Source organism: Leptodactylus fuscus, chromosome 11 (assembly GCF_031893055.1).
Source record: "Leptodactylus fuscus isolate aLepFus1 chromosome 11, aLepFus1.hap2, whole genome shotgun sequence".
NCBI lineage: Eukaryota > Metazoa > Chordata > Amphibia > Anura > Leptodactylidae > Leptodactylus > Leptodactylus fuscus.
This window is the reverse complement of record NC_134275.1, coordinates 87,770,502-88,027,223: the sequence shown is the minus strand read 5'-3', so window position 1 is coordinate 88,027,223 and position 256,722 is coordinate 87,770,502. Positions and strand designations below refer to the sequence as shown.

General features: G+C 43.3%; 9 protein-coding genes and 1 pseudogene across 9 annotated transcripts; 1 reads left to right on the top strand and 9 right to left on the bottom strand.

The window, feature by feature from the left end:
• Window positions 1-40,619: 40,619 nt before the first annotated feature.
• LOC142185258 (cytochrome P450 2G1-like) lies at window positions 40,620-49,866 on the bottom strand. The gene is made up of 9 exons (XM_075260557.1): window positions 49,682-49,866; window positions 46,565-46,727; window positions 46,286-46,435; window positions 44,364-44,524; window positions 43,435-43,611; window positions 42,529-42,670; window positions 41,747-41,934; window positions 41,511-41,652; window positions 40,620-40,804 (listed from the first exon to the last, which is right to left on the bottom strand). Exons 1-9 carry the CDS (start codon window positions 49,859-49,861, stop codon window positions 40,620-40,622), a joined length of 1,488 nt encoding a protein of 495 aa, XP_075116658.1. The 5' UTR covers window positions 49,862-49,866.
• An 8,931-nt stretch (window positions 49,867-58,797) lies between these two features.
• Window positions 58,798-83,541, bottom strand: LOC142185251 (cytochrome P450 2C23-like). The gene is made up of 9 exons (XM_075260550.1): window positions 83,335-83,541; window positions 81,366-81,528; window positions 81,081-81,230; window positions 72,087-72,247; window positions 71,147-71,323; window positions 70,481-70,622; window positions 69,583-69,770; window positions 68,921-69,062; window positions 58,798-60,301 (listed from the first exon to the last, which is right to left on the bottom strand). The coding sequence occupies exons 1-9, from the start codon at window positions 83,512-83,514 to the stop codon at window positions 60,117-60,119; spliced, it is 1,488 nt and encodes a 495-aa protein (XP_075116651.1). The 5' UTR covers window positions 83,515-83,541; the 3' UTR covers window positions 58,798-60,116.
• A 4,978-nt stretch (window positions 83,542-88,519) lies between these two features.
• LOC142185252 (cytochrome P450 2C23-like) lies at window positions 88,520-100,087 on the bottom strand. Its single transcript, XM_075260551.1, has 9 exons — window positions 99,904-100,087; window positions 97,754-97,916; window positions 94,096-94,245; window positions 93,831-93,991; window positions 92,831-93,007; window positions 92,214-92,355; window positions 91,285-91,472; window positions 90,193-90,334; window positions 88,520-88,761 (listed from the first exon to the last, which is right to left on the bottom strand). Exons 1-9 carry the CDS (start codon window positions 100,081-100,083, stop codon window positions 88,577-88,579), a joined length of 1,488 nt encoding a protein of 495 aa, XP_075116652.1. The 5' UTR covers window positions 100,084-100,087; the 3' UTR covers window positions 88,520-88,576.
• A 12,922-nt stretch (window positions 100,088-113,009) lies between these two features.
• Window positions 113,010-136,556, bottom strand: LOC142185607 (cytochrome P450 2C42-like). Its single transcript, XM_075261034.1, has 7 exons — window positions 136,400-136,556; window positions 119,127-119,287; window positions 118,325-118,501; window positions 117,581-117,722; window positions 116,881-117,068; window positions 115,269-115,410; window positions 113,010-113,208 (listed from the first exon to the last, which is right to left on the bottom strand). The coding sequence occupies exons 1-7, from the start codon at window positions 136,554-136,556 to the stop codon at window positions 113,024-113,026; spliced, it is 1,152 nt and encodes a 383-aa protein (XP_075117135.1). The 3' UTR covers window positions 113,010-113,023.
• Window positions 136,557-143,603: 7,047 nt separating this feature from the next.
• LOC142185254 (cytochrome P450 2G1-like) lies at window positions 143,604-162,753 on the top strand. Its single transcript, XM_075260552.1, has 9 exons — window positions 143,604-143,789; window positions 146,662-146,824; window positions 149,451-149,600; window positions 150,662-150,822; window positions 155,206-155,382; window positions 156,476-156,617; window positions 157,528-157,715; window positions 158,833-158,974; window positions 162,190-162,753. Exons 1-9 carry the CDS (start codon window positions 143,610-143,612, stop codon window positions 162,369-162,371), a joined length of 1,485 nt encoding a protein of 494 aa, XP_075116653.1. The 5' UTR covers window positions 143,604-143,609; the 3' UTR covers window positions 162,372-162,753.
• Window positions 162,754-166,306: 3,553 nt separating this feature from the next.
• Window positions 166,307-182,635, bottom strand: LOC142185261 (cytochrome P450 2G1-like). The gene is made up of 9 exons (XM_075260571.1): window positions 182,465-182,635; window positions 179,632-179,794; window positions 179,345-179,494; window positions 176,412-176,572; window positions 175,541-175,717; window positions 174,243-174,378; window positions 167,760-167,947; window positions 166,812-166,953; window positions 166,307-166,491 (listed from the first exon to the last, which is right to left on the bottom strand). Exons 1-9 carry the CDS (start codon window positions 182,633-182,635, stop codon window positions 166,307-166,309), a joined length of 1,473 nt encoding a protein of 490 aa, XP_075116672.1.
• Window positions 182,338-182,403, bottom strand: LOC142185766 (U6 spliceosomal RNA; annotated as a pseudogene).
• A 3,001-nt stretch (window positions 182,636-185,636) lies between the features above and the next one.
• On the bottom strand, window positions 185,637-194,178 carry LOC142185259 (cytochrome P450 2G1-like). Its single transcript, XM_075260558.1, has 9 exons — window positions 193,970-194,178; window positions 191,581-191,743; window positions 191,338-191,487; window positions 190,278-190,438; window positions 189,364-189,540; window positions 188,764-188,899; window positions 187,572-187,759; window positions 187,076-187,217; window positions 185,637-185,821 (listed from the first exon to the last, which is right to left on the bottom strand). Exons 1-9 carry the CDS (start codon window positions 194,144-194,146, stop codon window positions 185,637-185,639), a joined length of 1,479 nt encoding a protein of 492 aa, XP_075116659.1. The 5' UTR covers window positions 194,147-194,178.
• Window positions 194,179-208,708: 14,530 nt separating this feature from the next.
• Window positions 208,709-220,648, bottom strand: LOC142185257 (cytochrome P450 2G1-like). Its single transcript, XM_075260556.1, has 9 exons — window positions 220,468-220,648; window positions 218,838-219,000; window positions 218,228-218,377; window positions 217,039-217,199; window positions 215,808-215,984; window positions 215,241-215,376; window positions 213,625-213,812; window positions 210,585-210,726; window positions 208,709-209,059 (listed from the first exon to the last, which is right to left on the bottom strand). The coding sequence occupies exons 1-9, from the start codon at window positions 220,642-220,644 to the stop codon at window positions 208,875-208,877; spliced, it is 1,479 nt and encodes a 492-aa protein (XP_075116657.1). The 5' UTR covers window positions 220,645-220,648; the 3' UTR covers window positions 208,709-208,874.
• A 5,114-nt stretch (window positions 220,649-225,762) lies between these two features.
• On the bottom strand, window positions 225,763-246,727 carry LOC142185256 (cytochrome P450 2G1-like). Its single transcript, XM_075260554.1, has 9 exons — window positions 246,551-246,727; window positions 241,597-241,759; window positions 241,355-241,504; window positions 240,348-240,508; window positions 238,549-238,725; window positions 237,099-237,234; window positions 236,461-236,648; window positions 230,291-230,432; window positions 225,763-226,214 (listed from the first exon to the last, which is right to left on the bottom strand). Exons 1-9 carry the CDS (start codon window positions 246,725-246,727, stop codon window positions 226,030-226,032), a joined length of 1,479 nt encoding a protein of 492 aa, XP_075116655.1. The 3' UTR covers window positions 225,763-226,029.
• Between the last annotated feature and the right edge of the window lie 9,995 nt (window positions 246,728-256,722).

Genomic DNA, 256,722 nt, shown 5'->3' with positions numbered 1-256,722 from the left:
CCAGCCCTGCAGATAGATAGGTTAGTGTCACCTGAACCAGCATATCACCCCAGCCCTGCAGATAGATAGGTTAGTGTCACCAGAACCAGCATATCACCCCAGCCCTGCAGGTAGATAGGTTACTGTCACCAGAACCAGCATATCACCCCAGCCCAGCAGATAGATAGGTTACTGTCACCAGTCCCAGCATATCACCCCAGTCCTGCAGATAGATAGGTTACTGTCACCACAACCAGCATATCACCCCAGCCCTGCAAATAGATAGGTTACTGTCACCAGAACCAGCATATCACCCCAGCCCTGCACATAGATAGGTTACTGTCACCAGACCCAGCATATCACCCCAGCCCTGCAGATAGATAGGTTACTGTCACCAGAACCAGCATATCACCTCAGTCCAGCAGATAGATAGGTTACTGTCACCAGAACCAGTATATCACCCCAGCCCTGCAGATAGATAGGTTAGTGTCACCAGAACCAGTATATCACCCCACACCCTGCAGATAGATAGGTTAGTGTCACCAGAACCAGTATATCACCCCAGCCCTGCAGATAGATAGGTTACTGTCACCAGAACCAGTACATCACCCCAGCCCTGCAGATAGATAGGTTACTGTCACCAGACCCAGCATATCACCCCAGCCCTGCAGATAGATAGGTTACTGTCACCAGATCAAGTATATCACCCCAGCCCTGCAGATAGATAGGTTACTGTCACCAGAACCAGCATATCACCCCAGCCCTGCAGATAGATAGGTTACTGTCACCAGTCCCAGCATATCACCCCAGTCCTGCAGATAGATAGGTTACTGTCACCAGACCCAGCATATCACCCCAGCCCTGCAGATAGATAGGTTACTGTCACCAGACCCAGCATATCACCCCAGCCCTGCAGATAGATAGGTTACTGTCACCAGTCCCAGCATATCACCCCAGTCCTGCAGATAGATAGGTTACTGTCACCAGACCCAGCATATCACCCCAGCCCTGCAGATAGATAGGTTACTGTCACCAGTCCCAGCATATCACCCCAGTCCTGCAGATAGATAGGTTACTGTCACCAGACCCAGCATATCACCCCAGCCCTGCAGATAGATAGGTTACTGTCACCAGAACCAGCATATCACCCCAGCTCTGCAGATAGATAGGTTACTGTCACCAGACCCAGCATATCACCCCAGCCCTGCAGATAGATAGGTTACTGTCACCAGACCCAGCATATCACCCCAGCCCTGCAGATAGATAGGTTAGTGTCACCAAAACCCAGCACATCATGCCAGCCCTGCAGATAGATAGGTTACTGTCACCAGAACCAGCATATCACCCCAGCCCTGCAGATAGGTTACTGTCACCAGAACCAGCATATCACCCCAGTCCTGCAGATAGATAGGTTACTGTCACCAGAACCATCATATCACCCCAGCCCTACAGATAGATAGGTTACTGTCACCAGAACCAGCATATCACCCCAGCCCTGCAGATAGACAGGTTACTGTCACCAGAACCAGCATATCACCCCAGTCCTGCAGATAGATAGGTTACTGTCACCAGAACCAGCATATCACCCCAGCTCTGCAGATAGATAGGTTAGTGTCACCAAAACCCAGCACATCATCCCAGCCCTGCAGATAGATAGGTTACTGTCACCAGAACCAGCATATCACCCCAGCCCTGCAGATAGATAGGTTACTGTCACCAGAACCAGCATATCACCCCAGCCCTGCAGATAGATAGGTTACTGTCACCAGAACCAGCATATCACCCCAGCCCTGCAGATAGATAGGTTACTGTCACCAGAACCAGCATATCACCCCAGCCCTGCACATAGATAGGTTACTGTCACCAGAGCCAGAATATCATCTCAGCCCTGCAGATAGATAGGTTAGTGTCACCAGACCCAGTATATCACCCCAGTCCTGCAGATAGCAAGGTTAGTGTCACCAGAACCAGCATATCACCCCAGTCCTGCAGATAGATAGGTTACTGTCACCAGAACCAGCATATCACCCCAGCCCTGCAGATAGATAGGTTACTGTCACCAGAACCAGCATATCACCCCAGCCCTGCAGATAGATAGGTTACTGTCACCAGAACCAGCATACCACCCCAGCCCTGCACATAGATAGGTTACTGTCACCAGAGCCAGAATATCATCTCAGCCCTGCAGATAGATAGGTTAGTGTCACCAGACCCAGCATATCACCCCAGCCCTGCAGATAGATAGGTTAGTGTCACCAGACCCAGCATATCACCCCAGCCTTGCAGATAGATAGGTTACTGTCACCAGACCCAGCATATCACCCCAGCCCTGCAGATAGGTTACTGTCACCAGAACCAGCATATCACCCCAGTCCTGCAGATAGATAGGTTACTGTCACCAGTACCAGCATATCACCCCAGCCCTGCAGATAGATAGGTTACTGTCACCAGAACCAGCATATCACCCCAGCCCTGCAGATAGATAGGTTACTGTCACCAGAACCAGCATATCACCCCAGCCCTGCAGATAGATAGGTTACTGTCACCAGAACCAGCATATCACCCCAGCCCTGCAGATAGATAGGTTACTGTCACCAAAACCAGTATATCACCCCAGCCCTGCAGATAGATAGGTTACTGTCACCAGAACCAGCATATCACCCCAGCCCTGCAGATAGATAGGTTACTGTCACCACAACCAGCATATCACCCCAGCCCTGCAGATAGATAGGTTAGTGTCACCAGACCCAGCATATCACCCCACACCCTGCAGATAGATAGGTTACTGTCACCAGTACCAGCATAACACCCCAGCCCTGCAGATAGATAGGTTAGTGTCACCAGACCCAGCATATCACCCCAGCCCTGCAGATAGGTTACTGTCACCAGACCCAGCATATCACCCCAGCCCTGCACATAGATAGGTTACTGTCACCAGAACCAGCATATCACCCCAGCCCTGCAGATAGATAGGTTACTGTCACCAAAACCAGTATATCACCCCAGCCCTGCAGATAGATAGGTTACTGTCACCAGAACCAGCATATCACCCCAGCCCTGCAGATAGATAGGTTAGTGTCACCAGACCCAGCATATCACCCCAGCCTTGCAGATAGATAGGTTACTGTCACCAGACCCAGCATATCACCCCAGCCCTGCAGATAGGTTACTGTCACCAGAACCAGCATATCACCCCAGCCCTGCAGATAGATAGGTTACTGTCACCAGAACCAGCATATCACCCCAGCCCTGCAGATAGATAGGTTACTGTCACCAGAACCAGCATATCACTCCAGCCCTGCAGATAGATAGGTTACTGTCACCAGAACCAGCATATCACCCCAGCCCTGCACATAGATAGGTTACTGTCACCAGAACCAGCATATCACCCCAGCCCTGCAGATAGATAGGTTACTGTCACCAGAACCAGCATATCACCCCAGCCCTGCAGATAGATAGGTTACTGTCACCAGAACCAGCATATCACCCCAGCCCTGCAGATAGATAGGTTACTGTCACCAGAACCAGCATATCACCCCAGCCCTGCAGATAGATAGGTTACTGTCACCAGACCCAACATATCACCCCAGCCCTGCAGATAGATAGGTTACTGTCACCAGAACCAGCATATCACCCCAGTCCTGCAGATAGATAGGTTACTGTCACCAGAATCAGCATATCACCCCAGCCCTGCAGATAGATAGGTTACTGTCACCAGAACCAGCATATCACCCCAGTCCAGCAGATAGATAGGTTACTGTCACCAGACCCAGCATATCACCCCACACCCTGCAGATAGATAGGTTACTGTCACCAGTACCAGCATATCACCCCAGCCCTGCAGATAGATAGGTTAGTGTCACCAGACCCAGCATATCACCCCAGCCCTGCAGATAGGTTACTGTCACCAGACCCAGCATATCACCCCAGCCCTGCACATAGATAGGTTACTGTCACCAGAACCAGCATATCACCCCAGCCCTGCAGATAGATAGGTTACTGTCACCAGAACCAGCATATCACCCCAGTCCTGCAGATAGATAGGTTACTGTCACCAGAACCAGCATATCACCTCAGTCCAGCAGATAGATAGGTTACTGTCACCAGAACCAGTATATCACCCCAGCCCTGCAGATAGATAGGTTAGTGTCACCAGAACCAGTATATCACCCCAGCCCTGCAGATAGGTTAGTGTCACCAGAACCAGTATATCACCCCAGCCCTGCAGATAGATAGGTTACTGTCACCAGAACCAGTACATCACCCCAGCCCTGCAGATAGATAGGTTACTGTCACCAGACCCAGCATATCACCCCAGCCCTGCAGATAGATAGGTTACTGTCACCAGATCAAGTATATCACCCCAGCCCTGCAGATAGATAGGTTACTGTCACCAGAACCAGCATATCACCCCAGCCCTGCAGATAGATAGGTTACTGTCACCAGTCCCAGCATATCACCCCAGTCCTGCAGATAGATAGGTTACTGTCACCAGACCCAGCATATCACCCCAGCCCTGCAGATAGATAGGTTACTGTCACCAGACCCAGCATATCACCCCAGCCCTGCAGATAGATAGGTTACTGTCACCAGTCCCAGCATATCACCCCAGTCCTGCAGATAGATAGGTTACTGTCACCAGACCCAGCATATCACCCCAGCCCTGCAGATAGATAGGTTACTGTCACCAGACCCAGCATATCACCCCAGCCCTGCAGATAGATAGGTTACTGTCACCAGTCCCAGCATATCACCCCAGTCCTGCAGATAGATAGGTTACTGTCATCAGACCCAGCATATCACCCCAGCCCTGCAGATAGATAGGTTACTGTCACCAGAACCAGCATATCACCCCAGCTCTGCAGATAGATAGGTTACTGTCACCAGACCCAGCATATCACCCCAGCCCTGCAGATAGATAGGTTACTGTCACCAGACCCAGCATATCACCCCAGCCCTGCAGATAGATAGGTTAGTGTCACCAAAACCCAGCACATCATGCCAGCCCTGCAGATAGATAGGTTACTGTCACCAGAACCAGCATATCACCCCAGCCCTGCAGATAGGTTACTGTCACCAGAACCAGCATATCACCCCAGTCCTGCAGATAGATAGGTTACTGTCACCAGAACCATCATATCACCCCAGCCCTACAGATAGACAGGTTACTGTCACCAGAACCAGCATATCACCCCAGTCCTGCAGATAGATAGGTTACTGTCACCAGAACCAGCATATCACCCCAGCTCTGCAGATAGATAGGTTAGTGTCACCAAAACCCAGCACATCATCCCAGCCCTGCAGATAGATAGGTTACTGTCACCAGACCCAGCATATCACCCCAGCCCTGCAGATAGATAGGTTACTGTCACCAGAACCAGCATATCACCCCAGCCCTGCAGATAGATAGGTTACTGTCACCAGAACCAGCATATCACCCCAGCCCTGCAGATAGATAGGTTACTGTCACCAGAACCAGCATATCACCCCAGCCCTGCACATAGATAGGTTACTGTCACCAGAGCCAGAATATCATCTCAGCCCTGCAGATAGATAGGTTAGTGTCACCAGACCCAGTATATCACCCCAGTCCTGCAGATAGCTAGGTTAGTGTCACCAGAACCAGCATATCACCCCAGTCCTGCAGATAGATAGGTTACTGTCACCAGAACCAGCATATCACCCCAGCCCTGCAGATAGGTTACTGTCACCAGAACCAGCATATCACCCCAGTCCTGCAGATAGATAGGTTACTGTCACCAGTACCAGCATATCACCCCAGCCCTGCAGATAGATAGGTTACTGTCACCAGAACCAGCATATCACCCCAGCCCTGCAGATAGATAGGTTACTGTCACCAGAACCAGCATATCACCCCAGCCCTGCAGATAGATAGGTTACTGTCACCAGAACCAGCATATCACCCCAGCCCTGCAGATAGATAGGTTACTGTCACCAAAACCAGTATATCACCCCAGCCCTGCAGATAGATAGGTTACTGTCACCAGAACCAGCATATCACCCCAGCCCTGCAGATAGATAGGTTACTGTCACCACAACCAGCATATCACCCCAGCCCTGCAGATAGATAGGTTACTGTCACCAGAACCAGCATATCACCCCAGCCCTGCAGATAGGTTACTGTCACCAGACCCAGCATATCACCCCAGCCCTGCACATAGATAGGTTACTGTCACCAGAACCAGCATATCACCCCAGCCCTGCAGATAGATAGGTTACTGTCACCAGAGCCAGAATATCATCTCAGCCCTGCAGATAGATAGGTTAGTGTCACCAGACCCAGCATATCACCCCAGCCCTGCAGATAGATAGGTTAGTGTCACCAGACCCAGCATATCACCCCAGCCTTGCAGATAGATAGGTTACTGTCACCAGACCCAGCATATCACCCCAGCCCTGCAGATAGGTTACTGTCACCAGAACCAGCATATCACCCCAGTCCTGCAGATAGATAGGTTACTGTCACCAGAACCAGCATATCACTCCAGCCCTGCAGATAGATAGGTTACTGTCACCAGAACCAGCATATCACCCCAGCCCTGCACATAGATAGGTTACTGTCACCAGAACCAGCATATCACCCCAGCCCTGCAGATAGATAGGTTACTGTCACCAGAACCAGCATATCACCCCAGCCCTGCAGATAGATAGGTTACTGTCACCAGACCCAGCATATCACCCCAGCCCTGCAGATAGGTTACTGTCACCAGAACCAGCATATCACCCCAGTCCTGCAGATAGATAGGTTACTGTCACCAGAACCAGCATATCACCCCAGCCCTGCAGATAGATAGGTTACTGTCACCAGAACCAGCATATCACTCCAGCCCTGCAGATAGATAGGTTACTGTCACCAGAACCAGCATATCACCCCAGCCCTGCACATAGATAGGTTACTGTCACCAGAACCAGCATATCACCCCAGCCCTGCAGATAGATAGGTTACTGTCACCAGAACCAGCATATCACCCCAGCCCTGCAGATAGATAGGTTACTGTCACCAGAACCAGCATATCACCCCAGTCCTGCAGATAGATAGGTTACTGTCACCAGACCCAACATATCACCCCAGCCCTGCAGATAGATAGGTTACTGTCACCAGAACCAGCATATCACCCCAGTCCTGCAGATAGATAGGTTACTGTCACCAGAATCAGCATATCACCCCAGCCCTGCAGATAGATAGGTTACTGTCACCAGAACCAGCATATCACCCCAGTCCAGCAGATAGATAGGTTACTGTCACCAGACCCAACATATCACCCCAGCCCTGCAGATAGATAGGTTACTGTCACCAGACCCAGCATATCACCCCACACCCTGCAGATAGATAGGTTACTGTCACCAGTACCAGCATATCACCCCAGCCCTGCAGATAGATAGGTTAGTGTCACCAGACCCAGCATATCACCCCAGCCCTGCAGATAGGTTACTGTCACCAGACCCAGCATATCACCCCAGCCCTGCACATAGATAGGTTACTGTCACCAGAACCAGCATATCACCCCAGCCCTGCAGATAGATAGGTTACTGTCACCAGAACCAGCATATCACCCCAGTCCTGCAGATAGATAGGTTACTGTCACCAGTACCAGCATATCACCCCAGCCCTGCAGATAGATAGGTTACTGTCACCAGAACCAGCATATCACCCCAGCCCTGCAGATAGATAGGTTACTGTCACCAGAACCAGCATATCACCCCAGCCCTGCAGATAGATAGGTTACTGTCACCAGAACCAGCATATCACCCCAGCCCTGCAGATAGATAGGTTACTGTCACCAAAACCAGTATATCACCCCAGCCCTGCAGATAGATAGGTTACTGTCACCAGAACCAGCATATCACCCCAGCCCTGCAGATAGATAGGTTACTGTCACCACAACCAGCATATCACCCCAGCCCTGCAGATAGATAGGTTAGTGTCACCAGACCCAGCATATCACCCCACACCCTGCAGATAGATAGGTTACTGTCACCAGTACCAGCATAACACCCCAGCCCTGCAGATTGATAGGTTAGTGTCACCAGACCCAGCATATCACCCCAGCCCTGCAGATAGGTTACTGTCACCAGACCCAGCATATCACCCCAGCCCTGCACATAGATAGGTTACTGTCACCAGAACCAGCATATCACCCCAGCCCTGCAGATAGATAGGTTACTGTCACCAGAGCCAGAATATCATCTCAGCCCTGCAGATAGATAGGTTATTGTCACCAGACCCAGCATATCACCCCAGCCCTGCAGATAGATAGGTTAGTGTCACCAGACCCAGCATATCACCCCAGCCTTGCAGATAGATAGGTTACTGTCACCAGACCCAGCATATCACCCCAGCCCTGCAGATAGGTTACTGTCACCAGAACCAGCATATCACCCCAGTCCTGCAGATAGATATGTTACTGTCACCAGAACCAGCATATCACCCCAGCCCTGCAGATAGATAGGTTACTGTCACCAGAACCAGCATATCACTCCAGCCCTGCAGATAGATAGGTTACTGTCACCAGAACCAGCATATCACCCCAGCCCTGCACATAGATAGGTTACTGTCACCAGAACCAGCATATCACCCCAGCCCTGCAGATAGATAGGTTACTGTCACCAGAACCAGCATATCACCCCAGCCCTGCAGATAGATAGGTTACTGTCACCAGAACCAGCATATCACCCCAGTCCTGCAGATAGATAGGTTACTGTCACCAGACCCAACATATCACCCCAGCCCTGCAGATAGATAGGTTACTGTCACCAGAACCAGCATATCACCCCAGTCCTGCAGATAGATAGGTTACTGTCACCAGAATCAGCATATCACCCCAGCCCTGCAGATAGATAGGTTACTGTCACCAGAACCAGCATATCACCCCAGTCCAGCAGATAGATAGGTTACTGTCACCAGACCCAACATATCACCCCAGCCCTGCAGATAGATAGGTTACTGTCACCAGACCCAGCATATCACCCCACACCCTGCAGATAGATAGGTTACTGTCACCAGTACCAGCATATCACCCCAGCCCTGCAGATAGATAGGTTAGTGTCACCAGACCCAGCATATCACCCCAGCCCTGCAGATAGGTTACTGTCACCAGACCCAGCATATCACCCCAGCCCTGCACATAGATAGGTTACTGTCACCAGAGCCAGAATATCATCTCAGCCCTGCAGATAGATAGGTTAGTGTCACCAGAACCAGCATATCACCCCAGTCCTGCAGATAGATAGGTTACTGTCACCAGACCCAGCATATCACCCCAGCCCTGCAGATAGATAGGTTAGTGTCACCAGACCCAGCATATCACCCCAGCCTTGCAGATAGATAGGTTACTGTCACCAGACCCAGCATATCACCCCAGCCCTGCAGATAGGTTACTGTCACCAGAACCAGCCTATCACCCCAGTCCTGCAGATAGATAGGTTACTGTCACCAGAACCAGCATATCACCCCAGCCCTGCAGATAGATAGGTTACTGTCACCAGAACCAGCATATCACCCCAGCCCTGCAGATAGATAGGTTACTGTCACCAGAACCAGCATATCACCCCAGCCCTGCACATAGATAGGTTACTGTCACCAGAGCCAGAATATCATCTCAGCCCTGCAGATAGATAGGTTAGTGTCACCAGACCCAGTATATCACCCCAGTCCTGCAGATAGCTAGGTTAGTGTCACCAGAACCAGCATATCACCCCAGTCCTGCAGATAGATAGGTTACTGTCACCAGAACCAGCATATCACCCCAGCCCTGCAGATAGGTTACTGTCACCAGAACCAGCATATCACCCCAGTCCTGCAGATAGATAGGTTACTGTCACCAGTACCAGCATATCACCCCAGCCCTGCAGATAGATAGGTTACTGTCACCAGAACCAGCATATCACCCCAGCCCTGCAGATAGATAGGTTACTGTCACCAGAACCAGCATATCACCCCAGCCCTGCAGATAGATAGGTTACTGTCACCAGAACCAGCATATCACCCCAGCCCTGCAGATAGATAGGTTACTGTCACCAAAACCAGTATATCACCCCAGCCCTGCAGATAGATAGGTTACTGTCACCAGAACCAGCATATCACCCCAGCCCTGCAGATAGATAGGTTACTGTCACCACAACCAGCATATCACCCCAGCCCTGCAGATAGATAGGTTAGTGTCACCAGTACCAGCATAACACCCCAGCCCTGCAGATAGATAGGTTAGTGTCACCAGACCCAGCATATCACCCCAGCCCTGCAGATAGGTTACTGTCACCAGACCCAGCATATCACCCCAGCCCTGCACATAGATAGGTTACTGTCACCAGAACCAGCATATCACCCCAGCCCTGCAGATAGATAGGTTAGTGTCACCAGACCCAGCATATCACCCCAGCCCTGCAGATAGATAGGTTAGTGTCACCAGACCCAGCATATCACCCCAGCCTTGCAGATAGATAGGTTACTGTCACCAGACCCAGCATATCACCCCAGCCCTGCAGATAGGTTACTGTCACCAGAACCAGCATATCACCCCAGTCCTGCAGATAGATAGGTTACTGTCACCAGAACCAGCATATCACTCCAGCCCTGCAGATAGATAGGTTACTGTCACCAGAACCAGCATATCACCCCAGTCCTGCAGATAGATAGGTTACTGTCACCAGACCCAACATATCACCACAGTCCAGCAGATAGATAGGTTACTGTCACCAGACCCAACATATCACCCCAGCCCTGCAGATAGATAGGTTACTGTCACCAGACCCAGCATATCACCCCACACCCTGCAGATAGATAGGTTACTGTCACCAGTACCAGCATATCACCCCAGCCCTGCAGATAGATAGGTTAGTGTCACCAGACCCAGCATATCACCCCAGCCCTGCAGATAGGTTACTGTCACCAGACCCAGCATATCACCCCAGCCCTGCACATAGATAGGTTACTGTCACCAGAACCAGCATATCACCCCAGCCCTGCAGATAGATAGGTTACTGTCACCAGAACCAGCATATCACCCCAGTCCTGCAGATAGATAGGTTACTGTCACCAGAACCAGCATATCACCTCAGTCCAGCAGATAGATAGGTTACTGTCACCAGAACCAGTATATCACCCCAGCCCTGCAGATAGATAGGTTAGTGTCACCAGAACCAGTATATCACCCCAGCCCTGCAGATAGATAGGTTAGTGTCACCAGAACCAGTATATCACCCCAGCCCTGCAGATAGATAGGTTACTGTCACCAGAACCAGTACATCACCCCAGCCCTGCAGATAGATAGGTTACTGTCACCAGACCCAGCATATCACCCCAGCCCTGCAGATAGATAGGTTACTGTCACCAGATCAAGTATATCACCCCAGCCCTGCAGATAGATAGGTTACTGTCACCAGAACCAGCATATCACCCCAGCCCTGCAGATAGATAGGTTACTGTCACCAGTCCCAGCATATCACCCCAGTCCTGCAGATAGATAGGTTACTGTCACCAGACCCAGCATATCACCCCAGCCCTGCAGATAGATAGGTTACTGTCACCAGACCCAGCATATCACCCCAGCCCTGCAGATAGATAGGTTACTGTCACCAGTCCCAGCATATCACTCCAGTCCTGCAGATAGATAGGTTACTGTCACCAGACCCAGCATATCACCCCAGCCCTGCAGATAGATAGGTTACTGTCACCAGACCCAGCATATCACCCCAGCCCTGCAGATAGAGAGGTTACTGTCACCAAAACCCAGCACATCATGCCAGCCCTGCAGATAGATAGGTTACTGTCACCAGAACCAGCATATCACCCCAGCCCTGCAGATAGGTTACTGTCACCAGAACCAGCATATCACCCCAGTCCTGCAGATAGATAGGTTACTGTCACCAGAACCATCATATCACCCCAGCCCTACAGATAGATAGGTTACTGTCACCAGAACCAGCATATCACCCCAGCCCTGCAGATAGACAGGTTACTGTCACCAGAACCAGCATATCACCCCAGTCCTGCAGATAGATAGGTTACTGTCACCAGAACCAGCATATCACCCCAGCTCTGCAGATAGATAGGTTAGTGTCACCAAAACCCAGCACATCATCCCAGCCCTGCAGATAGATAGGTTACTGTCACCAGAACCAGCATATCACCCCAGCCCTGCAGATAGATAGGTTACTGTCACCAGAACCAGCATATCACCCCAGCCCTGCAGATAGATAGGTTACTGTCACCAGAACCAGCATATCACCCCAGCCCTGCAGATAGATAGGTTACTGTCACCAGAACCAGCATATCACCCCAGCCCTGCACATAGATAGGTTACTGTCACCAGAGCCAGAATATCATCTCAGCCCTGCAGATAGATAGGTTAGTGTCACCAGACCCAGTATATCACCCCAGTCCTGCAGATAGCTAGGTTAGTGTCACCAGAACCAGCATATCACCCCAGTCCTGCAGATAGATAGGTTACTGTCACCAGAACCAGCATATCACCCCAGCCCTGCAGATAGATAGGTTACTGTCACCAGAACCAGCATATCACCCCAGCCCTGCAGATAGATAGGTTACTGTCACCAGAACCAGCATACCACCCCAGCCCTGCACATAGATAGGTTACTGTCACCAGAACCAACATATCACCCCAGCCCTGCAGATAGATAGGTTACTGTCACCAGAACCAGCATATCACCCCAGCCCTGCAGATAGATAGGTTACTGTCACCAGAACCAGCATATCACCCCAGCCCTGCAGATAGATAGGTTAGTGTCACCAGACCCAGCATATCACCCCAGCCCTGCAGATAGATAGGTTAGTGTCACCAGACCCAGCATATCACCCCAGCCCTGCAGATAGATAGGTTAGTGTCACCAGACCCAGCATATCACCCCAGCCTTGCAGATAGATAGGTTACTGTCACCAGACCCAGCATATCACCCCAGCCCTGCAGATAGGTTACTGTCACCAGAACCAGCATATCACCCCAGTCCTGCAGATAGATAGGTTACTGTCACCAGTACCAGCATATCACCCCAGCCCTGCAGATAGATAGGTTACTGTCACCAGAACCAGCATATCACCCCAGCCCTGCAGATAGATAGGTTACTGTCACCAGAACCAGCATATCACCCCAGCCCTGCAGATAGATAGGTTACTGTCACCAGAACCAGCATATCACCCCAGCCCTGCAGATAGATAGGTTACTGTCACCAAAACCAGTATATCACCCCAGCCCTGCAGATAGATAGGTTACTGTCACCAGAACCAGCATATCACCCCAGCCCTGCAGATAGATAGGTTACTGTCACCACAACCAGCATATCACCCCAGCCCTGCAGATAGATAGGTTAGTGTCACCAGACCCAGCATATCACCCCACACCCTGCAGATAGATAGGTTACTGTCACCAGTACCAGCATAACACCCCAGCCCTGCAGATTGATAGGTTAGTGTCACCAGACCCAGCATATCACCCCAGCCCTGCAGATAGGTTACTGTCACCAGACCCAGCATATCACCCCAGCCCTGCACATAGATAGGTTACTGTCACCAGAACCAGCATATCACCCCAGCCCTGCAGATAGATAGGTTACTGTCACCAGAGCCAGAATATCATCTCAGCCCTGCAGATAGATAGGTTACTGTCACCAGAACCAGCATATCACCCCAGCCTTGCAGATAGATAGGTTACTGTCACCAGAACCAGCATATCACCCCAGCCCTGCAGATAGATAGGTTATTGTCACCAGACCCAGCATATCACCCCAGCCCTGCAGATAGATAGGTTAGTGTCACCAGACCCAGCATATCACCCCAGCCTTGCAGATAGATAGGTTACTGTCACCAGACCCAGCATATCACCCCAGCCCTGCAGATAGGTTACTGTCACCAGAACCAGCATATCACCCCAGTCCTGCAGATAGATAGGTTACTGTCACCAGAACCAGCATATCACCCCAGCCCTGCAGATAGATAGGTTACTGTCACCAGAACCAGCATATCACTCCAGCCCTGCAGATAGATAGGTTACTGTCACCAGAACCAGCATATCACCCCAGCCCTGCACATAGATAGGTTACTGTCACCAGAACCAGCATATCACCCCAGCCCTGCAGATAGATAGGTTACTGTCACCAGAACCAGCATATCACCCCAGCCCTGCAGATAGATAGGTTACTGTCACCAGAACCAGCATATCACCCCAGTCCTGCAGATAGATAGGTTACTGTCACCAGACCCAACATATCACCCCAGCCCTGCAGATAGATAGGTTACTGTCACCAGAACCAGCATATCACCCCAGTCCTGCAGATAGATAGGTTACTGTCACCAGAATCAGCATATCACCCCAGCCCTGCAGATAGATAGGTTACTGTCACCAGAACCAGCATATCACCCCAGTCCAGCAGATAGATAGGTTACTGTCACCAGACCCAACATATCACCCCAGCCCTGCAGATAGATAGGTTACTGTCACCAGACCCAGCATATCACCCCACACCCTGCAGATAGATAGGTTACTGTCACCAGTACCAGCATATCACCCCAGCCCTGCAGATAGATAGGTTAGTGTCACCAGACCCAGCATATCACCCCAGCCCTGCAGATAGGTTACTGTCACCAGACCCAGCATATCACCCCAGCCCTGCACATAGATAGGTTACTGTCACCAGAACCAGCATATCACCCCAGCCCTGCAGATAGATAGGTTACTGTCACCAGAGCCAGAATATCATCTCAGCCCTGCAGATAGATAGGTTAGTGTCACCAGAACCAGCATATCACCCCAGTCCTGCAGATAGATAGGTTACTGTCACCAGACCCAGCATATCACCCCAGCCCTGCAGATAGATAGGTTAGTGTCACCAGACCCAGCATATCACCCCAGCCTTGCAGATAGATAGGTTACTGTCACCAGACCCAGCATATCACCCCAGCCCTGCAGATAGGTTACTGTCACCAGAACCAGCCTATCACCCCAGTCCTGCAGATAGATAGGTTACTGTCACCAGAACCAGCATATCACCCCAGCCCTGCAGATAGATAGGTTACTGTCACCAGAACCAGCATATCACCCCAGCCCTGCAGATAGATAGGTTACTGTCACCAGAACCAGCATATCACCCCAGCCCTGCACATAGATAGGTTACTGTCACCAGAGCCAGAATATCATCTCAGCCCTGCAGATAGATAGGTTAGTGTCACCAGACCCAGTATATCACCCCAGTCCTGCAGATAGCTAGGTTAGTGTCACCAGAACCAGCATATCACCCCAGTCCTGCAGATAGATAGGTTACTGTCACCAGAACCAGCATATCACCCCAGCCCTGCAGATAGGTTACTGTCACCAGAACCAGCATATCACCCCAGTCCTGCAGATAGATAGGTTACTGTCACCAGTACCAGCATATCACCCCAGCCCTGCAGATAGATAGGTTACTGTCACCAGAACCAGCATATCACCCCAGCCCTGCAGATAGATAGGTTACTGTCACCAGAACCAGCATATCACCCCAGCCCTGCAGATAGATAGGTTACTGTCACCAGAACCAGCATATCACCCCAGCCCTGCAGATAGATAGGTTACTGTCACCAAAACCAGTATATCACCCCAGCCCTGCAGATAGATAGGTTACTGTCACCAGAACCAGCATATCACCCCAGCCCTGCAGATAGATAGGTTACTGTCACCACAACCAGCATATCACCCCAGCCCTGCAGATAGATAGGTTAGTGTCACCAGACCCAGCATATCACCCCACACCCTGCAGATAGATAGGTTACTGTCACCAGTACCAGCATAACACCCCAGCCCTGCAGATAGATAGGTTAGTGTCACCAGACCCAGCATATCACCCCAGCCCTGCAGATAGGTTACTGTCACCAGACCCAGCATATCACCCCAGCCCTGCACATAGATAGGTTACTGTCACCAGAACCAGCATATCACCCCAGCCCTGCAGATAGATAGGTTAGTGTCACCAGACCCAGCATATCACCCCAGCCCTGCAGATAGATAGGTTAGTGTCACCAGACCCAGCATATCACCCCAGCCTTGCAGATAGATAGGTTACTGTCACCAGACCCAGCATATCACCCCAGCCCTGCAGATAGGTTACTGTCACCAGAACCAGCATATCACCCCAGTCCTGCAGATAGATAGGTTACTGTCACCAGAACCAGCATATCACTCCAGCCCTGCAGATAGATAGGTTACTGTCACCAGAACCAGCATATCACCCCAGCCCTGCACATAGATAGGTTACTGTCACCAGAACCAGCATATCACCCCAGCCCTGCAGATAGATAGGTTACTGTCACCAGAACCAGCATATCACCCCAGCCCTGCAGATAGATAGGTTACTGTCACCAGAACCAGCATATCACCCCAGTCCTGCAGATAGATAGGTTACTGTCACCAGACCCAACATATCACCCCAGCCCTGCAGATAGATAGGTTACTGTCACCAGAACCAGCATATCACCCCAGTCCTGCAGATAGATAGGTTACTGTCACCAGAATCAGCATATCACCCCAGCCCTGCAGATAGATAGGTTACTGTCACCAGAACCAGCATATCACCCCAGTCCAGCAGATAGATAGGTTACTGTCACCAGACCCAACATATCACCCCAGCCCTGCAGATAGATAGGTTACTGTCACCAGACCCAGCATATCACCCCACACCCTGCAGATAGATAGGTTACTGTCACCAGTACCAGCATATCACCCCAGCCCTGCAGATAGATAGGTTAGTGTCACCAGACCCAGCATATCACCCCAGCCCTGCAGATAGGTTACTGTCACCAGACCCAGCATATCACCCCAGCCCTGCACATAGATAGGTTACTGTCACCAGAACCAGCATATCACCCCAGCCCTGCAGATAGATAGGTTACTGTCACCAGAACCAGCATATCACCCCAGTCCTGCAGATAGATAGGTTACTGTCACCAGAACCAGTATATCACCCCAGCCCTGCAGATAGATAGGTTAGTGTCACCAGAACCAGTATATCACCCCAGCCCTGCAGATAGATAGGTTAGTGTCACCAGAACCAGTATATCACCCCAGCCCTGCAGATAGATAGGTTACTGTCACCAGAACCAGTACATCACCCCAGCCCTGCAGATAGATAGGTTACTGTCACCAGACCCAGCATATCACCCCAGCCCTGCAGATAGATAGGTTACTGTCACCAGATCAAGTATATCACCCCAGCCCTGCAGATAGATAGGTTACTGTCACCAGAACCAGCATATCACCCCAGCCCTGCAGATAGATAGGTTACTGTCACCAGTCCCAGCATATCACCCCAGTCCTGCAGATAGATAGGTTACTGTCACCAGACCCAGCATATCACCCCAGCCCTGCAGATAGATAGGTTACTGTCACCAGACCCAGCATATCACCCCAGCCCTGCAGATAGATAGGTTACTGTCACCAGTCCCAGCATATCACTCCAGTCCTGCAGATAGATAGGTTACTGTCACCAGACCCAGCATATCACCCCAGCCCTGCAGATAGATAGGTTACTGTCACCAGACCCAGCATATCACCCCAGCCCTGCAGATAGATAGGTTACTGTCACCAGTCCCAGCATATCACCCCAGTCCTGCAGATAGATAGGTTACTGTCACCAGACCCAGCATATCACCCCAGCCCTGCAGATAGATAGGTTACTGTCACCAGAACCAGCATATCACCCCAGCTCTGCAGATAGATAGGTTACTGTCACCAGACCCAGCATATCACCCCAGCCCTGCAGATAGATAGGTTACTGTCACCAGACCCAGCATATCACCCCAGCCCTGCAGATAGATAGGTTAGTGTCACCAAAACCCAGCACATCATGCCAGCCCTGCAGATAGATAGGTTACTGTCACCAGAACCAGCATATCACCCCAGCCCTGCACATAGATAGGTTACTGTCACCAGAACCAGCATATCACCCCAGTCCTGCAGATAGATAGGTTACTGTCACCAGAACCATCATATCACCCCAGCCCTACAGATAGATAGGTTACTGTCACCAGAACCAGCATATCACCCCAGCCCTGCAGATAGACAGGTTACTGTCACCAGAACCAGCATATCACCCCAGTCCTGCAGATAGATAGGTTACTGTCACCAGAACCAGCATATCACCCCAGCTCTGCAGATAGATAGGTTAGTGTCACCAAAACCCAGCACATCATCCCAGCCCTGCAGATAGATAGGTTACTGTCACCAGAACCAGCATATCACCCCAGCCCTGCAGATAGATAGGTTACTGTCACCAGAACCAGCATATCACCCCAGCCCTGCAGATAGATAGGTTACTGTCACCAGAACCAGCATATCACCCCAGCCCTGCAGATAGATAGGTTACTGTCACCAGAGCCAGAATATCATCTCAGCCCTGCAGATAGATAGGTTAGTGTCACCAGACCCAGTATATCACCCCAGTCCTGCAGATAGCTAGGTTAGTGTCACCAGAACCAGCATATCACCCCAGTCCTGCAGATAGATAGGTTACTGTCACCAGAACCAGCATATCACCCCAGCCCTGCAGATAGATAGGTTACTGTCACCAGAACCAGCATATCACCCCAGCCCTGCAGATAGATAGGTTACTGTCACCAGAACCAGCATACCACCCCAGCCCTGCACATAGATAGGTTACTGTCACCAGAGCCAGAATATCATCTCAGCCCTGCAGATAGATAGGTTAGTGTCACCAGACCCAGCATATCACCCCAGCCCTGCAGATAGATAGGTTAGTGTCACCAGACCCAGCATATCACCCCAGCCTTGCAGATAGATAGGTTACTGTCACCAGACCCAGCATATCACCCCAGCCCTGCAGATAGGTTACTGTCACCAGAACCAGCATATCACCCCAGTCCTGCAGATAGATAGGTTACTGTCACCAGTACCAGCATATCACCCCAGCCCTGCAGATAGATAGGTTACTGTCACCAGAACCAGCATATCACCCCAGCCCTGCAGATAGATAGGTTACTGTCACCAGAACCAGCATATCACCCCAGCCCTGCAGATAGATAGGTTACTGTCACCAGAACCAGCATATCACCCCAGCCCTGCAGATAGATAGGTTACTGTCACCAAAACCAGTATATCACCCCAGCCCTGCAGATAGATAGGTTACTGTCACCAGAACCAGCATATCACCCCAGCCCTGCAGATAGATAGGTTACTGTCACCACAACCAGCATATCACCCCAGCCCTGCAGATAGATAGGTTAGTGTCACCAGACCCAGCATATCACCCCACACCCTGCAGATAGATAGGTTACTGTCACCAGTACCAGCATAACACCCCAGCCCTGCAGATTGATAGGTTAGTGTCACCAGACCCAGCATATCACCCCAGCCCTGCAGATAGGTTACTGTCACCAGACCCAGCATATCACCCCAGCCCTGCACATAGATAGGTTACTGTCACCAGAACCAGCATATCACCCCAGCCCTGCAGATAGATAGGTTACTGTCACCAGAGCCAGAATATCATCTCAGCCCTGCAGATAGATAGGTTATTGTCACCAGACCCAGCATATCACCCCAGCCCTGCAGATAGATAGGTTAGTGTCACCAGACCCAGCATATCACCCCAGCCTTGCAGATAGATAGGTTACTGTCACCAGACCCAGCATATCACCCCAGTCCTGCAGATAGGTTACTGTCACCAGAACCAGCATATCACCCCAGTCCTGCAGATAGATAGGTTACTGTCACCAGAACCAGCATATCACCCCAGCCCTGCAGATAGATAGGTTACTGTCACCAGAACCAGCATATCACTCCAGCCCTGCAGATAGATAGGTTACTGTCACCAGAACCAGCATATCACCCCAGCCCTGCACATAGATAGGTTACTGTCACCAGAACCAGCATATCACCCCAGCCCTGCAGATAGATAGGTTACTGTCACCAGAACCAGCATATCACCCCAGCCCTGCAGATAGATAGGTTACTGTCACCAGAACCAGCATATCACCCCAGTCCTGCAGATAGATAGGTTACTGTCACCAGACCCAACATATCACCCCAGCCCTGCAGATAGATAGGTTACTGTCACCAGAACCAGCATATCACCCCAGTCCTGCAGATAGATAGGTTACTGTCACCAGAATCAGCATATCACCCCAGCCCTGCAGATAGATAGGTTACTGTCACCAGAACCAGCATATCACCCCAGTCCAGCAGATAGATAGGTTACTGTCACCAGACCCAACATATCACCCCAGCCCTGCAGATAGATAGGTTACTGTCACCAGACCCAGCATATCACCCCACACCCTGCAGATAGATAGGTTACTGTCACCAGTACCAGCATATCACCCCAGCCCTGCAGATAGATAGGTTAGTGTCACCAGACCCAGCATATCACCCCAGCCCTGCAGATAGGTTACTGTCACCAGACCCAGCATATCACCCCAGCCCTGCACATAGATAGGTTACTGTCACCAGAACCAGCATATCACCCCAGCCCTGCAGATAGATAGGTTACTGTCACCAGAGCCAGAATATCATCTCAGCCCTGCAGATAGATAGGTTTGTGTCACCAGAACCAGCATATCACCCCAGTCCTGCAGATAGATAGGTTACTGTCACCAGACCCAGCATATCACCCCAGCCCTGCAGATAGATAGGTTAGTGTCACCAGACCCAGCATATCACCCCAGCCTTGCAGATAGATAGGTTACTGTCACCAGACCCAGCATATCACCCCAGCCCTGCAGATAGGTTACTGTCACCAGAACCAGCATATCACCCCAGCCCTGCAGATAGATAGGTTACTGTCACCAGAACCAGCATATCACCCCAGCCCTGCAGATAGATAGGTTACTGTCACCAGAACCAGCATATCACCCCAGCCCTGCAGATAGATAGGTTACTGTCACCAGAACCAGCATATCACCCCAGCCCTGCAGATAGATAGGTTACTGTCACCAGAATCAGCTGGCTCGTTCACATCTGCGTTCACTGTCCTTATTGCAGGTTTCCGTTTCCTGCATAAAACAGATGCAGGAGACGGAAGCCTGCAGGAGACTTTCTCACTCATTCATTTGAATGGGTGAGAAAGCTGTCCGGCCGTGAGTGGCAGTGAGCGTTTTGCGCTCTCCGCCGCGAAACCGGGTTTTATTATCCGGACACAGAGTCGGACATGCAGTACTCTGTGTCCGGATAAAAAAATCCGGTTTCGTGGCGGAGAGCCTAAAACGCTCACCGCCGCTCACAGCCGGACGCGGTCTATGGTTTCCGTCTTCTGCCATGCAGAAGACGGAAACCATAGAACGGAGACATGAACGCAGGTGTGAACCCAGCGTTAGATTCCATAATAGGGCTGTATCTGGCACAGGTAACACCAAGTTACTCAATAGCCTATGTTTTTTTCATGGGCAGGTGAACTCTGTGTAATCTGCAATTCAGTCAAACTGCCAAGAAACAAGTGGCAGCAAATATCCTGATACACTCAGCTTCTGGAATCAACAACTGTGGTTAGGTAGAAGGAGGATGTTGCCTATAGGGGAATTTTAGACTAAGACCACCAGAGACGCTCTACCACAGACAGTCACAGAGTCTTCAGCTTCCTTTTCTAGGCCTTGAGTAATTGACAACCTGATCAGCCGATAAACAGTAATGTGTAGCCTGCAGCGATTTATGGGATTATTGGTGTATAAGAAGCAGTAAAGGGTTTACAGCTCAGATAATTCTGTCCATCTTATTATATCTGTAGTGTCGCTACAGAGCATACATACATACTTATACCTATACATATACTATATATACACACATACATACATACTTATACCTATACATATACTGTATATACACACATACATACATACATATACCTATACACATACATATACTGTATATACACGCATACATACATACATATACCTATACATATACTATATATACACGCATACATACATACATACATACATACATATACCTATACACATACTCTGTATACAAGCATACATACATACATACATACATATATATACCCATACCTCCCAACTTTTGAAGAACTGAAAGAGGGACACATTTAGCCCCGCCCACTTTTGTGTTGACTCCACCCATTCTCCTTAATTTTCCATGTGCCCACACACAGTATAATCCTCCTACAGTCACCCGTAAATTATATGTCCCCCCTCTATCTCTCCCTCAGTTTCATATACACCCTTCATCTGCCCCCAGTTTCATGTCCCCCCTCCATGTCTGCCCCCAGTGTTATGCCCCCATCTCTGCCCCCAGATTCATGTCCCCTCCATCTCTGCCCCCAGATTCATGTCCCCTCCATCTCTGCCCCCAGATTCATGTCCCCCCTCCATCTCTGCCCCCAGATTCATGTCCCTCCATCTCTGCCCCCAGATCCATGTCCCCTCCATCTCTGCCTCCAGATTCATGTCCCCTCCATCTCTGCCCCCAGATTCATGTCCCATCTCTGCCCCCAGTGTTATGCCCCCATCTCTGCCCCCAGATTCATGTCCTCTCCATCTCTGCCCCCAGATTCATGTCCCCTCCATCTCTGCCCCCAGATTCATGTCCCCTCCATCTCTGCCCCCAGATTCATGTCCCATCTCTGCCCCCAGTGTCATGCCCCCATCTCTACCCCCAGATTCATGTCTCCTCCATCTCTGCCCCAGATTCATGTCCCCACATCTCTGCCCCCAGTGTCATGCCGCCCTCTCCTTCATCTGCCCCCAGTTTCACGTTCCACCTCCACATTACACTTACCTTCTCCTTCGCTCCCTCGCCACTCCCTGCGCGCCTCTCTTTCTCACTGGCGCACAGTTGTAGATGCGATATGACGTCATCACATTGCGTCTACAAGCCAGTTGGCGGCATTCAGCGGTGAAGCAAGGAGCTGACCTGTGTCAGCTCCTTGCTTCAGCCGCGTATGTGTTCAACTCAGATCTGCATCCTCTGGATGCAGATCTGAGTTGAAATCGGGACATGCCTCTCTCCAACCGGGACCGCGGGACATGTCACCGGAATCGTGAATGTCCCGCGGAAATCAGGACGGTTGGGAGATATGTATACCTATACATATACTGTATATACATATACACACATATGCACTGACAAACAAAAGGGTAACATTGTTCAGACATTATAACTTTCAGGCTCCATAGCTCCCCATCCACTACAGCTTGAAACATGAGACCCATCATGTTATAGACAATCATCTTCGCTATCTCATCTATAAATATGACTTGTAACTATTTAGCATATGATCAGTTCTGCAGATTCCTCTCATGTAACTATAATATCCCATAGAATATACCAGCGACTGCTGAAATGACCCTTAGTCACTCGTCTGACCAGTTCTGATCTGTTCTGTGATTCTGAAAAGTTGAATCATTTCCAAACCAAAGAAGTAATTCACCTAAGTTGGCAGAACATCCTGTTATTATATGAAGAGCTCATATGTGAAACAGACAGGAAAATATGAATAGTTTGTGCTAAAGGGAGTCTGTCACCAGAACCAGCATATCACGCCAGCCCTGCAGATAGATAGGTTACTGTCACCAGTCCCAGCATATCACCCCAGCCCTGCAGATAGATAGGTTACTGCCACCAGAACCAGCATATCACCCCAGCCCTGCAGATAGATAGGTTACTGCCACCAGAACCAGCATATCACCCCAGCCCTGCAGATAGATAGGTTACTGCCACCAGAACCAGCATATCACCCCAGCCCTGCAGATAGATAGGTTACTGCCACCAGAACCAGCATATCACCCCAGCCCTGCAGATAGATAGGTTACTGCCACCAGAACCAGCATATCACCCCAGCCCTGCAGATAGATAGGTTACTGCCACCAGAACCAGCATATCACCCCAGCCCTGCAGATAGATAGGTTACTGCCACCAGAACCAGCATATCACTCCAGTCCTGCAGATAGATAGGTTACTGTCACCAGTCCCAGCATATCACCCCAGTCCTGCAGATAGATAGGTTACTGTCACCAGACCAGCATATCACCCCAGTCCTGCAGATAGATAGGTTACTGTCACCAGAACCCGCATATCACCCCAGCCCTGCAGATAGATAGGTTACTGTCACCAGACCCAGCATATCACCCCAGCCCTGCAGATAGATAGGTTACTGTCACCAGACCCAGCATATCACCCCAGCCCTGCAGATAGATAGGTTACTGTCACCAGAACCAGCATATCACCCCAGTGTTACAGATAGATAGGTTACTGTCACCAGAACCAGCATATCCCCCCAGCCCTGCAGATAGATAGGTTACTGTCACCAGAACCAGCATATCACCCCAGCCCTACAGATAAATAGGTTACTGTCACCAGAACCAGCATATCACCCTAGCCCTGCAGATAGATAGGTTACTGTCACCAGACCCAGCATATCACCCAGCCCTGCAGATAGATAGGTTACTGTCACCAGACCCCAGCATATCCCCCAGCCCTGCAGATAGATAGGTTACTGTCACCAGAACCAGCATATCACCCTAGCCCTGCAGATAGATAGGTTACTGTCACCAGACCCAGCATATCACCCAGCCCTGCAGATAGATAGGTTACTGTCACCAGACCCCAGCATATCCCCCAGCCCTGCAGATAGATAGGTTACTGTCACCAGAACCAGCATATCACCCTAGCCCTGCAGATAGATAGGTTACTGTCACCAGACCCCAGCATATCACCCAGCCCTGCAGATAGATAGGTTACTGTCACCAGACCCCAGCATATCCCCCAGCCCTGCAGATAGATAGGTTACTGTCACCAGACCCCAGCATATCCCCCAGCCCTGCAGATAGATAGGTTACTGGCACCAGACCCCGCATATCCCCCAGCCCTGCAGATAGATAGGTTACTGTCACCAGACCCAGCATATCAACCCAGCCCTACAGATAGATAGGTTACTGTCACCAGAACCAGCATATCACCCCAGCCCTGCAGATAGATAGGTTACTGTCACCAGAACCAGCATATCACCCCAGCCCTGCAGATAGATAGGTTACTGTCACCAGAACCAGCATATCACTCCAGCCCTGCAGATAGATAGGTTACTGTCACCAGACCCAGCATATCACCCCAGCCCTGCAGATAGATAAGTTACTGTCACCAGAACCAACATATCACCCCAGTCCTGCAGATAGATAGGTTACTGTCACCAGAACCAGCATATCACCCCAGCCCTGCAGATAGATAGGTTACTGACACCAGAACCAGCATATCACCCCAGCCCTGCAGATAGATAGGTTACTGTCACCAGAACCAGCATATCACCCCAGCCCTGCAGATAGATAGGTTACTGTCACCACAACCAGCATATCAACCCAGCCCTACAGATAGATAGGTTACTGACACCAGAACCAGCATATCACCCCAGCCCTGCAGATAGATAGGTTACTGTCACCACAACCAGCATATCACCCCAGCCCTGCAGATAGATAGGTTACTGTCACCACAACCAGCATATCAACCCAGCCCTACAGATAGATAGGTTACTGACACCAGAACCAACATATCACCCCAGTCCTGCAGATAGATAGGTTACTGTCACCAGAGCCAGCATATCAACCCAGCCCTACAGATAGATAGGTTACTGTCACCAGTACCGGCATATAACCCCAGCCCTGCAGATAGATAGGTTACTGTCACCAGAACTGGCATATCACCCCAGCCCTGCAGATAGATAGGTTACTGTCACCAGAACCAGCATATCACCCCAGCTCTGCAGATAGATAGGTTACTGTCACCAGAACCAGCATATCACCCCAGCCCTGCAGATAGATAGGTTACTGTCACCAGAACCAGCATATCACCCAGCCCTGCAGATAGATAGGTTACGGTATGGTGTTTTCTGCTTGCATTGATGAATTGTTGCCTCAGTTTCTAATATATCACCACATTACTCCAATACTAGGACTGGATTGAGCATCTGGGATTAGCAGTATAGGCGATTCCTTTTAAACCCTCCATTCCTACAAATAAAAATACAGAAAGGTGGGGTCTCAGCTTAAGGGTTATTTTTTACCTCTTTCCTCTTTTTTGCTTTTTTCCTCTTTTTTTAGCTCTTGTTTTATATTTTTGTATCTGATAAGAATATACAGTAAATGGTAATAAACTTTGATGACCCCTGTGACACATTAGATAAGAGAGAACACCAACTCCGATCAGCAGTTTCTCTGCTCTTGGTTTGTACATCAGAAGGTCAACAGCGAGTTTATCGTGGAGTCAACAGTTATTGAGATTTTAGGTAGAAGGTGAGAAGTCTCTAAATGTGAATCTACGTTCTCACCATCAGCTCTAACCGGAGTCTGCTTCCCATTGCTTCAAATGCGTCTTCAAATTCATTTGTGTGATCAGAATTAGAGATGAGCGAACAGTAAAATGTTCGAGGTTCGATATTCGTTTCGAGTCGCCCCTCAATATTCGACTACTCGAATCGAATATCGAACCCTATTATAGTCTATGGGGGAAAAATGCTCGTCTCAGGGGTAGGCAACGTTCAATCAAATTATACTTACCAAGTCCACGAGTGAGGGTCGGGCTGGATCCTCCGAGAAGTCTTCTCCGTGCAGCGTCCCCGTGGCGTCTTCCGGCTCTTCATTCACTCTGCTGGGCACCGGGCCTGGGCAGACCCGATTGCGCATGCCCGCACTACAAGCACTACAAGCGGGGCAGAGTGAATGAACAGAGGGAACGCCGTGGGGAAGCTGCACGGAGAAGACTTCTAAAGATAGGAGAAGAACCAGCGTTGATTGGCCGACTATATAGCATTCGGCCAATCAATGCTGGTTCTGCATCAAACTTTTACATTCGAACAGCGAGCGGTACTCGATCAAGTACAAGTATTTCGTATACCGTAGTATTCGATCAAATACCTACTCGATCGAATACTACTCGCTCATCTCTAATCAGAACCTTAGGGAGTGTTTACATGGCAGATTTCGACACTAAATTTCTCAAGCAGAAAATTTCTTCTTCCGAAAGTTGCATCAGATTTTGCTGCTTGACAAAAACCAACTCAGTTTTAACACTGAATTTGAAGCAGAATTTGCAGTACAGCACAGTACAGTATTCTGACCAGTAACGTGACTACCATGGTAGCAGTGGTAGCAGCTGCCACAGGGCCCGACACCTTAGGGGGCCCGGGCCCCCTCACTGGTTAATATGCCAAAAAAAAGAAATAGACAATAAATTTTACTTTTTGAGGCCCGAGGCCACTTAAGGTGTCGGGTTCCGGGTGGTGAAGAGTCTCAGCTTCCATCCTGACAGTGGGGGAGGGGCGGAGACATCACGCAGGACGAAGATGCTGGAGGATGGAGTGAGGAGCACTGAGTGAGTTTAACCTATGTGTGCAGGGCAGGCTGTCAGTAACCCCTTCTTTGCAGTGAACTTATTACAGTATTATGTTTTACAGTACATAATACTGTGCTACTGGGGCCACTATATGGCATAATACTGTGCACAGGGGACACTATAGGGTATACTACTGTGTACAGGGGCCACTATGGGGGATAATACTGTGCACAGGGGACACTATGGGGGATAATACTGTATACAGGAGCCACTATGGGTCATAATAGTGCCTGCAGGAATGCGTTGGAAAATGAGCGGTCGATCGGGGTCTTTGGAGGGGGGCCCATGTCAAAGGTTCACCACGGGGCCTCGCCATTCCTAGTTACGCCACTGATTCTGACTTTTCTGCCTTTATTGGACAGCGCCAGATTCCGTGAGTGGATTTGGACAATTTGTTCATGAAATTCATCTCCACATTCCATGGACTATCCTGAAGATCGAGCAGGACGCTTAGTTTTTCCACTTGCTGAACCTGCCGCCCATTGAAATAAACGTCAGGTGGAGTAGGGTCCATTCACACTGAGGATTGTGGCGACGAAAATATCTTCTTCTGGAATTAGGAAATGTTTTTTTTCCCTCCAGCACAATGTATGGATCTTGAAAAAACTGTTAGCAGTTTTTCCAAGCAGTTCTTGCCAATTCCACATGGATTTTCCACCTCCCATTGACTGCATTGGTTTTTGCAGGCGGAATCCGCATAAAGGAATGTAGCAGAACCCATAGAACTCTATGGGGAGGCGTTTTCTTCCACGTGGATTCTGACGGATTCAGCGCCAAAATCCTTGCCAAAAAACTTAGAGGCAAATTCAGCGTCAAAATTCCTATATGTGAACATTCCCTTATGGCTCACGGGCCAGTCGAGCAAAGCCTTTGATTCTTAAACATGTTATAATGTCATACGTGTGTCTGATACTATGTACGATACATGATACAATCCATGAAATACAACTCATTAAACGCTTCATTTCCATTTCTCCTCTTTCTCTTCCTTTCTCGTCTTTTTCTACTTTTTTTTCTTTATTTTTTTTTATCATTTTTATACATAACAGGAATGAATAATAAACCTTCATGAACCCGGAGAGACATTGACTAACATGAACTCTGATCGCCCGGATTACACTCATTTCACTGTTGCTGAACCCTTATGCCATGTACATATCAGATAGGAAGCGAATGGTGATCTGATATACAGAAGGGCAACAGTGTGGGGTGAATGAAGTTCATTTCAGGGTCCAAAGTTATTTTCAGGAGGAAAATCCTCTATCACACTATATCGCCATCCTCTATCACACTATATCGCCATCCTCTATCACACTATATCGCTATCCACTATCCCACCGCTATTTTGGAGAACTAAGCCTCAGCTCCAGCGAGGAACATCTCAAAAACTGTTGGTTTTATTTGGCCATAAATAGTAAAATGCCTTGGTCTTCACCATATGACGACCCACATTCTGCAATGTTTCCCCACAGGGTGCCCCCGTATTACATACTAATGGTAGGGAGTGAGCAGTGATTTTGGATTTCACCAGTACTCACTGCTCCTCAGGCCCCCCAGTCCTCGCTGATCCAGGCACTGTCACCCATAACCCACTGGTGGTGCCTATAGCGGGGAAAGATTGGAGAGGTAAGAGCGGAGCGTACTGGTGAAATCTGTCCTCAGCGCCTTACATACAGTTACATAGTTGATGAGGTTGGATAAAGACTAGAGATGAGCGAGTAGGTATTGGATGGAATACTACGGTATTCGAAATACTCGTACTCGATCGAGTACTACTCGCTGTTTGAATGTAAAAGTTCGATGCAGAACCAGCATTGATTGGCTGAATGCTATACAGTCATCCAATCACCGCTGGTTCTTCTCCTACCTTTAGAAGTCTTCTCCGTGCAGCTTCCCTGCGGTGTCTTCTGGCTCTTCATTCACTCCACGGGGCATCAGGCCTGGGCAGAGCCAACTGCGCATGTCCACTTGTAGTGCTTGTAGTGCCGAGGCCTGGCAGAGTGAATTCAGAGTCGGAAGATGCCACGGGGACGCTGCACGGAGAAGACTGCTTGGAGAATCCAGCCCGACCCTCACTCGTGGACTTGGTAAGTATAATTTGATTGAATGTTGCCTACCCCTGAAATGAGCATTTTCCCCCCACAGACTATAATAGGGTTCGATATTCGATTTGAGTAGTCGTATATTGAGGGGCGACTCGAAACGAATATCGAACCTCGGACATTTTACTGTTCGCTCATCTCTAATAAAGACATTAGTCCATCAAGTCCAATCTATAACCCTACAAGCCTTCTCCCAAAGCCGTTACCTGTGCAATGAGGGCAACCATGTAGGTGTAACCAGAATAGTACAATGCTGATGGGAACATGAACAATGCAGTGTAATCTGACAGTAATATCTATAGAGAAGAAGCATTTATTACTCATTGCACATGTATAATGCGCCCTCATCATATGTGCACTGCAACTGTGCCTGTGTGACCGGGTGCTGAACCTCTTATCTCTGTCATTTATCTACAGTAGGTTGCAATTCACTTGATCTGTAGAGAGATGGCGCTCCTGCTCTCACAGTATTGACTTCATGAATATTCATGATGTTCGTTGGGAAGATTCAGAACCAGAAGTGAGATTATTCTACTCTGAGGCTGGAAGAGACTCCCAAAGTAAAACCGCGCTTCCGAATCTTCCCAACGAACACCACAAATAGTCATGAAGTCAATTGTATAATACGAAGCAGATAGTGTAATAATCAGAGTCCATGGAGGGTGCGATATTCTGACTGCTGATACATATCAATGGACTGAATATCCCATCAGAAAATGAAATCCCAACATAGCATTATAGAAGTCTATACGATATTTCTGTGTATGCCATGTAGTGGGGGGGAGGGGCAGTTTGATGCCGGTGTATTCATTGTCACATACAGTTACATAGTAATCAGTTTAGTTACTCAGAATAGATCATTGAAATCAATAAATATAGCTCGCCGACATCAATTTATAAGAAAGATCTAATGAAATGTAAGTAATTACCGATCCCAAACCAAAGAAAATAGGAACAATCTCAGTGCCGGGTACAATGATAAGGCCAATGGTCATGTTCAATGGATGCCCTCAGAGAAATCTAACATGAGAGTCTTAGGCTTCTGCTTGGGGATTCGCTTGTGAACCCCCCCCCCCCCAACGTAAACCTAATCTGCATTAAAAAAGCGGTTATCTTAGCAAACCCACGGACCCCATAGACTATAATGGAGTCCTTGTGGTTTCTGATCGGAGAAGGGTATCTTCTGCATTTGTTTACAAGGTGCAGCTTCCAGCTTTGTAACTTCCGCAGTAGCTTCCTCTCATCTCACTCCTCCCCTTCCTCTCTCCCTCTCTATGTTACACCCCCTCCCTGTCTTTACAGCTATCCCGACCACTACTAGCCCTTCCCAACCCCTGACCACATCATACTTACCTCTCTTCCTTCCAAGCTTCCTTGTGTGGAACGGCTTCTTCCTCTTTTCCGACTGCCGGCACGCGCAATAATCCCAGCGCTGCTCTGTGCTCTGCAGTCACCGATCCACCTCTACTGCGCAGGTGTGGGAGCTGCTCGCATGCCTGCACAATAGAGGTAGATTATCAGCTACAGAACAGCGCTGGGACTATTGCACGCGCCAGCAGTCAGAAAAGACGGAGGAGCCATCCTGCAGAAGGAAGCCTGGAAGGAAGAGAGGTAAATATAATGGAATGGATGGGGGGGGGAGAGTAGTAGTGACATTCTATTTCCAGAAATGGGGAATCGGATCAGCACCGGGGTGGTCACATGACCACACCAGGTGTGATGAACCGGCCCTCAATCATGATTCTCAGCTATATTTATAACTACCTATGTATTTTATTGGGTTGACTGACCCTCAACTGTATATCTTGGAGAATAACTTATCTGGTCTGTATTTGCCATTTTGTAAGTCATCATCCTGCTAAGGAATCTTGTTATCTCAGTAGGATGTGAAGGCTAGTGACCCAAATGGGTGAATCTGATTATCTGTGGCCAGTTGCCAAGATCAAAAGCCATTGTCTCACCCTAGGCATGGCATTAACATATCTGTGCTAACTTCCTTGATTCTTAGCAGGGGGCCATCCTGGCTCTGAAAGTTCTAACACATGTGACCAGACTCTGCGGAGTCGGGTTGAGGTGGTAAAAACTTCAAACAGTTATAGTTTTATGATGATATTGCGCCAGGGAAAGATGCTACCATTATGACAATTAGATCTTCCAGTGCGTAGTAGTGAGACGCACGTTTTTAACCCAAAAACTTTAAGCCTATGGGCCTGGGAAGAGTCCAGGCCCAGTTCTCGTTACTCAAAGGGTATTGAGTTATGTTTTTTTTTTTTTATTAATTCTTTATTTAATATTTTAACAGAATGGAACATTTACAACTTTCTACAAGCATGTTCAGTAGAGAGACAGAAACATAAATTCACTGGACAATGAAGAATGAATCAAAAGGAAGCATAATAACAAAACTGCAACATAGTAGTCAGTTTACATAGATCGTGCAGGACTGTCAGGTACCACTCAGAAAGCAATTAACCAAATAGAACAATCAATAGGCATAAAATTCAGGGGGGGGGAGGGGGTTTAAGGGAAAAAAAAACCAAAAACCTACTCAGCGAATTTCCACCATCTCTTCCATACTTTATCATATTTATCATGAGATCTATCTTTCCAGCTTAGCAACTCCTCAAAACGACCAATTTGGTTTACTTTCTCAATCCACATAGCAACTGTCGGTGGAGCAGAGTTAAGCCAATTGAGAGGGATCAACGACTTTGCAGCACTAATCAAATGGAACCACAGCTCTCTTTTACTCGGGCTGAGGGAGGTATCGGGTCCTGTCAGGAAGACATGATCGGGGAAAAGGGGATGCGATGTCTTGAAAAGTTTATTTATGGTATTTGTAATTCCACTCCAGAAGGGTTCAATCAAGTCACAGGACCACCAAATGTGAACCATCGAACCAACGTCAGACTTACAACGCCAGCACTCATTAGAATCTTTGAGACCATGTCTAAAGAGCCAGTCCGGGGTGCGGTACCACCTGGTAAGTATCTTATAATTCAATTCTTGTAATCTAACACATCTAGATCGTCCAAGACCATGTTTCAATATATAATCTGTGTCCTCCGCAGAAAAAGTCAAAGAGAGCTCTTTCTCCCAGGCAGATAAGAAGGATGGTTTTGTAGCATTCGAGTCGTCAAGAAGAAGCCTCCTACAGTATGCGATCTTCCGTTGTGATGCCAATTTAGACAACAGGCCCTTTTCAAAACAGGTTAGTTGTCTGCGGGGTTGGGAACAAGATAGCAATTTCTTAAGAACGTTATCAAATTGTGCATAATGAAGAAAGTTAATATTAACTGAGGGCAGTAGCACACGTAGCTGGTCATGAGGGATAGGTAAACCATCAGAAAGCAGATCTTTGAGTCTAACATCACACAAAGCATCCCAGATAGAACTATCAGTCCATCGCGTAGGAGATTTGAGGTGTGGCAGAAAGGGGATAAGATTCGCAGGCAAGACTGGGGAAGGCGATGGAGCAAGTTGTTCTTGGTGCCTTAGCCAGACTTCGACCGGTCCTCTTAGCAGTGGGTGCAAAGTCATTCGTCTATCTGACGGCTTTGGGAGCCAGAGGAGTTGTAGATGTTGGGGGCCAAAAAGTTCCATAGCCAAGTCTGTGACTAATGAGTCCACTCGTGGAAGAGTATACGTCATCCATCGGGAAAGTTGTATGGCCTCATAATAGGTTTGAATATCCGGTAGGGCAATCCCTCCATTTTCCCTCCGTTTTATGAGAAGTGCATATGATAGTCTAGGAGGCCTGTGGTTCCAGAGAAAGGCCGAAAAAAGTCGTCTAAGCTGGTGGAAATAGGCTTTGGGTATAAAGACAGGCAGCATTTGAATAATATACAAAATTCTCGGTACGACATACGTTTGTAAGAGATTTCTCCTACCCAGCCATGACAAATAAGGTAAGTTATAGTCTTTCAGGAGAGTCTTAAGGTCTGAGAGTAGAGGAATATGATTCAGAGAGAAAACGTCTTCTATGGCCGCAGGTAAGTGTATTCCAAGATATTTTATTGATTTATCTCTCCATTGGTAGGGGGTCGTATTTTTCAAGGTAGCTATTTGTGAGGGTGGAACAGAAATATTAAGGAGTTCTGACTTGCAGGTATTCATTTTATAATTAGAGAGGGAGCCATATGTATCTATAAGCGATTGGAGTGCTGGCAGAGAGGTCAATGGGTCCGACAAAAGGAATAACACATCATCAGCGAACGCCATCGAATGTATTGGCTTATTCGCTAATTGAAAGCCTACGATGTTCGGGTTTTGGCGTACTGCTTGAAGCAGAGTTTCAAGGGTAAGGACGAAGAGGGTAGGGGATAAAGGGCACCCCTGCCTTGTCCCATTGGATATGTCGAAGTAGTCAGAAAGCAAGCCATTTACCTTAATCCTAGCGTGAGGTTGGGCATAGAGAGAAAAAATGGCCTTAACAAAAGCAGGAGGAAAACCAAAAGCCAATAAGGCTTCAGACATATAGTTCTAATTAACTCTGTCGAATGCCTTTTCGGCATCGACACTAAATAGTAACAGGGGGCAATTCGACTTTTTCGCTAACGCAATTGTGTGCAAAAGTTTGTGAGTATTTTCCTTACCCTCTCTTCCTCTTATAAACCCAACTTGTTCTTCATGAATTAAATGGGGGGCAATGTCTCTCAATCTCAGGGCAAGAATTTTCGCCCAGATCTTTAAATCACAATTTAACAAAGAAATTGGTCTATAGTTGCAACAGTACGTAGGGTCCTTACCCTCTTTGCGAATTAGCGTAATATGCGCTTCCTGAGATTGGCGCATCATAGGAGAGCCTTGCAATAGGGAATTACAGAACGAGGTGAGATGGGGGGTCAATTGTGTACGGAAAGTTTTGTAATATAGGGACGGAAGGCCATCCGGGCCTGGACTTTTCCCAGTAGGTAGGTTGGACAGCACATCTGCGATTTCAGAGGCAGTAATGGGTTTCAATAAGGAAGCACTCATGTCTTCCGTAAGAGTAGGTAATTTAAGAGAGTTTAAGAATGTTTTTATACGTTGTTTGTTTTCTGCAGGCCCTATGGGGATGGGATTTTGGGGGGCAGTCTCCAAACAATTCAGATTATATAACATCAAATAATAGTCTCTAAAAGCCTGCGCAATTTTAGGAGTGTCATGAGTTATCGCACCATCTTTTTGTTTAATAGCTGCAATATGAGCCCTCTCTCTCTCTTTCCTCAACAAGGCAGTCATAATCTTGCCTCCCTTATCTCCATGGGCGTATATACGCGCCTTAGAGTGCATAAAAGTTTTGGCCGAAGAGGCATGTAAAAGATTTTTTTAACTTTTCTCTCAACAATATGAGATCTGAATGTGCCGATAAAAGTGCCTTTCTCTTCTGCAATCGTTCAAGGGTGGCAATTTGCGAAAGTAGTGAATCAATCATTTTTTGATTTTCTCTCTTCAAAGCTGAGGCTTTAGAGACAAAAAGGCCTCTTATAAATGGCTTGTGGGCCTCCCATATCAAGGTCGGAGAGAGATCAGGGGTCACATTCCGCTGAAAGTAAGTGTCAAGTTCTGCACCTATATGTTCCCTCACCTCACGTCTATCTAGTAGTTGCTCATTGAGGCGCCAGGTCCACTCTCTTGGTGATAAGTCCGGTAAAGCAAGCGAAGTGGAAACTGGGGCATGATCTGAAATACTAATGATCCCTATTTGGGACTTAACAATATTTTGGGTTAAAGATTTGGAGCACAAAATATAGTCCAGGCGTTGGTGGGAGTTATGGGGCGTCCAGAAAAAGGTATAGTCTTTGACAGAGGGGTTAACCAGTCTCCATGAATCGATCAAATGGAGCTCTTGTAGTGCTAGATGTAACCTACTAATGGCTTTCTGGGATAGAGAGGATTTCTGGGAGGAGTCGTCAAGTAGGGGGTCTAATAATATATTAAGATCACCTCCTATCAAAAGCTCACCTTCCGCAAATTGTGCAAGAGTTCGTAGCATCTGGAGTAACCAGGACAATTGACCGTGGTTCGGGGCATAAAGAGAGGCTATCGTCAATGTGCGGTTAGAGATTTTTCCTTTAATAAAAACGGCTCTACCTTCTGCATCTTTATATTCTTGTGTTAAAACAAAGGGGAGAGATCTCTTAAGGGCAATAGCCACCCCTTTAGATGAAGAGGTAGGATGAGTGGAGTAATACCATCTGTCATATGCAGATTTATATGGTTTGGGAATATTGTCAGCTTTAAAGTGGGTTTCCTGAAGCAAAAGGATGTCTGCGTTCAGTTTTTTGGAAAGGGACGTTAGCCAATGTCGTTTATGCGGGGAATTTAGCCCTTTCACATTAAATGAGGAGAGCGTGAGACATTGTTTGGAAGTAGCGGCCATTGGAAACGCGAAAAATGAGGCGAGTAGAGGTTAGAAAAGGAATATCAGAAGAAAGATGGATGAGAGGGGGGGGAAGGGGGGGGTTAAGAGGTAGAAGGAAAGCTGGAGTAGGGAGGAAAAGAGGAGTATAGGAATCCTCAGTTCAAATCCGAGGGGATACTGATATCAAAACTTAGGAGGAGTGTGACAGCCTGCACAAGTACCGACAGTCAGTGTCTGGTGAACAGACACTAATGGAGAACTAGCAGTGAATTATTGGAACGGGGATGAATCCTGATCGGAACGGAACCATAAGGGTCGACATAGAAAAGGTAACAATAGCTAACAAAACCTAAAGTATGGCAGGAACATAGTCATAACCTACAAAAACATCAAAGAATGTAAAAGTAACAGTCACAACACATTCAACCGTATAAAGTTACTAAAGGATACGGACTCCATAGGTCAAGATAGGTAACATAAGTAAGGAGAGCCAGATTATACTTATCAGTCTCTGAGAAGACTTTTCCTGGACTTAGGTGATTTGAATCTGGAGGTACCATTCCAAGACGGCAAAGAGGGCAGTGCAGGTATAGGGTCCAAATTCTGGGATGGTAGCCATGAAGGTATCTCCATCGGTGCTATATTGAGGTAGGACCAAACTGCTGGTAAGTCACGCGGAGTGTGTATCACTATCCTCCTTCCACCACACAAGATTGCAAGGCCAAAGGGGTACAGCCATATATATTGTATATTTCTCGCTCTCAATTCATCCAACAATGGCTTAAGGAGTCTCCTTTTCGCAAGGATAGAAGGAGCAACGTCTTGGTACAAAGAGATCTCCACTCCTTCTAGCAATAGCTGATCCTTAGATCTAGCAGCATTAAGAATGGCTTGAGTGTCTCTGAAAGAGAGGAGGCCGCAAATTATGTCACGCGGGGGGTCCCCCTGTCGAGGCCTAGGACGTAGTGATCTATGGATCCGTTCAATAGTCACCTGGGATGCCCGTTCCGGGCCCAAAAGATCAGAGAAAAGTCCTTCTGCCATTTTTGGCAAATCTTCAGGGGTGTAAGACTCTGGAACTCCCTTCAGGCGCAGATTACGTCTGCGATTTCTATTTTCCTGGTCTTCTATCAGGGATAGGGAGCGATCAAGTAGCTCACTATGCTGTTGGAGGTGCTCAGACACCGCCCCTGCATTTTCTCTGATGGAGGAATAGGAATCTTCCAGTGCTTGTACTCTCTGGGTAGTAGTTTTAATTTCTGAGGTAATGTCTGCCAACTCAGCTAGAACTGGCGACATAGCTTTAGTAATTGCTTTTTCAACTGTTTTAAGGAAGAAATTCCTAGTTAGCCGTGTAGGATCAGTGTCCGAGTGCTCACCTCCTGCTGTGCTTCCATTTTCAGAATCGTCATCAGAGTGCACGTCTGGTTGAAGTTCCGGCGCCACCTTTGGAAGGCTGCGGGGGGAAGGTAAGGGCTTCTTCTTAAGAAAACGCTGTAGGTCCCCTTGTTGTTTGGACATCTTAGGGGTGCCCGGGGGATCCCTCTGCTTGTCCTTGCCCGATTTGACCATGTCCGACCCTTAGGTATAGCAAGTCGACCGCTTATAGTCCCCGGTAGTGTGGAGCTCTAGTGACTCGCGTCTACCATGCTGCGCGGTCAGGCCCCGCCCCCGAGTTATCATGTTTGGTGTCAATGTGCTGGGAAACTTGCGGTGAGCAAAGACATGCCACTTGTTTGACCGTATTTTCATGTGTTGAGGAATTATGACCATTTATAGTTATTTGATTGCCAAGCTAGAGGGTGGTCCGAAAGCCCTGATGATGTCATTTCAGGGTGGAGCCCAGGGTCAATATAAGAGTGACCTGGGGCAGAGCTAGTTCTTCTTGGTCTTGTTCTTCTCATCTGGACACATGTGAGCAAGTTGGCTCTGTGTGTGGCCCCCTCCCCCCTTGCTGGGGGGAAGGGCGGGGCAGAAGCGGCCATGTGCTGAAGGACAAAGAAAGCCATGCGGCCAAGGGACTTTGAAGGAGAGCCATATACTACTTTAATGCTAATGGACTTATGGAATTATGAGGACTATGATGTAACGCCTATCTGATCATGGATTTATGGACTATGGACTTTTTAAATCGGTATGGAAAAACTCTCTTTATTGCTATATGCTATGTGGGGGGGTGCTGCGGTGCCCCCACCAGAGACTTTAATGGACTGTATCTCCTGCCTTGTGGGTACCATGCGTTGGCTGCGGAATCGCCGGGTGCCTAAGGACTGTTTCTGTTTCTAATCTTTTAATCTCTGTAATCTGTTTTATCTCACTGCACTGTAACATACCTTCTCTGTAACCGTATAAGCTTGTGACCGCCAGGGTATATCTTTATATGTATTTCTGGCTGACCGAGTATCGACCATCTTGGGTTAATAAAATGTTAAAACTTTAGAAGGCTCTTCTCGTATTATCCTATAAGGCCCGGTCCTCTCTCTGGGTTTGTGGGAGAGGATGGTATAGTTAAAAAGACGATCGCGGGTTCCGCCTGCAGCAAAGGCCGGGTGGGCCAGCAGCTGCGGTCGGGTGGGCTGAGGTGCGGGCCGTGTCCTCGCGCCTTGTGGGGCCGGAGGCCGGGGAGGAAAGGGGCGATACGTCACACCAGGTTTATGGGTACATAGACATTTTGATAAATTATGTAATTTAGAAAGTAGATGGGGGAGGGTGTTTAGATAATGTACAGTAATTAGTGTAAAGATGAGCATTTATCCCGGACAACCTCTTTAAGGTCATTTATATTTTTGGACATTTTACAAAGTGTCATCTCATTATTAGGGTGGAATATCACTTTCGTATATATCTTGCCCCTGATTTTGCTAGCGGAAGCAATCAGAGAGCTGTACGTATAGCACAAAATGGTACCAGTAAAAACTACAGCCAACCCAACCAATATAAAACAACTCACATACAGCTTGTTGGTGTAAAATAAACAAAAGTTATAGCTCTGAGGATTTGGCAACACTAAAAAAAGGTCACAACAGATCATTTTTTAATTTTTTTTTATTTTTTTTTTAATTATTTACTGAAATAATGTCATTGGAACGTGTTGGGTGTGGTGGATGCTCGAGCCTGTGGTTATGCCTGTACAACTGGGAGTAATTCATGACTGTCTGGCTATCACGACTGTTCTGATTATGCTTGTCACACTTAGCACCACATTTGGCTTCACTGAACATGTGATATTTGGTCCTAGCCCCTCAATTATTAACCTGATTACCCACCACCACCAGGGATACCAGGAAGAGTCAGGTACGATCCAGTACAGTATTGATAGTCTGGGAATGCCCAAAACTGCGGTCCTTCCAGCCTTAGTAATGTTAGACTGCTGATGATTATAAAATAACGTGGGGCACATAATTTTTTCAACTTTTTTTTTTATTTTAACCCTTTAAGGACACAAGGTAGGTTGTCTAGTGCTTGGTGACTTTTTTTTTTCTTATTTTCCCTCACTGGCTTCCAAAATTCATAAGTTTTTGTATTGTTCTACCCACCTGAGTATGTGAGGGCTTATTCTTTGTTTCGATTTGATTTGATTTACATTTTTGGGGTTCCATGTGAAATAGCACACAATGCTGTCGAAATTTTTTGCATTTTGTTTTTACAGCGTTCATTCTTCATTAAAACTGACATGGCAGCTTTGTCCGGCAGGTCATTATGATAACAGCGGTGCCAGATTTATATTGGTTTTTGGATCGCTATTACAAATAAAATGTCACTTTTTGAAAATGAACTATATTTCCTGAGGTTACTGTATTGTGATGCCTATACATTTCGACTGTATGGTTGACAGAGATATGGCAGGGCTCTTTAATTGAGGAACAAGTTGCATTTTTAGTTTGGAACCCAAGTTTGGTTTGATTTTCTGATTACTTTTTGTTGTTATTTTTTTTGGAAACACAAAAATACATTAATTTGTGTTCACCGTACAGGATAAATAACAGTATTTTTGTACACAGGGGGCTTATACACACATGGGGGAGACCTAACATATTTGTTTATTTTTGTTTACATTATATATTTTTAAAGATAAAGGCGGGGTTTACATTTTTTTTATTATTTGTTTGCTTATTAGTGTTTTTACTAAATTTACCCACCGTACATGTTAATAGAGTAATGTGCTGAATTATAGTAACTAGAGATGAGCGAGTAGTATTTGATCGAGTAGGTATTCGATAGAATACTACGGTATTCGAAATACTCGTACTCGATCAAGTATCACTCGCTATCCGAATGGAAAAATTCGATGCAGAACCAGCGTTGATTGGCCGAATGCTATACAGTCGGCCAATCAACGCTGGTTCTTCTCCTACCTTTAGAAGTCTTCTCCGTGCAGCGTCCCCGCGGCGTCTTCCGGCTCTGAATTCACTCTGCCAGGCATCAGGCCTGGGCAGAGCCGACTGCGCATGCCCGCGCTACAAGAAAATGGCCGCTTTGACTGTAAGTGGCCATTTTCTTGTAGTGCGGCCATGTGAAGTCGTCTATGCCCAGGCCCGATGCCTGGCAGAGTGAATTCAGAGTCGGAAGACGCTGCGGGGACGCTGCGCGGAGAAGAATTCTTGGAGAATCCAGCCCGACCCTCACTCGTGGACTTGGTAAGTGTAATTTGATCGAATGTTGCCTACCCCTGAAACGAGCATTTTCCCCCCATAGAGTATAATAGGATTCAATATCCGATTTGAGTAGTCGAATATTAAGGGGCTACTCGAAACGAATATTGAGTATTTAACTACTCGCTCATCTCTAATAGTAACATACGATTGTTATATCAGCTAATGTGGGCGTCTGAGGCTTCTTCTACTCTCTCGGAATGAAGATGACTTTGTGAGATGGCGGGATATTTTCTAAGCCGCTTTCAGTTGGAGAGATATCAAGATCTTTGGGATCCACAACAGACTTCAGAGTAAACTTTTGCAGGATAGTAGCAAAAAGGATAAAGAGTTGCATGCGGACCAAACCTTCTCCGATGCATGCTCTCTTACCTAGAAAAATAAAAGTGTGAGTATAAAAAAATATTTCATAACTGAGTAACAAGTAAAGAAATAGAAAAACTTTACGGATATTGTACGGTGCAAATTAACATAATGCCAAGTGAACCAAAAGAAATGTAACGAACCAAGCGTGCGCTAATTAGGCATATGAGACCTCGTAGATTTCAAAGTCAGTTACCTTGTCTTACGCCTTTGTGATATGTAATCAGGTATTAGTCACCGAATTTGTAGGACAGCGTCTTCGGCTTACGACTCTTGGTCGAACGGTATAAATGCAACTTATTCTGAGGGAACTGGAGGAACTGGTGGCGCCCTCCTTTCAGTGGAATGAAATGCTGATACGATGATGTAACAACAATGTGATTTATTTAAGATAACGCGTTTCAGGGTCCTTTGGTAACAGGGAAATGTAGGGTGTCCCTTGCCCTTCGCCTTCCATCCATTCTTCAACCATGCAGAATATAATGTATTGATTGTGACTGTGCAGTTTTGTATGGTTTTCATTCTATTCGTAGCCTCAACTATTACTACTTTAAGTGCTACATGGGACAAAACCCGAAGCGATCTCCAATTCCGTTAAGATCTCAGTTTATCTTGAAGCCAATTCAGCACAATATCACAACATGGTAACCAAAGCCTTGTAAATGTGCCATTCACCCTCCATTCCAAATACTGATACTATCAGAATACTTTGTACCTGCTGCGAATGGCATAAATCCATTGTTTTTCTTAAACTTTCCATTTTCATCCAAAAAGTGCTTGATGTTAAATCTATCAGGCGTTTCAAATTGTGACGGATCTCGTAAGACAGTGGTCAGCAATGGCAGGACATCCATCCCCTAATGACATTACATAGGGTCATATTAGATGATACATGACACAGAATAGACCATTTTCTATAACTTTTCACATAAGAGCAGGTCATTTTCCCACCTTGGGTATTTTGTATCCCCGGAGGGTCACATCTCTGATAGCAGAGCGGATACAACCCATGGGGAGGACGTCACTTATTCTCTGGATCTCATGGATGACGGCATTCATGTATGGCATCTGGCTCCTGTCCTCTACCTTCGGCTCCCGGTTTCTTCCAATCACCTGGTCAATTTCCTCTCGTAGTTTTTCTGAACAACAGAAATATGGAAAGATAAGCGGAGTGAAGAAGAAGACACTATATGGCCGAATGTATGAGGGCATTAAGATAATAAGCCACATTTTATTGTCATGAGAGATTGTTGTTCCTAGTTTTTGCTCAGAGTTACACTTTAAATGGCTTCACCTGATCTTTACATGGCCGGGACCCGAATGACTGACCATAACTGCTATAATTGTAGTGTCCCTTCCCTTCCTCTGTTCATGAACTTCCTGTCACGTGACCTCCCCTATTGTGAGTAATTTAGTCACATGACAGGAAGTGAATGCACAGAAGTCTGCTGGAACTAATGTAGCAACCAAAAATGTTACAAATTATTCCATTCCATTGTAATATGGAGCAATATGTGTATTGGCCAATGTCTTTATGACAAAGTTACAATCATGGAGATACAGCTTTTAAATACATGGAGATCTCCAGTAAGTCAATAACATTAAGGAATGAAGTTGATTGATTTTCATGATAGTTTTCTGTCACCCCGGGGCCCATCGTCATTTTCATTTTGGCTCCTTGTGGCCACTCTTAGTGCTCTTAGCCACCACTCTTAGGTGATACTATATCTTACCTTGGATCTCGGGAAACTTAATGAAATGCAAGATACCAAAATGAAGTGTCACAGAGGTGGTCTCAGCGCCTCCGAGGAACATGTCGAATACTGTGGAGACCAAGTTTGTTTTATCAAAGCAGGTTTTGGAATTGACATTTTCCTGGGAAGATAAAAAGTATTTGAAGAGCCGGAGGTCACTCAGATATTGGGGCTGACATGGTCTCGTTTGCTGGAAACAGAGTTAACAAAGTGACATGCTTGTAACGTGTGGATGTGTAATGGCGACATCTGACTTCAGGAGAGTTTACATTCATTTTCAATTAAACATCTAGAGAACATGGGTGTGAAGAGAACGCAGAAAAGATATAAAGGTTATAACAATTTTCCCCTTATTTGCCAAAACATTTTGCATTGGTTTTCAGAAAGTGACATTCTGGTAATGTTAAGTTATCCCCTATGGGCTGGAGGACTGACCGCTGAGACCTCCACTGACCTGGAGGATGTGCTTCCAGGAATACCGTATATCCAGAGTGACTGGTTGTGTATTGCTTGGTTCCCATCTGTGTTGGTATTCCATCCGGGGCAGTACGCATGAGGACCACCCCCCAACGGAAAACCAAACGCAATTGCCAGCACTGTGCAGTAAAAGCACACAGATCCCCATAGACTATAATGGGGTCCGTGTGCTTGCCGTGCGCTGCCCACACGAATCATGTAGAAGAGGAAAGTAGATTGTGAACTATTTTCCTGTCTACACGATCCCTGCGGAGATCTGGCAGTGAGCTCCATTATAGTCTGTAGGGTCCATGTGATTTTACTGGCACACCGCTTGCAGTTGCGTTCGGTACTCCGTTCGGGGGGGTCCTCATGTGGACGGAATACCAACACAGGCCTTACTTGTATCTATGGAGTATAAATCTTTACCTGTCTCATCCTGATGAGAAAGCAATCAATGTAATCGCGAGGACAGGACGGATCCAAGGAGTCTTCATGATCTTTTACATTTTCCTTCACAACCTCCTTTAATTCTTTCAGAAGATCAAACATTTTTCTATGGTGTCCTGGTAAATAATCCATGATATTTGGAAACATGTCATACATCTAGAGAAGACAGGAAAACATTGAAGTGATCAGAGCAAGCGGTCAGTGCTAGTGGAAGGGAGGTCATGGAAATCTCATGGACACATCTGCAGCCGGGAGGGGGGGGGGGGGGGTCCATCAGATGACGGCTATCGGTTATTGTAATGGCTTCAGAAGTGTAGAAGAGGACATCTATACATGGACAGGTTTCCATGTTCTGTGACTTAAGCTGCAATGTGTCCTGGTGTATGTCCAACTGATGCCAGCTTTATCTTCAACATATAGTAACACATAGCAACACATAACATTACATAGAATCATGCAAAACATAACATATAGAAACACATAACACAAAACAACACATAACACATAGAAACACAGCAACCCATAACAACGCGCAGCTATCTAGAGGGAACGACTACTAAAAAGGGAGAAAGTATTAAAATAAACTTAAACCCTCCTTCCCTCAGCAGTCACCTCGTGCTGCCATTCAGAAACTTACTGGGTCCCTGGTGGTCTCTACGAACTGGTGTCATCTCAATATAAAATGACTGGGATTGGCCGGTCCGCTGTCACTGGTTGTGGTGGTCACCGTTGTGTCTGTGATGGCCTCAGCAGGTATTTCCAGCCATTTTACCAGTTTGCCATTCATCCAGTAAGGAATTGGCTAGTTTTGCTTATCTTACTTTTAACCCATTCTGCCCCAATATCTCTGAAAACCCTCTTAAGGAGGGAAAGTCACAAAATAAGTTAGAAATAATAAGAATAATCACCTGGCCCCAAGGAGAAGAAATTATTTCAAAAGAATCCCGCATGTCTTTAAGGATTTTCATCCACTTTTCATCAGTGTATTCATAACGTCTCCCCACCAGAACAGAAGCAATGATATTGGAAGAAGCGCAGCTCAGGGTAGTGCTAGGGTTAATGGGCTGTTCTGAGAAGTAATAGAGAAATATTACCATAAGACATACAATATATGTGACAATGTCCCATCATTCCATCACATGACCGCCCCTATACATGAGACAACGTCCTATCATTACATCACATGACCGCCCCTATACATGAGACAACGTCCTATCATTCCATCACATGGCCGCCCCTATACATGAGACAACGTCCTATCATTACATCACATGACCGCCCCTATAGATGAGACAATGTCCCATCATTCCATCACATGACCGCCCCTATACATGAGACAACGTCCTATCATTACATCACATGACCGCCCCTATACATGAGACAACGTCCTATCATTCCATCACATGGCCGCCCCTATACATGAGACAACGTCCTATCATTACATCACATGACCGCCCCTATAGATGAGACAATGTCCCATCATTCCATCACATGACCGCCCCTATACATGAGACAACGTCCTATCATTACATCACATGACCGCCCCTATACATGAGACAACGTCCTATCATTACATCACATGACCGCCCCTATACATGAGACAACGTCCCATCATTCCATCACATGACCGCCCCTATACATGAGACAACGTCCTATCGTTCCATCACATGACCGCCCATATACATGAGACAACGTCCCATCATTACATCACATGACCGCCCCTATACATGAGACAACGTCCTATCATTACATCACATGGCCGCCCCTATACATGAGACAACGTCCTATCATTACATCACATGACCGCCCCTATACATGAGACAACGTCCTATCATTACATCACATGGCCGCCCCTATACATGAGACAACGTCCTATCATTACATCACATGGCCACCCCTATACATGAGACAACGTCCTATCATTACATCACATGACCGCCCCTATACATGAGACAACGTCCTATCATTACATCACATGACCGCCCCTATACATGAGACAATGTCCCATCATTCCATCACATGACCGCCCCTATACATGAGACAACGTCCTATCATTACATCACATGACCGCCCCTATACATGAGACAACGTCCTATCATTACATCACATGACCGCCCCTATACATGAGACAACGTCCTATCGTTCCATCACATGACCGCCCCTATAGATGAGACAACGTCCTATCATTACATCACATGACCGCCCCTATACATGAGACAACGTCCTATCATTACATCACATGACCGCCCCTATACATGAGACAACGTCCTATCGTTCCATCACATGACCGCCCCTATAGATGAGACAACGTCCTATCATTACATCACATGACCGCCCCTATACATGAGACAACGTCCTATCATTACATCACATGACCGCCCCTATACAGGAGAAAACTTACTATTGGACCACCTCTAGATTGCCACGAGTGGTTCCCAAGTTTTTACATAGTTTACTTATATGAATTCTACATACATATGAATAAGTTTGGGCTCACACTACTCTTATTAAGTGCCCGTTGCCCCTTATTCTGGTGTACATCTGCATCCATCCCCATCTTCCATCGTGTTCTTTACTTTTCTGTTTCTTCTGCTACAAAGTAAACAGACTTAGCTATAGAAAGCGTCAATGGTAATGGACACCAATGGAGGGAGGTGGAGTAAGTTGCAGTAAGTTTTCGGCCCTTTCTCCTCTTTTAGCTCGTCTTACATGTAGCGGGAACCATTTTATAAGTTTGTCAGATTACAAAAGTTTTGATTGTTAGAAACAAAGACTTTTGGAAATTTTGGGTTGTCAGCGCTCATCCCCAATAGTTGGCTTTGATACTTACTGTTAGACTTTCTGAAGTAATCCACAAGGTGATGGGCTTCTACCTGGATTGGTTCTTCCAAGGTCTTTCTACCCATCCCAAAGTCCTTGAGGGTCAGAAGGGAAAACTGCCTCATTTGTCTCCAGTACTCTCCATTAAGCTGTGTCAAGCCTTAAAATAAAATTTGGGTTTAAGTAGAAAATTCTTTTTTTCTAGGTTTGATGATAAAGAGTTGGACTTTACTATGAGCTGAAGCTTGGGTGAAGATGAACATATCTGAAGAACTGGATATCTACTTACCACTGTTGTTATAAAACCGCTCAAACACAGGAATAGTTCCTCTTCCTAGGAATATATCTCCGAGGTCTATCAGCACTTCTTTCACGGCCTGATATCCAATGACAATGACTGTGGGCCTGGAGCCAAAGTGTACGGTATAAACAGGACCATAGTCTTCTGCCATCTATGGAAAGATGAATCACAAGTGCATGAGTTTTGGTGCAATCTATAACTGTATGTGAAGTATTCCCTTACCATCATTTACATTAATCTATTTTTTGTTATTAACATATTGGTGGCCTTTCATTAGGATGCCCCAATTTCTGATCAGTGGAGGTCCAATTCTTGGCACATACTCGGTATACATGTAGGCAGACATATAAATAATAAAGAGGCTGAGAAGATAACCTGACCACAATGCGAACATCATGGCTGATAATCAGGAGGACACTACATGTATGAGAAGATAACCTGACCACAATAATAACATCATGGCTGGTTATCAGGAGGACACTACATGTATGAGAAGATAACCTGACCACAATAAGGACATCATGGCTGGTTATCTGGAGGGACACTACATGTATGAGAAGATAACCTGACCACAATAAGGACATCATGGCTGGTTATCTGGAGGGACACTACATGTATGAGAAGATAACCTGACCACAATAAGGACATCATGGCTGGTTATCAGGAGAACACTACATGTATGAGAAGATAACCCGACCACAATAAGGACATCATGGCTGGTTATCAGGAGGACACTACATGTGTGAGAAGATAATCCGGACATAATAAGGACATCATGGCTGGTTATCAGGAGGACACTACATGTATGAGAAGATAACCCGACCACAATAAGGACATCATGGCTGGTTATCAGGAGGACACTACATGTATGAGAAGATAACCCGACCACAATAAGGACATCATGGCTGGTTATCAGGAGGACACTACATGTATGAGAAGATAACCCGACCACAATAAGGACATCATGGCTGGTTATCAGGAGGACACTACATGTATGAGAAGATAACCCGACCACAATAAGGACATCATGGCTGGTTATCAGGAGGACACTACATGTATGAGAAGATAACCCGACCACAATAAGGACATCATGGCTGGTTATCAGGAGGACACTACATGTATGAGAAGATAACCTGACCACAATAAGGACATCATGGCTGGTTATCAGGAAGACACTACATGTATGAGAAGATAACCCGACCACAATAAGGACATCATGGCTGGTTATCAGGAGGACACTACATGTATGAGAAGATAACCCAACCACAATAAGGACATCATGGCTGGTTATCAGGAGGACACTACATGTATGAGAAGATAACCCGACCACAATAAGGACATCATGGCTGGTTATCAGGAGGACACTACATGTATGAGAAGATAACCTGACCACAATAAGGACATCATGGCTGGTTATCAGGAGGACACTACATGTATGAGAAGATAACCCGACCACAATAAGGACATCATGGCTGGTTATCAGGAGGACACTACATGTATGAGAAGATAACCTGACCACAATAAGGACATCATGGCTGGTTATCAGGAGAGGACACTACATGTATGAGAAGATAACCTGACCACAATAAGGACATCATGGCTGGTTATCAGGAGGACACTACATGTATGAGAAGATAACCTGACCACAATAAGGACATCATGGCTGGTTATCTGGAGGGACACTACATGTATGAGAAGATAACCTGACCACAATAAGGACATCATGGCTGGTTATCTGGAGGGACACTACATGTATGAGAAGATAACCTGACCACAATAAGGACATCATGGCTGGTTATCTGGAGGGACACTACATGTATGAGAAGATAACCTGACCACAATAAGGACATCATGGCTGGTTATCTGGAGGACACTACATGTGTGAGAAGATAATCCGGACATAATAAGGACATCATGGCTGGTTATCAGGAGGACACTACATGTATGAGAAGATAACCCGACCACAATAAGGACATCATGGCTGGTTATCAGGAGGACACTACATGTATGAGAAGATAACCCGACCACAATAAGGACATCATGGCTGGTTATCAGGAGGACACTACATGTATGAGAAGATAACCTGACCACAATAAGGACATCATGGCTGGTTATCAGGAAGACACTAAATGTATGAGAAGATAACCCGACCACAATAAGGACATCATGGCTGGTTATCAGGAGGACACTACATGTATGAGAAGATAACCTGACCACAATAAGGACATCATGGCTGGTTATCAGGAGGACACTACATGTATGAGAAGATAACCAGCCATGATGTCCTTATTGTGGTCGGGTTATCTTCTCATACATGTAGTGTCTTCCTGATAACCAGCCATGATGTCCTTATTGTGTTCAGGTTATCTTCTCATACATGTAGTGTCCTCCTGATAACCAGCCATGATGTCCTTATTGTGGTCGGGTTATCAGGAGGACACTACATGTATGAGAAGATAACCCGACCACAATAAGGACATCATGGCTGGTTATCAGGAGAGGACAATACATGTATGAGAAGATAGCCTGACCACAATAAGGACATCATGGCTGGTTATCAGGAGGACACTACATGTATGAGAAGATAACCTGACCACAATAAGGACATCATGGCTGGTTATCAGGAGGACACTACATGTATGAGAAGATAACCCGACCACAATAAGGACATCATGGCTGGTTATCAGGAGGACACTACATGTATGAGAAGATAACCTGACCACAGTAAGGACATCATGGCTGGTTATCAGGAGAGGACACTACACATATGAGAAGATAACCTGACCACAATAAGGACATCATGGCTGGATATCAGGAGGACACTCCATGTATGAGACTATACCCTGACTATATTAAGGAAATTATGACTTTGTTTCTGACAAGTTCCAGACCATAGAAAGTTGCTGAATTCATGGTTGTATCCATTGGCAATTGATCAAGACAAGAGTCATGAAGAAACTATTTAAAGCTGCATAATATTTTTGTATCTCTGGCATTCCCATTGAGTTTGTGCACTGATATCTAGACATGAGCAGCCATGTAGACAATAAAGGGCGGACATATTTGTACATTTTTCAGCACAGCAGAAATGTCATCATCACGTACCTTTATCAGGCTTGGCATTAGTCCTTCAGTGCTAAGACGTAGAGCGTTCCCTAGGAAGGGCATTGGGAAAGGTCCGGGGGGTAACGTCTTTCGTCTCCATAATATTCTTATATAAGACAGCGCTATAATAATGGTGGCGAAGATCACCAGACCGATAGTTACAGTGTTGAGCTGAGCCATGTCTAGATCATTCCCTAGAGCTTCTGTGGATCTGTGTAACTTTCTATACATTGAATAGGAAAGTGGAGCAAGTGGGACGTCCTCTAGATAAGAATTCTGTCTGTGCAGCTATTTGTTCAGTCCTGTATACATTCCTGCTGCTCTCCATGGGGATTCCACATCCTTCAAGAGCAAAGTCTACAATCCTATTTTCCACCCTTGAATAAAGGCTCAAACATTGAAGACTGTGGCCCATGACATGACATACGTAGTATCTGTATTGGAGACATTACGACATGATGAACATCGGCTCGGCGTGCTAAGTGTAGGTTATAGACAGAGATTCTAATTAGAAGCTTCACTAAAAGGAATTACATACGTGAAAAAAGGCGACTTAATGTTGGGATTCATCTTAAAGGTTTTGTACAATTCACCATAGCAGAGATTTCTTCATTGGCTCAATGTATCTTCTGTAATGTGAAGACGTTCCTGGTTAAGCTATTGCACCGTTTTGTGTTTATAGCTCCTATGCAGATCGATGTGTCTTCATGGTTTCTGGCAAATCCTTCAATGTTCCATAATTATTTGTCAAAACAACCTCACAAGTCCACAGGACGCCTGAAAAGATTTATTGATTGAACAAATAGATACCAATATGTGGATGGGGAACACATCAGGCTTTTTTGGGACCTCATTGTCCTCGAGCCTCTTATATATTTAGTATGGTTGAGTGATCTTGTCCGGAAAAGATCAGATTCCGATCGGCGATCGAGAAAATTTCAAGATCGCGATCGGAATTCCGAACATGATCTTTTTAGGTGGGATCGAGATCAGTGCTATTTCCCACAATGCTTTGCTTAGCCTTCACACTGCGTATACGCTCCGGTCATTCTGAGTGGAGTGTATACTGAGTGTGAAGGCTCCGCTGCGGTTCCATAGGAATGAATGGAAGCAGCCGGCACACAGCCTTAACCCCCTGCGCGCCGGCTGCCTCCATTCATTCTAATGGCAGACTAAACTAACATCTCTAGTAGCTACTTACCTCCAGAGATGGCTGCTCCGGTGCCCGGTGTTCTCCTTTTTCTTCTCCTCGCTGCCGCTCCACGCTGCTCTTCTTGCCTCGCTGCCGCCGCCTCCCAGGTTAGTGTTTAAGGAGCTAGGAAGGCGGGGCTTGTGGCTTAGGAGAGTGTGAGCGGGTACAGGGCGGAGAAATGTGACGTGTCCCCTCCCAGTACCCGCCCACACTCTCCTAACCTGGGAGGCAGGGGCAGCAAGGCGAGAAGAGCAGCGTGGAGCGGCAGCGAGGTGAAGAAGAACCCCGAGCACTGGAGCAGCCATCTCTGCAGGTAAGCGAACGCCAGGGGGGACTAAGTAGCCAGAGGATTAAAAAAAAATCCTCTGGCTACTTAGTTATTCACTACACAGCGTGGATTCTAAAAATTAAAGTGTTCAATTGTTAGATTCCACGCTGTATAGTGAATAGGATTGTTTTTAAAATCCGATCTCCGATTAGTAAAAAAATCTCATTGACTTGCATTGGGATCGGAATTGGGATCGAGATCGGGTTGGAATGAAAAATGATCGGAAATCGGATTTTAAAATCGATCCTGAAAAGTCAAGATTGGCTCAACCCTAATATTTAGTGCTCAGTCATTTTAATAAACTATATCGTGGTCTGAACTGTTTTTATGATACAGACTAGACATTAATATTTCCTGAGTCGGACCGCGCCGCTTTTGATATGTGATACAATTGCTTTTATTTTTAGGACAAATGAACAGAATGTTCCAGTATCAGATACAAATTTCTGCATCTATTTCTCTTTATCTGCCACGGAGATCTGCATCGCCTACATCATCATAGACTTAAACCTGAGTTTGCATCAGAAGCTGAAATCTGTGCAGGATCCTGCTGGACAGTCTGTTCTCTGGGTGTACAAACCTTCAGATACGGTGTCTAATTAAGTTTTCTGTTTCCAATAACCCTTTCATGGCTGCAGAACATTCTTCATTATTATCTATGGCAGGGGGAGTTTACAGTACAAAGCACATCCCCACTCCATTACTACTATTACTGGTTTCTTTACACCTAGTTCTTAAGAATTAGAGAAAACAACAGAAGTAACTGTAAAATATCAAAAAAATGGCTGAAAAAAGCCCAAGTTATCATAATATAGGAGATCCAAGGGCATTGGACTGAAAACACTAGTTATGATGCAGCTAAAAAGATCCCTGACAAAGAAAAAGATAAATCTGAGCACAATAAGTTACGCTGCTTACTTTCTATGACATCCTATCAGCAATAACACAAGCGGCTAGTCAGAAGTAGATCACCTCTCCTTATACTCACTGTGAGAAGCTGCAGACTCCTCTCTGAGCACCATATAGACAGAGAAAAAGGTGTGCAGATATGTAGAGGCTGTCAAGACAGACCTTCCCCTCTCCTTCTGCGCACTGTGAGAATCTGCAGACTCCTCTCTGAGCACTGTACAGACAGATAGAGATGTGTGTATGTAGAAATATAGAGGCTGCAAATACAGATCATCCCCTCTCCCGCCACTCACTGTGAGAAGCTGCAGACTCCTCTCTGAGCACTGTACAGACAGAGACAGATGTGTGCAGATATGTAGAGACTGCGAAGACAGAGCTTCCCCTCTCCCTCCACTCACTGTGTTCCCATCTTGAGTCTGGTGGTTTCAGTAACCAGTGTAAGTCACTAGTAACAGTAGTAGTTACTCGATGTACAGGCCAGGCCACCATCTCCAAGACTTGTCCAAAACTGTACACTCTTATCTCTAGGTTTTAGATACTGAGATAACACATGCTCAGGTCAAGCACTTTCTTACTCTTATCAGGGCTCAGATACTAAATGCATGTAGAAGAGTTGCCAGAGACTCCATTAGCTGTCAATCACAGTGGCCAGGAACAGAGACTGTGTCACCAGCTTGGCCACTACAGCTACATAGCAGCGGTGGTCTGAAATCTAGGCTACAAGCTGTGAACCCTAAAGTTACATAATGGACAAATGAAACAAGATAAATAAAGCAATGTTTTTATCCCTCACATGGTGACAGCAGGAAGGTTTTACTCAAACTTTATGTCACCAGGAAATTTTATATTACATGTCCACCTCTCTATAAAGAGATTGACATAGTACAGCGATGCCTGGCCCCAAATCTCTGACCATGACACGTAACCTTGTACACACATTTATAGTTCTCATAGGAGAAGCTGTTTTTGCTGATGCTCCGGTTTCCTTTGGCCGAGGTCCATGTTATACAAAGATCGGCAGCGAAATCCTCTGACTCTGCGGGGCCTGTGATGGGGCTGCCTGGCGGACTAATCCTCCTCTTGAATGCTAAACTCATTACAAGGAGGATTTTTTCAGCGTCTCTTTGCTTTGCTGATCACATAGTCAAATATTTGTAGAAAGTACAGTATATAGATTGTGTAACCAGGATTTATATCCAGGTCATTCTAATTCTTATAGAAGCATTTACGTCTTGTAAGAAATAGAGAATACTCCTGTCTAGTCTCAAGGTGTAAAAAAAAACAAAGACATTTTTTTATAAAGTCATATTAAAGAGGTGAAGTCACCGGGAAGGAAACATTTAAAAATAAATCGTACTCACCTGTCCCTGTCCCTGTGGTGTCCAATCCAGGGCTTGTGCCAGTAAACAACAGGTGACCTCATTCAGGACTTCTGATGCGCCCTGGACAGTGGCGGGGGACACCGGAGCGCTGGGGGCAGGGGAGTCTGATCCTTGTTATGTTTCACCTTCCCCAGCCTCCTACCCAAATACTGTATTCCTGGACAAGCCATTTAATGGATTTCAGGATTGCTTACTTTTACGTAAGGACTTACCTGTACTCGAATTTCATCGTCTTCAGTTTCTCACAATATAAATGGAATACACTCTTGCCAAATGCTATCAAAGCCCTCAACAGATCACAATTCACATCACAGAAATGTATATCAATATAGAGATAAACATCTCTAACAGAGTAACTAAAATCCATGATTGTTTCCCAAAGCTGCTCATATTGTTGCGTCCCGTGGAGGGATTTGGTATGACCCATGTTCATGTAGTCTTAGAAGGTTTAAGTGATGGGATCCAAACAAATGGTAGGTTTCGCGCTCGCTCGGGACAAATTAGTGGAATGGATGGGGGCCACATGGTGGCTCAGTGGTTAGCACTGCAGCCTTGCAGCACTGGAGTCCTAGGTTCAAATCCCGCCAAGGGCATAAAACCATCTGCAAGGAGTTTGTATGTTCTCCCTGTGTTTGCATGGATTTCCATCCCATATTCCAAAGACATACTGATAGGGAAAAAATGTGCATTGTGAGCTCTATGTGGGGCTCGCAATCTACATTTAAAAAAAAAAAATATATATATATTGGAATGGATGTAACGATAATAGGTCCTTTATTTGGAATATGATCATATTGTCATTACATACATTCTACTAATCTGTCCCGAGTGAGTGCGAAACCTACCATATGTTTGGATACAATCCACAACTTACCTGTGAAACAGTCAGCCAACCCTGTGTCGCATATTGGTTTACGCCGCCATCCACAACTTGGTTATCCAGAGGCACAATTGTATATACATGTCTTAAACCTAGTGGTTACCTGCAACTATATCCAATTCCTGGAGAAGTGCGGTTACCCTTGAATGAAGTAACCAAATTCCCTGCAGCGCTAACATCAAAGGAGAATGGAGCGTTACACGATCACCACTGAAAGCGAGGACGTGTCCATGTGATGTGTGGAGGTTCTGGATCCTCTAGCTGGGTCCTCCACCGTGAGAAATACACTTTGTAACTTTTTGGTTATCAGAGAATTGATGTATATTTTGGGCTCGGTGTCCGGTGTGCATTCTGCCGGATTTCCGTCTTCTGCCCCGGTTAACTGGACAAGGGACGGAAACCCGGCGGTCAGTTTTAAAACTCATTCACTTGAATGGGTTTGCAAAGGCGACCGCCCGTGTGCGTCTTCTGCCTGTCCGCTGGGAAACTGTTTTTTTCGTCGGACACGCAGAACTTTGTGTCCAGCTAAAAAAAAATTCAAAATGTGTCTGGTCATGAACAAAGGAAATGGCGCGACCTCGAAGTGGTGAACTGAATAGAAGGATAAAAACATCGGCATAAAGATATGCAAAAAAAATCTCATCACATACCAAAAATGTGGGGTAAATGTCATAGGATAAAAAACAAGCGCCGTAATGGAAGAAAACACAGATCCGAAATATGAAATGCAAATCATTGATCAGCTCACAAACCACTGGGATACTCAGGAGCCATAAGTGGGGAAAAATGAGAAAAATAATGCAAATCAAAACCAAAAAAACTGCGACCATTCTGTGCACGGAACAGCTTAGACACAACTTCATGAGGAAATCTTCTGTTTGCTGAAAGTATTTCCCAAACTGCAGTTTACGTTGGCCGAGGTCCATGTAATACAAAGGTCCAAGCGAAACGGGAAGGAGGAATCTTTGAGACCTGTGATGGGTTGTCTGATGAATCGTCTGCCCTCCACAATACTAAAGATCGTTCCATCGGGGCCTGTAAGTGTCTCTAGTTGGATGAACTTATTATAGGCTCGGACTATAGAAAGCGCCGTCTGTAGATCGTTCCCAAAGATTTACATCCCGGTCGTTGCAAGGCTCAGATTTACATCCAGTAAGAAATAAAAGGTCCCCCCTGCCCGGGGTCAAGGTGCAAAAAATGTGAATTTTTAGTCATATTTGTAAATGGGTTTCAGGGTTATTTACTGTATTTTTGCACCATAATATAGATGCACATTGTTATAGGACGCCCCCAGGATGGTGATGTAACGCAGATGGGACAAGGGGTTTATTGTCACTGACAGGGTCGCACCTGAATTCTTAATGTATTATAGGAAAGGAGAGGGTTAATATTTCTTATAATATCTCTCTATTGTATATAGTATAGTATATAGTATACATGTAGAGAGACAAACATACATATACACAAAACAAGTTCCCTTAAAGGGCTTGTCCAGGGAGTTGTAATTGATCGACTTGGTCCAGGGATTGCTGATGATGGATAATAGTGACATATACAAAAATGATGTACTGTATATAAACATAACCTATAGTGCACCGTATATAACAGAACCTACAGTGCACCGAAGATAACATAACCTACAGTGCATCGAATATAACATAACCCACAGTGCACCGAATATAACATAACCTATAGTGCACCGAAGATAACATAACCTATAGTGCACCGAATATAACATAACCTACAGTGCATCGAATATAACATAACCCACAGTGCACCGAATATAACATAACCTATAGTGCACCGAAGATAACATAACCTACAGTGCACCGAATATAACATAACCTATAGTGCACCGTATATAACAGAACCCACAGTGCACCGAATATAACATAACCTACAGTGCACCGTATATAACAGAACCTACAGTGCACCGTATATAACAACCTGTAGTGCACCGTATATAACAGAACGTACAGTGCACCGAAGATAACATAACCTACAGTGCACCGAATATAACATAACCTATAGTGCACCGTATATAACAGAACCTACAGTGCACCATATATAACAGAACCTATAGTGCACCGTATATAACATAACCTATAGTGCACCGTATATAACAGAACCTACAGTGCACCATATATAACAGAACCTATAGTGCACCGTATATAACATAACCTATAGTGCACCGTATATAACAGAACCTATAGTGCACCGTATATAACATAACCTACAGTGCACCGTATATAACAGAACCTACAGTGCACCGTACATAACATAACCTACAGTGCACCGTATATAACATAACATACAGTGCACCGTATATAACAGAACCCACAGTGCACCGTATATAACATAACATACAGTGCACCGTATATAACATAACTTACAGTGCACCGTATATAACATAACCTATAGTGCACCGTATATAACAGAACCTACAGTGCACCGTATATAACAGAACCTATAGTGCACCGTATATAACATAACCTGTAGTGCACCGTATATAACATAACTTGTAGTGCACCGTATATAACAGAACCTATAGTGCACCGTACATAACATAACCTACAGTGCACCGTATATAACATAACATACAGTGCACCGTATATAACAGAACCCACAGTGCACCGTATATAACATAACATACAGTGCACCGTATATAACATAACTTACAGTGCACCGTATATAACATAACCTATAGTGCACCGTATATAACAGAACCTACAGTGCACCGTATATAACATAACCTATAGTGCACCGTATATAACATAACCTATAGTGCACCGTATATATCATAATCTATAGTGCACCATATATAACATCATTTAAAGTGCACCGTATATAACAAACTACAGAGTACCATATATAACATAACCTATAGTGCACCATATATAACATAACCTATAGTGTGCCATATATAACATAACCTATAGTGCACCGTATATAACATAACCTATACACTCACCGGCCACTTTATTAGGTACACCATGCTAGTAACGGGTTGGACCCCCTTTTGCCTTCAGAACTGCCTCCATTCTTCGTGGCATAGATACAACAAGGTGCTGGAAGCATTCCTCAGAGATTTTGCTCCATATTGACATGATGGCATCACACAGTTGCAGTCGCAGATTTGTCGGCTGCACATCCATGATGCGAATCTCCCGTTCCACCACATCCCAAAGATGCTCCTCTATTGGATTGAGATCTGGTGACTGTGGAGGCCATTGGAGTACAGTGAACTCATTGTCATGTTCAAGAAACCAGTCTGAGATGATTCCAGCTTTATGACATGGCATTGCATTATCCTGCTGAAAGTAGCCATCAGATGTTGGGTACATTGTGGTCATAAAGGGATGGACATGGTCAGCAACAATACTCAGGTAGGCTTTGGCGTTGCAACCATGCTCAATTGGTACCAAGGGGCCCAAAGAGTGCCAAGAAAATATTCCCCACACCATGACACCACCACCACCAGCCTGAACCGTTACCGATACAAGGCAGGATGGATCCATGCTTTCATGTTGTTGACGCCAAATTCTGACCCTACCATCCGAATGTCGCAGCAGAAATCGAGACTCATCAGACCAGGCAACGTTTTTCCAATCTTCAATTGTCCAATTTCGATGAGCTTGTGCAAATTGTAGCCTCAGTTTCCTGTTCTTAGCTGAAAGGAGTGGCACCCGGTGTGGTCTTCTGCTGCTGTAGCCCATCTGTAGCCTCAAAGTTGGACGTACTGTGCGGCGTTCAGAGATGCTCTTCTGGCTACCTTGGTTGTAACGGGTGGCTATTTGAGTCACTGTTGCCTTTCTATCAGCTGGAACCAGTCTGGCCATTCTCCTCTGACCTCTGGCATCAACAACGCATTTCCGCCCACAGAACTGCCGCTCACTGGATGTTTTTTCTTTTTCGGACCATTCTCTGTAAACCCTAGAGATGGTTGTGCGTGAAAATCCCAGTAGATCAGCAGTTTCTGAAATACTCAGACCAGCCCTTCTGGCACCAACAACCATGCCACGTTCAAAGGCACTCAAATCACCTTTCTTCCCCCCCATACTGATGCTCGGTTTGAACTGCAGGAGATTGTCTTGACCATATCTACATGCCGAAATGCACTGAGTTGCCGCCATGTGATTGGCTGATTAGAAATTAAGTGTTAACGAGCAGTTGGACAGGTGTACCTAATAAAGTGGCCGGTGAGTGTAGTGCACCATATATAACATAACCTATAGTGCACCATCTATAACATAACCTATAGTGCACCATATATAACATAATCTATAGTGCACCGTATATAACATAACCTGCAGTGTACTATATATAACATAACCTATAATGCACCATATATAACATAACCTATAGTGTGCCATATATAACAATCTATAATTCACCATGTATAACACACGTAACACATACACAGAGCCTGGTCGAGATCCTTTATTACTGTACATACAAACCCTGCTGTGCACATTCGTCTCCCGCACACAACGAGTAAAGTAAAAGCCGATTGACTCGGTTTCCTGAGATTGTCTCGTACATTCCTCATCCCTAATGTCATGTCTCCCCTTGTATATAATGCAAAACATGGAGCGACGAAAAGAGGAAACAACAGTCACAGCGGGAGACCAGCAAGCAGTCTAATGGAGCCTTCTGTCCAGTAAAGAAAGGGTTAGCATTATAATGTAAAGCGCGGTTATGAGCAAGCAGAACCCGGCATAAAAGTGACCCTAAGTCCTGCACACGTACAGCACTGTATTCAGAGCCCTGCATAGAAAATCCCTTAAAGTGACTCTAATAATCAACCAGCAAATAATAGCAAGGACATGTCTGAGCTCGGTCCCTTAGGCCAAGACGCCACGTAGAGCGCCAAGAAGGAAAAGCCGCGGCAACTGCTTCAATTACACCTATAAAAACCTCAGCAGTTTCCTTATAGGTGGAATTGACAACCTGGGATTTCTAAATGCAATGTGTGGATTGGATTAAAAAAAATGATGCAGACTTAGGGTGGCCAACCCCCATTCCATCTGGTCCACAGACTGCTGAAGGTGGAGCGGTCAGGAGATTGCTGTAGTCAATCACTGGCCTCAATGGTCACATACTGCGTACTACAGTAACATTACTAATACCATGTGACCATTGAGACCAGAGATTGCCTGCAGTGATCTCCTGACCCCCTGCACTTCTGACCCTGGCTGTCCATGACCTGAGAGAATGGGGAACATGCTGCCCAAAACAAGGACTGGAGGATGGCGAGTATCATTTCTTTTTTATTTTACCCCTCGTCCAGACACCAGGAGGTTTTAACCTCATCTCACCCTACACTGTAACCATATAGTGCAGCAGACAAGTAGGTCTTGCAAATTGATGTACTTTTACATCACAGGCTTCAATATCTATACAGGGATGTTATCATAGACTGCAATAGTGTAGTATTACAGTCTACGGTACAAGTGATCTAAGGATCACAGTTTCCAAACCCCAAAGATGGAGCTAATAGAAAGCCTGTGGTATCCCTGTGATAATCCTGCACACAGTGGGCACTCCTGTTGAATATTACTCCTGTGCTTTTACCCACATACAGGGCTAGGGTGTTGACTTGGTGTAGACATCGGGTCAGAATTCCACATTCGCATTAAGATATCACATTGTCTGTACATTGGCTTAATGAAGTGTCCCCTCAGGTAGCGCGACAGTGATTGGAGGCTGAAATTGTTCATGTAAGCATTGTTCTCCTAGCTCTTCTATGTACGAGGAATAAATTGAATTTCATGGGCTGGAGGAAGATTTTCTATGCCACTTTCTGCAGGCGAGATGTCCAAATCTTTGGGGTCCACTGAAGACTTCAAAGTGAAATTTTGCAGGATGATGGTGAAGAAAAAGAAAAGCTCCAGACGCACTAAACTCTCGGCCACGCAGGCTCTTTTACCTATAGGAGGAGAGAGTAGAATGGAAGAAATCAGGAGATATAGGATAATATATAAGGATATAGGATAATATACAGGATAATATATAAGGATATAGGATAATATATAAGGATATAGGATAATATACAGGATATAGGATAATATATAAGGATATAGGATAATATATAAGGATATAGGATAATATACAGGATATAGGATAATATATAAGGATATAGGATAATATATAAGGATATAGGATAATATACAGGATATAGGATAAAATATAAGGATATAGGATAATATACAGGAAAATATGTAAGGATATAGGGGAATATATAAGGATATAGGATAATATACCGGATATAGGATAATATACAGGATAACATAAGGATATAGGATAATATATAAGGATATAGGATAATATATAAGGATATAGGATAATATATAAGGATATAGGGTAATATACAGGATATAGGATAATATATAAGGATATAGGATAATATATAAGGATATAGGGTAATATATAAGGATATAGGGTAATATATAAGGATATAGTGTAATATACAGGATATAGGGTAATATACAGGATATAGGATAATATATAAGGATATAGGATAATATATAAGGATATAGGGTAATATATAAGGATATAGGGTAATATATAAGGATATAGTGTAATATACAGGATATAGGGTAATATACAGGATATAGGATAATATATAAGGATATAGGATAATATATAAGGATATAGGGTAATATACAGGATAATATATAAGGATATAGGATAATATATAAGGATATAGGGTAATATATAAGGATATAGGGTAATATATAAGGATATAGGGTAATATATAAGGATATAGGGTAATATATAAGGATATAGTGTAATATACAGGATATAGGGTAATATACAGGATATAGGATAATATATAAGGATATAGGATAATATATAAGGATATAGGGTAATATAAGCATAATATATAAGGATATAGGATAATATATAAGGATATAGGATAATATACAGGATATAGGATAAGATACAGGATATAGGATAAGATACAAGATGTAGGATAATATATAAGGATATAGGATAATCTACAGGATATAGGATAAGATACAGGATATAGGGTAATATATAAGGATATAGGATAATATATAAGGATATAGGATAATATATAAGGATATAGGGTAATATATAAGGATATAGGATAATATATAAGGATATAGGGTAATATATAAGGATATAGGATAATATATAAGGATATAGGGTAATATATAAGGATATAGGATAATATATAAGGATATAGGATAATATATAAGGATATAGGATAATATATAAGAATATAGGGTAATATATAAGGATATAGGGCACTATACAGGATAATATATAAGGATATAGGATAATATATAAGGATATAGGATAATATATAAGGATATAGGATAATATACAGGATATAGGGTAATATATAAGGATATAGGATAATATATAAGGATATAGGATAATATATAAGGATATAGGATAATATACAGGATAATATATAAGGATATAGGATAATATACAGGATATAGGATAATATATAAGGATATAGGATAATATATAAGGATATAGGATAATATATAAGGATATAGGATAATATATAAGGATATAGGATAATATATAAGGATATAGGATAATATATAAGGATATAGGATAATATACAGGATATAGGATAATATATAAGGATATAGGATAATATATAAGGATATAGGATAATATATAAGGATATAGGGTAATATATAAGGATATAGGGTAATATATAAGGATATAGGATAATATATAAGGATATAGGATAATATATAAGGATATAGGATAATATATAAGGATATAGGGTAATATATATTATCCTGTATAGTGCCCTATATCCTTATATATTATCCTATATCCTTATATATTATTCTGTATAGTGCCCTATATCCTTATATATTACCCTATAGCCTTATATATTATCCTATATCCTTATATATTATCCTGTATAGTGCCCTATATCCTTATATAAGGATATAGGATAATATATAAGGATATAGGATAATATATAAGGATATAGGATAATAGAAAGGATATAGGATAATATAAAGGATATAGGATAATATATAAGGATATAGGATAATATATAAGAATATAGGATAATATATAAGGATATAGGGTAATATATAAGGATATAGGATAATATATAAGGATATAGGGTAATATATAAGGATATAGGGTAATATATAAGGATATAGGATAATATATAAGGATACAGGATAATATACAGGATAATATATAAGGATATAGGATAATATATAAGGATATAGGATAATATATAAGGATATAGGGTAATATATAAGGATATAGGATAATATATAAGGATATAGGATAATATATAAGGATATAGGGCACTATACAGGATAATATATAAGGATATAGGGTAATATATAAGGATACAGGATAATATATAAGGATATAGGATCATATATAAGGATATAGGGCACTATACAGGATAATATATAATGATATAGGATAATATATAAGGATATAGGATAATATATAAGGATATAGGATAATATATAAGGATATAGGATAATATACAGGATATAGGGTAATATATAAGGATATAGGGCACTATACAGGATAATATATAAGGATATAGGGTAATATATAAGGATATAGGATAATATACAGGATAATATATAAGGATATAGGATAATATATAAGGATATAGGGTAATATATAAGGATATAGGGCACTATACAGGATAATATATAAGGATATAGGGTAATATATAAGGATACAGGATAATATATAAGGATACAGGATCATATATAAGGATATAGGATCATATATAAGGATATAGGATCATATATAAGGATATAGGATAATATATAAGGATATAGGGTAATATATGAGGATACAGGATAATATATAAGGATATAGGATAATATATAAGGATATAGGGTAATATACAGGATAATATATAAGGATATAAGATAATATATAAGGATGTAGGGTAATATATAAGGATATAGGATAATATATAAGGATATAGGGTAATATATAAGGATATAGGATAATATATAAGGATATAGGGTAAAATATAAGGATATAGGGCACTATACAGGATAATATATAAGGATATAGAATAATATATAAGGATATAGGATAATATATAAGGTTATAGGATAATATACAGGATATAGGATATGATACAGGATATAGGATAATATAAAGGATAATATAGAAGGATATAGGATAATATATAAGGATATAGGGTAATATATAAGGATATAGGATAATATATAAGGATATAGGATAATATATAAGGATATAGGATAATATACAGGATATAGGATAATATATAAGGATATAGGGTAATATATAAGGATATAGGATAATATATAATGATATAGGATAATATATAAGGATATAGAATAATATATAAGGATATAGGATAATATACAGGATATAGTATAATATATAAGGATATAGGGTAATATATAAGGATATAGGATAATATATAAGGATATAGGATAATATATAAGGATTTAAGATAATATATAAGGATATAGGATAATATATAAGGATATAGGGTAATATATAAGGATATAGGATAATATATAAGGATATAGGATAATATACAGGATAATATATAAGGATATAGGATAATATATAAGGATATAGGATAATATATAAGGATTTAAGATAATATATAAGGATATAGGATAATATACAGGATAATATATAAGGATATAGGATAATATATAAGGATATAGGATAATATATAAGGATATAGGATAATATATAAGGATATAGGATAATATATAAGGATTTAAGATAATATATAAGGATATAGGATAATATACAGGATAATATATAAGGATATAGGATAATATATAAGGATATAGGATAATATATAAGGATATAGGATAATATATAAGGATATAGGGTAATATATGAGGATACAGGATAATATATAAGGATATAGGATAATATATAAGGATATAGGATAATATATAACGATATAGGGTAATATATAAGGATATAGGATAATATATAAGGATATAGGGTAAAATATAAGGATATAGGGCACTATACAGGATAATATATAAGGATATAGAATAATATAGAAGGATATAGGATAATATATAAGGATATAGGATATGATACAGGATATAGGATAATATAAAGGATAATATAGAAGGATATAGGATAATATATAAGGATATAGGATAATATACAGGATATAGGATAATATATAAGGATATAGGGTAATATATAAGGATATAGGATAATATATAAGGATATAGGGTAATATATAAGGATATAGGATAATATATAAGGATATAGGATAATATATAAGGATATAGGATAATATACAGGATAATATATAAGGATATAGGATAATATATAAGGATATAGGATAATATACAGGATATAGGATAATATTAGAGATGAGCGAACAGTGTTCTATCGAACACATGTTCGATCGGATATCAGGGTGTTCGCTATGTTCGAATCGAATACCGCGTGGTAAAGTGCGCCAAAATTCGATTCCCCTCCCACCTTCCCTGGCGCCTTTTTTGCACCAATAACAGCGCAGGGGAGGTGGGACAGGAACTAAGACACTGGGGGCATTGAAAAAAATTGGAAAAAGTCATTGGCTGCCGAAATCAGGTGACCTCCATTTTAGACGAATAGTGGATTTCAAATCCGGGTCATATGAGAATGTGAACTTTGTGACTATGAGACAGGGATAGCTGTACAGGCAGGGATAGCTAGGGATAACCTTTATTTAGGGGGGAATGTTATTAAAAATAACTTTTTGGGGCTCTATCGGGTGTGTAATTGTGATTTTTGTGAGATAAACTTTTTCCCATAGGGATGCATTGGCCAGCGCTGATTGGCCGAATTCCGTACTCTGGCCAATCAGTGCTGGCCAATGCATTCTATTAGCTTGATGAAGCAGAGTGTGCACAAGGGTTCAAGCGCACCCTCGGCTCTGATGTAGGAGAGCCGAGGGTGCGCTTGAACCCTTGTGCACACTCTGCTTCATCAAGCTAATAGAATGCATTGGCCAGCGCTGATTGGCCAATGTATTCTATTAGCCTGATGAAGTAGAGCTGAATGTGTGTGCTAAGCACACACATTCAGCACTGCTTCATCACGCCAATACAATGCATTAGCCAGTGCTGATTGGCCAGAGTACGGAATTCGGCCAATCAGCGCTGGCTCTGCTGGAGGAGGCAGAGTCTAAGATCGCTCCACACCAGTCTCCATTCAGGTCCGACCTTAGACTCCGCCTCCTCCAGCAGAGCCAGCGCTGATTGGCCGAATTCCGTACTCTGGCCAATCAGCACTGGCTAATGCATTGTATTGGCGTGATGAAGCAGTGCTGAATGTGTGTGCTTAGCACACACATTCAGCTCTACTTCATCGGGCTAATAGAATGCATTGGCCAATCAGCGCTGGCCAATGCATTGTATTAGCGTGAATTGAGTTTGCACAGGGGTTCTAGTGCACCCTCGGCTCTGCTACATCAGATTGCTGCATCAGATGTGTAGTTGAGCAAAACTGGCTCAGCACTGCTAAGTCTCTGCATTCGCATAGGAATGCATAGGCCAGCCTTCGGCCAATCAGCGCTGGCTCTGCCGGAGGAGGTGGAGTCTAAGGTCGGACCTGAATGGAGACTGGTGTGGAGCGATCTTAGACTCCGCCTCCTCCAGCAGAGCCAGCGCTGATTGGTCGAGTTCCGTACTCTGGCCAATCAGCACTGGCCAATGCATTTCTATGGGGAAAAGTTAGCTTGCGAAAATCGCAAACTGACAGGGATTTCCATGAAATAAAGTGACTTTTATGCCCCCAGACATGCGCCCCCTGCTGTCCCAGTGTCATTCCAGGGTGTTGGTATCATTTCCTGGGGTGTCATAGTGGACTTGGTGACCCTCCAGACACGGATTTGGGTTTCCCCCTTAACGAGTTTATGTTCCCCATAGACTATAATGGGGTTCGAAACCCATTCGAACACTCGAACAGTGAGCGGCTGTTCGAATCGAATTTCGAACCTCGAACATTTTAGTGTTCGCTCATCTCTAGATAATATATAAGGATATAGGATAATATACAGGATATAGGATAATATATAAGGATATAGGATAATATACAGGATAATATATAAGGATATAGGATAATATATAAGGATATAGGATAATATATAAGGATATAGGATAATATATAAGGATATAGGGTAATATATAAGGATATAGGGTAATATATGAGGATATAGAATAATATTTAAGGATATAGGATAATATACAGGATATAGGATAATATACAGGATATAGTATAATATATAAGGATATAGGATAATATATAAGGATATAGGGTAATATATAAGGATATAGGATAATATACAGGATATAGGATAATATATAAGGATATAGGATAATATACAGGATAATACATAAGGATATAGGATAATATACAGGATATAGGATAATATACAGGATAATATATAAGGATACAGGATAATATATAAGGATATAGGATAATATATAAGGATATAGGATAATATATAAGGATATAGGATAATATATAAGGATATAGGATAATATATAAGGATATAGGGTAATATATAAGGATATAGGATAATATACAGGATATAGGATAATATACAGGATATAGTATAATATATAAGGATATAGGATAATATATAAGGATATAGGGTAATATATAAGGATATAGGATAATATACAGGATATAGGATAATATATAAGGATATAGGATAATATACAGGATAATACATAAGGATATAGGATAATATACAGGATATAGGATAATATACAGGATAATATATAAGGATACAGGATAATATATAAGGATATAGGATAATATATAAGGATATAGGATAATATATAAGGATATAGGATAATATATAAGGATATAGGATAATATATAAGGATATAGGGTAATATATAAGGATATAGGATAATATACAGGATATAGGATAATATACAGGATAATATATAAGGATACAGGATAATATATAAGGATATAGGATAATATACAGGATATAGGATAATATACAGGATAATATATAAGGATATAGGGTAATATACAGGATATAGGATAATATACAGGATAATATACAAGAATATAGGGTAATATGATCTCGATGGAACCTTTGTGTTTTTTTGATAGAAATATTGTTACGGCTCTGAGGTCGTATATGGGGTTCGCCTTCACCCGGAACAACAGCTGCCTCCTGGGGACAAGCTGTAAGTGGACCAACAAAAAGTGAACTAGATTCACCGAAAAAAAACCTGGTGGGCGCACAATCCCTTGTGGATGCAATGATTGAAACCAATACTTGAAATACGGCAATGGTTAATTGAAGGACAAATTCGTGAGTAGATAACGTGTTTCAGGGCCTTCGGGCTACAAAGCCTACCCCTTCATCAGATCTGATTTTGGACTTTGATTTGAACAAGATCTGATAAAGGGGTGGGCTTTGTAGCCCAAAGGCCCCGAAACTCGTTATCTACTAGCAAGATGGAGGAACTAGAAGTGATAATGTTGGAATAAAATTAAGACTTGTTGGGGGTCAGTGAGACATGGACTCTAGCTATGACTGAACTGTAGATAGACAGGGGTTTAGTAATTTTTTAGAAAGGAGCGCACCAATAGAAAAAGGGCGAGGGGTTTGCTTATATGTAAAATCCTCCCCTAAACCAGTCCTAAGTGAGAACATCTGGGGGTAAAATGAATATGTGGAGTCCTTATTGGTGGAAATTAAGAATGGACCAAAGAATAATAAAATACTGATAGGGGTTTGTTGTAAATCCTCAAATATAATGGAAGAAGATGGAAATCTACTAATAAAACAAATAGATGAAGGCACAAAGCATTTGGGGTATGTCAAAACTAAAAACTGACAATGTAATCTGGTAGTAATGGTGGAAGAGGATGAGGAAAAAGCACAACTATTAAATGTCTTCTTCTCTACAGTGTTTACACAATAAAATCCAATGGCCAGCATCATGATTTGGGGTAATATTAACTCTCCATTATATGGCACCAGTTTAACCCAGGAAGAAGTGCAGCGCCGCCTTCCAAACACTAAAATAGAGATTCTTTCGAGTAAGAACAGCGAGGCTATGGAACTCTGCCCCAGGAAATGGTGATGGTGGATTCATTGAAGAAGTTCAAAGAGGGTATAGTTGACTCGAACAGAAGAATATTACGGGTTATGGGTTCTAGATTTTAAGGACATGTTGATCCAGGGTTTTATACTGATTGCCAGATTGGAGTTGGGAACAAATGTTTTCCCCTGAAATGGGGTAATAGCATAAGCCTCATGTTTTGTTTTGTTTTTTTTTCCTTCCTTTGAATAAACACTGTAGGGCATTGTAGGGTTATAGATTGGACTTGATGGACTGATGTCTTCATCCAACCTCATCTACTGTGTAACTATGTATAATATTGTAAACCTTTCCCGTTCCATAAAAGTTAAGTAGTCCTGGTGGGTGCGGGGTACTAGGCAGGGGAATGATATTTCTTTGGCTACTATTTGCACTAGTACAGCAGATCTTAGACTTGTTAGTGCACTGTGGGCACAAAAATGTCCAACCTGCAGAAAATGGCATAAATGCGTTGTTCTTCTTAAATTTGCCGTTCTCATCCAAAAAGCGATAGATGTTGAACTCTTCTGGTTTTTCATATTGTGAGGGGTCCTGCAGCACAGTTGATAATAAGGTAAGAACGTCCGTACCCTAAGGGAAAAAATCCAATACCCGTTAGACATGGCCATGGTCATCTGCTGGTGACTTTTATGACACCATGTCTTTGTGATCTATTAACAGAATACAGGCTGCCATAAATAGCACCTACATATGCTGGGACGTTGCAGGGTGAGCATGGGAACTATGAAGGTGGTCACTGCTGGAAACTGTCACGAATTGTCCCCAAACATGAGCTGAACTCTAACAATACAGAGGATTGTACTGCAATGTATTGGGGGAGAGTAAGACGAGGACTACAGATCGGCCGTCTTATCTATGCAGACAATGAACAAATAGGTAATAGCATAAAGTAAGGCAAAGAAAACGCTTATAGTGATTGTATTTTATGTACATTGTATCTCACAAACTGTAGAAGAAAAGAGAAATGTAAATCTCAGCAATATTTGGTCACCTTTGACCAACACATATATTAAGTACTAAGGTTTATACTACTCTAGACCCCCAGGGTATGGCAGGAATTGATGGTTCTACGTTCAGTCTGTAGATTTACCTTAGGTAGGTGGTAACCATGGAAGATGACATCTCTTGAAGTGGCTCGCATAAAACCCATTGGGAAGATATCACAATATCGCTGTATCTCATGTAGTAAGGCGTTTGTACAGGGCATATGGTTCCGGTCATCTGCATTAGGTTCCTTCTCTCGTCCAATCACTTGGTCAATCTCTTCATGGACTTTATCTGTAGTTTGGTAAATGACACACATGGATAAGATACAGGAGATGATGGGGGTTGTAGTGGCAACAACAGACAAAGATTAATGAGAAAACAAATACGTTCCATCTCACTTTCCTTTTGGCTCCACATATCAGAAGATCATCACAAACTACACGGTTTGACAATATTATGTCATGAGATGTCTACGCTCAGGTACCTCTATGTGACTACCCTGTGGTGGTGATGTTACTAGAGATGAACGAATAGTATTCGAAACTATAGGAATGAATGGAAGCGGCCAGCACTGGCGGCCGATGCTTAACCCCTTGCATTCATTCCTATGGGAGCGAACTATGTTTCGAATACTATTTGAATCCACTCTAGCCCTCACAATATGGGGCCGAACTGGTTATATGAGAAATTGGAATCATTAATTCAATTGTAGGTCAGGTAAAGGCGGCACGTCCTCATACACAACTGTATCTCACCTCTCCGGGTGATCGGATTGGCCCTGTGAAGGAAGGCGGTGGATTTAGCTCTAAGGACTACAGTTCACCAAACAACAGAGGCCCAATTTTCATTTCACATTTTAATCTTCTTATGTATAACAAAAAGTCTATCGTATTGTAAGAAACTTATGACAGGCGGAAAACATATTACAGCCAAATATGGCGCCTATAGGACAGGAGCCGGTAGTGTACACCGCATACATTGTCATCTACACAACCAGTTACCTTGTATCTCGGGGTACTTTACAAGCATCAGTAACCCGTAGCTGATTGTAATTGAAGTACTTTCGGATCCTCCAAGGAACATGTCAAATACGGTTGAAACAAGATTTCTTATGTTAAAAGCTGTCTTGGCGTTCTTCTCCTCCTTTGATGAAAAATCTAGGTTAGTATTCATGTTTCTCGAGCGTGGCTTCCCCATGTACGTTGAGAAATTCCACAATGTCTATCTTTGATATGAAATCTGAACAAAAATCTATAGGAGTGCAGAGGTGGCAGCCAAACTTGGATCCCGGGGCATGATGGACCCCCAAAAGGTGTTAGGGCACCTCACATGACATCAGGGTTTGACACTGCTCCTAATAAGGACACAAAGTTATTAAGAGGCTCTGTTTTCTTTAAATAATTTTGGGGCACCGGGTCAGGTCCTGTGTGTCAGATATTAGATTTCCACCAGTCATGGACTGGCAGAGATTTCTGGTTTACCTCACATCAGTTTTTATAGTAAATCGGATGAGGCCTCAGTCCCAACTCACTTAGATACTTGGGAGGTCTCACTATATACTGCTCTCCTCTGGCTGACCTATTACTATCACTTCTGTACATGTGGGTTTACTGACCCCATCATACTGATTTTACCGTCAAGCTACTATGTTATAGGTGTTCACTGACTTGTTTCATACGGAGGAGGAAGCAGTCAATGTAGTCGCGAGGACAGGCCGGATCCAAGGTCTTTTGGTGATTTTTAACCGATTCTTTCACGGCATCTTTAAGTGGTTGGAGCAGAGTAAATATTTTTTGGTGAGGTCCAGGTAAATATCTCATGATTCCAGGAAAGAGATCATACATCTGTAAGGACAAAAGAACAAATGGGTTATTAACAGTTCTGTTTGGACCAAACCTCGAGTTTCCAAGATGGTTCCTAACCTGGGTCATGAGACTGGAACCAGCCCAAGTCAATCCACCATCTCCTGCGCTCACCGGTATTTACCTGTACTATGAGGTCAGGAAGAAAAGACCATCATAATAGTAAAGTCATCCCCATAGTACATGTAGTACCTGGGAGAGAAGGGAAGAGACAGACTCAGGTGGAAGGTGCTGGTTCCAGTCATGTTACCCAGGATGGAAGGAACCAATCTAGAAACCCAAGATTCAACCCAAGTAGAGTAGCAAGAAGTAACAGTCTATGGAGAAAGATATGGATATTAAAAGTAAAGACTGAAGAATAAAGCAATAATGACACAATGTATGTAATGAAAGTGACACATCAGAAGACATATCGGGGCATTGGAGCATGACCCAATACTGAAAGCAACGGGCTGTATATAAGAACGGATTATATAACTCATGGCAGAAAACTGGTGTGAGTTACAACAATATCAGCCCAAGACGTCCCCAATCTCCACCCACTTTTGTAAAAAGTGAAAAGCAATGTGTAGAAGAGGGAATGTGGTGCATAGTCCCTCAGAAAGGTCCTTGCACCAAATGTACATCACATTACCATCTATGCCCAAAACCTGCCGTGTATGGGATGATGAATTTCCCCCATCAGGTTCTCCAAGGACAGAGACGTTCTTTGATGCATTTATAGATAGAAAAATCCCATCCTCACCTGACCCCAGATGGAGGAGACGATGTGAAAAGATTCATGGCAGTCCTGAAGAATTTTCCTCCAAGTCTTGTCGCTGTAACTATAACGAGTTCCCAAGACTAAGTTTGCAATAATATTAGAAGTGGCGAACATGAGAATTGTGCTGGGGTCAACTGGCTGCCCTAAAGCGGGATGAGATATTAGCATTCCATTAAACCTGTCAGATATGTGATAAAATATATCAGATAATATATCAGAGTGAAGATTACTCATTCAATTAAGACTGATACATATGGCAAAGCATGTCTATACTATGGGTTACCCCTATAGTGTCTCCATGCTGATTGTATCAGGGGCTTCCCTCAGAATGACGAAAACCATTGAGGTTGAATACATAATGGATATCTTTCACAACAGTGCCATGACTTTACTAAGTGCTCCATATTGGGGTGGCAAAGGCAACAGAACACTTGGGGGACCACTAAATAAGATTGCTCCAAAAATACTGCTGACCTTCTGTGCTGCTCTGGCTCTATATACTGTGCCCCAGACTAGTCCTCTCCTATAATACTATATACTGTGCCCCAGACTAGTCCTCTCCTATAATACTATATACTGTGCCCCAGACTAGTCCTCTCCTATAATACTATATACTGTGCCCCAGACTAGTCCTCTCCTATAATACTATATACTGTGCCCCAGACTAGTCCTCTCCTATAATACTATATACTGTGCTCCAGACTAGTCCTCTCCTATAATACTATATACTGTGCTCCAGACTAGTCCTCTCCTATAATACTATATACTGTGCCCCAGACTAGTCCTCTCCTATAATACTATATACTGTGCCCCAAACTAGTCCTCTCCTATAATACTATATACTGTGCCCCAGACTAGCCCTCTCCTATAATACTATATACTGTGCTCCAGACTAGTCCTCTCCTATAATACTATATACTGTGCTCCAGACTAGTCCTCTCCTATAATACTATATACTGTGCTCCAGACTAGTCCTCTCCTATACTACTATATACTGTGCTCCAGACTAGTCCTCTCCTATAATACTATATACTGTGCTCCAGACTAGCCCTCTCCTATAATACTATATACTGTGCCCCAGACTAGTCCTCTCCTATAATACTATATACTGTGCCCCAGACTAGCCCTCTCCTATAATTCTATATACTGTGCTCCAGACTAGTCCTCTCCTATAATACTATATACTGTGCCCCAGACTAGTCCTCTCCTATAATACTATATACTGTGCTCCGGACTAGTCCTCTCCTATAATACTATATACTGTGCCCCAAACTAGTCCTCTCCTAGCATATTATATACTGTGCTCCAGACTAGTCCTCTCCTATAATACTATATACTGTGCTCCAGACTAGTCCTCTCCTATAATACTATATACTGTGCTCCAGACTAGTCCTCTCCTATAATACTATATACTATGCCCCAGACTAGTCCTCTCCTATAATACTATATACTGTGCCCCAGACTAGTCCTCTCCTATAATACTATATACTGTGCCCCAGACTAGTCCTCTCCTATAATACTATATACTGTGCCCCAGACTAGTCCTCTCCTATAATACTATATACTGTGCCCCAGACTAGTCCTCTCCTATAATACTATATACTGTGCCCCAGACTAGTCCTCTCCTATAATACTATATACTGTGCTCCAGACTAGTCCTCTCCTATAATACTATATACTATGCCCCAGACTAGTCCTCTCCTATAATACTATATACTGTGCCCCAGACTAGTCCTCTCCTATAATACTATATACTGTGCTCCAGACTAGTCCTCTCCTATAATACTATATACTGTGCCCCAGACTAGTCCTCTCCTATAATACTATATACTGTGCTCCAGACTAGTCCTCTCCTATAATACTATATACTGTGCTCCAGACTAGTCCTCTCCTATAATACTATATACTGTGCCCCAGACTAGTCCTCTCCTATAATACTATATACTGTGCCCCAGACTAGTCCTCTCCTATAATACTATATACTGTGCCCCAGACTAGTCCTCTCCTATAATTCTATATACTGTGCCCCAGACTAGTCCTCTCCTATAATACTATATACTGTGCCCCAGACTAGTCCTCTCCTATAATACTATATACTGTGCCCCAGACTAGTCCTCCTCCTATAATACTATATACTGTGCCCCACACTAGTCCTCTCCTATAATACTATATACTGTGCTCCAGACTAGTCCTCTCCTATAATACTATATACTGTGCCCCAGACTAGTCCTCTCCTATAATACTATATACTGTGCCCCAGACTAGTCCTCTCCTATAATACTATATACTGTGCCCCAGACTAGTCCTCTCCTATAATACTATATACTGTGCCCCAGACTAGTCCTCTCCTATAATACTATATACTGTGCCCCAGACTAGTCCTCTCCTATAATACTATATACTGTGCCCCAGACTAGTCCTCTCCTATAATACTATATACTGTGCCCCAGACTAGTCCTCTCCTATAATACTATATACTGTGCCCCAGACTAGTCCTCTCCTATAGAGATGAGCGAACACTAAAATGTTCGAGGTTCGAAATTCGATTCGAACAGCCGCTCACTGTTCGAGTGTTCGAATGGGTTTCGAACCCCATTATAGTCTATGGGGAACATAAACTCGTTAAGGGGGAAACCCAAATTCGTGTCTGGAGGGTCACCAAGTCCACTATGACACCCCAGGAAATGATACCAACACCCTGGAATGACACTGGGACAGCAGGGGGCGCATGTCTGGGGGCATAAAAGTCACTTTATTTCATGGAAATCCCTGTCAGTTTGCGATTTTCGCAAGCTAACTTTTCCCCATAGAAATGCATTGGCCAGTGCTGATTGGCCAGAGTACGGAACTCGACCAATCAGCGCTGGCTCTGCTGGAGGAGGCGGAGTCTAAGATCGCTCCACACCAGTCTCCATTCAGGTCCGACCTTAGACTCCGCCTCCTCCGGCAGAGCCAGCGCTGATTGGCCGAAGGCTGGCCAATGCATTCCTATGCGAATGCAGAGACTTAGCAGTGCTGAGCCAGTTTTGCTCAACTACACATCTGATGCACACTCGGCACTGCTACATCAGATGTAGCAATCTGATGTAGCAGAGCCGAGGGTGCACTAGAACCCCTGTGCAAACTCAGTTCACGCTAATAGAATGCATTGGCCAGCGCTGATTGGCCAATGCATTCTATTAGCCCGATGAAGTAGAGCTGAATGTGTGTGCTAAGCACACACATTCAGCACTGCTTCATCACGCCAATACAATGCATTAGCCAGTGCTGATTGGCCAGAGTACGGAATTCGGCCAATCAGCGCTGGCTCTGCTGGAGGAGGCGGAGTCTAAGATCGCTCCACACCAGTCTCCATTCAGGTCCGACCTTAGACTCCGCCTCCTCCAGCAGAGCCAGCGCTGATTGGCCAGAGTACGGAATTCGGCCAATCAGCACTGGCTAATGCATTGTATTGGCGTGATGAAGCAGTGCTGAATGTGTGTGCTTAGCACACACATTCAGCTCTACTTCATCAGGCTAATAGAATACATTGGCCAATCAGCGCTGGCCAATGCATCCCTATGGGAAAAAGTTTATCTCACAAAAATCACAATTACACACCCGATAGAGCCCCAAAAAGTTATTTTTAATAACATTCCCCCCTAAATAAAGGTTATCCCTAGCTATCCCTGCCTGTACAGCTATCCCTGTCTCATAGTCACAAAGTTCACATTCTCATATGACCCGGATTTGAAATCCACTATTCGTCTAAAATGGAGGTCACCTGTTTTCGGCAGCCAATGACTTTTTCCAATTTTTTTCAATGCCCCCGGTGTCGTAGTTCCTGTCCCACCTCCCCTGCGCTGTTATTGGTGCAAAAAAGTCGCCAGGGAAGATGGGAGGGGAATCGAATTTTGGCGCACTTTACCACGCGGTGTTCGATTCGATTCGAACATAGCGAACACCCTGATATCCGATCGAACATGTGTTCGATAGAACACTGTTCGCTCATCTCTACTCTCCTATAATACTATATACTGTACTCCAGACTAGTCCTCTCCTATAATCCTATATAATGTGCCCCAGACTAGTCCTCTCCTATAATACTATATACTGTGCCCCAGACTAGTCCTCCTCCTATAATACTATATACTGTGCTCCAGACTAGTCCTCTCCTATAATACTATATACTGTGCCCCAGACTAGTCCTCTCCTATAATACTATATACTGTGCCCCAGACTAGTCCTCTCCTATAATACTATATACTGTGCCCCAGACTAGTCCTCTCCTATAATACTATATACTGTGCTCCAGACTAGTCCTCCTCCTATAATACTATATACTGTGCCCCAGACTAGTCCTCTCCTATAATACTATATACTGTGCTCCAGACTAGTCCTCTCCTATAATACTATATACTGTGCCCCAGACTAGTCCTCTCCTATAATACTATATACTGTGCTCCAGACTAGTCCTCTCCTATAATACTATATACTGTGCCCCAGACTAGTCCTCTCCTATAATACTATATACTGTGCCCCAGACTAGTCCTCTCCTATCATATTATATACTGTGCCCCAGACTAGTCCTCTCTTATAATTCTATATACTGTGCTCCAGACTAGTCCTATCCTATAATACTATATACTGTACTCCAGACTAGTCCTCTCCTATAATACTATATACTGTGCTCCAGACTAGTCCTCTCCTATAATACTATATACTGTGCTCCAGACTAGTCCTCTCCTATAATACTATATACTGTGCTCCAGACTAGTCCTCTCCTATAATTCTATATACTGTGCCCCAGACTAGTCCTCTCCTATAATACTATATACTGTGCCCCAGACTAGTCCTCTCCTATAATTCTATATACTGTGCCCCAGACTAGTCCTCTCCTATAATACTATATACTGTGCTCCAGACTAGTCCTCTCCTATAATACTATATACTGTGCTCCAGACTAGTCCTCTCCTATAATACTATATACTGTGCTCCAGACTAGACCTCTCCTATAATACTATATACTGTGCTCCAGACTAGTCCTCTCCTATAATACTATATACTGTGCCCCAGACTAGTCCTCTCCTATAATACTATATACTGTGCCCCAGACTAGTCCTCTCCTATAATACTATATACTGTGCCCCAGACTAGTCCTCTCCTATAATACTATATACTGTGCCCCAGACTAGTCCTCTCCTATCATATTATATACTGTACTCCAGACTAGTCCTCTCCTATCATATTATATACTGTACTCCAGACTAGTCCTCTCCTATAATACTATATACTGTGCTCCAGACTAGTCCTCTCCTATAATACTATATACTGTGCCCCAGACTAGTCCTCTCCTATAATACTATATACTGTGCCCCACACTAGTCCTCTCCTATAATACTATATACTGTACTCCAGACTAGTCCTCTCCTATAATACTATATACTGTGCCCCACACTAGTCCTCTCCTATAATACTATATACTGTGCCCCAGACTAGTCCTCTCCTATAATACTATATACTGTGCCCCAGACTAGTCCTCTCCTATAATACTATATACTGTGCCCCAGACTAGTCCTCTCCTATAATACTATATACTGTGCCCCAGACTAGTCCTCTCCTATAATACTATATACTGTGCTCCAGACTAGTCCTCTCCTATAATACTATATACTGTGCCCCAGACTAGTCCTCTCCTATAATACTATATACTGTGCTCCAGACTAGTCCTCTCCTATAATACTATATACTGTGCCCCAGACTAGTCCTCTCCTATACTACTATATACTGTGCCCCAGACTAGTCCTCTCCTATACTACTATATACTGTGCCCCAGACTAGTCCTCTCCTATAATACTATATACTGTGCCCCACACTAGTCCTCTCCTATAATACTATATACTGTGCCCCAGACTAGTCCTCTCCTATAATACTATATACTGTGCCCCAGACTAGTCCTCTCCTATAATACTATATACTGTGCCCCAGACTAGTCCTCTCCTATACTACTATATACTGTGCCCCAGACTAGTCCTCTCCTATACTACTATATACTGTGCCCCAGACTAGTCCTCTCCTATAATACTATATACTGTGCCCCAGACTAGTCCTCTCCTATAATACTATATACTGTGCCCCACACTAGTCCTCTCCTATAATACTATATACTGGGCCCCACACTAGTCCTCTCCTATAATACTATATACTGTGCCCCAGACTAGTCCTCTCCTATAATACTATATACTGTGCCCCAGACTAGTTCTCTCCTATAATACTATATACTGTGCCCCAGACTAGTCCTCTCCTATAATACTATATACTGTGCCCCAGACTAGTCCTCTCCTATAATACTATATACTGTGCCCCACACTAGTCCTCTCCTATAATACTATATACTGTGCCCCACACTAGTCCTCTCCTATAATACTATATACTGGGCCCCACACTAGTCCTCTCCTATAATACTATATACTGTGCCCCAGACTAGTCCTCTCCTATAATACTATATACTGTGCCCCAGACTAGTCCTCTCCTATAATACTATATACTGTGCCCCAGACTAGTCCTCTCCTATAATACTATATACTGTGCCCCAGACTAGTCCTCTCCTATAATACTATATACTGTGCCCCACACTAGTCCTCTCCTATAATACTATATACTGGGCCCCACACTAGTCCTCTCCTATAATACTATATACTGTGCCCCAGACTAGTCCTCTCCTATCATATTATATACTGTACTCCAGACTAGTCCTCTCCTATCATATTATATACTGTACTCCAGACTAGTCCTCTCCTATAATACTATATACTGTGCTCCAGACTAGTCCTCTCCTATAATACTATATACTGTGCCCCAGACTAGTCCTCTCCTATAATACTATATACTGTGCCCCACACTAGTCCTCTCCTATAATACTATATACTGTACTCCAGACTAGTCCTCTCCTATAATACTATATACTGTGCCCCACACTAGTCCTCTCCTATAATACTATATACTGTGCCCCAGACTAGTCCTCTCCTATAATACTATATACTGTGCCCCAGACTAGTCCTCTCCTATAATACTATATACTGTGCCCCAGACTAGTCCTCTCCTATAATACTATATACTGTGCCCCAGACTAGTCCTCTCCTATAATACTATATACTGTGCTCCAGACTAGTCCTCTCCTATAATACTATATACTGTGCCCCAGACTAGTCCTCTCCTATAATACTATATACTGTGCTCCAGACTAGTCCTCTCCTATAATACTATATACTGTGCCCCAGACTAGTCCTCTCCTATACTACTATATACTGTGCCCCAGACTAGTCCTCTCCTATACTGCTATATACTGTGCCCCAGACTAGTCCTCTCCTATAATACTATATACTGTGCCCCACACTAGTCCTCTCCTATAATACTATATACTGTGCCCCAGACTAGTCCTCTCCTATAATACTATATACTATGCCCCAGACTAGTCCTCTCCTATAATACTATATACTGTGCCCCAGACTAGTCCTCTCCTATACTACTATATACTGTGCCCCAGACTAGTCCTCTCCTATACTACTATATACTGTGCCCCAGACTAGTCCTCTCCTATAATACTATATACTGTGCCCCAGACTAGTCCTCTCCTATAATACTATATACTGTGCCCCACACTAGTCCTCTCCTATAATACTATATACTGGGCCCCACACTAGTCCTCTCCTATAATACTATATACTGTGCCCCAGACTAGTCCTCTCCTATAATACTATATACTGTGCCCCAGACTAGTTCTCTCCTATAATACTATATACTGTGCCCCAGACTAGTCCTCTCCTATAATACTATATACTGTGCCCCAGACTAGTCCTCTCCTATAATACTATATACTGTGCCCCACACTAGTCCTCTCCTATAATACTATATACTGTGCCCCACACTAGTCCTCTCCTATAATACTATATACTGGGCCCCACACTAGTCCTCTCCTATAATACTATATACTGTGCCCCAGACTAGTCCTCTCCTATAATACTATATACTGTGCCCCAGACTAGTCCTCTCCTATAATACTATATACTGTGCCCCAGACTAGTCCTCTCCTATAATACTATATACTGTGCCCCACACTAGTCCTCTCCTATAATACTATATACTGGGCCCCACACTAGTCCTCTCCTATAATACTATATACTGTGCCCCAGACTAGTCCTCTCCTATAATACTATATACTGTGCCCCAGACTAGTCCTCTCCTATAATTCTATATACTGAGCTCCAGACTAGTCCTCTCCTATAATACTATATACTGTGCCCCAGACTAGTCCTCTCCTATAATACTATATACTGTGCCCCACACTAGTCCTCCTCCTATAATACTATATACTGTGCCCCAGACTAGTCCTCTCCTATAATACTATATACTGTGCCCCAGACTAGTCCTCCTCCTATAATACTATATACTGTGCCCCACACTAGTCCTCTCCTATAATACTATATACTGTGTTCCACACTAGTCTTATTATGGTATTATGGGATGCTCCTCTTCTGCTTTCTTACCTTGTGTTACTTGTGGCAATGGCCATTTTATAAGTTCTTATGAGAAGGATTGCAAAAATGTGGGGTCTAAACCAGGGTTGAGCGATCGGGATCGGCTGGATAATGATCGGAAGTTGGCTTTTAAAACTGATCCTGCAATCTCCAGATCGGCCTAACCCCAATCTAAACTTATTTGTTCCAAACTGGCGGACCCATCTCTAGCGCAGACCTACAGCCATCTACTATGGACCTGCATGTCCTGTAGCTACATAAGGAGGCCATTACAACATAAAGTAGGAATGTGGTGCATATTACATGACAATGGCAGCAGTGCCCGTATATATAGAGCCCGTATATATCTGACATTGTATAATCGGACGATGCTGATCTGGATTAGCTGTATAATCCTAATACTTAGCACAGTAATGTAATCTGATCATCTGCTCTGGATGTAATAATGTAATAGACCTACCTTTTAGGGTTTTAAAGTGACTGACCAGGTGTCGCGCCTCCTCCAGAAGCGGTTCTTGTAGACTTTTCTTACCCATTCCAAAGTCTCTGAGGGTGGTGAGAGAAAACTGTCTCAGTTGCGACCATGATTCATCATTGATCAGGGCTAATCCTGAAAAATAAGATGGGAATTATGAAATCCATGGCTCAATATTCCATTACAATGAAATGTGAAGGCACAAGGAGTTTCTCTATTCGGGAGGAGTTGGTAATATCACCAAGGTCATAAGATGGTCCATAAACCTACCTGACTTATGGTATAGCTCATCAAACACTGGGACACGGCCCCGATTGACAAATACATCTCCCAATTCCACCAGCGCCTCCTTTATGGTCTGGTATCCAGTTAGAATCACCGTAGGTCTGGAGCCAAAGTAAAATGTGTAAATCGGGCCAAACTTCCCGGCCAACTGTGAAAATATAAGAGAGACGTGATTTGTGCGGACTGTGCGCGGCAAGCACATGGACCCCATTATAGTCTATGTCAGGGGTAGGGAACGTATGGCTCTCCAGATGTAGCAAAACTACAACTCCCAGCATGCACACTTGCTCTGCTTTGCTTCGAACTCCCATGGAAGTGAATGGAGCATGCTGGGAGTTGTAGTTTCACAGCAGCTGGAGAGCCGAAGGTTCCCTATCCCTGGTGTATGGGATCGGTGCACTCTGACAGCACAGCGCTTGTAATTATGATTGTATTCCGTCTGGGGGGGGGTCTCCATGCGGACTCTTCCCAGATGGAATACATATGCTAGTGTGAACCAGGGGTAAGACGTGACTTACTAGAGAATACTGTAGCAATACTATAGATTTTGTTTTTGATCGTGATTGTGGGGATCAGTCTTATGTGTCGAGGAATGGAGTGCATGCTCTAGCAGTTCTAAAGTTGTCCTGCTGCTGAACTTGTTACTGGCGCTGTGCCTGTGATTGTTCTGGCATCTCAGCAGCTTGCTGGGATGCCATATAATGAGCGTGTTGTTAGTGTCGATGATCCACCTGCTCCAGCATTTCGGCAGCTGTCAAGTGGGCCTCCCGCTGAACTTGTTCCTCGTGCCATGCCTGTGATTGTTCCGACATCTCAGCAGCTCGCTGGGACGCCATAAAATGAGCTTGTTGTTGATGATCTTGCTGCTTCGGTGTTTCAGCTGCTCTAAAAGCCGCTTGACACTTAGCTTGCTCAATCCTCCTGGGCTCTGCTTGAGGAGAACTTTGTGACTTCTGGCTACTTTCATAACTCTCATGGTTTTAGAATTTTGCAACAAATCAGATTTTCATTTTCCCTGCATTTTTAAAATGGCAAAATGCCAATTTGGTTTAAACCAGTTTTCGCATAACAGTGTCTCAGCACTGGATCAGATCAGATAACTTGCAATTGCTTGTACACAATGAACTTAGTGTTATCAGTGTGTTTACATAGAGAGATAACAGACCTGCAATTAGCCGAGACACTGCTGCTGCCATATAAATTCATAACAGTCATGAAGCCATGTAGCTGATATGCTAATACAGGTTACAAACTATGTGCCAAATGTCATCCAAATCCGTTCTGCCGTTTTTGCGTGACTGAGGAACAAACATCCAAACGTTCACATTTCTGATATTGGTAGGATATATATTGTGGTGTACGGGGGATTCAGAAGCTCTGGTTTTCTTTTGCAGTCTTTATTGTAGCATACAGGGTTACGTCTACAGTTTCACGCTGCTCAGAATATCAAACAAATAAAAGTCCTTCGCCTCTCCAGTGTCTGACTATACAATCCAGTCCCTTACTAACCAGGGGGTCAGCCGATCGCTGGCCTCTTAATACACAAAGTTTGCAAGTAAACATGGGATACACATACTCAGCTCTTAGCAGCGTCCTCTTCACTCTCACATTCATCGAGTGCCACAGTGTTTCAGTCTCCCCAACTAAACAGCACCCCTGTGCCACTCATGTTCCCCTGCTGGTCTGTCCTCAAGCTTGGAGTGGGCTGTCCTGCAGGACTGGTCTGAACTCCGACTCCAGTCCGGGACCTAAAAGCTAAATGCCTGACAATACTGCAACAATCTTGGGGAAATAGAGCGATTCTCCCAGACTATGGGGGGAGGGGGTGTCAGTAACTGCAATGTTCTTGATCAGAAATAGAGTAAATCATACGATGCAAAGCGTTATACTGATATTCACAGCTCAGCCCCTGCAACCAACAAGCATTGAAAGCCATTGACGTTACCAAACTTACCTTTGTTAAACATGGCATTAATCCATTGGAATAGATCAGGTGAAAGTTTCCCAAAATTGGCAAAGGCAAAGGTCCTGGTGGCAGCCTCCTCCTCTCCCACACATGTTTCCAATAAAATAAAACTAATAGAAAAGTAACAACACCGACCAAGACGACTGTGAGACTGTGCTGGTCGATCATGGCTCTCCCCTTCCCTTGTTGCTCGCTCGGTTTGTATTGCTATGTTGGATATTGGCTGAGATCATTGGATTATGTTCAGATTATGGGATGCGCTGAGCTGTGTTCTGCCATTGGCTCGCACCTCCACCATAATGAGCAGGTTATGCAAACACTGAAACAAGAATAAACATGATACTTCTGGATTGTTTAACGCCAGGTTTGTGCTGCAGTCAGAGACGTCGCTAGGATTTCAGCACAGGGGGGACGAACATGTGCCGGTGGGTCCCCAACTTGGACACGTTCGTATACAGTCACCATGTAGTGGTACGTAGTGGGGGGCTCTGAAGTTGATTTAGGTGTATATATGTGCATGCCTATAAGTGAATACAATACAATAACATTTGGTGATTGACAGGTGACATCACTGACTAATCGGTGACATTCCCGCTCTCTTCCATTTGGACCGCCATGGCCACTTCTTCCAGTCTCTGACATCTTCAGCTCCTCAATTGTCCAGACACCTGACTCACATTGTCCTCAACTGCACCCCCATCCTACTGATACCCCCAAACATACAATATATAATATAACCCCCCATAATGAATAATACCCCCAAGTGCATCTTTAAATTAACAACGTCCCTGTGCACCCCTGTAAATTGCTCCCCTTATTAATAATGCCTGGGTGTTTCCTGATTAAAAGGTAAAACAAATTATTGGGGTCCAATACCCAGGATCCTCAGGATCAGCTCTTTGAATAGACCGTGGTATCTGTAAGCGCCGTGACCCCTTCTCTGTTTACACAGCGTCATAGTGGCCATGTCATGCAATTACAGCCTGATCCTATACACGTCTACGTGACAAGGCTGGAATTACATCACACAGTCACTATAGACAGACAGTGTGTGATATAAACAGGTACCATAGGCCCCTCATACAGCTGGTCAGCAGGGGGGCACTGATCTCTTATTCATGATTTATTCTGAGGATAGATCATCAATACAAATGATCTGGAAAACACCTTAAGGCCCCACGTGGCGTCCTGGAGCAAAAAGGAGTTGTGGGAAAAGCCACGGTGGTGATGTATAGCAGTTTTCCTGCAGCGCAGCATTGCACAGAAATTTCAATTAGATCTATAGGGAAACCGCTGGCGTTTCTGTAGGAATAATTGACATGCTGCAATTTCAGAACTACGACTGTTTTGGAAATCTCAGTTTACCCCCTGCGCATATTTTCTTGCAAAGTGGGGATGGGATGGGGCAAAATTATCAGAGAAAAAACTATGACATTCTAGCAAATTTCATCCACACATTTTGGAAAATTACGTGCAGCAGACGCAACGCGATTTCCAAAGACGTTGAGGTTTTGGAAATTGCAGCATGTCAATCATACCTATGGAAACGCTGGCGGTTCCGTATAGGTTTATTGAAAACAGAAAGTCTGCGGACCTGTGGGAAAAAACACAATGTTACTGCTGCAGTTTTTCCTGCAGCGCTTTTTTTTTTTTTGCAGCAGCAGCTCGCTATGTGAGGCCTTAGGGTTGGTTCACACTAGCGCTTGTATTCCGTCCGCAAGGAGTCTGCATGGAGACCCCCCCCGAACGGAATACCAATGCAAGTGCTGTGCAGTTAAGCACACGGAGCCCATAGACTATAATGGGCTCCGTGTGCTTGCCGTGCACTGCCTGCACGAATGAATTGTGCGGGCTTAACTGCACAGTGCTTGCATTAGCGTTGGTACTCCGTCCGGGGAAGGGGGGGGGGGGTCTCCATGTGGACTCCTTGCGGATGGAATACAAGCGTGACGCACTAGTGTGAACCAACCCTCAGTCGTAATAAAGGCCAAATGCCACTTTATTTAAACTAATTGCCCCCTCATATTATGCCCCTGACATAAATGCTGAACCCCTAATGACCCCTTATATCAATGACCACCCCTTATGTTCATAATGCCTCCTAATATAAATGATGCCCCCTAATGGCCCCTTATATAAATAACCTCTACAGGCGTACTATACATCCCAGCAGACCCGGCCGCCTGGTTACTTGCCGGCCACTCCTATCTATCGAAAGATTAATGTCCTCACCTGCTGAACTCCCTTCTGACAATTCCTGCGTCTGTGTGTACTTGAGGGAATTACCGACCAGGTTTCTGACAAATCTCGGACCATACAATGTTCCTGCATTCGTGGTTGTATCAAGACAACAAATGTCACCACAATATTAAAAAAAAAAAAAAAAAAAAAAAATCTATAAACCTCTGAAGACTATTTAACCTTTCATTGTCTACAATATTAATCAGGATCATGTTTAGGATGGCTGCGTTCACTTTATTTCATTGTGTTCAGCCGAGCGGCTGCGAACAGCAGTAAACTTGTTTTCGAGATCATCAGACGTTTGTCATTATTGCTTATTAATCAGCTGGTTATAGGAAAAAAACAACTCGCCATCAGCGAAATCGAAACAACTTGTACTGAGGAGGGTAACATTCAGCATATGTTCTGTTCATTCTGCTTCTGGGTCTATGTAGATTATTGTGAAACTTATTGACCAGCTGGCAATTATACATCCAAATGAACTTTTGGCTCGGGGGTGTAATCTGAAGCTCCTGCTCGCAACGGCACAATCTGTTCTGTATAAAGCAAAGCCGTAATATGAAGAGCAGCAGCCATAGGTGCGAGGTTATGTGCAGACTGAGGACAACAATGAAGAGGCTGCAGATCACTCAAGCACCATGGCTGAGAGCTGGATCCTCCTGGTATTGGTGGGATGTCCTAAGACGCGACACCCATGACACCTGGACGGAGTGTACACCAGTTACCCTCCAGACGCCTCAGATTACTGTCCCACTCCAGCTGCCCCAGTATAAGAAACACTGATCCACACCTTCCCTTGCTATTGGGATTGAGCCAATCTTGAGATTTCAGGATCGTTTTTAAAATCAGATTTTCAATCATTTTCCAGCCAATCCCGATCATGAAATTTGCTCAATCGCTGATCGGGATCCGATCTTTCCCGATTCCAATCACTCAACCCTACTTGCTATACAATGTAAATAACGTCATCACATTGCACCTACTGATCACAGAGCACATGGAGATGGAGGGTTAAGCAGGGAAAGGACAACTCTTTACTTCACCAATGTATTCAACTCATCTGCGTCCTTGACATGCAGTTGAAGATGGGACATGCTTCCTACCAACCGGGACAGGACCCGAAATCCGGGACTATTCCACTGAATCTGGGACGGTTGGTAGATATGGGGACTCCAAGCAGTCTAGTTACTGGAGATGCTAGGAGCCCCTCTCTGCCAGACACAGCCTCATACCTCTTTCTATTGTTGCAGATTGTGTGGTGTTTTTTAGAGCCAAGATCAAGCGTGACCTCAAATGGAATTGGGAATATGAAAGGAATTTCTTTTACTTCTCCCTTCTGATAAATCTCCTCCTCTCTACGAATATTATCTACAATACTAGGAATACCTTTTAGACATATTTATAAAACAGTCATTTGGATCCTCATAAATCTTTCGCACTTTCCAATGTACCAGAGTTACGGCTCGCTTGGATCTTCGACTATGTTCACAGCATTGTAAGCCTTGTCTAATTTATGCAAGAAATTCTCCAACATATTTCTTTTCTGTCTGATAAATGGTTCATAAAGTGGGATCCTTCTAAACCACACCCATTATAAACCATACCCATTATAAACCATACCCATTATAAACCATACCCATTAAACCACGCCTATTATAAACCACACCCATTATACCACGCCCATTATAAACCACACCCATCAAACCATGGCCATTATAAACCATACCCATTAAACCACACCCATTACAAACCACACCCATTACAAACACACCCATCACAAACCACACCCATTCCGAGCCCCATTTTTGGAAAGTGTTGAGCAAATCATATTTTTCAGGTTTTTCTGGTGCACACTTCATTAATATGTTCTAAATGCTGTGATCTATAAATTTTGGCACTAATGTAGTTTTAAATTCTGGAACCAAACTTTTAAACTGCTATATAGAGTTGAACCAATCTTGAGATTTTCAGGATCGATTTTAAGATCCAATTTCCAATCATTTTCCAGCAGATCCCGATCGTGAAATTTGCTCGATCGCTGATCGGGATCCGATCTTTTCCGAACTCGATTGCTCAATCCAATGCTTTAATGCTCCTGTTTCTTCATGAGTTAAGTTTTTCTATTGAGAAATATATTGCTTGGTTGTATGACTAGATGGCTAATGGAGATCTCCCCTGAATCTTAGTGCAGTACAGTGGAAGGCTCCCTCCTACCTTATGTTAATCGGATCATATCAATGGCTTTATGTTTCATCCCTGGACTACCCACTAGTCAAAGTAGAAAATAGGGAAGAAATCGAGGATGCCGGTGATAGCTGAGCCCCATATGTAGGAGACTTGGACTGTCCTAGTGGGTAGTCCAGGGATGAAACATCAGCCCTCCTAATTGATGTCATGGTTTTTAGAGACTTGTGATTGGGCCTCAGGAGTCACATCAATGACATGATACCATGAAGCAGGTGTCATGGCGTTGATGCACCCCATTTGACTGTTGAGCTCCAATCTTAAGCCTCAGGGGTCCCCCAGGGAATGTGAATGCAGGTAGATCACAGTGTCCCATCCTGGATGATCCATCTGGTGCAACTTCAGACTTTACAGATCACTTTGACACTACATATTAGTCGGTTGCTCTTATGGATACAAGTAAAGCCAGAATTATTATTGCCCGTTTAGCTCCGCAGCTCTGCTGGTCTATTAGGAATGGAAGGATTACTCACATTTCATTTTCACTAAGTTTCTTTTTTAATTACTTTTTTTTTTTCCAATGCTTTTTTTTCTTCTTTTTTAAATAAATTGACAAATGTCTATTGCAACAAATTACATCCATGACCAGATTGACATGTCTGTCAAGTTCTGTCACAGGTATTAGATACTATAAATGCAACAAAGTTTCCTTCCCTTCTGCTTTGTACATTCCTGCGTCTACTAAAGATCTTCCACCTTGAGGGTCACGTTCTCATCCAAGACTTGTCCTTGTCGTCCTCGCATTCTATGTGCGAGCAATGAAAATAATTTTATGGGTTGGAGGAAGATTTTCTATGCCACTTTCCGCAGGTGAAATATCAAGATCCTTGGGGTCAACTACAGATTTCAGAGTGAATTTTTGTAGGATAACCGTGAAGAAAATAAAGAGTTGCAGGCGGACCAAGCTTTCGGCAATACAAGCCCTCTTCCCTGCAATACGAGGGACAAGGACAGTAAATTCTCCAAAGCAATGATAAGTTACTAAGCTGTTACATGGGAGGAAGATGCAAATCTGTCTATCAAGATGTAAATAGGAAGACAGTGCCTCTGTTATACTGCCCTCTATAGGAAGCACCCTGAACATCATGTGCAACTTTCCCAGAAGCCTTTACTGCATAATGTGGGATTTTTACCAAGTCAATTTCTCAGCTACGAACGGCCGGTTTGGTCAGGTTGGACCTCGTCAGCGCAGCGTAGAGAGAACTGACTTAGTAGAAGTGAGAGACCAGATTATGGGGATAATGTCACTCCTTAGGGAGAAACCACCTATTAGGTGTGTGGAGACTTATACAGCCATAGTCGCTCCACTGCAAGGGATCGTGGGAGGAAGATGCAAATCTGTCTCCCAAGATGTAAATAGGGAGACAGTGCCTCTGTTATGTTGACCTCTATAGGAAGCACCTTGAACATCATGCCCAACTTTCGTTTTCTCCTTAAGGAGGAACATTATCCCAATAAGCCGTTACAATTATGGTGGAGACCACACATGGCAAATCATATGGAAGGAACCTATAGCACCATTGCTGATCATAAAACCATAAGTACTTCATGTATCTACAGAGGGGGGGGGGGGGGAGGTTACAGCAGCATGGCTACTATGCAGAATTCTAGTGCTGCTTTATATCATCTATGCCTCATGTCTGGAAAGTAGGTTGGGTGTTGGCCTTTGTGATCTGGAAAGTTTACTATAATTTTCTCCAGATGTTAGAAACAGGCATAGATTTCAGTTTATGGCACAAAAAGAAGAAGAGATATGCCATTTAATAAATTAGATGCGTCTTCCTGTAACACACTGCCTTATACAAGATACATCGTATTTTTCTCTACAAATTATTCCTCAGGAGAGTTCAACTGGTGGACATGATCTGTACTCGAATCACAAGACTGACGGCAGTCCGAAGACAGGCCGACCCAAGGGAGCATTATACTGTATGGGGGGAGCATTATACTGTAGGGGGGGGGGAGCATTATACTGTATGGGGGGCACTAAGGAGACTTCACCACTATTACTGTATTGGACACAAAGGGATTGGTCGGGGTTCTGGACATGTTCAGCTCAAACCACAGACCTAGGTCAGTGTAAAGACATAGAAGTATCCCTGCTGTAGCTACAATGTTCACAAGTCCACACAAGGCATTGCTAGTACAGCCATACATTACTAATACTACCTATAGTTTATACAGAGGAATAGTCTGCATTTTAGGCATTCAGAAAAATCTATAAATGTCAAGTCATATCTAGTTTCAGACTTCTGACCCAGTAAGGACGTCCCTGCAAGATAAAAACTGAAATGTATCCAGTCCTGAATGTGGGGAAATAATTCCTACAATGGCTAGAATGAAACGATATATTATCCTAACCTGCAGAGAATGGCATGAATCCATTATTTTTCTTGAATTTTCCATTCTCATCTAAAAAATGGTTGATATTGAATTTTTCAGGTGTTTCAAATTGTGAGGGATCCTTCAGTACTGATGTCAACAGAGGAAGAATGCTCGTACCCTAAAAAGGAAGCACAAGAAGAGTTTATGGACAAATTTCTGAAAATAGTATGCAAATTAGTTTTCCTAGTTGGGGGCACCTCCTCTAGTGCTCCTTACTGGAAGACAACTCCCTATGAATCAATGCCCGACTTTCAAGCAAGTCTTGTGACTTGACTTGGTATTAGATAGCCATTTGCAGACTGTTGTTCTGGAGCATGCACTGCCTACACTGGACCAAACTGTGACAACTGTAAGAATCTAGTAGTATATTGGGTGTAACATCTTTGTCTATTCGGGCCTCTGCACCCCCCTCCACTCGGATGCTATGGCGCAGGAGGAGTTTTCAGTTGTGATCCTTTGCACTTGTTGTTGCTGCACAGCTGAGGATCCGTTGCTGTGTGTCATTACAGACAGTGCTTTTGTTCCTTTGGCTACTAGGGAGATAACACTGCTTTTGATTGACATTCCTCCTGGCCAATCTAGTCTAGGGCAGACTCCTTAAAATACCTTTCCAGCCCACTCCTTAATGCTTGGTATTACCTTGTGTGTGCTGGCTCTATACGGTTACTGTTTGTATTTACATTTCTGACCTTTGGATTTTCTTGTGACTAGTCTCTCGGATTTTGATTCTGTACTGTGCTGCTTGACTAGTTCTGACCCTTTGGCTAGCTGACCTCCCGTTTGTTGTTGTATGTCTTGTCTATGTTCCGTGTTATCACCTATATTATGAGAAGGGACTGTCGCCCAGTTGTCCTGTCGCCAAGGGCAGTGAGACAAGTAGGCAGGGACACGTGACAAGTTCACCTTAGGGCTCACCGACTTGTTGTTCCTTTCCTCCCAGGGTTCACCAGAAGCTAGCAATTCCTTGATATTGGCAGCTCTTTCTTCTTTCACCTCAATGTGTTTTAGGTTTAGATTCATGATTTGTAATGAGCCCACCATGTCCCTACATCAAGTTATGAGGTTTACCTTAGGGATGTGGTAACCATGGAAGGTGACATCTCTCGTGGTGGCTCGATTAATACCCATTGGGAAGGTTTCGGTATATCTCTGTATCTCATGTAGTAAGGCGTTTGTACAGGGCATATGGTTCCGGTCATCTGCCTTAGGTTCTCTGTCTCGTCCAATCACTTGGTCAATCTCCTTGTGAATTTTGTCTGTAGATTGTTTAAAGAGAATACATACAAATTGTAATTTTTTTCATGTTTTGCTACAAAAATTATAATATTGTTCCCTTTGAAGAAATATTTTGCTACATATTAAAAGTTATGCAACAATATTCTAAACAATTTAACCCAAACCATTGTGTGGGATCCCAGAGCTCAGGGGCCATCCTGCTGACCACAATGCTCCTCACCAGTAGCATTGCTAGAGAAGAAGAAAAAACATAAGGGGCATAAGATAGTTCCCAAATGTCCTTCAACCTGACAGTTGATGACTGCGGTAAACTGTGGCTTTTCTGTCCCACTGTTCCTCCTCCCAAGCTACAGACCTGTAACCTATATGGGAGCATTTCCATGGCAAAGGTGTTGCAATGATATCACCACGCCATCTAAACTGGGCCACAACAGTCAGATTGAAGACCAGAAGGGGAAGGGGCCTGAATAGCACCACAAATGGCAGCTGGAATGGGAATGAGCATTTCTTTTTATTTTAAATGTAGGGAGCCATTTACAGTGTATGAGAGTCATAATGGATGGGGTACAATAAGGGAGCAATACACAGTGGGCGCAACTAAGGGAGCATTATACTGTGTAGGTGCAACAAGCTGGCATTGCACTAGCCAGGAACAACAAAGGCTAGTTTGCAATGGAGACTCACAGGATGCTACGACTCACACGTTATACAAAATCCAGCAGGATCTGAAGCTCCATATTATGTGAAGTTTCCCCATTTACCTTGTATTTCTGGATGCTTTATAAGGATCAATAGCCCAAAGTGTATGGTAACTGCAGTGGTCTCGGAGCCTCCGAGGAACATATCAAAAGCTGTCTCTATCAGGTTGGTCAGATGGAAAGCAGAGCCGAGATTCTTTCCCTCCTGTAAATTACAACAAGTCATCACTTTGGTTGGGAAGGTTTCCATTTCCTTATCTCCATAAATAGTAAGTAGAATCCACTGGACTTTGTACAGACTTTGTTTACTTAACAGGGACCTGAAAATCCCGGGACAAGTTTATCAGTAATGGAGAACTTTGCACTGTGTAAGCCTACAAAACCTGTTCATAGTTGGTCATATTTGTAGATCTATCGTACAGACCTTCATAAATCTCTGATATAACAGAACTCTAGCTCACTTTTGAAGCCATTTGTCAAAATAATTGTACTTGGACTTACCAGTAATAGTGGAGATGACATGTTCACGTATCCCAAGCCATTGGACAATCATTGAATAGAGATGCATCAATGGATCACTATGAAGCTGCCATATTGTAAGCCCACCTATAGACGTGGGGGGTGTCCCACTCTAATACTTTTGGGCTATCCCCGAGCTGTACAACTGCTGGTGCACTAACCTGGTTCATTCGGATGAGGAAACAATCGATGTAATCTCGAGGACAGGTTGGATCCAGTGTCTCTTGGTGGTTTCTGACACTTTCCTTCACAACATTTTTAAGAGGTTTAAGAAGTTGAAATACTTTCCTGTGAGGTCCTGGTAAGTAATGAATGATCCCAGGGAAGAGATCATACAGCTAGACGGAGAAGAATGGCTGCAATGAGAAGGCTTGGAACTCGTTTTTAAGTATGTTGGTCGTTATAGATAATAAGTAAGGGTTGAGCCGATCTTGAGATTTCAGGATCAATTTTAAAATCCGATTTCCAATGATTTTCCAGCCGATCCCAATTGTGAAATTTGCTCTGGATCCAATCTTTCCCAATCGCTCAACCCTAATTGTATATTATATATACAGTAGGAGTGAGCCGATCTTGAGATTTCAAATTCCAATTTCCGATCATTTTCCAGCTGATCCCAAAATTTGCGCGATCGCTGATCAGGATCCGATCTTTCCCGATCCTTCAACCCTAATAATAAAATATGTAACACTGATGTGCAGAGTATGTTACTAGCGTGTCCATAGTGTGCTGGGAAATGTAACACACCCAATGAATACATGAGCTTCATGGCCTGAAATACCGCCCCAATATGATATTATATCTTACATCATGTGCAGAGATTAAAGTCTTTATAGGGTAAATGAGTAATCCAAAAAAATACAAAAATCTCCAAACAGCTGCGTCATCCACAGTCTGGTGACAAATACCTTATAAGTGAACCTAGATATTAGGGTTGAGCGATCGGGATCAGAAAAGATCGGATCCGATTGACCAAATTTCACGATCGGGATGGGCTGGAAAATGATCGGAAATCGGATTTTAAAATCGATCCCTAAATCTCAAGATCGGCTCAACCCTAGTAAATATCCTATTAAAATTATTACACTGAAGTCTTTGGATTAATATTTTCATCTCGCGTACAATAAATATTTTGTCCTCGTAGTTGGCAAAAAGTCTTACCTGACCCCAAGTGGAGGACACGATGTGAAAAGCGTGACGAGAGTCTGCGAGAACGCTCATCCACTGCTTATCACTGTAGTCAAAGCGAGTGCCCATCACTAAGGTGGAGATGATATTAGAGGAGGCGCAGATGACCGTGGTGCTGGGGTCAAAGGGCTGGCCTAAAAACATGACTTATATAAATATATCTATTACACACACATACAGTATACAAAGTCCAGAGTTCTCATCTTTATATTTGTCAGGTTTTTTGGGGGGCACGTACCATTGAAGTTCCTGATGTGATCCACAAGGTGCTGAGCCTCAGTCTGCAGAGGTTCTTCTAAACTCTTCTTACCCATTCCAAAATCCTTTAAGGTCAGGAGAGAAAATTGTCTCAGCTGGGACCAAGTTTCTCCATTCAACAACGTTAGACCTTTAAAAAAATTCCGGGTTAATTTTTTTTTTTTTTTTTGGCGGGGCCGGTTAGTGACAAAGTGCAATTGTTCTGCAGAGAGTTTTTTCCATATGCAAAATAACCTTTTGGTGCACTGAGGGCAGGACCATAGCTGCTTGGTACTCATATTTTGGGGTTGCCACCCAATGCTGACCTCAAAACTGAAAGGCCAACATCTCTCAAAGACAATAACTTGCAGAGACTACTGACGGGAGAACTTTGGAAATATTTATCAATTCTCATCCACAAGTTTTGGTTTGGAGCAAACAACCCCAAGTGCCATTACTACACTCTGGAATCATACCACAAAGACTGTTCATACTCACCTTTCCTCAAGTCTCAGTGGCTCCACCATGGCACACTGTCTTCTTGTGCGAGGTCTTCCAGCCTCTTGGCTGATATCAGCAGCCCCAGGTGATGTCACTGCCTCAGAGGTTACATGGGTCACACCAATATCATGATACTTGTGTCAAAGCGTCATGATGGTGATGTGTCCCCGGTAGGGTTGAGCCGATCTTGAGATTTCAGGATCGATTTCAAAATCCAATTTCCGATCATTTTCCACCCGATCGTAATCCGATCCCGATCCTCAACCCTAGTCAATGCTTCTCTATAGGAAAAGTCACTTGAGGGTTGAGCCGATCTTGAAATAATCTCCAACCTCAATCCCACTGGAAAAGATTGGGATCGTGAAATTTATTCGATCGCCGATCGGAATCCAATCCCGATCACTCAACCCCAGTCCCCGATTCACTCAGGCAGACTACAAAACAAGATGGTTTGGCTTCCTGTTCACTAATGATTATGGGGCTCTTATTATTCGTTGAGGAGTCCCATGCCAGTATCTGAAGGGAGTAATCGTTTGGAAATACCTCGACTTTTGCATCGGTTACTAATAAAATGTTGTCTTAGACAAACACAATCTAACAAAACTAATAAAGTACAAACAGTTGGATTGTTCATGTGTTTTCCCTCCAAACATAGGAGCAAATGTATGAATACGATGTACAAGTAACAGTGCAAACCTGGACTAGACAGCCTGTGAAAGCTCCAGATCCATCTTAGTGACGGACGCTGGTAAATCTGTCGCTTCCTTAGACAGTCGAGTCTCCGATCACATCTCCTATTAGTTGCCTCAGTTTTGGTCATTTTCCCTGAAATGGTCACTAAAGAATCTGCCAGATTCTTCTACATTCTGCAAATTTTACTCCCCCCCCCCCTTCCATGTTCCTTTGCTGTATCTGGATGTTATTCAAATTTTTGAGAGGAGCAGTTTGTGATAAACACTTGTGATAGGAAAGTTCATGAATTGGATGTTTGTCAAAACCAAGATGGAAATTTTAAAAAATGTTTTTCTTACAATCTTGCAAATGTTTTAGTTATTACCATTATTTTGTTACAAGGGGAAATGATTTACCTATAATTAGGGTTGAGATTTCAGGATCGATTTTAAAATACAATTTCCGATCATTTTCCAGTCGATCCCGATTGTGAAATTTGCTCGATCGCCAATTAGGATCCAATCTTTCCCCATCACTCTACCCTAGTCAATGCTTCTCTATGGGAAAAGTCACTTTTAAGGTTGAGCCGATCTTGAGATTTCAAAATCCGATTTCCGATAGTTTTCCAGCCCATCCTGATCATGAAATTTGCTCGATCGCCCCAATGGTTCAACCCTACCTATAATACGTGTTTCCTCAGCTCTGGATATTAACTTTTGTGAGCCCTGACAACTAATAGGCATGCCAGGAGTCCAACTTTCACAACAGTCGTACTGGGAGTCACAGTATTTCCTCAGTAGATCTTCCGCTCTTAAAACTCCAACCGAGAAGATATTTTACATTGGTAACACTAAAGCTTAGACAAGTGTAACACACGGTAGAACCATCTGTATCAAAACGGACATGAAGCGTTCTTCATTAGAGATGAGCGATCACTAAAATGTCCGAGGTTCGAAATCCGATTCGAACAGCCGCACACTGTTCGGATTTCTAACCCCATTATAGTCTATGGGGGGAAATGCTTGTTTCAGGGGTACGTAAAAGTCGATAAAATTATACTTACCAAGTCCACGAGTGACAGTTGGGCTGGATTCCCCTTGAAGTCTTCTCCGTGCAGCGCCCCCACGACGTCTTCTGGCTGGAATTCACTCTGCCTAGGCATCGGGGCCTAGGCAGAGCCGACTGCGCATGTGAGGGCATGCCTGCGCAGTCGGCTCTGCCTAGGCCAGATGCCTGGCAGAGTGAATTCCAGCCGGAAGATGCTGCGGGGACGCTGCATGGAGAAGACTTCTAAAGGTAAGAGAAGAACCAGCGTTGATTGGCAGTATGTATAGCATTCTGCCAATCAACGCTGCTTCTGCATCGAACCTTAAAACTTCAAACAACTAGTAGTGTTCGATCGAGTACGAGTATCCCGAATACCGTAGTATTCGATCGAATACCTACTCGATGGAACACTACTCGCTCATCTCTATTCTTCATTCATCCATTCATAGAAGTGGGTTCTTGGGCAACATTGCATTCTATAATAATGATTATGTTGGATTCTTTTCTCTAGCCCCCCACCGATAGGTGGGTGGTTCTGGGCTGGAGCAGATAGACAGGGACCGCCCACCTGACAGTAGAGCGCAACATTGTGAATAAACTAATAGCAATGATAGCTCGGGAATAGTCAGGGTTAGAGAATAATAATCCAACTGCGCCAGAATCAGTGAGTTTGGATGTTCCTTTGATAAGAACTTTTTCCCAGAAGCAAAGTGCAACATTCCAGGAAACTTGGGACAGGTCGCAACATTTTCTTTTTTGGAACTTCCTTGTGAATAGCTGTTTATTCCTATGAAGCATAATGGAGGGAGACTCATAGTCTGGAGCTGCTTTTCTGCTGCAGGGCCTGAACATCTTGAGATCATTTAGAAAAGAATGAATTATGAGGTGTATCCGAACAATGTGCACGAGGGTGTAAGGGCAGCCGGCCATAACCTCAAGCTAAAGGGAGATTGGATAATGCAATAAGAAACTGGAGCAAGGCACAACTATAGGAGGGTTGAAAAGGTAGAAGTTTTGTATTTTGGACTGACCTTAACCCTATGGAGATGCTGGAGCGTGTCCTGAGGAGCAAAGTGCATACAAGACATCCCGGAAATATCTGTGAACCGACACATTGATATGGAGGAAGGGGCCAAAAATCCTCCTGTTTTATTTGTAGCTACAGGAAAAAATTGCCATTGGCGATTCTTTATACAGAGGGATTAAATTCAAGGGTTCACTTACTTTCCCTCATGCTCTGTGGATATTGACCCAATGTGCCCAGTAAAAGACATGAACAGTACGACTGTTATATAATTGCGATTTGGATACAAACTGCGTCTTGTTAATAAATCATTTATAAGTCAGATACTTCCAAAGGGTTCACTTACTTCTTCCTGCCACTGACATTTACAATTCTGCAGTAGATTTTAGATTCCATCTCATAGATATTGACTCACCTGAATGACTGAAGATTCTTTCAATCAGTGGAAGACGACCGCGATTGGCAAAGACGTCTCCCATTTCGACCAACGCTTCTTTTACAATCTTGTATCCAGTCAGGACCACGACAGGTCTTGCGCCAAAGTACACGGTGTAAATGGGGCCGTATCTCTCCGACATCTGTAAAATTGTCAGACAGCACGTTTCATTCTCTCTTATTATGTACCCATACAGAAGACGCACTCTATGAACAGAACCAATGCGAATGTTCAATATTCAGGGGGTCCTTGACTTCCTCCAGAGTTTGGGGGTGCTTGCCTGATCTATTGAGATGGATGTTGAGGTCTATGGGGAAGGAACATGTGTCCCAGCAGACATAGATGGTTCTATCTCTAGCTGACCATGCAATGCTGTACTGAGGTATCATAGGATTAATAGAGCAAAGACAAAATCTAAACTCAAGATGTCTGATCATAGCAGATAGGAAATAATTGCAACACTTAAAAAAGACGTTACAGAGTGAGAAAGACAATCTGATGAGCGCGGTCGGGATATTTTGCTGCATCGCTTCTATAAGAGCCACAAAATAATACAAAATATAAGTCAGGCTTTTCCTGAGATTTTAAAATCCGGGCTTAATATTAAATAAAATCAAGCAATACAACAACCCTCTCAGTTCTTCTATGCCGGGGGGGGGGGGGGTGCAGGTGCAGCAGATCTCCCCTGTTCTACTAACCCAATTGTTAAAAATACCACCAAGTTCTCAGAACCAGAGAGAAAAGGGGCCCTGAACCCCTGGTAAAGCTTTCTGCCCTACTAGTCCTCAAGTTATCAGAATATAAGGTATCAGAACCCCATAGAGGGGACCCAAGGTGCGATGATGTCACTGTGTGCCTGGGGTGCGATGATGTCACTGTGTGCCTGGGGTGCGATGATGTCACTGCATCGTGTCTCCTGCTCCGGCACACTCACATCCTAACAGTGGTCCCAGCTCCTTGTAAGTCCTCGGGGGACATTAGGGAGAATATTAAACCAATGGGAAATAATTTATATAAGGGAACATTAATGTGGGGACAGAGGACACCCTTGGGTGGCTGGAGACACTGTGGGGGGGGGGGGGGGAAGTATTGTGCATCCATGTCACCCCACTGGGGCAAGGCTTAGCTTTGAAGGGCTATCCTGGAATGTTTTTTTTTTTTTTTTGTCAATGTACTTTTCTCCCCTTATCAGTAAGTCTTTGTAGAATGAAAGGAAATCCACGCAAACACAGGGAGAACATACAAACTCCTTGCATATGTTTTTCCTGGCAGGATTTGAACCCAGGACTTCAGCGCTGCAAGGCTTCAGTGCTAACCACTGAGCCACCGTGTTTTCATGGCACACTTCGGTCACTTATTACCCACCATGGAATTTGTTTAGTTTATATAATAAAAGTCCCTGCAGGAGAAATACTGCCTAAGAGGGGTGACTGGAGAACAATAGGGGGCAGGATATACCCCAATCTAGTAGTCTGGCCCAATTATATAGCTGAGGAGACAGGAATATTGTATATACAAAGAATAGAAGTGACAATCCCACTGTATACAGTAGTAGTGTACACCACGATATGTGGTGACATAAATGTAGATGGTACAGAAGGTCTCACTCCGGACGGGACCCTATTAAGTACTAGGTTAGATTGTTGTATCTATATGGCTAATACTGCGCAGCATCACTAATAGTGTCCCGCACCGTGTAATAGTGCAGAACACTTCTGTCTATCTTATTGTGGTTTATTTCAGAGATTTTGATACAATGTTCCAATATTAAGAAGTTGCCAAGACATAAAACTTTAATCATATTGCGGCTTCCACCAATCAGAACTCTATCAAGGCTTCTCCAATTGGCTGGAGCACAAGGGTAACTCGGGGAACAATGCATTTGTTAGAAGTAGCGAATAAAAGTTCTATGTTAGAATTGTCATCATTCACCTTCTTTGGCAACAAAAGTGTCAGAAAATGTAAACCCCAGACCCCAGGTGATCAGAGAAGACCCCCAAGCTCCGGTGTACAATAGTCCAGGGATCACTCACTGCAGCACTTGGAGAAACCCTTGAACCAGTTTTGACCATTGACGTCATATGGGAAACCCTTTACGGTCCTTCGTGTAATATTACAGAGTAACTCACCTTTATTAGACTTGGCACTATTCCTCCTATCTGAGTCTGTAGAAAGTTCCCGATAATTGGCAGAGGGAACGGGCCCGGGGGCATCTTTCGTCTCTCCCACATATATTTCCAGTAAAAGACGACTAAAATGAAGGTGATGACTCCAACCAAGACCACGGGGACGTTCAGCGGGCCAGTCATGGCTCTGATGTAGGACGAGTGGGTTCTGACAGCTCTGCTCAGGTTTTTGGTTTATACATTAACATGTAAATGTTGGGAGGGGTCACCACAACGCTCCAAGCTTTCAGATTTCTGGAACGGCGTTCAGCATTTTTGGCTCAGATGAAACCGATCAAGTTACAAGAGAGTAAAATCATGAACTCAAACTGTGAAGAGAACAATAAAGAGGAAAACAACATGAAAGCAAAGAAAACTCCCAAATCTACAGAAGAGACGCGCGGCCGGCAGGTGCGGACTAAAGCTGGGCAGTAAGAACGCTGCAGAAACACAAGGGTTAATGGTTCACTTTTGTCAATTATCGAAATGCAAGAAGAAATCTGCTATGACCTTGAGAAAAGGCATTCGGGATAAGAGCCCAGACTTCTGTGCCAATGTGTATACACATACTGTATGTATACTGTATACATGTACTCGGGTTTGTACATCTTACACCTTCACATGTATAAAATCTGCCTCACAAGTCCATTACTTTGGGATAACCTTGGATTCTACCCCAAGCTGTACCCAAATCTTCAGCTTAGATTACTGGGACCCCTCTCAATGTTCTCACCCGCTCCAGTCCACCCTGGTCAGGTACATATGATACACTCCTGCATATATTCCATCTTGTACATGTTACATACACACACACATCTTGTACACACACCTTGCACATATTATATACTCATTCATTCTGCAATGACACACGATACACTGAGCTCTTACACATACAATGGCGTCTCCCCTGTAGTTTGGTCCTCGGTGGCTGCACCAGATGTCGGGGTCATTATCCTGTAGTAGGAGATCCCTGCTCTGTGATATAAGGACTATTGCGTCTCCTTCAGTAACAATATACAAGATGTCTGTCACATTGTAGCACTGCTTATTACTGACTGCAATGCAACTATGACAACTGTATCCAGTGCTGAGCCCGGGAGGGAGCCAATAACCCGGGGAAATCAGGAAAGTGTTAAATCTATTTATACCTGCAGATATTATACACCCGGGTGCACCTGTATACACCGATATAGATATTATACACCCGGGTGCACCTGTATACACGGATATAGGTATTATACACCCGGGTGCACCTGTATACAAGGATATAGGTATTATACACCCGGGTGCACCTGTATACAAGGATATAGGTATTATACACCTGGGTGCACCTGTATACACCGATATAGATATTATACACCCGGGTGCACCTGTATACACGGATATAGGTATTATACACCCGGGTGCACCTGTATACACCGATATAGATATTATACACCCGGGTGCACCTGTATACACGGATATAGGTATTATACACCCGGGTGCACCTGTATACACCGATATAGATATTATACACCCGGGTGCACCTGTATACACGGATATAGGTATTATACACCCGGGTACACCTGTATACACCGATATAGATATTATACACCCGGGTGCACCTGTATACACGGATATAGGTATTATACACCCGGGTGCACCTGTATACACGGATATAGATATTATACACCCGGGTGCACCTGTATACACGGATATAGATATTATACACCCGGGTGCACCTGTATACACCGATATAGATATTATACACCCGGGTGCACCTGTATACACGGATATAGGTATTATACACCCGGGTGCACCTGTATACACGGATATAGATATTATACACCCGGGTGCACCTGTATACACGGATATAGATATTATACACCCGGGTGCACCTGTATACACGGATATAGATATTATACACCCGGGTGCACCTGTATACACGGATATAGATATTATACACCAATGCAGATATTATACACCCGGGTGCACCTGTATACACGGATATAGATATTATACACCCGGGTGCACCTGTATACACGGATATAGATATTATACACCCGGGTGCACCTGTATACACGGATATAGATATTATACACCCGGGTGCACCTGTATACACGGATATAGATATTATACACCCGGGTGCACCTGTATACACGGATATAGATATTATACACCCAGATGCACCTGTATACACGGATATAGATATTATACACCCGGGTGCACCTGTATACACGGATATAGATATTATACACCAATGCAGATATTATACACCCGGGTGCACCTGTATACATGGATATAGATATTATACACCCGGGTGCACCTGTATACACGGATATAGATATTATACACCAATGCAGATATTATACATCCAGGTGAACCTGTATACACGGATATAGATATTATACACCCAGATGCACCTGTATACACGGATATAGGTATTATACACCCGGGTGCACCTGTATACAAGGATATAGGTATTATACACCCGGGTGCACCTGTATACACGGATATAGATATTATACACCCAGGTGCACCTGTATACACCGATGCAGATAATATATAGCTGTATACACGGATATAGATATTATACACCCGGGTGCACCTGTATACAAGGATATAGATATTATACACCAATGCAGATATTATACACCCGGGTGCACCTGTATACACCGATATAGATATTATACACCCAGGTACACCTGTATACACGGATATAGATATTATACACCCGGGTGCACCTGTATACACGGATATAGATATTATACACCCGGGTGCACCTGTATACACAGATATAGATATTATACACCCGGGTGCACCTGTATACACGGATATAGATATTATACACCAATGCAGATATTATACACCCAGATGCACCTGTATACACTGATATAGATATTATACACCCAGGTGCACCTGTATACACCGATGCAGATAATATATAGCTGTATACACGGATATAGATATTATACACCCGGGTGCACCTGTATACAAGGATATAGATATTATACACCAATGCAGATATTATACACCCGGGTGCACCTGTATACACCGATATAGATATTATACACCCGGGTGCACCTGTATACACGGATATAGATATTATACACCCGGGTGCACCTGTATACACGGATATAGATATTATACACCCGGGTGCACCTGTATACACGGATATAGATATTATACACCCGGGTGCACCTGTATACACGGATATAGATATTATACACCCGGGTGCACCTGTATACACGGATATAGATATTATACACCCGGGTGCACCTGTATACACGGATATAGATATTATACACCAATGCAGATATTATACACCAATGCAGATATTATACACCAATGCAGATATTATACACCCGGGTGCACCTGTATACACGGATATAGATATTATACACCCAGGTGCACCTGTATACAAGGATATAGATATTATACACCCGGGTGCACCTGTATACACGGATATAGATATTATACACCCGGGTGCACCTGTATACACGGATATAGATATTATACACCCAGATGCACCTGTATACACGGATATAGATATTATACACCCGGGTGCACCTGTATACACGGATATAGATATTATACACCAATGCAGATATTATACACCAATGCAGATATTATACACCAATGCAGATATTATACACCCGGGTGCACCTGTATACACGGATATAGATATTATACACCCGGGTGCACCTGTATACAAGGATATAGATATTATACACCCGGGTGCACCTGTATACACGGATATAGATATTATACACCCGGGTGCACCTGTATACACGGCTATAGATATTATACACCCAGATGCACCTGTATACACGGATATAGATATTATACACCCGGGTGCACCTGTATACACGGATATAGATAATATACACCCGGGTGCACCTGTATACACGGATATAGATATTATACACCCAGATGCACCTGTATACACAGATGCAGATATTATACACCCGGGTGAACCTGTATACACAGATATAGGTATTATACGCTCAGGTGCACCTGTGTACGCCAATGCAGATATTATACACCCAGGTGCACCTGTATACACGGATATAGGTATTATACACCAATGCAGATATTATACACCCAGGTGCACCTGCATACACGGATATAGGTATTATACACTCAGGTGCACCTGTATACACCGATGCAGATATTATACACCCAAATGCACCTGTATACACGGATATAGATATTATACACCCGGGTGAATCTGTATACACGGATATAGGTATTATACGCTCAGGTGCACCTGTGTACGCCAATGCAGATATTATACACCCAGGTGCACCTGTATACACGGATATAGGTATTATATGCTCAGGTGCACCTGTGTACGCCAATGCAGATATTATACACCCGGGTGCACCTGTATACAAGGATATAGATATTATACACCCGGGTGCACCTGTATACATGGATATAGATATTATACACCCGGGTGAATCTGTATACACGGATATAGGTATTATACGCTCAGGTGCACCTGTGTACGCCAATGCAGATATTATACACCCAGGTGCACCTGTATACACCGATATAGATATTATACACCCAGGTGCATCTGTATACACCGATGCAGATATTATACACCCAAATGCACCTGTATACACGGATATAGATATTATACACCCGGGTGAATCTGTATACACGGATATAGGTATTATACGCTCAGGTGCACCTGTGTACGCCAATGCAGATATTATACACCCAGGTGCACCTGTACACACAGATAGATATTATACACCCGGGTGCACCTGTATACATGGATATAGATATTATACAACCAGGTGCACCTGTATACACCGATGCAGATATTATATACCCAGGTGCACCTGTATACACCGATGCAGATATTATACACCCAGGTGCACCTGTATACACCGATGCAGATATTATACACCCAGGTGCACCTGTATACACCGATGCAGATATTATACACCCGGGTGCACCTGTATACACCGATGCAGATATTATACACCCAGGTGCACCTGTATACACCGATGCAGATATTATACACCCAGGTGCACCTGTATACAAGGATATAGATATTATACACCCGGGTGCACCTGTATACACGGATATAGATATTATACACCCAGATGCACCTGTATACAAGGATATAGATATTATACACCCGGGTGCACCTGTATACAAGGATATAGATATTATACACCCAGATGCACCTGTATACACGGATATAGATATTATACACCCAGGTGCACCTGTAAGTGGCCATTTTCTTGTGGCCTCTTACACAGTAAGCTGGTATAATGTACATTCCACAATGTTTTACACTACCTACTGATTCTACATAATCCCATCCACAAATTGCAAAAAAACATCCACACCGGTTATACTGCCATTTCAAATATTGTGTTTTTGTAAATGGCAGCATGTCATCTATATCTATACAAACCCCGGTGGTTACTTTATAGGAAAAAACACAAATTTGTTTCCATCACTTTCTTGACACATTCTTTTGGCTGCAGCTTGCTACGCCTTAGGCCCCACGTTGCAGAAACACATTTTTTGCTGCACATTTTGCTGCTATTTTTTGAGCCAAAATCAAGAATGTCTACAAAAGGAATGGGAAAGATATATAGGAAGTTCTTATCCTTCTACCTTGTCCTCAATCCACTCTTGGCTTTGGCTCAAAAACCACAGCAAAATCTGCAACAAAAAAAAAGCTGCTTTTCTGCAACGTGGGGCCTCAACCTAAAAGTGTTTTGCTTCAACAGGAAAATGAGACAGAGATGTAAAACGTCCTTAATGACAAGAACAAATAAGTGGACTTTGTGTGTTCTCACCAGTCTGTTGCACGCTCAGGTAAATGGCGCCTTACTCGTTACACTGTATCACTGTTCATTCCAGCTTAGACTCCTGACACTGACCTCTCACCTCCAGCCCCACACCCGCTCTGTGCTGCGGAGATCTCATTTGTGTAATTGCCTAACACACCTGAGCACCAAGATGAGATTTGCAAGACCAGGACTGGAATATTGGAGTAATCTTTCTCCTAAATCCTGCACCACAAACCACCAGTTACTTATATGAGACAAGAAATCTCAGCGGTGCATTATATGTTATGAATCACTTTACCAGGTGTGAGGTGCAAATTCTACACTTATATACACACATGAATATAGTCATACAAATAGTATACACTTGTGTGCACATCTTTATACTAATGGACATAGTGCACATTCACACAATACTATACACTCATGTGCACATACAGTATATACATCCTTAAACATATCATTCATGCTCACACTTGTTTACACATTTATACACTCATTTATATGTTACGTTGCTGCCACGATTTTTCCTGCAGCGCTTTTTTGCTGTGAGATGTCCTGTGGGGTATAAGCCTTAGGGCCCCTTCACACGTAGGATTCGCTGGCTGATTCTGAACGTGTAAACGTTCTGAATCAGCGGCATTTAAAACAGATCCTATTGCTTTCTATGGGAGCCGGTATACGTGCGCTCCCCATAGAAATGGATGGGCTGCTTTTTTCCATTCATTTCTATGGGGAGCGCACATATGCCGGCTCCCATAAAAAGCAATGGGATCTGTTTTAAACGCCGCTGATTCGGAACGTTTACACATTCAAAATCAGCCAGCATATCCTTCGTCTGAAGGGGCCCTTATAGTGTTGTTAGGGGCATCAAGGGGTCCCCATAATAGAGTATGTTGCAGAGTTCCAAATTAAATATCAGGCCTGAAGAAATCACACCCATTATCAGGCCTGGAGAAGTCACACACACACAGCTGATGGTGTATCAAGTGAGTTCTCATTTAATGGTGCACAAAGGTAGTTTAAATACAGTACAAAAGCAGGTTGGACTATTCTAATAACATGAAATGGTTGGCATAACATGATTGGTGGTAGAGTTATAACATAAACCTGGCACATGACTATTGGCTGAAGCCTCATGTAATCTGCATCTCATTATTGCTTTACAAACTGGGATGTACTTTGTCCTTAAACAAAGAAAGTTTCAAAATACTTATGTGTGAACTAACATCTCACACTATGTCTATATGTATATATCATGGAAAAAGATAACATGACAGGCTGGTGCTAAATGACTCTAAATGACCTCCATATAGCATATGAAGATAAGAGATATACAAATAGCCAGCTGCGGCTTCAAAAGATCAGGCCCTTAAGAGAGAGAGTTAAGGATTTGTCCACACTGCACTCCTTATCACCTAGGGGGGCCTCTTGGACTTTGAATACACATACTTATATAGTTTATATATGAAAGGTTACAAGATGGCTGACAAAATACAAAGATGGAGGATTTTGACTCTAACATTCCCCCATTTTGAGATGGTTGAATACAGGAATTCACATTTAGGTACTTCAGTGACCTGATGTCTACTGCTGGACTTTACCAGATTCCCCTCATATGTTCCTGTATTCCAGCCTAATTTCAATCATAGTTCTGGCCTTTTATATTTTGGTCTGCTTTGTATTAAACAAACGTAAGATTATTACTACAACTTGCTTGTTTATACCATGTATCGTTCCTAAAATATGAGGTGGTATCTTCTTAACTATATACTTCAAACATTTCCTGTTTTGTCAAGGAAACAGCTATATATGACATGACTGAGGCTGATAAGGGGCTTTGAGTACATATCCTACAATCTGACACATTCAGATCTTCATTCAAGATCATATGATGTTTAAGAAACTTATTGTCCCACTCATTGTTAAATGTTCTATGCAGGCTTATCACCAGGACCATCTGCAGCAGTATCATCAGGAGAATCTTCATCGCTTTGTGTGTAGATACTTTCTTGCAATGTGAAGCATGGATACAATTAGGTTTTCCTTCAAGTTTCAAGTTGTGCCTCCTGATGAAGCTGCGGTTAGTGGCGAAACGCGCGTCAGGCAGTTGAGTTTTATCCCAGGGACGGTGGCTGGAGTGGTTCCCCTTATTGGAGTCATTATATTTCAATAATGTCTGTAGGTATGTACCATTGAATATATTATCTTATTACTGACCTTTATTACATGCTATATACATTGAAGGGATATATCTATGCACTTGTTGCTATTCCATGAGAATGTGTGTATATTGGGTCAGATACTATTTATTTTTGACTATTTTGTACTCCTACACTTTATGATCTGATTAATCTCTTTGGGGGCCCTTCTGGCTACTGCTTCCTTTGGGGGGGGGGGGTTGTGGTATTTGTCCACTTGTTTGTAGTGGACCTTCCCCTGTGTGTCTCCATGTGTCTCTTCATGTGTATTAATTATAGTTGATTAATGAAATATTTATGTATTTTATTGGATTGGTTCTGTTCTTTTGGAGTTATGTTAGGTTTTCCTTCAAGTTTCACAGAAATACTGGTAGTCAGCAGCACTTGGAAGGGACCATCAAAATCTTGGCTCTTTATCACCACCAATCTCTTGGCTCAAATGAATAGGTCCCGTCCACTAACTTAAAATCGGAGAGGGAGGAGAAAACTTAAAACTATACATTAGTCAATTGTTTTTGCCAAGACATTACATAGTCAGCCAGTACACCATACCACATCTGAAGGAATTGCCAAGAATACAACCCTAACCTAGGGGCTGACCTAAAGAAAGTTTGATATGGGCTAAAGCCAATTCTTCTCTTAGGAGGGTACCTTACAGAAAATACCAATACAAGTGACACACTACTTCTTCAGTAGCCGTCTATCTGCAGTCCCGTTTGTGATAGATTTCTTCACCAGATATGCCCCAGATCTTCCTGAAGATAGATAACTATACACACAAGCATGTACTTATACTGTCTCACCTTCACCGAAAATAAGACACTGTCTTATATTAAATTATCTTCCGAAATATATGACCTATCTTATTTTCGGGGGATGTCTTATGCAGCAGCTGTAGCGGGGGACAATCATCAGTTATGCCATCACTTCCTTAGCGGAGCGCCGGCATGACTGCCGGTTGTAGGTGGTCCATGAGGTGAAGGGGGGTGTCTTATTTTTGGGGAAGCAGGGTATAGTTAACCTGCAATCTCTGGGACAGGTACAAGGGCTCCAGGCATGGCTCAGAGTAACTTTTCACTTTTTGGCCTACATTGCATTTAACACAAACCATGCAGACTCACATATATCTGTCTGTAGTGATACTAAATCCTGCAGCTGCCCATCCTCTGCTCACCAGGTCACACATGGCTACTACTAAACAGTGCACTTAGTGCTGCTTATGCCATCAGTGGGGACAATGCACCCAGTAAATATACTCTCTTACCACTGGACATCAGGACTTTTACATCCTCTTTTAGTCCTTGCTGTTTCCACATCTTCTTTCCTCCTGGACCATTTTTGGTGCCTCAGTGTTGTAAAACCTGAAAAGAGAGCTAAAAGGGGGGGTTTGGGTCTAGTGTAGTGACCACTTATCAGTACGGCATATCCCCTAGGCCTCTGCAGCTGGGTTAGCGGCAGTGTCTGCCCACATGTTACCTCTACTTTCTTTTGTATCAGCCTTGGTGTGTGCCTTGGATTTTGACTATACCCACCTATGTGGGGGCAGCAGCAGGGTCCATCACTATCTGAACAGCCTGGAAATCCTTTTAGGCTTCACATTAACCCTACAGAAAGCTCTCGCTCTCCAGATTGGACCATAGTCCCACTATATCAAACACCTCCCCTCAGGCCTTGTACCCTGTCTCAGTGATGGCTTCTAGTTCAGCTTCATGAGCTGAGACCCATACAGTTCCATAATGGTTCTACTTTGTGCTTGGTTTTACCCTTGGTTTACCTCATATTCAGTGACCATGACATATCTGGTGCAGAATCCACCATCATTCCCAAATCGAGAATCATCTAAAATAAAAGAACTCTCATCAGAGTTACCAATAGATTCATCATTTACATAACCAAATCAGCAAGAAAAAAAAAATAATTAATTTTAAGTCATGTGACTCTCCTTACTCCTCCCCTGAAACTATTGTTAGGTTAGAAGGGACTTGTAGTGCAGCGCAGAATGCAAAGCTTACATTAGAAGACATAAATAAGACACACCGCAGTCTGAGTTGTCCAGCCATTGTTATCTTTGTTTCTAATGCAAGATTTATTACCCCATGTGAACAGTGTCTTATCATGGAAGCAGCTGCGCTGGCTCTCCCCACACTTCTCATAGCTGTAGTACTACATATCCCAGCAGCTTATTTATACAATCCCAAGTAAATTCAGTTCTCTAAAACTTCTAAACACTCCAGAAATTCATTGAGGTAAGTAAATACTCAACATATATCAGCAGAGAAGGCGGAAACCTTAAATAAGGGATCAAATTTCTCTCCTGATCATCATAACAAAAATTTATACACAAAAAAACATTACAAAGCAGATATGTGAGTGACTTCTGATTTACTTAGTCAGATGTCTAGCACCTTGTAGCAAACAATGACCCAGAAACACCACTTTAATTTTGTAGAAGTGCAATTTATCCTTACCTGCGTGTACATGTTAGGGGCATTCTGTGCCCCTTGTGGTAAGATAGTTCACATGTATTGCCTACCCCTATGGTGCCTAATCCCATATCAGAAGGAACATCTGAATAACTTTTTCACACAATAAATACCAATTGTTAACATTCATAGATTTATAGTATAAACCCATAACCAATATTTATATTACAAGTGTAAAGCCCATGTGATATACTTGATACACACAAGCACCAATAAACACTGAGTATATAGTACATGTACATGGTATATCAAGTACATCTCATATTCACCAAAACACACATATATGCATTCAACATTGGAAAGAACGTTTATGCCTCCCTCTCATATCTACTTGTCACCACCCTCTGTGGGGTTATCAGCAGTCAATATCTTCATCTGCTCGCTGTGGAGACTGAACATGTAACAATACAAACATGGACAAACAGAACATGTACACATAGCAGACACATGTAACATGTACATATAACGGACACACATATGAGCCCATTCACTTCTGTGAACCTTACATAGCAAATCTTTTATACATTTTATATCCAATCAGTTCTCCCAGACCTTCCCCCCATATCTTTATCTAGTCACCACTCACATAGCACTAACCAACAAACTAACAAACCAATGCTATGTGCCGAGTATATTAACCCTTTAGCTGGACTGTGAGTGGGTGCTCACTATACATTTCCTTACACTCAAAGCCTTTGTCCTTCGCTTAGGACACCAGCAATCTCTAGCTAAGTGTCCCTGTTTTCCACGATTAAAACACGTCCTGGTTTCCCTCTATCCCTGTATCTGTCCTGTCTAATCTCCATTGGTCCCAATATTTACTATCAAATAATCCTGTTTTGGGAACTCCTGCTTTTTTTTTTTCCCCTCTTCTTTCTTTAGCGGCACCTTCTTCTCTCTCTCCCATCCCTATTAGTTCATATGGGGTGTACCCTATCTCAGAGGGCCCCTTCCCCATACTGGCTGATGGTCAGTCAGCTCTGAGCTTCCCATTCCTCTAGGGCAATTAAGACAATAGAGGGTCACTTTTGACTTCTCTTAGTGGGAACTCCCAAACAGTCACTCTGTTTTCATTGAACTAATCTCTAATGTGCATGTTCTGGCTTAGTGCTCAGGGCAAAACCTCATTCGGTTTCCAAAGACTAAACTTTCTGTCTGTGTCCCTTTATCGAACACCCCTGAATCTTTGCACGTACTTACTCTTGCAACTCTAAGGATTAAGGATAGAGAATGACTCTCCCTTTCTGTGCTGCCCTATACACTTTATAACAGATGTAGCAACCAAATGACAGCATGGACAGTAGACAAAGAAGGAGGTATAACGTTTCTCACCCCACTACAGACAACATACTCTTTAGGTTCTTCCGTACTATATAACATTGCATCGATTGTTATATGGAGCAACTAACCTCACTCATCGACACACAGGATTCAGGACACGTAGGAACTCAGATTACTTATTTGGCAAGAAAAGGGCTTACTTTACAGGGCTGTTTTATTCATCTGAGGTCCCCCGGGCCCGTCTCCAAAAATCGGTTGATGAATGGATTGGTACACTATCGGCTGCACATTAAATGATTATCGATGCCCCACGTTGGGCACCAGGTTCTGTTAGAGGCATCAAGGGGTCCCCATAATAGAGTATGTTGCAGAGTTCCAAATTGAATATCAGGCCTGAAGAACTCACACCCATTATCAGGCCTGAAGAAGTCACACACACAGCTGATGGTGTATCAAGTGAGTTATAATTTAATGGTGCACAAAAGTAGTTTAAATACAGTACAGACAAAAGCAGGTTGGACTATTCTAATAACATGACATGGTTGGCATAACATGATTGGTGGTAGAGTTATAACATAAACCTGGCACATGACTATTGGCTGAAGCCTCATGTAATCTGCATCTCATTATTGCTTTACAAACTGGGATGTACTTTGTCCTTAAACAAAGAAAGTTTAAAAATACTTATGTGTGAACTAACAACTCACACTATGTCTATATGTATATATCATGGAAAAAGATAACATGACAGGCTGGTGCTAAATGACTCTAAATGACCTCCATATAGCATATGAAGATAAGAGATATACAAATAGCCAGCTGCGGCTTCAAAAGATCAGGCCCTTGAGAGAGAGATATAAGGATTTGTCCACACCGCACTCCTTATCACTTAGAGGGGCCTCTTGGACTTTGAACACACATACTTATATAGTTTATATGTGAAAGGTTACAAGATGGCTGACAAAATACAAAGATGGAGGATTTTGACTCTAAGAGTGTAGTATTGCAGTCTATGGTTTCAATTGATCTATGGATCACAGTTTCCAGACCCCAAGGAGGGGGCTAATGGAAAACTGGTGGCATTCCTGTGATAATCCTGCACACAGTGGGCACTCCTGTTGAATATTACTCCCATGGTTTTGCCCACATACAGCTGCACAGGGTTAGGCTCCTGCCTTGGTGTAGATGTCAGGTCAGAATTCCACTTTTATATGAAGATACCACATTGTGTGTAGATCGGTTTATTGCAATGTCCCCTCACATAATATGACAATAAATGGGGACTAAATTAATTTGTGTAAGATTTTTCTCCCTAACTTTCCTATGTACGAGGAATAAATTGAATTTCATGGGCTGGAGGAAGATTTTCTATGCCACTTTCTGCAGGCGAGATGTCCAAATCTTTGGGGTCCACTGAAGACTTCAAAGTGAAATTTTGCAGGATGATGGTGAAGAAAAAGAAAAGCTCCAGACGCACCAAACTCTCGGCCACGCAGGCTCTTTTACCTATAGGAGGAGAGAGTAGAATGGAAGAAATCAGGAGATATAGGATAATATATAAGGATATAGGATAATATACAGGATAATATATAAGGATATAGGATAATATATAAGGATATAGGATAATATATAAGGATATAGGATAATCTACAGGATATAGGATAATATACAGGATATAGGATAATATATAAGGATATAGGATAATATATAAGGATATAGGATAATATATAAGGATATAGGATAATATATAAGGATATAGGATAATATACAGGATATAGGGTAATATATAAGGATATAGGATAATATATAAGGATATAGGATAATATATAAGGATATAGGATAATCTACAGGATATAGGATAATATACAGGATATAGGATAATATACAAGATATAGGATAATATATAAGGATATAGGATAATATATAAGGATATAGGATAATATACAGGATATAGGATAATATACAAGATATAGGATAATATATAAGGATATAGGATAATATATAAGGATATAGGATAATATATAAGGATATAGGATAATATACAGGATATTGGATAAGATACAGGATATAGGATAGTATATAAGGATATAGGATAATATATAAGGATATAGGATAATCTACAGGATATAGGATAATATACAGGATATAGGATAATATATAAGGATATAGGATAATATATAAGGATATAGGGTAATATACAGGATATAGGATAATATACAAGGATATAGGATAATATACAGGATATAGGATAATATACAGGATATAGGATAATAAACAGGGTATAGGATAATATATGAGGATATAGGATAATATACAGGATAATATATAAGGATATAGGATAATCTACAGGATATAGGATAATATATAAGGATATAGGATAATATACAGGATATAGGATAATATACAGGATATAGGATAATATACAGGATATAGGATAATATATAAGGATATAGGATAATCTACAGGATATAGGATAATATACAGGATATAGGATAATATATAAGGATATAGGATAATATATAAGGATATAGGATAATATATAAGGATATAGGATAATCTACAGGATATAGGATAATATATAAGGATATAGGATAATATACAGGATATAGGATAATATACAGGGTATAGGATAATATATGAGGATATAGGATAATATATAAGGATATAGGGTAATATACAGGATATAGGATAATATACAAGGATATAGGATAATATACAGGATATAGGATAATATACAGGATATAGGATAATAAACAGGGTATAGGATAATATATGAGGATATAGGATAATATACAGGATAATATATAAGGATATAGGATAATATACAGGATATAGGATAATATATAAGGATATAGGATAATCTACAGGATATAGGATAATATACAGGATATAGGATAATATATCAGGATATAGGGTAATATATAAGGATATAGGATAATATATAAGGATACAGGATAATATACAGGGTATAGGATAATATATAAGGATACAGGATAATCTACAGGATATAGGATAATATATAAGGATATAGGATAATATACAGGATATAGGATAATATACAGGGTATAGGATAATATATGAGGATATAGGATAATATATAAGGATATAGGGTAATATACAGGATATAGGATAATATACAAGGATATAGGATAATATACAGGATATAGGATAATATACAGGATATAGGATAATAAACAGGGTATAGGATAATATATGAGGATATAGGATAATATACAGGATAATATATAAGGATATAGGATAATATACAGGATATAGGATAATATATAAGGATATAGGATAATCTACGGGATATAGGATAATATACAGGATATAGGATAATATATCAGGATATAGGGTAATATATAAGGATATAGGATAATATATAAGGATACAGGATAATATACAGGGTATAGGATAATATATGAGGATATAGGATATAGGATAATATACAGTTAAGTTAAGTAATCCTGGTGTGGGCGGGGTACGAGACAGGGGAATGATATATTTGCACTAGTATAGCGGATCTTTAGACTTGTTAGTGCACTGTGGGCGCAAAAACGTCAAACCTGCAGCAAATGGCATAAATGCGTTGTGCTTCTTAAATTTGCCGTTCTCATCCAAAAAGCGATAGATGTTGAACTCTTCTGGTTTTTCATATTGTGAGGGGTCCTGCAGCACAGACGTTAATAAGGTAAGAACGTCCGTACCCTAAGGGAAAAAATCCAATACCCATTAGACATGGCCATGGTCATCTGCTGGTGACTTTTACCACTCTATAAGGCAAAAACAAAACAACACCGAGCCGATCCTCGTGTATTACAACTACATGGAAAATGTGGTTTAGATAGGAAGACAAGTGCTCGCTCACCTGGGTGGGTTGTGATGAGGTCACAACAACCCAATAGCCTTGACAACAAGCAAATCCAGGGTAGGCAGAACAAGGTGAAGGGCAGCAGCTGCAGGACCATTACGTAAATGGGAACGTACAACAGAAATACTTGGGGCCGGCCTGATGCAGTGATCGGCCGAAAAACAGCGCTCACCCAGAAAATGGAATAAGCTTCTTTAATGGCAAATGGAACAGCACAATGCATTTCGGACTTATAGTAGTCCTTCCTCAAGTGCACAGTCACTGGCCTGGATGGCTCCAAACAAGAGAACTTTCCTGTGACTGATAGATATGTTTTTTTAAACAGTTTATTTACATTACGTTCTGTTCTCCATCTATTTTGCATCTAACACTCCATTTCTCTGTATATATATGCCTACCTTCAGAAATTGTGTTATACCATCCTGATGAAGGGACCTTTATAGTAGTCCCAAAAGCTCGATATGTCATCAAAAAACTTTTTTAAGTTAGCCATTAAAAAAGGTATCAACTACTGAGGACTTCTCTCAAAAAATTTCTTTCATTTCATTTTGTCAGTAATAAAACATTAACCAATCTGTTCTGTGAAGGCCTCGGTGGTTTGATCAAGAACGCTAGTGAGCAAAAAGCATCATGAAGACCAAGGAACTCACCAGACAGCTCAGAGATAAAATTGTGGTGAAGTGTAAAAACAGGGTCAGGTTATAAAACATATCCCAAGCTTTGAACATCTCAAGGAGCACTGTTCAATCCATCACCCAAAAATGAAAAATTATTCTAGAACTGCAAACCTACAAGCTATGGTTGTCCACCTAAACTAACAAGTTACTAACAAGGAGAGCGCTGTTCAGAGAAGCCCATGGTCAGTGTGGAGGAGCTGCAGAAATCCTCAGCTACAGGACAATCTGTTCACAGGACAACTAGAAGTCACTGCGCACCCTCAAATCTGACAATTTATATGGAAGAGCGGCAAGAAGGAAACCATTGTTGTCAGAAAGACATACGAAGGGGCGTCTGCAGTTTATGGCTACAAGACATATAGGGGACATATAGGGGACACCGCAAACTTGGAAGAAAGTACTCAGAGGAGACCAATGGGGAATTTTTTTGGCCTAAATGCAAAGTGCTATGTGTGGCAGAAAAAGTAACCCTGCCCATCCCCCTGAACACCCCGTCATCCCCACTGTGACACATGACGGGGGCAGTATCATGCTGGGGGGCATCTGAATACTTTTGCAAGCCACTATACTACTCTAGACCCCCAGGGTATGGCAGGAATTGATGGTTCCACGTTCAGTCTGTAGCTATACCTTAGGGATGTAGTGACCATGGAAGATGACATCTCTTGCAGTGGCACGCATAAAAGCTATTGGGAAGATATCACAATATCTCTGTATCTCATGTAGTAAGGCGTTTGTATACGGCATATGGTTCCGGTCATCTGCTTTAGGTTCCTTCACTCGTCCAATCACTTGGTCAATCTCTTCACGAACTTTATCTGTAGTCAGTAAATAAGACATATAGACAAGATAACAAAGATACGATTGATCTCACTTTCCTTTTGTCTCCACATATCAGAAGATCATCAACTGTTCACAAACTACACGGTTTGACAATATTATGTCATGAGATGTCTACGCTCAGGTACTTCTATGTGGCTACCCTGTGTTGGTGCCGTCACAAAATGGGGCTGAACTGGTTATATGAGAAATTGGAATAATTCAATTGTAGGTCAGGTAAAGGCGACACATCCTCGTACACAACTGTATCTCGCCTCTCCGGGTGAATCGGATTGGCTCTGTGAAGGAAGGCGGTGGATTTGGCTCTAAGGACTACGGTTCACCAAACAACATCAACAGATGCCCAATTTTTCATTTCACATTTTGCTCTTTAACAAAAAGTCTAAGAAACTTATGACACGCTGAAAACATATTCCCGCCATATATGACGCCTATAGTACAGGAGCCGGTAGTGTACACCGCATACATTGTCATCTACACAACCAGTTACCTTGTATCTCAGGGTACTTTACAAGCATCAGTAACCCGTAGTTGATTGTGATTGAAGTACTTTCGGATCCTCCAAGGAACATGCCAAATATGGTGGAAACAAGATTTCTTACGTTAAAAACTGTCTCGCCGTTCTTCTCCTCCTTTAATGGAAAATGAAGGTTGGTATTAATGTTTTTCGAGCATGTTGAGGCTAGCCTAATAAATTCCATGATGTCTATCTTTGATATGAAATACAATCTAAACCCTGAGCAAGAGGTGGCAGCCACACTTGGATCCTGATGCATGATGGACCCCAGAAGGTGTTTTGACATCTCAGATGACGTCAGTATTTGACACTGCACAGATGAGGAGCAATTTTTTGACTTAATCCCTTTCATTGTTGGTACAAAATGTGCCAGAATTATTAGGAGGCTCTGCTTTTTTTTTTTTTTTTTTTTTTTTTTTTTTTATTTAATAATTTTGGAGCACCGGGGGCAGATCCTGTGTGCCGGAGATTACATTTACACCAGACATGGACTGGTGTCGATTTCTGGTGTAACTTACCCCAGTTTTCTGAAGAGAGTTATAGTAAAGTTGATGGCCTGAGACGCCTCAGCCCCAACTCACTTAGATACTTGGGAGGTCTCACTATATACTGCTATCCTCTGGCTGACCTACTACTATTGTTTCTGTACATGTGGGTTTACTGACCCCTTCAGACTGATTTTACCGTCATGCTATTATGTTATAGGTGTTCACTGACTTGTTTCATACGGAGGAGAAAGCAGTCGATGTAGTCGCGAGGACAGGCTGGGTCTAAGGTCTTTTGGTGATTTTTAACCGATTCTTCTACAGCATCTTCAAGTGGTTGGAGCAGAGTAAATATTTTTTGGTGAGGTCCAGGTAAATATCTCATGATTCCAGGAAAGATATCATACATCTGCAAGGAGAAAAAAATAAATGGGATATTAATGGGATTATCCATGAACATCCAGAGTTCTGTTTGGATCAAACCTTGGGTTTCCGGGATAGTTCCTAACCTGGATCACGAGATTGGAAGCAGCCCAAGTCAATCCACCATCCCCTGCGCCCACCTGTACTATGAGGTCAGGATGAACAGACCATGGTAATAGTAAAGTCATCCCCATAGTACAGATAGACTCAGGTGACAGGTGTTGGTTCCAGTCATGTTACCCAGTGGGGTCAAAACCAATCTAGAAACCCAAGATTTGACCCAAATACAGTAACAATAAGTAACAGTCTATGTAAAAAGATATGGATATTAAAAGCAAAGATTAAAGGAAAAAAACAAAGCATCTAATGATACAAACATGTCAGCCCAAGGCGTCCCCAATCTCCACCTATTTTTGCAAAAAGTGATGTGACATGCAGAAGAGGGAATGTGGTGCATAGTCCCTCAGAAAGGTCCTTGCCCCAAATTTGCATCACATTACCATCTATACCAGAAACCTGCCATGTATGGGATGATGAATTTCCCCCATCAGTTTCTCCAAGGCCAGAGACGTTCTTTGATGCATTGGTAGATAGAAAAATCTCATCCTCACCTGACCCCAGATGGAGGAGATGATATGAAAAGAATCATGGATGTCCTGAAGAATTTTCCTCCAAGTCTTGTCGCTGTAACTATAACGAGTTCCCAAGAGTAACTTTGCAATAATATTAGTAGTGGAGAACATGAGAATTGTGCTGGGGTCAACTGGCTGCCCTAAAGCGGGAAAAAGATATTAACATTCCATTAAACCTGTCAGATATGTGATAAAATATATCAGATAATATATCAGAGTGAAGATTACTCATTCAATTAAGACTGATACATATGGCAAAGCATGTCTATACTATGGGTTACCCCTATAGTGTCTCCATGCTGAATGTATCAGGGGCTTCCCTCAGAATGACGAAAACCATTGAGGTTGAATACATAATGGATATCTTTCACAACAGTGCCATGACTTTACTAAGTGCTCCATATTGGGGTGGCAAAGGCAACAGAACACTTGGGGGACCACTAAATAAGATTGCTCCAAAAATACTGCTGACCTTCTGTGCTGCTCTGGCTCTATAAACTATGCCCCAAACTAGTCCTCTCCTATAATACTATATACTGTGCCCCAGACTAGTCCTCTCCTATAATACTATATACTGTGCCCCAGACTAGTCCTCTCCTATAATACTATATACTGTGCCCCAGACTAGTCCTCTCCTATAATACTATATACTGTGCCCCAGACTAGTCCTCTCCTATAATACTATATACTGTGCCCCAGACTAGTCCTCTCCTATAATACTATATACTGTGCCCCAGACTAGTCCTCCTCCTATAATACTATATACTGTGCTCCAGACTAGTCCTCTCCTATAATACTATATACTGTGCCCCAGACTAGTCCTCTCCTATAATACTATATACTGTGCCCCAGACTAGTCCTCTCCTATAATATTATATACTGTGCCCCAGACTAGTCCTCTCCTATAATACTATATACTGTGCCCCAGACTAGTCCTCTCCTATAATACTATATACTGTGCCCCAGACTAGTCCTCTCCTATACTACTATATACTGTGCCCCAGACTAGTCCTCTCCTATAATATTATATACTGTGCCCCAGACTAGTCCTCTCCTATAATATTATATACTGTGCCCCAGACTAGTCCTCTCCTATAATACTATATACTGTGCTCCAGACTAGTCCTCTCCTATAATACTATATACTGTGCTCCAGACTAGTCCTCTCCTATAATACTATATACTGTGCCCCAGACTAGTCCTCTCCTATAATACTATATACTGTGCCCCAGACTAGTCCTCTCCTATAATACTATATACTGTGCCCCAGACTAGTCCTCTCCTATAATACTATATACTGTGCTCCAGACTAGTCCTCTCCTATAATCCTATATAATGTGCCCCAGACTAGTCCTCTCCTATAATACTATATACTGTGCCCCAGACTAGTCCTCTCCTATACTACTATATACTGTGCTCCAGACTAGTCCTCTCCTATAATACTATATACTGTGCCCCAGACTAGTCCTCTCCTATAATACTATATACTGTGCCCGAGACTAGTCCTCTCCTATAATACTATATACTGTGCCCCAGACTAGTCCTCTCCTATAATACTATATACTGTGCCCCAGACTAGTCCTCTCCTATAATATTATATACTGTGCCCCAGACTAGTCCTCTCCTATAATACTATATACTGTGCTCCAGACTAGTCCTCTCCTATAATCCTATATAATGTGCCCCAGACTAGTCCTCTCCTATAATACTATATACTGTGCCCCAGACTAGTCCTCTCCTATACTACTATATACTGTGCTCCAGACTAGTCCTCTCCTATAATACTATATACTGTGCCCCAGACTAGTCCTCTCCTATAATACTATATACTGTGCCCCAGACTAGTCCTCTCCTATAATCCTATATACTGTGCCCCAGACTAGTCCTCTCCTATAATTCTATATACTGTGCCCCAGACTAGTCCTCTCCTATAATACTATATACTGTGCCCCAGACTAGTCCTCTCCTATAATTCTATATACTGTGCCCCAGACTAGTCCTCTCCTATAATTCTATATACTGTGCCCCAGACTAGTCCTCTCCTATAATCCTATATACTGTGCCCCAGACTAGTCCTCTCCTATAATTCTATATACTGTGCCCCAGACTAGTCCTCTCCTATAATACTATATACTGTGCCCCAGACTAGTCCTCTCCTATAATTCTATATACTGTGCCCCAGACTAGTCCTCTCCTATAATCCTATATACTGTGCCCCAGACTAGTCCTCTCCTATAATTCTATATACTGTGCCCCAGACTAGTCCTCTCCTATAATATTATATACTGTGCCCCAGACTAGTCCTCTCCTATAATACTATATACTGTGCTCCAGACTAGTCCTCTCCTATAATCCTATATAATGTGCCCCAGACTAGTCCTCTCCTATAATACTATATACTGTGCCCCAGACTAGTCCTCTCCTATAATACTATATACTGTGCCCCAGACTAGTCCTCTCCTATAATACTATATACTGTGCCCCAGACTAGTCCTCTCCTATAATACTATATACTGTGCCCCAGACTAGTCCTCTCCTATAATACTATATACTGTGCCCCAGACTAGTCCTCTCCTATAATACTATATACTGTGCCCCAGACTAGTCCTCCTCCTATAATACTATATACTGTGCTCCAGACTAGTCCTCTCCTATAATACTATATACTGTGCCCCAGACTAGTCCTCTCCTATAATACTATATACTGTGCCCCAGACTAGTCCTCTCCTATAATATTATATACTGTGCCCCAGACTAGTCCTCTCCTATAATACTATATACTGTGCCCCAGACTAGTCCTCTCCTATAATACTATATACTGTGCCCCAGACTAGTCCTCTCCTATACTACTATATACTGTGCCCCAGACTAGTCCTCTCCTATAATACTATATACTGTGCCCCAGACTAGTCCTCTCCTATAATATTATATACTGTGCCCCAGACTAGTCCTCTCCTATAATATTATATACTGTGCCCCAGACTAGTCCTCTCCTATAATATTATATACTGTGCCCCAGACTAGTCCTCTCCTATAATACTATATACTGTGCTCCAGACTAGTCCTCTCCTATAATACTATATACTGTGCTCCAGACTAGTCCTCTCCTATAATACTATATACTGTGCTCCAGACTAGTCCTCTCCTATAATACTATATACTGTGCTCCAGACTAGTCCTCTCCTATAATACTATATACTGTGCCCCAGACTAGTCCTCTCCTATAATACTATATACTGTGCCCCAGACTAGTCCTCTCCTATAATACTATATACTGTGCCCCAGACTAGTCCTCTCCTATAATACTATATACTGTGCTCCAGACTAGTCCTCTCCTATAATCCTATATAATGTGCCCCAGACTAGTCCTCTCCTATAATACTATATACTGTGCCCCAGACTAGTCCTCTCCTATACTACTATATACTGTGCTCCAGACTAGTCCTCTCCTATAATACTATATACTGTGCCCCAGACTAGTCCTCTCCTATAATATTATATACTGTGCCCCAGACTAGTCCTCTCCTATAATACTATATACTGTGCTCCAGACTAGTCCTCTCCTATAATCCTATATAATGTGCCCCAGACTAGTCCTCTCCTATAATACTATATACTGTGCCCCAGACTAGTCCTCTCCTATACTACTATATACTGTGCTCCACACTAGTCCTCTCCTATAATACTATATACTGTGCCCCAGACTAGTCCTCTCCTATAATACTATATACTGTGCCCCAGACTAGTCCTCTCCTATAATCCTATATACTGTGCCCCAGACTAGTCCTCTCCTATAATATTATATACTGTGCTCCAGACTAGTCCTCTCCTATAATACTATATACTGTGCCCCAGACTAGTCCTCTCCTATAATACTATATACTGTGCTCCAGACTAGTCCTCTCCTATAATACTATATACTGTGCTCCAGACTAGTCCTCTCCTATAATACTATATACTGTGCTCCAGACTAGTCCTCTCCTATAATACTATATACTGTGCCCCAGACTAGTCCTCTCCTATAATACTATATACTGTGCTCCAGACTAGTCCTCTCCTATAATACTATATACTGTGCCCCAGACTAGTCCTCTCCTATAATACTATATACTGTGCTCCACTAGTCCTCTCCTATAATACTATATACTATGCCCCAGACTAGTCCTCTCCTATAATACTATATACTGTGCTCCAGACTAGTCCTCTCCTATAATACTATATACTGTGCTCCAGACTAGTCCTCTCCTATAATACTATATACTGTGTCCCAGACTAGTCCTCTCCTATAATACTATATACTATGCTCCAGACTAGTCCTCTCCTATAATACTATATACTGTGCCCCAGACTAGTCCTCTCCTATAATACTATATACTGTGCCCCAGACTAGTCCTCTCCTATAATACTATATACTGTGCCCCAGTCTAGTCCTCTCCTATAATACTATATACTGTGCCCCAGACTAGTCCTCTCCTATAATACTATATACTGTGCCCCAGACTAGTCCTCTCCTATAATACTATATACTGTGCCCCAGACTAGTCCTCCTCCTATAATACTATATACTGTGCTCCAGACTAGTCCTCTCCTATAATACTATATACTGTGCCCCAGACTAGTCCTCTCCTATAATATTATATACTGTGCCCCAGACTAGTCCTCTCCTATAATACTATACACTGTGCTCCAGACTAGTCCTCTCCTATAATACTATATACTGTGCCCCAGACTAGTCCTCTCCTATAATACTATATACTGTGCTCCAGACTAGTCCTCCTCCTATAATACTATATACTGTGCCCCAGACTAGTCCTCTCCTATAATACTATATACTGTGCCCCAGACTAGTCCTCTCCTATAATACTATATACTGTGCCCCAGACTAGTCCTCTCCTATAATACTATATACTGTGCCCCAGACTAGTCCTCTCCTATAATACTACATACTGTGCCCCAGACTAGTCCTCTCCTATAATACTATATACTGTGCCCCAGACTAGTCCTCTCCTATACTACTATATACTGTGCCCCAGACTAGTCCTCTCCTATAATATTATATACTGTGCCCCAGACTAGTCCTCTCCTATAATATTATATACTGTGCCCCAGACTAGTCCTCTTCTATAATATTATATACTGTGCCCCAGACTAGTCCTCTCCTATAATACTATATACTGTGCTCCAGACTAGTCCTCTCCTATAATACTATATACTGTGCTCCAGACTAGTCCTCTCCTATAATACTATATACTGTGCCCCAGACTAGTCCTCTCCTATACTACTATATACTGTGCCCCAGACTAGTCCTCTCCTATAATACTATATACTGTGCCCCAGACTAGTCCTCTCCTATAATACTATATACTGTGCTCCAGACTAGTCCTCTCCTATAATACTATATACTGTGCTCCAGACTAGTCCTCTCCTATAATCCTATATAATGTGCCCCAGACTAGTCCTCTCCTATAATACTATATACTGTGCCCCAGACTAGTCCTCTCCTATAATACTATATACTGTGCTCCAGACTAGTCCTCTCCTATAATACTATATACTGTGCCCCAGACTAGTCCTCTCCTATAATACTATATACTGTGACCCAGACTAGTCCTCTCCTATAATCCTATATACTGTGCCCCAGACTAGTCCTCTCCTATAATATTATATACTGTGCTCCAGACTAGTCCTCTCCTATAATACTATATACTGTGCTCCAGACTAGTCCTCTCCTATAATACTATATACTGTGCCCCAGACTAGTCCTCTCCTATAATACTATATACTGTGCCCCAGACTAGTCCTCTCCTATAATACTATATACTGTGCTCCAGACTAGTCCTCTCCTATAATACTATATACTGTGTCCCAGACTAGTCCTCTCCTATAATACTATATACTGTGCTCCAGACTAGTCCTCTCCTATAATACTATATACTGTGCTCCAGACTAGTCCTCTCCTATAATACTATATACTGTGCTCCAGACTAGTCCTCTCCTATAATACTATATACTGTGCTCCAGACTAGTCCTCTCCTATAATACTATATACTGTGTCCCAGACTAGTCCTCTCCTATAATTCTATATACTGTGCTCCAGACTAGTCCTCTCCTATAATTCTATATACTGTGCTCCAGACTAGTCCTCTCCTATAATACTATATACTGTGCTCCAGACTAGTCCTCTCCTATAATACTATATACTGTGTCCCAGACTAGTCCTCTCCTATAATACTATATACTGTGCTCCAGACTAGTCCTCTCCTATAATACTATATACTGTGCTCCAGACTAGTCCTCTCCTATAATACTATATACTGTGCTCCAGACTAGTCCTCTCCTATAATACTATATACTGTGCCCCAGACTAGTCCTCTCCTATAATACTATATACTGTGCCCCAGACTAGTCCTCTCCTATAATACTATATACTGTGCCCCAGACTAGTCCTCTCCTATAATACTATATACTGTGCCCCAGACTAGTCCTCTCCTATAATTCTATATACTGTGCCCGAGACTAGTCCTCTCCTATAATACTATATACTGTGCTCCAGACTAGTCCTCTCCTATAATACTATATACTGTGCCCCAGACTAGTCCTCTCCTATAATTCTATATACTGTGCCCCAGACTAGTCCTCTCCTTTAATACTATATACTGTGCTCCAGACTAGTCCTCTCCTATAATACTATATACTGTGCCCCAGACTAGTCCTCTCCTATAATACTATATACTGTGCTCCAGACTAGTCCTCTCCTATAATTCTATATACTGTGCTCCAGACTAGTCCTCTCCTATAATACTATATACCGTGCCCCAGACTAGTCCTCTCCTATAATACTATATACTGTGCCCGAGACTAGTCCTCTCCTATAATACTATATACTGTGCCCCAGACTAGTCCTCTCCTATAATACTATATACTGTGCTCCAGACTAGTCCTCTCCTATAATACTATATACTGTGCCCCAGACTAGTCCTCTCCTATAATACTATATACTGTGCCCCAGACTAGTCCTCTCCTATAATTCTATATACTGTGCCCCAGACTAGTCCTCTCCTATAATACTATATACTGTGCTCCAGACTAGTCCTCTCCTATAATACTATATACTGTGCTCCAGACTAGTCCTCTCCTATAATACTATATACTGTGCCCCAGACTAATCCTCTCCTATAATACTATATACTGTGCTCCAGACTAGTCCTCTCCTATAATTCTATATACTGTGCCCGAGACTAGTCCTCTCCTATAATACTATATACTGTGCTCCAGACTAGTCCTCTCCTATAATACTATATACTGTACTCCAGACTAGTCCTCTCCTATAATACTATATACTGTGCCCCAGACTAGTCCTCTCCAATAATTATATATACTGTGCCCCAGACTAGTCCTCTCCTATAATACTATATACTGTGCTCCAGACTAGTCCTCTCCTATAATACTATATACTGTACTCCAGACTAGTCCTCTCCTATAATACTATATACTGTGCTCCAGACTAGTCCTCTCCTATAATACTATATACTGTACTCCAGACTAGTCCTCTCCTATAATTCTATATACTGTGCCCCAGACTAGTCCTCTCCTATAATACTATATACTGTACTCCAGACTAGTCCTCCTCCTATAATACTATATACTGTGCCCCAGACTAGTCCTCTCCTATAATACTATATACTGTGCTCCAGACTAGTCCTCTCCTATAATACTATATACTGTGTCCCAGAATAGTCCTCTCCTATAATTCTATATACTGTGCTCCAGACTAGTCCTCTCCTATAATTCTATATACTGTGCTCCAGATTAGTCCTCTCCTATAATACTATATACTGTGCTCCAGACTAGTCCTCTCCTATAATACTATATACTGTGCCCGATACTAGTCCTCTCCTATAATTCTATATACTGTGCTCCAGACTAGTCCTCTCCTATAATTCTATATACTGTGCCCCAGACTAGTCCTCTCCTATAATACTATATACTGTGCTCCAGACTAGTCCTCTCCTATAATACTATATACTGTGCCCCAGACTAGTCCTCTCCTATAATACTATATACTGTGCTCCAGACTAGTCCTCTCCTATAATTCTATATACTGTGCTCCAGACTAGTCCTCTCCTATAATACTATATACCGTGCCCCAGACTAGTCCTCTCCTATAATACTATATACTGTGCTCCAGACTAGTCCTCTCCTATAATACTATATACTGTGCCCGAGACTAGTCCTCTCCTATAATACTATATACTGTGCCCCAGACTAGTCCTCTCCTATAATACTATATACTGTGCCCGAGACTAGTCCTCTCCTATAATACTATATACTGTGCTCCAGACTAGTCCTCTCCTATAATACTATATACTGTGCTCCAGACTAGTCCTCTCCTATAATACTATATACTGTGCTCCAGACTAGTCCTCTCCTATAATACTATATACTGTGCTCCAGACTAGTCCTCTCCTATAATACTATATACTGTGCTCCAGACTAGTCCTCTCCTATAATACTATATACTGTGCTCCAGACTAGTCCTCTCCTATAATACTATATACTGTGCTACAGACTAGTCCTCTCCTATAATACTATATACTGTGCCCCAGACTAGTCCTCTCCTATAATACTATATACTGTGCCCCAGACTAGTCCTCTCCTATAATACTATATACTGTGCTCCAGACTAGTCCTCTCCTATAATACTATATACTATGCTCCAGACTAGTCCTCTCCTATAATACTATATACTGTGCTCCAGACTAGTCCTCTCCTATAATTCTATATGCTGTGCTCCAGAGTAGTCCTCTCCTATACTATATACTGTGCCCCAGACTAGTCCTCTCCTATAATACTATATACTATGCCCCAGACTAGTCCTCTCCTATAATACTATATACTGTGACCCAGACTAGTCCTCTCCTATAATACTATATACTATGCTCCAGACTAGTCCTCTCCTATAATACTATATACTGTGCCCCAGACTAGTCCTCTCCTATAATACTATATACTATGCTCCAGACTAGTCCTCTCCTATAATACTATATACTGTGCCCCAGACTAGTCCTCTCCTATAATACTATATACTGTGCTCCAGACTAGTCCTCTCCTATAATACTATATACTGTGCTCCAGACTAGTCCTCTCCTATAATACTATATACTGTGCTCCAGACTAGTCCTCTCCTATAATACTATATACTGTGCTACAGACTAGTCCTCTCCTATAATACTATATACTGTGCCCCAGACTAGTCCTGTCCTATAATACTATATACTGTGCTCCAGACTAGTCCTCTCCTATAATACTATATACTGTGCCCCAGACTAGTCCTCTCCTATAATACTATATACTGTGCCCCAGACTAGTCCTCTCCTATAATTCTATATACTGTGCTCCAGAGTAGTCCTCTCCTATAATACTATATACTGTGCCCCAGACTAGTCCTGTCCTATAATACTATATACTGTGCTCCAGACTAGTCCTCTCCTATAATACTATATACTGTGCCCCAGACTAGTCCTCTCCTATAATTCTATATACTGTGCCCCAGACTAGTCCTCTCCTATAATAACATATACTGTGCCCCTAACTAGTCCTCTCCTATAATACTATATACTGTGCCCCAGAATAGTCCTCCTCCTATAATACTGTATACTGTGCTCCAGACTAGTCCTCTCCTATAATTCTATATACTGTTCTGCAGACTAGTCCTCTCCTATAATACTATATACTGTGCTCCAGACTAGTCCTCTCCTATAATACTATATACTGTGCCCCAGACTAGTCCTCTCCTATAATACTATATACTGTGCTCCAGACTAGTCCTCTCCTATAATACTATATACTGTGCCCCAGACTAGTCCTCTCCTATAATACTATATACTGTGCCCCAGACTAGTCCTCTCCTATAATACTATATACTGTGCCCCAGACTAGTCCTCTCCTATAATACTATATACTGTGCCCCAGACTAGTCCTCTCCTATAATACTATATACTGTGCTCCAGACTAGTCCTCTCCTATAATACTATATACTGTGCCCCAGACTAGTCCTCTCCTATAATACTATATACTGTGCCCCAGACTAGTCCTCTCCTATAATACTATATACTGTGCCCCAGACTAGTCCTCTCCTATAATACTATATACTGTGCTCCAGACTAGTCCTCTCCTATAATACTATATACTGTGCCCCAGACTAGTCCTCTCCTATAATACTATATACTGTGCCCCAGACTAGTCCTCTCCTATAATTCTATATACTGTGCCCCAGACTAGTCCTCTCCTATAATACTATACACTGTGCTCCAGACTAGTCCTCTCCTATAATTCTATATACTGTGCCCCAGACTAGTCCTCTCCTATAATACTATACACTGTGCTCCAGACTAGTCCTCTCCTATAATACTATACACTGTGCCCCAGACTAGTCCTCTCCTATAATACTATATACTGTGCCCCAGACTAGTCCTCTCCTATAATTCTATATACTGTGCCCCAGACTAGTCCTCTCCTATATTACTATATACTGTGCTCCAGACTAGTCCTCTCCTATAATACTATATACTATGCTCCAGACTAGTCCTCTCCTATAATACTATATACTGTGCTCCAGACTAGTCCTCTCCTATAATACTATATACTGTGCTCCAGACTAGTCCTCTCCTATAATACTATATACTGTGCCCCAGACTAGTCCTCTCCAATAATTATATATACTGTGCCCCAGACTAGTCCTCTCCTATAATACTATATACTGTGCTCCAGACTAGTCCTCTCCTATAATACTATATACTGTGCTCCAGACTAGTCCTCTCCTATAATTCTATATACTGTGCCCCAGACTAGTCCTCTCCTATAATACTATATACTGTACTCCAGACTAGTCCTCCTCCTATAATACTATATACTGTGCCCCAGACTAGTCCTCTCCTATAATACTATATACTGTGCTCCAGACTAGTCCTCTCCTATAATACTATATACTGTGCTCCAGACTAGTCCTCTCCTATAATACTATATACTGTGTCCCAGACTAGTCCTCTCCTATAATTCTATATACTATGCCCCAGACTAGTCCTCTCCTATAATACTATATACTGTGCCCCAGACTAGTCCTCTCCTATAATACTATATACTGTGCCCCAGACTAGTCCTCTCCTATAATTCTATATACTGTGCTCCAGAGTAGTCCTCTCCTATAATACTATATACTGTGCCCCAGACTAGTCCTGTCCTATAATACTATATACTGTGCTCCAGACTAGTCCTCTCCTATAATACTATATACTGTGCCCCAGACTAGTCCTCTCCTATAATTCTATATACTCTGCCCCAGACTAGTCCTCTCCTATAATAACATATACTGTGCCCCTAACTAGTCCTCTCCTATAATACTATATACTGTGCCCCAGAATAGTCCTCCTCCTATAATACTGTATACTGTGCTCCAGACTAGTCCTCTCCTATAATTCTATATACTGTTCTGCAGACTAGTCCTCTCCTATAATACTATATACTGTGCTCCAGACTAGTCCTCTCCTATAATACTATATACTGTGCCCCAGACTAGTCCTCTCCTATAATACTATATACTGTGCTCCAGACTAGTCCTCTCCTATAATACTATATACTGTGCCCCAGACTAGTCCTCTCCTATAATACTATATACTGTGCCCCAGACTAGTCCTCTCCTATAATACTATATACTGTGCCCCAGACTAGTCCTCTCCTATAATACTATATACTGTGCCCCAGACTAGTCCTCTCCTATAATACTATATACTGTGCTCCAGACTAGTCCTCTCCTATAATACTATATACTGTGCCCCAGACTAGTCCTCTCCTATAATACTATATACTGTGCCCCAGACTAGTCCTCTCCTATAATACTATATACTGTGCCCCAGACTAGTCCTCTCCTATAATACTATATACTGTGCTCCAGACTAGTCCTCTCCTATAATACTATATACTGTGCCCCAGACTAGTCCTCTCCTATAATACTATATACTGTGCCCCAGACTAGTCCTCTCCTATAATTCTATATACTGTGCCCCAGACTAGTCCTCTCCTATAATACTATACACTGTGCTCCAGACTAGTCCTCTCCTATAATTCTATATACTGTGCCCCAGACTAGTCCTCTCCTATAATACTATACACTGTGCTCCAGACTAGTCCTCTCCTATAATACTATACACTGTGCCCCAGACTAGTCCTCTCCTATAATACTATATACTGTGCCGCAGACTAGTCCTCTCCTATAATACTATATACTGTGCCCCAGACTAGTCCTCTCCTATAATTCTATATACTGTGCCCCAGACTAGTCCTCTCCTATATTACTATATACTGTGCTCCAGACTAGTCCTCTCCTATAATACTATATACTATGCTCCAGACTAGTCCTCTCCTATAATACTATATACTGTGCTCCAGACTAGTCCTCTCCTATAATACTATATACTGTGCTCCAGACTAGTCCTCTCCTATAATACTATATACTGTGCCCCAGACTAGTCCTCTCCAATAATTATATATACTGTGCCCCAGACTAGTCCTCTCCTATAATACTATATACTGTGCTCCAGACTAGTCCTCTTCTATAATACTATATACTGTGCTCCAGACTAGTCCTCTCCTATAATTCTATATACTGTGCCCCAGACTAGTCCTCTCCTATAATACTATATACTATGCTCCAGACTAGTCCTCTCCTATAATACTATATACTGTGCCCCAGACTAGTCCTCTCCTATAATACTATATACTGTACTCCAGACTAGTCCTCCTCCTATAATACTATATACTGTGTCCCAGACTAGTCCTCTCCTATAATACTATATACTGTGCCCCAGACTAGTCCTCTCCTATAATACTATATACTGTGCTCCAGACTAGTCCTCTCCTATAATACTATATACTGTGCTCCAGACTAGTCCTCTCCTATAATACTATATACTGTGTCCCAGACTAGTCCTCTCCTATAATTCTATATACTATGCCCCAGACTAGTCCTCTCCTATAATACTATATACTGTGCCCCAGACTAGTCCTCTCCTATAATACTATATACTGTGCTCCAGACTAGTCCTCTCCTATAATACTATATACTGTGCTCCAGACTAGTCCTCTCCTATAATACTATATACTGTGTCCCAGACTAGTCCTCTCCTATAATTCTATATACTATGCCCCAGACTAGTCCTCTCCTATAATACTATATACTGTGCTCCAGACTAGTCCTCTCCTATAATACTATATACTGTGCCCCAGACTAGTCCTCTCCTATCATATTATATACTGTACTCCAGACTAGTCCTCTCCTATAATACTATATACTGTGCCCCACACTAGTCCTCTCCTATAATACTATATACTGTACTCCAGACTAGTCCTCTCCTATAATACTATATACTGTGCCCCACACTAGTCCTCTCCTATAATACTATATACTGTGCTCCAGACTAGTCCTCTCCTATAATACTATATACTGTGCTCCAGACTAGTCCTCTCCTATAATACTATATACTGTGCCCCAGACTAGTCCTCTCCAATAATTATATATACTGTGCCCCAGACTAGTCCTCTCCTATAATACTATATACTGTGCTCCAGACTAGTCCTCTCCTATAATTCTATATACTGTGCCCCAGACTAGTCCTCTCCTATAATACTATATACTGTGCCCCAGACTAGTCCTCTCCTATAATACTATATACTGTGCCCCAGACTAGTCCTCTCCTATAATACTATATACTGTGCCCCAGACTAGTCCTCTCCTATAATACTATATACTGTGCTCCAGACTAGTCCTCTCCTATAATACTATATACTGTGCTCCAGACTAGTCCTCTCCTATAATACTATATACTGTGTCCCAGACTAGTCCTCTCCTATAATTCTATATACTGTGCTCCAGACTAGTCCTCTCCTATAATTCTATATACTGTGCTCCAGACTAGTCCTCTCCTATAATACTATATACTGTGCTCCAGACTAGTCCTCTCCTATAATACTATATACTGTGTCCCAGACTAGTCCTCTACTTTAATACTATATACTGTGCTCCAGACTAGTCCTCTCCTATAATACTATATACTGTGCCCCAGACTAGTCCTCTCCTATAATACTATATACTGTGCCCCAGACTAGTCCTCTCCTATAATACTATATACTGTGCCCCAGACTAGTCCTCTCCTATAATTCTATATACTGTGCCCCAGACTAGTCCTCTCCTATAATACTATATACTGTGCCCCAGACTAGTCCTCTCCTATAATACTATATACTGTGCTCCAGACTAGTCCTCTCCTATAATACTATATACTGTGCCCCAGACTAGTCCTCTCCTATAATTCTATATACTGTGCCCCAGACTAGTCCTCTCCTTTAATACTATATACTGTGCTCCAGACTAGTCCTCTCCTATAATACTATATACTGTGCCCCAGACTAGTCCTCTCCTATAATACTATATACTGTGCTCCAGACTAGTCCTCTCCTATAATTCTATATACTGTGCTCCAGACTAGTCCTCTCCTATAATACTATATACCGTGCCCCAGACTAGTCCTCTCCTATAATACTATATACTGTGCTACAGACTAGTCCTCTCCTATAATACTATATACTGTGCCCCAGACTAGTCCTCTCCTATAATACTATATACTGTGCTCCAGACTAGTCCTCTCCTATAATACTATATACTGTGCCCCAGACTAGTCCTCTCCTATAATACTATATACTGTGCCCCAGACTAGTCCTCTCCTATAATTCTATATACTGTGCCCCAGACTAGTCCTCTCCTATAATACTATATACTGTGCTCCAGACTAGTCCTCTCCTATAATACTATATACTATGCTCCAGACTAGTCCTCTCCTATAATTCTATATACTGTGCCCGAGACTAGTCCTCTCCTATAATACTATATACTGTGCCCGAGACTAGTCCTCTCCTATAATACTATATACTGTGCTCCAGACTAGTCCTCTCCTATAATACTATATACTGTGCTCCAGACTAGTCCTCTCCTATAATACTATATACTGTGCTCCAGACTAGTCCTCTCCTATAATACTATATACTGTGCCCCAGACTAGTCCTCTCCAATAATTATATATACTGTGCCCCAGACTAGTCCTCTCCTATAATACTATATACTGTGCTCCAGACTAGTCCTCTCCTATAATACTATATACTGTACTTCAGACTAGTCCTCTCCTATAATACTATATACTGTGCTCCAGACTAGTCCTCTCCTATAATACTATATACTGTACTCCAGACTAGTCCTCTCCTATAATTCTATATACTGTGCCCCAGACTAGTCCTCTCCTATAATACTATATACTGTACTCCAGACTAGTCCTCCTCCTATAATACTATATACTGTGCTCCAGACTAGTCCTCTCCTATAATACTATATACTGTGCTCCAGACTAGTCCTCTCCTATAATACTATATACTGTGTCCCAGACTAGTCCTCTCCTATAATACTATATACTGTGCCCCAGACTAGTCCTCTCCTATAATACTATATACTGTGCTCCAGACTAGTCCTCTCCTATAATACTATATACTGTGTCCCAGACTAGTCCTTTCCTATAATTCTATATACTGTGTTCCAGACTAGTCCTCTCCTATAATTCTATATACTGTGCTCCAGACTAGTCCTCTCCTATAATACTATATACTGTGCTCCAGACTAGTCCTCTCCTATAATACTATATACTGTGCCCGATACTAGTCCTCTCCTATAATTCTATATACTGTGCCACAGACTAGTCCTCTCCTATAATACTATATACTATGCCCCAGACTAGTCCTCTCCTATAATACTATATACTGTGCCCCAGACTAGTCCTCTCCTATAATTCTATATACTGTGCCCCAGACTAGTCCTCTCCTATAATACTATACACTGTGCTCCAGACTAGTCCTCTCCTATAATACTATATACTGTGCTCCACTAGTCCTCTCCTATAATTCTATATACTGTGCTCCAGACTAGTCCTCTCCTATAATTCTATATACTGTGCCCCAGACTAGTCCTCTCCTATAATACTATATACTGTGCTCCAGACTAGTCCTCTCCTATAATACTATATACTGTGCCCCAGACTAGTCCTCTCCTATAATACTATATACTGTGCTCCAGACTAGTCCTCTCCTATAATTCTATATACTGTGCTCCAGACTAGTCCTCTCCTATAATACTATATACCGTGCCCCAGACTAGTCCTCTCCTATAATACTATATACTGTGCTCCAGACTAGTCCTCTCCTATAATACTATATACTGTGCCCGAGACTAGTCCTCTCCTATAATACTATATACTGTGCCCCAGACTAGTCCTCTCCTATAATACTATATACTGTGCCCCAGACTAGTCCTCTCCTATAATACTATATACTGTGCTCCAGACTAGTCCTCTCCTATAATACTATATACTGTGCTCCAGACTAGTCCTCTCCTATAATACTATATACTGTGCCGCAGACTAGTCCTCTCCTATAATACTATATAGTGTGCCCCAGACTAATTTTCTCCTATAATTTTATATACTATCCAAACTGTTTTGCCCATCTCTAGCGCAGACCTGCAGGCATCATCTTAGGAATTAGATAAAATAAGATAATAGTCCCACCATGGGGAAATTCAGTGTGTTACAGCAGCCTGGATAATACAGTAATAATACAAGAAAACACATACAAAGCTCAGAATAGAATATCAAAAAGATACTAGGAGTCATAACAAAGATAGAGGAATTCTTCAGGATCATTTAGTTCTCTGTGCGGGTGCTCTACATTCATTGTACAGTCTAACCACGGTTAGGAGGAAGGATCTCCGACACCTCCTTCTCACACTTGGGGTGAAGCAGTCGGTCACTGACAGTACTGCCCGGTGCTATCACGGTCTCATACATGGGGTGGGAGTTGATCTCCTGCATGGAGCTCACTACGGACAGTGTCCTTCTGTCACCCCCAATCTGTACTGGGTCCAGGGGGCTCCTCAGGACAGAGCTGGCCCTTCTAACCAGCCTGTGAAGTCTATTTCTATCCCTGGCCAGTTTGCAGCTATCACGATGACATGTGATAATTCCCTTGACAGGTAACAAGGTCTCATGCTCACATCTACTAGTTCAATATCCTTACAGTATAATGTTCCTTAACCACAATATGCCCAGAGTTACAACGTCTTTCCTTCACAAATATCACAAACCTTCCTCCTTTCCACTTACTGGTGTTCCTTCTTCTATCCACCCGAAGAAATTTAAACCCATCCAAGGAGACATGAGTGTCCAAAGTAACTTTAGTAAGCCAAGTCTCTGTAAACAGCATCATGCTGCACTCACAAAACTCCTGGTGATGCTCAGTCAGCGCCACAAGTTCATCCATCTTATTTACAATACAGTGTTGGCCAAAAGTCTTGCCCCCCCTACAGTCCTGTCAGATAATCCTCGGTGTCCCCCAGATAATGATTACACAGCACAAACTCTTATATAGTATATAAGTGACACAGGGTATATACAGTATAAGTATCGCCCCCTGCAGTCCTGTCAGATAATCCTCGCTGTCCCCCAGATAATGATTACACAGCACAAACTCTTATATAGTATATAAGTGACACAGGGTATATACAGTATAAGTATCGCCCCCTGCAGTCCTGTCAGATAATCCTCGCTGTCCCCCAGATAATGATTACACAGAACAGACTCTTATATAGTATATAAGTGACACAGAGTATATACAGTATAAGTATCGCCCCCTGCAGTCCTGTCAGATAATCCTCGGTGTCCCCCAGATAATGATTACACAGCACAAACTCTTATATAGTATATAAGTGACACAGGGTATATACAGTATAAGTATCGCCCCCTGCAGTCCTGTCAGATAATCCTCGCTGTCCCCCAGATAATGATTACACAGCACAAACTCTTATATAGTATATAAGTGACACAGGGTATATACAGTATAAGTATCGCCCCCTGCAGTCCTGTCAGATAATCCTCGGTGTCCCCAGATAATGATTACACAGCACAGACTCTTATATAGTATATAAGTGACACAGGGTATATACAGTATAAGTATCGCCCCCTGCAGTCCTGTCAGATAATCCTCGGTGTCCCCCAGATAATGATTACACAGCACAAACTCTTATATAGTATATAAGTGACACAGGGTATATACAGTATAAGTATCACCCCCCGCAGTCCTGTCAGATTATCCTCGGTGTCCCCAGATAATGATTACACAGCACAGACTCTTATATAGTATATAAGTGACACAGGGTATATACAGTATAAGTATCGCCCCCTGCAGTCCTGTCAGATAATCCTCGCTGTCCCCCAGATAATGATTACACAGCACAAACTCTTTGGTAATATCTTCAGTTATTTTGTTTGCAATGAAAAAACACAAAAGAGAATGAAAAAAAAAAGTCACATCATTGATCATTTTACACAAAACTCCAGAACTGGTGCGGACAGAAGTATTGGCGCCCTCAGCCTAATACTAGGTAGCACAACCTTTAGACACAATAACTGCGCACAACCGCTTCCGCTAACCAGCAATGAGTTTCTTACAAGGCTCTGCTGGAATCTTAGACCATTCTTCTTTGGCAAACTGCTCGCGGTCCCCCCTGAGATGTGAAGGGGCCTTCTCCAAACTGCCACCAAGAGATCTCTCCTCCTCCCCCACAGGTGTTCTATGGGATTCAGGGCTGGACTCATTGCTGCCACTTTACAAGTCTCCAGGGCTTTCTCTCACCACCATTTTCTAGTGCTGACCTGAAGTGTGTTTTGGGTCCTTGTCCTGCTGGAAGAGCCCTGACCTCTGAGGGAGACCCCGCTTTCTCACACTGGGCCCTACATGATGCTGCACAATGTGTTGGTCGTCTTCAGACTTCATAATGCCATGCACACGGTCAAGCAGTCCAGTGCCAGAGGCAGCAAAGCAACCCCAAACCATCAGGGCCCTCCGCCATGTCTGACTGTAGGGGGCGTCTTCTTCTCTTTTTCTCCTGTAATCTCTATGTTGAGGCCTTTTCCTACTTTTGTCTCCTCTGACCAGAGAACATTCTTCCAGAACGGTTTTGGCTTTCTCAGGTAAGTTTTGGCAAACTCCAGCCTGGCTTATGTCTGTGGGTATGAAGTGGGGTCTTCCTGGGTCTCCTACCATACAGTCCCTTCTCATTCAGACACTGACACTGGATAGTACGGGGTGACACTGTTGTACCCTCGCACTGCAGGGCAGCTTGGACTTGTTTGGATGTTAGTCACGGTTCTTTATCCGCCATCCGCACAATTTTGCGGTGAAATCTCTCCTCAATGTTTCTTTTGCGTCCACATCTAGGGAGGTTAGCCACAGTGCCATGGGCTTTACACTTCTTACTGACACTGCGCACGGTAGACACAGGAACATTCAGGGCTTTGGAGATGGACTTGTAGCCTTGAGATTGCTCAGGCTTCCTCACAATTTTGCTTCTCAAGTCCTCAGACAGTTCTTTGGTCTTCTTTCTTTTCTCCATGCTCAATGTGGTCACACAAGGACACAGGACAGAGGTGGAGTCAACTTTAATCCATTTCAACTGGCTGCAAGTGTGATTTAGTTATTGCCACCACCTGTTAGGTGCCTCAGGTAAGTAACAGGTGCTGGTAATTACACAAGTTACAGAAGCATCACATGATTTATCAAACAGTGCCAATACTTTTGTCCACCCCCTTTTTATGTTTGCTGTGGAATTATATCCAATTTGGCTTTTTGACAATTCTTTTTGTGGTTTTCCATTGAAGACAAATTAAATGAAGAAAATACCAAAGAATTTGTGACTGCAATCATTATCTGGAAGAACACGAGTATTATCTGACAGAATTGCAGGGGGGGCAATACTTTTGATTAATACAGTAGATTATGTATTGTAAAAAGTGAATCCCATTCATCACTGAGCAGGGATCACTCACTGTAGCTCTTGTAGAAACCCTTGAACCAGTTTGGACCATTGATGTCATCAATAAAAATAAAACAAAGAAGTTGGACTGTTTCTTACCCCTTGTAGCCGACTTTCAGGAGGTGCCAAACTCCGTCCCTGGACCTAAGGACCTTATCATAGTGAAGACGCAATAGCAAGGAGAGGTGAGCTTGCAGCACTCTGAAGTCTAAAAAATCTTCAAACTTTTATTTCAACATTTCTTTTTAAAAACAGATAGTCCACAAAACATCCAGTGTTAGACAGAAAAAACACACGTGATTTAAATGATCTTTTTTAGACTTCGGAGTGCTGCAAGCTCATCTCTCCTTGCTATTGCGTCTTCACATTGATGTCATCAAACCCATATGGAAAACCCTTTACTGTCCTTAGTGTAATATTACAATGTAACTCACCTTTATTATTGTCACTGTTCCATTTATCTAAAGACGAGTATATTGAAGATTATGACTCCAACCAAGACCACCGGGACGTTCAGCGGGCCAGCCATGGTTCTGATGTAGGACGAGCGGATTCTGACAGCTCTGCTCAGGTTTTTTTGATTTATATATTAACATGTAAATGTTGGGAAGGGTCACGGGGTCACTGAGCTTTCAGCTTTCAGCAGAACGGCGTTCAGCATTTTTGGCTCGGATAAAACCGATCAAGTTACAAGAGACTAAAATCATGAACTCAAACTGTGAAAAGAACAATAAAGAGGAAAACAACATGAAAGCAAAGAAAACTCCCAAATCTACATCCGGCGGCAACATCAGAAGAGACGCGCGGCCGGCAGGTGTGGACTAAAGCTGGGTAGTAAGAACGCTGCAGAAATACAAGGGTTAATGGTTTATTTTTGTCAATTAACAAAATACAAAGTAAACGAAGAAAATAAAAATGTAAATCCCATGGACCACCACTGAATGTTCACGTCAGTCTGGGTCAAATTTTGGGAAGCCAGCAGAGTGAACCTTGGCTTAGAAGTGGAAGCCATGTTTCCCCTGAAACGAGCATTTTTTCCCATAGACTATAATGGGATTCGATATTCAATCTTGTAGTCTAATATTGAGGCTCAACTCGAAACGAATATCGAATCTGGAATATTTCACTGTTCGCTCATCTCTAGTGAAGACCCAGTTACCCGGATCCCAGGTAGGCCAGGTCAGAGGGCCATTCTAGTGATCATCCATCGACCCCTTATAAGACCATAATCCAAGCTCAAGCATTTATGTTCTAGATGACGCAATTGTTTACATTACTGACGTGTTACATACATTCATGTTACATACATGACATCCTTGGTAGGGACTATATAAGCAAGTTGATAATAGGAAATTATTACTGGTACATATAGTTTTTATCTGCTTCTATACTAATGCATAGGCTACAAACACTCATACACTGTATACATACGCACATGTTTTACACTCATGCACATATTGTGTAGACATTTTTACACTTGTGCACATTAATATACTCATGTACACTACAATCACACTAATACTTGTATGTGCAGATATTATATACTCAAGCACACATCTATATACTAATACACTTATTATACACTCAAGCACACATCTATATACTAATACACTTATTATACACTCAAGCACACATCTATATACTAATACACTTATTATACACTCAAGCACACATCTATATACTAATACACTTATTATACACTCAAGCACACATCTATATACTAATACACTTATTATACACTCAAGCACACATCTATATACTAATACACTTATTATACACTCAAGCACACATCTATATACTAATACACTTATTATACACTCAAGCACACATCTATATACTAATACACTTATTATACACTCAAGCACACATCTATATACTAATACACTTATTATACACTCAAGCACACATCTATATACTAATAGAGATGAGCGAACAGTGTTCTATCGAACACATGTTCGATCGGATATCAGGGTGTTCGCCATGTTCGAATCGAATCGAACACCACGTGGTAAAGTGCGCCAAAATTCGATTCCCCTCCCACCTTCCCTGGCGCCTTTTTTGCACCAATAACAGCGCAGGGGAGGTGGGACAGGAACTACGACACTGGGGGCATTGAAAAAAATTGGAAAAAGTCATTGGCTGCCGAAATCAGGTGACCTCCATTTTAGACGAATAGTGGATTTCAAATCCGGGTCATATGAGAATGTGAACTTTGTGACTATGAGACAGGGATAGCTGTACAGGCAGGGATAGCTAGGGATAACCTTTATTTAGGGGGGAATGTTATTAAAAATAACTTTTTGGGGCTCTATCGGGTGTGTAATTGTGATTTTTGTGAGATAAACTTTTTCCCATAGGGATGCATTGGCCAGCGCTGATTGGCCGAATTCCGTACTCTGGCCAATCAGTGCTGGCCAATGCATTCTATTAGCTTGATGAAGCAGAGTGTGCACAAGGGTTCAAGCGCACCCTCGGCTCTGATGTAGCAGAGCCGAGGCTGCACAAGGGTTCAAGCGCACCCTCGGCTCTGATGTAGGAGAGCCGAGGGTGCACTTGAACCCTTGTGCACCCTCAGCTCTGCTACATCAGAGCCGAGGGTGCGCTTGAACCCTTGTGCACACTCTGCTTCATCAAGCTAATAGAATGCATTGGCCAGCGCTGATTGGCCAATGTATTCTATTAGCCTGATGAAGTAGAGCTGAATGTGTGTGCTAAGCACACACATTCAGCTCTACTTCATCGGGCTAATAGAATGCATTGGCCAGCGCTGATTGGCCAGAGTACGGAACTCGACCAATCAGCGCTGGCTCTGCTGGAGGAGGCGGAGTCTAAGATCGCTCCACACCAGTCTCCATTCAGGTCCGACCTTAGACTCCGCCTCCTCCGGCAGAGCCAGCGCTGATTGGCCGAATTCCGTACTCTGGCCAATCAGCACTGGCTAATGCATTGTATTGGCGTGATGAAGCAGTGCTGAATGTGTGTGCTTAGCACACACATTCAGCTCTACTTCATCGGGCTAATAGAATGCATTGGCCAATCAGCGCTGGCCAATGCATTCTATTAGCGTGAACTGAGTTTGCACAGGGGTTCTAGTGCACCCTCGGCTCTGCTACATCAGATTGCTACATCTGATGTAGCAGTGCCGAGTGTGCATCAGATGTGTAGTTGAGCAAAACTGACTCAGCACTGCTAAGTCTGCATTCGCATAGGAATGCATTGGCCAGCCTTCGGCCAATCAGCGCTGGCTCTGCCGGAGGAGGCGGAGTCTAAGGTCGGACCTGAATGGAGACTGGTGTGGAGCGATCTTAGACTCCGCCTCCTCCAGCAGAGCCAGCGCTGATTGGCCGAATTCCGTACTCTGGCCAATCAGCACTGGCTAATGCATTGTATTGGCTTGATGAAGCAGTGCTGAATGTGTGTGCTTAGCACACACATTCAGCTCTACTTCATCGGGCTAATAGAATGCATTGGCCAATCAGCGCTGGCCAATGCATTCTATTAGCGTGAACTGAGTTTGCACAGGGGTTCTAGTGCACCCTCGGCTCTGCTACATCAGATTGCTACATCTGATGTAGCAGTGCCGAGTGTGCATCAGATGTGTAGTTGAGCAAAACTGACTCAGCACTGCTAAGTCTGCATTCGCATAGGAATGCATTGGCCAGCCTTCGGCCAATCAGCGCTGGCTCTGCCGGAGGAGGCGGAGTCTAAGGTCGGACCTGAATGGAGACTGGTGTGGAGCTATCTTAGACTCCGCCTCCTCCAGCAGAGCCAGCGCTGATTGGTCGAGTTCCGTACTCTGGCCAATCAGCACTGGCCAATGCATTTCTATGGGGAAAAGTTAGCTTGCGAAAATCGCAAACTGACAGGGATTTCCATGAAATAAAGTGACTTTTATGCCCCCAGACATGCTTCCCCTGCTGTCCCAGTGTCATTCCAGAGGTGTTGGTATCATTTCCTGGGGTGTCATAGTGGACTTGGTGACCCTCCAGACACGAATTTGGGTTTCCCCCTTAACGAGTTTATGTTCCCCATAGACTATAATGGGGTTCGAAACCCATTCGAACACTCGAACAGTGAGCGGCTGTTCGAATCGAATTTCGAACCTCGAACATTTTAGTGTTCGCTCATCTCTATATACTAATACACTTATTATACACTCAAGCACACATCTATATACTAATACACTTATTATACACTCCTGTGCAGTTTCTTCCGCTCTGTTACATGTATATTACACACTTGCACATTTACACACTCATGCACATATCATACACTTATTTGCAGATGTCTCCAGTATAATTTCACCATTATTTTTGCATTAGACGCCTCGTAGCCTGGAATGTGCCCCCACCAGGGTCCCCCCTCCCCTCTCTCTTCTTGTAAGCACTAGTAGTAGATAAAGGAACAGCCCATGTTGGATTTCGGCCTCTTGGCTCCCGGCCATGTAAACACAGAAGTGGCAGCTCTGCTAGCTGTGATCTCCGGGTCATTTGCGGACAGACATGGAGCCCCTCGGGTGTGGGACGATTCTTCTCTCCGCTGCTCTAGGACTTCTAGTATTTTACTTGCTCTGGTCTCACCTGTATAGGAGGCTCAGGCTTCCCCCAGGTCCGACCCCTCTGCCGCTCATAGGGAACTTGCTGGAGGTCAAAAATGGGCAAATGGCGAAGACTCTGATGGAGGTCAGTGCTTATTGCATCAAAAGATACATTGTATAGTGAACAATTTACATGTTCATAGTCACTGTCACTGGCGGTCTCCATCTGGGGGGCACTTTATGGGGTCTCTCTACAAGGTGATGTATATGAGGATCTGGATAGTCACCTTTGTGGATTATCCTGGAATGTCCTGTATATAAGAATACTATAGGGACTATGGGGCACCCATGAGAACGGGTGCAGATTTCAGGTGTAAGTTACGTCAGATAACTGGTGGGAGTTATGGTGAACTTGTAAATCTGTCAGGTCGGGTCATCCTCACCGTACCCAACCACGATCCCCACCCCAATCCTGCTCAGCCCATTAATCTCTAAAATGAAGGCCCCACATACTGAAGTGGCTAAAAAAAAAAACCCAGAAAAAAAACTGTCACATTTTTTTTCTGTAGCCTTTCCCCTTGTATTCCCCTTCCCTTATTACATCTATAGGATCAGCACTTGCATTTCCGCAGGTATAATTGAAAACCTTTTCCGCAATGTTTTTTTGCACAATGTGTAGCAGTGCTGGCCGTGCGCTCAGCTACTTCGGAGATGCAGCCAAGCTGAGCGCACGGCCAGCACTGTGACACCGGAGAACCGCTGAACCTTGCTGCACACTCAGCTCTGCTGCATTAGAGATGCGCTGAACCATCACATTTTTTTCTGTAGCCTTTCCCGTTGTATTTCCCTTCCCTTGTTACATCTATAGGGACAGCGCTTGCATTTCCGCAGGTATAATTGACAGCCTTTTCCGCAATGTTTTTTTCCCCAATGTCTGGTTGGGATTAACCAGAATCTCATTCACTTTGCTGCTATTGTAAAATGCAATAACGTTGCGTTTCCACAACATGGGGCCACGGTCTTAAGTGGCAAATACGTCAGAAAAGAGACAAAATTTTCACTTTTTTGTCTGAAAACTGATGTTACAAGCTTGTTACATCCCTCCATGTCTATTATGGCTTTCCTCCACTAGCCCCCACGTTGCCCATCCAAAAAAAATCTGTGGAATTTCTGAGAAAAATGCGGCAGAAAAAAAAAACATTCTGCCGCGGTCTTTTCTGCAGCATTTTTGGGCTGCAGCTCACCACGTTGCGGAAACACAGCTTTTTTTGTTGCAGATTTTATTGCAGGTTTTTGAGCCAAATTCAGGATTGATCAGAAGATTGAAGTGTAAGAACTTCCTATATACTTTCCATTCCCATTGTACCAACAAAAAGTGAACTAAATTCACCGAAAAAAACCTGGTGGGCGCACAATCCCTTGTGGATGGAATGACTGAAACCGATACTTGAAATACGGCAACGGTTTATTAAAGGACAAATATGAGAGTAGATAAAATCTACTGATAGATCTGATTTTGGACTTTGATTTGAACAAGATCTGATGAAGGGGTAGGCTTTGTAGCCCAAGGGCCCCAAAACGCGTTATCTACTCTCAAATTTGTCCTTCAATAAACCGTTGCCGTATTTCAAGTATCGGTTTCAGTCATTGCTTCCTATATATTTCCCTTTCCATTTGTAGCCATTCTTAACTTTGGCTCAAAAAAACCACAACAAATTCTGCAACAAAAAAAAGCTGCGTTTCCGCAATGTGAGGCTTTAGCCTTAACCTGTGACAGTATTATGTGTTCCCTGTAAGGTGCTTGTATTTGGCCACAGTATAGTGATATTATTTAGTATGTGTACAGCGGCATTATTCAGTACATGTATGTCAGTATTATTTGTTCCCTGTATGGTGGCAGTATTTCACCATCATATAATGGTATTATTTAGTATATATAGAGCAGCATTATTCAGTGCCTGTATGTCAGTAGTATTTGTTTCATGTATGACGACAGTATAATGGTATTACTTAATATTAGAGATGAGCCGAGTTGAGCACACGGCCAGCACTGCTACACCGTAGATGCAGCCAAGCTGAGCGCACAGCCAGCACTGCTACTTCGGAGAACCGCTGAACCCTGCTGCACACTCAGCTCTGCTGCATCTCAGCAGAGTTGAGTGTGAAGTAGGGTTCAGCACACACTCAGCTCTGCTTTATCTCTGGTGTAGCAGTGCTGAGCGCACGGCCAGCACTGCTACATCTTGGCATAGGAATGCATTGACCAGCATTGATTGGCTGAATGCCATACAGAGTACAGCATTCTGCCAATCAACGCTGGTTCTGCTGGAGGAGGCGGAGTCTAAGATCGGTCCACAGCAGTCTCCATTCTGGTCCAATCTTAGACTCCGCCTCCTCACAGACCAGCCTCCGGCAGAACTAGCATTGATTGGCTGAATGCTGTACTCTGTATGGCATTCGGCCAATCAACGCTGGTCAATGCATTCCTATGGGAAAAAGTCAGCTCCTGCATATCACAAGCTGCCAGGGATTCCGACGTAATACAGTGACTTGAGCTTATTAGATACCCCCAGACATGCTTCCCCTGCTGTCCCAGTTGCATTCCAGGGTGTTGGTATCACTTTCTGGGGTGTCATATTGGACTTGGTGACTCTCCTGAGTCGAATAGTGGTTTCCCCTAAACAAGTATTTATTCCCCATAGACTATAATGGGGTTCGATGTTAGATCGAACAGTCGAGTATTGAGCGGCTACTCGAATCGAACTTCGAACATTTCCCTGTTGGTTCATCTCCACTTATTATGCCTCTGGCAGTATTCAGTACCTGTATGTCAGTATTATTCATTCATGGTGTGATATTATTATTACACTTGTGATGTTTTTTCCATTGTGGTTTTTATTTCTGTCTCCCAATCTAAGTATTGTACATCACTGCTCTGTCTGTAGTCACTACACAAGCTGTTGCCCCCATAAAAGTTCAATATGAAACCTAAGACATCTCATGTGACTTCTTTGCAGCTTGGTAAGAAGTACGGCTCTGTATACACCTTTTATTTTGGGCTGCACCCTGTGGTTGTGTTCTGTGGCTATGAAGCTGTCAAAGAGGCTTTGGTGGATCATGGAGAAGACTTCATAGGTCGGGGCCGACAGCCCACAGTGGACAGAGTCTTCCAAGGATATGGTAAGTATTTGCTTCATACAAGACATAGATAAAGTTGTAACATGTTCAGTCGGCAGTCTTCACACTGTCAGGTAGTGCCGGAGCACAAATCCTCCTCACTGCTGCCCCCGCTTGGTCAAAGTCACCTGTTAAACTATCACAATATTCTTTATAAAGACACAGTCCCGGCCGTACATCAGTGCTGGGCGAGGTCGCGTATTAGGGCAGGATAAGCGGAAACGGATAAGAATCAGTCTCTTATACACATTGTAATAACATATTTGTATCCTGAGTCGCTCCATATAAGAGCAGGAGACAGAAACAGAATATATAGGAAAGGAGAGTCCAGAAAAGTAATCCAGGAAACAGAACAGTAATCCAGGAAAGTATAATCCAGAAAAGTAATCCAGGAACGTAGAGTACAGAAAAGTAATCCAAGAAAGTAGAGTCCAGAAAAGTAATCCAAGAAACAGAAAAGTAATCCAAGAAAGTAGAGTTCAGAAAAGTAATCCAGGAAAGTAGAGTCCAGAAAAGTAATCCAGGAAAGTAGAGTCCAGAAAAGTAATCCAAAAAAGTAGAGTCCAGAAAAGTAATCCAAGAAACAGAAAAGTAATCCAAGAAAGTAGAGTTCAGAAAAGTAATCCAGGAAAGTAGAGTCCAGAAAAGTAATACAGGAAAGTAGAGTCCAGAAAAGTAATCCAGGAAAGTAGAGTCCAGAAAAGTAATACAGGAAAGTAGAGTCCAGAAAAGTAAACCAAGAAAGTGGAGTCCAGAAAAGAAATCCAGGAAAGTAGAGTCCAGAAGAGTAATCCAGGAAAGTAGAAAAAGGAGGCACATAAAGAGACTTCTATGGTATGTGACACAGATGGAAGACACATTCCAATAGAAATCACTGAATATTAGAAAAATTAAAAACATTTGAAAGAACTAAATCATGTAACAGAATGTCTAAAGGTAACCAAGTGGCACAGCCATGATGGACACCGAGGGGTTAATAGGTCCCCAAAATCCTCCAGAAAACAATAACGTGTATCTTATCAACTAAACAGAAGTGAATGACATGAACTAAAGCAAAGATTGTAATTGTGTTATCCAGACACTATGTCTCATAGAGACAATGAACCACAAGTAATATACAGGCAGCTTGGTTGTCTTATAGCGCTGGAGTCCTGGGTGCGAATCCAGCCAAGGACATCATCTGCGAGGAGTTTGTACGTTCTCCCCGTGTTTGGTGGGATTACTCCTCGTCCTCCGGTCTCTTCCCACATTTTATAGACTTTCTGATAGAGAATGTAGATTGTGTAGTAGGGACAGCGCAATCTCCATAACAGGCTGCGGAATACGATGGTGCCATATACGTAACAGAAACAATTAAGTAAATACTAATAATAGGTGACACATTTTACTATTGGGAAGCGGCACCGGCGAATGATCTTTATAGATGTCATCGGTTCCTAAGAAGATAAAAAGTGACAACCAAAGTGGCTATTACTTCTACCAAAATGACCTCGACATCATATTATAAAATAGAATAACATTGTAGCATAGTGACATACTGTATATATATATATATAATAAGATATTGTTCTGTGTAGAATACCCCTTTAAATGATGCAGCCTCCCTGGTATGAGGTCCCATTATTGGAGTCATCATAAGACGTGGCAGCTTGGTGAGAGTTCTGGCAAATAGTAACTAGGGTTGAGTGATCGTGTTCGGAAAAGATTGGATTCCGATCAGCGATCGAGAAAATTTCACGATCGCGATCGGAATTCCGAACACGATCTTTTTAGGTGGGATCGAGATCGTTGATTATTTCCCACAATGCTTTGCTACTGGCCAAGCATTGTGGGAAAAGCTAACAATGTTAGCCTTCACACTGAGTATACGCTCCGCTCATTCTGAGCGGAGTGTATACTCAGTGTGAAGGCTCCGCTGCGGTTCCATAGGAATGAATGGAAGCAGCTGACACAACCCCCTGCGTGCTGGCTGCGTCCATTCATTCTAATGGGAGACTAGCTAATAGCTACTTACCTGCAGAGATGGCTGATCCAGTGCCTGATGTTCTTGTTCTTCTTCGCCTCGCTGTCCCCGCCTCCCAGGTTAGTGTTAAAGACCTAGGAAGAAGGTGGGGCTTGTGGCTTAGGAGAGTGTGGGCGGGTACAGGGCAGAGAGATGTGACGTCTCCCCTCTCAGTACCCGCCCACACTCTCCTAACCTGGGAGTCGGGGGCAGCGAGGCGAAGAAGAACGAGAACACCGGGCACTGGAGCAGCCATCTCTGCAGGTAAGTGGACACCAGGGGGGACTAAGTAGCCAGAGAATTGAAAAAATATCCTCTGGGTACTTAGTGATTAAAAAAATCACTACACAGCGTGGATTCTAACAATTAAGCCGTTCAGTTGTTAGATTCCATGCTGTATAGTGAATAGGATTGCTTTTAAAATCCGATCTCCGATTAGTAAAAAAAAAACCATTGACTTGCATTGGGATCGGAATTGGCATCGAGATCGGGTTTGAATGAAAAATGATCGGAAATCGGATTTCAAAATCGATCCTGAAAAGTCAAGATCGGCTCAACCCTAAAGAAGACACTCATCTTCATCTTCATCTTCGTCATCATCATCATCTACATCGTTGCTGTTTTCAGGTCTAATCGCAAGTGAAGGCAGTCGTTGGCGGCAGCTCAAGCGTTTCACTCTCACCACGCTGAAATCTTTTGGCGTTGGTAAGAGAACCATTGAGGACAGGATTAAGGAGGAATGCCACTCCCTGGTGGAAGAGCTGACGTCGTACAACGGTAAGTTACTGCCCCCCTGTACGTTCCATCATATACCGCTCTCTTTGGCACATACGTAGAAGATATTGGAAAGGCATCTAAGTTCTGTATTGTTGCTTATAGGAGAGGCCGATGTTATAAACCTCATGTACGGTAGCTGACATATAAACCATTTATAAGAGGGTTCTTAAGGACTATGACAGTGAGCTCTCTTCTTAGGACAGTGACATCACATGACCATTGGTAAGGTTGGAGCTAAAACCAGGACCAGAAGTCAAGAAGGATCCCCGGTCACCCTCAATGGAACTGGATAAACTTCTCTGATCTTGTTTGATGGCCGGCAGTTTGTGCATAGTAAATGTATTCCCCCTGCCCTCTGGTGCACTGAATGAGAAGATTTACGTAACGTAGCCTTCCACTGTCAGAAAGGAGAACGTTAAATCCTTTCATAGTAAAGCAGTTGGTCAGCAGCATAGAGTCAATGAGGGATTCTGTGGGTGAGGCTATGGCTCAGAAGGGGAAGGAGTACCGTGTTGGGGTATGGGAATGATAGGAAGCTTGTGCGCACAGACATGTTGTTAATCAGTCTTTATGGTGGTCTGGGCCAGACAGAGAAGAAAAGGGGGAGGTAAATGATGCTACAATGTAAGAATGGGACACAGTGGTTGTGAAGAGAAGTTGTGCAGGAGACTCAAACTGAGCTTGTGTAACAGCCCATAGTCCTGAGTCAAGTAAGAGGGACTGTGATGCAATACCAAGAACATCCACTATACAATGTATGGCGCTGTGCTTGGTAAGTAGTGAAGAGGCCACAACAATCAGTCTCATAGCCCCAGGAAACTCCTTTATTAAGTCACATTCTGCAACCTGAACAGAAAACAGTGCCCCCTGCCTACAGGTCATGTGTGGTATTGCAGTTTAGTTCCAATCACTGTATTCCAGCTGACACAGTCTACGCAAAGCCCCAACCACAGCCTTGGTTTACTAATACTCCTCTAATATCACACTAGATAGACACGGATATCCTATATGAAGAGTTACAAAGCAGAAGGTGAAATCTGCCATGTTATCTCTCTTTACAGGGCGAGAGTGTGACCCAGCCATAATCATCTCCAAAGCCGTATCCAATGTCATCAGCTCAGTCGTGTTTGGCAGTCGCTTCCACTACAATGATCCCAAGTTCCATAGAATGCTGGATATTTTTTATGAGACGTTTGAGCTCATGAGCTCCACCTGGGGGCAGGTACGATAACAAAAATACCTTAATTTTATAGTTTTTAGACCTTCAATGAGTTTACCAACCAAATCCTAAGTAACTGGCGTTAGATATTCATTGGCCATTGGCTCCTTCCATTACAGATGTCTCCTTCCATTATAGATGTCTCCTTCCTATACAGATGTCTCCTTCCTATACAGATGTCTCCTTCCTATACAGATGTCTCCTTCCTATATGGATGTCTCCTTCCTATACAGATGTCTCCTTCCATTATAGATGTCTCCTTCCATTACAGCTATCTCCTTCCTATACAGATGTCTCCTTCCATTACAGATGTCTCCTTCCATTACAGATGTCTCCTTCCTATACAGATGTCTCCTTCCTATACAGATGTCTCCTTCCTATACAGATGTCTCCTTCCTATACAGATATCTCCTTCCTATACAGATGTCTCCTTCCATTATAGATGTCTCCTTCCTATACAGATGTCTCCTTCCATTATAGATGTCTCCTTCCTATACAGATGTCTCCTTCCATTACAGATGTCTCCTTCCTATACAGATATCTCCTTCCTATACAGATATCTCCTTCCTATACAGATGTCTCCTTCCATTATAGATGTCTCCTTCCATTACAGATGTCTCCTTCCTATACAGATGTCTCCTTCCTATACAGATGTCTCCTTCCTATACAGATGTCTCCTTCCTATACAGATGTCTCCTTCCTATACAGATGTCTCCTTCCATTATAGATGTCTCCTTCCATTACAGATGTGTCCTTCCTATACAGATATCTCCTTCCTTTATGGATGTCTCCTTCCTATACAGATGTCTCCTTCCATTATAGATGTCTCCTTCCATTATGGATGTCTCCTTCCATTATAGATGTCTCCTTCCATTATGGATGTCTCCTTCCTATACAGATGTCTCCTTCCATTATAGATGTCTCCTTCCTATACAGATGTCTCCTTCCTATACAGATGTCTCCTTCCATTATAGATGTCTCCTTCCATTACAGATGTCTCCTTCCTATACAGATATTTCCTTCCTATACAGATGTCTCCTTCCTATACGGATGTCTCCTTCCTATACAGATGTCTCCTTCCATTACAGATGTCTCCTTCCATTATAGATGTCTCCTTCCTATACGGATGTCTCCTTCCATTACAGATGTATCCTTCCTATACAGATATCTCCTTCCTTTATGGATGTCTCCTTCCTATACAGATGTCTCCTTCCATTATGGATGTCTCCTTCCTTTATGGATGTCTCCTTCCTATACAGATGTCTCCTTCCATTATGGATGTCTCCTTCCTATACAGATGTCTCCTTCCATTATAGATATCTCCTTCCATTATGGATGTCTCCTTCCATTACAGATGTCTCCTTCCTATACAGATATTTCCTTCCTATACAGATGTCTCCTTCCTATACAGATATTTCCTTCCTATACAGATGTCTCCTTCCTATACGGATGTCTCCTTCCATTACAGATGTCTCCTTCCTATACAGATGTCTCCTTCCATTACAGATGTCTCCTTCCATTATAGATGTCTCCTTCCTATACAGATGTCTCCTTCCTATACAGATGTCTCCTTCCTATACAGATGTCTCCTTCCATTATAGATGTCTCCTTCCTATACAGATGTCTCCTTCCATTACAGATGTCTCCTTCCTATACAGATGTCTCCTTCCATTACAGATGTCTCCTTCCTATACAGATATTTCCTTCCTATACAGATGTCTCCTTCCTATACAGATGTCTCCTTCCTATACAGATGTCTCCTTCCATTACAGATGTCTCCTTCCTATACAGATGTCTCCTTCCTATACAGATGTCTCCTTCCTATACAGATGTCTCCTTCCATTACAGATGTCTCCTTCCTATACAGATGTCTCCTTCCTATACAGATGTCTCCTTCCATTACAGATGTCTCCTTCCATTATAGATATCTCCTTCCTATACAGATGTCTCCTTCCTATACAGATGTCTCCTTCCATTACAGATGTCTCCTTCCTATACAGATGTCTCCTTCCATTACAGATGTCTCCTTCCTATACAGATGTCTCCTTCCTATACAGATGTCTCCTTCCATTACAGATGTCTCCTTCCATTACAGATATTTCCTTCCATTACAGATGTCTCCTTCCTATACAGATATTTCCTTCCATTACAGATGTCTCCTTCCTATACAGATGTCTCCTTCCATTATGGATGTCTCCTTCCTATACAGATATCTCCTTCCATTATGGATGTCTCCTTCCTATACAGATGTCTCCTTCCATTATAGATGTCTCCTTCCTATACAGATGTCTCCTTCCATTACAGATGTCTCCTTCCATTACAGCTATCTCCTTCCTATACAGATGTCTCCTTCCATTACAGATATTTCCTTCCATTACAGATGTCTCCTTCCTATACAGATATTTCCTTCCTATACAGATGTCTCCTTCCTATACGGATGTCTCCTTCCATTACAGATGTCTCCTTCCATTATAGATGTCTCCTTCCTATACGGATGTCTCCTTCCATTACAGATGTATCCTTCCTATACAGATGTCTCCTTCCTATACAGATATCTCCTTCCTTTATGGATGTCTCCTTCCTATACAGATGTCTCCTTCCATTATGGATGTCTCCTTCCTTTATGGATGTCTCCTTCCTATACAGATGTCTCCTTCCATTATGGATGTCTCCTTCCTATACAGATGTCTCCTTCCATTATAGATATCTCCTTCCATTATGGATGTCTCCTTCCATTACAGATGTCTCCTTCCTATACAGATATTTCCTTCCTATACAGATGTCTCCTTCCTATACGGATGTCTCCTTCCATTACAGATGTCTCCTTCCTATACAGATGTCTCCTTCCATTACAGATGTCTCCTTCCATTATAGATGTCTCCTTCCTATACAGATGTCTCCTTCCATTACAGATGTCTCCTTCCTATACAGATATTTCCTTCCTATACAGATGTCTCCTTCCTATACAGATGTCTCCTTCCATTACAGATGTCTCCTTCCTATACAGATGTCTCCTTCCTATACAGATGTCTCCTTCCATTATAGATGTCTCCTTCCTATACAGATGTCTCCTTCCATTACAGATGTCTCCTTCCTATACAGATGTCTCCTTCCTATACAGATGTCTCCTTCCATTACAGATGTCTCCTTCCATTATAGATATCTCCTTCCTATACAGATGTCTCCTTCCATTACAGATATTTCCTTCCATTACAGATGTCTCCTTCCTATACAGATATTTCCTTCCATTACAGATGTCTCCTTCCTATACAGATGTCTCCTTCCTATATGGATGTCTCCTTCCTATACAGATGTCTCCTTCCATTATAGATGTCTCCTTCCATTATGGATGTCTCCTTCCTATACAGATATCTCCTTCCATTATGGATGTCTCCTTCCTATACAGATGTCTCCTTCCATTATAGATGTCTCCTTCCTATACAGATGTCTCCTTCCTATACAGATGTCTCCTTCCATTACAGATATTTCCTTCCATTACAGATGTCTCCTTCCTATACAGATGTCTCCTTCCATTATGGATGTCTCCTTCCTATACAGATATCTCCTTCCATTATGGATGTCTCCTTCCTATACAGATGTCTCCTTCCTATACGGATGTCTCCTTCCATTACAGATGTCTCCTTCCTATACAGATGTCTCCTTCCATTACAGATGTCTCCTTCCATTATAGATGTCTCCTTCCTATACGGATGTCTCCTTCCATTACAGATGTCTCCTTCCTATACAGATATCTCCTTCCTTTATGGATGTTTCCTTCCTATACAGATGTCTCCTTCCATTATGGATGTCTCCTTCCTTTATGGATGTCTCCTTCCTATACAGATATCTCCTTCCATTATGGATGTCTCCTTCCTATACAGATGTCTCCTTCCATTATAGATATCTCCTTCCTATACAGATGTCTCCTTCCATTATAGATATCTCCTTCCTATACAGATATCTCCTTCCATTATGGATGTCTCCTTCCATTACAGATGTCTCCTTCCTATACAGATGTCTCCTTCCTATACAGATGTCTCCTTCCATTATGGATGTCTCCTTCCTATACAGATGTCTCCTTCCTATACAGATGTCTCCTTCCTATACAGATGTCTCCTTCCATTACAGATGTCTCCTTCCATTATGGATGTCTCCTTCCTATACAGATGTCTCCTTCCTATACAGATGTCTCCTTCCTATACAGATGTCTCCTTCCTATACGGATGTCTCCTTCCTATACGGATGTCTCCTTCCTATACGGATGTCTCCTTCATATACGGATGTCTCCTTCCGTTACCCATATCTTCTTCCTTACTGTTCCATCTGTTATCAAGCTTTGTTATCTCTTTCCTGTTACCTAGTTGAATAGATGTTTCCTTGTTGCAGGTACAAGACGTAATCCCAATGATAATGAACCACATCCCCGGACCCCACCAGAAAATCACCACATTATTGGAAGAGCTCAATGATTTTGTCGCTGAGCGAGTGAAACTGAACAAAGAAACGTTAGATCCTGAGAATCCCAGGGATTACATCGACTGCTTCCTCCTGAAAATGCAAGAGGTAGACAAACAGAAAGAGATGGAAAGTTCTGGATAATGTAGATTGATTTCATTGACTAAGTCGCAAAAGTGTTGGGTGAAGGTGACGGTGTAGATATTGCGTACATGGATTACAGCAAGGCCTTTGATATAGTGGCTTTTAAAGAGCTGATAAATTATTGAACATTGGATTAGTTCCAGGATAGTTCAATAGATTCATGGATAGCTGTTGAATAGATAGGATGCTTGTCTGTATAGCTAGAGGTATAACCAGTAGGGTGCTGGGCTGTATAGTTAGAGGTATAACCAGTAGCATGATCAGCTGTATAGCTAGAGATATAACCAGTAGGATGCTCTGTTGTATAGCTAGAGGAATAACCAGTAGGATGTTCTTCTCTATTACTAGAGGTATAAACAGTAGGACGCTGGGCTGTATAGCTAGAGGTATAACCAGTAGGATGCTCAGCTGTATAGCTAGAGGCATAAGCAGTAGGATGATCAGCTGTATAGCTAGAGATATAACCAGTAGGATGCTGGGCTGTATTACTAGAGATATAACAAGTAGGAGGCTGGGCTGTATAGCTAGAGGTATAACCAGTAGGATGCTCAGCTGTATAGCTAGAAGCATAAGCAGTAGGATGATCAGCTGTATAGCTAGAGATATAACCAGTAGGATGCTGGGCTGTATTACTAGAGATATAACAAGTAGGAGGCTGGGCTGTATAGCTAGAGGTATAACCAGTAGGATGCTCAGCTGTATAGAAAGAGGTATAACTAGTAGTTGTCTTGTCAATAACAGTTTGTGAAGGATTGCCATGACTTGGCCTATGTATCTGCCTATTAGACCCCTATTCCCTAAGATATTGATAAGAGTCAATCAGTAAATCCCATGTATCCTAGAATGAGGCTGGTCAGGATAGAACTCTACTATTTCTAGAACTCTTTCTGGCATTTCTAGTAATTTCTAGAATCTTCAGGACCTCCTTACATTGTCTTAGATATAGTCATATTTACTGTCTCACCCCCACTATCGGCTTTCCGGGCTGATTCTACACATTGGCTGTACAGAATACATGACATGGACTTCTGAAATCTGATTTTGTTTGCTTTTCTAGGAGAAGGACAATCCTGAGTCAGAGTTTCACCTGAGGAACCTAATTCTTACCCTGAACAATCTGTTCTTTGCCGGTGGTGAGACCGTGGCCACAACTTTAAAACATGGAATTCTTGTTCTCCTCCGGTATCCAGATATACAAGGTGTGTAGACAAGTCCAGAATCCTGAACAGAGTAAAAAGACTAAAATATTAGTGGCCTATGTGTAGGACTGGTTACCAATATCTGATCAGTGTCAGCCCAGCGCAGCGCTACACATATAGTTGTGGCAGTGTCTGGTACTACAGCGTGCAAGTAAGTGACTAAGTACAACCAAATGTGAACATTAAAAGTGACACAAAGCTGGAAGACATTGGCGGCCTTCATTTCACTTATAAGTTGGGGTTCGGTGAGTTGAGCCCCAATCAATCAGATATTCATGGCCTATTTTGAAGGGGTTGTCCAGGATTTAGAGGGGTGGCCATATTTGGTGTAAAACTAAAAAAAAGACCAGATTCAGTTACTCACCTCTCCCATGTGCTCCATTGTCCTGTCCTGTTCCCTTTTCTCTCACGTGCCGGGACTCATCACATCGGAAGCGGCGAGGCTCACTGACCGGTGAGACCAAACACTGACCTTGGCAGCCACTGAGGTACCGATGGTGTAACTCACATACATCACTAGCTCCTTACCAACAGCCGATGAGGCTACAGATTGTCTCAGTGGTCATGTGGGCATCTTCAGTTCTGGTTTGGCCATTGCTGAAGATAAGTGTCTCCACCTTTCTGTCCTTGGCCAAAAACAAAATTAGCGTATTCTATCGCTCTCCATAGCGCTCCATGAGCTGATGGATCTACAACCATTGGCCGACCACTGGTGAATATTTGTTTAGAAGCTTTGGGCAGGAGCGACCACTATAGGAAAACGCTGGTAACACATGACCCCATTGTAATGTATACAGTACGCAGTGATATTTTGCAGGGGGGGGGAGTTATATTTTGCAGAGGCTGCCCCTTTAATCTTCATTGTGATTGGGTTTAAAATTGAAAATGAACTTTTCTTATTATTTTTCAGCCAAGATACATGAAGAAATAGATGATATCATTGGACGGGATCGGCAGCCAAACATTGACGACCGGAGCCAGATGCCGTATACAGACGCTGTCATCCATGAGATCCAGAGATTCAGTAATGTCATCCCCATGAACGCCCCCCATTCTGCTACCAGAGACACCGTCTTTAGAGGATATACAATTCCAAAGGTATCAGATGAAATGATTCTGAGAACTCTGAAGATCTGGGAGATGATGATACAATCTGGAACAAAACCACTGGGTGGCGACACCTACCATGTTTCTTTGAAAATAAGCTGGGGCCAATGGAGACAGGACCCGGGGGCAGTTGACAATGCTTTGAGGAAGGGGATCCCATCTACAATGCCTGCGATCAGAGTGGACACTGATCGTGGGCATTAGCTCCAGGTCTCTGCTGTACATTACAGCGGATACTCAATACAATAGCTAGGATGGCCACTCTGCAGCAGAATGCCCACCATCATTCACCGCAATTGTATGGCAGATGTTGGGAAGGGGTTCAACCCAACTGTACCTAGGGCTTATTTTTGGAGTAGGGCTTATATTTTAAGCCTATTCCGAAAAACTGGAAAATCTAGCTAGTGCTTATTTTTGTAGATGCACATAGGATATAATATCACAAAATCACATTGTCTTGAAAAGCTGATAATCTCATGACACAAATGTCTAGATGTTGTGTTGACACATGCAGAGAGCCATCTCTTAGGACAAGGTGGTGCAGAATAAAAGGCAGAGTTGACTTTGAGGTCACTTGAGGTCTCTTATATTGATATAGGCTCGCCATTGTCAACCATGAATGCCATAGGGATGAAAACTCAGGATATTGATTTAGTGTGACTGAGCCGCAGAGTGCTGAAATATCTGATGCTACGTAGGTCTGCCTAGTCATATGGCCACAGCTTTGTTATTACATTATACTAAACAGACATACAGTGTAAGGAGTTAAAGGGGTTGTCCACTTTGCATTACTTCTGATCTCTACAAGGCTTCCGTGAAGCTGATCAGAGGATTTCCTGCTACTTGGGTGAATTCTGTTCTGTGGGGAGAAGTGTTTGATTCCCCTGCAGCACCTCCACAGGAGAAAGTAAGTATTACATTTCTCCATTGAAATCAAAGGGCTTTCCATTTAATGCCTGGATCTTTAGTCCTCCAGGGAGACTCTTTGCAGTTGCTCTCTACGAATGGATTAGTCGAAATTTTTGTTCACCGATTCTTAGAAAATGTATATTGATCCTGAATTCTAGATTGTAATAAATGTATGTCTCTTCTTATTTTCCTATCCTAGGGTACCGGAGTCTGTGCCCTGCTGTGTTCTGTACTGGAGGATCCAAACTATTTTGCTACCCCAGATAAATTTAACCCAAACCATTTCTTGGATTCTGAAGGAAAACTTAAGAGAAGTGAAGCGTTTGCCCCGTTTTCTTTAGGTAAGATCAGAAATCCACAACACTAGAGATTTCTTAGAAGAGTATATCACATATGGACAGTATAAGGCCACGTTCATACAGAGTGTAATTGTTGCAGATTTGAGTTGTGGAATTGGGCGTCCAGGTACCCCAAGATGGCGCAGCTTCTCCCTACATTTCTGATATCTATGAACCTATTTGAGCCCCATTGTTGCATTTTGATAGATAAGAAGAATTTTGTAAAGAGATTGCAGAAACAATTTGTCATAAACACAAACTATATTACACAAATCACATTCCGTAAATACAAAAATCTACTAAAATTTAGGTGCGCCCATCAATTATTTTATACTTATACAATCATGTGGGTGCACAAAATGCGCATTTTGCATTAGCAGAGTGATTTTTTTGGTCACACACAATGTGCCACATTTATCACGTGTTTTTGACACTTTTCTGAATTAACCATAAAAAGGACATGGTCTTATTGAAATGGGTGTGGTTTCACAGAAAAAGTGGGTGTGGCCTAACTTGCTCCACAAATGTATCGATAACTTTTGAAGCAACTAATAGGAGGTGTAAACGTAGATGTGTCAGTAAGTATAATCCACCAAATGTATCGAACATCAGACACTGATACATCTGGTGAAGTTTAACCCCTTAGCGACACAGCATATAATCACACGTCTTGGCCACCATTGTCTTACCTACCATGGATGTAGTATTACGTCCTGTGTCACCCTGCTCCATTACTACTGGTCGGAGCCGAGCTCCGATCAAGGTTTTAGTTTTGTAGATGCCGCAGTCAAACACGACCACGGCTTCTAAGGGTTTCCGCTACAACGTTACAATCATGTCTCATTAAACCCCAAACACCTCCCCTCACCCTGCCCCACGTAGTGTGATTGGTGGCCCGGGTCTGACCAGTGACCTGACATGCCTGGTTGACCCTCCCATAATGGGAGAAAGTTATAGGTTCCTAGCTTTCTGTATACACTGCAGTACACATGTATGGCAGTATATACTACTAAACCAGTGATCAGAACATCAGTCCTCTAGTGGGACATTAAGAAAATAAAAAAGTGGGATAACCCACTTAATAGTTTTAGGAGTACGTGTCTCTGATGCCACAAAGTCGGTGTAACGTATTGGGCACTAGAATGGCATATTTCCATAAAAATTTCAATTTTCACTTTGTACATTCATGTCTGGGCAGCCTTCTTAGGCTCAAAATGATGATAACCATTGAGAAATACCTTGAGGGGTGTCGTTTTCAAAATGGGGTCACTTTTCACTTTAGAGGAGCTTCCATTGTCCTGGTTCTTTACAGGCTGTTTACAACCACATATTGGATGATTATGTAGACAATCTGTTTTCCCTTAGTCCCAACAGCAGCACAAGGCTCGTATTGTGCCGCTGGTGGGACGACAGGGAAAGGGTGTTCCCGTGTTCAGGAGGAATTGGGACAAACTGTGTTTTTTATCTTTTTTAACCCATTGCAAAAATCAAACATTGGGACTAAATGAACCGTTTATTGGTAAGAAAGTAATTTGTAATTTTTACGTTCCAATGCCAATAGAATCTGTGAAGCAGCTGTAAGGCCGATATCTCATCCTATCCCTAGAGGGGTGCAGTTTTCAAAATGGGGTCACTTTTTGGGAGAGTCCATTGTACTGGTACTGTAGGGGCTCTTCATGTATAAATTTTCCATTATTCCTCTTCGGAAAATAAAAAATTTGGGGCTAAATTGACAATTTATTTTTTAAAAAAAGTAATTTTTCATGTTCACATCTCAGTGTTAGTAAAATCTGTGAAACAGCTGTAGGGTCACAATGCTGACTGTAACCCTTGACATTTTGAAAATTGTGATTTTTTTTCCCCAAAACATTGATCAATGTTTACCACTAACATGAAGTACAAAGTGTCCCGAATAAAACAATCGTACAATCACTTGTGTAAGGTGAAGCGCCTCAAAGTTATTGCCCTATACAGTGACAAATGTCAGGTTTGAATAATGAGGCCGCGTCCTTACGGGGTTAAGTTTGCCAAGTAGACAGTGTGAGTAACTGGGCCAATGTGCGCTGCATTACAAAATGTGTAACATCTTCCAAATAACACAAGATACAACTCCGTGTGATACAATATCATTCTGTGCCGCAAATCGGCTGGTGGATTTCTGCTCTCGGTGCGTTGCTGATATTCTACCTACTGCCGTTTGTTTCATTGTGATTTTGTGTTTCTCTGGGCGCAAAAAAATACATTGTGGGTGGCAACAATGTGACAAAATGAACTTGTGACACCCAAATCGTATTTAAAGGGATTCTACCATTAAAGCAACTTTTTTTTCTAATTACCACGTCGGAATAGCCTTAAGAAAGGCTATTCGTCTCCTACCTGTAGATGTGGTGTCCATCGCGCCGTTCCTTAGAAATACCGGTACTTACTGGTATGCTAATGAGGTCTCGGCAGCAATGGGGGCGTCCTTCTTCTTCATCTGCCTCCTCCCCTTGTCTGTCGTCTTCTTTCTTCATCATGTCTGATGCCTGCGCAGTCAGCTCTGAGACCCTGTTAGAGCCGACTGCGCATGCCGGCCGGCGGCCATATTTCCAAGGCTGCAATTGCGCGCATGTGCAGTACGCTCTTCACATCTTCGCCGAACAGAGTGTACTGCGCATGCTCAGTAAGGTCCGTACAGCCCTCCGACGCCTGGATGAGGTCACTCGCGTGTCGGAGGGCTGTACAGACCTTACTGAGTATGCGCAGTACACTCTGGCGAAGACGTGAGGAGCGTACTGCGCATGTGCACAATTGCAACCTTTAAAATATGGCCGCCGGCCGGCAGAGCTGACTGCGCAGGCATCAGACATGATGAAGAAGGAAGACGACAGACAAGGGGAGGAGGCAGATGAAGAAGAAGGACGCCCCCATTGCTGCCGAGACCTCATTAGCATACTGGTAAGTACTGGTATTTCTAAGGAACGGCGCGACGGAGACCACATCTACAGGTAGGAGACGAATTGCCTTTCTTAAGGCTATTCTGACATGGTAATTAAAAAAAAGTTGCTTTAGTGGTAGAATCCCTTTAAGTAAGTCCTGAATTGTTTTGCTGTTTCTCATGACTTACATGTCATTGTAAAAAACTTCTAAAATCTGCGGGAAACAATAGACAAATCGGAGGATACCAGAGGAGGCTTTTGTAGACTTTGTATAAAATCTTTTCTCCTTTCTTCTTCTAGGGAAGAGATTGTGTCTTGGAGAAGGTTTGGCTCGCATGGAGCTCTTCCTGTTTTTCACGTCTATTCTCCAGAATTTTGTGCTGACCTCAGAGACTCGGTTCACAGACTCCGATATTTACCCCAGAATGACTGGATTTGCTAATGTTCCCATTCCTTATCGGATGGCATTTGTGTCACGTTGACTGTGATATTAGTTGAAGACCATTGACCTCCGACACACTTGAAGCTTTGGGTCCAGATACTGCGAGGAGCAGATTAGCTTGTTAGGTCCTTGTCTTCATTGTCACTGTTGCTTTTAGTTGGCTGTACTCTATATTATCTTAAAGGTGTTGGATCCTGGATACACCATTGCTTGCTGATTGGTTGGATTCCTACAAATTACAAGAACAGGGTCTGGTGTTTTGTCTGCACTGAGCCCCTTCTGTCTGGATGCTTTGAGGAGTGAGAATGGGGTAAATGCCTGGATGGCTGCGCTGCTCCCTGTAATTCCGAGGCCCCTCACATTGCCCCCCACCATTCAGCAAGTGATAGGATATTCTAAGGACCTGCCATCACCTTCACAGAATAACCCTTTACATTTTTGGAACTTTCATTATAAGCTTCGCTGAACATTAGTTACAAATGGTAACCTTGTTTTTTGTGTTATATACAACATAATAAAGGAATATCATGGACACATTGTAAGAGTCTTAAAAGGGTTTTCTGGGGACTCGCATGACTACCTGTGAGATTGGTGGAGGAGGAGACAGAGAGGCCCGGGAAGTAAAGCAACCCTGGAGGCGGAAGGCCAATTTGTATCACATGACCCGGGATTGTGATGTAGCTGGAACTCCGAGGTCCATCAGCTGCAATATCCAAGGATAGTTAAGTAAATTAACAGTTCCTGGACAACCTCTTCAAAATGGACTTTTCACCACCTCCAACAAGTCCAGGTCTTTACATATTTTAATAGACACGGCTCCGCTGATTCCAGCATAGTTCTTTTTTTTTCTCTAGCCCCCACCATTCCTGAGCAGTCAATGCTGTTATCTTTGGTATCTGTTATGTTATTAGGTCTCTGCATTGTCAGGTGGGCGGGGTCAGGCAGGGGCAGACAAGGGAATATGATTTTGAGCTCCGATACTGGCTGGCTATGATGAAAACACTGAATCACACACTCCGGCCTGACACCGCCCACCTGGCATTACAATGCTTTTATAGCACATCAAGCATCAAAACTAATGGTGGATGCTAAAGAGACAATTCCAACTGTGCTGCGGAGCAGTGACTAATAAGAACTTGGACTGGTGGAGATGGCGAGAGGTCTCCTTTAAATGTAAACATTGATGAAGTCGTTCTTGAGTGTCAGTCAGGTTACAAAAAGTTTCCCTGCTGTTTTTTTCTTATTCTTTACCAAGGCCCCACCCTCGTCTTATCACTGTACTGGGACATAACACTTCTATAATACAGGGTCAAGGGGTTTTTCCTGGACTTTAAAAGGAATGATTCCGCTAATACGGGTCACAGCCACCATTACGATCCCTCCTTTTAAATTTGCATTGATGTGGTCAAAGGTCACGTCATAGCAGCGGGGGGGGGGGGGGGTGTGAATTGAAGGGCAGCTCTTGCTAAGAATTTGGAAGTCTGGTGGAGATATCATGCCAGCAACATGCCAGACTTCATAAAAATGTGACAACTTACAAAGATAACCCTGAGTGAACTCAGACCCGACTCAAGTGACTTTGGTACAGATAAAGGTTACAATGAGATACAGGTCATTGGCAACCATAATGAGAAGATATATAGTGTGCCCATTGTGTGCTTGTTGTGTGATCATTGTGTGTTCATTATGTGCCCATTGTGTAGCCATTGTGTGCTCGTTGTGTGCTCATTGTCTGATCATTGTGTGCTTGCTGTGTGTTCATTGTTGTTCATTGTGTGCTCATTGTGTGATCATTGTGTGCTCATTCTTGTTCATTTTGTGCCCATTGTGTGCTCATTGTGTACCCATTGTGTGATCATTGTGTGATCATTGTGTACCCATTGTGTGCTTGTGTGCTCATTCTTGTTCATTGTGTGCCCATTGTATACCCATTGTGTGCTCGTTGTGTGATCATTGTGTGCTCATTCTGTAGCCATTGTGTGCTCGTTGTGTACTCATTGTTGTTCATTGTGTTCCCATTGTGTGCTCATGGTGTGCTCATTGTTGTTCATTGTGTGTTCAATATGTGCCTATTGTGTGATCATTGTGTACCCATTGTGTGCTCGTTCTGTGCTCATTGTTGTTCATTGTGTGCCCATTGTGTACTCTATCAGGGAATTTTGTGAGTTTTCTGAGATAACAGATTCCGTGGACCTTTGCACCTTTCTCATGGATGCAGAACTTGGCTGATGTTTGTGACATGGTGGAGTCATTGACCTCTGACACTCAGTTATCTATACACCGCCGTTCCATATCCAAAGCTCATTCTCAGACAGGCCGGTCCTGGTCCATCTCTTGGTGTCTCCTCGACATGGCACATTCCTATAGGCGCTGCTTTGTGTGTGGCTGCCTGATACAGAGCTCCAAGCTGAGAGCAACCTTTATCTTTCCTTTTTCACTCTTTTTCTCTGTATCTTCAAGAATCCTGTAACCAAGTAAACTAGCACTATGAATTAGCAACTATAATTCGAATGGAAGACCCTGTGGAGTATTTTGTTCCTTTTGTTTCTATTGTTAAGCATGGACAATGACTCACGACCTGGAGTTTTTCCTGTGCACATGTGCCTGTTACCATCCCCCCAGGAGCTAAGGACAACATGGACACCATGCGGCATGGAGGAGAAACCTACATGGAAGTGCGGGCTTCTTCTTTTCAAGGAGATGATTTTTGGCGTCTATTGCTGATGTGTGAAGATGCTACAGCTGACTGGGATTTCTTTCTATTACTGTGGACACGTGGGACTCTGTTACAACCTGGGAACCATCACCCACCTACCCCATGTGTTTATGGAAGCTTGGCAAGAGAGCAGCACCCTGTCTACCTGGATGGCTTCAAACCTCTCTGATACAAGATACCGAACTATCAGCTGTGAGCAGGAGATCTCACCACCTACCAAAGGAACTGCCACATGTGTTCATGATAGCTGCATATGTCCCCACCTCTGCAAAAAAAACAAAAAAAACCCGTTTATTGCCTGTTATATCTACATGCTGTGACCCCTCCTCGTGTCCTCCAACCACGGTCAGGCCGTATTATTATTATTAACATCACTTCACACAGAGAACTAAATGATCCTGCAGTGTGTCTGTGTTTCTTTCGTTTTAGTTGCTATGATTCCTAGGATTTCTTTATCTGCCATGAGCTGTATGTGTTTTTCTCTCTTGTTATATACTACTGTACCATCTATGAAACTGTATCACTGACATTTCCCCATTGTGGGACTATTAAAGGATTATCTTATCTTATCCCCGGTACTAGCTGGTCTGGAGTCTAAACTCACCGCACATCTCTCACACACTCCATGGAATACTTATAAAGTGCAAAAGTAGATGTGTACAAATAATAAACTAAAGGAATAAATAAACCCCATCAGTATAAGGCAGAGTTCACACTGCTGTCATTCAAATCCATTCATCGGATCCACTATAGAGTCAGAACAATGGACTGAAAAATTGGTAGAACAACTGATGCAGACAGAAGCTTGTGTTTGGTGCCCATCATTACAGTGAATGGAGACATGTACAGACTGAGGGTGCTTCGTCTGCATTAGTCAATCTGTTGGCTTTTCATTCCATTGCTCTGATCCTATGACAGACCAATGACAGTGTGAAATCAACCTGCTATAAAACATCTGCAGGTCCACACTAGAAAATAATACACAATAGCGCCCAAGGAACGATTTATGCAGCTGTACATGTACAAGAAATGTGAGGAATTTTGGGATTCTCAAATACCAGACCATTATACATTCTATGTTATCCGTGTCACATTGTATATAGTACATGGAAAGATCTGTCAGTTTAGGAAATTTCCAGGAGAATTTGTATTTTTTTGTGACCTCTTTTGTGCGACTCCCCAACCGCTCACCTGGAAGATCACAACTGAAACTCATTCGCGGCATCTGACGTCACCCGTCATATCACCTCCAGCCAAAGTTACATTCGGGGGATGAAGGACATTCGGTAAAATTTAGGAACATTTGCAAAGCCAGTCATAAAGGGTTTAATGTCGTTGTCTGTGAACTCTCTCTCTGGACGTAATCTGAAGCGCTGTAAGATGGTTGTTAGGAAAAGAAACAGCTCCATCTTGGCCAAACCTTCTCCGAGACATACCCGCTTCCCTAAAGAGAGAGAAACCCATTAGCTACAAATTACATTGGGCTGATTTAATGTCACCAAAATTGTGTACACTGTCTCCACTTACCCCATGATATTACCCAGCATGCTTTTCTTACCTAATACAACCCATTTATTAGTAACTTGTAAAAAGATTATGTTACTATTATGTGAATCCCTAGAATTTGTAATATTGTCACCGGTGCATATTAGTCTTCCTTGGTGCACTCAACAACTTTGAATTTCCAGCCACCCCATAAGAGCCCCCCCCCCCCCCCCCAGTGATTCCCTTACTCAGGTGAACCCAGTTACATTCTGTTAATACCTGCAGAAAACGGCATGTAGGACTCGTTCTTCTTAAAACATCCCTTGTTGTCTAAGAAATTGTTGGGGTCAAACTTGTCGGGGTGGGAAAGCTTTGTGGGGTCTTGATGAACCGTACACAGCAATGGATAGATGTCTGTACCCTAGACACACGAGGGATGGAAAATACTCTTATGGTAAAATGACACGTGTATGTTATCAATGGCAGCAAAAAGAGTGACCCTCATGAGATGTGTGTGTGTGGGGGGAGGGGGTTACATACAACATACTATTTGCCTAATGGTAATAACAAAGAAAAACTTTGTATCAATTAACATCCTGATTAAAATGTAACTTATATTAATCAAATCTAAATCTATAAATATAAATGTATCAGTCTAAGCCGCCTCCTGATGGATCCTATTAATATTATGTTTGGATGTTTGTTCCTCAATCACAGCCAAACGGTTGAATGGATTTTGGGGAAATTTCACACACACCTACATATTTCCCACGAAAGTGCAATAGGCTACTTTAAATGTGGGTCACTCACCCCAAATCGCCACCGTCACCATCCAAACACTCCTGGTTGGCCAGATGAGACTTTGTTATATTAGAGAGTTATTGATCATCAAAGATGAATCATTTAATGTTATAACTTACAAAACCACTTTACAAATACTGCACCATCTTAGGGATTCTGGGGTAATAAAGGGGTCTCCTGTTCAGAACCCCAATATGTTTGGGTATGAAGAGTGGAACACACTCACTTTGGAAGATCCAGCACATCGATGTTTTTAGACGGACAGACAAGTGATCTCAGTGGACATCATGTAATGGTGGTGGTGCTGCCGAAAAATAGATTTGTCCGAAAACTTCTTGGTTTTCCCACAGATTTCACCTGCCCCGGTGGGACATTGTGGTGAATTGATCACAGAATAAAAGGGATTATTTAAAGTCATTCTCCTACCTTAGGAATCGTGTATCCCTTGAAGGTAACATCTCTGGTTGTTGCGCGAGGAACATTCATGGGGATAATATCAGCGAATCTCTGGATCTCATGGATTACAGCATCTGTATATGGCATTTGGCTGCGGTCCTCGATGTTTGAGATGCGGCCGTCACCAATCACACGGTCTATTTCCTCATGCACTTTAGCTGGGAAAGAAATATTGGGCGAAATAATAAACAATAATAAAGTTACAAATAGGGAGCTAATAGCGTTATATAGAGAGAGGGAATAATCCACATCCTTCATGGATACATCCACGCCTTCCCGCCACCTCACCATACAATCCTATTTCATGTCTCTCATCTCCTCGCTGTACAATAATCATGAACGACTCTTTAATACTTTTCTCTCCTTGGCCCTGGAGACATCTATCACAGACCTTAGAGATGGAGAACAGGCAACACAGATAAAACCAATAACACCCATAAGGAGATAATCTCCTGATCTCCAGCAGCGCGGACTCCTTTAGCTCCGTTATCTTTCTCATTGTCATTCTTTGACCCAATAACATGAGGTCATCCTCTCACTACCTGCAATAACTAGTCTATCTGCTCACACCCCATCCAGTTTCTTTCACTGGCTGTCACGACCCATCTCTCCATAATATGTCGCCTTTATCTGTCTTCTGTTCTCTTTCCCTCCTCTTCTACCGCCATAGCCCCACTACTGCACTACACTGTCTAGACCCATTTAGTTCTGCTAACTACCAACCCGTCTCTTATCCCCCCTTCATTTCTGGACTCCTAAAACACTTGGTCTACTCTTGTCCAATCTACTAAATCTGCTGAATGTTTTCTTGACCCCTTACAATCTGGTTTCCTAATCTGCACTGTCCATAGACAGCCCCTACAAAGTTCTCAAACGACTGAGCTACAGTAAATGAGGTGTCACCGATCTGCCAAACATATCCATGATTGTGCAAGGGGACCGGCTGTTTACCAGAACAATATTACACAATAGTCTCTTGTGATGTCTATCCCATGTGTCTATGTGCAGCCACCCAGTGGTTGAGTTGTCAATTGCAGCCTGTAAAGTGTTCTGTTAGAGTGTTACAATATTGCATTAATGTTGTTTTATAACCATTTGGTTTTCCCATTGGGCCTATATGGGGTTGGTACTTTTACCATTTTTACTGTATAGGAAACTATATTATCCTTTATGTCAGGTCACAATTTTTAACATTGTTGCTAATGGGCATAGAGTACCTGTCACAAGTTTGGGCGAAACCTTTTCATTCCATGCTTCCTTATTTTCTGATTTCAGAAAATTTCATTTTGAAAACTTGAAAACTATGAAGGTCACAGATGAAATAAAGTCTTAAACAGATCAGAAAATCTCTTATATTTTATATTGTTCAAAGTAGATTCTTTTGCTTTGATAGCAGCTTTGCACACTCTTCACTGTCTCTTAGCTAGCTTTATGAAGTTGTCACCTGCAACGGTTTTACAACCATCTTGCAGTACTTTCCTGAGGTGCTGAGCACTTGTGGGCTTATTTTCCTTCACTTCAGGTCATCCCAAACTATCTCTACTGGGCTTAAGTTGGGTGATTATGGAAACCAGCACTCTGTCGTTTTCCTTCTTGTACATAACCTGGACGTGTGTTTAGGGTCAGTCATTGTACAGTTGAAAAATAAATGGTGGTCCCACTAAGTGCACACTAGGTGGGTGACTACCTCAGCTACAGAATGCTGAGGTAGTCATGCTGGTTACGTCTACCTTGAATAAATCAGTAACAATGTTATCAATAATGGACCCCAAAACCATTGCACCTCCTCTTCCATGTGTTATGGTTGGGATCCCACATGTAGAATGTCATTTAAAACCAAAAATCTCAAACTTGACTCATCAGACCACAGTATAATTTCCACTCTTCTAATGTGTTTCTTGGCCAGGGAAGTTCTCTTCTTCTAGTTGGTCCTCAGTAGTTGCTTCTTTGCAGGCTTGATTCTCATTGTCTCCTCTGGACAGTGGATGTAAAATGAGTTTGGTACGTGTTCTCTGTGAAGCCCATACAGTATGTAGGCTCTTAGATGTGTGGTTTTTATGGCTGGTACCTCTAATGAACTTATATGCTACAACTAAAATGTCTATAGTTTTTTCTATTCCTCGGAGGGGTTCACATGAGAAAGGTTTACTCTTCAAGTCTGTTTACGTAGTTGCTCTTGCCGTAATGTGGATTAGAACAATAGATAAACAAGGCTAAACACTGTATGGAGCCATGTTCTAGTCTGACTGTTGCACAAGTCAGCTGATGGTCTCACGATGAAGGTCAAGAAATTCAACAATTAAGTGTTGACAAGACCTGTAGATCCTTTACAGATATGACTTGGAGACTAAATGAAAGGTTGCTAGACTCCGGAGAGACTAGGGACTACATTTCTAAACACCTTGCCGAATTTTTCCAAATAAACTCAACTCCTGATGTGAGCCCGACAGTGGTGTGGGAGACACACAAACACTACATTAGAGGTCTTCTAATTTCCCAAGGCGCCAAGCAAAAAAGGCAGCAACAACAACATATAGATTCCCTGCTCCAACAGATAGCGAGTATAGAGAGCCTCCACAAGAGATTGCAGTTGGAGTCTTATCATAGTAAGTTACTAGCTCTTAGGTTAGAGCTTAGAGATATCCTATCTGTGAAGGCGTCAAAACACTTGTTAAACTATAAGCAGATGTTATACGCCCATGGAAACAAAGGAGGTCGCATGATGACTTCCCTTATAAAAAAGGCACAATCCAGAACGTTCATTTCTTCTATTAAAGACAACTTAGGTGATGTAGTCTCCTCAACCCCAAAAATTGCAGAAGCTTTTAGATCCTTTTATACGAACCTGTATAACCTTAATGCTGTGGCTCCTGATCACACTCCTGAGTCTAGACGGTCAGCTATAAAAGAATTCTTAGCTCCACTTAAACTACCTAGTTTAGATCCAGATAAGGCGGAAGAATTGCTTGATCCGATATCTGAATCGGAAGTAAAGTCTGTGATTAACACTTTCCCCATGCATAAGAGCCCTGGACCTGATGGTTATTCATTGATATATTATAAGTCGTTCTTATAAAACCTTCTATCCCCTCTCACGAGATCTTTGAATGCTACCCTACAAGGTTGTAGTCTTCCATCACAGGCGCTGGAGGCACATGTCACTTTGATTGCCAAGGAGGGAAGGGACCCACAATGTTGCAAAAATTACCGTCCGATATCGCTCCTAAACTTAGACTTGAAGTTCTGGGCAAAATTGCTTTCCCTACGCCTTAAGCCCCTCCTGCCATCTTTGATTCATGATGAACAAGTAGGATTTATTAAATCGAGAGAAGGTAGACAAAATTCAACTCGATTACTACATGCTTTGCGTTTTGCAGCAGACTCCTCTATCCCACTAGTCCTTCTCGGCTTAGATGCCGAGAAGGCGTTTGATAGAATTAACTGGGACTTTATGACACTGACCCTAGAGAAGTTCGGCTTTCCGCCGGTATTCATTTCGGCCGTTTTATCCCTATATAACTTGCCGAGTGCACGTATTAAAGTGAATGGTACCTTATCCTCTCCCTTCCAAATCTCAAACGGAACTCGGCAGGGTTGCCCCCTCTCACCCGCCCTGTTCATCCTGTCCCTTGAACCTTTTCTACAGACAATTAGGGAACACCCTTCAATTCATGGCCTGCAATTCGATAGATGCTCCCTTCACTCCTTGGCATTCGCCGACGATGTGCTGCTACTCCTGACTGAACCTGAGGAAAGCCTCCGCTCAGTTTTACATGTTATTGAGACTTATGGCGAGTTGTCTTACTATAAAGTGAATCTAGATAAATGTGAGATCCTTAACGTCTCCCTCCCAATGCAACAAGTAGCTTTTCTGAAGAGATCCCTTCCTTTTTCTTGGTCTGCTTCTCATATTAAATACCTAGGGGTCTATATCCCAAGTTTACTTACAGATGTTTTCAAGTTAAATTACGAAACACTTATACAAGAAGTACGCAGACTTTTGAAGAAATATGACATACCATGCATCTCATGGTTTGGGAGACGCAGCCTGTTGAACACCTATATTACCCCAAAGATAACCTACGTCCTCCGGATGCTACCTATCAAACTTCCCACCTCGTTTTTTAGAACCATACGGTCCATTTTCTCTAAATTTTTGTGGAGAGGAAAGAGACCTCATTTAGCCTATTCAGCACTCTCTAGAAGGAAATCTGAGGGTGGTATAAATCTCCCAGACATACAGAAACTGTACGAGACCATTCAACTCCAATTTTGGATGGAAATTACGTCTGCACCTTGGGAGTCTACGCTCAGAGACATACTGCGCTCCACTTATGGCAATACTTTGCTCAAGGCGTTGTGGCTTCCATCTACCTCTTCGACCGCTAGAGATATGGCACTTAATAAGTCTGATTTGCTGCTGGGGGGTGCCATTCATGCATGGGACTTAGTACAACTGACTGCTGCTCCACCTCCATCCCTCTGCTTACCAGCAGGCCTGATACCTCATCTGATTCCAGACATCCTTCACCCTATTGCGGATTTCTGGGACCTGCTTTTACATATCCCGTTAGCAGATTTCTTTGACGGAGAAGGTTTACCCACGCCTGAAGCGGTTGCAAACTTGGCAGCTCTTTCCCAGCATAAAGGATCGCTTACTTTTTTGCACTTCTCCCACTATGCAAAATGCAAACAGAAGTTTGAGAGTCTCTTTGAGTGGAAACGCAGCCCTACTTACCTTGAACAGCTCCATTTTCAGGCAGATCCTTCTAAATTCAAGATGTCTCTTCTTCTGAACAAGGTTGTTCGTCCTCCGTCTGCAACGAAACCTTTTTTCCTCCTTAGTTGGGAGAGGGATCTTGAGTTAACACTGACCTCTGAACAGCTTAAAATTGTGATGGACAGATCGTGTGGTACCTCAACGTGTGTTCGAATACAAGAGACACATTACAAGCTTCTCACACGCTGGTACCGGTCACCGGCGTGGTTAAATGCTCATAAATTGATTGATTCTGCAGTCTGCTGGAGATGCAAAAGAGACACGGGCACGCTGCTACACATCTGGTGGACTTGCTCAAATATCCAACCGTTTTGGGAGGAGGTGGAGGTCAAGATAAGATCCTTGGGTTTTCAGGACTTTAGAATTACGCCGGCTCTTGTTGTTCTCTTCCTCCCGATACCAGACATACCCGCTAAGTCGCAACGTTTGATTTATCACCTACTCTCGGCTGCTAAGGCACTAATACCCCCCCTGTGGAAACAGACTGAGTCCCCCTCTCTCTCTCACTGGCTCGCTAAAGTGGATCAAATAGCTAAGTTTGAAGAACTTTTGAGCTGGTCCCGTAGAAACAGAAAGTCATATCTTTCCCTCTGGTCGCCATGGCTGGACAACAGATGATTACGCCAAGCCAATTTTTGGACGCCCGCAGTCACCCATTCTTTTTCACCTCTCTGCCACTCTTTCTGCCTCCTCATTTTCTCCTTTCTTTCTTTCTTTCTTTCTTTCTTTCTTTCTTTCTTTCTTTCTTTCTTTCTTTCTTCTCTCTTTTTTCTCTTGTCCATGTGTTAGTGCTGTCTGTATCTGTGTACCCCCCCTCTTCTCCCCCCCCTCCTCCCACCCTCCCCTCTTCTTGTCTCTTCCCTACCTATCCTTTCCTCCCCCCCTCCCCCCCGCCCTATCCTCTTCAAAACCAAAAAACATGTAAAAATTGTTTATTGACATTTATGATGCTGTTTGCTTTGATGTTTTTCGCAAGTTGTACCTCCGCATCATCTTGCTTTATGGAGCTGCGACTCCGCTGAACATAAGGTACTCTGCTTTTGTTTATTTCTTTGTTATTTTGCCAATAAACTTAAAATTTTTAAAAAAAAAAAAAAAAGACCTGTAGATCCTTTAATTGAGAACCGTTCCAGATGACAACTTCATGAAGCTGATGGATAGAATGCCAAGAGTGTGCAAAACTCTCATCGAAGCAAAGGGGAACACTGTGAACAACCTAAAACATGAAATAAATTCTGATTTATTTACTAAGGCATTCCATATGTGATCCTTCTCAATGTACCTGACTTCAATATGTAGAAAATGGTGTGTCCAAGGTTTTGACTAATACTGTATGTCCGTGACGGAACATTCAACAAACTAACATTAAAATGACAAATTTCATGTCACGGCCGCTTTGATGCAAAATGATTGAGCCCCAACTATGGAAATCACATTCAGGTGAAAGAAACTTTCATTAGCTCAAGACTAAAGCTCGCTTGTTGGATCTTAATACTTCTGATGTAAGGATCTGACAAGATGTAAACAGAGACCTACAAGGACAGACCAGTACAATCCTTAAAGGCTTTGCAATCCTCCATCTCATCTGTGCTACAAAGAAGGGAAAAACGTATTGTCTGATCCATCTAATACGTCAATGATTGTCCAACGTGGACTTGTGGCTTCTTACTGACCTTGTATCTCAGGGTATCTCATAAGTATCATCAATCCGTGTCTTAGGGTCGTGCTGACCGTTTCTGTGCCAGCAAAAAACAAGCTGAGTATGGTCATTATCATATTATTCCTGTCAAAGTGAGGATTGTCCTTTTCCTGAAAACACAAATTATAGCAGTCCATGTTAAAGGGATGTTTATTTTAGGAGTGACATTTTAAAAGTGAGCTGGTTTAAATTGCAAACGTTAATATGCAGCAGATGGGGTTGAGCAATCGGGATCGGAAAAGATTGGATCCCGATCAGCGATCAAGTAAATTTCACGATTGCGATCAGGTTCCGATCCCGCCTAAAAAAGATCAGGAACAGAATTCCGATCCCGATCGCTCAACCCTTACCTGCAACTTAACTCAACTTAACTGTAACTTACCTGCACAGAACCACTGCCGCTCCCTGGAGCTCCAGGCTGTTGTTCTCTGTCCTCTCCTCTCTCATTCAGACGCCATGCGCGCCCCCACCTCCCTAGGCTAGTGTTACTGTGCTGGGAGTAGGCGTGGCTTGTTGTGGCTTATGAGAGTGTGGGTGGGTACATGGTGGGGAGACGTGAGTGATTCCGTAGGGAGGCAGGGACGCATATGGTGCTCTGCCGGCGTCTGAATGAGAGAAGAGAGAAACAGACAGAGAACAACGGCCCGGAGCTCCAGGAAGCGGTGTACACACCAGGAGGGGAGGCGGCAGCGGTTCTGTGCAGGTAATCCCTACACAGTGTGGAGTCCAAAAATTGAAGCCTTCAATTTTTGGACTCCACGCTGTGTAGTGAATAGGATAGTTATTAAAATCCAATTTTCGATAATTAAAAAAATCCCATTGACTTGCATTAGGATCGGAATTGGGATTGGGATTGGGTTTGGATGGAAAATGATCAGAAATCGGATTTTAAAAACAGTCCTGAAATCTCAAGATCGGCTCAAGCCCAGTAGCAGAAAGTTAGTAAAATAGTTCCAAAATAACCCACCCCATAACCACCTCCCACAAAATGACATGGACACGTATTCTGTTATAAGGCTGGGACGCTGGTAATAACACCCGGACCACCAGTATTATGTGTGCTGACACCCATTGCCAAAAAAAAGCTTCTGTACAACTATGAGTCTGATGGATTTGGAAATTATTTAAATTTTAAAAGGCCGAGCCTACAAACAGGGTATTGTATTGTATACGCCGATGAGTAGGGTAGGCATGGAACCCCACAGCAACCATATACAGGTGGCCCCCGACCACTTACACTTATTACCCCTCTCCTAATCCTCACTCACTTACCTGCTGCTGTTTTATAAGAAAGCTGTCAATGAAATTTCTGGGTGAGTTTGGATCAAATGACTCCTCATTCATCTTTATTTGCTTCTCGACGAAATCGGTGAGTTTACCCAAGCTCTTGGTGATTGTGTGGTGTGGGCCGGGTACGTAGGACATGATGGAGGGCAGCATATCCTGCAGCTGGGGAAAAAATACAAATGAGTCATTTTTAGTAATAGGTAATACTGTTACTTTGTGTATACTTTGTATTGTGTAGAGTAACTTCACTCCGTCACATTAACATTGCAACTTCTAGAATGAAGGAAAAGTCTTGGAATTAAAGAAATCCCAGGATGGACAATGCTAATGATATGCAAATGGTGGAAATATGGAAATAATAATATAGAATATTACGGCATATTATGGAATAATATGGAAATAAAGTATTCAAATCATCTCAATTTATTTAGTTTTGAGTATGAGCCTCACATAATCACTCATACATGTCCTGGACCAGACAGTGACCAGGAACACCGGAGCGATGGGGGCTGGTGTATGAGGTTATTTTTATTTTCAACCTTCTCCCTCTTTCAAGAGAAAAAAACCCTGTAATTCCTGGGCAATCCCTTTAAGTCCCATTGCCATAGATGTATAAATTCTAGTACCTGGTCAGGTCATGCAGTCGCCTACAAACAATTGTGAATGGCTTCTGCCAAAGACCTTACTGGATATTAGTGTGGTATAGCTATAGGGTGTCATCAGTTTGGGAAAAGTCTTCCTCCCTAGACATTCCTCCATCTGTAAGCGGTATTATTGAAAAATGGATCGGAGCAGAAGTGGTAATACTATGGCGCCACCTATAGTTTAGTAATAATAGAACTGACTTGGCTCTTACCTGTCCCCATACACCACTCATATCCACAAATACAGCATTGAACATGGTCAGAAGCTTCTGGAAGCTATCATTACTGTATTCAAAGCGGTTTCCAAACACAATCGAGCAAATTACATTTGAGAATCCCTGGACTAAGAATTTACTTGGGTCAATGAATTGCTCTGTAGAAACAACAAAACATAAAGTTTAGATGGCGAAGATGGGATAGAAAGAGGGGAAGATGAAGACGAGAAGAAGAGAAGGATAGAGGGAAGGAAGGAAGGAAGGAGGAAGGAAGGAAGGAAGGAAGGAAGGAAGGAAGGAAGGAAGGAAGGAAGGAAGGAAGAAAGGAGGAAGGGAGGAAGGAAGAAAGGAAGGAAGGAAGGAAGGAGGAAGGGAGGAAGGGAGGGAGGAAGGAAGGAAGGAAGGAAGGGAGGGAGGGAGGGAGGGAGGGAGGGAAGGAAGGAAGGGAAGGAAGGAAGGGAGAGGGAGGAAGGGAGGGAGGAAGGAAGATGAAGGAAGGGAAGGGAGGGAAGGGAGGGAAGGAAGGAAGAAGGAAGGAAGGAAGGAAGGGATGAGGGAAGGGAGGGAGGGAGGGAAGGAAGGAAGGAGGAGGGAGGGAGGGAGGGAGGGAGGGAAGGAAGGAAGGAAGGAAGGAAGGAAGGAAGGAAGGAAGGGAGGGAGGGAGGGAGGGAGGGAGGGAAGGAAGGAAGGAAGGAAGGGAGGGAAGGGAGGGAGGGAGGGAGGGAGGGAGGAAGGGAGGGAAGGAAGGAAGGAAGGGAGGGAGGGAGTGTTAGGACCCGGTCTCAGCAGTCTCGGCCTGTTAGGTTCAGGCGCAGAGTGTCCGGACGGCATTCAGCGCTTGAATCACCTGATGCACGGCAGGGGAATGTTCACACCAGACATGCAGTTTCTGCTCTGGCACTTGGGCGTGGTTCACGTGCTGAGTTGCCTGGTGGATCAGTGCTTGGTGTGTCTTGGCCTCTGAAGGGGTTAAGTTCTCTGCAGTGCTGAATACTTGACAGGCCAATGGCGAGGCCTTCTCCTTACTATATAGGGTTGTTGTACATGCTACCTGATGCCGGTCTTAAACATCTGTTCCTGTTCTCAGTGAATGTCTGTTATCTGAAGCTGCTCCATCTGCATCCTGGCCCATCCAGTTTCTTGCTCCTGTTCACACAGGACTGGTTCGCTAAGTATTGAGCTTGTATCCAGACATAGTGTTCCGGGCGCAGCGAGCCCTAGGTATTTTTCTGTTTGGAAGTTTGGAGTTTTGGTAAGGGTTTTTTGTGTGTGATCCTAAGTTCTGTTTTTCCCTATCCCTTGCTTAGTTCAGGTATTCTGTGTTTCACGTTTATTCTCTTCCTATGCTTTTGTGTTCTCATGTTCACCGTTAGTCCAGTCTGGTCATCCGTTGGGGGCTTGTTCTGTATCTGCCTCTCCTTCGTAAACGTGAAGCTAGACAGGGGCTCTATTTCCCTTTGCAGGTTAGCTACTTCTCCGGCTGTGCTCGTGCCCCTTCAGGCAAGTTAGTCGGGCCCACGGCTACTTCTAGTTGTGCGAGGCAGGGTGTAGGAGGATCCACACTAGAAGTCCAAACTGCTCATACTTATTATTGTTGGTTTTTATATATGTTTTTCCTGTACTGTACTGAGAAGTTATCAGTCCGGGGCCAGTCCGTGGTCAGGGATCCCCAAACCATAACAGGGAGGGAGGGAAGGAAGGAAGGAAGGAAGGAAGGGAGGGAGGGAAGGAAGGAAGGAAGGAAGGAAGGGGAGGGAGGAAGGAAGGAAGGAAGGAAGGAAGGAAGGAAGGAAGGAAGGAAGGAAGGAAGGAAGGAAGGAAGGAAGGAAGGGAGGGAGGGAAGGGAAGGGAGGGAAGGACGGAAGGAAGGAAGGGAAGGAAGGAAGGAAGGGAGGGAGGGAAGAGAGGGAAGAGAGGGAAGGAAGGAAGGAAGGAAGGAAGAGAGGGAAGGAAGGAAGGAAGTCTATGAGTGTGTCAGGGAGAGTCTACTGTGGGAAAAGGATTGATGCCAACCAACTCATGTGTGTAACTCTGGAGGTCTGAAGTCATTTAATAAGTGCATATACCTGTGTGTATTGGTCGGCCATCAAGACAGGAAAGTTCTGGTCCTGGGGTTAAAGAGCATTTGGTGATTTTCCTTCTGACCTGACTACACTGTACAACCAGGACTGAGGAAGGAAGGGAAGGGAAGGGAAGGGAAGGAAGGAAGGAAGGAAGGAAGGAAGGAAGGAAGGAAGGAAGGAAGGGATAAGAAAAGGTAGAATGAATAAGAATGTGGAAGGAGGGGGCGAAGGAAAGAAGTAAGGAAGGAGGGCAGTTTTGATATTATGTATCAGTGGTTTCAAAGGGGACAAAGGGCCTCGAGTATTTATTATAAGCGCTATATAAGGCAGTGCAGTATTTTCTGTTTCTATTCATCTCAGAGAGTTCTCAGACTGAATCCTCTAAAGATCGAGCAGGAGGCTTATTATTTCTCTTAGCTGAAAAAAATCAGCAAAACAGCAAATATCTTCAATGGAAATGAACAGAGGTTGATTTCAGGCAGAATTTGGAGCCTAATTTGAGATAGAATTCACCCCAAAATTATCTCCAAATTCCTCCATTGAACTTACCCTAAAGCTAAAGCCCCGCATAGTGAATAACTACAAAACATGGTGCGGGAAAAATGTATTTTAGAAAATGCAGTTTTTCTGTTGCAGATTTTTTTCAGCAATGTGTGAATGGGATTAGCCATTGGGAACTATAAAACACAACATTTATGCTGCAGCGCTTCCACCGCGGCCAAACTACTGCAATTTATCAACATGGGGACCTGACGTAACAGTCTTCAAAATAAACAAAAGCATAAGAAACATGCAGATATCTTTTAGAATGTCATATCTAAGCGTATAGATACAATGTACTGTACATGTTGGTGAAAGATGTCATACCTTTTTGTGATCTTATCTCTTCACAAAGAAATTGCGCCTCTTCTTGGATTCTTTCTTCAATGGTTTTCTTTCCCATGCCAAAAGTTCTTAGAATTGTAAGGGAAAATCTGCGAAGATCCCTCCATCTTTCTCCGTTGCTAAAAGGTATCCCTGAAACAAACGTCCATGGCTTATATACAGTATGTGTGTGTATACTGTATATTCTATAAATCCCTCCATATACAGTGTATTATTTGCTACTTTCCTGATGTAAATCACATAAGTATCCAGAATACTGACAAACTTACCATTGTCTTTAAAAAATTGATTGAGAGTCGGAAGTCTCCCCCGAGCACCAAAATCCTCTGCCCGATCAAGTAACGCTTCTTTGACAGTGTCGTAACCACACAGGACAACTACTGGATAGTGTCCAAAATACACAGTGTACACTGAGCCATATTTCTTATTGAACTGAAAAAGAAACATATACACTGGAAAATATTACGACATATCCATTATATATCACATGCATGAAACTCTGGAGTGTAGGGGACTCTCTTATTAAGATAATACCATGGTCACACCAGTTCTCCTCCCTCCATCCAATTTTATGATATCCCATTATCAACATAGACCATTAAAGTGATGTTAATAATCAATTGCTAAAATATAGAGATGAGTGAGTAGTATTGGATTGAGTAGGTATTCGAACGAATACTATGGTATTCGAAATACTCATACTTGTTCGAATACTATTGCTATTCGCAGTAAAGATTCGATTCAAAACCAGCATTGATTGGTCGAATGCTATATGCTGTATAGTATTCGGCCAATTAATGCTGGTTCTGCAACAGGCTTGTCCTTGCTAGTCGGGAGAGCTGGCAGCTTGCGTTTATGCGGGAGCTGACCTTTTCTCATAGGAATGCATTGACCAGTGTTGATTGGCCGAAGGCTATACAGTGTACAACATTCACCAATCAACGCTGGTTCTGCCGGAGGCTCGTCTGTGAAGAGGCGGAGTCTAAGATGGAGACTGCTGTGGTCTGATCTTAGACTCCGCCTCCTCACAGACGAGCCTCTGGCAGAACCAGCGTTGATTGGCCGAATGCTGTACACTGGCCAATCAACGCTGGTCAATTCATTCCTATGAGAAAAAGTAAGCTCCCTTGTAACATCAAGCTGCCAGCTCTCCTGATTAGCAAGGACGAGCCTGCTGCAGAACCAGCGTTGATTTGCCGAATGCTATACAATCAATCAATGCTGGTTCTGCAGGATGAGTAAGGGCTGGTACACATTAGCGCTTGCCTCCTGTCTGGAAGGAGTCCGCAGGAGGACCCCCCCGAACTGAATATCAGCGCAACTGCAATTGCTGTGCAGTTAAAGCGCACGGACCCCATAGACTATAATAACTGCCCAGCGCTCCTCCTAAACACTCTCCTCCTGCTACTCCTGGACTTGGTGACTCTCCTTTAGTCGGATAGTGGTTTCCCCTGAAACAAACATTTTTTCCCATAGACTATAATGGGATTCGATATTCGATCGAGTAGTCGAATATTGAAGCTCTCCTCGAAATGAATATCGAATCTCGAATAATTCACTACTCACTCATCTCTACTAACATATTGTATTGCATTATTTTATAGCTTCTACTTTATGACTGATATTTTACTAGATTATTTTCAATGATGGATTCAAAAGATCCAAAACCAAAAGTAAACCTCAGGGTCTGCTCATCTCTATTGCTGATAGTTGTATGACAACATTGATCCTTTTTATCTCCTGTGGTATCTAAGAAGGAAAACTAAAAAAACCCACAAGCAAATGACGTGACATTGTAGCAAACGCGTCTATAAGGAACACTTTAAGGTGCTGTTGTGAGTATAATCCGCACGGCCGCACTTGGGAATTGCTCGAACACCTTGGCGATTACAGGTGTCAGTGGGTGGGAAAAAATTGAGACTTATTGTATTACATTAGCTGGTAATGGGATGTTGGAGGTGAGGACAGGTAGATTGAGCAAACTGCCATGCGGACACATAAAAGGGAAATAAGATAAGATAAGATAATAAAGAAAGTCCTTTAATAGTCCCACCATGGCAAAATTCAGTATATACAGTATCAGAGAAGATACGGAGAATGACAACCAGTATACAGGACAGGAGACATTGTACTGTGCACTGTCCATATATACACAGAATAGGAGCAGATACTGAAAATGACACCACGTATATAGGACCAGAGGAGTGATACTGTTCGTTGTCCTTATATACAGAATAAGAGCAGATCTTTGCAAATAAGACTGAACTTGCTTGGTCCAAACCAAAAGTGCTATAATTTCACTCTTTTCAGAAGCCATAGTTTAATAATTGGAGGCCAGGGTAGGTGGGGAATAATCAATGACACCATGCACCTTCTTCCTGGACGCCATTGTGGTGTTCACTGCTTCTTCTCAAGCATCACTATAGTCTTGTGTCCCCACTGATGTCAGCAGCTCTTATTCGCACAAGCATCGTGATGTCAATGTCTTCAATTTGGCTTCAATGGTGAACTAGGGCTACAGACATCAGTGAGGAGAGCAGAAGACACCAGGGATGTCCAGGAAGAGATTAGACCACAAGTCATGGTGGAACCCAGGAAAACTGAGTATGTGTTATTATTTATTCTATACTTTCCCGGCTTCTATAATCTGGAGACTGAAAAGAGTAGTGAACCTGCCAAATTTCAGGTTTGGCTGAAACCAAAATTTCATCCCCTGCAGGCACCTAGTTGGCTTTCTGTATGATATCGCTACTACTCTACTGGACTAAACATGATTAACTCAGATCTCCTTTGGAGGAAGATAAAGAAGAGCAACCAAATTCATAAGAGGTACAAACTCTGAAAATCTCAAGACTGAAGATAATACACAGTATGAAACTTGTGTGGAAAATTGGTCTTCTATGCCATTCAAGGATGGTTTTAACCTTCAACTAGGTCAACTAGGATTAGTCATTATAACAGGTTGGTGTTGATTAGCAGGGGCCATGCTAATCTTCTCTGTATCGTTCTGATTTTAGTATATGTGATGCCGAAGCGAGCACAGACTTTGATACATTTTGGTCTTTTTCAGCCAACCAACTATGAAATGTTTTCAGAACTGACCTCCATCAAGGATTTGACCATCTCCCCTCTCTTAACGTGCAGGACATTTCCAACAATGGGTAAGGGTGTAGGTCCCGGAGGCAGGTTACGTCTTCTGTATATGGCGTTCCATTTGGAGTAGATGAGAAATGAAATGATCAGGACCAAGAACAAAAACCAGGTGGGAACCATAACTGCGAAGTATGTAATGTGTCCTGCTCTGGATTTTCAGGTGGACGTTAATCATCGACCTCTGGTTACATATTATTAGAGTTCAATATCTGTTTTAAAAAATAAAGTAATGATTTTTTTCTAGCTTGCTCATTGGTTGAAATTTCTTACAGTACAGTGGTGTGATTTCTGACCTGATGGTGTACGTCTGTTTACCCTGTTTGTTGGGATACTTGTGCACTTCCAATAAAGAGAAAGGTTGGATTGAAGTTCTCAGAATTCGTTAGACATTTGCGTATTATACTTTGTAGAAATTAGCTAAGATTTCTACACATTACAGTTGAAAGGTAAAGTTGGGAACACATCATATTCTGTGCAAAAATGTTCCTATTTGCTGCACATTGACATAGGACATTGACTGAACCTATGGCATTGGAATCACAATTCATACATAGAGGAGGAGTTGAGGAGGTGCCATAGTATTCAATGTATTATACAGAAGAGGCTAGGACTAACTGATCTTTGTGTTACCCGTTCCTATCCAAATATGAGAATGCTCAGTTTATCTGTCTGATTTAAAACTTTATTTTCTTAGATTCTATTAAGACTTTCTGTGTCCAGCCAAAGTGAAAGCTTCCTCTTGCTCTGAAGGTGTATTTGACCTGTGGTGGTGCTGCAGGATAATTGGCCACCCATTGCCAGGTTCCTTGTATATTGCAATTGACCACTGAAGCATTCTACAATCAGCATATTGTACCATACGTGTGTGTGTGTCTGCAGCTCATACATGTTCACTTCATTCTTGGCTTCTTGGCTTTATAAGATTGAACACAGTATTTGTTCTTTGTTCTGTTTGCTTGATAACACTCATTACCCATTAAGGTGGCACCAGTAAAAATGCTAACACCACCCCCCCTACATCCCAATTAGTACCCTTGTACAAACTGCCACCAGGGGTGCCAGGAGGAGCCAGGTATCATCCAGTACCTGAATACTTACTGTTCAGTATCAATACTTATTGATGGTCAGGTACAGGGGTAACCACAGGTAGGTTTTGTATTGCATTTGACTGATGTAGGGGAGACCCCACATATTATAACCAGCGACAGTCAAACAATTGCACTCTAGTCCTACAGTTTTTGAGCACTCTCAGTCTAATATTCCCAGCAGTCACTCTTGCACCTGAGTATCATTAAATTGTTGTTCCAGCGCCTCCTGGTATCCCTCGTGCCAGGGTAATAATGGGAGGGAGAGGGGAGTTTATATTAGCCTTGGCATGTTGAAAACAGCAATTTTTTGCACCTGGTCATAAACTTGCAGCATTTCCCCATTTGCACTATATGCCATTTTTTTGTAACAGTGGACAAGGAAGGGGGATGGCTTTGCACCCCAATTTATTTTCCAAAAAAATGGCTTAATGTTTAAAATGTATCACAGCCCCTAGCTGGGGGGGTTCCAGATCAGGGCTCACTGTCTCTTGTGCCCCTTCCTCCAGGGTTCATTTATAGCACTGGGGAACTGCTCTCTGGCACTTCCCTAACATGCACCCATCTTAATTTCGATGCAATTCACTGTGACATGGCCATTCAATAAGACTAATGTAGTGTATGTAAGTCTTAATAAATGAGCCCCATGGGGATTAGAATGAGCACCATATTAATAAAGAACCTGGATGCAAATGCAAGGAGGAATTCTAGCAACTTGGAAAGATGCAAATCAATTGGTGTGAATCTAGACTATTTTGTCACTGTAAGTCCAAGAGGTCTTTCTTGGGGATATGTGATATATGTGCAGCCATAATGTTCCAGCTATAGTTGATCACTACTGTAGACAGTGGATAGCTGTAGACGGTTGAGAGACATCCAGTGGGAAGTTTACCACTCGATGCGGAGGAACAACTTCTCCACTATGTGGATTTAAACCCCGTTATGTCACCTAAGAGGCTGTAATAGACTGGAAGACGACCAAAGAGAACCATGATGGAGTACTGGACCCCTTAAGAGAGGTCCAAGGTGAGGTAGGTGAATATCAGGGTTTATTATGTTTCCACATCTCTCCTGAGCCTCCGGTAATTGTACTTTGGGGTCTGAGGAGACAACTTTGGACCAAAACAAAACTGACAGATGAACCTCATGAATATTTACTGAAGGAATCTCACAAGCTTTATCCATCTCTAATCTTTATGTGTCTGTCGGAGAACCCGGTGACTGGGCTTTATATTGCAGACTGTCCAGGGTTTTGCTGATATGTTGTATTAGTAGAATGAATTGTTTCATGAGAAATTGGAGCTAAGGTAAAGATGATCTGTATGTGCGGTGTGAGGGGATCAACTGCTGGAAGAACCTGCCGAGTATTGTATGAACAGCTTGTACGGAATCAGAGTAACCACTGGACACGTGATAGCGCCACCTAGAAGGATTTATTTAGCTTTACAGGGAGATATGTTGTGTTTTTGGATAATGAAAACCAGACCATTACACATTATATGTTATTATATATGTAACATATCTACCATTATACATTATATGTTATTATATATGTGACATATCTACCATTATACATTATATGTTCTCCACAGGATATTTTATTACACATGTGATACAGGGTGAGACCACCATATAGGTGTGTGGAGACTTGTTAAGCCTTTAGCACTCCACTTTGCAAGGAACTATGGGAAGAATATGCAAATCTGCCTTCCATGATGTAATTAGGAAGACAAAGGCCTCTTGGAAGGTCGGGCATGAGGCTAAAGGGAGCAGCCATTATTGGGTTATTTCACTGGAATCCTGTCTTTAAGACAGGCTTGCACATTCCAGTGAATGCCCTCTATTGGTTTGCAATACTGAGGCAGCAACGGTCTTCCTAATTACATCATGGAAGGCAGATTTGCATATTCTTCCCACATGTGATACAGTGAGCAATCTGTGACTTTTGGTTATTTCATTACTCCATCGATCTTCTCCACAGATCACATGACTGAAGCTTATTCGCTGCATCTGACGCACATCCTCTCCATCCAACATCACATTCGGGGGATGAAGGACATTCGATAAAATTTGGGATCATTTGCAAAGCCAGTTAACAAGGGTTTAATGTCATTGTCTGTGAACTCTCTCTCTGGACGTAATCTGAAGCGCTGTAAGATGGTTGTTAGGAAAAGAAACAGCTCCATCTTGGCCAAACCTTCTCCGATACATACCCGCTTCCCTAATGAGAGAGAAACTCATTAGCTACAAATTACATTGGGCTGATTTAATATCACCAAAATTGTGTACACTGTCTCCACTTACACAAAACGTAGAAATGTTGAAATGTTCATCCCCCTACTAGGGATCAGTGGCAAGGAATCGCCAAGTGTGTAGAATGGAGGAACTGGTATAATGGGGCACTAACAGAGCCCAGCTTCTCCACACATGGGAACCAGGGTTATCCATCCATAAGACCACAGACCTTAAATCTGTCCTCAGAATCTAGTGGATGCAGTTCCCCCTCCCGATACACACTCATATTTATTACCCCCCCCCCCCCTGACCTTTCCTACACTCATGTTCTATATTAGACTTCTTGACCTCTTTGCTCATTCTCACATATTTGGCTATTCAGATGACGCTCTCCATACCCACCACCCGGTGCCTTTCGGTTCTCATGTTGTATATGTTACTTTATAGACTGCAAAGCTCTTTTCCTACTTTACCTTCTAGCTTCAGACTTCATTACACCCTATGTCACTATATTTAGGGCCTTGCAATATGTTACCAGTTTAGGTGGTCCATAAGTTTGGTCCAACAAGCCCCTGAGGAATTTACCTCAATTATACAAGATTTCCCTCTTCTCTCCCTTTCCTATATCACGGCCTCTTTTACTTGGATTGTTTGATGCAATACTCCCATCCTAGGGTTGTGGAATAAGCTGGAGATCTGTGAGATTCCCGTCTATGTCTCAAGGTCCACAGGTTGGTGTGTACGTTCTCACCCCTATTTTATGAGGCTGTTCACACACCATACTTTTTGTTTCTTCCCTACATTTTATATTCTACATTTTAATTGTTTTATATTGTTTGGATTTTACTATTTTTTTTTTGTAAAAGAAAAATTCATAAAAATTATCAGGAGTGAACAAACACCATCAGGTTAGGTTCATACCTGCTCTGGGTCTTTGCTGGAGAATTCCATTCCCCATTTGAGAAATGTCCGGCTAGTAGCGCTTTCCTCTTTGCATTTTCTGCCCTTTTCAGATGGAAACCCAATGGACCCAATCATAGTTTATGGGGTCCGAGGCTTTCCACAGGTAACCGCTTTTTTAAGCAGTTTAGGTTTACGTTTGAGAGGTCCCCAAGTGGACCCCCAAATAGAAAACTGAACACAGGTGTGAACCTAGCATTAGCGGTCAGTGTCTTAGAAACCATCCAGTCAATGATAAGTTTGGCTTATGTAGACAAAGTGATTTATATTATGTTAATACCTGCAGAAAACGGCATGTAGGACTCGTTCTTCTTAAAATGTCCCTTGTTGTCTAAGAAATTGTTGGGGTCAAACTTGTCAGGGTGGGAAAGCTTTGTGGGGTCATAATGAACTGTACACAGCAATGGATAGATGTCTGTACCCTAGACACACGAAGGATGAAAACCAGGTTAGTGCAGATGATGGATTCCCCAGGTCACCGACTAAGGGGCTGATCAGTGGATGAACCCACCACAATATGTGGACATATCCTATGTAATAAACTAAAGGTGCTCATACACATTACACTGATTGACTGAAAGAGGTGGTAAGAAATAAGAAATGGTCTCCATTTATACAGAAGCAGGGTCAGTTGTTCATGGTTTGTATCTGGCTTTGCAGGTTGGCCGCCTTTATATGAAAGAGACAGATCTGCGAAACCAGACACATCTCTTGTGCAAGGGAATTGTGAGTCTGTAGAGTGGTTTCCCTGATTTACCAGTTTTTCCTTCTCCTACCTTAGGAATAGTGTATCCCCTGAAGTGAACATCTCTGGTTGTTAAATGAGGAAGATTCACTGGGAGGATATCAGCGAATCTCTGGATCTCATGGATTACAGCATCTGTATATGGCATTTGGCTGCGGTCCTCGATGTTTGGGATGCGGCCGTCACCTATCACACGGTCTATTTCCTCATGCACTTTAGCTGGGAAAGAAATATTAGCAGAATATAATAAATACAGCACACTCTAAAAGGGGAAGTTGTTATGATGAGAGACCCCAAGCTATGTACTTTACAGTTGTATATTTCGCCATGGTGAGTCATCATCTGTTCAGATTACTCATACACAGTGTGGCATTTATGACTGCTTACAAAACCTTATCCGCTTCAGGAATGTGGTATGTATGATTCTGTAATCAAAGCCCTTTTGTTGTTCTATGCCTAGCTCCATTTGTATACCTGTGCTAAACTCATTATCACAGCAGGTCTATCAGCCAAACTTCAAAGGGAATATTGTTTTCTAATAATCTTTCCCTAGTGGGACATTCTACACTTGCACTGTTAACTTCATCAGATGCGCAAGGCAGAACTGAACACGCCAAGTCATAACTCAGTATTGTTGACAACCGGGAAAAGGTCCAGACACTGAACTCATTACCCAAGGGGACTTGAGGTGTCATTCTTGGTGTCTACACGATGGGAATCACACCACAATTCCCATCATTCCTCTCGCCTGACTCTAAAGTCATCTGGTGAGAAAATATTATGATTCATGGTTATTTGGTTTCAAGATAGAGGGCAGGAATTTCCCTCCTCATGACATCACCTTCAGGGAGGAGACTGGGAGAGTTAAATGACCTCACCAGGGGGAAGAAGGTATCTTTGTTCCTGGCCAGGATTAATGACACGTGCCATTTGAGCTCTAATTCCTGGACACTTCCTGTGAGCAGACACATGCTCTTTAACTGACTTAAGCATGTGTCCTGAGGCCTAGTCAGGATTCAGTAAACTTATTTTGGTATTGTGTCCTTACTCTCTTTTATTCCCATTTTATTTTATGTATTGTATAATGCTTTTATCTGTATTTGCTTGTCATCCACTGCTATGTATTTCTGTATATGTTAGTGGCTAGTACTGACCCACACTGCTGACTAGATCCTTATAACAAGAGGTTATTACACAGTGTGCATTTCTGGTTTCTTACTGACCTTGTATATCGGGGTATTTCATAAGTAACATAAGTCCATGTCTTAGAGTGCTGCTGACTGTTACAGTTCCACCAAAAAATAGGTTGAGTATAGTCATTATCATGTTATTCCTGTCAAAGTTAGGATTGTCTTGTTCCTGTAAACACAATTTATAGGATTATGCTTAAGGGATTATTTCATTTGGGGGTGAAAGTTTTAAGATGTATCTGACCAAGTTAAAGACATGAGAATACAGTAAATTTCTAAAGTAGTTCCTAAATTGCAAACATCCCACCCCTATAACCACCTACAACAATAGGACAGGGACACAATTTCTTTTATGGGTTTGTCTTTAATTTTAACAAATTGGTAATAACACCAGCTATTGGATCACAAGTATTTTATTTTACATTACCCAATGATACATTGACACCCATTGGCACAAACCCTTCTGTACCACTATGTGCCCATTGGATTTGTGAATAAGATGGACATTAAAGAGGCCAAGCCTACAGTCAGCTATTGTATTGAGGATAGGCCATTGGACTCTAACCCAACCATATACAGGTGGCCCCCGACCACTTACACTTATTACCCCTCCCCTAATCCTCATTCACTTACCTGCTGCTGTTTTATAAGAAAGCAGTCAATGTAATCTCTGGGTGAGTTTGGATCAAATGACTCCTCATTCATCTTGATTCGTGTCTCAATGAAATCGGTGAGTTTACGAAAGCTTTTGTTAATCCTCTGGTGGGGTCCAGGTACATAGTACATGACTGAGGGCAGCATATCCTTCATCTGGAATAAGAGATACACATTACTCATTGTAAGTAATAGTAATACTAACCTAGTAACTAATATACTGGGAAAGCAAAAGATCCATGTCTGACATATGGGCAGGACCGAAGGACCAATCACTCAGGTGTTGTCACTGCCAAACTACCTCCAATGTCTTCCAGACACTTACAGGACCAAGACATGGGAGATATAAAGTGGCAAAGTACCTTATAAACCAATAGGAAAGCTTTATTAGTGCGTGTCAGAGGTCATAACGTGAATTTTAGCCGGAGGCTTATAAAAGATTTTATTTTAAAAAAAGGCTGGTTTTACCTTTGCGTATTAAATACATTTGAAGTAGACACAAAATACAGTACATATACATAGATACATTTTGTGACATACATACACACATATACACATACATTCAGACACATGATTTACACACTTATCAGCTTTACTCTATTTTCTCTCTGATTAGTTTGGATGCAGCAAAACATTGTGAACATTAGATTGTGCTAACCCACAGAGACTGGATCCATGGAAAAGCCCTGCCCTCATCTCCCCCCCTCTACATCATTAAATATGGCCCCATCAAACACATTAGTATGACTGATACCTTTGCATCTACTAGTGTTACTCCTGCCGTATTCTCATTCAGATGGTGCTAAATCTGCTGGGAAATATAGCTTATCCGAAGTGCAGATTCAACACCCAAAGTTACATGATTCCGATTCCAGTACTGTTTCTGCTCTTACCTGTCCAAACACTGTGTTTGAATCCTGAGATACAACATTGAACATGTTCAGAAGATTCTGGAAGCTATCATTACTGTATTCAAAGCGGTTTCCAAACACAATCGAGCAAATTATATTTGAAACTCCCTGGAGTAAAAATTTGGTTGGATCAAAGAATTGTTCTGTGGAAACAACAAAGAAAAAAAAAATCATTGTTACCTGGAGAAGATTTTATTTTTTTATATAGAAAAAGGGGTGAAAGGGCAAAAGAGTTATAAAGAGGGACAAAGGTAGAGAAGAAGAAAAGAAAGAAGTGTAAGAAGGAGAGGTAATCTTAGGTGGGTGACTTAGAGGACCATATAAAGTGTCCCAAGACAGATCAGTATCCCCCGAGACACGAAGTTCATTCATCAGTTACATTGTAGCTGCCGGCAGACAGTCTGTATAACAGATGGTGATGGACATTGTATAGTGTTGTATTTCCTCTGCAGGTAGTGTGTGACGGTAGAAGGTCGGTCACATCTAGCTGTAGTACCATGGATGGAGGAGTTCGGCATGTCCTATGGAATGATTCCATACTAGCTATGATGTGACCTTTGGGTAACAAGAGGGTGAAGGCGCGCTGTATAAGAGCAGATTTCACGCCATCCTGGGTCAGCCAATATGAAGAGTTTGTCCATATGCTGAGTCCATTGGGTTGGTCCGTCCATGTCATCCCGAAAAACAACTACCACGTCATGAGAAGCCGGAGGAGACCTAGTCTATGAGTGTGTCAGGGAGAGTCTACTGTGGGAAAAGGATTGATGGCCAGCAACTCATGTGTGTAACTCTGGAGGTCGGAAGTCATTTACTAAGTGCATATACTTGTGTGTATTGGTCGGCCATCAAGACTGGAAGATTCTGGTCCTGGGATTAAAGAGCATTTGGTGATTTTCCTTCTGACATGACTACACTGTACAACCAGGACTGTGCGTGGTTGGATCAATAGATGGATGGGAAAGAAAGAAAGAAAGAAAGAAAGAAAGAAAGAAAGAAAGAAAGAAAGAAAGAAAGAAAGAAAGAAAGAAAGAAAGAAAGAAACCTTTGTGTGATCTTATCTCTTCTACAAGAAATTGCGCCTCTTCTTGGATTCTTTCTTCAATGGTTTTCTTTCCCATGCCAAAATTTCTTAGAATTGTAAGGGAAAATCTGCGAAGATCCTTCCATCTTTCTCCGTTGCTAAAAGCCTCCCCTGGAAAAAAAAATCATGACATATTGTGTATTGTAATCCAGTGTGAACCTCTCCATACATCGCTGTACATGTACAGAATACTGACAGACTTACCATATCCTTTAACAAAATCATCAATAGTAGGAATCCTCCCCCGACCACCAAAGTCTTCTGCCCGATCAATTAACGCTTCTTTGACAGTGTCGTAACCACACAGGACAACTACTGGATAGTGTCCAAAATACACAGTGTACACTGAGCCATATTTCTTACTGAACTGAAAGACCAAAATATTCCTTAGGATATATTACAGCATTGAGGATACATTATCATACATCTTATACATGGAGCATTGCAGTATAAGGGATTCCTTTGGTGATATAATACAATGGTCAGACCAGGTTTCCTCCCTCCATCCAACAAATATCGAACTTTTTTGTTAGTTTGTTTATTGTTTTAATCAGAATAAATATCTCCTGTGTGCAGAATCGCTCCATTTGAATAAGCAATTATGTTGGCTTTGTAGTCCATTGTTCTGGTCCTAAGACAGATCAGGTCAATGCACACAAACAAAAAGCAAGAGCACCAAGCAGTGTGTAATGCATTACCTCTTAAAGACATAAATGCACAGAAGGGAGAAAATTGTCTTGTCACCTTTAGGAGTTGTTTAGAATAAGACAACCAACGTGTAGGCAGCATGGGTTACCAACAAAGAAGAACAGATCGCTGCTGTCACCATGTGCCACTAGCTAGGAGGGAAGGACAATGAAAAGACTCGGACCGATTCACAAGGACTGCGCAGATCCAACATGGCTATAATATAAGTATTTTATTTCCAAAACGAAACGAAAACACAACACGTTTTGGGGACTTAGTTGCCCCTTTATCAAGCGTGCATTACACTAAAACACAATAACAACACAAAAAACCTCAAAACAAATAGAAAGTCCAAAAATAATAAAAAATGATGAGAAGTAAATAAATAAATAAATAAATAAACCAATTCCTAAATGACTAAGCTACATAACAGATGGGCCAATAGAGTAATCAGAACATGGCTAATAAGTAGATAAATAAGGCAAAAAAGACCCAAAAGAGACCATGGGACTCATTCACTGAGACTGAGTCCAAACAGCAGATCGGGCAATGGAGGTATATGCCTGTAATAGAACTGCAAACAGTGAACTAGTCCCATAAAAGAAATGCTAATAGGGCCAATAATATCTTACCTCTCTTATGAGAAGATTTTCAGGCTGCAATAGATTTTCAAAGCTGTGGAGCTAATGCCTCTTGCACATGGACCTGCGCATGCGCGGGGCAACAACACCAGCAGATTAATTGAGACCTTGGAGAAGACGGCTTCAGATGGTGTACTGGACATATGAGAGGTGTATAACTATGCATGTCCAAGCCGGGGTAGCCATGACTGAATGTCGGTGCACTGCAATGATTGGGCTTAGTCGGGAGGAGGGAGTGTCTTCAGGCCAAATCGCGAGGCGAAACAGCCTGAAGAATGAGCATCTCGCTTCTTTTTCCGGGGGCTGCCACAATTGATTTCAATGGGAGCTGTCTTTTTGGTCAGGATTTTGAGGTGAATATGGCCTCAAAATCCTGACCAAAAATCTCTGTGAACTTACCCTCACTGTCACCCCGTCAATCCTGATGTGTCCACTCAAGCTCATACAGTCAATTGCCCTGACACCAGTGTTGATTCAGAGGCAGGATTCTAGATGACATTATACAATGCTCAAAATACATAAGGCCTTAGAATTGTCCACCACCACAGACACTCTTAGCAAGGAGTCCGTTTTAGGCCAACCTCCTGTTTTAACACCCAGATCCACGTTACATATACAGGAAGCAGCACCAGCCTCCAAAATTCCAATAACATTACATGTAAAAGAGGTTCTCCTTTACAGCTAAATTTTGGACTATTACAGTTCATTGAATCTCAAGAGAAAGAACAACGATCACCAATTACCCCTATCACCCCTATCCTACCAAACACATATAGGCTGTAGCGGTGATACCAAATCTAGACCTAGGGTAAGATATATTGTGCCATATGTCCATAAATATTGCCTTCCCATCTTCAAGATTCAGCTCATGTCATAAGTGATCTGCTACATTTACCATGGAAATCCAGCTATTGTTGGGCCACCTTGGATGTGACCTCACTTTACAGAAATATGTAAATGTGTCTTTAAGATATTGTGCAGTTTATGGCACCAGCCCTTATAAAAGAGCTGAAGAAACTCCAAAGAAGGACGACCAAAGAGATAAGAGGCAGAGAGCAGATCTAATGTCTCAAAGATGGTTGGTAAACATAAATGTATTAACCCCAGAGAAAGAAGCGCTGAAGTGATATCGTAAATTGGTCTTTTCCCTCCCAGGGTGGTTATTATCTTCCTTTAGAGTAACCAGGATCTGTCCCTATATCAGGTACTCACTACATTATATTAGCAGTGAATCTATATTTTAGAGGTTTCCTTTCAGAACTGACCTCCACCAAGGATTTGACCATCTCTCCTCTCCTAATGTGCAGGACATTTCCAAAAATCGGCAGCGGTGTTGGTCCCGGAGGCAGGTTACGTCTTCTGTATATGGCATTCCATGTGGAGTAGATGAACCATGAAAGGATCCCGAGCAGGACCAGCGATTCCAACCAGCTAAGAGCCATCTCTCCTAACTATGAAGCTTATAATGATCCTCCAGCAGATCATCAGGCCGATGTTAATCAGAAACGTCAGGTTAAATATCATTATCTGAGCTTGTTCTTTGTGTTGGAAATGAGAAGATTTTCTCCAGGTTGGTCATTGGTTGGCAGGTAGATGGCGAGTTTGTTTTTTAGTGCAGTCAATAGGGTTTCATGCCAAAAGAGAAGCCATAGCGTGACAATAGTCTGTTTACCCAGCTTTATAACAGAGCACTGTGGAGAGTAGAGTGAAGAGGACCTACATCGAAATTGTACAAATAGATCTTAAGAATTGGGGGAGATCAGATCCCGTATTATACAGTATGGAGGAGATCAGATCCCGTATTGTACAGTATGGAGGAGATCAGATCCCGTATTGTACAGTATAGGGGAGATCAGATCCCGTACTGTACAGTATGGAGGAGATCAGATCCCGTACTGTACAGTATGGAGGAGATCAGATCCTGTATTGTACAGTATGGAGGAGATCAGATCCTGTATTGTCCAGTATGGAGGAGATCAGATCCTGTATTGTCCAGTATGGAGGAGATCAGATCCTGTATTGTACATGTCACGGGATGGTTAGAGTCTATACTATAGGCAATGTGTAATATATATTTCATGTGGAATGTATTCTCTAACCTGTTATATACATCAATGTGTAGTTGGCTGATTAGGGTCTAGTGTGTTAGCACATTGTATGCAAATACCTCTAACTAGTGAGGGCAATGGGTGGAGATAATCTAATCAGTGTCTCCAAGAAGATGTTGGACGGTGCATTGTCCATAGTAGACAGGGAGTCTGCTCTCCTTGGTATAGGTGAGGGGGGAAGGATCTGTGACTCAGCCCTTCCCACCCACAGATATAGGTGTAACAGTCTTAGTATATAGTATATAGCTAGCAGTTAGTATGTGTTAGCCGGCCTGTGCACAGCTCTGCAGAGAGCCAGGATTTAGTTACAGGACCAAGGAGCCAAAGCTATCATTGGATTGTGACTTCTGTGGACTTATTGTTATTATGGTTGATGTGACCGCCGCCGGCTACTAACTTTGTGGATTACAATAAATTGCTGTTGTCTCCCGACCTCTTGCGTCCATGTTGATTCAAATGACCATCCGGAGGAAGACGTATACCTTTGCTCCGTGACAACTGGTTGGCAGCGGTGGGATCAACAGCGGACAGCGAGATGGACTACAGCAGCCCAGCGATTAATGGAGCCACAACCTCAGAATACAGGAACTGGACTATGGCAAGTCTACAAGTAAGGGCCCGGGAACTAAACCTGAGTTATCAGGGAAGAACGAAAGAGCAACTGATCGAGGCACTGGAGGAGATGACCCTGCAAAGCGACCATGAGGAGGGCTGCCCCCAGGAGACAGTAGAGATACGGGAGTGGCAGGTACAGACCCAAAAGAGCAGATGGGTTGTTTTGTATGAGGAGGAGTTGGCAGTGCTGGGGCTAGGAGCAACTGCAGAGCAAAGGAGTAGAGCATTACAGAGGGCTCAGGAAACGGAGAAGGAGGAACAGAGAATGGCGCATGAAAAGGAAAGAATGGCGCATGAAATGCGAATGGCTGAGATAACTACGCGGAATTATAATCAAACGTCGACCCCCAGCCCAACAGTGAGAGAACCACCATATGTCTCCCATAAACACTTCAAGACCTTTGAGGAAGCGGCTGGGGATGTTGATGGATATTTTCAGGACTTCGAACACCAGTGCCGCCTGATGGAAGTCCCAGAGAAGGATTGGGTCCGGTATCTGGTGGGGCACCTACGAGATGGGGCTGCGGAAGCTCTCAGAGCCATGGACCCTAGTGATCAGCGGGACTATGAGGCCATTAAAAGAGCGGTGCAGAAGTATTATGCAGTCACTCCAGAGACCTACCGAGTTCAGTTCCGCTCTTTGTCTTACAATGGGGGAAGCTCCTTCCACATGTTCGCCCACAAGTTGAAGCAAGCATGCAAGCGCTGGCTAGAAGGAGAGGAGGCTGTCACAGTCGATAAGATCCTCCAAGTCATACTTAAGGAACAGTTCTTTTCCCAGTGCCCCGCTGAGATCCGTGAGTGGGTGCTGGAACGGAACCCAGCCACAGTGGAGCAAGCTGCTTCCCTTGCAGATGAGGGCCTGACCATCAAGCCGCAGTGGAAGAGGTTGTTTGCAGAGGAGCGGAAAACTACCACAGTCCGCCAGACACCCTTCATCCAGCCACCCACCTTTCGTGCCCGGCCTCAGGATTACAATTCCCCCTCTACCCCTGCCCCAGCCCATCGGCCTCCAGCTATGAACAACCCTGTCCCTAGACAACGACCTACTGGAAGAATGCTAGAGCGCAGATGTTTTGGGTGCGGGCGGCCTGGACATTTGCAAGCTAGTTGCCCTGTTAACATGGGGGCACGGGCCACCGTGGCATCCCGGCCTATTCACTACCTGGGAACCACCCCTAGGACTGAAAGTTTGGCCCCATTTCCAGATGACTCCATGAATGACCCATCTGTTCCACCTCCAGGGGTCTATGGGATTCAGCCTTCCGCCACACATCCCGCAAACCTTCAGCGGAAGCACTTGCAGGAGGTCCTACTGGATGGCCGAACAGTTGTTGGATTCCGGGACTCGGGAGCTTTCCTAACGGTAGCGGACCCCCGAGTGGTTCGACCCGAGGCCCTAGAGGAGGGCCCTGGCCTTTCTATCGAGTTGGCAGGAGGTACTCGGAAACGTATTCCTAAAGCTACCGTGGAACTCGACTATGGTTATGGACCAAAACGATGCACAATTGGTGTGATGAGCGGGCTGCCGGCCGATGTTCTGTTAGGCAACGATGTTGGAAATCTACAGTGCCACTTTGTGGGAGCAGTGACCCGAAGCCAAGCTCAGAGAGACGCCAACATGGATCCACTGGATTTTCTGCCAGATGCCAGCCCTTCAACCCTACAACTTTACCATTCAGTACCGCCGAGGGAATCAACACCAGAACGCGGATGGGTTATCCCGGCAGGAGGACATATGAGCTATAGAGACTGATGTGCATTCCCCAATTTACCTGTGTAGGCCAATTGTGTCATGCACATGTTTTGAGAGGGGGAGGGGTTGTCACGGGATGGTTAGAGTCTATACTATAGGCAATGTGTAATATATATTTCATGTGGAATGTATTCTCTAACCTGTTATATACATCAATGTGTAGTTGGCTGATTGGGGTCTAGTGTGTTAGCACATTGTATGCAAATACCTCTAACTAGTGAGGACCAGTGAGGACAATGGGTGGAGATAATCTGATCAGTGTCTCCAAGAAGATGTTGGATGGTGCATTGTCCATAGTAGACAGGGAGTCTGCTCTCCTTGGTATAGGTGAGGGGGGAAGGATCTGTGACTCAGCCCTTCCCACCCACAGATATAGGTGTAACAGTCTTAGTATATAGTTGTAGCTGGAGTTAGTATGTGTTAGCCGGCCTGTGCACAGCTCTGCAGAGAGCCAGGATTTAGTTACAGGACCAAGGAACCAAAGTTATCATTGGATTGTGACTTCTGTGGACTTATTGTTATTACGGTTGATGTGACCGCCGCCGGCTACTAACTTTGTGGATTACAATAAATTGCTGTTGTCTCCCGACCTCTTGCGTCCGTGTTGATTCAAAAGACCATCCGGAGGAAGACGTATACCTTTGCTCCGTGACAGTACAGTATGGAGGAGATCAGATCCTGTATAGTACAGTATGGAGGAGATCATATCCTGTATTGTACAGTATGGAGGAGATCTGATCCTGTATTGTACAGTATGGGGGAGATCAGATCCCGTATTGTACAGTATGGGGGAGATCAGATCCCATATTGTACAGTATGGAGGAGATCAGATCCCGTATTGTACAGTATGGAGGAGATCTGATCCTGTATCGTACAGTATGGAGGAGATCAGATCGTGTATTATACAGTATGGAGGAGATCTGATCCTGTATTATACAGTATGGAGGAGATCAGATCCCGTATTGTACAGTATGGAGGAGATCAGATCCCGTATTGTACAGTATGGAGGAGATCAGATCCCGTATTATACAGTATGGAGGAGATCAGATCCCGTATTGTACAGTATGGAGGAGATCAGATCCCGTATTATACAGTATGGAGGAGATCAGATCCCGTATTATACAGTATGGAGGAGATCAGATCCCGTATTGTACAGTATGGAGGAGATCAGATCCCGTATTGTACAGTATGGAGGAGATCAGATCCCGTATTGTACAGTATGGAGGAGATCAGATCCCGTATTGTACAGTATGGAGGAGATCAGATCCCGTATTGTACAGTATGGAGGAGATCAGATCCCGTATTGTACAGTATGGAGATCAGATCCCGTATTGTACAGTATGGAGGAGATCAGATCCCGTATTGTACAGTATGGAGGAGATCAGATCCCGTATTGTACAGTATGGAGGAGATCAGATCTTGTATTGTACAGTATGGAGGAGATCAGATCCCGTATTGTACAGTATGGAGGAGATCAGATCCTGTATTGTACAGTATGGAGGAGATCAGATCCTGTATTGTACAGTATGGGGGAGATCAGATCCTGTATTATACAGTATGGAGGAGATCAGATCCTGTATTGTACAGTATGGAGGAGATCAGATCCTGTATGTACAGTATGGAGGAGATCAGATCCTGTATAGTACAGTATGGAGGAGATCAGATCCTGTATAGTACAGTATGGAGGAGATCAGATCCTGTATTATACAGTATGGAGGAGATCAGATCCTGTATTGTACAGTATGGAGGAGATCAGATCCTGTATAGTACAGTATGGAGGAGATCAGATCCTGTATTGTACAGTATGGAGGAGATCTGATCCTGTATTGTACAGTATGGAGGAGATCAGATCCTGTATTGTACAGTATGGAGGAGATCAGATCCTGTATTGTACAGTATGGAGGAGATCAGATCCTGTATTGTACAGTATGGAGGAGATCAGATCCTGTATTATACAGTATGGAGGAGATCTGATCCCGTATTGTACAGTATGGAGGAGATCAGATCCCGTATTGTACAGTATTGGAGAGATCAGATCCTGTATTGTACAGTATGGAGGAGATCAGATCCTGTATTGTACAGTATGGAGGAGATCAGATCCTGTATTGCACAGTATGGAGGAGATCAGATCCTGTATTGTACAGTATGGAGGAGATCAGATCCTGTATTGTACAGTATGGAGGAGATCAGATCCTGTATTGTACAGTATGGAGGAGATCAGATCCTGTATTGTACAGTATGGAGGAGATCAGATACTGTATTGTACAGTATGGAGGAGATCAGATTCTGTATTGTACAGTATGGAGGAGATCAGATCCTGTATTGTACAGTATGGGGGAGAGCAGATCCTGTATTATACAGTATGGAGGAGATCAGATCCTGTATTGTACAGTATGGAGGAGATCAGATCCTGTATTGTACAGTATGGAGGAGATCAGATCCTGTATAGTACAGTATGGAGGAGATCAGATCCTGTATTGTACAGTATGGAGGAGATCTGATCCTGTATTGTACAGTATGGAGGAGATCAGATCCTGTATAGTACAGTATGGAGGAGATCAGATCCTGTATTGTACAGTATGGAGGAGATCTGATCCTGTATTGTACAGTATGGAGGAGATCAGATCCCGTATTGTACAGTATTGGAGAGATCAGATCCTGTATTGTACAGTATGGGGGAGATCAGATCCTGTATTGTACAGTATGGAGGAGATCAGATCCTGTATTGTACAGTATGGAGGAGATCAGATCCTGTATTGTACAGTATGGAGGAGATCAGATCCTGTATTGTACAGTATGGAGGAGATCAGATTCTGTATTGTACAGTATGGAGGAGATCAGATCCTGTATTGTACAGTATGGGGGAAAGCAGATCCTGTATTGTACAGTATGGAGGAGGTCAGATCCTGTATTGTACAGTATGGAGGAGATCAGATCCCGTATTGTACAGTATGGAGGAGATCAGATCCCGTATTATACAGTATGGAGGAGATCAGATCCCGTATTATACAGTATGGAGGAGATCAGATCCCGTATTGTACAGTATGGAGGAGATCAGATCCCGTATTGTACAGTATGGAGGAGATCAGATCCCGTATTGTACAGTATGGAGGAGATCAGATCCCGTATTGTACAGTATGGAGGAGATCAGATCCCGTATTGTACAGTATGGAGGAGATCAGATCCCGTATTGTACAGTATGGAGATCAGATCCTGTATTGTACATTATGGAGGAGATCAGATCCTGTATTGTACAGTATGAAGGAGATCAGATCCTGTATTATACAGTATGGAGGAGATCAGATCCCGTATTGTACAGTATGGAGGAGATCAGATCCTGTATTGTACAGTATGGAGATCAGATCCTGTATTGTACATTATGGAGGAGATCAGATCCTGTATTGTACAGTATGAAGGAGATCAGATCCTGTATTATACAGTATGGAGGAGATCAGATCCTGTATTGTACAGTATGGAGGAGATCAGATCCTGTATTGTACAGTATGGAGGAGATCAAATACTGTATTGTACAGTATGGAGGAGATCAGATTCTGTATTGTACAGTATGGAGGAGATCAAATACTGTATTGTACAGTATGGAGGAGATCAGATCCTGTATTGTACAGTATGGGGGAGATCAGATCCTGTATTGTACAGTATGGAGGAGATCAGATCCCGTATTGTACAGTAAGGGGGAGAGCAGATCCTGTATTATACAGTATGGAGGAGATCAGATCCTGTATTGTACAGTATGGAGGAGATCAGATCCTGTATTGTACAGTATGGAGGAGATCTGATCCTGTATTGTACAGTATGGAGGAGATCAGATCCTGTATAGTACAGTATGGAGGAGATCAGATCCTGTATTGTACAGTATGGAGGAGATCAGATCCCGTATTGTACAGTATGGGGGAGATCAGATCCTGTATTATACAGTATGGAGGAGATCAGATCCTGTATTGTACAGTATGGGGGAGATCAGATCCTGTATTGTACAGTATGGAGGAGATCAGATCCTGTATTGTACAGTATGGAGGAGAGCAGATCCCGTATTATACAGTATGGAGGAGATCAGATACTGTATTGTACAGTATGGAGGAGATCAGATCCTGTATTGTACAGTATGGAGGAGATCAGATCCTGTATTGTACAGTATGGAGGAGATCAGATCCTGTATTGTACAGTATGGGGGAGATCATATCCTGTATTGTACAGTATGGAGGAGATCAGATCCTGTATTGTACAGTATGGAGGAGATCAGATCTTGTATTGTACAGTATGGGGGAGATCAGATCCTGTATTATACAGTATGGAGGAGAGCAGATCCCGTATTATACAGTATGGAGGAGATCAGATACTGTATTGTACAGTATGGAGGAGATCAGATACTGTATTGTACAGTATGGAGGAGATCAGATCCCGTATTGTACAGTATGAAGGAGATCAGATCCTGTATTGTACAGTATGGGGGAGATCAGATCCTGTATTGTACAGTATGGAGGAGATCAGATCTTGTAGTCCACAGAGTAAAAGAGCTTGTTAGATCACGTGTATTTGTAGAGACAACACCACATATTGTATTTTTTTAAAGAAAGTCTAAATTAAAAATCACAAATTTCTTAAAGAGCAGAATTCTATGAATGTAACAAAGTCTGGAATTAGAAAGATTTCAGTGGTGGTTTCCATTTCACTTATATCACACGAGGGATAAATGACATCTTGTATTCTATGGAGACATTTGCAAATCCCGTCATCCGGGGGGCAATGTCACTTTCTGTAAACTGCGTCTCTGATGTTAATATGAAATTCTGGAGACTTGTTGTAAGGAAAAGAAACAGTTCCATGCGGGCAAGACCTTCTCCCAGGCAAATCCGCTTCCCTGAAATACACAGAATATCGGTGACTTAGGAGACATGACATCTATCGGCGCTCCTACTGATACACAACGGGATCTGGTGAACAACATCATCTGATTTCATGTATTTGCTGATTCTATCGATAATATATACTATACAATATATAATAGAGTCTATGGTTAAGAAAATTTGCTTGGTCATACCGAATCAGCGTTTCCTTATCTGAGAAGAGTTAATTATTGGCCACGTACTGGCCCGCTCTTCTGGTCTGGTCAGCCGAGGTTATGTTAGGATAGAATACAAGCGCTTGTACGTTGCCTCTATTTACCTTCTACCTCGGGGTGTTTGATAAGGATGAGGAATTCCATGTCGCAGCGCCAAATTTCTGATGTTGAATTCAGACGTGGACTTTTCATTGTCCTGCAGTAATAAAAGAAAAATTTGTTGTAATTTTTTTGTTCTAAAATTGTTGTCAAATGAACAGCTGCAATTCACAGCACTTAAAGGGGTATACCAACATTATGATATTGATGGCCTATCCTTCATGATGTTCACACTACAATTAGTGAAGTCCGTTGCTCTCATTTGTTATAGGATCAGAGCAACGGACTTAAACGCCAATAGAGTGACTGATACAAATAGAGTCCATTCTCACTCACTCCAATGTTAACAACATGGCAAAATCTTTCTTTTGTCAAGTTTGTTTACTTTTGAAATGGAAGAGAAAGTTATAGCAGCAGAACTTTTTCTTCCTCCCATATGTGTTTCATTTTATTCCTCTGATCCTTTGGCTAAGGCTAGGTTCACATGGAGAAATCTATCATGGATTTGGGAGTGGATTCTGCCCCGGAATCCATGGTAGATTCAGTACCAAATATGCCTCCTATTCAATATCACATGTTCACAACTTTGAAAATTATTCTCGTCACAACAATATCAGACTTTGAGGCCACTCCATCTTCTGACCTAGTAAGATCCCCTACAAGTGTGAGTTTCTATTCTCAAACCAGGTATGGAATCAATAATGGAATGATGTAATGCTTTATTTCCCCTGTGGTGGTGCTGCAGAGTAATTGGTCACTCATTGGTCACTCACCCAGGTTTCCTTGTATATTGCAGTTGACCACTGATAGTCTAAATAGTGACACATCTTACATTTAACATATTGTACCGTGTGTGTGTGTGTGTGTGTGTGTGTGTGTGTGTGTGTGTGTCTGGCACTGCAGCTCATACATGTTCACTTCATTCCTTACTTCTTGGCTTTATTAGAACAAACACAGTATTTGTTCTTTGTTCTGTTTACTTGACAACACCCATTACTAAGGTGGAATCAGTAAAATGGCTAACAATAACTTCACACAGACACACACACTTGCACTTAGTGATCCTGCACCGACTGCCACTAGGGGTACCAGGAAGAGTCAGGTATGACCTGTAGCCAGATGCATGCAAATGATTCACAAGCATTTATAAGCAAATTCATTTGCATAAAGCTTCATAATATACAAAACATCATAATACAGTCAATTACAGACAACTTTTTAGGCGTATAGCCCTTCCTCAGGTATATGGATGCTGGAGGCAAGAATTGCTGCTTGTTTTGTGATGGGTGGAATAAGAGGGGTCCAGGATCGGACTTTATGTCAATCACTTTCCAAGTAACTATTTTTGTATCCAGCTCAAAACACTGCCTGAAATTAACTGTATTAAGATATTTTGTATATTATGGTGCTTTTGTTTTTTAAGGCATCCGGTCAGTCCCCTGTGGAATTGTGCACCCAATCATAATCCATAGGCACATGATCCTGTACCTAAATAACTACTGATGGTCAGGTACTGGGGTAACCAAAGGCTACAACCTACAAAACCTACAAAATTCCACCAGGAACATATAATATCATGCATCAAAAGAATTGGTAAGTCCTACAAAAACGTCTACACAACCTATATGATACCAAAAAGAATCCTACACAAGCCATAATTAGAAACATAAATATTTTATTGAATAACAATGTAAGCACTAAAAACTAAAAATAAAAACACAATTCATAGTAGAGGTCCCGCTATTATTAGTTCTTTGTCCACAGAAGATATTGGCTAACAATACTGTGCAAGCGCCTATCTTCCTGTGGCCTGTGCGCCTGCGTAGTCTGCTCTGCTCAAGGCCCGATGCCTAGAAGTTACGAGCCTGCGCCGGAAGAAGACATTGAAGATGATGCTGCGGATGAAGAAGGAGGCGGCGCTGGAGACAATTCTCTGGCAGCAGTGGGGATGTCCCCATCGCTGTTTGAGCGCTGGGGAGCGCCCCCATCGCTGTGAGAGAACTCATTTGCACCACGTCTAAAGGTAGGACATGAATAGCCTTTCTAAAGGCTATTCCGATGTCTTATCCGCAAAAAAAAGGTTTTAATGGTAGAATCCCTTTAAGAAAGGCTATTCCTCTCCTACCTTTAGATGTCTTCTCCGCACTGCAGGTAAAAATCCATATTTTCTTCGGTATGCAAATGAGTTATCTTGCAGCACTGGTGGCGGTCCTCAGCGGTCAAACAGCACTGGCGCGTCCCCAATACTGCAAGAGAAATCTCCAGCGCCACCTCTGTCCTCGTCTGGAACGGCTTCTCTCCGCATCTTCTTCCAGCACTGGGTCCAAACTTCTGCACATGCACAGCCAGCTCTGCCATCAGGCCTCTGGTCCTATGTGTCCTACAGTCCTACGTGTTAGTCAGAAAAGAATGGTATCCAATGATAGGATCCCTTTAAAAACTTGAATATAACATAAATTTCAAAAGTAGTTCCCAAATATCCCACCCTTATAACCTTTTACAACAATAGGACGTGGACATATTTACTTTAATGGACTTGGCTTTAGTTTTAACAAATTCTATGTTTGAAAGAATTCTTACATTGCAGTATTTTTACCCCTTTTGCACAATGCTGTGTATATATTACATTTCCCCATAATTCGCCCATCTGTAAGTGTTAGTTATACAACCTTGATCTATAATCTCTTGATATATTGTACATAAAGTCTAGTTAACTACAAGAAGATCCATCCAGGTTACTGGTGCGATATCACATCCTGGTGTAAATGTAACCCATCAGATTGTTCGATTTTCGGGATATGAGGTAAGTTTCTTTATTGAGAAGTTTATGCTTTTAGTCACCCCCACATTAAGGTCCCCCCAAACCCTCTCAATGTCTTGGAATGAAAATGTAGATTCCCTACATAGATATCCCTGAAATGTTTAGATATGGTTGATACAATAAAATTGTACTGTCCGTTCTCCAAGATGTCCAACTTTTCAAGTGGACAGCAAAACCCGACATGTAGGTTTTTCTGTCCACTTGAAAAGTTGGACATCTTTGGGAACGGACACATAAGGACACCCACAGACAGTAAAAGAACGCACCCGATGTCCATTTAAATCAATGCAAAATGTCACAGACACAGCTAGTGTCCTCTGCTAATGTCCGCACAAGATTTTGAACGGACATTAGCAGCGGACACTAGCTGTCGGACACCGACAGTAGTGTGAACGCTCCCTAAGTGAAACGCAGATTAATTTGTCACTTTTAGTTCCTGGCGGTGCAGTAACAGCAAAACCCCAGCCAGGAATTAATGGGTGTCACACTTTCAACAAAGTGAATGCACTGGTGCCCAGGAACTGGATTTGGCTTTAATTGCATCAAAATCTGCAACAAAAATGCTGCATTTCTGCAATGTGGGGCCTCAGCCTTACGCCTCCTGCATACAAGTGGCACGCATGTGGTTTTCACTGACCTATACATTAAAAATGAATTGACAGGGCTGCAAATGCAGACAGATATAGGGGATATATAGGACAGATATAGGACCTGCTCAATAGTTTTCAGTTCTTCAATTTGGCCCAGATACACAGCCACAAAAAGAATGGCTGTATATATGGGTCAATTGAAATATATAGGTCTGTACTTTATCCACAGTTGTAGATAAAGAGTCTGGCCATGTGCATTGCAGGTTACAACTCAATGTGCCTCATATTAATAGCAGTTCACCCCATCATGTCTCTCACATTAACCCCCTGTGTGCTTTACATAAGGGACACTGATATGTGAGACATATGGAGGTAATAAGTGAATATCTTCATTATATAGGTCCCTTATTAGTACCTCCATATGTCTCACACATCAGTAACCCTTATGTGAGCCACACAGGGGTTAATATGAGGGACATGATGGGGTTAACTGCTATTAATGTGAGGCACATGGAGTTACTAAAACTAAAGTAATAACCCCAAATGCCTGACATTAATAAGAATAGTCAGTAACACATACGTACCTGGTGTTGTGTTTACTTTCACTTTGCTCCCCAGAGCTTCCTCTCCTCCTCCGGGCTGCGGACGGCAGGAGCTCCTCCTCACATGTAGCAGCAGGTCCAGGGAGCCCTTATCCTGTGCAGTGAGAGGCTCACCTCTGATTGGTGGGCAGTGAGAGAAGGGGGCGTGTCCTACACCGCAGCTCTAGCAGAGCACTGAAAGGACGCTCTCTCTCAATTTAGTGCATGAAGGTTGCGGGCTGGCTGCCGTGCCAGCAAAATATGCCTCGCGTGCCAGTCCTGGCACGCGTGCCAGGGGTTGCCGACCCCTGGTCTATAGTATTCTGGCTGGAATGTGTCTTACAAACCAAGAAAATCTGCAACAGGTGCCTAAAACCGCAACAATAGGTTTTGATGAAAATAAAGCCTTTAGTGGGTCATATGGCCGTAATCCGCTACATTTCCACCACTATAATGTGAATCAGGCCTCGCTTTACCTGGACAGTCAGCAAATTCCTGAAAGGCCATTTCAACCGGATTTTGAAACTGAGTCTGTGGTCGGGGAGTACGCAGCCTTTCTCCATGTATCAGGTAAAGCAGAGACGTGATAGTGGACTAGCCATTGACAGAGATGAATTTATTAACTGCTAAATATTTTTTGCATTTGGTTTGTCACTGGATCAAGAACCAGGGGCCATTTTTCATATATTAAAATCTTAGAGCTGAGATGCAGTTTGCAGTGCCAGAGAGGTTGTATAGAAGTTTTACCTTTTGTGCTGCAGATGATGACCTAGCGGTAACCTAGCGGTCAGGATTCCAATACAGGTCATTTGTATATGATTATTGTATAATGTAACTCTGCTCACCGTATTTTTGAATTTATATGCACTGTAACACTTTATCTGTTGAGTAAACTTTTTAACATTTTGCGTTTTTGTTTGTGCTTACCTGTCACCACACAAAGGAAAGGGCGTGTTGGGGCGTGTTGGGGCGTGTTTGGGCGTGTTGACGAGAAATGTTTTGGCAGCTAAGGGACAGGGTTTCAACATGGGGGTGTGGTATCTGTCACTTTGACGAAAAGTGTAGATGCTTTACTACTATCCAAAGCTGCAGTTGGCATCACACAGCCAGAGAACAGACTGCCCACCAAGACCCTGTAGATAGTTCAACTTTTCATGACAACTCAGATCCCCTTTAGTGTTTGCTTTATTCTCCTTACTTGCCTTTGGAATGGTGAATCCTCTGAATGTGGAGTTTTCTGATGACAGTATAAGAGACGTTCAATGGGATAAAATAAAATAAGTTCATTTTATTAACATAAATACAACACAAACAACCTAAGTTTATAGTGAGGGATATATAAGAGAATCATCATAACAATGGCCAGGTAAGGTGAAAAATATAAATATAAATGTAACCTGAACACCTTGGAATTGTTCTAAAACTAATTATACTATGAATGTATTAAAGGAGGATAAATCTGCACCATATAAGGCTAAAGTGCACAGAACATACCAAGGAAGAATCAAACAAACATAAAGTCTAATGAAAGCTTTATTTGCCCAATTTTTTTTTTTTTACATCTTATCTAAAGGTAAAGATGATCCAAATGTGCAGTATGAGGGGATCAACTTCTGGAAGAACCTGCCGAGTATTGTATGAACAGCTTGTAAGGAATCAGAGTAACCACTGGACACGTGATAGCGCCATCTAGATCTAATTATTTAGCTTTACAGGGAAATATGTTGTGTTTTTGGATAATGAAAACCAGACCATTACACATTATATGTTATTATATATGTAACATATCTACCATTATACATTATATGTTATTATATATGTGACATATCTACCATTATACATTATATGTTATTATATATGTGACATATCTACCATTATACATTATATGTTATTATATATGTAACATATCTACCATTATACATTATATGTTATTATATATGTAACATATCTACCATTATACATTATATGTTATTATATATGTGACATATCTACCATTATACATTATATGTTATTATATATGTGACATATCTACCATTATACATTATATGTTATTATATATGTGACATATCTACCATTATACATTATATGTTATTATATATGTAACATATCTACCATTATACATTATATGTTATTATATATGTAACATATCTACCATTATACATTATATGTTATTATATATGTAACATATCTACCATTATACATTATATGTTATTATATATGTAACATATCTACCATTATACATTATATGTTATTATATATGTAACATATCTACCATTATACATTATATGTTATTATATATGTGACATATCTACCATTATACATTATATGTTATTATATATGTAACATATCTACCATTATACATTATATGTTCTCCACAGGATATTACACATGTGATACATTGAAAAATCTGTTACTTTTGGTTATTTCATTACTCCATCCATGTGACCCATCTCTCTACTCCACAGATCACATGACTGAAGCTTATTCGCTGCATCTGACGTACATCCTCTCCATCCAACATTACATTCGGGGGATGAAGGACATTCGGTAAAATTTAGGAACATTTGCAAAGCCAGTCATAAAGGGTTTAATGTCGTTGTCTGTGAACTCTCTCTCTGGACGTAATCTGAAGCGCTGTAAGATGGTTGTTAGGAAAAGAAACAGCTCCATCTTGGCCAAACCTTCTCCGAGACATACCCGCTTCCCTAATGAGAGAGAAACCCATTAGCTACAAATTACATTGGGCTGATTTAATATCACCAAAATTGTGTATACTGTCTCCACGTACCCCATGATATTACCCAGCATGCTTTTCTTTCTCCTAGTCCTTGCTACAATGATCAAACACCCATTTAGATATATATAAATATAAAGACCCCAGCGTATAATAAGTGGAGGCCCAGGGGAGGTGAGAATGTATGACAGACACTTATGGCTGCATTACCTCAACTCTCCTGGACATCTGGCACTTCCTTGGCCTCCTCTTCTAGCCTTTTCCTGCCTCTGACTGACATCAAATGCCCTGAGGTCACATCTGAGACTTGTGATTGGGCCTCATTGGTCACATAGGGTGTGCCAACATCTTGATGTCCCACTGGTGATCCATGGAAGTTTGATGTCAGCCTGAGACCAGAATAGGATGCTGAAAGTTAGGGCTCGTTCACACGTGAACAAAGGGGCGGATTTTGACAGCGGATTTCATTTCAAAATCCGCCCCCTTACAATGGTGGTCTATGCAGACTGCCGGGCTTCTTTTTTCCGCTAGCGGCGGGCTGCTGCTATCGGAGAAAAGAAGCGACCTGCCCTATCTTCAGGCGGAAGCTGCGGCGCACTGGACCGCGGCTTCCGCCTAGCGGCAGCACCCTCCTGTGTTGGCTCATTCATTTGAGCCGACATAGGAGGGGAAAGCCCCGACCGCGATGGTCATGGCAGACGGGTTTTGCCCAGAAAGAGGCGCGGCTCACCGCGGCTCTCTCTGTGTCAAAACCCACGCGGTTGCCCCACGTCTGAACTAGCCCTTAGCATGTCATGTGTGAGCATCCATCTTGGGCAGGGTGACCTCCATGTAATATAGACCAGTGGTTCTTAGCTGCCTCTTGTACCCCTGGATCTGCATAATGTTCCACCTGGGGTACACCCACTGCAAATGAATGTGGCTTCTCCTGGAGGTTGCACATTCAATATAATGGCTTGTTGAAGCCTGGGAGAAGTTCAACAAGGGAAGGACTCTATACAGTAACTCTGGTCCGCGGTGTAAACTTTCAGATGAACTTCTATAAAACTGTGACAAGATGGTAGAGAACAAACAACATGTTCATCCCCCTACTAGGAAACAGTGGCAAGGAATCGCCAAGTGTGTAGAATGGAGGAACTGGTATAATGGGGAACTAACAGAGCCCAGCTTCTCCACACATGGTAACCAGGGTTATCCATCCATAAGACCACAGACCTTAAATCTGCCCTCAGAATCTAGTGGATGCAGTTCCCCCCTCCCGATACACACTCATATTTATTACTACCCTGACCTTTCCTCCATTCATGTTCAGTCTGTCACTGAATTCATAAAACTGCAGCTGCTGTATTAGTTTGGCCTGTGTTACCTTTCTTCCTTTGGTCCATTAAATATCCAAGAATATTTCCTCCCAAACCCCCAGAACTCCATTAGCCGTCAGTGTCTTAGAAACCATCCATTGGCTTATGTAGACAAAGTGATTTACATTCTGTTAATACCTGCAGAAAACGGCATGTAGGACTCGTTCTTCTTAAAACATCCCTTGTTGTCTAAGAAATTGTTGGGATCAAACTTGTCGGGGTGGGCGAGCTTTGTGGAGTCTTGATGAACCGTACACAGCAATGGATAGATGTCTGTACCCTAGACACACGAGGGATGGAAAATACTCTTATGGTAAAATGACTTCTATTGTATCATCTGTAACCCAGGTTAGTGCAGATGATGGATTCCCCAGGTCACCGACTAAGGGGCTGCTCAATGGATGACCCACCACAATATGAGGACACATCATATCTAATAAATAGAGATGAGCGAGTAGTACTTGACCGAGTAGGTATTCGATCGTATATTACAGTATTCAAAATATTCATACTCGGTCGAATACCACGCAGAAAGCTCAGTAAAAATTTGATTCCCCTCCCACCTTCCCTGGCGCTTTTTTACACCAATAACTATGCAGGGGAGGTGGGACAGGAAGTAGGACAATGTAGGCATCGGAAAAAAAACGTATACAGTCATTGGCTGGCTATATCAGGTGACCTAGAATCTATAAGATCGTTTCAGATGCGACTGTGAATTAGACCGGGAGAGACGTTCTGCCAGGGTGAGCTAAGAATTAGGATTATTTAGGCAGGAATCTTACTCCAACAGCTCTTATAAGAGCTAAACTTACATCTACCACTGCTTGAACATTGTATATACACCATCTGTATATACACCATCTAAATATATACAACATCTGTATAAACAATCTTTTTGCAACTAATTTTCCCAAAAGCCCATGTTAGGGCTCCAATTCCGTACCACCTTTTCCCCCAATCTACCTTTCCCATCTCCTGTCCTATACCTGTTGTAAGCTAGGTGTATAAGTACGCGTGTATACATCTAACATACAGAGAATTTTGGGCTCTATATACCTTTACCATTTCCTGGTATATAACTGTTTTGAGCTCATTATATACTTCTAACATGCAGAGGATTTTGGGCACTCACATCACACACATACACAATGCCAGTTAAGGGTGGGGGCTTTTGATTTCCCATTGCCTGGTAATGTTTCTTTAGCTTAAAATTAGTATTTCTTTCCATACTAATGTAGAGGAAAGAAGGTTTCCAGGTATTTTTCCACTTTCCACTGTCCCAGTGTGTTAGATGCCCCCAGACATGCTCCCCCTGCTGTCCCAGTATGTTAGATGCCCCCAGACATGCGCCCCCTGCTGTCCCAGTGTGTTAGATGCCCCCAGACATGCTTCCCCTGCTGTCCCAGTGTGTTAGATGCCCCCAGACATGCGCCCCCTGCTGTCCCAGTGTGTTAGATCCCCCAGACATGCTCCCCCTGCTGTCCCAGTATGTTAGATGCCCCCAGACATGCTTCCCCTGCTGTCCCAGTGTGTTAGATGCCTCCAGACATGCTCCCCCTGCTGTCCCAGTGTGTTAGATGCCCCCAGACATGCTCCCCCTGCTGTCCTAGTATGTTAGATGCCCCCAGACATGCTTCCCCTGCTGTCCCAGTGTGTTAGATGCCCCCAGACATGCTTCCCCTGCTGTCCCAGTGTGTTAGATGCCCCAGACATGCTCCCCCTGCTGTCCCAGTATGTTAGATGCCCCAGACATGCTCCCCCTGCTGTCCCAGTGTGTTAGATGCCCCCAGACATGCTCCCCCTGCTGTCCCAGTATGTTAGATGCCCCCAGACATGCTTCCCCTGCTGTCCCAGTGTGTTAGATGCCCCCAGACATGCGCCCCCTGCTGTCCCAGTATGTTAGATGCCCCCAGACATGCTTCCCCTGCTGTCCCAGTGTGTTAGATGCCCCCAGACATGCTTCCCCTGCTGTCCCAGTGTGTTAGATGCCCCCAGACATGCGCCCCCTGCTGTCCCAGTATGTTAGATGCCCCCAGACATGCTTCCCCTGCTGTCCCAGTGTGTTAGATGCCCCCAGACATGCTTCCCCTGCTGTCCCAGTGTGTTAGATGCCCCCAGACATGCTTCCCCTGCTGTCCCAGTTGCATTGCAGAGGTGTTGGTATCGTTTCCTGCGGTGTCATTGTGGACTTGGTGATTCCAATTGGTCGATTTTAGATTTCCCTGAAACAAGCATTTTTTTTTTTCCCATAGACTATAATGGGATTCACTATTCGATTGAATAGTCAAATATTGAGGTTCTGCTCAAATCGAATTCCGAATAGTTGAACATTTCACTACTCGCTCATCTCTCCTAATAAACTAAAGGTTTTCATACACATTAAACTAATCGTAATGGCAATTTATCCAATAGTAAATAAGCAAAAAGATTTCTCATCATTGTTAAAGATTTTTCAACTAAAGAACATTCCCAGAATGATAATTTGTCTTTTCCCAGTGACACTGGAAATGTACGGCCATTCTGTATGACTATAAATGCCAATATGGATTATACTGTATATGGCCGAGTCTATGAAACAATCACTCGCTAGACAGATGGGTCACTCAGTGGTTGTTGTCCAATAATCCACCACTGCTACCTAATGTGTGGCCGCCATTATAAGTATACACATGTAGGGGTTGTCCAGGAGTTTTTAGTTTATGGTTTATCCTTAGGGAAGGCTATAAATATCTGATGGGTGTAGTGCACAGACGCTGGTGACCATGTTCTGAGGCTTATACTATACACAGTACCGGGCACAGAGCCAGAAACAGATGGCTACGTGCCCTGTATAGTGGCCAATACTTCAGCTTAGTCTCCATTGAAGTCATTACCTTCACCCAGGGACTATACAGGGACCAGAGCCATCAGCGTCTAGCATCGGGGTGTGTATAGTGCTGGCATGTCTCTGCCCTTCCCCCTAATGATAAGGTATTTATGACCTATGATAAGCTATAAATTAAAAATTCCTTAAAGAGATTATAAATGATAAGAAATGGTCTCCAGTTATACAGAAGCAGGGCCAGTTGTTCATGGTTTGTATCTGGCTTTGCAGGTTGGCCGCCTTCACGTCAAAGAGACAGATCTGTGATACCAGACACATCAGTTTCCCTGGTTTACCAGTTTTTCCTTCTCCTACCTTAGGAATAGTGAATCCCTTGAAATTAGCATCTCTGGTTGTTGTGTGAGGAAGGTTCATGGGGAGCAGATCAGCAAATCTCTGGATCTCATGGATTACAGCATCTGTATATGGCATTTGGCTGCGGTCCTCGATGTTTGGGATGCGGCCGTCACCAATCACACGGTCTATTTCCTCATGCACTTTAGCTGGGAAAGAAATATTGGAGGAAATAATAAACAATTATTAAACTATAATAAGAGGGAAGCTCTAGTTCCATTTTTTTACCCCCTAGCAAGACTTAAAATAATAAACACTGTATACTCACCTCTCCTTTCAGCTCGAGATCCAGTGCAGTCTCCATTTAGGTTCTTTATTTACCTTGTATTTGCCCACAAGTGCGTCAGCCAATCAGAGACTGAGCATTGTGACTCCATTTGAACACAACATCACTGCTCATCCACTGATTGGCTGATGGGATCCGGTGCAGGTCAAAGGTCACAAAGATTGTGGATCAGAATCGAGACTCCCCATTGGATTCTCGGCCATACAGAGATGTCAGTAAAGAGTTTGTTATTTTAAGCCTCACTAATGGTAAAATAATGAAGCAAGTAATCTGGATAGACAGAGCTTTACATCTTATACACACTTTATCCATACATTTAACACAACAGCCTTGTGAATAGATCCTGTATTTATAATCGAGACATTATTGCTTCCTGTAAGTAAAAAAAAAAAAATGACTTGTATGTGGTTGTGAATCCTTGGAGTGATCCTTGGAGGGGTCACTACTGTCAGTGGGCACCGATCTAGGGGGTCCACAGGTCACAGCACATTAAGGCTGATTAAACTTCTCTGATCTCTTTTCTGATTTCTATTCCTGGCATCCTAAACTTATTCCCCCTTATCGTTGGTGCACTGGGGTGAAAGAGTTGAAGATTTATATACACAGCCTCTGTGGTGTCAGTGACCAGTTTGGTGTCAGTATCGTATACTATGTAACTTATATGTTTAATAGTCTGAAACACTTTAGGAAGGGATGAGAGATGGTACAAGCCAGTCAATTGTTGGAAAGAGGAATCGAGGAGGTAGTGTGGTATGTTAGAAGAGACTGAACCAAAGCTTGAGCTGGTCTGGAGAAGATTCAGCTAAGAGCGCCTTCACTAGACAGCAGGCAGGAGATGGGAATAATCCCTGCTCAACTTGTAGTCAAGAGAGAAGTGTGCCAGATAAGACTGATCCGAACTTCAAGGTCAGAGGGTACCTCAATATGAGTATCAGCTAGCCTATTCAATATGTCCGTGAGGGTAGGAACAAGGTCAGGACAGTCTGATAAAATGAATGAAATCTATGTAACATGTTATTTGTGCTCGTGCTGCGGATAAAGAAATCTCTTACTGACTAGATCAGTGATTCCCAAAGTGATCCAGGTGGACGCAAAGTTTTATTGTTAGATCTAATCTTCACATTTTTTGATGAGTTTTGGGAATATGGTACAAATATAGCAGCAGGGGGTCCACCGAAAACAGTAAAATTTTGAAAGTGGTCTACGAGAAAAAAATAGTTTGGGAACTTTTGGACTAAACCCTTCTAACAAGAGGTTATTACCCGGGGTGGATTTCTGGTTTCTTACTGACCTTGTATATCGGGGTATTTCATAAGTAACATAAATCCATGTCTTAGAGTGCTGCTGACTGTTTCCGTCCCGGCAAAAAATAAGTTGAGAATCGTCATTATCATGTTTCTCTTGTTAAAGTTAGTATTGTCTTGTTCCTGTAGACACAATTTATAGGATTATGATTTAAAGGGATGTTCCATTTTGGAGTGACAGTTTTAAGATGTATCTGACCAAGTTAAAGACACGAGTATATAATAAATTTCTAAAGTAGCTCCCAAATATCCCACCCCTATAATCACAGACAACAATACGACATGGACACAATTTTTTATGGATTTGGCCTTAATTTTAACAAATTGTATCCTGGTAATAACACCAACTATTGGATCACAAGTATTTTATCTTGCATTAACCCTTCTGTACCACTATGTACCCATTGGATTTGTGAATAAGATGGACTTTAGGAGGCCGAGCCTACAGCCAAATATTGTATTGGGATAGGCCATTGGACTCTAACCCAACCATATACAGGTGGACCCCCGACCACTTACACTTACTACCTCTCCCCTAATCCTCATTCACTTACCTGCTGCTGTTTTATAAGAAAGCAGTCAATGTAATCTCTGGGTGAGTTTGGATCAAATGACTCTTCATTCATCTTGATTCGCGTCTCAATGAAATCGGTGAGTTTACGCAAGTTTTTGTTGATTCTCTGGTGGGGTCCTGGTACATAGTGCATGACTGAGGGCAGCATATCCTTCATCTGGAATAAGAGATACACATTACTCATTGTAAGTAATAGTAGTAATACTAACCTAGTAACTAATATACTGGGAAAGCAAAAGATCCATGTCTGACATATGGGCAGGACAGAAGGACCAACCACTCAAGTGTTGTCACTGCCAAACTACCTCCAATGTCTTCCAGACACTTACAGGACCAAGACATGGGAGTTATAAAGTGGCAAAGTACCTTATAAACCAATAGGAAAGCTTTATTAGTGCGTGTCAGAGGTGATGTTTGGGGTCATTGTCCTGCTGGAAGACCCATGACCTAGGAAGCAAAACCAGCCTTCTGACCCCAAGTAAAATGTTTGGCTTTACTAAAAAGCTCTGTCTTGGTCTCATCTATACACAAGACATTTTCTCAGTAGCCTTTTGGCTTCCTCACTTACATTTTGGCTGTAAACTGCAGTCTAGCTTTTTTATGTCTCGGTGTCAGTGGGGTCCTCCTGGGTCTCCTGACACATAGTTGGCACTGACACTGATGCCCCCTGCAGGACACTGAACATGATTGGGGCTGTTCATCCACCATGCAGACTATCCTGTGTTACCACCTTTCAGCAATTTCTCTCTTCCGTCCACATAGATTAGCTACAATGCCATGGGGTGGAAACTTCTGGATTATGTTGTGCACTGTGGACAAAGACTGTAACCATGGAAAAAGCTCTTCTCCACTCCCTTCCTCTCCGCTCCTCTCCCCCTATGCCCTCCTCTGTCTTCCTCTGCCCTCCTTTCTCCTCTTCCCTCCTATGCCCTTCTCTCCCCCCTCTGCCCTCCTCTCCCCCCTCTGCCCTCCTCTGCCCTCCTTTCTCCTCTTCTCCCCTCCTCTGCCCTCCTCTCGCCTCCTCTGTGCCACTTTTCCCTCCTCTTCCTTCGTCTCCCCTCCTCTGTATCATTAAATGAGACCCCGTCAAACACATTAGTATGACTGATACCTCGGCATCTGCTATTGTTACTCATGCCCTATTCTCATTTAGTGGGTGCTAAATCTGATGCAGGTGTCCAGTATTAATACAGAAATGTCTTGGCTCTTACCTGTCCCCACGCACCACTTATATCCACAAATACAGCATTGAACATGGTCAGAAGATTCTGGAAGCTATCATTACTGTATTCAAAGCGGTTTCCAAACACAATCGAGCAAATTATATTTGCAACTCCCTGGAGTAAAAATTTGGTTGGATCAATGAATTGTTCTGTAGAAAAAACATACAAAAAAAAAATCATTGTTAACTGGAGAAGATTTTATGTTTTCCAATAAGCAAAAAGGGGTGAAAGGACAGAAGAGATATAAAGGGAAGGAGGTGTAAGTAGGAGAGGTGATCTTAGGAGGATGACTTAGAGGACCATATACAGTGTCCCAAGACAGATTAGTATCCCCGGAGACGCGGAGTTCATTCATCAGTTACATTGTAGCTGCCGGCAGACAATCTGTATAACAGATGGTGATGGACATTGTATAGTGTTGTATTTCCTCTGCAGGTAGTGTGTGACGGTAGAAGGTCAGTCACATCTAGCTGTAGTACCATGGCAGGAGGAGGAGTTCAGCATGTTCTATGGAATGATTCCATACTAGCTATGATGTGACATTCGGGTAAGAAGAGGGTGAAGGCGCGCTGTATAAGGGCAGATTTCATGCCATCCTGGGTGAGCCAATATGAAGAGTTTATCCATATGCTGAGTCCATTGGGTTGGTCGGTCCATGTCATCCCGAAAAACAACTACCATGTCATGAGAAGCCGGAGGAGACCTAGTCTATGAGTGTGTCAGGGAGAGTCTACTGTGGGAAAAGGATTGATGGCCACCAACTCATGTGTGTAACTCTGGAGGTCGGAAGTCATTTACTGAGTGCATATACTTGTGTGTATTGGTCGGCCATCAAGACTGGAAGGTTCTTGGGATTAAACAGCATTTGGTGATTTTTCTTCTGACCTGACTACACTGTACAACCAGGACTGAGGAAGGAAGGAAGGAAGGAAGGAAGGAAAGAAGGAAGGAAGGAAGGAAGGAAGGAAGGGAAGGAAGGAAGGAAGGAAGGAAGGGAAGGAAGGAAGGAAGGAAGGGAAGGAAGGGAAGAAAGGGAAGGAAGGGAAAGAAGGAAGGAATGGATCAGTACATAATTGATAAACTGAGCATACAGTAATGCTGTATAATATATACCATGTAATGCAGTAATATAATGACCTCTACACTCTGTAATTTGACTGTGTAAATGATTTTGTACCTTTGTGTGATCTTATCTCTTCTACAAGAAATTGCGCCTCTTCTTGGATTCTTTCTTCAATGGTTTTCTTTCCCATGCCAAAATTCCTTAGAATTGTGATGGAAAATCTGCGAAGATCCCTCCATCTTTCTCCGTTGCTAAAACCTTCCCCTGAAACAAAAATCATGACATATTGTGTATTGTAATCCAGTGTGAATCGCTCATGACCCACTAAATGAGAATAGGGCATGAGTAACAATAGCAGATGCCGCGGAATCAGTCATACTTCTGTGTTTGACAGGGTCACATTTAATGATGCAGAGGAGGGGAGACGAAGGAAGAGGAGGGAAGAGTGGCACAGAGGAGGCGAGAGGAGGGCAGAGGAGGGGAGAGGAGGGCAGAGGAGGGGAGAAGAGGAGAAAGGAGGGCAGAGGGGGGAGAGGAGGGCAGAGGGGGGAGACGAAGGAAGAGGAGGGAAGAGTGGCGCAGAGGAGGTGAGAGGAGGGCAGAGGAGGGGAGAAGAGGAGAAAGGAGGGCAGAGGGGGGAGAGGAGGGCAGAGGAGGGGAGAAGAGGAGAAAGGAGGGCAGAGGAAGACATCGCTGTACATGTACAGAATACTGACAAACTTACCATATCCTTTAAAAAAATCATCAAAAGTAGGAATCCTCCCCCGACCACCAAATTCTTCCGCTCGATCAAGTAACGCTTCTTTGACAGTGTCGTAACCACACAGGACAACTACTGGATAGTGTCCAAAATACACAGTGTACACTGAGCCATATTTCTTACTGAACTGAAAGACCAAAATATTCCTTAGGATATATTACAGCATAGAGGATACATTATCATACATCTTATACATGGAGCATTGCAGTATAAGGGATTCCTTTGGTGATATAATACAATGGTCAGACCAGGTTTCCTCCTCCATCCAACAAATACGGAACATTTTGTTTATTGTTTTAATCAGAATAAAGATCTCCTGTGTACAGAATCTCTGCGTCTGAATCAGACATTATGTTGGCTTTGTAGTCTGTTGTTCTGGTCCTAAGACAGATCAGGTCAATGCACTTGAATAGTGTCATGGTAAGCTTAACCCAACCTTACATAGTGACCAATCCCAGCAGGATGTGAAAGCTGGACTGCAGATGGTGTGAACTGTGGCTCTACCTCTTTTACACTTGGATCCTCGGTCATTCTATCGGGATGGTTTAGGGAATATAATATATTTCTTATAAAATAACTTCCTAACATTAGCGCACTGCTTCATCTTCATGACACACTTCTGTTTATTGGACCTGCCACCGATCACCAGATACATAACACAGATTTAATTGCCTCCCATGACCTCTGAGAAGTCCCATTGACTTGGATGCAGAGATATCTGGAAAACCAGTACAAAGCACAAGAAACATCAAAACGTCCATTTTATATCCCCATTTATGCACCAAGGCAGCCGGTCTACATGGTCCAGACTTGTATATGTAATAGTCATCTGTGCAGTGTATATACAGTCTGATGAATCATGATTTCACTTTGCTTAGTAACTGCTGATCTTTCCCAGATGTGCAATTGTATAAGGTCTAAGACAAATGTCCTGTGTGTATGTAGATTAAGATAATTCTTTGTATGAAATGTTCTGTTTGGGTATGAATGCATAATAATCTGTTAGCGGTTCTGGTTGGAAGTGAAGCCCGAAAGGCACCATTCTGGACTGCCGTTTCGAATACTACTCGCTCATCTCTAATAGGCATGTGTGAAAAATACTGCCAAATAAGAATACTCAGACATAGAAGGGTTAATAATATGGGTTTGTTGCACCAGAATATGGTAGACACCGGCTGAATTAGGGATCAGGTGATATCTCAGCTTCTTTATGTGTAGGATTAAGTATATGCTGAGATTATACTGGCCGCTGTGTGTATAGCTTACAGAGATGCCGCTAGTAATGTACAGGGGGATCAGATGGATTCCTGTTGTGTAAATCTACAATAAATAAGGATCACTGAAATAAAGCGCCCAATGCCAGTCTTCTGCTCCAAAAGCTAACAAGTCACTGCAAGCCTTACACTGATGTGGCTGAGCCTTGAAGTTATTGTCCAGTTTATGGCACCAGCCCTTAAAAAAGAGCTGAAGAACCTTCAAAGAAGGAAAACCAAAGTGATAAGAGGCAAAGAATAGAAGATCTAATGTCTCAAAGATGGTTCTACATTATATTAGCAGTGAATCTATATTTTAAAGGTTTCCCTTCAGAACTGACCTCCACCAAGGATTTGACAATCTCTCCTCTCCTAATGTGCAAGACATTTCCAAAAATCGGCAGCGGTGTTGGTCCCGGAGGCAGGTTACGTCTTCTGTATATGGCATTCCATGTGGAGTAGATGAACCATGAAAGGATCCCGAGCAGGACCAGCGATTCCAACCAGCTAAGAACCATCTCTCCTAACTATGAAGCCTATAATGATCCTCCAGCAGATCATCAGGTCGATGTTAATCAGAAAACAATGATAGTTTCTCAGGCTTGGTCATTGGTTGGCAGCTACATGGAGGTTATACCTTTTTAGTACAGTCAATACAGTGTTGTGCCAAGAGAATTGCCAAAGTCTGTTTACCCAACTTTATAACACTGCACTGTGGACAGTAGATTAAGGAGAACCTACATTGTAATTGTGCAAATAGATCTAAGAAAGTTAATACAGATTTATGATATTTTGCACACAGTAGTTGAGGTTCTTGTTGTTAGGATAACAGATGCAGTTCTGAGCCGATACTGAGAACCAGCACTAGATACACTGATCAAAATGGTAAATATGGCACTGGGGGTCCAGCACGCCCGGGCCACACCAATTCCTACCCCACAATGCTGTTCACCAGAGCCCCAGATGGTGGGGATGGACTTGGCGGCACTGACAGGCAGAGAGTTACGGGTCAGGAAATGCCAGACACACAGCACACCACAAATCAAAGCAGAACGAGACACTGGGAACTCTTACCAACAGATCCTCAGGGTAGCAGTGCAGGTCCAAGAAACCAGATGGCAGCGGCAAGCGGTGCTCAGCAAACCCCACACAATGCTGCAGAGGCTCCTGCCTGCTTCCTGAGACCCAGAAGTGGGGGACCCGGGAGTGCAGACAGGATAGGGCTGGCGGGCTCCGCACAATGCTGCAGAGGCTCCTGCCTGCTTCCTGAGACCCAGAAGTGGGGGACCCGGGAGCGCAGACAGGATAGGGCTGGCGGGCTCCGCACAATGCTGCAGAGGCTCCTGCCTGCTTCCTGAGACCCAGAAGTGGGGGACCCGGGAGTGCAGACAGGATAGGGCTGGCAGGCTCCGCACAATGCTGCAGAGGCTCCTGCCTGCTTCCTGAGACCCAGAAGTGGGGGACCCGGGAGTGCAGACAGGATAGGGCTGGCAGGGTCCACACAATGCTGCGGAGGCCCCTGCCTGCTTCCTGAGACCCAGAAGTGGGGGACCCGGGAGTGCAGACAGGATAGGGCTGGCGGGCTCCGCACAATGCTGCAGAGGCTCCTGCCTGCTTCCTGAGACACAGAAGTGGGGGACCCGGGAGTGCAGACAGGATAGGGCTGGCAGGTTCCGCACAATGCTGCAGAGGCTCCTGCCTGCTTCCTGAGACCCAGAAGTGGGGGACCCGGGAGTGCAGACAGGATAGGGCTGGCAGGTTCCGCACAATGCTGCAGAGGCTCCTGCCTGCTTCCTGAGACCCAGAAGTGGGGGACCTGGGAGTGCAGACAGGATAGGGCTGGCGGGCTCCGCACAATGCTGCAGAGGCTCCTGCCTGCTTCCTGAGACCCAGAAGTGGGGGACCCGGGAGCGCAGACAGGATAGGGCTGGCAGGCTCCGCACAATGCTGCAGAGGCTCCTGCCTGCTTCCTGAGACCCAGAAGTGGGGGACCCGGGAGCGCAGACAGGATAGGGCTGGCAGGCTCCGCACAATGCTGCAGAGGCTCCAGCCCTACTACTAACACTTGTGTTTTACAATATTCTGTCCAATTAGGTTTTAATTTCCCCATAGAAAAAATGAAAAAAGAGTTATCAAAACTTCAGATGTTAATCAATATGGTACAAATAAAAGCTACATCTTGTGCCGCATAAAAAGACACATAACACAGCTACATACAAAGATCAATGATATGGTTTTTTACATTCTTTGAAGTTTTGGAATTCTGTAAAGGTAGTAACACAACATAGCATAAAACTATCTAAATCTTTTATTGCTGAGATGAAAGAATACAAGGAACATGTCAGGGAGCACCAGAAACATGAAACCAGCAAGACAATGGTGAAAATGCAGCTATTCCCTAATTTCTACTCATTCAGATTTTTTTTTTCAGCTTCTGAGTAAATCGTCTGGAATATGGAGCCTTAACAGAGTACAGTTTGTCCAGCAAAAAATAAGGCAATCTGTTAAAAAACATGGTATAAAGAGGCCGGCTGTAGCTTCTTGGCTGATAAATCAGCTAATTTACACATTTCATAAGCCGCAGAGGCAACAATTTGTGAGAAATAAGGTGATAGTGGCAACCATTGATTCACAATGGCAAGCTGACCTGTGTGATATGTCAAACTATGCCAAACAAAATGACGGTATAAAATATATTTTAACCGTGATCGACGTATTATCAAAATATAGTCAAATAAAGAAGAAAACGTTTCAGCTCACCCTGTTGTATAATGTGACTGTCTTCAGGAGTGCACGGCTTGTGGGTGGACTCCTACCCTCCGATACGATAATCAACAACGGTAAAAGTAGCCAAAGTGGCTACTTTTACTATTATCAAAATATGTGTGTGTCAGCTTTAGATATAAGATGGTGGACTCTGTAGTCAAAGCCTTTGAATTGATTTTCAAGAATCATCACGGTCTGCCTCATAAACTACAGACAGATTGGTGGAGCAAATTTATGCACAATGCTAAAAAGCAGCTTTATAAAGAGCGCAATATCCACCATTTTTTTTTTTTTTCTTTTTTACTATAAACAGTGTGAAAGCTGCTTTCGTGGAACAATAACAGAACTTTAAAAACAAAAATGTGGAAATTTTTAAATAAGATAAGATAATCCTTTAATAGTCCCACAATGGGGAAATGTCAGTGATACAGTTTCATAGATGGTACAGTAGTATATAACAAGAGAGAAACACATACAAGCTCATGGCAGATAAAGAAATCCTAGGAATCAGAGCAACGAAAAAGAAAGAGACACAGACACACTGCAGGATCATTTAGTTCTCTGTGCAGAGTGATGTTAATAATACGGCCTGACCGTGGTTGGAGGACACGAGGAGGGGGGTCACAGCATGTAGATATAACAGGCAAAAAACGTTTGTTTTTTTTGCAGAGGTGGGGGACATATGCAGCTATCATGATAACATGTGGCAGTTCCTTTGGTAGGTGGTGAGATCTCCTGCTCACAGCTGATAGTTCGGTATCTTGCATCAGCACTATTGTCCATTAACCACAAACAAATGCCCCCAATGTCCTTCATCACAAGCCCTCCTCCTCTTCCTTTCTTCTTACCACTGTGTTCTACTGCCCACGAGAGGTCTGAAGCCATCCAGGTAGACAGGGTGCTGCTCTCTTGCCAAGCTTCCATAAACACATGGGTAGGTGGGTGATGGTAGGTTTCCAGGCTGTAACGGAGTCCCACGTGTCCACAGTAATAGAGAGAAATATCAGTCCGCTGTAGCATCTTCCCACATCAGCAATAGACGCCAAAAATCATCTCCTTGAAAAGAAGAAGTCCACACTTCCATGTAGGTTTCTCCTCCATGCCACATGGTGTCTATGCTGTCCTTAGCTCCTGGGGGGATGGTAACAGGAAAAACTCCAGGTCTTGAGTCATTGTCCATGGTTAACAATAGAAACAAAAGGAACAAAATACTCCACAGGATCTTCCATTCGATTTATAGTTGCTAATTCATAGTGCTAGTTTGCTTGGTTACAGGAGTCTTGAAGATACAGAGAAAGAGAGTGAAAAAGGAAAGATAAAGGTTGCTCCCAGCTTGGAGCACTGTATCAGTCACACACAAGGCGGCGCCAGGAATAAATAGCCACAATACATATCGATATATAGACAAACTAAATCATTTTTATACAGTTATGATCATACATAGCACAATACAATCCGGTGCAGGTCTGCGGACCTAACAAAATACAATTCTGTAAGAATATGGAGGACCATTTATGGCAAATGCATGAGTCTTAAACTGAACAAAGACTTTATAGATAGGCAACAATGTGCGCATAAGCCAGTGTAAGACTTCTTTTGCTAAAGGGTATGAACAGTCTTACACAGAGGAAATTTTCATCGTCTCGGATGTTAATATAAGATTTCAAAAACAAATGTATAAACTCGTTGATTTGGCTAATGATCCAATAGAAGACTCATTTTACAAAGAAGAGTTACAGAAAGTCCCGGCGGATGCTGAACACGTCCACAGAATAGAAAAGATACTGAGAAAGAGACATGTGAGGGGTGAAACTCATTTTTTGTAAAGTGGCTAGGCTATCCTCATTCTTTTAAATCTTAGATAAATAAAAAACAGCTGACTTCTATATACATCATGGAATCTGCCTGCTTTTTATAATGCTGCCTTGTAACGCATCCTCCAAAACTTACCCTTATGAATATGGTCCTTATGAGGTCGCTATGACCGAAATCCAGTACATGTATAACTTGTACACTGTTGGATTGCAAGAAGGCACCTACTATCCCAGTAAAAAAAGGTGCCACGCTGACAGAATATCGCAACAAAGGTGGTTTTTATTCTACCGTATTTTTGAACTTATATGCACTGTAACACTTTATCTGTTAAATAAACTTTTTAAAACTTTGCGTTTTATCTGTGCTTACCTGTCACAACACAAAGGAAAAGGGAGTGTTGGGGCGTGTTGATGACAAGTGTTTTGGCAGCTAAGGGAAAGGCCTTCAACATGGGGGTGTGGTATCTGTCACTTTGACGAAAAGTGTAGATGCTTTACTACTATCCAAAGCTGCAGTTGGCATCACACAGCCAGAGAACAGACTGCCCACCAAGACCCTGTAGATAGTTCAACTTTTCATGACAACTCAGATCCCCTTTAGTGTTTGCTTTATTCTCCCCACTTGCCTTTGGAATGGTGAATCCTCTGACTGTGGATTTTCTGATGACAGTATAAGAGACGTTCAATGGGATAAAATAGAATCATTTCTCATGAAAGCCTTACCCAGCCAAGCACTCCACCCCAGTGTTATGGTGATTCTCTTACGTACCCATCACTATATATTTATGTTGTTTGTGTTATAGTTATGTTAATGAAATAATTTTATTACTGGTTTTTGGTCATAATTTGTTTCTTTTGGATATTTTCACATTACCAACTGTTTGCTAGTTGCTTGATTAGCCCATTTTTTTTTTTTTTTTTTACATCTGATCTAAGGTAAAGATGATCTGTATGTGCGGTGTGAGGGGATCAACTGCTGGAAGAACCTGCCGAGTATTGTATGAAGAGCTTGTACGGAATCAGAGTAATCACTGGACACGTGATAGCGCCATCTAGAAGGATTTATTTAGCTTTACAGGGAAATATGTTGTGTTTTTGGATAATGAAAACCAGACCATTATACATTATATGTTATTATACATGTAACATATCTACCATTATACATTATATGTTCTCCACAGGATATTACACATGTGATACATTGAAAAATCTGTTACTTTTGGTTATTTCATTACTCCATCCATGTGACCCATCTCTCTACTCCACAGATCACATGACTGAAGCTTATTCGCTGCATCTGACGCACATCCTCTCCATCCAACATCACATTCGGGGGATGAAGGACATTCGGTAAAATTTGGGAACATTTGCAAAGCCAGTCATAAAGGGTTTAATGTCGTTGTCGGTGAACTCTCTCTCTGGACGTAATCTGAAGCGCTGTAAGATGGTTGTTAGGAAAAGAAACAGCTCCATCTTGGCCAAACCTTCTCCGAGACATACCCGCTTCCCTAATGAGAGAGAAACCCATTAGCTACAAATTACATTGGGCTGATTTAATATCACCAAAATTGTGTATACTGTCTCCACGTACCCCATGATATTACCCATCATGCTTTTCTTTCTCCTAGTCCTTGCTACAATGATCAAACACCCATTTAGATATATATAAATATAAAGACCCCAGCGTATAATAAGTGGAGGCCCAGGGGAGGTGAGAATGTATGACAGACACTTATGGCTGCATTACCTCAACTCTCCTGGACATCTGGCACTTCCTTGGCCTCCTCTTCTAGCCTTTTCCTGCCTCCGACTGACATCAAATGACCTGAGGTCACATCTGAGACTTGTGATTGGGCCTCATTGGTCACATAGGGTGAGCCAACATCTTGTTGCTTTGCCCTGGTTCCATGTGTTGCCATGCCCCACTGGTGATCCATGGAAATTTGATGTCAGCCTGAGCCCAGAAGAGGATGCTGAAAGTGAGCATGTCATGTGTGAGCATCCATCTTGGGCAGGGTGACCTCCATGTAATAGAGACCATTGGTTTTTACCCCTGGATCTGCATAATGTTCCACCTGGGGTACACCTACTGCAAATGAATGTGGCTTCTCCTGGAGGCTGCACCTTCAATGTAATGGCTTGTTGAAGCCTGGGAGAAGTTCAACAAGGGAAGGACTCTATACAGTAACTCTGGTCTGCGGTGTAAACTTTCAGATGAACTCCTATAAAACTGTGACAAGATGGTAGAGAACAAACAACATGTTCATCCCCCTACTAGGAATCAGTGGCAAGGAATCGCCAAGTGTATAGAATGGAGGAACTGCTTCAGCTTCAGACTTCATTACACCCTATGTCACTATATTTAGGGCCTTGCAATATGTTACCAGTTTAGGTGGACCATAAGTTTGGTCCAACAAGCCCCTGAGGAGTTTTCTTCAATTATACAAGATTTCCCTCTTCTCTCCCTTTCCTATATCACGGCCTCTTTTACTTGGATTGTTTGATGCAATACTCTCATCCTAGGGTTGTGGAATAAGCTGGAGATCTGTGAGATTCCCGTCTACGTCTCAAGGTCCACAGGTTGGTGTGTACGTTCTCACCCCTATTTTATGAGGCTGTTCACACACCATACTTTTTGTTTCTTCCTACATTTTATATACTACATTTTTATTATATGCAAAGAAGAAAAATTTGTCTCACCCCGTATTACAAAAATGATAAATGTCTCTTACTGTTTATGGAGGAATAGTAGGTGCTTGTAGTCATCCAGATGCCCGGGACGTCATGTCCGGTACAGACACAATAGAAGCAGCAAATTGAAGTAGTCTCAGGACGCTGGATGATTTTTTTTTTTTTTTATTCCAAAATTTTATTGTGGATACATGCTACTAGTTATATATATATATATATATATACAGTGCCTACAAGTAGTATTCAACCCCCTGCAGATTTAGCAGGTTTACACATTCTGAAGTAACTTGGCATTGTGACATTTGGACTGTAGATCAGCCTGGAAGTGTGAAATGCTCTGCAGCAAAAAAGAATGTTATTTCTTTGTTTAATTTTTTTTTAAATTGTGAAAAGTTTATTCAGAGGGTCATTTATTATTCAACCCCTCAAACCACCAGAATTCTGTTTGGTTCCCCTAAAGTATTAAGAAGTAGTTCAGGCACAAAGAACAATGAGCTTCACGTGTTTGGATTAATTATCTCTTTTTCCAGCCTTTTCTGACTATGTAAGACCCTCCCCAAACTTGTGAGCAGCACTCATACATGGTCAACATGGGAAAGACAAAGGAGCATTCCAAGGCCATCAGAGACAAGATGGTGGAGGGTCACAAGGCTGGCAAGGGGTACAAAACCCTTTCCAAGGAGTTGGGCCTACCTGTCTCCACTGTTGGGAGCATCATCCGGAAGTGGAAGGCTTATGGAACTACTGTTAGCCTTCCACGGCCTGGACAGCCTTTGAAAGTTTCCTCCCGTGCCGAGGCCAGGCTTGTCCAAAGAGTCAAGGCTAACCCAAGGACAAGAAGGAAGGAGCTCCGGGAAGATCTCATGGCAGTGGGGACATTGGTTTCAGTCAATACCATAAGTAACGTACTCCACCGCAATGGTCTCCGTTCCAGACGAGCCCATAAGGTACCTTTACTTTCAAAGCGTCATGTCAAGGCTCGTCTACAGTTTGCTCATGATCACTTGGAGGACTCTGAGACAGACTGGTTCAAGGTTCTCTGGTCTGATGAGACCAAGATCGAGATCTTTGGTGCCAACCACACACGTGACGTTTGGAGACTGGATGGCACTGCATACGACCCCAAGAATACCATCCCTACAGTCAAGCATGGTGGTGGCAGCATCATGTTGTGGGGCTGCTTCTCAGCCAAGGGGCCTGGCCATCTGGTCCGCATCCATGGGAAGATGGATAGCACGGCCTACCTGGAGATTTTGGCCAATAACCTCCACTCCTCCATCAAGGATCTTAAGATGGGTCGTCATTTCATCTTCCAACAAGACAACGACCCAAAGCACACAGCCAAGAAAACCAAGGCCTGGTTCAAGAGGGAAAAAATCAAGGTGTTGCAGTGGCCTAGTCAGTCTCCTGACCTTAACCCAATTGAAAACTTGTGGAAGGAGCTCAAGATTAAAGTCCACATGAGACACCCAAAGAACCTAGACAACTTGGAGAAGATCTGCATGGAGGAGTGGGCCAAGATAACTCCAGAGACCTGTGCCGGCCTGATCAGCTCTTATAAAAGACGATTATTAGCTGTAATCGCAAACAAGGGTTATTCCACAAAATATTACACCTAGGGGTTGAATAATAATTGACCCACACTTTTATGTTTAAAATTTATTAAAATTTAACTGAGCAACATAACTTTTTGGTTTGTAAGATTTATGCATCTGTTACTAAATCCTGCTCTTGTTTGAAGTTTGAAGGCTCTAACTTATTTGCATCTTATCAAACCTGCTAAATCGGCAGGGGGTTGAATACTACTTGTAGGCACTGTGTATATATATATATATATATATATATATATATATATAATTCTTGGAAAATCGACAGGTGCATTCGTATATATATATATATATATATATATATATATATATATTTATATATATTTTTAACTTGGAGCATGTCTCTACAATAAAATTTTAGATTTTTTTTTTTTTTTAAAATGAATGATCCGGCGTGCTGAGACTACTTCAATTTGCTGCTACATTTTCATTGTTTATATTGTTTGGATTTTACTTTTTTTTTTTTTTTCAGTAAAAGAAAAATACATAAAAAATGTCAGGAGTGAACAAATCCACCTGAACTAGACTGCAGAAGATTAAATATACATGGCTACTTTCTTTATGAAAAGCCAATGGGTTGTGTCTCATATTGCAGCATAGCCCACTTGTACCCTATCCATAATATTTAGTGTCAAGTCCCCCATGATCAGATGGATGGGGGAGGCCAAAATTTCCTTTAATCCCTCCTTGTGAATGGATTACCAGTGTGCTTGTGTGTTCGGCACTCCATTCAATGCTGAAGATTACAGTCCAGACAGTCCCATAGAAGTAGAAGGAATATAAGCCAATCAAGTGCTCTGGGGCTCCATTCATAAGACTTTCAGTCCCCGTCCTCTTGATTACTGGGGAGGTGGAATTTGCCCTCTCCCCCACCCCCCAATCCAGTGATTAATTACTTGTTCCCTGTCCTGTGTCTATAATGGCACACTCCCTTTAAGTTAATGGGCCAGCCACAGCAGATGGACAGGAGGGGCACTCTATTACATAAAGCAGATGTGTTTCCACACTTAATGTCATATCTTTTTCATTGCTATTGTGTGGAACAGAGTCAGTACCTTGTTATAAGATTATGTTAAATATATGTGAACCCATAATAGTTGCAGTACTGTCACTGAATTCATGATACCGCACCCGCTGTATTAGTTTTGTCTATGTTACCTTTCTTCCTTTGGTCTATTCAATATCCTTGAACTTCCTCCCAATCTCCCAGAACTCCATTAGCAGTCAGTGTCTTAGAAACCATCCATTGGCTTATGTAGACAAAGTGATTTACATTCTGTTAATACCTGCAGAAAACGGCATGTAGGACTCGTTCTTCTTAAAACGTCCCTTGTTGTCTAAGAAATTGTTGGGGTCAAACTTGTCGGGGTGGGAAAGCTTTGTGGGGTCTTGATGAACCGTACACAGCAATGGATAGATGTCTGTACCCTAGACACATGAGGGATGGAAAATACTCTTATGGTAAAATGACTTCTATTGTATCATCTGTAACCCAGGTTAGTGCAGGTGATGGATTCCCCAGGTCACCGACTAAGGGGCTGCTCAATGGATGACCCACCACAATATGAGGACACATCATATCTAATAAACTAAAGGTGCTCATACACATTACACTTTACAACAGATTTTTCTTCTTAAGAACATTCCGAGAATGATAATTTGTCTTTTCCCAGTGACACTGGAAATGTACGGCCATTCTGTATGACTATAAATGCCAATATGGATTATACTGTATATGGCCGAGTCTATGAAACAATCACTCGCTAGACAGATGGGTCACTCAGTGGTTGTTGTCCAATAATCCACCACTTCTACCTAATGTGTGGCCGCCATTATAAGTATACACATGTAGGGGTTGTCCAGGAGTTTTTAGTTTATGGTTTATCCTTAGTGAAGGCTACAAATATCTGATGGGTGTAGTGCACAGACGCTGGTGACCATGTTCTGAGGCTCATACTATACACAGTACCGGGCACAGAGCCAGAAACAGATGGCCAGACCCCAATTATTAATATTTATTATTTTATTATTATCATTGTTTATTTATATAGCACCATTAATTCCATGGTGCTTTACATTATTATATTAATCCCATGGTGCTTTGTACATTATTATATTAGTCCCATGGTGCTTTACATTATTATATTAATCCCATGGTGCTCTGTACATTATTATATTAATCCCATGGTGCTCTGTACATTTTTATATTAATCCCATGGTGCTTTACATTATTATATTAATCCCATGGTGCTGTACATTATTATATTAATCCCATGGTGCTCTGTACATTATTATATTAATTCCATGGTGCTCTGTACATTATTATATTAATCCCATGGTGTTCTGTACATTATTATATTAATCCCATGGTGCTTTACATTATTATATTAATCCCATGGTGCTCTGTACATTATTATATTAATCCCATGGTGCTGTACATTATTATATTAATTCCATGGTGCTCTGTACATTATTATATTAATCCCATGGTGCTCTGTACATTATTATATTAATCCCATGGTGCTCTGTACATTATTATATTAATCCCATGGTGCTCTGTACATTATTATATTAATTCCATGGTGCTGTACATTATTATATTAATTCCATGGTGCTCTGTACATTATTATATTAATCCCATGGTGCTCTGTACATTATTATATTAATCCCATGGTGCTCTGTACATTATTATATTAATCCCATGGTGCTCTGTACATTATTATATTAATCCCATGGTGCTGTACATTATTATATTAATCTCATGGTGCTCTGTACATTATTATATTAATCTCATGGTGCTTTGTACATTATTATAATTAATTCCATGGTGCTGTACATTATTAGATTAATCCCATGGTGCTGTACATTATTAGATTAATTCCATGGTGCTCTGTACATTATTATATTAATCCCATGGTGCTGTACATTATTAGATTAATTCCATGGTGCTGTACATTATTATATAAATTCCATGGTGCTGTACATTATTATATTAATCCCATGGTGCTTTACATTTGGGGGTTACATACAATACACAGAATATACAGGTAGATATAATACTAACAGTGACCGACTGGCACAGTGAGGTAGAGGGCCCTGCCCGCGAGGGCTTACAATCTATGAGGGAAGAAGAGACAGAAGGAGAGGGGGAGCCTGTACAGATAGGGGTGCGGTGATAGTGTTATTGGGGGGTGGAGGCCTTCCTGAATAGGGGAGTCTTCAGGGCCTTCTTGAAGCCTGTGATTGTGGGGGTCAGTCTTATGTGTCGTGGTAAGGAGTTCCAGAGTATGGGGGATGCACGAGAGAAATCTTGGAGGCGGTTGTGTGAGGAGCGGATGAGAGCAGAGCGGAGTAGGAGGTCATTGGAGGATCTGAGGTTACGTGTGGGCAGGTAGCGGGAGATGAGGTCAGAGATATATGGAGGGGACAGGTGAGGATGAGGTCAGAGATATATGGAGGGGACAGGTGAGGAGGTCAGAGATATATGGAGGGGGCAGGTGAGGTCAGAGATATATGGAGGGGACAGGTGAGGATGAGGTCAGAGATATATGGAGGGGACAGGTGAGGTCAGAGATATATGGAGGGGACAGGTGAGAATGAGGTCAGAGATATATGGAGGGGACAGGTGTGGATTAGGTCAGAGATATATGGAGGGGACAGGTGAGGATGAGGTCAGAGATATATGGAGGGGACAGGTGTGGATGAGGTCAGAGATATATGGAGGGGACAGGTGAGGATGAGGTCAGAGATATATGGAGGGGACAGGTGTGGATGAGGTCAGAGATATATGGAGGGGACAGGTGAGGTCAGAGATATATGGAGGGGACAGGTGAGGTCAGATATATATGGAGGGGACAGGTGTGGATGAGGTCAGAGATATATGGAGGGGCCAGGTGAGGATGAGGTCAGAGATATATGGAGGGGACAGGTGTGGATGAGGTCAGAGATATATGGAGGGGACAGGTGAGGTCAGAGATATATGGAGGGGACAGGTGAGGATAAGGTCAGAGATATATGGAGGGTACAGGTGTGGATGAGGTCAGAGATATATGGAGGGTACAGGTGAGGATGAGGTCAGAGATATATGGAGGGGACAGGTGAGGTCAGAGATATATGGAGAGGACAGGTGAGGAGGAGGTCAGCGATATATGGAGGGGACAGGTGTGGATGAGGTCAGAGATATATGGAGGGGACAGGTGAGGTCAGAGATATATGGAGGAGACAGGTGAGGATAAGGTCAGAGATATATGGAGGGGACAGGTGAGGATAAGGTCAGAGATATATGGAGGGGACAGGTTGTGGATAGCTTTGTATGTTAGCGTTAGTAGCTTAAACTCAATTCGCTGGGCTATGGGTAACCAGTGGAGGGACTGGCAGAGGGGAGCAGCCGATGAAGATCGGGGGCTGAGGTGGATTAAGCGAGCAGCGAAGTTTAAGGTGGACTGGAGGGGAGCGAGGGTGTTAGCTGGGAGTCCATGGAGAAGGGTGTTGCAGTAGTCTAGGCGGGAGATTATGAGGGCCTGGACGAGCATCTTGGTAGTTTCTGGGGTGAGGAAGGAGCGGATTCGGTGGATGTTTTTCAGTTGGAGGCGGCAGGAGGTGTTGAGGGTTTGAACGTGTGACTTGAAGGATAGGTGGGAGTCCAGGGTTACCCCAAGACATCGAGCCTGTGAGACAGGGGTAAGTGGGGTACCGTTAACTTTGATAGATGGGTCAGGTGGAGGGGCTATATGGGGTGGGGTGAAGATGATGAACTCTGTTTTCTCCATGTTGAGTTTGAGAAAGCGGGAGGAGAGGAAGGAGGCTACGGCCGCTAAACAATCTGGAATTCTGGTCAGCAGGGAGGTAATGTCTGGTCCAGAGATGTAGATTTGGGTGTCATCGGCATAGCAATGGTATTGAAAGCCATGAGATTCTATGAGTTGGCCCAGGCCAAGGGTGTAGATGGAGAACAGGAGGGGTCCTAGGACGGAGCCCTGGGGGACACCTACAGAGAGAGGGCGAGGTGAGGAGGTGGTGTGCAAGTGGGAGATGCTGAATGTGCGGTCGGTGAGGTATGAGGAGATCCAGGAATGGGCCAGGTCTGAGATACTAAGGGATGAGAGAATTTCTAATAGGAGGGAGTGGTCAACTGTGTCAAAGGCAGAGGAGAGGTCAAGGAGGAGGAGGACAGAGGAAAGGTCAAGGAGGAGGAGGACAGAGGAAAGGTCAAGGAGGAGGAGGACAGAGGAGAGGACAAGGAGGAGGAGGACAGAGGAGAGGACAAGGAGGAGGAGGACAAAGGAGAGGTCAAGGAGGAGGAGGACAGAGGAGAGGACAAGGAGGAGGAGGACAGAGGAGAGGACAAGGAGGAGGAGGACAGAGGAGAGGACAAGGAGGAGGAGGACAGAGGAGAGGTCAAGGAGGAGGAGGACAGAGTAATGGCGCTTGGCTTTGGCAGTTAGAAGGTTGTTGGTGACTTTTGTTAGAGCAATTTCAGTGGAGTGCCGGGGTCTGAAGCCTGACTGAAGTCTGTCAAAGAGCAGGTTGGACGAGAGATAGGAGGAGAGATCGGAGTAGTTCGGAGTGGATGTGTTGCTCAAGCAGTTTTGAGGCGTACGGGAGTAGTGAGATGGGGCAATAGTTGGCTGGAGAGGACTGGTCGAGGGACGGTTTCTTAAGTATAGGAGTGACAGTGGAGTGTTTGAAGGCTGAGGGGAAGGATCCATTGGTTAGGGAGAGATTGAAGAGATGGGTTAGGGCTGGAGTAATGACTTCAGCGAGTTTGGGGATGAGATGTGACTGGATCGGGCCAAGCGCACAGGAGGTGAGGTGGGATTTGGAGATTAGGGAGGAGAGTTTTTCTTCAGTGATGGTGGAGAAACAGGTCAGGGATGAGGAGCAGTAAGTAGTTGGGTTGATGGATTGTCGGGGGAGTAGGGTGAAACTGTCTCTAATGGTGTCAATTTTAGTTCTGAAGTAGGAGGCAAAGTCGTCAGCTGAGATAAGTGATGTCGGAGGGGGGGCAGGAGGATGGAGGAGGGAGTTGAAGGTGGAGAATAGCTGTTTGGGGTTTCGAGAGCGTGCAGATATGAGTGTGGTGAAGTAGACCTGCTTTGCGGAGGTGAGTGTGTTCTTAAATAAGAGAACTGCCTCTTTGTAACTGAGGAAGTCTTCCTGGGAGTGGCTTTTCTTCCAGAGGTGTTCTGCAACCCGCGAGGCACGTCTCAGTTTTTTAGTCAGGTCAGTGTGCCAGGGTTGCCTATTGATTGGTCAGGCTCTGGTGTATGTGTAGGGGGCCACAGAATCAAGGGCTGAGGTAATGGTGGTATTATAGAAGGCAGCAGCGGCATCTATGTCCTGGATTGAGGATATGTCAGCGAGTGGTAGGAGAGAGTCTGAGAGGGTGCAGGTGTCAAGGCGGTTGAGGTTCCTGCGGGGGCGTGTTGGTTTAGCGGTTGGGGTTTCTATTGGAGAGGAGAAGGCAGAGAATGTCAGCAGGTTGTGGTCAGAGAGTGTGGATGGAGAGTTAGAGAGGTTGCATATGGAGCAGAGGCGGGTGAATATGAGGTCTAGGGTGCCCCCTTTTATGTGGGTGGCAGAGGAGGACCATTGGGAGAGACCAAAGGAGGTAGTGAGGGACAAGAGACTGGAGGTGTGGGGGGGGGTCTGTGTTAATGGAGATGTTGAAGTCACCCATGATGATGGTGGGGGTGTCTGTGGATAGGAAGTGTGTAAGCCAGGTGGTGAAGTGGTCAATGAAGGCAGCGGTAGGTCCCGGCGGTCGATATATGACAGCCAGTTGGAGGTTGGAGGGTGAGTAGATACGAACAGAGTGCACTTCAAAGGAGGGGGGGTGTGAGGGCAGGTAGCACTTGGATTGGGGCAAATGAGCACTTGTCTGACAGGAGGATGCCTACACCTCCACCAGGTTTATTGTTGGGACGGGGAGTATGTGAGAATTGCAGACCTCCATAGGAGAGGGCGGCGGGGGAGGCGGTGTCTGAGGGTGTCAGCCATGTTTGTGTGAGACCGAGAAATGTCAGTTCATTGAGAATGAAAAGGTCGCGGATGTAGTCTTTGGCTTAGCTCCCATTGAATCCATTATCTTCAACCAGCCACTATACAGGGACCAGAGCCATCAGCTTCTAGCCCCGGGGTGTGTACAGTTCTGGCATTGGAAGTGGCCTCATACAACTGATCTGCCCTTCCCCCTAATGATCAGATATTTATGGCCTAAGATGCGCTATAAAGAAAAAATTCCTGGAGAACCCCGTTAAAGAGGTTGTAAGAAATAAGAAATGGTCTCCATTTATACAGAAGCAGGGGAAGTTGTTCATGGTTTGTATCTGGCTTTGCAGGTTGGCCGCCTTTATATGAAAGAGACAGCTCTGCGACACCAGACACATCTCTTGTGCAAGGGAGTTGTGAGTTTATAGAGCGGTTTCCCTGGTTTACCCGTTTTTCCTTCTCCTACCTTAGGAATAGTGTATCCCCTGAAGTGAACATCTCTGGTGGTTGCGCGAGGAACATTCATGGGAATAATATCAGCGAATCTTTGGATCTCATGGATTACAGCATCTGTATATGGCATTTGGCTGCGGTCCTCGATGTTTGGGATGCGGCCGTCACCAATCACACGGTCTATTTCCTCATGCACTTTAGCTGGGAAAGAAATATTGGGGGAAATAATAAACAATTATTAACCAATAATAAGAGGGCAGTTCCAGTTCCTTTTTTCACCCCAGAGCAAGACTTAAAATAATAAACACTGTATACTCACCTCTCCTTTCAGCCCGAGATCCAGTGCAGTCTCCATTTAGGTTCTTTATTTACCTTGTACTTGCCCACAAGTGCGTCAGCCAATCAGATTTTAACAACATAAGTTTAATAAACTGTCCCAATTTGAAAAACTATGTTATTAGGTCAAAAGTAACTTACTGTATCTGACAAGTTAGAAGCAAATTGTTACATGGACAGGCTGATAAAATGAATAAAATCTATGTAACATGTCATGTTATTTATGGCTGTGCCGCAGATAAAGTCATCTCTTACTGACTAGACCCTTCTAACAAGAGGTTATTACCCGGTGTGCATTTCTGGTTTCTTACTGACCTTGTATATCGGGGTATTTCATAAGTAACATTAATCCATGACTTAGAGTGCTGCTGACTGTTTCCGTCCCGGCAAAAAATATATTGAGTATGGTCATTATCATGTTTCTCCTGTTAAAGTTAGTATTGTCTTGTTCCTGTAAAACACAATTTGTGGGATTATGATTTATAGGGATATTCCATTTTGGGGTGAAAGTTTTAAGATGTATCTGACCAAGTTAAAGACATGAGTAAATAATAAATTTCTAAAGTAGCCCCCAAATATCCCACCCCTATAATGACTTACAACAATAGGACATGGACACAATTTCTTTTATGGACTTGGCTTTAGATTTAACAAGTTGTACCCTGGTAATAACACCAGTGTTAGGATCGGGTCTCGCAGGTTTCCATCACGGCGCATAGCGCCACCTGCGGGTCAATCCGACTCTCACCCTCATGCAGTGAGGCGACTGGAGTATAAGTCCAGTTTTTTCCCTTCTGAGCATGCTCAGACATTTTGGAGCCACTCACAGACTAAGTGCCGTTTCTAACCTACTGAGCATGCTCAGACATTTTGGAACCGCTCACAGATTAAGTCCCATTTTGGCCATACTGGGCATGACCAGTGATGTCATGGCCACTGCCCCTGCTGGGTGGGGACTTCCCTTTATATAGTATGAGCTGACGCCCGCCGGGTGCTCACACTTTGACTAAGTTCGCTAATGACAGTAGTCAGGGCCAGGTTCCAGCATTGAGGCAGGTTGTAGAATAGGCCTCTGTCTGTACTTAGTTTAGAACCTGTAAACCCTGAACTGGCAGCCCTACAGTAAGGCTAGGAGCCGTGGACTCTGTTCCAGCCTGAGGTGCTGTCAGCAGGTGTGGTCCCCGAGGTAGCCCTTTGAACTCTCAAGACTTCCTTTGTTTCTCCTAGCTGTAGCAGGAGCATGTCACGTTGCTGACCTGGGGTAACGGTTAACCCTAGGCAGCCTTGCTGTTTCAGCTGTACAGGTGCACCTTACCAGTGAGGTTAACTGGCCGGGTTTTATTACAGCCTGTTCACATTTGGCACTGCACCACATCACTGCCAGTGCAGTTTAACTGGTAGTGTACTGTTCTGACATACAGCCGCCCATCTGGGCCTGTGGACCGCGCTGCAGTGCCTTGCAGACTAGCGGGTCTGTCGTTTAAAAATATCATTTTTAAATATTTACACAGAACCATAACAACCAGCTATTGGATCAAAAATATTTTATTTTGCATTACCCAATAATATGTTGACATGCATTGGCACAAACCCTTCTGTACCACTATGTACCCATTGGATTTCTGAATCAGATGGACTTTATGAAGGCCGAGCCTACAGTCAGCTATTGTATTGGGATAGGCCATTGGACTCTAACCCAACCATATACAGGTGGCCCACCAACCACTTACACTTATTACCCCTCTCCTAATCCTCAGTCACTTACCTGCTGCTGTTTTATAAGAAAGCTGTCAATGTAATCTCTGGGTGAGTTTGGATCAAATGACTCCTCATTCATCTTGATTCGCGTCTCAATGAAATCGGTGAGTTTACGCAAGCTTTTGTTAATCCTCTGGTGGGGTCCTGGTACATAGTGCATGACTGAGGGCAGCATATCCTTCATCTGGAATAAGAGATACACATTACTCATTGTAAGTAATAGTAATACTAACCTAGTAACTAATATACTGGGAAAGCAAAACATCCATGAAAAAAGAAAAGAGAGAGACACCGAGCGCCAATAGTGTAGTATTCCTGATAAGATGAGGCAATAGGCATAAATTAAAGCCCCTTACCTTGTTGTGTTGTGATGTGACAAATCACAACACTATTAGCACACAAAATTAAGGCGTGGTGACAGCATCTAGTCCCGTTGCGACAGCCAAGGCCCGCACTAGAAGCGGACATGCGCAGTCGGCTCTGCCCAGGCCCGATGCCTGGCAGAGTGAATGAACAGCCGGAAGATGCCGCCAGGATGCTGCATGGAGAAGACTACATGGAGGATACAGCCCGACCCTCACTCGTGGACTTGGTAAGTATAATTTGTTCGAACGTTGCCTACCCCTGAAACGAGCATTTCCCCCCATAGACTATAATGGGGTTCGAAACCCGTTCGAACAGTTGAACAGTGCACGGCTGTTCAAATCGGATTTCGAACCCCGAACATTTTAGTGTTCGCTCATCTCTAGTGATAACGTGACTTCTAGCCAGATGCTTATAAAAGATTTTGTGACTTGGGAGTTTGTGACCTTTCTTACTTATTAAATACATTTGCAGTAGACACAATAATGAACATATACAGTCATGGGCATTTTGGCACTTCTGAAACTTTTCCAAAAAGTAAACTATCTCTCCTGGAAAATGATTCCAATAACACATGTTTATGCATTTAAAAAAAAAAAAAATACATAAAATGTTTGGCTTTACTAAAAAGCTCTGTCTTGGTCTCATCTATACACAAGACGTTTTCTCAGTAGCCTTTTGGCTTCCTCACTTACATTTTGGCTGTAAACTGCAGTCTAGCTTTTTTATGTCTCTGTGTCAGTGGGGTCCTCCTGGGTCTCCTGACACATAGTTGGCACTGACACTGATGCCCCCTGCAGGACACGGAACATGATTGGGGCTGTTTATCCACCATGCAGACTATCCTGCGTTACAACCTTTCAGCAATTTCTCTCTTCCATCCAAATAGATTAGCTACAATGGCATGGGGTGGAAACTTCTGGATTATGTTGTGCACTGTGGACAAAGAATGGAACCATGGAAAACGCTCTTCTCTCCACTCCCTTCCTCTGCCCTCCTTTCTCCTCTTCTTCCATCCTATACCTTCCTCTCCCCCCTCTGCCCTCCTCTGTCTTCCTCTGCCCTCCTTTCTCCTCTTCTCCCCTCCTCTGCCCTCCTCTCCCCTCCTCTGCCCTCCTCTCGCTTCCTCTGTGCCACTCTTCCCTCCTCTTCCTTCGTCTCCCCCCTCTGCCCTCCTCTCCCCCCTCTGCCCTCCTCTCCCCCCTCTGCCCTCCTTTCTCCTCTTCTCCCCTCCTCTGCCCTCTTCTCGCCTCCTCTATGCCACTCTTCCCTCCTCTTCCTTCGTCTCCCCTCCTCTGTATCATTAAATGAGACCCCGTCAAACACATTAGTATGACTGATACCTCGGCATCTGCTATTGTTACTCATGCCCTATTCTCATTTAGTGGGTGCTAAATCTGATGCAGGTGTCCAGTATTAATACAGAAATGTCTTGGCTCTTACCTGTCCCCACGCACCACTTATATCCACAAATACAGCATTGAACATGGTCAGAAGATTCTGGAAGCTATCATTACTGTATTCAAAGCGGTTTCCAAACACAATCGAGCAAATTATATTTGCAACTCCCTGCACTAAAAATTTGGTTGGATCAAAGAATTGTTCTGTAGAAACAACATAGAACAAAAAAATCATTGTTAACTGGAGAAAATTTTATTTTTTCCAATAAGCAAAAAGGGGTGAAAGGACAGAAGAGATATAAAGGGAAGGAGGTGTAAGGAGGAGAGGTGATCTTAGGAGGGTGACTTAGATGACTATTTACAGTGTCCCAAGACAGATTAGTATCCCCCGAGACACGGAGTTCATTCATCAGTTACATTGTAGCTGCCGGCAGACAGTCTGTATAACAGATGGTGATGGACATTGTATAGTGTTGTATTTCCTCTGCAGGTAGTGTGTGACGGTAGAAGGTCGGTCACATCCAGCTGTAGTACCATGGCAGGAGGAATTCGGCATGTCCTATGGAATGATTCCATACTAGCTATGATGTGACATTCGGGTAAGAAGAGGGTGAAGGTGCGCTGTATAAGGGCAGATTTCACGCCATCCTGGGTGAGCCAATATGAAGAGTTTGTCCATATGCTGAGTCCATTGGGTTGGTCGGTCCATGTGATTCTGAAAAGCAACTACCACGTCATGAGGAGCCCGAGGAGACCTAGTCTATGAGTGTGTCAGGGAGAGTCTACTGTGGGAAAAGGATTGATGGCCACCAACTCATGTGTGTAACTCTGGAGGTCGGAAGTCATTTACTAAGTGCATATACCTGTGTGTATTGGTCGGCCATCAAGACAGGAAAGTTCTGGTCCTGGGATTAAAGAGCATTTGGAAAGGAAGGAAGGGAATAATTGATATACCTGAGCATACAGTAATGCTGTATAATATATACCATGTAATGCAGTAATACAATGACCTCTACACTCTGTAATTTGACTGTGTAAATGATTTTGTACCTTTGTGTGATCTTATCTCTTCTACAAGAAATTGCGCCTCTTCTTGGATTCTTTCTTCAATGTTTTTCTTTCCCATGCCAAAATTTCTTAGCATTGTGATGGAAAATCTACGAAGATCCCTCCATCTTTCTCCGTTGCTAAAACTTGCCCCTGAAACAAAAATCATGACATATTGTGTATTGTAATCCAGTGTGAACCTCTCCATACATCGCTGTACATGTACAGAATACTGACAGACTTACCATATCCTTTAAAAAAATCATCAAAAGTAGGAATCCTCCCCCGACCACCAAAGTCTTCTGCTCGATCAAGTAACGCTTCTTTGACAGTGTCGTAACCACACAGGACAACTACTGGATAGTGTCCAAAATACACAGTGTACACTGAGCCATATTTCTTACTGAACTGAAAGACCAAAATCTTCCTTAGGATATATTACAGCATAGAGGATACATTATCATACATCTTATACATGAAGCATTGCAGTATAAGGGATTCCTTTGGTGATATAATACAATGGTCAGACCAGGTTTCCTCCTCCATCCAACAAATACCGAACTTTTTTTGTTTATTGTTTTAATCAGAATAAAGATCTCCTGTGTGCAGAATCTCTGCGTCTGAATCAGACATTATGTTGGCTTTGTAGTCTGTTGTTCTGGTCCTAAGACAGATCAGGTCAATGCACTTGAATAGTGTCATGGTAAGCTTAACCCAACCTAACATAGTGACCAATCCCAGCAGGATGTGAAAGCTGGACTGCAGATGGTGTGAACTGTGGCTCTACCTCTTTTTCACTTGGATCCTCGGTCATTCTATCGGGACGGTTTAGGGAATATAATAATATATCTCTCTATATTATAAAAATGAATTTCTGTCTGTCTGTCTGTCTGTTCTCTAATGCGAATCAAACGACTGGACCGATCTTCACCAAATTTGGTCACACGGTCACTCCACATGCACAATACAACACTGATATCCAAACTGAGATACACGCATCAGAGGATTAGATACACAGATCAGCACACAGTATCACACGCCAGAGGATTAGATACACGCGTCTGCACACATTCCCACAAACCAGAGGATTAAATACACGCTTCTGCACACAGCTCCGCATGCCGAAGGATTAGATACACACGTCTGCACAAAGTACCACACGCCGGGGGATTGGATACATGCGTCTGCACACAGTACCACATGCCAGAGGATTAGATACGCGTGTCTACACACAGTTCCACACGCCGTAGGATTAGATACACGTCTCTTCACACAATACCACACAGGGGAGGATTAGATACGTGTGTCTGCACACAGTACCACACTTTGGAGGATTAGATACATGCCTCTGCACACAGTACCACAAGCCAGAGAATTAGATACACGTCTCAGCACACAGTATCACACGCCAGAGGATTAGATACACGCGTCTGCACACAGTCCCGCAAACCAGAGGATTAAATACACGCTTCTGCACACAGTTCCACATGCCAAAGGATTAGATATATGCGTCTGCACAAAGTACCACACGCCGGGGGATTGGATACATGCATCTGCACACAGTACCACATGCCAAAGGATTGAATACACGCATCTGCACACAGTTCCACACACCAGAGCATAAGATATGCACATCTACACACAGTACCACATGCCGTAGGATTAGATACGTGCATCTACATACAGTTCCACATGCCATAGGATTAGATACGCGCCTCTTCACACAATACCACACAGGGGAGGATTAGATACGTGTGTCTGCACACAGTAACACACTTTGGAGGATTAGATACATGCCTCTGCATACAGTACCACAAGCCAGAGAATTAGATACACGTCTCAGCACACAGTACCACACGCCAGAGGATTGGATACACCTGTCTGCACACAGTATCACACGTGGGAGGATTAGATACGCACATCTGCACACAGTACCACATGCCAGAGGATTAGATATGTGCATCTGCACACAGTACCATATAAGGGAGGATTAGATACGCGCTTCTGCACACAGTACCACATGCCAGAGGATTAGATACATGCATCTGCACACAGTACCACATGCCAGATGATTAGATACGCGCATCTGCACACAGTACCACACGCCAGAGGATTAGATACGTGCTTTTGCACACAGTACCACATTCTGTAGGATTAGATACACGCGTCTACACACAGTTCCACACGCCGTAGGATTAGATACGTGCCTCTTCACACAATACCACACAGGGGAGGATTAGATACGTGTGTCTGCATACAGTACCACACTTTGGAGGATTAGATACATGCCTCTGTACACAGTACAACAAGCCAGAGAATTAGATATGCATCTCAGCACACAGTACCACACAGGGAGGATTAGATACGTGCGTCGGCACACAGTACCACATGCCGGAGGATTAGATACACGCGTCTGCACACAGTACCACATGCTGAAGGATTAGATAGATGCGTCTACACACAGTTCCACACGCCGTAGGATTAGATACGCGCCTCTTCACACAATACCACACAGGGGAGGATTAGATACGTGCGTCTGAAAACAGTACCACACTTTGGAGGATTAGATACATGCCTCTGCACACAGTACCACATGCCAGATAATTAGATACGCGTCTCAGCACACAGTACCACACGGGGGAGGATTAGATACGCGCATCTGCAGACAGTACCTCACGCCAGAGGATTAGATACACCTGTCTGCACACAGTACCACACACCAGAGGATTAGATACGCGCGTCTACACTTAGTACCACATGCCGTAAGATTAGATATGCACGTCTGCACATGGTTTCACTTACCGGAGGATTAGATACATGCCTCTTCACAAAATGCCACACGGGGGAGGATTAGATATACACATCTGCACACAGTATCACACCAACAAGGATTAGATACTTGCGTCTAAACACAGTACTACACGGGGAAGGATTAGATACAGCTTTACTCCAGGTATCCATAACAACTGATCACAGGTTTTTCACTGATATCCAAAATGAGATTCACAAAATCAGGATGCAGAGCTATCTGGAAAACCAGTACAAGGTGCAAGAAACATCAAAACATCCATTTTTTATCCCCATTTATGCACCAAGGCAGCCGGTCTACATGGTCCAGACTTGTATCTGTAATAGTCATCTGTGCAGTGTATATACAGTCTGATGAAACATAATTTCACTTTGCTTAGTAACTGCTGATCTTTCCCAGATGTGCAATTGTATAAGGTCTAAGACAAATGTCCTGTGTGTATGTAGATTAAAGGGGTTGTCCCGTCACAAGGATCCTATCTATACTGCTTGATATTGTGCATGTAAGACTTTTCCTAAATACATTGCTTCAGCAAAACTGCTTTGTTTCTCCACTATCTTACTTTATTCATCTCTCTGTTGACACAGTCCTGGACTTATCTGGTCAAAAGTCAAGTGATGTATCTGCTGCTCTGAGGGGGGAGGGAGGATGGGCTAAGTGCACGGGAGCGAGCCTGGGGGAGGGGGGGAAGGGCCACCAATACAGACCCGGCATCCGCTGTAATAGAGAGGCGGATGCCGGGGATTGTTAGACACCGGCACAGATGCCTGCAACATCGCTACGCTCCTGCCCTGCATGAAGCCAGCAGCGGCAGGAGTGATGCTGCTATTCCGGAGGGGAGGGGGGAGCGGAGGAGCGGAGGAGCGGAATAGCAGCATCGCTCCTACCGCTGCTGGCTTCATGCAGGGCTGGAGCGTAGCGATGTTGCAGGCATCTGTGCCGGCGTCTAACCCTCCCCGGCATCCGCCTTTCTATTACAGTGGATGCCGGGTCTGCATTGCATTGTGAAGGCTGTACATCCGATGCCTAGCTGCAACAGGAGCGCACGCAGGGCCAGCGGCATAGAAGCGGCGTCTTATCGCCACAGGCTTTGCATATGTAACCCTGCCCACCAATGACACAACAAAGCCGGAAGAAATAAGAATTTACAGCATTGAAGACTGGTGAGTATGCGACGTGGGAATACCCCTTTAACCACTTCCGGACCGCCCATAGACTATACGTCCGGGAAGTGGTTGCCTAGTTCTGACAGGACGTACCTGTACATTCCAGTCAGAACACAGCAGCTGCACGGAGATCGTGCAGCTGCTTTCACTAGGAGCTGGCTGTAACTTCAGCCGGAGCTCCCAGAGAGAAGACAGGGCAGATTTATTACCTCCCCTGCCTTCTCGATCGATCGCTGTGCATACATAGCTATGGACGCTGCCATAATTGAGCCACCCTCTGACCCGGCGGACACATGTTCCCTTTTTGAGTAACACATTTGATTATTGTGTTAATCTAATGGTAGAGTATATATATATATATATATATATATATATATATATATATAGTCTATGCAATTTCAAAGTATTAAAATATTCATGTTAGAAAAGACTAACCCTGCACTTTTATGGTATGTAGAAATACCACAATCCTCAGCATTAGACATAACTACTGCTCTGTGCAAAAGTTATAGGCATGTGTGGAAAATATTGCCAAGTAAGAATACTCAGAAATAGAAGGGTTAATAATATGGGTTTTTTGCACCAGAATATGGCAGACATCGCCTGAAGTAGGGATCAGGTCAATGTGTCTTAACATATCCTTAAACCTGAGAAAGTTCTGAAGAACAGAAACGCGGGGCCACATTATATGTAATATCTCCTTCTCTACAGGGTCCTGACATATATGAGAACAATGATATGGGATTGTTGCAACAGAATATGGAATTAGGGATCAGGTGATATCTCAGCTTCTTTATGTGTAGGATTAAGTATATGCTGAGATTATACTGGCCGCTGTGTGTATAGCTTACAGAGATGCCGCTAGTAATGTACAGGGGGATCAGATGGATTCCTGTTGTGTAAATCTACAATAAATAAGGATCACTGAAATAAAGCGCCCAATGCCAGTCTTCTGCTCCTAAAACTAACAAGTCACTGCAAGCCGTACAGTAATGTAGAAAACACATTCTTCTAAAGACAAACATTATAAACCTCTGATGTGACTGAGCCTGGAAGTTATTGTCCAGTTTATGGCACCAGCCCTTAAAAAAGAGCTGGAGAGACTTCAAAGAAGGAAAACCAAAGTGATAAGAGGCAAAGAATAGAAGATCTAATGTCTCAAAGATGGTTCTACATAATATTAGCAGTGAATCTATATTTTAGAGGTTTCCCTTCAGAACTGACCTCCATCAAGGATTTGACCATCTCCCCTCTCCTAATGTGCAGGACATTTCCAAAAATCGGCAGCGGTGTTGGTCCCGGAGGCAGGTTACGTCTTCTGTATATGGCATTCCATGTGGAGTAGATGAACCATGAAAGGATCCCGAGCAGGACCAGCGATTCCAACCAGCTAAGAACCATCTCTCCTAACTATGAAGCTTATAATGATCCTCCAGCAGATCATCAGGTCGATATTAATCAGAAAACAATAATAGTTTCTCAGGCTTGGTCATTGGTTGGCAGCTACATGGAGGTTTTCCTTTTTAGTGCAGTCAATACTGTTTTGTCCCAAGAGAATTGCTAAAGCGCAACAACAGTCTGTTTAGCCAACTTCATAACAGTGCACTGTGGAGAGTAGATAAAGGAGAACCTACATTGTAATTGTGCAAATAGATCTAAGAAAGTTAATACAGATTTATGATATTTTGCACACAGTAGTTGAGGTTCTTGTTGTTAGGATAACAGATGCAGTTCTGAGCCGATAGTGAGAACCAGCACTAGATACACTGATCAAAATGGTAAATATGGCACTGGGGGTCCAGCACGCCCGGGCCATACCAATTCCTACCCCACAATGCTGTTCACCAGAGCCCCAGATGGTGTGGATGGACTTGGCGGCACTGACAGGCAGAGAGTTACGGGTCAGGAAATGCCAGACACACAGCACACCACAAATCAAAGCAGAACGAGACACTGGGAACTCTTACCAACAGATCCTCAGGGTAGCAGTGCAGGTCCAAGAAACCAGATGGCAGCGGCAAGCGGTGCTCAGCAGGTGAAAGCATAGTCATTCCATCCGAGTCATCAACAAGAGGTTAACACAGTACAGAGGGTGATCCAGAAGGAAGGTCGGGCAGCCCGGGTTGGTAACAGGAGAGGCAGAGTAGTACAAAAGCAGGTTCAGGAAGCAGAGGTCTAAAGGCAAGCCAGGGTCATAAACAGGAGCAGGCACAGTACACAAATCAGGAGGCAAAAGGCAGAGTCAGAGGTCAAAGCAGGGTTCAAATACAAGGAAGTCAGATACAGGAGAGAAAAACACTTACTATCAGGAACACAGAGAAATACTGAATAGCCAGCGGCGGTCCGGAGTAAGAGCCCATCCTTAAATATGCTCTGAGACTAGGCCTAAAACCGGAAGTCCCTTGTCCGAATCAGGAGGAGACCAGCAACCCCCACACAATGCTGCAGAGGCTCCTGCCTGCTTCCTGAGACCCAGAAGTGGGGGACCCGGGAGTGCAGACAGGATAGGGCAGGCGGGCTCCGCACAATGCTGCAGAGGCTCCTGCCTGCTTCCTGAGACCCAGAAGTGGGGGACCCGGGAGTGCAGAGAGGATAGGGCTGGCGGGCTCCGCACAATGCTGCAGAGGCTCCTGCCTGCTTCCTGAGACCCAGAAGTGGGGGACCCGGGAGTGCAGACAGGATAGGGCTGGCAGGCTCCGCACAATGCTGCAGAGGCTCCTGCCTGCTTCCTGAGACCCAGAAGTGGGGGACCCGGGAGTGAAGACAGGATAGGGCTGGCGGGCTCCGCACAATGCTGCAGAGGCTCCTGCCTGCTTCCTGAGACCCAGAAGTGGGGGACCTGGGAGTGCAGACAGGATAGGGCTGGCGGGCTCCGCACAATGCTGCAGAGGCTCCTGCCTGCTTCCTGAGACCCAGAAGTGGGGGACCCGGGAGTGAAGACAGGATAGGGCTGGCGGGCTCCGCACAATGCTGCAGAGGCTCCTGCCTGCTTCCTGAGACCCAGAAGTGGGGGACCCGGGATTGCAGACAGGATAGGGCTGGCGGGCTCTGCAAAATGCTGCAGAGGCTCCTGCCTGCTTCCTGAGACCCAGAAGTGGGGGACCCGAGAGTGCAGACAGGATAGGGCTGGCAGGCTCCGCACAATGCTGCAGAGGCTCCTGCCTGCTTCCTGAGACCCAGAAGTGGGGGACCCGGGAGCGCAGACAGGATAGGGCTGGCAGGCTCCGCACAATGTTTGCAGAGGCTCCTGCCTGCTTCCTGAGACCCAGAAGTGGGGGACCCGGGAGTGCAGACAGGATAGGGCTGGCGAGCTCCGCACAATGCTGCAGAGGCTCCTGCCTGCTTCCTGAGACCCAGAAGTGGGGGACCCGGGAGTGCAGACAGGATAGGGCTGGCAGGCTCCGCACAATGCTGCAGAGGCTCCTGCCTGCTTCCTGAGACCCAGAAGTGGGGGACCCGGGAGCGCAGACAGGATAGGGCTGGCAGGCTCCGCACAATGCTGCAGAGGCCCCTGCCTGCTTCCTGAGACCCAGAAGTGGGGGACCCGGGAGTGCAGACAGGATAGGGCTGGCGAGCTCCGCACAATGCTGCAGAGGCTCCTGCCTGCTTCCTGAGACCCAGAAGTGGGGGACCCGGGAGTGCAGACAGGATAGGGCTGGCGGGCTCCGCAAAATGCTGCAGAGGCTCCTGCCTGCTTCCTGAGACCCAGAAGTGGGGGACCCGGGAGTGCAGACAGGATAGGGCTGGCAGGCTCCGCAAAATGCTGCAGAGGCTCCTGCCTGCTTCCTGAGACCCAGAAGTGGGGGACCCGGGAGCGCAGACAGGATAGGGCTGGCAGGCTCCGCACAATGCTGCAGAGGCTCCTGCCTGCTTCCTGAGACCCAGAAGTGGGGGACCCGGGAGTGCAGACAGGATAGGGCTGGCGGGCTCCGCACAATGCTGCAGAGGCTCCTGCCTGCTTCCTGAGACCCAGAAGTGGGGGACCCGGGAGTGCAGACAGGATAGGGCTGGCGGGCTCCGCACAATGCTGCAGAGGCTCCTGCCTGCTTCCTGAGACCCAGAAGTGGGGGACCCGGGAGTGCAGACAGGATAGGGCTGGCGGGCTCTGCAAAATGCTGCAGAGGCTCCTGCCTGCTTCCTGAGACCCAAAAGTGGGGGACCCGGGAGCGCAGACAGGATAGGGCTGGCAGGCTCCGCACAATGCTGCAGAGGCTCCGGCTCTACTACTAACACTTGTCTTTTACAATATTCTGTCCAATTAGGTTTTAATTTCCTCATAGAAATAATGAAGAAAGAGTTATCAAAACTTCAGATGTTAATCAATATGGTACAAATAAAAGCTACATCTTGTGCCGCATAAAAAGACACATAACACAGCTACATACAAAGATCAATGATATGGTTTTTTACATTCTTTGAAGTTTTGGAATTCTGTAAAGGTAGTAACACAACATAGCATAAAACTATCTAAATCTTTTATTGCTGAGCTGAAAGAATACAAGGAACATGTCATTTGTACCCTGCAGGGAGCACCAGAAGCATGAAACCAGCAAGACAATGGTGAAAATGCAGCTATTCCCTAATTTCTACTCATTCAGATTTTTTTTTTCAGCTTCTGAGTAAATCGTCTGGAATATGAAGCCTTAACAGAGTACAGTTTGTCCAGCAAAAAATAAGGCAATCTGTTAAAAAACATGGTATAAAGAGGCCGGCTGTAGCTTCTTGGCTGATAAATCAGCTAATTTACACATTTCATAAGCCGCAGAGGAAATGTCAGAGTTGTCAGTTATCTCACCCCAGGACTGAGCAGGTAGATTGTATAATCAGACATTACAGACAGACACACATGAGTTATACTTCTATGCATCCGGACAGAGCTCTGCGAAGTTCCGCCCAGAATCAGTTTATTTTATAGTGGTCAGAATACAGGAACATCCAATCAGATCATACTAAGAATACAAGTTATCCAATCAAATGCTGACAAATAACATGCTAGTCAAAAGTACATTTTTATATAACACTAAATGAAAAGTTGGAGGCTTTCCACCTAAGTCTGGTTTCCATTACCTGCACTCCCAGACTCCCTCTCTGTGATCTTTTGTTAGCCAATTGTACTGAAAATGATAAATGTTGACAACTCTTCCCTTATTACTATGTCAGCCAATACTACAAATAACATCTGGCATTCTTGCTTAATAAAAGTACAAAAGTTCATAGGCTACACTAACTTGAATATATCAAGTAAAATGTATACTGAAGACAAAATGGCAGCCTAAGATATATCAATAAGAATACATATCTGGGTGTGCCCCTCAATAATAAACTAGACTGGGCTGATCACCTGGAGGCGCTGCACAGAAAGGGCCACAGCAGACTGTACCTGCTCAGGAGGCCGAGGGTCCAGGGGTCCAGGGACCACTTCTTAGGGCTGGGGGTCCAGGGGACACTTCTTAGGACCTTCTTCAACTCCGTGGTTGCCTCAGCCATCTTTTTCGGTGTGGCCTGCTGGGGGCGCTGTATACCAGCCAGGGACAGAAATAGACTTGACAGTCTGATCAGGAGGGCCAGCTCTGTCCTGGGGAGCCCCCTGGGCCCAGTACAGGTGGTGGGGGACAGAAGGATACTGTCTGTGGTGACCTCCATGCTGGAGAACAAATCCCACCCCATGTATGAGACCTTGATGGGACTTGGCAGCACTGTAAGTGACCGTCTGCTTCACCCCAAGTGTGAGAATTTGCTATCGCAGGTCCTTCCTTCCAACCGCGACCAGGCTGTATAATCTACACCAGACCAAGCGAAGACACTCCGCACAGAGAACTAATGATTATGACGATGACCATGAGGTTTTCCTTCTTTCTCTTCCGTTTTTCTTTAGCTGCTATGGACTCCTAGTATATCTTCTCAGCTTATGTGTGTCTATGTCTGTATTATATTACTCTGTATTATCCTGTATCTGTATTACTAGGCTGCTGTAACACGCTGAAATTTCCCAACTGTGAGACTGATTATCTTATTTTATCTTATCTTATATCACTAAACTACTCTAACAGAAACAATTTGTGAGAAATAAGGTGATAGTGGCAACCATTGATTCACAATGGCAAGCCGACCCGTGTGATATGTCAAACTACGCTAAACAAAATGACGGTATAAAATATATTTTAACCGTGATCGACGTATTATCAAAATATGTGTCTGTGTCAGCTTGAGATATAAGATGGGGGCCTCTGTAGTCAAAGCCTTTGAATTGATTTTCAAGAATCATCAGCCTCATAAACTACAGACAGATTGGTGGAGCAAATGTATGCATGATGCTAAAAAGTAACTTTGTAAAGAGAGCAATATCCACCATTTTTTTTTTTACTATAAACAGTGTGAAAGCCGCTTTAGTGGAACAATAACAGAACTTTAAAAACAAAAATGTAGAAATTTTTAAATAGACGCAATACATATCAATATATAGACAAACTACCGTATTTTCCGGACTATAAGGCGCACATAAAAACCTACGATTTCCTCAGAAATCGTAAGTGCGGCTTATAGTCCGGTGCGCCTTATATATGGATGGAAGCAGCGGCAAAGTCTGCGTGCCGCTTCCATACATACATAAAAGGCACCGTAAGGGTGCATTCACACTACAGAACACCGGCGTGTATCACAGCCGTACACGCCGGCGTTACAGCAGGGCTGCCGGACACTTCCTATTCATTTCTATGGGAGCCGGCATGCGAGCGCTCCCCATAGAAATGAATGGACAGACACTTCCCATTCATTTCTATGGGAGCCGGCATGCGAGCGCTCCCTATAGAAATGAATGGAAAAAAGCAGTCCATTCATTTCTATGGGGAGTGCTCGCATGCCGGCTCCCATAGAAATGAATAGGAAGTGTCCGGCAGCCCTGCTGTCACACCGGCCTGAAACAGAACGTGAAACTTACCGAGCGGTGCAGGGCGGGCATTCAGGCCTCCTCTTCCTCCGATGTTCCGTCCTTCTCCTCCGGCGCTCGCTGATAATGGCCTGGGCGCATGCGCAATATCATAATGCTTCTTCTACGGCTACTGCGCATGCGCCCAGGCCATTATCAGTTAGCGAGCGCCGGAGGAGGAGGACGGAACATCGGAGGAAGAGGAGGCCTGAATGCCCGCCCACCCTGCACCGCTCGGTAAGTTTCACATTCTGTTTCAGGCTTTTATTTTAAAACGGGGGGGTAGTTTAATCTAACTTTTACGGTTGGGCTCTATCAGCATGATTTTGCTGATAGAGCCCCTCCTCGCCTGCCGAGCGCTTCCAATAGAAGCGGCTGGCATGCGGGCGGTTAAGCGGCCGCTGGCAAAGTCTGCCTGCCGCCGCTTTCAATAAGATATAATGCGCACCGGACTGCGGCTTATAGTCCAGTGCGCCTTATATATGAATCGAGACGGACTATAAGGCGCTCATGGGCAATGCGGCTTATAGTCCAGTGCGCCTTATAGTCCGTAAAATACGGTAAATCATTTTTATACAGTTATGATCATACATAACACAATACAATCCGGTGCAGGTCTGCGGACCTAACAAAATACAATTCTGTAAGAATATGGAGGACCATTTATGGCAAATGCATGAGTCTTAAACTGAACAAAGACTTTATAGATAGGCAACAATGTGCGCATAAGCCAGTGTAAGACTTCTTTTGCTAAAGGGTATGAACAGTCTTACACAGAGGAAATTTTCATCGTCTCGGATGTTAATATAAGATTTCAAAAACAAATGTATAAACTCGTTGATTTGGCTAATGATCCAATAGAAGACTCATTTTACAAAGAAGAGTTACAGAAAGTCCTGGCGGATGCTGAACACGTCCACAGAATAGAAAAGATACTGAGAAAGAGACATGTGAGGGGTGAAACTCATTTTTTGTAAAGTGACTAGGCTATCCTCATTCTTTTAAATCTTAGACAAATAAAAAAACAGCTGACTTCTATATAAATCATGGAATCTGCATGCTTTTTATAATGCTGCCTTGTAACGCATCCTCCAAAACTTACCCTGAAAATACTATAGGTGCTTATACAACAAAACTCGCAAAAGTCATTTAGCGGGTCCTTATGAGGTCACTATGACTGAAATCCAGTACCTGTATAGCTTGTACACTGTTGGATTGCAAGAAGGCACCTTCTATCTCAGTAAAAAAGGTGCCACGCTGACAGAATACCGCATCAAAGGTGGTTTTTATTCTACCGTAGCCAATGTTGTAAAAGCTATTAATGATGTCATTGAAATCTTAAAATTTCTGAGCGAACCTTTTAGGTTGACCCCATAAAAAGGTGCGTTTATACACCTGAATTACTGACATACATTTTTATGCCTGGCGAAAAGCTCTCGCCAATTTTAGGGCTGCGCAATTTGTTTGAAGGCAATAATGAAAACAATCAGATTGAAAAGCGCCGCGTGTATGTAGATATACATTTGTAATTTTATACGCTATTCGTTTATTTAGATATTGTTCAGCATTCACTCGGTGGTGATTTGTACGCGCAAATTTCACAAACAGATTTGAAACAACAAAATTGTCACTGTAAAGTATATAAGACCCGACTATATCCCTGTACCCAAGTATAATTTGTATATGAATATATTATAATGAAACTCTGCTAACCGTATCTTTGAACTTATATGCACTGTAACACTTTATCTGTTAAACTTTTTAAAACTTTGTGTTTTTGTCTGTGCTTACCTGTCACAACACAAAGGAAAAGGGCGTGTTGGGGCGTGTTGATGACAAGTGTTTTGGCAGCTAAGGGAAAGGCCTTCAACATGGGGGTGTGGTATCTGTCACTTTGACGAAAATGTAGATGCTTTACTACTATCCAAAGGTGCAGTTGGCATCACACAGCCAGAGAACAGACTGCCCACCAAGACCCTGTAGATATTTCAACTTTTCATGACAACTCAGATCCCCTTTAGTGTTTGCTTTATTCTCCTCACTTGCCTTGGGAATGGTGAATCCTCTGACTGTGGATTTTCTGATGACAGTATAAGAGACGTTCAATGGGATAAAATAGAATAATTTCTCATGAAAGCCTTACCCAGCCAAGCACTCCACCCCAGTGTTATGGTGATTCTCTTACGTACCCATCACTATATATATTTATATTGTTTGTGTTATAGTTATGTTAATGAAATAATTTTATTACTGGTTTTTGGTCATAATTTGTTTCTTTTGGATATTTTCACATGACCAACTGTTTGTTAGTTGCTTTATTAGCCCAATTTTTTTTTTTTTACATCTGATCTAAGGTAAAGATGATCTGTATGTGCAGTATGAGGGGATCAACTGCTGGAAGAACCTGCCGAGTATTGTATGAACAGCTTGTACGGAATCAGAGTAACCACTGGACACGTGATAGCGCCATCTAGAAGGATTTATTTCGCTTTACAGGGAAATATGTTGTGTTTTTGGATAATGAAAACCAGACCATTATACATTATATGTTATTATATATGTGACATATCTACCATTATACATTATATGTTATTATATATGTGACATATCTACCATTATACATTATATGTTATTATATATGTGACATATCTACCATTATACATTATGTTATTATATATGTAACATATCTACCATTACACATTATATGTTATTATATATGTGACATATCTACCATTATACATTATGTTATTATATATGTGACATATCTACCATTATACATTATGTTATTATATATGTGACATATCTACCATTATACATTATATGTTATTATATATGTGGCATATCTACCATTATACATTATATGTTATTATATATGTAACATATTATCTACCATTATACATTATATGTTATTATATATGTAACATATTATCTACCATTATACATTATATGTTATTATTAGAGATGAGCGAACACTAAAATGTTCGAGGTTCGAAATTCGATTCGAACAGCCGCTCAATGTTCGTGTGTTCGAACGGGTTTCGAACCCCATTATAGTCTATGGGGAACAGATACTCGTTAAGGGGGAAACCCAAATCCGTGTCTGGAGGGTCACCAAGTCCACTATGACACCCCAGGAAATGATACCAACACCCTGGAATGACACTGGGACAGCAGGGGGTGCATGTCTGGGGGCATCTAACACACCAAAGACCCTCCATTACCCCAACATCACAGCCTAACAACTACACACTTTCCACATTCAAAAAAACCTCTATCAAAGTGGGAAAATACCTGGAAACCTTCTTTACTCCCCAAATGGATGGACACAAACCCCAATTTAAGCTCAACAAACAGTAACAACCACCTCTTTAAATCACGTTCCCCATGACAACCACAAATGGAATAGGCAATGGGAATTCCAAAAGCCCTCACCCTTAACTGTCATTTTGAGTGTGTGTGTGTGTGTGTGTGTGTGTGTGTGTGTGTGTGTGTGTGTGTGTGTGTGTGTGTGTGTGTGTGTGTGTGTGTGTGTGTGTGATATGTGGTAAGACCTTCCAAAATTCACTTTTCTAGCCCTTAACATGAGCCCTTCCAAACAAAGTTACATGACCTTAAGCTGAGCTACCAGCAGAGATTGAGGCCCTTGGCATGAGTAGAGCCTTGCACCAGCAGTGTTTTTGGCACTTAGGGTGAGTTGAGCCTTGTACCAGCGTGTGTCCCTTAACATCAGGCGGGCCCTAAGTTCTGCGCTTTGCACAAAAGTTCCACATTAACTAGGCTGAATGGTACAAAGATTAGTAGGCCCGAGAACCAGGAACAGGTCTTGCAATGGCTGTCGGATAACGCTTAAAGCACATTGTCCACCAGCCAGGCAGCCTCTACCTCCTCTTACCCAACAGTCTTGTCCTCCTTCCACCCAAAATTCCCAATCTTCCCAGAACAATAACCCCAACTGTCCCTGCTCCCCAGAGCTGTTCTCCCTTCCTTTGACTGTACCGCAACCTGCCCCTCCATTTCGCGATTCCACGGACCTAACAGACGAGTATCTGTGTCCAGATGCTCAAACACTAGAGTCTCCTCCATTCCATCTCCGGTCGATTTGGTGGCGGATGACCAGCAACCCACCCTCATCGACGACGATGAGACGCAGTTGCTGTCAGGGCAGCCAGTTGACATGCGCATTGTGCAGGAGGAGGAGGCGAGACAGGAGTTGGAAGAGGAGGTGGTGGACGACGAGGACACCGACCCCACCTGGACAAGGCAGATGTCAAGCTGGGAAAGTAGTGTGGATGTTGAGGCAGGTGCAGCACCAAAAAGGGTAGCTAGAGGCAGAGACATGTCCAGAGGCAGAGGTCAGCTGCTTTGCCGAAGCCAGGCCAGACCCGGAATGTCCAAAGATGTTCACTTTTGTACCCAGCCCAGAAAAACTCCCCCATCGAGGGCACGTTTCTTGAAGGTGTAGAGTTTTTTC

Bases quoted from the DNA above. Each gene is read 5' to 3' on its own strand.
- LOC142185258 (XM_075260557.1), bottom strand. From the start codon at position 49,861: ATGGCTCAGCTCAACACTGTAACTATCGGTCTGGTGATCTTCGCCACC. The intron at 46,728-49,681 runs GTACGTGATGAT...ATCTTTCCATAG, and splicing joins TAATGCCAAGCCTGATAAAG to ATGGCAGAAGACTATGGTCC. The intron at 42,671-43,434 runs GTAAAGATTTAT...TTATCTTCCCAG, and splicing joins TTCTCATCAGGATGAGACAG to GAAAATGTCAATTCCAAAAC.
- LOC142185251 (XM_075260550.1), bottom strand. From the start codon at position 83,514: ATGATCGACCAGCACAGTCTCACAGTCGTCTTGGTCGGTGTTGTTACT. The intron at 81,529-83,334 runs GTAAGTTTGGTA...ATATTTTCACAG, and splicing joins TAATGCCATGTTTAACAAAG to TTGGCCGGGAAGTTTGGCCC. The intron at 69,063-69,582 runs GTAAATCTACAG...TTTTTCCCTTAG, and splicing joins ATGGTTACCACCTACCTAAG to GGTACGGACGTTCTTACCTT.
- LOC142185252 (XM_075260551.1), bottom strand. From the start codon at position 100,083: ATGACTGGCCCGCTGAACGTCCCCGTGGTCTTGGTTGGAGTCATCACC. The intron at 92,356-92,830 runs GTTAGTGCACCA...TGTAATTTACAG, and splicing joins TCCTCATCCGAATGAACCAG to GAGGGAAAGAATCTCGGCTC. The intron at 90,335-91,284 runs GTAAACCTCATA...CTTCCTTTTTAG, and splicing joins ATGGTTACCACATCCCTAAG to GGTACGAGCATTCTTCCTCT.
- LOC142185607 (XM_075261034.1), bottom strand. From the start codon at position 136,556: ATGGATGAACTTGTGGCGCTGACTGAGCATCACCAGGAGTTTTGTGAG. The intron at 117,723-118,324 runs GTCAGTGAACAC...TTTCCATTAAAG, and splicing joins TTCTCCTCCGTATGAAACAA to GAGGAGAAGAACGGCGAGAC. The intron at 117,069-117,580 runs GTAACTGGTTGT...TACTGACTACAG, and splicing joins AAAGTACCCTGAGATACAAG to ATAAAGTTCGTGAAGAGATT.
- LOC142185254 (XM_075260552.1), top strand. From the start codon at position 143,610: ATGGAGCCCCTCGGGTGTGGGACGATTCTTCTCTCCGCTGCTCTAGGA. The intron at 143,790-146,661 runs GTCAGTGCTTAT...ACTTCTTTGCAG, and splicing joins TGGCGAAGACTCTGATGGAG to CTTGGTAAGAAGTACGGCTC. The intron at 155,383-156,475 runs GTAGACAAACAG...TTGCTTTTCTAG, and splicing joins TCCTCCTGAAAATGCAAGAG to GAGAAGGACAATCCTGAGTC.
- LOC142185261 (XM_075260571.1), bottom strand. From the start codon at position 182,635: ATGGTTCCCACCTGGTTTTTGTTCTTGGTCCTGATCATTTCATTTCTC. The intron at 176,573-179,344 runs GTATGACATCTT...TTGTTTCTACAG, and splicing joins AGAGATAAGATCACAAAAAG to AGCAATTCATTGACCCAAGT. The intron at 167,948-174,242 runs GTCAGTAAGAAG...TTTCTTTCCCAG, and splicing joins GAGATACCCTGAGATACAAG to CTAAAGTGCATGAGGAAATA.
- LOC142185259 (XM_075260558.1), bottom strand. From the start codon at position 194,146: ATGGCTCTTAGCTGGTTGGAATCGCTGGTCCTGCTCGGGATCCTTTCA. The intron at 190,439-191,337 runs GTTTCTTTCTTT...TTGTTTCCACAG, and splicing joins AGAGATAAGATCACACAAAG to AACAATTCTTTGATCCAACC. The intron at 189,541-190,277 runs GTAAGAGCAGAA...CTCTTATTCCAG, and splicing joins CAAACACAGTGTTTGGACAG to ATGAAGGATATGCTGCCCTC.
- LOC142185257 (XM_075260556.1), bottom strand. From the start codon at position 220,644: ATGGTTCTTAGCTGGTTGGAATCGCTGGTCCTGCTCGGGATCCTTTCA. The intron at 219,001-220,467 runs GTCAGTTCTGAA...TTGGTCTTTCAG, and splicing joins TTGTCAAATCCTTGGTGGAG to TTCAGTAAGAAATATGGCTC. The intron at 217,200-218,227 runs GTACAAAATCAT...TTTTTTCTACAG, and splicing joins AGAGATAAGATCACACAAAG to AACAATTCATTGATCCAACC.
- LOC142185256 (XM_075260554.1), bottom strand. From the start codon at position 246,727: ATGGTTCTTAGCTGGTTGGAATCGCTGGTCCTGCTCGGGATCCTTTCA. The intron at 236,649-237,098 runs GTCAGTAAGAAA...TTTCTTTCCCAG, and splicing joins GAAATACCCCGATATACAAG to CTAAAGTGCATGAGGAAATA. The intron at 226,215-230,290 runs GTATTAACAGAA...CTCTCTCATTAG, and splicing joins CTACATGCCGTTTTCTGCAG to GGAAGCGGGTATGTCTCGGA.